Source organism: Pelobates fuscus, chromosome 3 (assembly GCF_036172605.1).
Source record: "Pelobates fuscus isolate aPelFus1 chromosome 3, aPelFus1.pri, whole genome shotgun sequence".
Taxonomy (NCBI): domain Eukaryota; kingdom Metazoa; phylum Chordata; class Amphibia; order Anura; family Pelobatidae; genus Pelobates; species Pelobates fuscus.
Genome location: NC_086319.1, coordinates 75,920,131 through 76,178,070, shown reverse-complemented (window position 1 = coordinate 76,178,070; position 257,940 = coordinate 75,920,131). Strand labels below are relative to the sequence as shown.

The following is a 257,940-nucleotide window of genomic DNA, read 5'->3' as shown; positions in this document are numbered from 1 at the left end:
GTGTTTTTTGGCGGCTGTAGATGCGTAACATGCGTGACATATTTTGGGGGTCAAAGTTAGAAAAAGTGTTTCATCATATTTTATAACTTTTTTTTAAAGTTAATTATATGATATGATTAAAACAATGGTACCTTTAGAAAGACCATTTAATGGCAAGAAAAACGGTATATAACGTGTGTGAGTACAGTAAATGAGTAAGAGGAAAATTACAGCTAAACACAAACACAGCAGAAATGTAAAAACAGCCCTGGTCCTCAATGGTTGAAAAATGGTCTGGTCACTAAGCAGTTAAAAAAAAAAAAATACAGCATGTCATTCTAAATGTAGAATTTCGTGTTGTTTTGTGTAGGCACTTCATTATGACTGGGCTTAACATAAACAGGGACTTGCCAAGGTCGGTAGATCCAGAAGTGGGTATATCGAGTCAATAATTTGGTACAAGCAGCTAACAAAAAAAAATCAAGACAAGCTGAGGTCGGGAATCCAGAATAACCAAATAAGCCAATAAAGTTACATACAGAGTTATTCAATAATTCATCTCTGTATGGTAGACTCATAAACGGTCTACTATTCAGAGGGGAGGAAGAGCAGTAATAACTAGAGTCCCCTCAAACTTCAATCTGTTAAAAGAAATAAATACAAATATAACACTTTCTCTGGGTGACAATTCACAGGGTGTGGGGGGATTGCGTAAGGAAAATGCTTGGGGGACTGGGTAAATATCTGACAAAAGTTTAAACTTAATCTAGAAATGGGTATGGCTTCGCTATGGCTAATTTTTTTTTACAGCAGATAGGAATTGAAAATTGCAACCAGGCTAAAATAGAAGACAATTTATTGGTTGGTTATATTAAGCTGTATACATTGTTCAGCCATATCCCCCCCCTCCCCCCCCCCCCCCCCCCCCCATATATATTCTTGCTATACTCTACAATGCACCTAGGGTTTTGTTTTTTTCAGCTGCTCAGTTCTTACTCAGTACTTTTGTTGTGCAAGGAAAGGTCAGACACCACGCAATCTGCCATTTGTGCCCACAAGACCAGGGCATCCTGGTGGGTCAAGATAGCTAAATCTGAAGCGCTCATGTATAGCCAGTAGTAGATTCACATAATTTTATAGAATGTAATGCCATATTGTGACCGCTTTGACGCTATGTATTTTTTTTTTAAACAGTCTACCTTTAAATGTCATAAGGGATTTGTCAATACAAATGCACAATATAAACTGCTGAGCAACATAGAGCTTCTTATAGTAAAAGAGAAAAAAGTGATAGGTGAAAATAGACATAATAGGTTAAATGTAGAAACAGTTTAATTAAATGTATAATAGATTTTAAAATTCTGAAAGTCACCATGTTAACAAAGCATGCCACAATAAAAGTGTGGTTCTAGACTGCTCATTTGCAACATTTCCCTTGATCAGCCAGTAGGCCGCTTTTAGATTATTAGGAACTCTAACTTGGGAAGTTAATTAATGATCAAGTCTGATTGGGCCACTAAACCTTATTTGTTTCAGCATATAAAACTGCCCATTAGATACAATTGTGACTTAATAGTTAGTACTTTATATAATATATGTAAGAAAGACATTCACTTTCCGGTTATTAAAGGACCACTCTAGGCACCCAGACCACTTCAGCTTAATGAAGTGGTCTGGGTGCCAGGTCCAGCTAGGGTTAACTAATTTTTTTTATAAACATAGCAGTTTATTTCCTCTAGTGGCTGTCTCACTCACTTAATGCTTTCCTATGTGACCGGCTGAATGCGCGCGCAGCTCTTGCCGCGCGTGCGCATTCAGCCGACGGGGAGGAACGGAGGCGGAGAGGAGGAGGAGAGCTCCCCGCCCAGCGCTGGAAAAAGGTAAGTTTTAACCCTTTTCCCCTTTCCAGAGCCGGGCGGGAGGGGGTCCCTGAGGGTGGGGGCACCCTCAGGGCACTCTAGTGCCAGGAAAACTAGTATGCTTTCCTGGCACTAGAGTGGTCCTTTAAAAGTGGGTGTTCAAAACATTCCATTTACATCATATGGCTACTTTCTCAGGAATGGTAAATAAACCTAAACAGGTAAAGGGTTATAATTGTGCCCCCTTGTATGCAGTTATGCTATGAACTCTTTGGAAATGAGGTTTTAAAAAGCCAAAAAATGTGATAATGAACAAAACCATACTGCTTTGCCCATTGGCTAGTTCCCCACTCAAGTCTCAAATGTCTAGCTTCCTTGTGCCATTACCTATTCCAGAAAACTGAGCATATGACACTGATCCCACCTACAAGGGAAATACTGAACAGAACGGTCAGGCAAATGCATTCTACACACGAGATACAGACATCCCATATGACCGTTTGAAACGTCTTGGGCCTTATCAGTGAGGTGTGGCTGAGATGCCTCTAGGTATAGTAAGAAAGGCATCTTCATTTGAATTAACCTTTACACTTTCGTATATTTTTGGTTTTGTTACCTGAGAAACACAGATTAGTAAAAAATATGCTCTGCAAAAATATCATTTGATATCTTAATTACCATAATGTACCACTAGATGGCGAAATGGTACATTTCTGAGCAAATTGTTAAAAATGTCTACAAAAATGTTAAGGTATCAGTAAAACCTAGTAAAATAAGACTCGCTAAAGAAGAGAAAATTTGCAGATTGCTACTCATTTACAACAAGCAAGTAAAACCAAATGTAACATTTACAGCTTTTTAACATGTATGAGTAAGCTCACGGATTGCAGGACAGTGTTGTTGAAACGAAACTGTGGAGAGTTAATATTTGAGAGATTTTGCTTTGTCTTGGGAAAGACAGACGAATCGAAACAAAAATGCCCTTGGTATATAATGTAGGTATGAGTGAGGGCAAATGATGAATTTTATTTGGGCCGAACTTGCACATAAAGTGCTTGTTTCTATGCTCTTAGCAATTAATTTCCAACAAGCTGGTGATGTTTCAAAATGACTGTCTGTGAGGTAAGCAGCTTGCATCCATTTTAACTCCTTCTGTCACTTACCTGATTTCAGCGCTGATAACCCTCATCAGGCTTCTCCAGCCCTTCTCCCCTGCCGACATCGGCTGGCAGGGGGGACCCTAATGCTCATACGTGGTGAGCTCCACGCTGGCATTAAGACTTCCCCCATAGCAAAGCAACTCTTGAGCATGCTTACGGTGAGTAAAACCGACCTTTCACTGCACCCCTGGATTACCACACACCAAGCTGTGATGTCACCATTGGGAGTCTTCACAAGATGGTCAAAGACCCTTCGAAAGGTAACAGCTGCTTTAAGTGCCTGGGAGGAATAGGGATTAGTTTGACTAAAGTCCTATAGGTTGGAGCAATCAAAATCTATCACATACACAGAATTTAGAATTATCCAGGTCCCTGGATTCTATTAGATTATTTGGGATATTTTCTTGTTCTTTTGTCTAGTGTTATTTAAAATTTTCCTCCTATAAGGGAATAAAACAATTAACCATTAATTTAAATTTTTTTTTTTTTAAATGAAGTTGTTTTCATTTAAATCATCAAAAAGCAGCCAATCTGACAGCTTTTTCCACTTCTTTGTGCATCTGTATGTTCCGCAGAAGTCTGGGATCTGGGTCAGGAAGATTATTTACCCCCCTGGTCAAAAAGCTCTCAACTATCACCTGGTAATTAGTGGAGACAGCATGAGGCTGTGACGACAAGAAAAGTAACCAGCTATGTAGGTAAATGGCAAATTGCCCATCTATATGACTGCAATTATTATTTTGTATGAGTCTGTTTATGTAAATCAAGTGAGGGAGAGTTCGCACAATTCCAGGTTTTAGACCTCTCATATTTCCCACCACAAATACCCACTGTAACGTTTTGGAGGGCATTATATCCTAATAAAAATAAACCAGTATAAATATGACCCAGTAAGACCCTGTATTATAGGGGATCTGTAATTTCTCTGGGATTCACCCTATTAAATAAAACATTAAAAATCACCTATACATTGTCTTAATCTTTTTTGTGAGATCCTCTGTTTTCATTTCATTTTATATGAAAAATAATTCAATTCAGATAAAGAAAATCCAGGGCAAACATTGCAAAAGAAAACGAGATATAGAAACATTGTTGAATTTCCTCTCTTTTCTGTTTGCGTTTTTCTATGCTGACGTACGGGTACAATGGACAGAGCTTATAACAATGGTTGGCCAAATGGGAGCCAAGGTAGAGGTGCTTGTGTGGATTTCTACATTAAATTTATTTTTCACACATCACAAATAGATATTTGTTAAATATAGTGATAAGTAAACATAGAATTAAAGGGACACGATAAGCACCGAGGCACTTCATCTCAAGTACTCTGAGTGCAGTGTCTCTGTCCCCTTACCCCTGCTAAATAAAATATTGCCGTTTTAGAGAAGATGTAATGTTTACATTGCAGAATTAAGACTGCTTCTAGTGACTTTCTACCAGACAGCCACTAGAGGCGCTTCCTGCTGTGTCATGGGGTTTAATTCCGTAAAATGACGCTGGACATCCTCACACTTTGCATGAGGATATCCAACGTCTTCAAATCCCCCGCTTGAAAAGCATTGATACAATGCTTTCCTATGAGAAAGACCTATTGCGCTGTGCGGCACAAGCAGCGCATGCACATTAGGTCCACCCTTCTGCTGACATCAGAGGAGGCAGACATGGAGCCAGTACCGTACATCAGGTAAGTGTTTAAAGCGTTATCTACCCTTTGCCTGGTTGGGGGACTGGAGAATAACTTTAGGGCATAGTGACACTATAGCGTTAGGAATACAGTTTTGAGAGTTACACTTTAGTGATAGGACTACAATTTAGTGTTCTTAACTCTATAGTGTTCCTTCAAGGGATACTGTATGCACCCAGACCACTTCAGCTTATTGAAGTGGTCTGGCAGCAATGCCCCATGTCCCTTAACCTTCAGTGGTAATTATTGCAGTTTCTGAGAAACTGCAATAATTACCTGCTAGTGTTAACTCCTCCTCTAGTAGCTGTCTGCCAGAAGACTTTTGGTCGCCTAAATGATGCTGGACGTCCTCATGCTATGCATCCAGCGTCACTGGAATCTTCATAGGCTCATAGGACTAATGCTTTCCTATGGGGAATTCCTAATGCGAGCGCGGCCATTGCCGCTCATGCACATTAGGTCTCTCCTGCTGGCTGACATCGGCACGGGAGGAGCGTGGGTGGAGCCTAGCCCAGCGCCAAGGGACATTGGCACTGGATTCAGGTAAATGACTAAAGGGCGGCACCAGGGTAGGTGGCACTGTAGGAACCTTATAGTGCCTGGTAAACGGCTTTGTTTTCCTGGCACTATAGAATCCCTTTAACAGATCCTGGAAAGTGGCATTTCCCCTTTAGATTGAAATATAAATAAATAAATAAATAAATACAGATTGCTAAATGCTGGAGTCAAAGTGAAAAGAAAAAAACAAGTAAATAAATAAAACTGACGCCAAAATAAGACAAAGACTATTATATGCCTTTACATGCATGACTTCAATACACTTATTATTGACTTGCAGATTCAACCAATCCGTTTATTCCACAGTAAGGTTCCTTCTAAAAGGAATTTGCTTTCTGAAATGACCCCACAGAATCTGCTGAACAAGCACACACTCCAAACATATAATGCACTTCTGTTTGTGGAAGAGTGTGTCCAGTGTCTCCGTTTAGTTCCTGGTTTGTTTAGCTCAGTGAAGCTAAACTCAAGAAATTAGAGAAGTCTGTGATTGGACAGCCACAGAAAGTCTGCTCTGGTATAAAGGAGGAGGCTGTGCAATGTGCATTGTTTCTCTAATAAGATGCATTTCATGACTAAATACCAACTTTGTGATGTCATCTTGTAATTTCACTTAGAGATGGCTATGAAATATAAAAAGGATGAATATATTCTCCCAGAGAATAATATTTTTTACAGTTCTGTGATCAAACACTGTAGCACAAAGGTGGGCGTTGCAATGTCCACCAGCAATATTCTACATATCATATAGATGGGATTTCCCCATCAAATGTTTCATAGCATGTTATGGTATTTAGCAGACAATATCTTTACCACTATAGGACATAATCTGTAGGACATACACCTTTAACCTCAGGTATCATCTGAGAAGAAAAAACAACATTTCGTTAAAGGTTTATTCTAAGTACCATAAGCACTTCTGCTTGTTTAGTAGCCTTGTTGTCCAGAAGGGGTTAAAGTATACTGGAAGAAAGTGTTCTCGCCAGACAGACACAGGATAACGAAACTGAACAGCGGGTGGAAAATTTTAGTTCTTTGGTTCCAAACAGTGGAGATTAATGGATGAGCTAATACATATTATCACTAAATAAGAGGTGCAGTAGGCTTTACAAAATCATCACTTCTGGATGTGTCAGTGGAAATAATATAGTTTGCACATTAGTTGCTTATAAGGAGGCATTTTATACAGCGGCATTGAGGTAAAGGAGACCTTGGTTTGTAAGGTTAAAAAAAAAAAAACCTCTAAAGCAAATTACAGGATCTAACGGCTCACATCACGAGCAACTCGCACGCCTTAGTGAGTGTTATGGGCGTTTGGGAATGTTACAAAACAAGGAAATTGTATGGATTTGGACATGACAGACTTTCATCTTAATTAAACATTTAAAACCAAAGCAAACATGAAACACCAAGGGACACAAAACAAAAACTTGTCTCCTAGCTGCTTGCCTTTAGGAGAGAACTGCAAACACGAGAGGAGCTTGTTACACGCTAAAGCTCAGAAACTCATGAACCATATAGACATATGTTTTAACTGCCTATTAAAACACATTATGTGGTTGCGGAGCCTGAGCGCAGAGGCGAACAGACGCAAGAGAGAACAGCTCCGTGCCCAAAACGACGATTAAACCTCATAAAATCGCTCCCCTCTCACCCAGACCAAACGACATTACCCCGACTCGATATGGGGAAAAAGGGGAAGAAAATGATCCCACACAAGCCCACCTTGGGGCTAACGATAGGGGAGATGTGGAGACAAACCCGTGGCGACGGGGAAACAAACATGGCGGCGCTGCATGGCGGGTGCTCGGACTTCTCTGAGGAGCACTCCGACGATATGGAGGAAGACTACGGGCCGATTCTAAACCCCAAACCAAAGACGAAGCAGCATGGAACCGGGACAGACTCGGAACCTGTAACCACAGCGGTCCTCAAAACATTACTCGCAGACCTACAAAAACACATCCACGAGGATGTCACAGCGCTCCGCGCAGATATACAAGGCCTGTCGGGCCGCATCATTAATTTAGAAGGAGCCTCACAGGCCCAGGCCCAAGACTTAACTGGCCTACAACAATCCGTAATGGAACTACAACAGCAGAGCCAACAATATGAACGTCGCCTTGCAGCACAAGAGGATTATAGACGGCAAAACAATATTAAAATCAGGGGAATCCCTGAAGAAATCCCAGAAAACGAGTTACCAAAAGTCGTGGGGCGCCTATTGCCAATAATCTTACAAAACAGACAGGCCATGACTCCTACCCCAGAGGGAATCTTCAGGGTCCCCAAACCAGTCACCGCTCCACCGCAGGCCACAAGGGACGTAATCCTTACCCTCCACAACGTGAAAGACAAAGCGGCGATCCTGGCAGCCTTACGGGGAAGAACACCCCTTCGCTTTGAGTCCATGGATCTCACGTTTTTCACAGACCTGTCCGGAGGAACCCTAGCCTGGCGCAGAGCACTCAAACCGTTCACCTCGGTGCTCCGACTCCACAGCATCGAATACCGCTGGCGTTCCTCCAGGGAGCTAGCGGTCTCACAGGGAACGACCACACACACCATCCGAGACCCACAGGAAGCCCAGGCCTTATTGCAGGCTTTGGGACTATCTCATGTAACCCACACCCGGGAAGGAACGGCCGATAACAACCCGGCTACCCACACCTGGACACCGAGCAAGTCTGCATCATTTACCCCCCGGGGGTCCACGCCGGTCTCTTATGCGGCAGTCACCTCGTAGGGGCAAGGCTCCGCTCACCGCAAGAAGGGAAGGTCACAACCTGAGGCCACGTTCTACTGACGGGATCGCATGAAGATATTTAACCCTCCCAACAAACGATCACTCAGCTCCACCTTTATTCTTGGGGTCATTACCGTTACACTGAGGTTCTACTGAGCTCCAGGTTCCCGTTGCTGTGCAGGATATTATATCTTCTCCCACAAGTATAAAGCCTAGGGCACACGTAAAGTTCACAGAGTCCTGGTATATGTATTCTGTCTTCATGGGATTAAAACTTCCATTAGAAACCACGAGAGGTGCATGCAGAAGGTCGGAGTCGGATGAATCCACACAACTCTGAGGCACTAGAGTCGGACACCTCCTACTATTGAGGGACGTTTAATGCAAACCATTGTCTCATACTGACAGTACTTTAAAATCACTTAAATTGCAAACGACAGTGGGGATGGGAAATCAGTTTATGGTTTTGTTTTGTTGTTTTTTTGTTTTTTTTTCTTCTCTCTCTGAGCCCCATATGCGTGTATTACCTGCTAGCCAGACTCATAACACATAAGCATCCTAATGTTAGCATGTAGAGACACATAGAACTACATTTAACTCAAAAGCTGGCCGCCAGCACCCAATAGAGTGACAACAGTATTGTTTAGCATTTAAATTGCGTTGTATATTCTCAGCATAGATTACCTCTCTCCGCAGCTAACTAGGCAGATAACTCCTCATTATGTTTCATGTTTACAAGTTTAAGGGCGCCCTTTTTCACCTGAGAATATTAAAGCGACCTCCCACCTCCATGGTTAGATAGGAAGGATAAGCTTGCATATAGAAGCCAAATGGGCAAATGCTCTGAAGGACCTTTCCAACCTTTCTCGGCATGTTTAACGAGTGTTTAGCAACCTATCATCACCTACCATACGTCTCATAAGCAGGGATATCTTGATGTTATAATGTAATTTTAAACAAAAAGTGCAGTGAAGCAGACATGTAATGTACTCTACTAGTTAATATTTTCTGTTACCAAATGCTATGTCTCTGTTACCCTGTAAGATTTGCAAAGCACTACAAGGGCTATCCTCAGTCACCGCAAAGTTAAATACCCGGCGGCAACCAAGCATCAGACCTCACCTAGCTAGCTTATTTTGTTACTTACCCTTTTTAATTAATTAACGATTTTCATGTCTGTCGTTTTTGCACCTGAACCTCCAGCCTTGTTTCACAGGCAGATGTGTATACTCCAGCATTCAATATACTGCAGTAGTTTCCTGCAAAGGACACCTAACCCACACACATACTAAACTACTGCGCATTTACTCTCCGCTACTGTTAACAGGGCCGGATTAACATAGGGGCTGATGGAGCTGCAGCTCCAGGCCCAGGCCCATGGAATAGGCCCATTGATTTAAAAAAAAAAATGTAAAAAAAAATATATATATATATATATATATTTTTTTTTTTTGTCACACATTACTCTTAGGGATTCCACCTGGCTTTTATTTTATTGGCACAGCCAGTATTTGAGGCTGCCTGGCTGGTGTCAATATTGCAGTGATACTGGCAATGCAAATGCTGGTATTTTTCTCAGTATAAACAAGAGATTACTATGCAATACCAGCACTGGCCAGTAGGGGTCACTGTATGTGGAGACAGGCAGGGATAGGAAGTTCCAGAAAATCCCTCCCTGCCTATCTATACTCACTGATCTGCAGGGGTGCAGCTACAGAGAGTCCAGACAGCAACTCCCACCCTGCAGAGACAGCCTACAGCTCAGAGAAGTAAGGGATGGGGGAAAGGCTGCAAGGAGACATACACTGAGACACTAAGGGACATTGGAAGACATTATGACACAGACACATGGGGACACAGTGTCCCCATGTCTCCCAGCCAGTGTCCGTGGTGTCTCAGTGCCCCCTAGTCTCCCAGTGACCCCTAGTCTCCCGGTGCCCCCAGTCTGCCAGTGTCTCACTGTCCTCATGTCTCCTAGTGCCTCAAGTGTCTCAATGTCCACATGTCTCCAAGCTAGTGTCCCTAGTGTATGTGGCCCTGGTCTCTCAGTGTCCCCATGTCTCCTAGTGCCCCCATGTCTCAATGTCCCCATGTCCCCCAGCCAGTGTCTCTAGTGTCTGTGTCCCTGGTGTCTGTGTCCCCATGTCTTCAAGTGTCCCCTATTTTCCCAGTGTCCCCATGTGTCCCAGCCAGAGTCCCCTAGTCTCCCAGTGTCACTGGTGTCTCAGTGTCCCTAGGTCTCCCCGTGTCCCCAGGTCTCCCCGTCTTCCTAGTGTCCTAGTGACATGGGGACCCTGGGATACATGGGGACACAGGGAGACATGGGGCATTGAGACACTGTGACACATAGGATCACTGGGAGACCTGGGGACACGACACTAGGGGACACTGGGAGACATGGGGCACTGAGACACTGATACATAGGAACACTGAGACCTGGAGTAATCGACACATGGGGGCACTGAGTCATGAGGGTACTGGGAGACATGGGGGCACTGGGAGGAATCCATCTATACAGCAGAATCAAACTACCGGTAAGTAGTTTTTGGGTGATTTTACAGCATTTTCTCTTATGTCACTCCTTGTGATTTACATCATGTGATGTCACCCATGCATATTTAATTATGCAAATTAGTAAGGCCGGTATGTTTTTCCAAGAAAGGTGGCAACCCTAACTACTTTTCACATACTCTTACTTAAGTATGGAAACGTAAGAGGGATGTATGGGAACAAAACTTGTGTGGACTGGCTGACAATTAATATAGTTAAAGGGACACTATAATCACAAGAACAACTACAGCTTATTGAATTTGTTCTGGTGAGTAAAATCATTACCTTCAGGCTTTTTGCTGTAAACACTGTCTCTTCAGAGAAAATGCAGTGTTTACATTACAGCCTAGGGATAACTTCACTGGCCACTCCTCAGATAACTGTTAGAGATCCTTCCTGGGTTATGGCTGCCTACAATGCATCCAAACATTCAGTGTCTCCTCCCTCTGCATGCAGACACTGAACTTTCCTCATAGAGATTCATTGATTCAATTCATCTCTATGAGGAGATGCTGATTGGCCAGGGCTGTGTTTGAATCATGTTGGCCCTGCCCCTGATCTGCCTCTTTGTCAGTCTCAGCCAATCCTATGGGGAAGCACTGTGATTGGATCAGGCCACCTCTTCTAATGATGTCAGCAGACTGCTTGTGTTTCTGAGTCTAACAGCATGCAGAGTTACAGCTTCAGGCTTGAATACAGTAAGATTTTGCTATACTTATGGAGGCATGAGAGGCCCAGGGGGGCTAGATTGTGGTGTTAACACTATAGGGTCAGGAATACATGTTTGTGTTCCTGACCCTATAGTGATCCTTTAAGGTAATGCTGACTTTGGTCTCTCTAACACTGTGGCATGTTCCCTTTCTTCTACACTCACTACACACAGCTTTTCTCTGTCCCAGACTATATACCAGGAGCGTCTGCTTGCTAGTAAGAAGGTAAGGGGACAAGTGGACCAGCGAGTGCTAGGGGACAGTCCTTAGAAAGCGTTGAGCGAGCGCATCATTAGATGCATTTATGCCAAGCTCTGGGTGCTGTCTGCATAGTATGCCCTTAGTTGGCCAGCTGCATGATTGGCAGTCAGCCTGACATGCATTCATGCTAGGCTGGCCTTCTAATTCTTTGAGCAGACATGTCCTCTTTTTGGGCATGTTACATGATTTGTGTCAGTGGTACACCCTTTTACCGTGCCCATTGACTTCCTGCTTGACTGGACGTTGCTGTTAGGGGTTATGGATTTACTTGAAAGATGAAAACATAAATTAGAGAGAGATTAGCCTAGGGTATGTGTTTTCTTATAGCTGCTGTTTTCTTTCTATCCAGCACCATCTCCATCAGATACATGACGCTTGGGAGTGTTTTACTGTTTTTGGTCGATATGATTCTGTAATTAGGCCCGTCATAATTGTCAGCACCAGGCCCACTGGGCTCTTAATCTGGCCCTGACTGTTAAATGTTTTATTAAGCTTGTTAATACTTAAAAAATGTGCACACACTCATGCCATTGTTAAACCTGTATGACTAAATAAGTACACTGTTGTGGCGTTTGTGAATGACATGTACCTACCTGCACAACAAAAATAAAGAATTAAAAAAAAAAAAAAAACACATTATGTAACCTCAAGGATGCCTGTCCAGTGTCTGCTTCCTGCATTCTAGAATGTTAATGTATCTCTTCCTTCCTTTCACTGTCTGCGGAAGCACAATAGAAACTCCTAGCACCTATAACCAAAATGGAAGTTGAGGAGCCATACGGTGGCATAGTGTGGTCTTTTCTGTTCCTTTCTTTGGTTGCATCTAAAGCAGGGCTGTCCAACCTGCGGCCCCCCAGATGTTGCTGAACTACAACTCCCATGATTTCCTGGTTTAATTGAAAGAATCATGGGAGTTGTAGTTCGGCAACATCTGGGGGGCCGCAGGTTGGACATGCGTGATCTAAAGCATTCAGTAGTGCTCTCTGACTGCACTTTGCTATTACCCAAGAAAGGTTTGTCCAGTTTATTTAGACCGTATTGATTGGAGTTTGGCAGGGGTGAAACATGAATTGATCTTTCTAACAACAGAAGCCGAGGGCAGGGCCGGCCTTAGGGGTGTGCGAGCTGTGCGGCCGCACAGGGCGCCATGGAGCAGGGGGCGCCGTGGATTTAAAAAAAAAAATAATAATTTTTTTTTTTTAATTTGCAGCGGGGGCGGAGCTTACCGTGCGGCGGGGGCGGAGCTAAAAGCGCCGGAAAACTGCTGCAGGGGAAGCAGGAAGGAGTCCCTGCTTCCCCACCAAACAGTCACCAGGAGCTGCACTGCCTCCACAATGAACTCCACAGGTAACTGTGATTGTCAGGTAAGTGTGACTCCCTGCCTGTGTGTATTACTGTCTGTGTGTGTATGACTGTCTGCCTCTGTGTGTCTGTGTGTATATGACTGTCTGCCTGTGTGTATTACTGCCTCTGTGTGTCTGTGTGTATGACTGTCTGCCTCTGTGTGTGTATTACTGCCTCTGTGTGTGTGTGTGTGTGTATGACTGTCTGCCTCTGTGTGTGTCTGTGTGTATGACTGTGTGTGTCTGTGTGTATTACTGTCTGCCTCTGTGTGTATTACTGTCTGTGTCTGTGTGTATGACTGACTGTCTGCCTGTGTGTGTCTGTGTGTGTGTGATACTGTCTGCCTCTGTGTGTGTGTATATGACTGTCTGCCTGTGTGTATTACTGTCTGTGTGTATGACTGTCTGCCTGTGTGTGTGTGTGTGTGTGTGTGTGTGTATGACTGTCTGCCTGTGTGTGTGTGTGTGTGTGTGTATGACTGTCTGCCTGTGTGTATGTGTATGACTGTCTGTGTGTGTGTGTGTGTATGACTGTCTGCCTGTGTGTGTCTGTGTGTGTGTGTGTATGACTGTCTGCCTCTGTGTGTGTCTGTGTTTGTGTGTATGACTGTCTGCCTCTGTGTGTGTCTGTGTGTATGACTGTGTGTGTCTGTGTGTATTACTGTCTGCCTCTGTGTGTGTCTGTGTGTATTACTGTCTGTGTGTATTACTGACTGTCAGCCTGTGTGTGTGTATGACTGCCACTGTGTGTCTGTGTGTATTACTGTCTGCCTCTGTGTGTGTGTCTGTGTGTATGACTGACTGTCTGCCTGTGTGTGTCTGTGTGTGATACTGTCTGCCTCTGTGTGTGTGTGTGTGTGTGTATATGACTGTCTGCCTGTGTGTATTACTGTCTGTGTGTATGACTGTCTGCCTGTGTGTGTGTGTGTGTGTGTGTGTGTGTGTGTATGACTGTCTGCCTGTGTGTGTGTGTGTATGACTGTCTGCCTGTGTGTATGTGTATGACTGTCTGCCTGTGTGTGTCTGTGTGTGTGTGTATGACTGTCTGCCTGTGTGTGTCTGTGTGTGTGTGTATGACTGTCTGCCTCTGTGTGTGTCTGTGTGTGTGTGTATGACTGTCTGCCTCTGTGTGTGTCTGTGTGTATGACTGTGTGTGTCTGTGTGTATTACTGTCTGCCTCTGTGTGTGTCTGTGTGTATTACTGTCTGTGTGTATGACTGACTGTCTGCCTGTGTGTGTCTGTGTGTGTGTATGACTGCCACTGTGTGTCTGTGTGTATTACTGTCTGCCTCTGTGTGTGTGTCTGTGTGTATGACTGACTGTCTGCCTGTGTGTGTCTGTGTGTGTGTGATACTGTCTGCCTCTGTGTGTGTGTGTGTGTGTGTGTGTGTATATGACTGTCTGCCTGTGTGTATTACTGTCTGTGTGTGTATGACTGTCTGCCTGTGTGTGTGTGTGTATGACTGTCTGCCTGTGTGTGTGTGTGTGTATGACTGTCTGTCTGTGTGTGTGTGTGCATGACTGTCTGCCTGTGTGTGTGTGTCTGTGTGTGTGTGTGTATGACTGTCTGCCTGTGTGTGTCTATGTGTGTGTGTATGACTGTCTGCCTCTGTGTGTGTCTGTGTGTGTGTGTATGACTGTCTGCCTCTGTGTGTGTCTGTGTGTATGACTGTGTGTCTGTGTGTATTACTGTCTGCCTCTGTGTGTGTCTGTGTGTATTACTGTCTGTGTCTGTGTGTATGACTGACTGTCTGCCTGTGTGTGTCTGTGTGTGTGTATGACTGCCACTGTGTGTCTGTGTGTATTACTGTCTGCCTCTGTGTGTGTGTCTGTGTGTATTACTGTCTGCCTCTGTGTGTGTGATTGTGTGTATGACTGCTTCTGTGTGTATGACTGCCTCTGTGTGTATGGCTGTCTGCCTATGTGTGTATGGCTGTCTGCCTGTGTGTGTCTGTGTGTATGACTGTCTGCCTGTGTGTGTCTGTGTGTATGACTGTCTGCGTGTTTGTCTGTGTGTATGACTGTCTGCGTGTGTGTGTGTGTGTGTGACTGTCTGCCTCTGTGTGTGTGTATTACTGTCTGTGTCTGTGTGTATGACTGACTGTCTGCCTGTGTGTGTGTGTGAGACTGTCTGCCTTTGTGTGTCTGTGTGTGTGTGTATGACTGTCTTCCTGTGTGTGTGTATGGCCGTCTGACTCTGTGTGTGTGTGTGTCACATACAACCAATACACGCATATCACACACTGTTAATACACCCATTACAAATATCACACATAGCATACATATCACACACCGTCATCACACCTACTATCACATACACAGACAACACAAACATTACAGCATACATGGATGACGGGGGGGGGGGGCGCTGTGAAGATTTTTCGCACAGGGCGTCTAAATGCCTAAGGCCGGCCCTGGCCGAGGGGAACTTACCAACAGTATTGTAAAGTGGTGTGTATACACCTTTACACAGGAAAACACCCACCTTTCCCATCTGTGGATTTGAACACTCTTCTTATTGCTCTGAAGGCCTACAACCTGAAGGACCTCATTTGTATACGTGAAAAAAGCCTTGAGTATTCCTATTCTGCCTACACATGTAGTAATGGCAACATACCTTTGTCACTGGATTTGGGAGGCTGCCATAACTGATTATTGGAGGTTCAATCAGGAATTAAGTGACCAATGGCATGGCTTGCTCTCCCTCCCCGTGGACCATCGAGGGTTATCCCGGCTTGCTTAATACACCTACTCCTCCAGCCATTGTCACCTTAGCATTGCTGTATCTCATTTTGCTACAGAAGCCGATTCTGCATTTTAGATACTTGCTACTTCAATGACCATGGGCTCTATTTTGTCTGTTTAGTAAAGGTGAAGCTGGGAAAAAAATTTACGATTGAATCTCAAAAATAACATCAGTGCAATTAACTAGTTCATCTAGCATTCGGTGAAAAAAATGATGTAATAGAAGTAAACATTTAGTGTCAGTATTACAAACTCAAATAGTAACTGTGATACATCTTGTAAAGTACATGGCAAGCTCGAAACATTAAAGGGAAAAGGGTAAATTGGCACAGAACCACTCAATTGTTATTTGACATTTAATTAGAAATATCACAATGGATAATGTCATCTCATTGTCATGGTACGTGTTAGGATCCACCTGCTGGTATGTAATTCTGCCACTTACAATACTTCCCCCCAACCACACTCCCTCTGCTGTTCTATGCTCATTCGCACCCGCTACAGCTACAGCTACAAGTTTCTGATCTGCTCTGGTCCTCCTGCCCCACCTTGATTCTATTCCCTTGCATCTCATCCGTACTCTGTCTCCTTCTCCTGCTTTGCCTCTCACTAAAATTCTCAATCTCTCCCTCTCCTCTGGCATATTTCCATTACCCTTCAAACATGCAACTGTAACCCTGATTCTAAAAAAGCCCAACCTTGACCCTAACTCCCTGTCCAATTACCGCCTATCTCGCTACTGCCTTTTGTGTCCAAGATCCTTGAAAGACCTGTGTATGTGAGATTGACAGACTTCCTCAAGTCCAATTCTCTGCTCGACCCACTTCAGTCTGGTGTCCGCGCTCAGCACTCTGTGGAAATGGCTCTGACCAAAGTATCAAATGATCTACTCGCTGCAAAATCTCATGGTCACTACTCTATCCTAATTCTCCTAGACCTTTTCACTGCTTTTGATACTGTTGATCATCAACAGCTTCTTCTCATCATCCTTAATCTCGGTCTACGAGATATTGCTCTCTCCTGGTGCTCCTCCTTTTGCATTCTCTGTTTTGTCATGGTTTACACTTGCGGTGATCTGAGAGTGTGTTTATATTTATTAAGGATTTTTTAGTGGTTCCTGGTATATTGACTTTGACCATTCTCCTTTCTGTATTTTTTGACCCTGACTTGTGTACCCGTATTAACTATGTTCTGATGTCCTAGCTCTTGACTAGTTTTCAGACTCCTCTTTTGCCTGTTTCTCAGGCAAATGTTTGTCTTTCCCAGCATTAAACCCAACAGAGTATAAGAACCAGTAATACGCCTCTGTTCATTTCTATTTCGTACCTTACTTAGGTGTGCTTCTAGTTCTGCGTGTTGGGTCTAGTGGTTTTATGACACTCATACAGTGATTATAGTGTACTTTAAAACCACATTGGAAGTCTTCCAAAACCACAACTATGCCAGGAATTACTTGTTTGATGGAAGACAATACTCTGTATACATTGATAAAGAAATATCAGATTAATAGGTCTCAAACATTTGCCCAAGAATGGATGACATGGCACAGAAAAGCAATGTCTTATTCTAATGATAATAAAAAAAAGACTACAAGAAAGAACAGGACATGAGAGAGTCCATTAAATGGTTCACAATCTGAACATCAATATCTATGGTAGACAGACGAATATTGAGGTTGTAGGAGAGCTATCATGACATTATGTTACCAAAATTGGCCATTCCCTAATTTGTTTCTAATCATTCTGTAATTCTCTTTCTTATTTCTTGGTTTCCTTTTTATGATCATATAAATGCCATGCTGCTGCGTATTTTTATTCTGTTAACGCTGTTTTTTTTAACCATATGCACCGTATGTACCTTAATACATATTTGTCTAAAAAGCTAAATAAGTTTTTATTAATACATGTATTTTTGTGTCAAAAGACTTTTTCAATTACAGCATACCTAGTGACATCTAACCACTAACCCTAAAACCTACAATTGTATTTATTTTACACCTACTGCATTAATTGTCTTTCTTTATTTGGACATATTTCTGTGAGCAGCTGCTTCACTGTGACATGTGTCTCCCGGAAAAAAAAAAAAAAAAGGCTTAGTAATAATACATGCGAATTTCAATCCGTGGCCACCTGCCTGCGTCATGGAGACGGGAAGAATCCCTTAAATGTTTAATAAACTTCTTTCTTTGTATGGGATGCTATTAATAACTAAAAGGGCTAGGACCACGTCGTCTCTGTTACTATAGCATCGACTTGCAGAGCATCATTCCTTGGATCAGACACACATGACAACTTGGGAGGTTGATTATCGGGTTTCAGGATACGGTGGCACTGGCTAGACCCTCGGTATTATAATGTTCCCTCGTTCCATTAAATATGTACATTGCTTCCAGCTTCTTGGATTAGTGCGGTTATCTTGACTATATCGGGTTTTTTTCCCGGTGTTTTCTTCCAAAATGTTTTTGTGTTTTGTTGTTGCTCGCTCATTTCCAGTAGATTAACCTGTGGACAATTTGTGAAATAATGTTCACAGACATCATTAGCTTGAATCCCCACAAGTGTACGCGTAAGGTGGACTAGTGACTTGAATCCCTTGGGATTTGTACATCTGTCAGCCAACCCTCCAGAAACAGAAGCACCAGTGAAGATTAGCTTACGCTGGAATCAACACTCTATGTTCGTTTCTCAAGGAGACCGTTCCTCACCTACATCAACCTATTTGATTTTCAAAATTCCAAACGATAAACCTTATAACAAAGTAGCAAAAAATCCATAAGAAAGAAACAAAAACCTCCTGTTTTTATTTATCTTTTTACTTTTTTATTTTTTGGTAATGGTTCCATTGCTTCGGTGATGGTGGATTTAGAGTTCCTGTCCTATCAAACATGAGATAGAAGGTGGACGATATGTAAAGAGGATCAAGAATTAAAAAAAAAAAAGCTTGACAATGCCTTTCCAAGCACTCAGCTCGTTCAAAGAAAAACTTTTCAATCCTGGAAAAGAAGAAGTGAAGGGTAATATTGGGAATTCACTGGGAAACCTGCAAAGGTAACATCATTTTAATAATCATTACTGAATGCACGCGTTAATGCTTTGATTTGAGAGGAAAAAGCCAAGTATTAAGCAGATAAATTATTGCATAACAAAATAATGTGTTGTTTATTGTTTTTTTTTTTTGCAAATCATTAACCAGATAAAAGTGTTAAGTAAAGGGTTAAATAATAAAAATCCAATTCAATTTTTTTTTTTTGATTGTTAAAATTCCAGTATCTAAAAAACAGAGCTCCAGCTGTAGGGAATCCACATTATAAAGGGAATCTCACCTTTATATTCTCCTACTTAATGAAAAGCTTTTGTGTTCTTTGGGACAATTGTAGGCACTCCTCAAGCTTTAACCGTTTAATGACCAAAGACAAGCAACACATGCCAAAGTATAAAATGATTTTACTTACCCCTGTTGTTATAAATGTTACTTTTAAAAGGGACCTTTCCCTTTTCCATCATTTAACATCAAATGAAGCCATCTTCTTTTTTTTTTTTTTTGACAATCTTCGTTTATGAAGATTTTATATCATAACATCCAGCCATCTGCTTGTAGCGTTTATCTTTTTATTAGAAATGTTTTCCCATTTACTTTATTAAATCTCTATTGTCTCTATTTTCTCGGAAGCAATAAAATTTGTCTTTTAAAATATTTTAAATAAATAAAAAATATAAACATATAAATATATAAAAACCTACTAATCCATAACACTTTATATGTGTGCACGAATAATCATAATATCCGAGTTTTTTCCATGTCTATATTTTATATTTCAAACACATGTCCTCAGATATGCAAGTAAAAAAAAAAAAAACAGAAAATATGTCACTGCCAAAATTAAAAGAAATGAACATTGACATTTACATTAAACATTTAACAAGTGCATGTTTGGTCATTTCTGCTATTGTTAAGTGAGTTGCCTAAATTTGTCATACTGGATTAACCCCTTAAGGACACATGACGTGTGACATGTCATGATTCCCTTTTATTCCAGAAGTTTGGTTCTTAAGGGGTTAAAACTACCTTAAAATGTCCCTGTTATGCATACTTTCTGCTTTTATTTTGTGACTGGTGGAAGTTTGATTTCGCTATGCAAACTGGAAATAGCTGGTCTATTATGGTTTTTGCCTTATAGATGACAAGCACTGTAAATTGATTATAGAAATGTAAATAGGTGCTAGTTTAATACCAGTTTACACCAATGTTAAATTACATACCTGTTTTTTCTAGGTAATAAACAAAACCTATCTCTAATTTGTTTCAAGAATACAGTAGTCAATTTTGTGAAACAAATAACACCTTTAGAGTTTCAGTCAGTCTAGGCACCAAAACAACTTCATCTTGCTGAAGTGGAAATGGTTCAAAGACTTTATCATTTAATTTAATGAGCTTTGATTCTCTAGCCTGTAGCTCCACCCCCAACCGACAATAAGACAGCTGCAATTTTGTTCTTTCTGGTTAGAAAGATCAGTTTTGTACAAGTTATGTGTACAGAATGCATACCATTAAATAAACTCTCACTCTTGCTCCACCCAGGAGAATATCTGGCTCTGCAGATTGATGCACATAGCTTGGTTCAGTGAAACAGTGAATAGGACTATGTTTAAAATGATTTCAAAACATTGCCATTCCAATTCAATAAAGTCTGCATTTTTGACATCCTGTGTGTGCATGGACATCTGTTCTTTACCTGTGTAAACTTATGGCAACTATCACTTTAAGAACAGTTCCATTTGTTCTAAGTGAGGAATGGAATTACTTTTGGGGGATAAAATACAAAGCAGTGCAGAATGGAAACTTTAAAGGTATATCTATTTTTATTTTTATTTCATTTTATCTATACAATGGATTTAAAACCATTTAACACTATACTTTCCCTTTAAGTAGACATTTAAGTCAAGGTTTAGGCCAGCATTTTGATCATGCGAACCTTGACATGTCATCTGATAGGAAATGGTTTCATTCATCATAATTCAGAGTTACCCCATGACGTTTCAACCCCTCCTGGCTTTTTAAAGTCCCTACAGGGGTGAAATGTTGCAGGGTCACTCTATATTGGTGCTGTCCAAGGTGGCTGTTCAATTAACCCATTCTGTTACACAATGATGTTGCAGTGTGTTTCTTTAAGGCACCTCTTAACAGTTATTTGTTAGAGATGTGTTTTCAGTGACCTTTCAAGTATTTTAAGGTATTGTGTCCTATGTTTTGGTTAACATGTAGATACGCTTTTTAGTTGCCTAAAAATGAGTGTTTAATGCAAGGTAAACCTATATTGTAAATAAAACACTTGAGTCACGTTTTCATGGAAAAGACAGTGGTAAAAATGTTGTCAAATATTATTGGAGCAGTGGGATTATTGCTAAAGGGATACTATAGTCATTTAGACCATTTCATTGAGATGAAGAGGTCTGGGTGCAGTTACCCTGTCCTTGTAACCATGAAACTGCAATGTTACATTGCTGGGTTAAATCCACCTCTAGTGGCCGTTTAGGTGCTTCCGCTGCAATGACTAAGTAAAACAATGGTTGCCTAGAGGGAAGTATGAATACACAAGTGGCAGTCACCGCGCATGCACATCAGATCTCTAAAGCTCCTCTATGAGAAGCACTGGATTGGACCGTGACAGAGGAGGTTGTGCCTTCTCCATGACATTATAGGAGGTGGAAAGGTTAATGGTGCAGTGGAAGCCTTGGTACTAGAAAAAAAGTGGATAAAAAAACGTTATGTTTTTATCTTTATGGCAAGCTGGAGTTGGAAATGTATTTAACCTGTATTTAGAAAACAGGGGAACTATAGCGTTAGGAATGCAGGTTTGCATTAATAACACTATAGTGTTCCTTTAATGGCTCCTAGGCAGCCATTAAAAAAATCAAGAAATATCAAATGATGGAATGCAATTGACCACAATATTTGTTATGAAAGCTATCATAGGGTGGTCTTCTGGAAAATAAAGAAGGCTGCACCCTGTATACTTTTTGTAACACTGATAATGTCTTTTTTGGTGATTTAAGCACCAAAAAGACAAAGTGAAACTGTTTACTCTAAAGTCCACTTGCAGGGCACTAAATGTATTATCTTGACTAAACAATCAGAATATGATTTCCTTAAATGTCAATAAATGTTGCCACTTAAGGACACGTGTACAAAAATGGGTATTTCAGAATGTACAAAATAGTGTTCTCGCTGAAGTATGCATTTTTAAATACACATTAATTAATTGATGAGATTCTATGATATTTTAATTAGCTAGCCATTGTTATTTTCTATCACATCACAGTGTTACAATGATCGCAATGCGCTTGCAGCGATCACTGTTACATTAAAATAGAACTATGCCTCTAAACATCAACCAATAAACCCCTCTGTTACACAACCTGTTTCTAAGTCCTCCTTGACATGAGGGAAGCATTAAGCAAAATTTACTCCATATTTGACTCACTCCATATTTGATTTAATGCATTATATAGATAATGAAATAGAAATTAGAAGATACCTTCAAAGTCCCGGAAGAAGCACAGCTAGAGAGTCTATCTACAGCTATACTCCGACGAGGAAGAGGCTCCACCAATCATGAGCCTTTCAGTCTAGTCTGTGACATCTGATCTTCTGTCCTGCAGTTATATGGGATAAGCAATCAATCCCAATCAGCAGTTCCAATCATCACATAGGATGAGTGGAACTGCTTTATAAATTGGTATAACCTTCCAGGCTCTACAGTGACCTCCACTAATATTGGCACCCTTGGTAAATACGAGCAAAGAAGATTGGGAAAAGGGTCATTATTGTTTTACTTTGATCTTTTGTGAAAAAAACAACTCTGCTCTCACGGACATCAAACAATTGCAAACACGACACAGGCTTATCCAAAACCAAACCAAAACCTTTGAAATACATGTGTGGCACAATTATTGGCACCCCTATGTATGAATATGAGAAATATATATTTGAAGAATATTCCCACTTTATTTTTTTTTTAGTACACATAGGTGACTAGGAACATGAAATTGTTCAACCATGACTTCCTTACAGAGGTAAATATGAGGCAACACATAGTCCACATTCCCTTAGTAATGCATCACGATGGGTAAGACCAAGTATTGTAGAAAACGTTTGTTGAGCTTCACAAAATGGGAAGTGACTATGAGAAAGTAGCAACAGCATGGTTCAAATGGAGAAAACATCTCCAAGGATTGCAGATGAAGAATTGCAGAAGTTAGTTCTGTCTTGGAGGTATAAAGTCTCTGAAACTACAATCCAATGTCATGTACATTACCTCAAGTTGTTTGGAAGAGTTTCAAGCCTCTACTCTCATCCAAAAAAAACCCCAAAGGTTTTAATTTTGCCAGGCACTTCTGGAACTTCAAATGAGATTGGGTTCTATGATCAGATGAAACCAAAATAGTTTTTTTTGGCAATAAACACAGAGAGGTAGCCATATGGTTAAAAGACCACTGTAGGTTAAAGGACCACCGTGGTTAAAGGACCACTATAGTGGCAGGAAAACATACTAGTTTTCATGGCTCTATATGGTCCTTGGGTCCCCTTCACCTTCTGTGCCCCCCTCCCGCCGGGCTCTAGGGTGAGCAAGGGGTTAATCCCTTAGCTTTTTTCCAGCACCGGGCTCCCTCGGCGCTGGGGACTCTCCTCCTCCTTTCCCTGTCATCGGCTTAATGCGCATGCGCGGCAAGAGCCGCGGGCGCATTCAGCCAGTCCATAGGAAAGCATTCCATAGGAAAGCATTCCACTAGAGGCTGGATTAACCCATTTGTAAACATAGCAGTTTCTCTGAAACTGCTATGTTTACAGCAGAAAGGGTTACTCCTAGATGGACCTGGCACCCAGACCACTTCATTAAGCTGCAGTGGTCTGGGTGCCTATAGTGGTCCTTTAAATATGGTGGTGGCTGTTTTGTGTTTTGTAACCTTGTATGCCAGAGGACCTGGACATTTATATGATACATGGCAGGTAATAAATGAGTACCTGCCTGCCTTTGCTAGAAAGCGTTAAATGGGCTGTGGTTGGATCTTCCAGCAGGACAATGATCCAAAACATACATCAAAATTAACACAAAAATGGTTTACTGACCACAAAATCAAGGTCCTACCGTGGCCATCCCTGTCTTCTGACTTGAACAACATACGAAAATCTGAGGGGTAAACTAAAAAGTTAGAATCCACCAGCATAGTCCTTGAAATTTGAAGGATTGGGAGAGATTCTGTATAGAGGAATGATCTCAGGTCCCTTGCCAGGTATTCTCTAACCTCAATAGGCTCTGTAGGAGAAGACTCAGAGCTGTTATCTTGCCAAAGTGAGGTAGCACAAAGTATTGACTAAAATGGTGCCAATAATTGTGCCACACATATATTTCACAAAGGTTTTTCATTTATTTTTTATAAATCTGTGTTGTGTTTGCAATTGTTTGATATCCATGAGAATAGAGTATTTCTGTACTTTTTGACCAAAAGATTAAAAGATTAAACAATAAAAACACATGTTCATAGCCTTCTTTGCTCATACTTACCAAGGTCTGCCAATATTAGTGGAGGGCACAGTATATCAACTTATATACAGACCTGTTTAACGTATTGCAGAAGAGTGGTGTGTTAAAAGTAACATGTTGTTCTTTTTTTTTTTTTTTTTAAATACATACAATTGAAAAAAACATTTACAAACCATCTCAATTTCAAAATAGGAAAATTGATGGAACAAATACTGAAGAAGACAATATTGAACTGAATGAAGATGGGCAACCTATACATGCCCCCACTAAAACACCACCTCGATTTGACTGCTACTGCTGTGGACTACCTAAGAGATACATCATTGCCATTATGAGTGGCCTTGGTTTCTGTATATCATTTGGAATTAGGTGTAATCTTGGAGTAGCCATTGTCGAAATGGTAAACAACAATACTGTGTATGTTGATGGGAAACCAGAAATTCAGGTATGTCAGCCTTTTTTCTAAATTAAATCTCAATTTGTGAATATTTTCTTAAATATGGTTTAATTTTCCCTCGACCCTAAATGTTTACTCTGGTTTTTTGCCTTTAGGGACCCAGTTAGTGATGGCATGTCCAACATATTTTCAACAAGCATATGTAGGTGATGGAAGTGCACTCAATCCTTCGTCTGGAATTCAGGGTGCTCTAGTGGATAAGTCCCAGTACCAAAAAAGGACCAATTGAAGCATTTGAATATAAAGAATAATCCAGGCACTCCAGCATATTCCAAAATGTAGGCAATCTTTATTGGAACAAGGAACCAAAAAGCAACGTCTCGACCCCTTAGCTGTCCGAAGGCCCTAAGGGGTCGAAACGTTGCATTTTGGTTCCTTGTTCCAGTAAAGATTGCCTACATTTTGGAATATGCTGGAGGGCCTGGATTATTCTTTATATTCAACATATTTTCAACGACACATAGCTTTTATACAAATTGGCAAACAACATATGAAAAGTGATGCCTGCCCAGTAGTATATAAAAGTCAAATGGTGATAAGTCAGACGTTAGCATTCTTCCACCTCTGGTATGAGACAACGTCCGGGAGAGTAGCAGGTTCAGAAATTTGTTCGTTGATCTCAATATAGAAATATAACTCATGATCAACAGATATAATTCAAAACAGAATTCTAACTTAGAATGTTTACCTTTGCTATACTGTATGTAAATAGAAATTCACATAGAAAGTAATCATGCATTTGTTTGATTGGATAAAATTTGGCAAATTAAAGCCAGTTCTTCATCACGTACACAAATTCTAAAGCAAACTGTTTCCTAAACCGTTCTTGATGCCTGAGAGTGATGAGCAGAAACAAACACAAATGCTACGCGATAAACATTGATCATCATATCCTCAAAAAGTAAAAGTAGAGCAAAGTTCATTAAACAATATTAATAGCAATAAAAACCTCTGTACTTTTACTTTTACCCTCAGGTGATTGTCTTTTGAGGTCTCACGTAGCAAATGTTCTCCTCCGGGTGCATCCAACCTTCAACATACAGCTAAGACTTACATTCTCGCGGTCACAAGCCGCCAATACCACGCACCCTCCTTCTCCCCTCCACCAAGATTTATTTTCTGAAAATCTTGACAGTCTATCATTGCATACATCTTCTTACACCATTTCAGAAAACATCATTGTAAAATGAAAATGGGTAAAACAAAATGGGTGATAGGCCCCCATCTCTGGGTGCTCCCCACTCCATTGCATATAAATTCTACATACTGCAGGTCAGCATTTTCATGTGCTGCCAACCAACATGATGAGATTATATATGTCCAGGGAAACTTGATGCATATGACAACCTTAGACACAATAAAAAGTCAAATTTATCTATGGCTTCTTATAGACAAATGTTCTTAAAAACTCATTATACTTATTACTCCACACCTAGTCTTTTTTGCTGTGGGCAGGAAAGACACTCCACATTTCAAGGCAGTTTCCCCCTGGACAAATAGGGAAATGGGGGCATGACTGCTGCCCATGGTTGATGGGCTGGATTAAAAACTTGCAACAATGTTTCAAGATATGGAGGAGTTTTATACGAGTAGAGAGGAGGGGACTTACCAGTTGGCAGGAGTGACTGAAACCAGGGTCCCCCATCACGCGAGGTTGAGGAGGTTGAGGAGGTTGAGGAGGTTGAGGAGGTTGAGGAGGTTGAGGAGGTTGAGGAGGTTGAGGAGGTTGAGGAGGTTGGGGAGGTTGGGGAGGTTGAGGAGGTTGAGGAGGTTGAGGAGGTTGAGGAGGTTGAGGAGGTTGGGGAGGTTGAGGAGGTTGAGGAGGTTGAGGAGGTTGAGGAGGTTGAGGAGGTTGGGGAGGTTGAGGAGGTTGGGGAGGTTGGGGAGGTTGAGGAGGTTGGGGAGGTTGGGGAGGTTGGAGGAGGAGGAGGGGGAGATGCCGGGAAGCATAGCGCGCGAAAGGGCAGCTTTGTGGTGGCTGATTCCCTGGACAGCGCAGTTGAAGGAAGAAGTATGGAAAAGTGGCACCTGGGTAGACTATAGTTCGCACAGGGCTTATGGCTAGTAATGGCTGTGCTGGGCTCTTAGAGAATGTAATGGAGAACTGTCTGTTGGGTTTTAAAATGTTATGTCATGGTTAATAAAGCTGTGACGGTGGGAGATGGAGATGGGTCAGCAGTCAATATTTACATCACTGTTTCTGGGGCTGCCCTTCTAGACAAGCTTTCTGGAGAGACGTCCAGTTCTATTTAAATAACAATGCTCTGCACACCTTAAAGGAACACTATAGCATTAGGAATACAAAACTGCCACTAACTTGTTAGGTCTCCCCCACCTCTGGTCATGAAAGGGTTAAAAAAAACAACAACAATTTTTGTTCCACTTAGGGACACTCCAGGCACCCAGACCACTTCAGCCCATTGGAGTGGTCTGGGTGCCAACTTCCACTACCCTTAACCCTGCAAGTGTAGTTATTGCAGTTTTTATAACCTGCAATAATTACCTTGCAGGGTTAAGTCCTCCTCTAGTGGCTGTCTACTAGACAGCCACTAGAGGGCACTTCCTGATTCATAGCACAGGTTTTCTGTGCTATAGAGTCGCTGGACGTCCTCACGCTGTGTGAGGACCTCCAGCGTCGCTAAAATCCCCATAGGAAAGCATTGAAAACATTTTCAATGCTTTCCTATGGGGAGGTCTAATGCGCGTGTGCGGCATTGCCGCGCATATGCATTAGGTCTCTCCCGCCAGCGGGCGTGATCTGTCTCCCCCGCCGGATGACGTGGGGACAGGGAGGAGCGTGGGCGGACTAAGAAGCAGCTACGAGGGACATCATCGCTGCCTCTGGTAAGTCTGGGAGGGAGAGGGGACCTGCAGTGCCAGGAAAACGGATTGTTTTCCTGGCACTGGAGAGTCCCTTTAAATCTTTCAAGCACCGAGGACTCCTCGGATGGAGAACCTAATGCACATGCGAAATGAGCATTGCACTTGCATTAGAGTTTCCCCATAGAAAGCATTATATCAATGCTTACTTATGGGGAATTTGAAGACATTATATGTCCTCATACAAAGAGTAAGGCCGTCCAACTTCATTTAACTGAGTAAAACTCCATTAAAGACCAAGAAATGCCTCCAATGGCTGTCTGGAAGGCAGCCACTAGAGCAGGGGTAGGCAACCTACGGCATGTGTGCCATGCACGGCACTCAAGGTTTCTTTGCCTGGCACTTAAGGCTGCAAGAGCCAAACAGGTTCAATCAGGAGTCCCAGGTAAAACTTCAGATATTTGCTAATACAAAAAGGTGGTGAAGGGCAATCCTCAATTTATGCATTGCAGCATGTAGAGGAAGTGATCTCAGATCACTTAATTCCAGCACTTGTGAATGGGAATCCACACTGGAGTAGAGCAGCCAGCAGCTGCTCTTGCAGCTCCTGTCTTTGACATGTACCTGGCCAGCCTGGTCCCCACTGGAACCCAGGGAAGCCACCCACACTACTAGATATACACAGAGCATCAGAGCAAACCTCCCCTCATACAAATAATATGTACAGCCCACACACAAACACAACACACAGTCTGCACAAACTCAATACCAGTGACCATCCACAAACATGCACACAACCCCACATGCAACCTCTCACATGAAATACCCCAAACAGCCCCACACATACACACACTACCATATCCATACACACACACACACACACTATGTAACATATGCATACACACACACACAATTCTACAAGCAGCCCCACACACAGCCCAAATTAATAGGTATGAGACAGGATACCACAAACTACTCATGAACATATACAATATAATAGCTCATATGCGCACAAATACAACGATACAAAGCAACTACAGTATAAACAATACAAGCAGAATACGGCAACGTACACACCTCAATTGAAAAAAATAGGACCGGCACGCTACGGGACATCACAATCCTATTTCGGCACAGTACTGCTAAAAGGTTACCTACCCCTGCACTAGAGGTTGTCTTAACTCTGCAATGTAAACATTGCAGTTCCTCTGAGATTGCAATGTTTTGCTGGGTTAAAGGGACAGATGGGTTAAAGGGACAGATGCACTGCATACAGACACACTTCAATAAGATGATGTGATCTGGGTGCCTATAGTGTTCCTTAAACTTTAGCTCCCTGTTTTTTTTAATCCTGGGGTCCCTTCATACGTTGTCTTTTTAAAGCAATTTCTCACCATCATAGCTGCTGTTGATCACAAGACCATACACTTCCAATAAACATCTTTCTTACCAAACAATGATTCTTCTTAAAAACGGATTGGTTGCAAACCCTAAACAATAAAGAAATAATGGCTGAACAATTTCTACAAACGTGGAACCATTATATTTCCACCTTCCAAAGTAAAATAAAGACAGCCCTGCAATGCACAATTTGGTTCTCCTTTGCATGATCTGTTGGCTGCCTTATTCACATTCCCCGTCCTCTTTTATAAAGATCATATAATATACAGAGATTCTGGCAATTGTTTAAATGGTTATTGTCTTTTTTATTGTGTTTTAGTTTTGTTCCTTCTCTATATGCACATATATCTCATAAACAGATTGAATATATAATTCATAGTGCCTATATTCTGTCATTTCGCCTTTAGCAATTGTTCATCTTCCTTAACTTTACAATTGCATAGGTTGCATGTGGAAAATACTTGTGTATACTATGTGTTTCTGTTTTTAGAAAATGAGAATGTTTACTTATACCTCACCTTTTTTGCCTTATATAACTTTAAAAAAAATTGTATTTTTTTCAAATCCTTGCTTAAAAGGGAAGTACTAGAAATACAATTGCCATCCCTTACACTATAGTGTTAGAAATGCAAACATATTCCTAACGCTATGATGTTGGACTACATGTTTAGGTGTCCACCCACCTGAAAAAGGCGTAAAACCAGTGGCGTGCATACGATCCATGGGGCCCTGGTGCAAAAGCTGAAACACACAAAACCTCCACAAAAGTTACATCACCTAATAGCCCCGATCTGGATGACCAACATATCCAAAAATAACCCAGATCGGTTCAGGAATTTCCTGGAAGTGATAATTTGACAGATCGCATGCATGGCCCCATGCCCAAAACAGTTCCAGAGAATCAAGGCTTGCGGTCGGTCTAGTTTGGTAGTTTGAAAACCGAACAAACTTCCAAACATAGTCAATGTTCTTACCTTGGAGCTTGTTCCCCTCATCCAGAGGAACAATTCCACAGAACATTGCCCTTCTAAGTTGTATAGAACCGAACGCAGGTGATGATGGAAGTCCACCGGTGTTCGGGAGTTTCTGTCCGATTTTAGTTCCAGGAACTCGACGACCAAACACGGCTGCCTGCGTTCATGTGAACAAGATGGCTGCCACCTGGTGGTCGTTCATGCGAACAGTGGCCACCCAAACAGACAATTAGAACACTGCCGTTAGAATCGTTACTAAGTGTTAATAGGGTTTAACAAGCTCCCGGATGGTCTCTGGTTCGTGCGGCTGTTCGGGAACCGAACCATATAATCCCAATTGCATGAACAGAGCCTTTTTAAAGTATTTTAGCAATGTCTATTGCAGGGGGCCATAGTCCTGGGGCAGGAGGCCTGCAAGCAGGCTCCTCCAAAAGCCTGTGGCGAGGTTCTGTTCGCCACAAAATATATACATCCAAAATATATAAATAGAATATGATTATTTGATAATAATTCTTACAACTATATACTTCTTAACATAGTATATAAAACTTAGATGATATTACAAGTATATGTACAAAGTATAACAAGAAAAAAAAGTATACTTAAATAATAATATACAATAAATATAAGATTATTCACTAACAGAATTATTCACAGAAGTATACATCCCATGATTCCCACCATTTCAAATGGATAAAGAGGGACATTTTAATTTTAGAGGTGTGAGTGGGGGTGTTCCCAGAGATGGGGCTATTCAGAGACATTTTAGGTGACTTACTAATAATGTATTCAATTAAAATGTAATGTAGAACAAAACACTGTATCTTATGCACATATAGTGATTTCTAGGTAGTTTAAGACACATTACTGGGAGTATTATTGCTGTGAAACTCTGTTATACACTCAGACATACCAACAACATTCAGCTCCTAGAAAAGAGGGACAGAGGGATTTGGGTCCAAAATAGGGACTGTCCCTCAGAAGGGAGGTAAGAATAAAGTGAGAGTTGTCTTGAATTTAAAGTGAATTACAGATTTAAGGCAAAAATAACCAAACTGAAAAAAATTCTGCTATCCTTCAATTTTTCTACTATGACCATAAATTAGAAATTTACTTTGAATTAACTTTGAGCTCCCAAACATTCTCACTCTAGTGAATATCCCTGTATAAGGACAATTTGAATAGTATTGTAGAAACCATCTTAATGCAGGAAGCATATATACTTCGTACTTATTTTCAACTGTTCCAATTTGATTTATTATGATGTCTCCATTCCCAGAAAGCCCAGTTTAATTGGGATCCAGAAACTGTTGGACTCATTCATGGCTCATTTTTCTGGGGATACATCGTGACGCAGATCCCTGGAGGTTTCATTGCGAACAAGCTTGCCGCAAACAGGTATTTCGATGGTTCCTCATACCGATTAATACCAGCCATGACAGCATTACATTCTCACCTCTGCTAACAGCTAAACCAATATAGCGGACATTTTGTAAGCTAGTTTCTGTAAATTAAATGACAGGACTCACTTGATAGGATGTAATTAGAGATACATCTACAACACCATACTGTGAACCTGCAGGATATATTGTCTACATTTTTTAATTAGTCTGTTCTAAGCAGAATGACTGATAAGGCTTTAATGAACACTAATTATTTTACCAGATACGATCAGTGTAACAAAACATGAAGATATTGCTATTGTGCAGTTAGAATTGTTTTTTTTTTTTTTAATCCTATATTCAGGGAATTTGCATAGACTTATAACAAACTGCAACTAAAATTGTGATTTGCTAATTTGTCAAAACTACTATGACATTGCACTCAGATGCTCAGGTGCTCCGTGACATTTTATTTAGATTTTATTTAAATTTTGAAATAGTGCGGGGGTTATTATGTTGCTGTGTTTGGGGGATTTAAACCCGATCTGAGATTATGTGATGACATAAAATATTGAACCTTGTTAATTTGGAACCAGAATATCTAGAATTATATACAACAGTATGTCCGACCCAGATGGTCTGTCACTCAATATTTATAGAAAATCTAAACTCTGACACAATCATTATGCACCAACATGCAATATGTACATTCTATAATATAGACGGCTGTTGTGTGCACATGTATGTATTGAGGTTGTAGTGTGTGTATGTATAGTGGTTGTAGTGTATGTATGTACAGGGGTGGTATTGTGTGTGTCTAAGGGCTGTAGAGAGTGTTTGTGTGTCAAGAGGGTGTAGTGTGCTTGTATGTGCATGGGGGGGGGGTGTAATGTACATATGCATGTATCTAGGGGCTATATTATTATTATTTATTATTATTATTATTCATATTTATAAAGCGCCAACAAATTCTGCAATGCTGTAAATTAAATTTCCAAAATTAAATAATAATAATAATAATAATAAAAATACATATTTATTCCCCTCTTTCTTTGTTACTTTTAGCCAAGGGAGGAGGGTTATCCCGGTGAGCCAGTGGCCTAAATGTGCTCTGCAGCTGCTGATTCTGAAAAGGCATTAGTGAGAGCATTGCCGTGGTAACCTCTGGCAACATTCTCAGGGACCGGTGCTTGAGGGAACATAGCAATTGGCCCCCAGGCGGAGGTTAGATTAGGTATTGCTTGTAATGTAGATCTCTGTTCTCCCCACCAGCCCATGAATGGACTTAGTAATTTGTTTGGGCCATGCTCACTGAGCGTTGGCCCTGCATTGGCCAGCTGGGAAGTTCCTTTGATTTTTCTTGTTGGCCTTGGCACTTGCCGGCATTTACCCACTTTGCCTGAAGGTCTGTCTGGGTCTGACTACAAGTTATATTATAATGCTCACATGCCAAATTGTCTACATATGTTTCAGTTTGCCTCCATTTTATTATGCCCACATTATGCCACATTGCCTACATTTACTTAGTTTGGCTCCATTTTATTATGCCAACCCCAAGAACACCCCCTAAAAGAGTCCCTTTTTGTCCATTTAAAATGTTGGGAGGTATGCCAGTCTACTAGCATGGGAGTGCTGGCAAACTAGTTGTGGGCTGCAACCTCAAACCATTCTGCTAAAACTTAAAATAGCAGGCCTCTCCTCCTCACCACCACACCATTAAATTAAAGGACCGCGCGCAGTTTGTCAGTTTGTCAGTTTGTCAACAATCAAAGATAGGCCATGGTCAGGGCAAGGCTTTTTGCACCTAAAGGATTTGTAGCTAACGGACAGGAACATCCCTCTTCTCGGAAGAACCAGACTGAGCCTCACCCCTAAATCCTGTACAACGGTCACAGTAATCTTGCTACAAGACTGCATTATTTTACTTGAAGTTAGTTCCTCACCTCATTATGCTACTAAACTCTGTCGTGACCTTTGTATTTTATTGCTCTTAATACATGAAAACGTATAAATAAAGAATCTTGAAAAAAAAAGTTGCAGGCGGTGTGTTGAGACGTCTTTTTGCACAGTACTGAAGGAGTAAGTCAGGAGGCAGGAATATTCCAGGGCTAGCTAGCTCAGCACGCGGGAGGATTGGGTAGGAATGGTGTCCGGTGCTGTCAATGCTCCCTCCAGACCTGGGCTGGCTCTTTGGGACATTTCCAAGTGAACTGCGGTGTCTGAGACCAGATCAGAAATATATCAGATAGAGCTTGATTTTAGAAACTACTATTTCACCATCTTTGCTATTAGTATATTATAGTGTAAAGCCAAATACTTTGTTTACCCCCTGGCAGACCCATTAAATGCTGACCTTAAGTTCTTTCACAGGTTTGAAGGTCGGTAGAGTTGGCAAATCAATGATTACACTCAAATCAAACATATCCTGAATTGCCTAACAATATGATCAGTTGTGGGTACATATTGGGCCTGCTAAAGTTGCGAGTGTGATTGGGCCCTCTGTGTTTGGCCTGTCACAGGGGGCCCATGGGTCAGAAGACTAGCCACCTAAGGGTCCCCTGAGATGAGTGGATATCTACTAAGGTCGAGTAACCACCTACTTACTCGAACAGATCCGGGGACCTCGGGGGCCTGTAGATGAACAGCAAGGGAGCGTTGATCTTCCTACTCTTCCTTGCTACTCCATCGCACAAGGGGATGCCAGATACTTGGATATGATGTCATTGTGACCCTGACATCACTAAATGGTGCACGAGAGAGTGAGGAAGAGCAGTGAGATTACAGCAGCTACACTGGACCCCGGGAAAAGGATCCGCACCAGCACTCCTAAACATTGAGATGCAGGTTAGGGTTAAAAAAATTAAAATATATATGTATAATATAATAATATATGTATTCATAATATGAATATAAGTGTTGTGTGTGTGTCTGTGTTAAACCAGTGTGTGTCTGTTAGTGTGTGTGTGTGTGTGTGTGTTTATCAGTGTCAAATCAGTGAGAGTGTATGTCTGGCAGTGAATGTGCGTGTGTCAGTGTTTCTGTGAGTGAGTGTCTGTCATTGAGTGTGTGTGTGTGTGTGTCAGTGAAAGTGTGTGTTGGTTAAACAACGGGTGTGCCAATTACCATGTATCTGTCAGTAGATGTATGGTTGCGTATGTATATTGTGAGAGAGTAAGGGGGCCCTTCTATGACTCTTGCACTGGGATTCTTCGATTTGTAGTCACGCTCCTGACCTGATGATTTTCTGGATCAGTCTGTGGGTTATTTGCTGCAGTATATTAAAAGAGGGGATTCCTGTTCAGCAGACGCTGCATAGACAGAACTCTGAGTCACCTAAGATAGTGAAGTATTATGTTAAGCTGGGTTATAAATGTTTGATCAATAAAGTTGTTAATGTGGTAAATAAATAATAAAGCTGTGGCCAAGCCCTACCCCACTAGCTCCATGTCTGTGTACACTTATTCTGGTGTGAGGCGCTTACATAGAAACATAGAATGTGATAAGATAAGAACCACGCGGCCCATCTAGTCTGCCCAATTTTCTAAAAACTTTCATTAGTCCCTGGTCTTATCTTATAGCTAGGATAACCTTAGACCCACGGGTGGTGGCTATTAATATACACGGGGGGACCTAGTGTCCCCCTCAAGTCCTTACCCATGTCCGTTTGGTGGGGACCTTAATTAAATAAATAATGTCCTCCCCCGGTCCTCACCCATGAGCGGTGGGTGTGGACCCTAAATAAATAAATAATGGGGGCTACCTAATATTCCCCCTAGGTCCCCCCCCATGAGCGGCGGGTGGGGTCCCTTATTAATTAAAGGGGGGACCTAATGTCCCCCCTGGTCACCACATATGAATAGCGGGTAGGGACCCTAAATAAATAAATAATGGGGGGGGACCTAATGTCCCCCTCAGATCCCCACCCATGAGCAAAAGGGGCTGAAGAAAGAAATAAAGAAAGAAGACATCAAATGGTAAGTATTTATTTTATTTTACAGGGTTAGATTATTGCCCCCCTCACTATTATTAGGGTGAGGAGGTAGGTAGGGTTTTTTTTATTGGCAGGGGAGTGACTAGAGGCTTGGGGACCCCTAGTCTCCACCCACCGGTCATGGGTGGGGACCTGGGGGGCATTAGGTCCCCCCTTTAATTAATTAGGGTCCCCACCCATCGCTCATGGGTAGGGATAAAGGTCCCCCTTTAATTATTTCGGTTCCCCACCCACAACTCATGGGTGGGGACCTGGGGTGGACATCAGGTCCCCCCTTTAATTAATTAGGGTCCCCCCACGCTGCTCATGGGTGGAGACCCGGGGGGACATTAGTTCCCCCCATTATTTATTTATTTATGGTGCTCACCCCCCGCTCATTATGTCCCCCCTTTAATTAATTAGGGCCTCCATCCACGGCTCATGGGTGGGGACCTGGGGGGAACACTAGGTCCCCCCATTTTTATTAATAGCCCACACCCGCGGGTCATGGGTGGGGGTCTTGGGGGTGCACTATGTCCCCCCCATTTTAGGTATTTGGGTTCCCCACCATGCCAGGTCCCTCTTATTGCAATAGCTGCCCAGTCACTAGTAGTTTTAAATGTGTTTAGGCGACATGCCCCTACTTGCGGCATGCCGCGAGTAGCAGCATGCGGGAGGATTTAACCTCCCTTTAAATAATATGGGGGTCATAGTGATCCCCATAGGTTTGAATGCGGGGAGGGGGGCAGGCAGGAATTAATATTATTATAAGGAGGGAGTTGGTAGCGCTGTCAACTCCCTCCTTGTTTTTTTTTCTTCGCACATGCGCAGTGTTATTTCTCCGTGCTGTGGGTGTTAATTCCCCTGCAGCATGGAGTCTATTAAATGAACGAAATGAAAGCAAAAGCTAATGCATTCTGCATTTGCCCTTTTGTTTTGTTTATATTTCGTATGTTGGGCTTTCGTTTACGGTTTATTAAATGAATACGAAAAAAATAGAATTTTCGGATGAGATCGTATTCATACGAAAACGAATGCACATATCTACTAACTTCTATCTACAATCTTGTTTACCGTGGCTTAGAGCAGGCAGCACTCTGTCTTCTCAACAGGCGCAACTGATCTTTTCCCAGGTTGCAAGTAATCCTTGGGTAGTTACCACGTCAAGCCCCACTGCCTAATGATGGAGCAATCTTGACAGCTGAAGGAAGTGGCGAATCCCCTGGCCTGAGAACTGCACCTCATCACAGCTAGTGGCAGCCCCGTTATCCCCCCTGGACCTATGGGGGATATCTCTGTCCCCACTATGGCAGTTTGCATCTCCACTGACTTTGAGTTAAATACAGGGCAACTGTGGACTGCATGGTGGAGCCAAAATGGCTGCCGTGCTTCGGAATCTGCCTGCTGTATAAGTAGACTCTAAATGCCAGGAGTGGAGAGAGCAGTTTGAGGGAAGTATAACGCACTCTGCATGGTGTTCTGGTGCTGCATACACAGCAGCCCATGCATCTCTGCTACAACAACTGGCTTGCTGCAGCAGGCTATCATTCCAGCATACATCCCTTTTCCTGGGCCAGAGGCCCACCAGGTACTCCCCCCTCCAGTTCCTCTGACGACCTACACAGCTGCTCATGCATCTCGTTCTACTTCTGGGCCTGGGACCCGCCTGGACAACCATCCAGGCAGCCATCCATATAACTTCATGGACAACCGAGTTATGGAGACCCTGCGGGTTCAAGATTTTGGCCTCCTGGACACAAGGCATTAGCTCCCTTTCAGGGATTGAGCTGTAGCTACAGAGGCAACCAACTGGAAGACCTACCACATCTTATGCAGAATCTATACAGTGTGTTGGCGATGGGGAAGTATATTTGTCCTGGAGAGGAACTGTATCCCCGATCTTTACCTACTTGCGGCATAGGTGGCTCTTACTTACTTACATCGTGACCTGATATGAATATTATTATGTCTGCTTTGCTTTAGTATGAATACCTCTCTTTATTCTTGTAACATCATAACTTTGTTTATACCTAACAGTCACGAATAAGCTATTGTATCTTTTGTTATTTCTCAATAAAACTATGATTGACAAAAAATATATATATTGTCCACTATTTTAAATAATTTAAAAGTGACTATATTAACAAGCTTACTCTACACTCTGTCATGTTCATTTTACCCAATGTAACTCTAGAGTATGAATGTTTTATAAACACATTTTCTAAATTATATATTTTTTTTCTTCCAGAGTATTTGGTGCTGCTATTTTTTTAACCTCAGTTCTAAATATGCTGATCCCCTCTGCCGCAAAAGCACACTACGGCTGTGTTATATCCATTCGTATCCTACAAGGTCTGGTCGAGGTACGTTATACAATTTGGAGAACATCATCCATTTAGTTTTGACAGAGGATTGAGAGTTTTAAAAGACAATAATATCACTGTGTCTTATCAGTGTAACTGTTAAGAAAAGACAGTGCATTCGTGGAAGACAAACGTATTTATTTTGATTTAGACCTTCTCAAGTAATTATTAACCAGGACTATATTACACTGAGCATTTGGAACAGCTCCCCACCAGTTTTCATGTGGAAAAATATATTTGCAATAGTTTAGAAGCACTGAGATACTCTTTGTGTCTCTTTAATTCTGTAATAGGTTCAATTCTTCAGGTCCCCTTCCTCCTCACTGGTGGCTGTCTGAAGAAGCTTTGTTGAGAGCAACTAGGCATGTCAAAAAAGTTGGACAGGTTTGAAATCTGCCGTTTCAGTAGGTGTTGCACATGTCTAGTCTCCTCTAAGGAGGAACTTCAGGGCCGGGGCCTCACATTGATTTGCCATTTGGGCAGCAGAGCCAGTTGCCCATGAGTGGAGGCATGCCATTGAGAGAGGACACAGCAGCAGCCAAACCTTCTGGGTCCTGTCACATGTTTATCATAGTATCTCATTTTCATCAAGTATATTATTATAACTGTAAGAAATCTTCACAATACCAAGCAGCAAAAACATAAATATTTCAGGAAAGTTACGTTTTCCTATTTTTCTAGTTTTGTGCTCTTCAACCTGGTATGGAATATGAATTATCAAAAGAATGACTGTCACTATTACTAAATCTCCAATAGGCCACAGTCATTGTGTTGTCGCCATGGTGTTTAAATATTGACTCAAAATGAAACAAAAAATGTAATACTATTACTATATGATATAAATAATCTACAAATATAAGCTACGGGTATCTACTTAAATGGATATATATGCAAATATCAAATAATCTACTGTAAACGTCATTCATCTTTTGTGTCGAACTTATTCCAGGGTGTTACCTACCCAGCATGCCACGGGATGTGGAGCAAATGGGCCCCTCCATTGGAGAGAAGCAGATTAGCAACCACTTCATTCTGTGGTGAGTGTGCAATTTCCATTAAGCCCGATTTGGATATGATTACATTTTAATTAGCACCAAAAAAAAACATGCATTAGGAATTTAATTTAATATAAATTTGCCTTTTTAAAGAAGCTGTTATTCTTTCAGATTAGTTTTTATAAAACAGAACATTTATCGCAATGGGAAATAGGAATGTAACACTTGCATATTTTACTTGTATGATCGTAAAAACGCCTGCCCTTTACAGCAGCTCAGACGCTTCTGTTCATTATTTAACTATAACAACAATCTAACTTTATCCCTCTTATAGTCATATCTGATGTGAGTGCAGAGGAGGGAACAAACCACTAGCTTCCTCCTGGTATATCTAGTCTACACGCCCTCGAGGCATGATTTAGTAATTTCTAAATATTTTATTTTTAATATTTGTACACTGGCTTCTTGTTTTGCTAGCTCACAAATATTGCACATTTGTTTGAGGGTATTTGGATGGCTGCAACATGGCGGACACATATCCAGACATATATCTGCTATACCAAAACTGGACATTAATAAATATTGTTAACAGTGTCAAGATTTGTACGTCTAAATGCTCCCAGATTGCCCTGGTATATTTTTACCATGCACGATAGGGTACACAAAGTTTATTGATTAATTCTGTCATTTAATTAAAGTAAATTTTAATATATATTGAAACAAACATACAATAGTTTTTTGTCGTTGTTTCCTTTTTAAGGGATTTAACGGCTTCCTTTCTTTTATGATAGGGAGAAGTGATAGTAGGTACTTATATAAAATAAAATCCTCTGTAATTTTGTCCCTGTAACTGTTAACGTATCACTACCCATACATCAAAAACAAACTTCTAAAGCAGACTTCATTGACATGTCTTAGTGTTAGAGTATTTGAGAGTAAACAATCTAATGAAGCCAAAAATAATATTTCCTTTCTAACTGGTAAATGAAGGGTATATGTTCAATTAAAATGTTATTTTATTATACTGTTAAATGCTGATGGTCTACTTACCTGTTCTTTCTGTTTCTTAGGGTCCTACGCGGGCGCAGTTATTGCCATGCCCCTAGCTGGCGTACTGGTACAATATATTGGTTGGCCATCTGTCTTTTACATATATGGTAAACTTTTTTTGCATAAAATAATTTGCCATAATTATTAAAACATTTCAGAGCCAAAAGCAGACTTAGACTATGGGGGGCATGAAACTAGCACATTGGGCAGCGAGGGTCTACAGCTGGGATACATGATCAGAAAATGGCACAATTGGTAGGAGTGGGCTACAATAGACACATAAAGGAAAGAAAGGGTGCGTTATGTTTTAACGTAGGACAGCATAACTTAGGACAACATTGGTGGAACAGTTAGAAGGTATAATCTGACATATAGGAGAGAAGCTGAAGATTTTCTATGTTGAGAGGAATCCTGTACAAGTCAATATATACAGTATGTATATATTCATATTAGGTTTTCACTTCTATAATATTATTTTCTAATAATTTGGAACTGTGCACTTAACAAGCAGTTGCCCAAAATGGCAAACATTGTTTACAGTTAATTTTATTTTATTACTTTTTTACTCTCAAAACACTACGTCATTGAATAAACACCTGATGACAAGTGGTTTTTTTTTTACAGTTTCACACTAAAGACTTTTTTTTTCTGATGTAGCAAAACATTGTAACCCATGCACATTTAATATCAGAATAAACAGTATCTAGTATCTAGTACCTGTATGTCCATAGATGAATGCAGGAAGATCCTGGACTTCTCAGATATAAATCTTGTAATATTGCAGTAATTTTTCCATAACATACATTAATCTTAGCATTAGAAGGAAAAACAGTTTTAGATAGTTTTTGTTTTCATCACCAGGAGTATTTGGCATGTTTTGGTACATCTTTTGGCTGCTTCATGCTACAGAAAGTCCTGCTGCCCATCCTACTATTACCACTGAAGAAAGGACCTACATCGAGACCAGCATTGGTGAAGGATGCAGTTTGGTTACAAGTAGTGTAAGTATAAAAGGTGAAATTAAATGTAATGCTGCCTTTACTTACAGATTATGCTCAGTAAAAGCTTCAGCTTCAGTAGAAGCTTGGAAAGATGGCAGGCCCTTCAAGGTTCATATTTTCTGAAGCCAATTAGCCATGTTTTATTACAAGTTCTACATGGACTTGTGTACCTCCCGTTTCTCATGGGTGGCTGAATTCTAGGTATAGTTAAAAATACAACACGACAGAACTCATACAGCAATTCACCATAGGTCTTGCCACCATAGGTCTTATATATTTTTGTTGCCATGCTACATAGCTAAACATGGACAACTCAGTTCTACTTATGGTACAAGAATGGCTATTCTTATAGAGATAATTCTCCGTTTTCCATGCAGAGCTATGTCAATCAGAGAACTCATTGGCTTAAGTGCAGACTTTGATTATTATTATTTTATTATTTATATAGCGCCATCAAATTCCGTAGCGCTGTACAATGGGTGGACTAACATACATGTAATTGTAACCAGACAACTGGACGTACAGGCACAGAGGGGTGGAGGGCCCTGCTCCATGAGCTTACACTCTAGAGGGAGTGGGGTATAGTGACACAGAGGGTAAAAGTAGGGGTACGAAGTAGGTTGTTAGAAAAGCATTAATTGAGGGCTTAGTAGGTAATGTTTGACAGTTGCAGGAGAGGAGTCATGGAGGGTTGGGGATGAAAACCTGCTAACAGTTTAATTAATATGCTTTCTTGAAGAAGTGAGTTTTCAATCATTTTTTGAATGAGTAGAGACTGGGTGAAATTCTTACGGAGAAGGGAAGGGAGTTCCACAGAAGAGGTGTAGCCCTGGAAAAGTCTTGGAGGCGAGCGTTAGAGGTGGGAGTACGGACAGAGGATATACATAGGTCTTTGGCAGAGCGTAGGGGCCTCGACGGGACATACTTGTGTATTAGGGAGGATAGGTAGGTTGGAGCAGCATTATGTAGGGACTTGTAACCAAGCACCAGAATTTTAAATTGAGCCCTATATCTAACTGGAAGCCAATGCAGGGACTGACAGAGCGGGGAGGCGTGAGAGGTGCGGGCGGACAGGAAAATGAGCCTTGCCGCCGCATTCATTATAGATTGCAGCGGTGCAATCTGGGAACACATAAGACCACTGAGAAGAGCATTGCAGTAGTCCAGGCGAGAGAGAACAAGAGCATGGACCAGCACCTTAGCCGCATCCGGGGTTAAATAGGGGCGGATGCGCGCTATGTTTTTGAGATGGAAGCTACAGGATTTGACCATTGATTGGACATGAGGGGTGAAGGAGAGGTTGGAGTCAAAAAGAACACCCAGGCAGTGAGCCTGCGAGGTAGAGGTGATGGTAGCGCCGTTGACTTGGAGGGAGAGAGACACGAGATCAGGAGAGGACAGGTAGATTTGCGTGAGACTTTCTCCAGCAGCGTTCAGCAGTTCTAGATCATTTTTGGAGGTAACGGGTCAGCTTGGTGTGCCAGGGTTGTAATTGGGGGCGCTTGCTGCGTTTAATTGTAGGAGGTGCCATGATGTCGAGTTGAGAGGAGAGAGTTGAGTTGTAGAGTGAGGTAGCTGAGTTAGGGCAAGTTAGATTTGACTTTGAGCTATATATTACCATCTCAACTTACAATAACTCTTACCAAGTTCTGCTTACAAAAGCTTATAACACTCAATGGGACACTCTAGGCCGAATCCAGCCAGCACATATTTCTTAATACATAATGCTGATTATGACTACAAAAAGATATAAAAATGAGCAGAAAACAAAATACTTAGCTGAACTGAGGGAGGATGAACTGAACATCAGTTAGCTGTTTAGAAATGAACAGGGAGTAAAGTGATATCCATATAAATATATAAATACATTAAGGCACATGCTGCAGTTATGAGAAATATTCTTTTTTTAAAGAAGAAATAATTTTTTTGTTATGTCTGTCCTGATAGTTATTAGTTTTCACATTGCATCAAAAACATTATATTTATAAATATTTATTTAACTATTTTTATAAAATGTTTGTAGTGTATGTGACTTTTCACACTTTAAAAGTGTGTGCATCAGTTGTATGTATTTGTCTTTGTTTAACAACAGTCAGTGTGTCTTCTTCTTCTCTTTGGCGAATTTGTAGAAATTTAAAACCCCCTGGAAGAAATTCTTCACATCGATGCCAGTCTATGCAATCATAGTAGCCAATTTCTGCAGAAGTTGGACCTTCTACTTGTTATTGATAAGTCAGCCTGCTTACTTCGAAGAAGTCTTTGGATTTCCTATAAGCAAGGTATGTTTGTAAAACCGTACAATAGTTAATAAAATAAAGATTAAACTAGATCTGTCACAATTTAGTTTTGAGCATACTCAAATTTTTTTTTTACATTCGTCTGTTTTTTATGTTGTGGTCACAACAGCTGACTTTTTCACCAACTATTGCCTGATTTTGTACTTAGCTTTCGATTCAGTACAATTGGATGTTTAGTGTATAAATTAGTTTGCTTTTATTTATGTAGTTTAACTAGTGAACAGACGGCTGGGTCCATCGATGCATTGTTACTAACGTTGACCTATTATTTTGTTGTTAGGCAATTTAACTTACTCCCTTTATCATTAATTTGATGTGTTCTGTGTCTAGGTGGGTTTACTGTCTGCAGTTCCACATATGGTGATGACAATTATAGTTCCTATCGGAGGGCAACTGGCTGACTTATTAAGGAGCAGGAAGATATTATCAACAACAACTGTACGGAAAATCATGAACTGTGGAGGTAATACCATTTTATTATTGAAACTCTTTAAAGGAACACTATAGGGTCAGGAAAACAAACATGTATTCCTGCCTTCCCTGGCCCTCCCTTGCCCCCTAAATATAGTAAATATTACTTTTGTTCAAGTCTGCAGCTGCTGGCTCTAGCCCTGATCTGCCTGCTTGGCTGCCATCATCAGAAGTGTTGTTTTGGGCCAATCACAATGCTTCTCCATAGGATTGACTGAGACTGCGAATAAGCAGATCAGGGGCCAAACACAGCCCTGGCCAATCAACATCTCCTCATAGAGATTAATTGAATCAATGCATCACAATGAGGAAAGTTCAGTGTCTCTGAACTGTGTCAGTGTGGAGCACAGCCCCACGAAGAACCTCTAGTAGCCATCTGAGGAGTGGCCAGTGGAGTTATCCCTGTGACATAGTGGTTGGCTTAACACAATATGGCCATATGGTGGAACCGAATCCCCATATTTATTTGCTAAAATAGGTGATATTAAGTAGCCTTGTTAAATGTAAAGCTGTATTTTTGTTTGTGTGTGTGCTGTTCCTTTAACTGTATTGTTATTAGATCTGTCCTTTGCACCTGGCAGTCAGCATAGAGAAAGCATATAGAAACCAGGAAAAATTAAACAATGCATCCATTTCTCTTCATTTGCCATGCTTGTCCGGGATATGCCTTGTCTGAACTTGGTTGTGATATAATTTGCTACAGAGCATTTAATGAATAAAAGGTCTCACACATTATAGGTGAACTTCAATGTTTTATTTATTGAGGTCAATTTAAGAACAATGAGACGTTTCCTATGATTTTCAAATCAAGAAGAAATAATATTTATTTGATGGCTTTTTATCAAATATAGACAAATTAATAAAGAAAACAAGATAACATAATTTCAAATAAAATATTATATATAAACAGTACCGACATGTCATTTAGATTGTAAGCTCAGTTGTGTCATACATGCTTAGTTAGAATTAAATGTTTGTCTTGTTCACCTATTGTACTGTGAACATGTTGGTGCTATATAGATAATTGTAATTGTAAAAAAAATATATATAAACAGAAAAACAGAACACTGGAAAAATTACATCATAGATGATTCAAAGGCGATTCAAATTTTTTTTTTTATTTTTTTTATAGTGATCCTTAGCTGATTAGCTTTCAGTGCCATACGTTATAATATCACATGAATGCAGATTCATTTCCGTTTTCTACTTAGCAATGAAAACAGCTGAGTAAATAGGATATCCATTAAAACAAAATTGTGGGAGAAATGAGTCACTCCCATTGTTAAGATGTAGAATGATTCAACAGTGAAAATCTCATGCAGAGTGTACGTTTGTAGGAGGACACCATGGCTTCTGCAAGATTTAATTTGGCAGACCTTTTTTTCAACAGGTTGCAGGTTTTTATGGTTAAATTAAACAAACGCTATACAGATATAAAAATACTTGTGAGGCCAATACATGGATTTAAACCCATCTACTTTTTACAATTTAATATACATACCTTAACCAGTGATTTGGCTCTGGCTGGAATTAAAATAATTTGGTCATGGTAAAAGAAATGACTAAATAAATTCATACCTGGGCAAATAAATACAGATAAAACAAGGGTCACAATAATTGCTTTTCTGTAATATTTACCTATGAAATACTGTTATTTGATATTCAATATGATAAATTAATAGATACAAGAAATAGATCCCTATTCCTGGTACTTCAATACTTCAATAACTAAATCATCCGTTTAAGCATGACAGAATTTTATTTTAACGTTTAAATAATAAAATGTATATTATTATTTATTTAAATTACATCTACAAATCTATATGGCTATTATCCTTTATCTACTTCAATGTCCAAATCAAGTAGAATTTTTTTATTTTCATGTATTGTGCAGTATGAAACATAGTCCATAAAGTCTCTCTCACCCATATTTATCCTCTAGTTATCACTACCAGCCTGTAGAGGAATACATTTCTCTGCTAGAAACCTCTAGTCACTAATATCATGCTGGTGTATTTGCTGAAAAGTAACCCCTGCTTTAAAACAGTACAGAAAGTTTCAATGGGTCATATCATTCCTACAGTCAGACAAGATGTAGGAGTGAATGGACTCTACAATTTTTATTGTCAGCATTATAATATCAGTCCAGGGATTGATAAAAAAATGCTATAGCAGTTTTAAATAACTTTATTTTAGAAATATATGTTTTAACTGTATTTACTGTGTGTAGGCATCATGCAATTTTTAGTAAGCTGCATTGGGCAATTTATGTGTGTATGCATGAAAGCATGAAAGTATGCTGGCAGCAGAAAACCAATTGTGGCATGTTATCCCCCTCCCCGTGGAACTTTTTAAACCCCTCCCTTCTCCACCCCCAGTTTTGATGGTGGTATCTTACCTATATATTGTTCCTAGAGTTGCCACTGATACTAACATTTCAGAGCATGTGTGAAATATCGCAAGATTAAGGACACTGTATGCTTTCCCAAATATTTTTTATAAAGAATGAACAAATAAGTGAAAAGTAAAAATTGTGTACATTTACATAATTAGAATTTTTATGTTTCTCTGCAAAGCAATCTACACAAAAAAAATTTGTATTATGATATGTTTATGCTAGTTATGCATCCCTTGCTTCCAATAAATGATATCCTAATATTTTTGCAATCCAAAAATGCTCAGAAGTGAAGGGGTTGAATAAAAATTGCACTTTGTAGGATTTGTAATATTATATTTACTTATCCCCCATGTGTGAAAATAAAATTGAATATAGAAATATCCACCACTGTATCCTCCAACGGGGGGTCCCTACATTTTAGCAACCTGTCACTCATTGTTATAAACTCTGTTTTTTGTACCTGGCAGTCAGCAGAGAGAAAGCATACAGATCATATATAATATTCTGTATGTGTTATAATATTCTAACATTCTTAGAATACCAACAGTGGTTCTATTACCCCTTCTTATTTGCATTGTGTGCCCTGGCTGTGCCAGAACTGAACTGCAACCTGATGTCATTTGCTTAATTAGTTTGACTTTCTTTTTTCAATATTTTTTCAATTGTGTAGATTCCAGAGAAGTGACGGGTTGTATTATGTTTTATGGCAGAGTCCATACATTTATATATATTATTGATATCTGTTTATGTTAGCTACAAATAATGCATTAAATCCCAATTTTTGTTGTGCAGGTTTTGGAATGGAGGCAACTCTTCTACTGGTGGTTGGCTACTCCCATACCAAAGCAATTTCAATATCTTTTCTAGTCCTTGCTGTGGGATTTAGCGGCTTTGCAATATCAGGTAAATACACAGAATATTACTGACCGGTTTATCTTTCTAAATGTCTATGTTGCTTTGTTATACATCACCATTGTGTTGCTTGTGTGCATTATTTTTTAGTTTGTTTAGCCTGTCAAATGTGTTTTGGACACTGTTTTATTTTCTTTAACTGGTTATAGAACTGGATATAAATGATACTGATGGCTTTCTTTACTAGTGTGGTAGCATGAAATTTGCTTAAAATATTGGGTTTGTCAATTACTACCCCCAATCCTATCTTATTTAAAGGCACTACCATCAATGCCATATTCTATGTTGGAATATATATAATGTGACATTGTTATACAGATATTTTTTGTGTAACACTAGCAATGCCAATGAGCTTAGCTACAGCCTCTAAAGATTCTCAACCTCTTTGCCGTTACTAATACTATACACAGCTGGAAGAGATGAACCTCTATTAGTCCAGATAGTTTTAGCTTTGTCTTAGATTTGTTATTGCTCCTTTGCTTATCTTATATATCACAAGGATGACAAGTTTACGTCCAGGTAGCAGCTATATTAATTGTAGACATGTGCATGGCAAAAACATTAGTTTTGTCCAGATCGACATTTGGAACTTGGTAAAATCCCCACTGTCCACCCCATGGACAGTGGACGTGGGCTCATAAAAGAATAAGAAAGGAACATCCAATTGTTCCCGTCAGCCCCCCACCCATAGGTGGGAGGTAGGTGCTAAATAAAAAATAAAGAAGGTTGGTGGACATTCCATGGGCTTTGGGTGAGGGTAACATAATGGTCATGCGTAAATGGACATGCTCTTATCTGCCCCCTTTCTCCCTCCTCATGGTGACTAGAGATCCCAAGCCCCTTACTACTCCCAAATACATAAATGCCTTATCTACCCACGCACACTAATAAAAATAAGGGGAGACCAATAATTCTAACTACTGTATGTCCCCCTTATTCTTTTATTAGCCCCTAAATCCTTTCGCACGCAGGGGAGGGCTCTTTTTTTTTTTTTTTTTTTTAAATGGTCACAAGTGTGGACAGAGACTTCTCCATTGCCAGATTTGTTTGTTTCATAATATGTACACATAGCGTTTTGGAATTGGGGAATTCAGACAATCGCAAAAATAACCAAAATTCTGACAAATCACAATTTATTTGTTTTAAGCCCAATGCACAAGTGTAATAAATTAAATCCTTACATCATTCTCTCTTTATATAGGGGTAAAAATGGGGCAAAGCAAATTCATGATACCAAGGTCTCTGTCTAACTAATGGAAGTCGCTTAAAGGGACACTATAGTCACCTGAACAACTTTAGCTTAATGAAGCAGTTTTGGTGTATAGAACATGCCCCTGCAGCCTCACTGCTCAATCCTTTGCCATTTAGGAGTTAAATCCCTTTGTTTATGAACCCTAGTCACACCTCCCTGCATGTGACTTGCACAGCCTTCCATAAACACTTCCTGTAAAGAGATCCTTATTTAGGCTTTCTTTATTGCAAGCTCTGTTTAATTAAGATTTTCTTATCCCCTGCTATGTTAATAGCTTGCTAGACCCTGCAAGAGCCTCCTGTATGTGATTAAAGTTCAATTTAGAGATTGAGATACAATTATTTAAGGTAAATTACATCTGTTTGAAAGTGAAACCAGTTTTTTTTTTTATCATGCAGGCTCTGTCAATCATAGCCAGGGGAGGTGTGGCTAGGGCTGCATAAACAGAAACAAAGTGATTTAACTCCTAAATGACAGTGAATTGAGCAGTGAAATTGCAGGGGAATGATCTATACACTAAAACTGCTTTATTTAGCTAAAGTAATTTAGGTGACTATAGTGTTCCTTTAAGGTCCTCTTATGGTTAATCCCGCTCTGGGGAGAGTGACAATAGTTGGTTTCCAAACAAGAGAGAAAAAAAGCTCATTTTTTAAAAGAGGGCTCATGTTTGTTTTTGTTTGTCATGCTTATGAGAATATTCTGCCAGAAACAAAACTCATTAAACTGAATCCTTAACGCAGGTGATTTCCTCTGTTTTGTTTTCAAACATTTATCAACATTTCTTTTTCCCCCGCATGATTTCATTTTAATTATTTGTTATCCCTGATAGTAAGAAAGATAATTTAACACAATACTATGTTTAATTAAATATCCTTTTGCAGCGCTTCCTGTTTTAAGTCATTAGAACACCGCATCCAATAACAAATTAGAACACGGGTTTAATTAACGGGAAGCTGCTATCCTGATTAAATCTGAAATATTTAACATTTTTCTTCAGAGATTGGAAGCTTTTTTCCCATTGATTGTTGCTTGCCTTTTTTTTTTTTTTTAATTTCTTGTCTCTCATAGTCGTCTAGAGCTTCTTTGTTTTAAATACTAGAGAGTTGTTGCTAAATTAAAGTCATCCCCTACATTTTATGAAATTTAAAGGCTAAGCAAATCAAATGTTGCTTATCCACTATTATATTATCCACTATTCTATTAAATATTATCCATTATTTTCATATTCATAATAAATGATGTGACGCTCTGAGAAATATAAAAATAAAAAGATTCTGAATATTCAATGAAAAAAAGAAATAAATATAGAAACATAGACTGTGACGGCAGATAAGAACCATTCGGCCCATCTAGTCTGCCCAATTGTCTAAATACTTTCATTAGTCCCTGGCCTTAACTTATAGTTAGGATGGCCTTATGCCTATCCCACGCATGCTTAAACTCCTTTACTGTGTTAACCTCTACCACTTCATCTGGAAGGCTATTCCATGCATCCACTACCCTCTCAGTAAAGTAATACTTCTGGATATTATTTTTAAACCTTTGTCCCTCTAATTTAAGATTATGTCCTCTTGTTGTGGTAGCTTTTCTTCTTTTAAATATAGTCTCCTCCTTTACTGTGTTGATTCCCTTTATGTATTTAAATGTTTCTATCATATCCCCCCTGTCTTGTCTTTCCTCCAAGCTATACATGTTAAGATCCTTTAACCTTTCCTGGTAAATAAATGATTCTAAAAATCTTCCTTAGAGAATAACGCTTCAGTACATTAATAGTTTCAAGTGGAACATAATCAGGGCTATACAATAAACTATGAATTCACAAATAAATTGAAAACTAGAACCATTCTATGTTAGAATGTCAGCCATAAATAAATGAAAGTCAGCTACGTTTTCAGCTTACTGTTTTGCTTTAAAATTTTACATTCACATTGAAATCTACACCAAAAACAAAAAATAAATGTAATTAATATCCAGCTCTAAGAAATCACACACTGGAAACAGCATCCACGTCTTTTTTCTAGTCTTGTCCAGGGTTTCTCTCTTAATTATTATTTTTTAAAAATCTAAAAAAAGAAAGTGGAACACAGTTTTAATTCCCACAAACCACCACTAGATGGCAACAGTATATGTAATGCCACTGGGTTTGCAATGAGAGAGTTGAGTAATGTATTTGAACAGGTCTGTCAGTCTGTGAACAGGTACGTACCTAGAACATTTGGCACCCGGGAGGATCCTGTGTTTGGCACCTCCCCAACCCCCTCCCCTCAAACTTTAAAATGTAAAAAAAAAAATATATGTAAAAAAAAAATGTGTCCAAGAATATTTATTGCACAAACTTGTTTGTTAGAAAGAGTCCCCTCAAGGTCCCATTGGAGACTACAATGGAGTCCAATTTGCCCTGGAGGAGGGTCTATTTAACACTTTGGCCCCTCTCAGACCATCTGCATGTCTCTCTGTGCCCCAAGCCCCTCTGTGTGTCTCCCCCCTTCTTTAGTGCCCTTCTTTGGCTCCCTCCCTTACTGTGCCCCTTGTTTGCCTCCTCTCCTCCTGTGCCATTATTAGCCCCCTCACTCCTGTGCCCTCTGTAGCCCCCTTTCCCTCCTATGCCCTATGCCCTTCTCTGTCCCCTCTCTCCGTGCTTCCCGCCCCCGGCTCAGTTCGACACTGTGTACATGTGCAGTAGTATGACCCTTGACCCCCAAAATTTCATTTAGACAAAAAAGGGTCACTTTCATTTGAGGTAGTATGGTTGCGTTCCATAGGCCGATTAGGCGGCCATCTAGGGCGCTTGTTAAGGGGGGCACCAGGTCAAAACGTGTGCCGCAGGACATGGCACCGGGCGCTAGGGTGCACTTACATAATTGCCGATTAGCGCCCAGTGCCACCAACCTCAGCCTGCAAAGATCAGAGAGCCGCCACCCCCCTACACACCTCTCATTTGCTGGCAGCGCACGGGCGCATCTTGTGATCGCTCCCGCCCCTTCCCCTGTACTTGGGGTCAAGTGGACAGGAGAATAGTGCGTGGCTGAGCTGAGAAGGAGTAGAAGAAGCCAGACGCAGTCTTCAATCCTGTGACCCACAGAGAGCTAACATAAAGTGAAGGCAAGAGGGGGACTAAATAGTGTGCGTGTCTGATTGGATCAGTGTGTGTGTATGTCTGATTGGATCAGTGTGTGTGTATGTCTAATTGGATCAGTGTGTGTATGTCTGATTGGATCAGTGTGTGTATGTCTGATTGGATCAGTGTGTGTGTGTGTGTGTGTCTGCTTGGGTCACTGCATTGTGTGTGCATTGGTAACTGATTGTGATTGTGTGGACCACTGAGTGTGAGTGAGTGAATGAGTGTGTGTGTGTGTGTGTGTGTGTGCGTGTGTGTGCGTGAGTATGTGTATGTATGTATCAGTTATTGCATTTGGGCAAAAAGGACATTTTTAATATATTTTTTTTTTAAAAAAGATCAATACTTTTAAAAGAACACTATAGTGTTAGGAATATAAACCTGTATTCCAAACACTATAGTGTCTCTGTCGCTACATACAATTAAGCCTCCCCCCCTCCCCCCCCCCCCCTGGAATGATTGCCTCACTACCTCGCTCAATGTCACTGAGGGGGCAACGCTGGTCCAGTCCAATGTTCCTCATACAGAAGCATTGGGGACCTGATGTGCATCAGTGGCAAGCGCTATGCACTTCCAATGCTTCTCGTAGTTAAACATGGCATTGTAGAGGAGGTGTCTCTAGTGGCTGTCAGTGTGTCAGCCATTAGAGGCTTGTTTAACCCTTCAAGGTAAGGCAATGTTTTATCTTGTGAGGATAAACATACAGGACCCCTGTGGAGCAAATAGGGCAGAAAAATCTTTTTTGCCCAGGGCGGCAAAAATCCATGCACCGACCCTGGTTGCATTTAGAAGCATGGCAACTGCACTGGGAATTATTAAGTCTTTTTAGACGACCTAACCATATCCTAATGCTTTTGAGTAAATCAGTTAGAATGATACCAGTATTTTAACATGTAATTCTCTTTACATTTTTTTTTTTATTAAACATATAATTAATTTGCTACAGTGTAAACACACACAGTGGGTTGTATTGCTGGGGAGTTCTGTTATTCATGGGCAGTGAACATTCTGAGTTCCAAGAATCAGCTGTTAGGGAAATATTAATGAAATAGATACTAACTAACCATGTGCTAATCTTCACAGAAAATTAGTACTACAGTGAGATCCCTCGTGTTTTCTTAAAAGCTTCTGTTTGTGTGGACAAAGTCTAAAAACCTTTGATTAAGTGGGGAGGCATGTGCTTATTTACAGATCAATAATATATATATTTTTTAAAAATTACGATTTGCATTTTTGTCTTTTGTTCTTCATCCTGTTTTCCCCTTTTTCTTTGTTACTAGCTGACCACAGACCCCCTGAGAATTCTGGTAGCATATGTGGGGTATCTGATTGCACTCGTTCAATGTCTTATTACAGAAAAGCATAATACAGACTAGGTTCTCACCGCACAGAGAACACGCTGCTTTGAGTCTTGTAACAGGCAAGGTTGAAGCAGCACTGAAACCCATTTAAAAAGTCGTAGGTTGACACCTGATGAAGATACAACTGTAGAACCGAAACACGCGTTGGGCTATTTGCCTCCCAATTTACTTGCACAACATGCACCGTTCACATACATTTTTTTTCCTTCTCTTTTCTTGTATCCTGCTTGTGTTTATTGAGATATAAAGGGAGAGAGGGCAGTACAGTAAGCTGTAGGTTTACACTTCTCTGTCATTTCTTGTTTATGGCCTTTAATATACTATAGTCATAATACATTCTCTGCTCAACCAAGTCTGTGGCTTTTTATTATTAGTTGCCATATTGAAGCAGATGATCTGTTTGCCTGAACATCATTATAACTAGTATACTTTAATAAGTATTAGACACAGACAGAATCTTCTTTTGTACACATTGCGTCTAATGGCGTCTTCTTGATACTGTCTGCTGCTGATTGTGTTTTCCTATACAGTGAGACGTGATATTACACCCCAAGCAGTGTACCAGAGCACATTATTCCATGAGGGTATATACAGTATCTCACAAAAGTGAATGCACCGCTCACATTTTTGTAACTGACAACACTGAAGATATTACACTCTGTTACAATGTAAAGTAGTAAGTGTTCAGCCTGTATAACAGTGTAAATTTGCAAATAACTCAACACACAGCCATTAATGTCTAAACCGTTGGCAACAAAAGTTAGTACACCCCTAAGTGGAAATGTCCAAAGTGGGCCCAAAGTGTCCATATTTTGTGTCGCCACCATTATATTCCAGCACTGCCTTAACCTTCATGGGCATGGAGTTCACCAGAGCTTCACAGGTTGCCACTGGAGTCCTCTTCCACTCTTCCATGATTACATCACGGAGCTGGTGGATGTTAGAGACCTTGCGCTCCCCCACCTTCCGTTTGAGGATGCCCCACAGATGCTCAATAGGGTTTAGGTCTGGAGACATGCTTGGCCAGTCCATCACCTTTACCTTCAACTTCTTAAGCAAGGCAGTGGTCGCCTTGGAGGTGTGTTTGGGGTCGTTATCATGTTGGAATACTGTCCTGCAGCCCAGTCTCCGAAAGGAGGGGATCATCCTCTGCTTCAGTATGTCACAGTACATGTTGGCATTCATAGTTCCCTCAATGAACTGTAGCTCCCCAGTGCCCGCAGGCGCTTGACAACATCTGAACCAAATATGTTTATCTTGGTCTCATCAGAACACAGAACATGGTTCCAGTAATCCATGTCCTTAGTCTGCTTGTCTTCAGCAAACTGTTTGCGGGCTTTCTTGTGCATCATCTTTAGTAGAGGCTTCCGGCAGACCAATTTGATGCAGTGTGCGGCGTATGGTCTAACACTTCAACCTCTGCCACAATAATGACAGCACTCATTCGTCTTTTTCCCAAAGTCTTTTTCTGGACATGACGCTGAGCATGTGCACTCAACTTCTTTGGTCGACCATGGCGAGGCCTGTTCTAAGTGAAATCTGTCCTGTGAAACCGCTGTATAGTCTTGCCCACCGTGCTGCAGCTCAGTTTTAGGGTCTTGGCAATCTTCTTATAGTCTAGGCTATCTTTATGTAGAACAACAATTCTTTTTTTAGATCCTCAGAGAGTTCTTTGCCATGAGATGCCATGTGGAACTTCCAGTGACCAGTATAAGAGAGTGTGAGAGCAATAGAACCAGATTTAACACGCCTGCTTCCCATTCACACATGAGACCTTGTAACACTAACAAGTCACATGACACCAGGGAGGGAAAATGGCTAAATGGACATTTCCACTTAGGAGTTACTCACTTTGTTGCCAACGGTTTAGACATTAATGGCTGTGTGTTGAGTTATTTTGAGGGGACAGCAAATGTACACTATTATACAGGCTGTACACTTACTACTTTACATTGTAACAGAGTGTCATTTCTTCTGTGTTGTCACATGAAAAGATATAATAAAATATTTACAAAAATGTGAGCGGTGTACTCACTTTTGTCAGATACTGTATAAAGGATTGTGATAATGACATATTTCGCACATAAATACTGTGTCCACAAAATGCTGTCTGTGGCAGAACTTACCACCTATTTGTCTATTTTTCCCTTAGTTTATGTTTTTGACCCTTTTCCCATTCAGGAGACTTTATACGAACAGAATTCTTTCATTTCCTGAACAAGGACCACCCCTGTATCCCATTAGAACGTTGACACCGACCACTTAAGTGCGAAACCACAAGGGTAGTAATTAATAAATGCTTCACCTGGGAAGTAATGAACAGGGGGAGCATTCGTATCCTGAAATGAAGAGATTCCCTTGCATGGTGTTCGCACAGATAAACCTCATGAACAGAGACTGGCCATGGCAGCTATTTCCCTGGAACAGCTTTGGGCTAGCGCCTCATGCCTGTCCGGTAAAAACTTTACCTCAATGGCATTCCCGTTCCAAGAAACCAATCTGAATGATTCATGGATATGTTATACACTCAGATCGGGGCTATCAGGGAATGTACTTTTGTGGGGTTCCTATGTACAGTGGGGGCATTTTTGCGGTACAGTAAATTTTGTTGGATTTTCTGTACCTGATAGATAATTAATTTAGAGGGGTTTTCTCACGCAATTATCTCTCAGGCACAGGGGATCCTGGGATTGAAACCCCTGTTTTATTTTGCTGTAAACCCCTTGAAAGGAACTGGACATAAAAGCCATTTGGGGCCAAATAAAGTTCAGTTGACTTCCAGGACTATGTTTTGTCTGGTTACTATGGGAATGGGGATTTACTTCTGTTGATGGTTCCAGAGTGGCTCAGTGAAGGTATTAGTGGAGGTAACCAGTCGGGTTACCCATGGTCTGCTACACTGTCCTTTAGGCAATAGCACAATCACACCATACGGCCAATCAATCCAACTAACCAACCAACCCCTAGGCAGGTTAGTAGTAATCAACTGGCACCATTGTATCTATGAAATACCTGTAAGAGTCCATGTGAGCAGAGAGCATGAATGTCTTGCCTAGCTCCCAGGATTTACTCTCACAACCTAACCTTTTTTATAGCTATTGTGTAAGGGCGCATTGCTCGTTAGGCGTGGAATCACACACTGGGCCATTTCCTGGGAGCCTGCGCTGTGTATCATGTCCTTCAAGGATTTTGGAAGTGGCTGTAGCCAGGGTAAGATAATACAGAGTTTAAGACATTCATAATCATAGCCCATGCTAGAGTCACAGGAAATAGTGTGTATGTGTCTCTTAGCATGCCCACATTTTTCATACTAGCCATGTCAAGGATGGGGGGTACTGGGGTATATAATGCTACATACATAGTACTCCTGACTCCATTGTTGGGTCTGCACCAATCACACTGCACGCAGAAAAATAATTAGCATAGGTATTGCCCTATAGTTCAAATGATCCATTCTGTTAAAATGTAGTGACAAACTCAGTTTATGATTTATCCTCTCACATTCTCCTCTAAACAATTTCTTAGAATAAGCCAGTAGCTACTTTGTACTCTGGTTACGGTTTGTTAATCCCAATCTATGTCACCATAACAATCTAGAGTTTAGACTCCCACGTGCAACATCCTACTCACCATCATCAAGGTTTTACAGTGATGCTGATGGTAAATAAGGACATCTCATGCGGTCATTGACTGTTAATAGTCTAAAAGAGGTTACAATTTAATGGCAGCTCAACTGAAATTTGTTCTCAAAGGCTTGGATAGATAAGAATTCTGAACTTCACTCCATGGAAAACATCCAAGAGCAGAAATGTCAAAATATGGATTTATATAATTTGGCATCTACATGAAACACAACAATTAAATTACTAAGAGTATTACATGATACAATTAGAATTTACTTCTGAATAAACAATGAGATATGGTCAGAAACAAGTTAAAATTGTGATATTGTTCTTAATTCCAAATAGATTGTTAGTTCAGAACAATCAATTGTAATTATATAAAGAAAATATAATTGTATAACTATTCCGATTTATTAATTGTGTGTTGTTAGTTATTATTTATTTATAATTTTAATTATATTTATTTTACGGGGCAGCAAGTTTGCTATGTTTCACACCTTGTAACTACCATAACTACCCAGTCATTTTTACAGATTTACATACTGTTGGTATACATGGTGGCAGCTTATATAAATCCATCTGGGAGGTTTAATCAAAGAAACGTTTGTTTTTTCAGTAAGAACTATAAGGATGTGGAATTCTCTGCCTGAAGAGGTGGTTTTATCAGAGTCCATACAGATGTTTAAACTGCAATTGGATAAATACTTGCAAAAACATAACATACACAGATATCATTTCTAATTAGTGGGGTAATAGCTGCTTGATCCAAGGAGACATCTGACTGATATTTTGGGGTCAAGAAGGATTTTTTTCCTAGTTTGTTGCAAAATTGGAAGCGCTACAGACTAGGTTTTTTGCCTTCTTTTGGATCAACAGCAAAAACATATGTGAGGAAGGCTGAACTTGATTGACGCAAGTCTCTTTTCAGCTATGTAACTATGTAACCTCTGCAAGAAATAACATTGGGGATGCATGCGCTTGGTATGTTGGTAACATTTTCTTTGGACACTGGTTAGAACCTGACATTGGCAACCAAAATAAAATCAGAATATAATGTAGGAACCTTGCCTTCTATTTCTGTGAGTGTTAGTGACTCCTGACCACCTTCCAAGTGACTCTCTTTAGGACCCAGGTGCCTCTGCCCTTGTATCTAGTATCCATCTTTCCTAGATGTGTAGAATGTTTGGTGTACATCAATGTATAACCAAGCTTCACGGCATAAAAATGTATGCGCCAAAAGGTTTGGATTCTGCCAGGTTGGATAATGAGCGTAAACATTTTGTAATGGCTTCATTTGAAAGGCAAAATGCAACCACCAATCCAAGTATAGAAGAATAGCTATGTTATCATTAAATTGTTGTATATACAAGAAAAAATACACAATTATCTAGTTTTAGATATGATGGAGAAAATAACCGTATACATTATTATAAATATTCAAATTTTGGCTCTGTGACAATAAAGTGATGGTAAGTATTGTGATGGATCATTACATGATAAGATGGTGTTTTTGGACATTAGTGAAAAGTTTTGCTTTTTTTTCGAATTTCATTTTTTTCTTGAGTAAAAGGAAAGGGTAACACATCCAATTAAACAGGTGTACAGTTTGCAGTTATATAAAGCAGAAATACTTAAAAAGTTATCCCAAAAGGTAAGCTACAGGTAATCATTAACAATAAGACCCTCACATAGGAATTATATCCCCTCTCTCTCAAAAGAAAGTTTTTTTGTATTTTTGTTTTTTAGATCAAAACTAAGAGGCATATACCAAAAACACTAGCCAGACTAAAAATATAAACTTACAAACACAAAAAGAAAAAAAAAACCTATATTAAAAAAAGAAAACCACAAAAAGACTTTAACTCAATGCTAGGATACAAACAACACCGGCACAAATTAAAGAGTCGAGAACAAATATCAAGAGAAAGCTAAGAAAGGTGAAGGGAAAGAGTAAGCAAAGAAAGTAAATAAAAAAAGAGCAATATAAGCAAATAAAGTAGTAAAAGAAAAAAAAAAAAAAAAAAAAAGGTAAACAGCAAAGGCAGCGAGAGTGAAGAAAAAATTAAAAAAGACGTAGAAAAACAGTTTTTATCAATAACATGATTCTTTAAAAATATTTCTTGTCTTGTAGGTTTCAATGTCAATCATCTAGACATTGCACCACGGTATGCCAGTATTCTCATGGGAATATCTAATGGTGTTGGTACCTTATCTGGAATGGTATGCCCACTCATTGTTGGGGCAATGACGAAGCACAAGGTAAAAGATCCATATCTATCAATCCATCTGTTTAGTAAGCCACATTGCCAAGGAAGTGGTAAAGTAATGCACAAGAGAGTTATATATGGAATACATGTTACTTAACTAGTAATATAGGCAGTGTATGTATTCAAGAAAAAAAAAAAAAAAAAAAGAAATTGGAGAAGAAAGGTATTTGTTGCCATCATATGGACGAGGGGAAGCAATAGTGAGATGAGAACAGAAAGAAAGAAAACACAAAAATTATAATTTACTGGTATTTTTTGCATTCCTATAAATAGTAGAATAGAATGGACCAAATGGCACTGGATGGTATAAAATGCAATATTAGAAATTGCATTTTTCACATCATGTGTCCCATATCATAGGCGCCAAGCTGGTCTGAATTTGGTACATATTTCAGCCGTATAAAATGCCACCAAACCCCTGAAATCTGGCCCAAATTAGTTAAAGCTGAATCCGGAGGCCTGTCTGGAGACTTGGCTGTCAGAGCACTGTGATTGGCATATTATATTATATTGTCATATGGGGGTCTTATTAACCCAGCAGGTATATAGTACTTAAAATTATCATTCGCTTGCATAAAAGCAAGTAAACATCAATTTGCGAATGCGCATCCTGCTAGATACATTCGGTCCCTATTCAGTTTCAAATTGATGCTTTGTGAATCTTCTAAACCAGGGCTGCCCAACAGTTAGATCCCCCCATGTTGTAGAACTACAACTCCCATGTTGCTTTGTCATTCTAAGAGCATTCTAAAGGCATGTAAAGTATCATGGGAGTTGTAGTTCTACAACATCTGGGGATCTACCTGTTGAGCAGCCCTGTCTAAACCTATACTTTACATAGGATTCAGATGGCAAAGCACAAATTTTAATCTGAACACCATATGCATTTGGCAATTGCTGCAGATCGGCTTGGGGAGACAGAATTCCAACTGCATTTGGCTTTAGTAAATATGAGAATCGCCATTATGTTTGTAGTTCGGTAGTTTTCACTGGATTTTGCCCAGATTAACAAAATCCAGTGACAATGGTAGAATTCTGACCGCAATCAACAGATGAACAGTTGACTTAATGAGATTTTCGTTTACAAAAAACTCCATATCTCACTTGACACAATTAAACATCAATAGGCTGTTCTTTAAACATAGAATTTCAATTCTTTCTCTTGAAAAAATGTCTAGTTGCACGCCAACTTCCCATTGTAACTTATATACCATTGATTCATCCTAGACTCGTGAAGAATGGCAAAATGTGTTTCTGATTGCTGCCATAGTCCATTACAGCGGAGTTATATTTTATGGCATTTTTGCCTCTGGAGAAAAGCAGGACTGGGCTGATCCAGAGAATCTTAGTGAAGATAAATGTGGAATCATTGAAAATGACGAACTTGCAGAAGAAACTGAATTAAATAATGAATCCTTCACCAGCCCAAATAAAAAGCCAAGTTATGGCGCTACTATTCAGAACACCGAGGTACGAAAGAAAGGCTGGAGGAAGCAAAAAGGAACGACACAGGACTTCGATGAACAGACTTCCTACCAATACGAAAATGGAAATTTTCAAGATTTGTCCTAACTGTTGTATGGCAGCGTATCCGATAAAAAAAATAAAGACATTTAGTGTGTCTATTGAATATTTCAAATTAAAAATATATCAAACAGATAATAAAAGAAGGAAACAATTAATATATAGGTCTAAAAGAATGGATAATATATATATATATATATATATATTTGAAAATTATTTTGCAAACTTTATAATGACACTGTCCACACGAACGTCATGCTCTTCTGTTAATTACTCAGACTTTTGTTTTAATGCTAGAATATTTATAATTTTAAATTAGTAATTTGATTCTCCACGCTATGCAATATACTGTAAATAGGCACGTGTGTATTATCTAGGTCAATGCGTCCTTTTGGCAGAAAATATTATTTACATTTTGACAGTGATTTGGTATGAAAGATTCTGCCAACAACATGATAACGGAGCCAGCGTTACAAACAGCAATAACTAATGCATAGTTCGTTGTGATAAGTGACACTATCATGGCTGCCCTTTGGGATGTGATATGTGCAGTCATACATGCAGGTACAGGTTAGCAATTTGCAGAAATGGGGCAGGCCCAAACATATAGTCTAATTATACAGCAACTGAAAAAGCATTAGAAAGGTTGTACTTTGGAACATTAGTAGGAAGTCATCCAGGAAAAAAATACAAGCAAATATCAATGGATCAGAAAGAATCAAATAAAAGTAGAACAGGTTAAATTTAGGTTCAATTAATTTTATGTGCCCATGGTTTTTGTACGAAAACCACGGCAGATATTCTTCAGTTAAAATTAACCAACGCCAATTGTCCTTTTTTCCTTATTCTTGCCAGCCTACATTGAGAAATGTAACTGTAAACTTTGCTGGTCTCTTATCACAAATTTCAGGAGGTAACAACATCTAAGAATTATTATATATACTAATATTGGTACATTATAATAGAATACAAGACCAAAACTATGTATTGTCAATTTGTCTCTCTGGGATCTACGTTTTGTAAGATTGTAGTTCTTGGCAAATCTAAAGAAGAGGAACTTAGGAGACAAAATGTTAAAATGCTATATTTTGAATATTTACATGTACCAGCCGGTACTATTCACATCCTTTCTTAGTTCAAAATAACTGAACATGTTTTAGTATACGTTAATGAAAATACAATTGACATCATCTGCCCAGGAGGCAAGGCTAATGATAAAGTTATAGTTATGTATTTTGGTGGTGGTTTGGTCTGTAACGTCTGTGAGAGTTTTAAAAATGAAGAATGAAAAAGAAAAAAATAATAATTTGTTACTAACATTGAATGCAGCTTTCTAAAATAAAATAAATTATATTTTACATTTAACGAAATATAAGACATTTTAAGGCAGAAAGAACTAGAATACAAATATGAGCATAATGTATCATAAATATTTAACGAACACCAACAGGCAGAAAGAAATAACCTCATATCCATATTAGGAATATTTAATAAACAGTGATATTGCTAAATTTGGTCTTAGGAGAGTGCTGTTCTCATAAAATCAACAAAAATGCAATTTTTGGTACAGATTCCTATTCAGGCATTCCTAAAATATTAAAAGTATGTCTGTATAAAGTGTTTTTACTACTCATGTATTGATTCAGGTGATAAAAAAGTACGAGAGATTCTACAGGGACAAAACTTTGACAGCTCTGGCCTAACCTTAAAAATATTTCTTCAATAAATCGTAAAAATGAAATTTTGTACTGATTATGTGAAGTACTGAAATACTAAGTATTTTGCTGAAACAGTAGAAGAAACCGTTAGTCTTTCAATACTACTCAGTGTCAGAATAATTACAAGAACAAATAAGAACAAATATCAAATCCACAGTAGGTGGATATCAAATATATACATAAAAAATGTCAAATACTCTTGTAGTGGAATGTGATGGAATCTTTGGGGAATGTAGAACAAATATGTAATGATCACATGATCATACAGTTAATATAGTGACCTGGAGATAACTAGGCATCTGTATCTCATAGAACAAGGGAATATTTTTTCAGACATATTTTCGTACGTAAATGATGCAGTGCTGGATGTCAATTCTATATCCATTATGGATTTTGTAAATTAACTCACTGTCAAATGCTGTCATTCCCATAATACCCTGTGTTAGAAATATATTTAAATGGTAAACCTGCAGCAACATTTGTCTGGAATTGTGTGTGATATCCTAATATCAACATAACATAATCATATCACCTTTTTTGTATTTCCCATTCTGATAAGTGTATGTGTGAAAGTTTTTAAATGTAGTGTTTATAGTTGTTCATTTATTTTTTTGGTATTCCTTCTGATTAAAAAAACAATAAAAAAAAGCTTTGTGTGAGAGTGCCTCTAGTGGGCATTTTGTGTAGTATCCTTTTTTTTTTTTTTCTCATTCACCTTTTATCCCCAGTGATCTGTTTTCTTTTAGATCAACTAAGCTGATATACATCAAGCTCATTTACTAATGATCAGTCATGTTGGGCCAGGTGTTAGTATTGCATTCAAATCCTCACTTTATTTATTTTTTTGTCATTCTTTATTATTATTTTTTTAATTTATTTTTTAGCATGTTACTCTCTCTCATTTTTTTTTTTTTTTAATTCTTTCTTTTTGACGTGCAGGTGATTACAAAGCATAGACAAACGCCACAACAGCGTGCTCTTATATTTAGACATAGGCTAAACAGTGGCATGAAGGGTTTGCACATTTTTGTTTTAAAAGAAACATAGTAAGCTAGGCACATGTGTCTAATCAATTATAAACTATTTACATTAACTGCAATGGGTTATCGACAGTGTAGTAAGCTAGTCAGCTTTGTCTAAACAGTTATGCATTGACTACATTGGGTTGTCTACAACATAGAAAACTGGGCAGTTATGTCTAAACGATTTTATACTATTTGCATAAACTACATTGAGTTATCAACAGGCTGTAAATAGAAAGTCGTTGGTACAGTGAGCGTCACACATTGTGATAAAGCCCCCCAATGGGCCCCCGAGTATGTCATAAATGTACCCTTCAAGGGAGAATATAACCACGGAGAACATCAGAAATATACTCATCAAGTAACGGTAGGGGTAGTGGTATGATGCCAGTCAATGCTCTGCCCCCTGCTCAGCCAATTCCCCGCTGGGGTGCTTCTGAGTCCAGCTTTGAGAGACTTGTTGTCCGAAGACAGCCAGGCAAGCGGAGTGAGCACTGCTGGTTTGGTGGTTTCTGTGAGGCTATTCCCTGGGACCTCTGAACCCAGAGTGTGTCGGCGTGTCGGCTCGTTGGATGCCTCGATGCTGCTCGTGTTACTGTGCTTCCTGTCCTGAGGGTTAGAGGGAGGAGCTAAACCCATATGTTAAATGCTGCCATGATTAGCCAGGAAAATCCATTAATGCCCATCGTGATGCAGCTTTCAAGTCACTAATTGCACAGCAGTAATTACATACATTGGCAACCAACCAAATGCTTTTTTTTGTATACAAAGCAAGAGCATAGTTGAAGACCCCTGAATAATCAATTATATATCCTGGACCATCATTGGAATTAACAATAATATTAAATAAGTTCAGGGAAGGGCTGGCAACTTGTGGCCTGGGGGGACAAAACAATTTAGTGGCCCATAGTGAAATTTTACCAACCCACCTGTTAGCATCAGCGATTGAGATAAGTACACAAACAAAGTGCTGTGTTCTTAAGCATTTAGTTGTGAGAAGTGATTGGAGAGCAACCCGGGGAGGAATTTCTCTGCCACTTGACACTTACACATCAATAATCAATAAGGGAGATCTTCCCAACCAGGCATGCTCTTAGTAAAAGCAGTTCTGAAGTATTTTCCGGCAAGGGAATGCTATTAATGCATTTAATGCATAAATCTTGTATATTGTGCCAATGAGCAGTAAATGCATTACCCTATATATTATGCCAAAGAGCAGTAAATTCTAAAAAATTGTATATCATGCCAATGAGTCATATGTGCCTCCAAAAAGCATGCTGCTGCCATGTGCCCTTAAACGACCTGCCAGTGACATCTCTCTGCCACCCCCATGTCTGTGACATCTCTCTGCCACCCCCATGTCTGTGACATCTCTCTGCCACCCCCATGTCTGTGACATCTCTCTGCCACCCCCATGTCTGTGACATCTCTCTGCCACCCCCATGTCTGTGACATCTCTCTGCCACCCCCATGTCTGTGACATCTCTCTGCCACCCCCATGTCTGTGACATCTCTCTGCCACCCCCATGTCTGTGACATCTCTCTGCCACCCCAGTGTCTGTGATATCTCTCTGCGCCCAGTCTGTCTGTGACATCTCTCTGCCTGTCAAGATAACTGTTTGATCCAGCACGTAGAACTGTATAGCACGGATGACAAATAAGTAACGTATTACCGGTCCTTAGAATGGCCGGATTTAACGTACATAGAATAGTCAAAATACTAGCCGGGGTCAGGGAACACAGACGCAGCGATGAGGAAAGCCAGGAGTCAGGATACCAGAATATAGAGAAGTCAATAAACAAAGCAAAAGTCAAAAACCAGGTAGAAAACTAATAACAGGAACGCACTCTCAGACAACCACAAGGGAAACCATGACAGGGCACTGAGCAAGATGAGAACTGGGCCTAAATACCCCTCCTTTAGTTTTGATAGGCTGTAACCGGCCTTTGACCCCAACGTCAGTTACCAGGTTTCATTTGCATAATTGCTGCTCAGCATTAACCCTTCTGTGGATTAGGTTGCTGCTCGGCACAACTTTTCCTGTGTGGACAGTAAATGTCATTAACCACATTTCTATAAGCGGATGAATACGTGACACCAGGTTTCATTTGCACAATTGCCGCTCAGCATTAACCCTTCTGTGGATTAGGTTGCTGCTCGGCACAACTTTTCCTGTGTGGACCGTAAATGTCATTAACCACATTTCTATAAGCGGATGAATATGTGACACTGCCCCCATCAGCTCTATGCTATCTCTCTGCCACCCCCATGTCTGTGACATCTCTCTGCCACCCCCGTGTCTGTGACATCTCTCTGCACCCAGTCTCTCTGCGATATCTCTGTGCACCCAGTCTGTCTGTGACATCTCTCTGCCCCCATCAGCTCTATGCTATCTCTCTGCCACCCCCATGTCTGTGATATCCATCTGCCACCCCCGTGTCTGTTACATCTCTCTGCTACCCCCGTGTCTGTGACATCTCTCTGCACCCAGTCTCTCTGTGCACCCAGTCTCTCTGTGACATCTCTTTGCCCCCAGCCTCTCTGTGACATCTCTTTGCGCCCATCAGTTCTATGCCATCTCTCTGCACGCAGTCTCTCTTTAACATCTTTTTGCCCCCAGTCTCTCTGTGACGTCTCTCTGCGCCAATCAGCTCTGTGTAATTGCTCTGCCCTGATCTTCTGGTCTTTTAAGCGTTTAAAGGTTTACTCCAAGTATCATTACTACTACAGTCCATTGTAGTGGTTATGATGTCAGTAATACCTTTGTATTTTACTCAGTAATGTGACAAACCTTTTTGCCCTCTTTCCTAGGTCTTCACCGGGCACCGAGAGTTCTCTATGCTTATCCTTCCAACCATCTATTGGCAGTGAGTGTCTGCTGACCTCTCTAAGCCAATGAATGCCACTCTGTGCATAGCTAATTACACCCCAATGATGGTACCAAAGGTGGAGTTAAACCACCTTAAAAAAAAAAAAGGTCACATTCCATATGTGCAGCAAACTCACATATGGAATCATATGGAATCAAGGCACCATGATTACTTCTAAACACTAAAGTGTTCATGGTGTGTGGAGTAACCCTTTACACCAGGGCTGTCCAACCTGCGGCCCCTAAGATGTTGCTAAACTACAACTCTTATGATTCCCTGGCTATCTGTTTAATTGAAAGAATCATGGGAGTTGTAGTTTAGCAACATCTGGGGGGGCCGCAGGTTGGACAGGCCTGCTTTACACACTAATGGTGAAGGTGATTATCCTACATGATTTGGCTTCGAAAGCCAAAATGTATCTTTGCGGAGTGTTTTTTCCCCCCAATAAAGGTTTTTGTGTCCCTCAGGACTGCATGTGTAGCCCATCTTTATATCATTTGTATGGTACATTTGGATTGCGGGTCCGAGCTAGGGAGCATCGGCAGTAGGGAAAGAATCACTGGTATAATCTTGAGTGCATGGTTTGTATTTTAAATTACAATACCTAGATCCTAATCTCCTTACGCAAGACCACATATTTCACACTACTGTACAGCATATACTGCAATGAGCTCCTGAGTCTGGGCCCGGTTTTCAGCGGCAAACGGAGAAAACTCACCCGAATCGGTCCATCAACCCACCGCAATTGGCACTGTAAAAGCAGGGGTACAGAGGGATACCTCGCAAGCCTGCAAACCCGCTGGGAATCCGGACCGGGAACTTGGGGCCTACAACGCATGGTGGATGGGAGAGACGGCCGCTCTCCCGACCCTCCAAAACAAGCGTCACCCAAAGCATCGGGCCTACCAACCCCCCCCCCAGGACCAGAGGGGGTTATCCTGGTCCACACAAGCGTGTACCTTAAGCCTACACTGAACACGATGGTTGAAGACAGCCAAAAGCGAGAAATAAAGATGGCGGACGTGCTCCCTGAACAGGGGCGCGAACTGCATAAAATGGCGGATGATCGGCCGGGCTCGGCAGAAGGCATGCTACAACCCCTTGACAAATTGTTTGAACAGTTCTGGCAGAAGATTGAGGACCGAGAGCAGCACCCACACCTCCAACCACAAAGGAGGAGGCGAAGCGACGGGAACCGCAAAACACCTGGGTCTCCTATGGGTAAAGCACCCTCCAAAGCACCCTCCAAAGCACCAGGGCACCCTCAGCCTAACTCACCAAGACGAAAGGCCGCTCCGGTAACAGCCGCAAAGCATGCCCCATGACGACAGGGTCGCAACACCCGTGCCCAGAAGCGGACCACTCCGGGCCCCTGCAGCATTTCAGCGGAGAGGGACCTGACGCATCCCATAGCCAGGCTCCACAGATCCCGAACATGGCACCCCCAACAGACATGGAGGGAGAGAGGAAACAAACCAGCACACCTACCCCAAATACTGACACCCAGAGACTCTCCCAAAACTCTGAGCCGAGGCATTGGCTGACCTCACCATACCACCCTGGGAGCGGCACCCGTTAAATCTGGGACATGTCTCCTGGCGCTGCACCTCCATACCAGCGCTGATGAACCAATTTATTTTCTTGTTATGCCATAATTGCTGTTCTCTTTACATGCCTTTATTTGTACGTACTCCATGCCACTTTGGGACAGCCCAAGGGTTTGCTTTACTGGTATCATTGCATTAGCCACCTTAAAAGCGACTCTTATAATTTACTCTTTATATACCTGCACTATGCCATAATGATTTAACTGTGTCATGCATTTGCCCATACTGACGAGCAGCCATGCTGGATACCACTTAAAAGCTTGTAACCAGCCTAGTTACCATTAGCTACTACCGTGTAATACTCTCTTGTATCATACATATACTAAGGAATCTCATTAGTTACCACAAGCATGTTCATAACACTATGTTACTAATACCTACTCCTGAAGCATATGGTTCTTAACTACCTCCTTACCTAGCCTGTTTAGAACTAACCGTACTGTTTTTAACATACACAGCACAGTCGAGGTATTATAGCCATTCTCAGGGTCAGTTAGCCATGCCTAATGTAACTTTACCAAGTTAATCACTTTTGTTAACCTAAACGTTTAATGCTAGCCTGTTCAGCAAGTACTTGCCTTATTGTACTATTTTACTACTTAACCTTCATGTCAGATTTCATACTGCTCTTCCACGCTTTATATTGCCTCTTATACTGACATAACTGTTGATTAACCTTGAACCAAGCCTGAATCTAATACCAAAAAATGTGCAGATGTAACCTATGCCGATTAATGACCGGTACCTGCTGTTGTGGCAGTGCCGGAATGTTTGTCATCATTATGCACGCAAAAATAAAGAATTTAAAAAAAAAAAAACTAAAATGGCTTTTTAGTCAAAAGACTATGTCTAAAACTAAAGTGAAATTTGCTTCCAAAATTAACACTGGCAATTAGGATGTAACATTTGAATTAATACGAAATATTATGTGAACAGAACATAGAATAATAGCCTTTCAAAAGATCTGTGGATTAATTTTAGAAGATGCAGGTGATATGGAATTCAATAATCAAAGAGGAAGTAACCTTTGTATCAAAGTTGGGGTTCTTAAGGAAGGGGAGAGGGAGGGGACTTACCAGTCGGCAGGATCAGTTGAGGGCACCTGACTGTTTTCCTGGCTGACTGTCCCCTTGTTACGACATCGGGATGGGTTGTTCCTCAGCCGTTTTGAATTTGCCAGAGTGCTTCGGGCTTGCGTGGTGAGGATTGGTCTGGCTCCAGGTTGTTGCACTACTCACTCCTTCCGAATAGGGGCTGCCACGCAGGCGAGTCTGATGGGCCTCCCAGCGGAGGCGCTTAAGCATTTGGGGCGCTGGCAGTAAGGTCGCTTTCAGCTCTATGTGCGCCCCCACTTGCTGTAGGTCAGCGGCTCAGCTAATGCATGGTTATATGTTCTGTTATCGTTTTAGGTCTTTCTCCTCGCTTTGTCTGGATCGTGGGACACTCGTTTGTTTATTGGGCAACTAGGCGGGCTGAGAATAGACCATTTGGCCGTAACTTCGGGTTTTCATACGATGTAGCCCGGGTATGATGGAGGAGTATTCTGGGTTTGTCTTTGGACGGGTTATATGCCGAATTAGTGCAGCTCAGTCGCTGCGTGTCGGGGCCGATGACCCTGGTGGTTCATATGGGTGGGAACGATGTTGAACGACGATGGTCAGTGGGCTTGGTACATACGATTAGGCATGACCTTGCCCGCTGTTTTTTGTTGTTTAAGGACCTGACCCTCATCTGGTCCGAGATCGTTCCACATCCGGTTTTGGAGCGCTATAGGCGTAAAGTCAACATGACTATTTCCCGGTTTGTGTGCCACTTGGGTGGCATAGTGGTTAGGCACTTCGAACTGGAAGGGGCGAATGACAACGTGATGAGACAGGATGGGGTTCATTTGTCCCCCATAGGTTTAGACAGGGATTGAGGCTGCGCTGTCGGCGGGGGGGGGGGGCGCAATACCCGCGCAGCATAGTGTGCGAGGTGGGCATCAGGGTGGCAGATTTTCCCTGGACAGCGCACCCAACAGCTGACAGAGTTGGAAAGCCTTTTTTAATCTGGTTATGTTAAATAAAGCTGTGGCCGTTGCCCTTATTCACCATAATAATGTGTCCTGTGTGTTATTGGGGGGTAACGGTTTGGGGGACTGGTATGGGTCAGTAGTCAAGTTTCCCCCTGGAACACTAAGGAAGGGGGAGCTTGACTGTTGCCTAAGATTGTGAGCTGGGTCTATAAAGTAGCTTTTGTATCAAAGTTGGGGTTTTTAAGGAAGGGGAGAGGGAGGGGACTTACTAGTCGGCAGGATCAGTTGAGGGCACCTGACTGTTTTCCCTCCCTCCCACCCTGTTTCTGTTGTTGTGGCTTGTGTCTTGTTTTGTTTTTGTGTTGTCACAGCTTGGCGGGTTTTCCCTGTACAGCGCAGATGGAAAAGGCACTTTGGTGAGACGACAGCCTGCACGGAGCTGATGGCGAGTAGCCGGCTGTTGAGACTCAAGGAACACAATTTGGGAGAACTGTCTGTTGGGCAACCACCCAACAGCTGACAAAGTTGGACGTTTTAAATCTGGTTATGTTAAATAAAGCTGTGGCCGTTGCCCTTATCCACCATAATAATGTGTCCTGTGTGTTATTGGGGGGCAACGGTTTGGGGGACTGGTAGGGCCAGCAGTCATGTAACTATTCCATCTCAGATGACATGGTTATAGTGTCTGGAGGCACTGCATTACATTTCAGCTTTAAGTTTGTTCCACCATAAAAAAAACGGTTTCACTTCAAGTGCCCCATACATATTATATATAGTTTTGGACAGAAAGGGTTTTCATTTAGTATTCTATATGTGTACCTAACAAAACATTACACATTAATACAATTTTAAAATTGTTAAAAAAAATTGTGTAACCAATTAAAAAGAACTCAAAATAGATTCATATATCAGTCCTGATTAAATTCATAATATGTTTTGGATTTAAGTAAATTTTTGACATTTTTTATGTTTTGCAATGTAAAGATAAACAAACAGGCTTAAAATAACATTTCAGCAAGAGTACATAAGGCATAAGAAGTTTTCAAGAGTGTTGCACTTTTTATAAGAAGTTAAAAATAAAAGAAACACAGTACCTACAATTATCAGTCTTCCGAAAATGTTAGTCTTAGCTATGCACTGGTGTCTATTTTAATGTAAAACTCTTCTTGCCCAGAAACTTAAGCACGTGACAGAGACAGAGAAAACCACGGTATTTATTCAACAATGTCCTATACTGCAGGTAACACACAATTTTCGTGTTAGAAAACATGCAGGGTTAACAAACATTTTGTGATGCACGTCAGGTCATAGCTAAGGTTAAGGTACCATGGTAATAATTATAACAAAGAATGAGAAAAATGCAAAAAGAAAATACATCAAAAGAAAACCCAATGCTTATAGAGCAGGAGCTGTGATCATGCATATGCCTTGTCAGCCAGGAATCACCCAACATCACAGATAAGCAACCACGTAAAGGCAGTCACTATGCCAGGTACAGTTCCACTCTTCAACTCTGCCCCACGTGCCACGTATTAAGTGTAGCTGTAGTTCTTGAAAGCGTGCAGGGCTGAGTTCACAATGTCCCAACTTCACACCCCCTCGAACCCAAGAAAAAAGATCCCCCTACTTCCAGTGGCAGGATTGAGGACCTGCAGGAGCTCCAGAACATAGAGAACTTGTTGGGTAGGTGCAGGGCCGCCATCAGAAATTCTGGGGCCCCTAACACAGCTCAAGGTCTGGGCCCCCGGGTGCCCGCCTCCAAGCCCCGCCTCCAATTCCCACCCACAGGAATACACACACACAGACACAAAAGGACACAGACACACACACACACACAGAAAGATACACAAATACTGAAACAGACATACACACATACAGGCATACTGACACATATATACTGAAACAGACACACACATATACAGACACACACATGCATAAGGAGATACAGATATACACACATACACACTGACGTACATACATACTCGCATACTGACACACACACATACATACTGACAAACAGACATACATACATGCATACTGACATACATACACACATACATACTGATATATACATACATACAGGCATACACATACACAAACAGACATACATACATAGATATATACACACATACATACTGATAGATATATACATATACATACACACATACAGGCATACAGACACAGACATACATGCATGCATACTGACATACATACTGATAGATATATACATACAGGCATACACACACACACACACACACACACACACATATATATATACATACATAGATAGATAAATACATACATACTGACAAACAGACATACACACATGCAGACACATGCATACATTCTGATATACACATACAGACATACACCTCATTTTTCAGCCACCCTCCTATTCCTTACCTTTAAGTTGCAGGAGGGTGACTAGGAATTATGGGAGCGGAATGGCCCAGACTGGCCATTGGGCACACCGGGCAAATGCCCGGTGGGCCGCGGTGGCTGAGGCCGGCAGGGGAGATCACAGCCGGCCCTGCTGTGTGCCTCCATGCGCCGGTGGGGGCCGCTTGCTGGGGTGTGAGGGACCCTCAGACACACACAGCACCCAGACTCACACAGCACCCCCACACAAACAGCACCCCCACACACACAGCACCCCCAGACACACACAGCACCCTCAGACACACACAGCACCCTCAGACACACACAGCACCCAGACATACACAGCACCCAGACTCACACAGCACCCAGACACACACAGCACCCAGACACACAGAGCACCCCCAGACGCACACAGCACCCAGACACACACAGCACCCCCAGACACACACAGCACTCAGACACACACAGCACCCCCAGACACACACAGCACCCAGACTCACACAGCACCCAGACACACACAGCACCCCCAGATGCACACAGCACCCAGACACACACAGCACCCAGACACACACAGCACCCCCACACACACAGCACCCCCAGACACACACAGCACCCAGACACACACAGCACCCAGACACACACAGCACCCAGGCTCACACAGCACCCAGAAACACACAGCACCCAGACTCACACAGCACCCCCAGACGCACACAGCACCCCCAGACGCACACAGCACCCCCAGACACACACAGCACCCAGACACACACAGCACCCCCCACACACAGCACCCCCAGACACACACAGCACCCAGACACACACAGCACCCTCAGACACACACAGCACCTCCAGACACCCCCAGCACCCAGACACAGCACCCAGACACACACAGCACCCACACACACACAGCACCCCCAGACACACACAGCACCCTCAGACACACACAGCACCCAGACACACACAGCACCCAGACTCACACAGCACCCAGACACACACAGCACCCAGACACACACAGCACCCCCATACGCACACAGCACCCAGACACACACAGCACCCCCAGACGCACACAGCACCCAGACACACACAGCACCCAGACACACACAGCACCCCCACACACACAGCACCCCCAGACACACACAGCACCCAGACACACACAGCACCCAGACTCACACAGCACCCAGACACACACAGCACCCAGACTCACACAGCACCCCCAGATGCACACAGCACCCCCAGACGCACACAGCACCCCCAGACGCACACAGCACCCAGACACACACAGCACCCCCCCACACACAGCACCCCCAGACACACACAGCACCCAGACACACACAGCACCCTCAGACACACACAGCACCTCCAGACACCCCCAGCACCCAGGCACAGCACCCAGACACACACAGCACCCTCAGACACACACAGCACACAGACATACACAGCACCCTCAGACACACACAGCACCCAGACACACACAGCACCCAGACTCACACAGCACCCAGACACACACAGCACCCAGACACAGACAGCACCCCCATACGCACACAGCACCCAGACACACACAGCACCCAGACACACACAGCACCCCCACACACACAGCACCCCGGACACACACAGCACCCAGACACACACAGCACCCTCAGACACACACAGCACCCAGACACACACAGCACCCAGACTCACACAGCACCCCCAGACACACACAGCACCCAGACACAGCACCCTCAGACACACACAGCACCCAGACACACAGCACCCAGACACACAGCACCCCCAGACACACAGCACCCCCAGACACACACAGCACCCAGACTCACACAGCACCCAGACACACACAGCACCCAGACACACACAGCACCCCCATACGCACACAGCACCCAGACACACACAGCACCCAGACACACACAGCATCCTCACACACACAGCCCACCAGACACACACAGCACCCAGACACACACAGAACCCTCAGACACACACAGCACCCAGACACACACAGCACCCAGACTCACACAGCACCCAGACACACACAGCACCCAGACTCACACAGCACCCCCAGACGCACACAGCACCCCCAGACGCACACAGCACCCCCAGACGCACACAACACCCCCAGACACACACAGCACCCAGACACCGACAGCACCCCACCACACACAGCAAACCCAGACACACACAGCACCCAGACACACACAGCACCCCCAGACATCCCCAGCACCCCCAGACATACACAGCACCCAGACACAGCACCCTCAGACACACACAGCACCCAGACACACAGCACCCAGACACACAGCACCCCCAGACACACAGCACCCCCAGACACACACACACACACCCAGACTCACACAGCACCCAGACACACACAGCACCCAGACACACACAGCACCCCCATACGCACACAGCACCCCCACACACACAGCACCCCAGACACACACAGCACCCAGACACACACAGCACCCTCAGACACACACAGCACCCAGACACACACAGCACCCAGACTCACACAGCACCCAGACACACACAGCACCCAGACTCACACAGCACCCCCAGATGCACACAGCACCCCCAGACGCACACAACACCCCCAGACACACACAGCACCCAGACACAGCACCCTCAGACACACACAGCACCCAGACACACAGCACCCAGACACACAGCACCCCCAGACACACAGCACCCCCAGACACACACAGCACCCAGACTCACACAGCACCCAGACACACACAGCACCCAGACACACACAGCACCCCCATACGCACACAGCACCCCCATATGCACACAGCACCCAGACACACACAGCACCCAGACACACACAGCACCCCCCCACACACAGCACCCCAGACACACACAGCACCCAGACACACACAGCACCCTCAGACACACACAGCACCCAGACACACACAGCACCCAGACTCACACAGCACCCAGACACACACAGCACCCAGACTCACACAGCACCCCCAGACGCACACAGCACCCCCAGACGCACACAGCACCCCCAGACGCACACAACACCCCCAGACACACACAGCACCCAGACACAGACAGCACCCCACCACACACAGCAAACCCAGGCACACACAGCACCCAGACACACACAGCACCCCCAGACATACACAGCACCCAGACACAGCACCCTCAGACACACACAGCACCCAGACACACAGCACCCAGACACACAGCACCCCCAGACACACAGCACCCCCAGACACACACACACCCAGACTCACACAGCACCCAGACACACACAGCACCCAGACACACACAGCAGCCCCATACGCACACAGCACCCAGACACACACAGCACCCAGACACACACAGCACCCAGACACACACAGCACCCCCACACACACAGCACCCCAGACACACACAGCACCCAGACACACACAGCACCCTCAGACACACACAGCACCCAGACACACACAGCACCCAGACTCACACAGCACCCAGACACACACAGCACCCAGACTCACACAGCACCCCCAGATGCACACAGCACCCCCAGACGCACACAACACCCCCAGACACACACAGCATCCAGACACAGCACCCTCAGACACACACAGCACCCAGACACACACAGCACCCAGACTCACACAGCACCCAGACACACACAGCACCCAGACACAGACAGCACCCCCATACGCACACAGCACCCAGACACACACAGCACCCAGACACACACAGCACCCCCACACACACAGCACCCCAGACACACACAGCACCCAGACACACACAGCACCCTCAGACACACACAGCACCCAGACACACACAGCACCCAGACTCACACAGCACCCAGACACACCCAGCACCCAGACTCACACAGCACCCCCAGACGCACACAGCACCCCCAGACGCACACAACACCCCCAGACACACACAGCACCCAGACACAGACAGCACCCCACCACACACAGCAAACCCAGACACACACAGCACCCAGACACACACAGCACCCCCAGACATCCCCAGCACCCCCAGACACACACAGCACCCAGACACAGCACCCTCAGACACACACAGCACCCAGACACACAGCACCCAGACACACAGCACCCCCAGACACACAGCACCCCCAGACACACACAGCACCCAGACTCACACAGCACCCAGACACACACAGCACCCAGACACACACAGCACCCCCATACGCACACAGCACCCAGACACACACAGCACCCAGACACACACAGCACCCTCACACACACAGCCCACCAGACACACACAGCACCCAGACACACACAGCACCCTCAGACACACACAGCACCCAGACACACACAGCACCCAGACTCACACAGCACCCAGACACACACAGCACCCAGACTCACACAGCACCCCCAGACGCACACAGCACCCCCAGACGCACACAGCACCCCCAGACGCACACAACACCCCCAGACACACACAGCACCCAGACACCGACAGCACCCCACCACACACTGCAAACCCAGACACACACAGCACCCAGACACACACAGCACCCCCAGACATCCCCAGCACCCCCAGACATACACAGCACCCAGACACAGCACCCTCAGACACACACAGCACCCAGACACACAGCACCCAGACACACAGCACCCCCAGACACACAGCACCCCCAGACACACACACACCCAGACTCACACAGCACCCAGACACACACAGCACCCAGACACACACAGCACCCCCATACGCACACAGCACCCAGACACACACAGCACCAAGACACACACAGCACCCAGACACACACAGCACCCAGACACACACAGCACCCTCAGACACACACAGCACCCAGACACACACAGCACCCAGACTCACACAGCACCCAGACACACACAGCACCCAGACTCACACAGCACCCCCAGATGCACACAGCACCCCCAGACGCACACAACACCCCCAGACACACACAGCACCCAGACACAGCACCCTCAGACACACACAGCACCCAGACACACAGCACCCAGACACCCAGCACCCCCAGACACACAGCACCCCCAGACACACACAGCACCCAGACTCACACAGCACCCAGACACACACAGCACCCAGACACACACAGCACCCCATACGCACACAGCACCCAGACACACACAGCACCCAGACACACACAGCACCCACACACACACAGCACCCCAGACACACACAGCACCCAGACACACACAGCACCCTCAGACACACACAGCACCCAGACACACACAGCACCCAGACTCACACAGCACCCCCAGACGCACACAGCACCCCCAGACGCACACAGCACCCCCAGACGCACACAACACCCCCAGACACACACAGCACCCAGACACAGACAGCACCCCACCACACACAGCAAACCCAGACACACACAGCACCCAGACACACACAGCACCCCCAGACATCCCCAGCACCCCCAGACATACACAGCACCCAGACACAGCACCCTCAGACACACACAGCACCCAGACACACAGCACCCAGACACACAGCACCCCCAGACACACAGCACCCCCAGACACACACACACACACCCAGACTCACACAGCACCCAGACACACACAGCACCCAGACACACACAGCACCCCCATACGCACACAGCACCCCCACACACACAGCACCCCAGACACACACAGCACCCAGACACACACAGCACCCTCAGACACACACAGCACCCAGACACACACAGCACCCAGACTCACACAGCACCCAGACACACACAGCACCCAGACTCACACAGCACCCCCAGATGCACACAGCACCCCCAGACGCACACAACACCCCCAGACACACACAGCACCCAGACACAGCACCCTCAGACACACACAGCACCCAGACACACAGCACCCAGACACACAGCACCCCCAGACACACAGCACCCCCAGACACACACAGCACCCAGACTCACACAGCACCCAGACACACACAGCACCCAGACACACACAGCACCCCCATACGCACACAGCACCCCCATATGCACACAGCACCCAGACACACACAGCACCCAGACACACACAGCACCCCCCCACACACAGCACCCCAGACACACACAGCACCCAGACACACACAGCACCCTCAGACACACACATCACCCAGACACACACAGCACCCAGACACACACAGCACCCTCAGACACACACATCACCCAGACACACACAGCACCCAGACTCACACAGCACCCAGACACACACAGCACCCAGACTCACACAGCACCCCCAGACGCACACAGCACCCCCAGACGCACACAGCACCCCCAGACGCACACAACACCCCCAGACACACACAGCACCCAGACACAGACAGCACCCCACCACACACAGCAAACCCAGACACACACAGCACCCAGACACACACAGCACCCCCAGACATACACAGCACCCAGACACAGCACCCTCAGACACACACAGCACCCAGACACACAGCACCCCCAGACACACAGCACCCCCAGACACACACACACCCAGACTCACACAGCACCCAGACACACACAGCACCCAGACACACACAGCACCCCCATACGCACACAGCACCCAGACACACACAGCAACCAGACACACACAGCACCCAGACACACACAGCACCCCCACACACACAGCACCCCAGACACACACAGCACCCAGACACACACAGCACCCTCAGACACACACAGCACCCAGACACACACAGCACCCAGACTCACACAGCACCCAGACACACACAGCACCCAGACTCACACAGCACCCCCAGATGCACACAGCACCCCCAGACGCACACAACACCCCCAGACACACACAGCACCCAGACACAGCACCCTCAGACACACACAGCACCCAGACACACAGCACCCAGACACACAGCACCCCCAGACACACAGCACCCCCAGACACACACAGCACCCAGACTCACACAGCACCCAGACACACACAGCACCCAGACACACACAGCACCCCCATACGCACACAGCACCCAGACACACACAGCACCCAGACACACACAGCACCCACACACACACAGCACCCCAGACACACACAGCACCCAGACACACACAGCACCCTCAGACACACACAGCACCCAGACACACACAGCACCCAGACTCACACAGCACCCCCAGACGCACACAGCACCCCCAGACGCACACAACACCCCCAGACACACACAGCACCCAGACACAGACAGCACCCCACCACACACAGCAAACCCAGACACACACAGCACCCAGACACACACAGCACCCCCAGACATCCTCAGCACCCCCAGACATACACAGCACCCAGACACAGCACCCTCAGACACACACAGCACCCAGACACACAGCACCCAGACACACAGCACCCCCAGACACACAGCACCCCCAGACACACACACACACACCCAGACTCACACAGCACCCAGACACACACAGCACCCAGACACACACAGCACCCCCATACGCACACAGCACCCCCACACACACAGCACCCCAGACACACACAGCACCCAGACACACACAGCACCCTCAGACACACACAGCACCCAGACACACACAGCACCCAGACTCACACAGCACCCAGACACACACAGCACCCAGACTCACACAGCACCCCCAGATGCACACAGCACCCCCAGACGCACACAACACCCCCAGACACACACAGCACCCAGACACAGCACCCTCAGACACACACAGCACCCAGACACACAGCACCCAGACACACAGCACCCCCAGACACACAGCACCCCCAGACACACACAGCACCCAGACTCACACAGCACCCAGACACACACAGCACCCAGACACACACAGCACCCCCATACGCACACAGCACCCCCATATGCACACAGCACCCAGACACACACAGCACCCAGACACACACAGCACCCCCCCACACACAGCACCCCAGACACACACAGCACCCAGACACACACAGCACCCTCAGACACACACAGCACCCAGACACACACAGCACCCAGACTCACACAGCACCCAGACACACACAGCACCCAGACTCACACAGCACCCCCAGACGCACACAGCACCCCCAGACGCACACAGCACCCCCAGACGCACACAACACCCCCAGACACACACAGCACCCAGACACAGACAGCACCCCACCACACACAGCAAACCCAGACACACACAGCACCCAGACACACACAGCACCCCCAGACATACACAGCACCCAGACACAGCACCCTCAGACACACACAGCACCCAGACACACAGCACCCAGACACACAGCACCCCCAGACACACAGCACCCCCAGACACACACACACCCAGACTCACACAGCACCCAGACACACACAGCACCCAGACACACACAGCACCCCCATACGCACACAGCACCCAGACACACACAGCACCCCCACACACACAGCACCCCAGACACACACAGCACCCAGACACACACAGCACCCTCAGACACACACAGCACCCAGACACACACAGCACCCAGACTCACACAGCACCCAGACACACACAGCACCCAGACTCACACAGCACCCCCAGATGCACACAGCACCCCCAGACGCACACAACACCCCCAGACACACACAGCACCCAGACACAGACAGCACCCCACCACACACAGCAAACCCAGACACACACAGCACCCAGACACACACAGCACCCCCAGACACCCCCAGCACCCCCAGACACACACAGCACCCAGACACAGCACCCTCAGACACACACAGCACCCAGACACACAGCACCCAGACACACAGCACCCCCAGACACACAGCACCCCCAGACACACACAGCACCCTCAGATACACACAGCACCCAAACACACACAGCAACCAGACACACACAGCACCCCCAGACTCACACAGCACCCAAACACAACACCCAGACACACACAGCACCCCCTGACACACACAGCACCCAGACAAACACAGCACCCAGACACAGCACCCAGACACGCACAGCACCCTCAAACACACACAGCACCCAAACACACACAGCACCCCCAGACACACAGCACCCCCAGACACACACAGCACCTAGACACACACAGCACCCTCAGACACACACAGCAACCAGACACACACAGCACCCCCAGACTCACACAGCACCCAGACACAGCACCCAGACACACACAGCACCCTCTGACACACACAGCACCCAGACAAACACAGCACCCAGACACGCACAGCACCCTCAAACACACACAGCACCCAAACACACACAGCACCCTCAGACACACACAGCACCCTCAGACACACACAGCACCCAGACACACACAGCACCCACACACACACAGGACACAGACACACACAGCAACCCCAGACACACACAGCAACCCCAGACACACAGCGCATCCAGACACACAGCGCATCCCCAGACACACAGCGCACCCCCAGACACACAGAGCACCACCAAACACACACATCACCCAAACACACACAGCGCACCACCAGACACACAGCGCAGTCCCAGGCATACACAGCACCCTCACTCACACACAGCACCCTCAGACAGACAGCACCCTCGCTCACACACACAGCACACTCCCACACATATACAGCACACACACACATATATGTAATATATATAATATAATATAATATATAAAATAACCCTCAGTGAGTTAACAGACAAAGAAAATTAGAAACCTAGAATGTGACGGCAGATAAAAACACCCTCTTACATACACATACACTGCGCTCCTCACACATACAATACGTCCAAATATATATATATACATATATATATATATATATATATATATATATATACACACACACACTACAGCACCCCTCACACTGCACCACTACACACATTACGCTCCAGATACACGCTAGATCCCTTACCCTATATGCACTCTTAATCCTCTACACAAACACACACACACACAATCTCCTATACACACTCTGGGTCCTTTACACAGTAGATCTCCTACACACACACACTGCACCACCTACACACACACACTACATTCCTTGTTAGCAAACACATACAACATTCTCTAAACACACCCTCTCTACAACCCCTACACACACTACGTCACCTATACACACACACTACAGCCCGTATGCACACACTCGCTACATCCCCTATAACACTATGCCCCCTATACACACATTCTCTACTCTTTTTTATAGGTTAACACAAAGCTTTTTACCAACTCCCACACTAATCGTTACAAACCATACACCTTAACCAATGCTTGTAATATTTCTAGACATATCTAACAGTATGCCTACCCTAATCTTAAATTTAACCTCAACCCTACACTATTTCTAGCCCTAAAAAAAGCATTAACCCACAACCAGCATTAACTCTTACCTTACCATAATCCTACAGCTAACCATAATCATAATCTTACCCTATTCTTACCCCTAAATCTAACCCTAAACCTACCACAACCCTAATAGTAACCCCAAAACTAATTGCAGCCCTAACCCTAAGATAATCCACTGCTGATATCAATTATGATATTAGAAAATTGATTTTACTATTTAACACAGTAGGTAGTGGTCTGTGTCCACCATCTGCTGGCTGTTTTCATAGTTACACTTAGTAATTAGGAATGGAGCCCTGTTTCCCAACCAATTACACTGATATTGGTGCTGAGCAGCTGGCAAAGCCCAGCAATGGTCACAATCATGAGGGCACAGGCTTGGAGACCCTGCCAGGGTCTATTCAGATCCTGGAGGGTTTCCCTAAAGCATCTTGCACCCCAAAAAACTGCAACTGTTACTTCCTGGTTGCTTAGCTCAGTGGAGCTAAACTCAAGAGGTTGCACCTGCCTTGCAAAGACTTCTAATTGAACTGCAGTGGGAAGTCTATGATTGGACAGCCATAGAAAGTCTGGGTGGGGTTAGAAGGGGACGACTTGCAAAGGCAGCAGACAAGAGAACTGCAACTTTTGCAAGCGGTTTTTACCTATAACTCCAATGAATATAATAACTAAATCAATGCAAGTTTTCATTGGAGATATATCTCCTAAACAGTGAATTGTATTTCTTTATATTTTTGTATATGAGCAGTTTGTACCTTTAATGCTAAACAAGAGACCCCAGCAGCCCATCCTCTCTGTGATGCTTGGGCAAAATAGGAAGTATTATTCCGAGCAGCAATGGATGGCTGTGAATGGGTGAGAGTGCCAGCTGACCGCTTTCAGTCTATCACAGCCTATACCAGCCAATTGCTGATATGATTTAGCTTAGAGTCTATGAGTTAATTAAGAAGTGAAAGTGTAGGTGCTTCTCCTCACAGGAGGTCCCCCAATATGTCCGATCAGCTTAATGCAAGGATATCTGTGCAAACGTCAACTAGGCTCATCATCTCTAATGACTATATTGCTCAGTATCCCCTTTCAAGGAGGGTATAAATAGGGTCTTCTCCCAATCTATACATTTTCTAGCAAATCTGCTAGCCCAATGTATAGATGAAAAGTTCCTTTTAAATAATGAGACAATAGGTTTTTTTTTTTTTTATGAACCCCTATAGACGAATTAACCCTAATAGCGCACACATGGTGTAAGCGACAGCGCTTTAGAAAAAGATAAAAGCTTAAAAGGACACTCTAGGCACCCAGACCACTTTAGTTAATTGAAGTGGTCTGGGAGATTCCCCCTGGAATAATAAGGAAGGGGGAACATGACTGCTGCCCAAGATTGTGGGATGGATTAATAAAAGATACAATGTTGCTAAGACTGGGGGTTTCTTAAGGAAGGGGAGAGGGAGGGGACTTACCAGTCGGCAGGATCAGTTGAGGGCTCCTGACTGTTTTCCCACCCCCCCCCCCCTCCCTGTTTCTGGTGTTGTGGTTTGTGTCTCGTGCTGTTGTTTTGTGTTGTCACAGCTTGGCGGTTTCCCTGGACAGCGCAGAGGAAGAAAGGACATTGGGGAGACGACAGCCGGCACGGAGCTGATGGCGAGGAGCTGGCTGTCGAGGCTCATGGTATCGAAGGTGTGAGAACTGCCTGTTGGGCAAACACCCAACAGCTGGCAGGTTTTGGACTGAGCAAATTGTTAAGTAAAATAAAGCTGTGGCCGTTGCCCTTATCCACAAGAATCAGGTGTCACGTGTGTTATTGGGGGGCAACGGGTTGATGGTTGGGTATGGTTGGGTCAGCAGTCATGCAGTTTCCCTTTAGCACTTAGTGATGCAATGTAAAACATTGCAGTTCCAGATAACTACAATGTTTACATTGCAGCTCTAAGTCTGCCCAGAGTGGCTGTCTATCAGACAGCCACTGGAGGCGCTTCCTGAATTGAAACGGATCTTTGGTTCGGTATCTGATGCTGGACGTCCTCACACTCTGTATGAGGACCTCCAGCATCAGCTTTTTCCCCATAGGAAACCATTGATTCAATGCTTTCCTATGGGGAGGCCACACATGGGCGGAGTCTGAGGGACATCGATACTTTCCTGGCACTATAGAACCCTTTAAATTAGTTTGTAGGTCTTCATAAGAATACCCCTTTCTATCTCATTAGAGATTTTGCATGTTAGCTGAAAGCAGCAAGGTGAATTGTTAGAGAAAGGCTCAGAGGAGGGGTTCCCAACCCAATCCTCAAGTACCCACTACCAGTGCAGAATTTAGGGCTTACTCTTTTGTGTCTAAAGTGTTTTTTTTTCTTTTTCGAAAAACACCTTAGACACAACAGGGTAATCCCTAAATCCTGGACTGTTAGGGGGTACTTGAGAACTGGGTTGGGAACCACTGCTCTAGAGGCATGACTTGACAGGGCAGGTGAGCTTACACGTTAATGGTTATACTAAAAACCTCTAGTATTTAAATGTACATAGGGATTTAGGATGGTGCACAACTTTTTAGTCTCGTTGAGAAATGGTTGGTGAAATGATAGGTTGCACCAGGTGAGTGAGCGCTATGCAAGAATTAATCAGGCATCATTATCATGCTTTACATATCTTTAAATGTTATTGCAGATGCTATTTAATCTTATCAAATAGATTTTAAATTAGCCACTGCTTGGCAGATAGTGCTGATTTTTTTTTAGATTTTACTATATAAAGTTGTTTTTTTAGATATATTATAAAACTCGTTTTCTAATTCTATGAATATATATTTCCAGTGAGTGTTATTTCTTTACACCTGTATTGGCATTAGCTCTACGCACAAACCTATCGTCCCCTGATTTATTTGTTTAAACTTGCCTTTGAATATATTTAATTTAATCTCTTTCAAAATAACGGCATAATTTACCGTACATCATAATACAGAGAGCCAAAGGTCATCAAAAACAAGATCAATGATTTAAAAATGATATATTTAATCTGATTTCTAAGCTAAAATGCTTATCAGCAAGGATTAGTCTGTTATCTACATCTGATAAAAAAAAATCCATTGCAGTTTGTTAATAGATAGTCCCCACTTTGATATTGTGCTCTTTTATTCTAGATACACGCTTGTAAAAGTGTATATTGATACGTTTTGTAAATAACAACACCCAGACACACATGATTCATGCAACATGTTTTCCGTGATCACCTTTTGCATAAAGAAAGAACAGCTTCATCATTGCCCAGGAATTCCCTTCCTACAATTACTCCTTTTCCATTTCCTTGCCCATACTAGGGTGTGATACCTTCAAGACAAAACAGTTAAAGATCATGAAAGAAGTATACACACTAAAAGTACAGTGATAATACGTCTAATTGGAGTACTTCCAGGTGCACCTCACTAACAAATTAACAAACAGGAAGTGGAAAGCACACCCAATAGACGTATAAAAATTGAAATACAACGTGGGATAAATACATCCAAGGCGAATAGATTCTATATATTCAGGATAGTGAATCTAAAGTGATAAAAAATAGCTTCTGCTACACAGTTGCAATAATTCCTGACTCTCCCATCAAGCCCTCCCAGGTATCCTATAGAAGAACAGCAGAGCAGTCTGTTAAAGGAACACTATAGTCACCTAAATTACTTTAGCTAAATAAAGCAGTTTTAGTGTATAGATCATTCCCCTGCAATTTCACTGCTCAATTCACTGTCATTTAGGAGTTAAATCACTTTGTTTCTGTTTATGCAGCCCTAGCCACACCTCCCCTGGCTATGATTGACAGAGCCTGCATGAAAAAAAAAACTGGTTTCACTTTCAAACAGATGTAATTAATTGTATCTCAATCTCTAAATTGAACTTTATTCACATACAGGAGGCTCTTGCAGGGTCTAGCAAGCTATTAACATAGCAGGGGATAAGAAAATCTTAATTAAACAGAACTTGCAATAAAGAAAGCCTAAATAGGGCTCTCTTTACAGGAAGTGTTTATGGAAGGCTGTGCAAGTCACATGCAGGGAGGTGTGACTAGGGTTCATAAACAAAGAGATTTAACTCCTAAATGACAGAGGATTGAGCAGTGAGGCTGCAGGGGCATGTTTTATACACCAAAACTGCTTCATTAAGCTAAAGTTGTTCAGGTGACTATAGTATCCCTTTAAGTTCCTGAAACTAGAGATTCACAAGAACAGATTTCCATACCATTCAGAACTACTATCAAACTATATTTAATCCCTTGTGGGGTGAGAAGCCTGTTTTCCACCTACGTTGAGTGTAAGTTTGCTACTAGCACCACATTCTCACTCTTGTTTTTTAAATTGTATTACGCTATGATATGTATTTTTTATCACTTTAGATTCACTATCCTGAATATATAGAATCTATTCGCCTTGGATGTATTTTTCCCACTTTGTATTTCAATTTTTATACGTCTATTGGGTGTGCTTTCCACTTCCTGTTTGTTAAGTTAAATATCATGGACTACAATTTGCAGAGTTCCCTCTTAGTCGAGGCAGCAGAGACACTTGATTCCCCATTCTCCTTAGAGGAATTGCTGTGTGCACTTAAACTGATAAAGCACACTGGACCAGATGTTTTTACCCTACAGTTCAGTATAAGAACTTCAATGAACTCCTTCTCCCCAAATTATTGGACATCTTGAATTTCCTCCTTCAAGGAGGTACATTCCCAGGAGATTCTTTAGTAGGCAACATAAGGATTATGTCCAGAAAAGGGGAAGATCCATGTTCTTGCTCAAGCTAAAGACCCATCTTGCTTTTAAATGTGGACCTCAAACTTTTTGCCAAGGTTCTACCTGATTGAAGTGGTTCCATCCTTTGTCCACCTGGATTAACTCAGCTGTGTACCCGGGGAGAAAGGCGAAGGATAACACGATTCAAATGTGTAAGATGATGCATAGTGCATCCCACTCACAGATGCCCTTCCTTTTCCTCTCGACTGATGCAGAGAAGGATTTTTGACTGGGTGGATTGGACCTTTATGTTCTCCAACCTCTGTTAGATGGGCTTGGTGAGAGCACTCGCAAGTGGATCACTACATTGTATACTTGCCCCTCGGCACGAGTATTGATAAACGGGGCACTGATTCCCCGTTCATGATCCATACTGGAACGTGACAGGGCTGTCAAGTATCTCCTCTTCTGTTCATTCTCTGCCTCTAAACTTTTCTTGACGTGATTTGTCAGAGTTGGGGAGTGCGGAGAATGGAGGTGGGGATGTCAAACATAGGGTTGCAGCAACAACGATAACCTTCTATTATCACACAAGCAATAACCCTCCCTAACAGACAGGCCAAAATCAGGGAATTACACACTCCAGCTCTTAAATTTAATGAAAATGAATTTCAAATGGCAAATTACAAAATCCCATCAGTTGAGACAAAGGAATTGATAGAAAATTTCCTCTCCAAACAGTGTAGAGAGGGCATGAGAATATGGGCACACGCATTCCCCTTCTGAATCTTTGGACTAAATTTAATTATTTTCAAAATCCCTCCTCCAACACCCCTACATCTACCCAACCCTCAAAGCTTAAAGCACAACTTTGCTTTATTCCCACACTCCCTCTGATGCATTACCCCTACTTTGCCCTGGGAACACATGCACCAAATCTCTCTTCCTTGTGCAAAGGCTCCCTGGTCCTCTGAGTGCTAATGCACGCCTACTCCCCCAGACCTGAAAAGTGAGGAAGTCTTGATGGAGAGCAACAGATATTGTTACTTAAAAATTGCACACTTGTACAATTGTACACTCTGGTTGCTTCCCCCCACCCCCACATCAATTTCCCCTGACAACTTTCAACCTTTGAAAAATATTGCTGTGACAAAAGTGACCTCGCCACTGTTTTTTGGAGGGGCCTGTTTGCCAGCATCCTGCCCTGTGACTATGGCCCTGTGGTGAACTGGGGGTTAAAGATACTGTTTCTGCCTATTGGACTTATATTGGAACAGATTCGACTTTCGAAGTGGCACCTCGACTACAGTCGAATTAGTCGAAGTGGCCGCCATTCGACATTCAAACACGTGGCGGCAGCCATCTTATTTGGTCGAAGTGTTCAGCTGTGTTTTGTTGTCGAGTTCATGGAATTCGAATCAGACATGCGACGGCACGAACACCGCTGAAAAGTTACCTTCCATGAAACTTCGACAATTCGAACAGGAGTCGAACGCCTTTCGGTGAGTCGAAGCCTACGAACAAGGGACGCACACTGACTATGTACATTCACTATTTCGTTTGGTAATTAGAACGGTACTTTGATGGTTTGAAATAGACCAGCCGCACAGCCTAATTATCTGGAACTGTTTTCGGCATGAAACCATGTGTGCGGTCGGACAAAAAGAGACTTCCAGGAATTTCCTGAACCCCTGCTCTGATCTGGGTGATGTTTTGGATATGTTGTTCATCCAGATCAGGGCTATCAGGGGATATGACTTTTATGGGAAAATGTTGTATTTTGGGGTACCTATGAGACTTTGTAAAATATGTATTTTTTTATGCTTGGGGATAATTACGTTATCTGCCTTAATTGTATCACAGGCAGAGGGGAGGGTACTGTATGTGGGAGTGTCGTTCCTTATCACATTGTTTTGATTGGCTTGCATACTTTGTGTCCTGTGCCCAACAAGGTCCCCCTGGGTGTCAACCTTGTTGGGAAACTTGCATAAAAGGCCAGTGTGCCCTATTAAAGCTGAGTTCCTGTTTTACCCTCAACACATCTCATGTGTGGGGGGAAAAGGCTGCATCTACCCTGGGGATTGCTATATCACTATACTCCCCAGGAAGTATAATCACTAAGCTCTTTTAAGAGCTGTTCCTGCTACTCTCTCTTGGAGGAGAGGTTCACCCACTGGAAGCTGGATCCTGGTCTTGGGTCCAGGGTGAGTGGAGAACGGCGAGTCCAAGCCAAGCTGTAACGCTGGATGTTCGGACTGCAGTGCTGATGGTGTCTGGTGGAGTGCTTTGAGGCCTTGTGAGCACTAGGAGCATCCGTTGGCAGAGGTACCCTACTGGGGTACAGGAAACTCTGTTACAATTGCCATAAACAGGAGAGACTCCCCAGAAACATTGCCTTGTCTTATATAGTCTTCTATTAAGGTGGAAGAATGATCTGGTGCAAAATTTTCCAATTAACTTATAAAGTCTCTATTAGTTCATCCATACTGTACAATAAACTAATTACAAGTTGCTACTCCGGCAACCCCCAAATTCCTATACAAGTTCAGCTGTGATGTCCCAATCTCATGTAGGATATGCCTCATATTTGGTGGGAGTGCCCTTACATTGTACCCCACTGGGAATAGATACATTCAACCATGAAGCAAATTGTGGGGGATGTAGTGCCACTACAACCAGGTGAAATGCTGTTCCACCACTCTTCAATGCTTATTTCCAGAAACAAAAATCTGTGACTAAGCACCTGCTCAATGCTGTTAAATCAGTGATCCCTGTTTTCTGGTGTCAAAGTGGTGCCCTGACAAGTCATCGAGGGATGGCCAAGGTTGAAGAGCTCACACAACATGGCTTCCCTGGGAGGACTATATGTCCAAGATAGAGAATCCTGGATTAGCCTACCTTATGCAGTAAGAGGGAGCATGCTCCCATGGTGGAGTCTTCCGCTTCATCTTTTAACACCTCTTCTTCTCTCTTAACCCAATTGTTTTCTTCCTTTTTCTCTTCTATTCTCTTCCCTGTTTAGCCATCTCCCTGCATTCAACCTTTCCACTGGTCCTGTTAGGACCCATCTGCCCTATACCCTAAACAGCAGGCATGCCTTACTAGAGGTGAGTACTAGTGATGTCCCGAACGGTTCGCTGGCGAATAGTTCCCGGCGAACATAGCTTGTTCGCTACGGACGGCGAACATATGCGATGTTCGGTCCGCCCCCTATTCGTCATCATTGAGTAAACTTTGACCCTGTACCTCACAGTCAGCAGACACATTCCAGCCAATCAGCAGAAGACCCTCCCTCCCAGACCCTCCCACCTCCTGGACAGCATCCATTTTAGATTTATTCTGAAGCTGCATTCTTAGTGAGAGGAGGGACAGTGTGCTGCTGCTGATTTAATAGGGAAATTGATAGCTAGGCTAGTGTATTCAGTGTCCACTACAGTCCTGAAGGACTCATCTGATCTCTGCTGTAAGGACAGCACCCCAAAAAGCCCTTTTTAGGGCTAGAACATCAGTCTGCTTTTTTTCTGTGTAATCTAATTGCAGTTGCCTGCCTGCCAGCGTGTGTGTCAGGCTCACAGCGTATACTGTGCCCACTTGCCCAGTGCCACCATTCATATCTGGTGTCACAAAAGCTTGCATTTAAAAAAAACAAAACTTTTTTGACTGTAATATAATAGCAGTCAGTTTCCTTCACACGTGTGCGTTTCAGGGCCTGCCAGGGCACAGTGTCACACCAGTGCAACTCATATCTGGTGTAACAGTAGTGTACATTTAAAGAAAACAACACTTTTTTGACTGTGAAATAATAGCAGTCAGTTTCCTTCACGCGTGTGCGTTTGAGGGCCTGCCAGGGCACAGTGTCACACCAGTGCAACTCATATCTGGTGTAACAGTAGTGTACATTTAAAGAAAAAAAAAAACTTTTTGACTGTGAAATAATAGCAATCAGTTTCCTTCACGCGTGTGCGTTTCAGGGCCTGCCAGGGCACAGTGTCACACCAGTGCAACTCATATCTGGTGTAACAGTAGTGTACATTTAAAAAAAAACCCTAGAAATTTGACAGTGAAATAATAGCAGTCAGTTTCCTTCACACGTGTGCGTTTCAGGGCCTGCCAGGGCACAGTGTCACACCAGTGCAGCTCATATCTGGTGTAACAGTAGTGTACATTTAAAGAAAACAACACTTTTTTGACTGTAATATAATAGCAGTCAGTTTCCTTCACACGTGTGCGTTTCAGGGCCTGCCAGGGCACAGTGTCACACCAGTGCAACTCATATCTGGTGTAACAGTAGTGTACATTTAAAGAAAACAACACTTTTTTGACTGTGAAATAATAGCAGTCAGTTTCCTTCACGCGTGTGCGTTTGAGGGCCTGCCAGGGCACAGTGTCACACCAGTGCAACTCATATCTGGTGTAACAGTAGTGTACATTTAAAGAAAAAAACAACCTTTTTGACTGTGAAATAATAGCAATCAGTTTCCTTCACGCGTGTGCGTTTCAGGGCCTGCCAGGGCACAGTGTCACACCTGTGCAACTCATATCTGGTGTAACAGTAGTGTACATTTAAAAAAAAAAACCTAGAAATTTGACTGTGAAATAATAGCAGTCAGTTTCCTTCACACGTGTGCGTTTCAGGGCCTGCCAGGGCACAGTGTCACACCTGTGCAACTCATATCTGGTGTAACAGTAGTGTACATTTAAAAAAAAAAAAAAAAAATTTTGACTGTAATAGATTGAATAGCAGTTGGTTGTCTGCAAGCGTGTGTCAGGCCTACAGCGTCTACTCTGCCAACTTCTGCCAGTGCACAGTGCCACTCATATCTGTTGTCACAGTAGCTTGCACGCATAGTACCACTAATCGGAAAAAAAATGACAGGCAGAGGCAGGCCACCCCGCAGGGGCCGTCGTGGTTGTGGTGCTGTGATTCCCTTTGGACCTAGAATAATGCCCAGTGTTCAGAGGCCATGTACCCTGAACTCGAAAAGTTCTGAGGACATAGTTGACTGGCTAACACAGGACACCCAATCTTCTACAGCTTCCGCTCGGAACCTTGACGCACCATCCTCCTCCAGTTTAGCTTCGGGCACCTCTCAAGTTACCACTCGCCCGCCTGCTGCCACCACCAACACTAGCACCACAGCCGCTTCACTTGATATGTCAGAGGAGTTATTTACACATCAGTTGGTAGAAATGCATTATTGCCAGAGGATGTAGATAACAGGGATATGTCTCAGTCAGGCAGCATTACACACATGGACGTACGGTGTGATGATGATGATGTTGTACCCGCTGCTGCTTCCTTTGCTGAGTTGTCAGATACAAGTGAAGCGGTTGATGATGATGATGCATCCGTGGATGTCACGTGGGTACCCGCTAGAAGAGAAGAAGAACAGGGGGAAAGTTCAGATGGGGAGACAGAGAGGAGGAGGAGACGAGTTGGAAGCAGGGGGAGGTTGTTGCAAGGAGCTAGTGGCACAGTCAGACAGCATGCATCGGCACCCGGGGTCAGCCAGACAGCACGCCAATCAACGCATGCTGTGTCCACCACCAGAATGCCGTCATTGCAGAGCTCAGTAGTGTGGCAATTTTTTTGCGTGTCTGCCTCTGACAACAGCGATGCCATTTGCAACCTGTGCCAAAAGTTGACGGGTGGTAGGCCGAGGAGAAGGAAAGCTGAATTCCCATTTGCGTACAAAAAGCTCTCCAAAATCTGGACACGAACTGGCTACCCCTATCTGAGACTATCACTTTGGGTAACCCATGCAAACAGTTGACGGACTTGCCTGAAAGCAGAGAGTCACACCGGACCAGCACTCCTGTCCGCCCTGAATGCACAGGTGGATCAGTGGCCGACTCCGCACTAACTGGAGATTGGCAAAGTGGTTTGTGACAACGGAAGAAATTTGTTGGCGGCATTGAATTTGGGCAAGTTGACACATGTGCCGTGCATGGCACATGTGTGTAATCTGATCGTACAACGCTTTGTGCGTTAGTACCCAGGCTTACAGGACATCCTGAAGCAGGCCAGGAAGGTGTGTGGCCATTTCAGGCGTTCCTACACGGCCATGGGGCACTTTTCAGATATCCAGCAGTGAAAAAACATGCCAGTGAGGCGCTTGATTTGCGACAGCCCGACACATTGGAATTCAACACTCCTAATGTTCGACCGCCTGCTCCCACAAGAAAAAGCCGTTAACGAGTATTTGTATGACCGGGGTGCTAGGACAGCCTCTACGGAGCTGGAAATTTTTTTGCCATGTTACTGGACACACATGCGCAATGCCTGTAGGCTCATGCGTCCTTTTGAGGAGGTGACAAGCCTAGTCAGTCGCACCGAAGGCACCATCAGCGACATCATACCATTTGTTTTCTTACTGGAGCGTGCCCTGCGAAGAGTGCTGGATCAGGCCGTAGATGAGCGTGAAGAGGAAGAGTTGTGGTCTTCCATGGACATGCGGAGCTTTTTAAGTCCTACGCATCGCCACAGCCCTTCAGGGTCCACCCTCAGAGAATGACTCGACCGACAGGTAGCAGACTACCTCGCCTTAACTGCAGATATCGACACTCTGAGGAGCGATGAAGCCCTTGACTACTGGGTGTGCAGGCTTGACCTGTGGCCTGAGCTATCCCAATTTGCGATAGAACTTCTGGCCTGCCCCGCTTCAAGTGTCCTGTCAGAAAGGATCTTCAGTGCAGCAGGAGGTATTGTCACTGAGAAGAGAAGTCGCCTCGGTCAAAAAAGTCTAGATTACCTCACCTTTACTAAGATGAATGAGGGATGGATCCCGAAGGGACTGACAGTGGGCAATACATTCAACTAAAAAAGGCCTGATGAGGTGGACTACTTAACACACCACTCCTATCTGGTGGCACATTAGATTACACGCGCAGTGCCCCAAATTTGAAGTAGGAGGACAAACCAAGCATCTTTTTCCATCTCCCGGTTCCTAAAATCGATGCCATATACACGTCCCCTGATAGGGGACGTAACAGGGATTAAACTGATGAGAATAGTACTACTTAACACACCACTCCTGTCTGGTGGCACATTAGATTGCAGACGCAGTGCCCCAAATTTGAAGTTGGAGGACCGACCAAGCATCTTTTTCCATCTCCTGGTTCCTAAAATCGATGCCATATACACGTCCCCTGATAGGGGACGTAACAGGGATTAAACTGATAGGAATAGTACTACTTAACACACCTTATAATAACACAGAGAGAGGCAACGCAGAGAGAGGTGTCTGAAGAAGAGGAGTCAGAGAAGGAAGGTTGCTTTGAGGAGGTGGAAGACCAAACACAGCAGGCGTCCCAAGGGGCTTGTTGTCACCTTTCGGGGACCCTTGGTGTTGTAAGTGGCTGGGTGGAGGAAGAGACCTTCAATTACATCAGTGAGGACAAGGAACGGGACATGGCTAGCTTGGTATCCAACCTTGTGCAAATGGGGAGTTTGCGGTTGTGCAAATGGACTGTTTGCGGTGCGTTAAACGGGAAGTTTGGTCTGTCACTGTGAAGCGGGCGTAAACCTTACACTACCTGGTCGATACAACATCATGCCTGATGTTTTAAAGCAGGTTATTCCAAACAATTTAGGAATGTTAGGTGATTTATGCCCTTTATGGATTAAAACCAGACTCTGCATCAACTATGTAATTTTCCATGGGAGTTTTGCCATGGATCCCCCTCCGGCATGCCACAGTCCAGGTGTTAGTCCCCTTGAAACAACTTTTCCATCACTATTGTGGCCAGAAACAGTCCCTGTGGGTTTTAAAATTCGCCTGCCCATTGAAGTCTATGGCGGTTCGCCCAGTTCGCCCGTTCGCGAACATTTGCGGAAGTTCGTGTTCGCCGTTCGCGAACGGAAAATTTTATGTTCGCGACATCACTAGTGAGTACATCTAGTTTGTTTGTGTGGGAAAGGTTTTATCCCCTTACCTTTCCACTGTTTAGGAATACTTGAATCAAACTGTAGTCATATATGGTGCCTTGTTTCTGTTTTTACTGCCTTACCTACCCTTGTAATCCTTGGTCCTTGAATATTTTACCTACAAAAAATCTTAAAGGGACACTATATACACCTAGACCACTTTAGCTCATTGAAGAAGTCTGGGTGCAGTGTCCCAGGTCCCTTACCCCTGCAACGTAAAACATTGCAGGTTTAGAGAAACTGCAATGTTTACATTGCAATACTAAGATTGCCTCTAGTGTCTGCCAAGCAGATAGCCACTAGAGACACTTCCTGGAGTTTCAACCCATGCTTTGCATGAGGACATCCAGTGTAAGAGAAAATCCCATAGAACAGCACTGAGGAAATGCTTTCCTATGAGGGATGCCTAATATGCTTGTGGTGCTTGCCAAACATGAGATTTAGCTCCCCCATCGGATGACTTGGTGGAAGCTGGCCACGACCCAGCACGCTGGAATTGGATAAATGATTAAAGATCATTTAACCCTTTACAACATGAGGGGAGGAGGCCATGGGGGCTGAGGAACACGTTAGTGCTAGGAATACATCTTTGCATTCCTAACACTAACATGTTTCTTTACAGGAACATCCCTAGCACGATAACCACTAGATGGCCTTGATGGTCTCCCAGGGTTGCAACTAGTTTCACAATTTACCTGGGGCCGACCAGGCACCAGGCACCTCCTCCAGAAGCTCTCTCTGAATAAAAAAAGATAGCTAGCTTCTGGTTTTAGTTGGAATGTTGCAGGTGGCTCATGTTTCTTGATCATAATAAAAATGTCAATAATATATAACACATTGGTTTTTTTTTAGGTGGTCCTTACTAAATGCTACAGACAGAGATATAGCCAAGCAGGAAGCAGCCATGATGGAATGGGAAGACTAATAAGCAAGGTATGATTATTGAGCAAGATTCTCATCATCAACTATGGAGACAATTACAGAGATATATGAAGTATACATATTTAAGATGATATTTGTTACATTCAGGATTTTAATTCTATTTTCAGAAAGCAAGCAATGTGATTGACAGAGTGGCACAGCCAATGGAAACTCAATCCTTTAATTCTTTTTTGTATAGTCCTTTCCTGTGATCTTTTTTTGTTAGTAGCCTTCAAGTGTATATTTTCACCAAAGAAGAATCAGGTAATTTATAAAAAAAAAAACAAAAAAAAAAAACAATAGCTGGTTTACGTGCAATGCATTCAGGATTTGGACATATATATGTACATACAATGTTTAGTTCCACCACCGATCTACTATTTGCGGGTTCTAATCAAAATGTATTCAAGAAAAGAAAACTATATGAATTTCGGGAAATCTTTAACACTCAGGTTGATCAAAGTCTAACTCCTTATCCTTAATCTTAAACTATCTTCCTATCTGTATCCCTATCTCAATTATCAGATGGGCACCTTTGTAATGGGTGGGGTGTTCAGGTCTGGACTCTGGCACCAAACTCCTTTCACATAATAGAAAACACAAAATAACTATAAAGCAAAACCTTGAACCGGCATATTTTAATATTTAATATTTTAATAATTTTATATGAAGGGGCACATACTTGGTTATTCATTAACATCGGAATTTGTCCAAATTCCAACCGCATTGGCAAGTCGCATATTTGCTAAAGCCAAATGCAAGATTTTGTCGGTCCAACCAATTCTGTAACAGTTGTTCAGATGTGTTCAAAAAAATCTGTGATTTTTGGATCCGAACCAATTTACAGCATCGGAATTGGAGTTTTATCAATGACTATATGGCGGTCAATAAATGCATCGGGCAGGATGCATGTTCATTAATTATCTTTAACTTGCTTTTTTAAAGTGAATTAATAATTTTAAGAACTATTTGCCTGCTGACTGCTAGCCCAAATCAACAATGTGGTGGTTGGCCAATCCTTGTTAGCCAACTGCCATATTAAAGGTTTTTTGTTTTTTTTTAAAGTCAAAGTCAGCAAACAAAGACATATTATTTTAATGCAGCTGGATGGAGCATATTGAGATTTACAACCTTCAATATAGTAATATGGGCGTCTTATTAGTCAATTTTAATATTTTTTCGCTTCTGTAATGTGGAGGCTGGCTACCAAGCACTGGCCAGCCACCACATAATTAATATACACATATGATACCGCACTCAAACATTAATTAAAAAAAAGTATATATTTATTTTTCAGCCTATTAATATTAGTCTGTTGTTTCGCAGTCTATGTCACAATATACAAATATGGCAAAAAAAAGAAGATTATAACAAAAAAATATCCTATATGGATGCAACGATGAAATACTGTGGGTGATATATAAAGAAGAGTGGAATAAAATATCCCTAATTGATATGCTTCATCTGATATGTAATTACTCAATGGGCAATGTCCGATTGCAATAGAAGTGGACACTGTATAGGTAAAACATTATCGGCAACAATACGAACAAAAAAGGAAAAAAATTAAAAAACTAATTTGAAAAAATAAATTGAAAAAAATTAAAATGGAAAAATGAAAAAAAAAAAAGGATAAAAGATACAGTCCCAAGTGTTCATCAACTATACATCAACGTTTTGACCCTTCAGGGTCTTTATCAAGATGATAAAGAGGATCAAGATGATCTTGATAAAGACCCTGAAGGGTCGAAACGTTGATGGATAGCTGATGAACACTTGTTGAAATACACGAGTGCGAGTGCTCCTGTTTGAACTTGTTTATTTATCTGCTTGGAGGCACCCGGGTAATATTGTTTTGATTTATATTTTTTTGGGTTGAGTGCCAGAGTCTGGACTTTTATATATGTATATATATGTATGTATATGCAAACACATAAACACATGAACACATATACATATACCTACACAAAAACACATATACATACATGAACATACATAGATATAAATGCACAGTCACATATATAAGCATACATGCATAAGAGTATGGGAAAGCATAGGTCTGCACACAGTACTTTGTATATTGATAGAATATACATATTGGAATGCATTTTAAAATGTTGATACATATGACAGAACAGTAAGATAGTGTGGGGGAGTGTTCATGTGCAGGAAACCCAAATCAATATTTAGTCCTCTATTTTTGCCGATAAACAATTGGATCATTCTGGCTTTGACAGTTTTTCTTTCTTGGGTATTTTTAAAACCCCCTTTCAGTACTTTGATTTTTAGGTCTTCATTGAGTGGGCAGGCTGGGTAAAATGGTGTTCCATATGTGTGCAGTAGGATTCTTCTTTGTAGTGTTTAATAGAGTGTCTGTGCATATTCATTCTGCCATTTAATGGCTGGGTGGTTTCCCCAATGTAGCATCCTAGGTGGCATTTGGTGCATTGAATCATGCATACCACATTGCTGGATGTGCAGGAGTATGATCCTTTAATGCTGTAGGTTAGGCATGTGCATGGGGAAAATATTCAGCTCGGATCGGCATTCCGAAATTCGGGACTTTGTCAATTCGGCACTTCGACACTTCGGCACTTTGGAACTTCGCCACTTCAGAAATTCGGCAACTTCGGAGCTTAGACACTTCGGCACTTCGGCAACTTCGGCAAATTCGGCAACTTCGGAACTCCAGCATTTTGGGACTTTTGTTGCAGCCGCTTGGTAGATAACTCCCTAATTTCCACGGTATTATGGAGCTATCAACCAAAAGGCTGAAAGACCTAAATTGGTCTTTCAGCCAAATTTACTAATACTAAGTAAAGATTACTTAGTATTGGTAAATTATGCCCCTACTCGCTATATCGTGAGTAGGGGCATGTCTATTAAACAGTGAGCAGCCTCTGGCTGCTCACTGTTAAAAAAATAAATAAAATAAATGAATAATTAAAAAAAGAATAAGGTGGGGGGGACCTAATGTCCTCCCCACCGGCCCCCACCCCTGAGCGGCGGGTGGGGGCCCTAAATACAAATTGGGGGGGGACCTATTGTCCTCCCCCTGGCCCCCACCCCTGAGCGGTTGGTGGGGGCCCTAAAGAAGAATAAGGGGGGGCCTAATGTCCTCCCCCTGGCCTCACCCCTGAGCGGTGGGTGGGGGCCCTAAACAAGAATAAGGGGGGACATATTGTCCTCCCCCCTGGCCCCCACCCCTGAGCAGTGGGTGGGGGCCCTAAACAAGAATAAGGGGGGACCTATTGTCCTCCCCCCTGGCCCTCACCCCTGAGCGGTGGGTGGGAGCCCTAAATACAAATTGGGGGGGACCTAATGTCCTCCCCCCTGGCCCCCACCCCTGAGCAGCGGGTGGGGGCCCTAAATACAAACTGGGGGGGCCTAATGTCCTCCCCCTGGCCCCCACTCCTGAGCAGTGGGTGGGGGCCCTAAACAAGAATAAGGGGGTACCTATTGTCCTCCCCCCTGGCCCCCACCCCTGAGCGGTGGGTGGGGCCCTAAACATGAATAAGGGGGGACCTATTGTCCTCCCCCCTGGCCCCCATCCCTGAGCAGTGGGTGGGGGCCCTAAATACAAACTGGCTGCTCACTGTTTAATAGACATGCCCCTACTCGCGGTATAGCAAGTAGGGGCATAATTTACTAATACTAAGTAATCTTTAATTAGTATTAGTAAATTTGGCTGAAAGACCAATTCAGGTCTTTCAGCCTTTTAGTAGATAGCTCCCTAATACCGTGAGAATTAGGGAGTTATCTACTTATTCATTCCTGTCATTACATGACTGGCCAAGTAACTTACATTTTATATGTATGTTACTTGATTGTTGTAAGTGTTGCAAATGCCTACAGCTGAATCCTGTCTATGTTTGTATACTTTTTATTTGAAATTGTATACAGTGTAACATTCTTCTTCTTTCACTGGGTAAGTATATAAGTACTACTGTGCTTCTGAACTTTGGCACTTTGACACCTCGGAACTTCGGCAACTTCGGCATTTCAGCAATTCGGCACTTCGGCACTACTACACTTCGGAAATTCTGTAATTTTGGCACTTTGGGACTTCGGTAATTTGGCACTTCGGCAGTTCAGCTATTCGGACATTCGGAAGCACCCGAATGTCCGAATTACCCGAAATTCGGCAGAATTTTATTTACTGCATTCACAACGAATACATAAGCTGTGTCCTCTCTGATCTGCTCCCTCTCACCGCGCGGGCTGTCTACTGATGCTGGGAGCCGGAATATGACATCATATTCTGTCTCCTAGCATCAGCAAACGGCGCACGGCGAGAGGGAGCAGAGAGAACACAGCTCCCTCGCTGCGTCTGATATGGAGACAGGTGCCCGCCGAGGGGGGCCTTCAGGTGGCCATCAGGCCACCTCTTGGCCCCCCCCATGACAGGGGAAAACGGGGGGGCATTTGGGGGCAGTATTTTTTGCCGCCCCCTGAGTGCCTGCAGGAACTAAAAAAAAGTGCAGGGATGCCGTTCCCACGCGTTATTGCAGTACTCGAGCCCTGCTATTACCAAACAAAATCAACTCTGCTGTAAAAACTCCACGCATGCGCCTGCTACAGTACAGAGAGAAAAAAATATCTACACGAGTGCCACTTGTGGTCACCTACAACCCAGCTCTTGAGGAAATACGGAGAATCATTAAAGACCTACAGCCAATGTTAACAGAAGATGAGACTCAGAAAAACATTTTCTCTGAAACACCCATGTTGGCCTTCAGACAACCACCAAACCTTCAACAAAAATGTATCAACAGGAAGCTGCCCACTGATGGGAAGAATAAAGAAAACGGGACCAGTCAATGCAAAAAACCTCGCTGCAAACTGTGCCAGCACATATGCACCTATTTCTGTTTTAGCACTTTGAGACGGTATGACAGCTCAGAAATTAAAATTAGCCCCCACCATCACATACCATTTGAAAAGTAGAAAACCCAGGGTATTCAAAAGGGGTACGCCCAGTCCTTTTGTAGAAGCCACTTAGTTACAAACCCAGGCCAAAGTTAGTGTTAATATTAGGTTTTTTTTTTACATTTTCATACAAAAACTGCACTTTCACTGATGATATCATCATCATGATACATTTTATGGATTTAAAACACTCATATTTGCATTCAGTGAAGTCTCCCGAGCATAACAATACCCCCTATCAGGGCCGCCACCAGAAATTTTGGGGCCCCTGACAAAGCACACGGTCTGGGCCTCCCCAGCCCCCCCTCCCCCACCCGCTCGGCCTGCTCGGCCCGCTCACAGGACTCCTACCTAGTCCGCTGCAAATGATGCAGGACTGAATGTGGTGTGTATAGTGGAAGTGAATTAGAATGTGTGTAATGGATGTAGTGATTGTGTGTATTAGATACTGTTAGTGCAGTGAATGCAGAGTATGTGTTTGTGAAGCGGATGCAGTGTGTATAGTGAACGCAGAGTGTGTTTGAGTAGTGGATGTAGTGTGTTATTGTGTAGTGGATGTAGTGTTTGTGTGTACTAGATGCAATGTGTTTAGTGGATGAGGTGTCTGTAGTGCATGTAGTGTGTGTATTAGACGCAGTGTCTCTGTATAGTGAATGCAGAGTGTTTGAATGTGTGGTGGATGTAGTGTGTGTACTGTGAATACAGGATGTTTGTGTAGTGGATGCTGTGTGTATAGTTAATGCAGAGTGTGTGTCAGTGTAGTGGATGCAGAGTGTGTGTCAGTGTAATGAATGCAGAGTGTGTGTCAGTTCAGTGGATGCAGAGTGTGTGTGTGTGTATTAGTGTAGTGGATGCAGAGTGTGTGTGTGTGTTAGTGTAGTGAATGCAGAGAGTGTGTTAGTGTAGTGGATGCAGAGTGTGTGTTAGTGTAGTGAATACAGAGTGAGTGTGTGTGTTAGTGTAGTGTATGCAGAGTGTGTGTGTGTTAGTGTAGTGAATGCAGAGTGTGTGTTAGTGTAGTGGATGCAGAGTGTGTGTTAGTGTAGTGAATACAGAGTGAGTGTGTGTGTGTGTTAGTGTAGTGTATGCAGAGTGTGTGTGTGTTAGTGTAGTGAATGCAGAGTGTGTGTGTTAGTGTAGTGAATGCAGTGTGTGTGTTAGTATAGTGTGTGTGTTAGTGTAGTGAATGCAGTGTGTGTGTTAGTGTAGTGAATGCAGAGTGTGTGTTAGTGTAATGAATGCAGTGTGTGTCAGTGTAGTGTATGCAGAGAGTGTGTGTGTCAGTGTAGTGAACGCAGAGTGTGTGTCTCAGTGTAGTGAACTCAGAGTGTGTGTGTTAGTGTAGTGAATGCAGAGTGTATGTTAGTGTAGTGAATGCAGTGTGTGTGTGTTAGTGTAGTGAATGCAGTGTGTGTGTTAGTGTAGTGAATGCAGAGTGTGTGTGTGTTAGTGTAGTGAATGCAGAGTGTATGTGTGTTAGTGTAGTGAATGCAGAGTGTGTGTTAGTGTAGTGAATGCAGTGTGTGTGTGTTAGTGTAATATGTGAATGCAGTGTGTGTGTTAGTGTAATGTGTGTATGCAGTGTGTGTGTGTTAGTGTAATGTGTGTATGCAGTGTGTGTGTTCAGGGCCGTCTTTAACGCGGGGCAAACGGGGCAGCTGCCCCGGGCCCTGTCCCTGCTGGGGGGCCCAAGACAGCTGCTCCGTTTGCCCTTTGCCCGCAAACTATGGAGGCCCATCGGGTGGCCCATGCACTTAGGGCCACCCAGTGGGCCTGTGTCAGCAGGGGCCCGGTCGGGCGCTGTGGCGCTTTAACAGCGCGACCGGGCCCTTGCTTTATGGCAGCAGGCTGGGAGGGGAGGGGGCCAGGCCGGGAGAGAGTGAGAGCTTAACTCCCAGCCACCCCAGCCAGCCCACTGGACCCCAGGGAATCCACCCTCCAGGAAAAGGTAAGAAACTGGAGGGTGGTTATCAAATTTTGCATGAATGTCTGAGTGTGTGTGTGTGTCAGTATATATGTATGTGTGTATGTCTGTTAGTGTGCCAGAATGTCTGTGTGTGTGTCAATCTATCAGTGTTTGTGTGGATCAGTATGTATGTGTGTATGTGTGTTTGTTTCTCAGTGTTTGTGTGTATGTGTGTTTCAGTGTATCTTTCTGTCTGTGTGTATGTGTGCCAGAATGTCTGTCAGTGTGTCAGTATGTCTGTGTGTGTTTATAATGCGTTCATGTTCTCTTGCTTATGACAGGTGCCAATCACAGTATTGCCAAATATATAACAACTATTACAGAGGCATCAGACTCAATTGCATGTTTATTTTTGCTGATGAATTATTAACATAGTCAACAAAATCACAATTGCACATGTCCAAGTGTTTTTTTTTTAACACTTTTTGCATTTTTAGTTTCACAAAAATTAAAGAAAGATCTTACAGATCCTATATTTTGCGTTACGCAAACAAGCTTAATCTCAATAATTTTGGAAAAGATTTATTGACATATTTCTCTCTAAAATTCAACTGTCAAAAATCAGTTGATAACTCACTGATACTCTTTTCAACAAATTAACTTATATCTGAAAATGAACTAATTTAAAAGTTTTGCAGTACGTGATGATAGATTATCTGATTCATCGCTGATAACCATTAACCTGTGATGTTATCAAAAAGCCACCAAAAAACTAATTTGGACAATGATAAACATTAAACACAGTTATATGTTTTGATGATTTTTAATTCTGATGTCTAACTTTGTCAGAATTAATGGTAGAACGCAATATGTTTAGATTTTGGAATAGGCAATATTTTCAGAATTGATTATCCACCACAAAAAACTGTCAGTGTCTGTGTGGTTCAGTATGTATGTGTGTATGTGTGTTTCAGTATGGCTGTCTGTGAGTGTCAAAATGTCTGTATGTGTGTTTGTCTCTCAGTGTCTGTGTGTATGTGTGTTTCAGTATGTCTGTCTGTGTGTATGTGTAACAGAATGTCTATGTGTGAGTCTGTCAGTGTCCGTGTGGTTCTGTATGTCTGTGTTTGTCAATATGTCTGTCAGTGTATGTGTGTTTCAGTATGTCTATCTGTCTGTGTGTATATGTGCCAGTATGTCTGTCAGTGTATCTGTATGTCTGTGTGTGTGAGTCCGTCAGTGTCTGTGTGGTTCAGTATGTCTTTGTATATGTGTGTTTCAGTATGGCTGTCTGTGTCAGTATGTCTGTCAGAATGTGTCTCTGTATCTGTATGTTGTCCATTTGTGTTTGTGTGTGTATCTGTATGTGTCAGTGTTTGTATATGTATATCTGCATGTGTCAGGTTGTGTATCTGTGTGTCTGTATGTGTGTCAGTGTGTGTGTCGGTGTATCTATATGTAGTCAGTGTGTGTACCTTTGTATCTGCATGTATGTCAGTGTTTGTATCTGTGTGTGTGTCTATGTGTGTGTCAGTGTCTGTGTGTATCTATATGCGGTCAGTGTGTATCTGCATGTGTGTCAGGTAGTGTATTTGTGTGTATCTATATGTAGTCAGGGGGGCCCAAGTAAATGCTTGCCCAGGGTCCAATAAAATTTAAAGACGGCCCTGTGTGTGTTAGTGTAATGTGTGTATGCAGTGTGTGTGTGTGTTAGTGTAATGTGTGTATGCAGTGTGTGTGTGTTAGTGTAATGTGTGTATGCAGTGTGTGTGTTAGTGTAATGTGTGTATGCAGTGTGTGTTAGTGTAATGTGTGTATGCAGTGTGTGTGTGTTAGTGTAATGTGTGTATGCAGTGTGTGTGTGTTAGTGTAATGTGTGTATGCAGTGTGTGTGTGTGTTAGTGTAGTGTAAATGGGGCATTCCAAAAAGTTATTCCCCCCTCCCTGGTTCTTACCTGGTCCAGGGAGGGGGTAGATTCCAAGATCCCTGGTGGTCCGGTGGCATTGTGGGCCCCCTGGCTCCCTACACTTGCAGAGGGGGCCCAGCAGACTTCAAGTGTACTTACAAGCTCTTCCCTCTCTGTAACTCCCGCGAGAGCGGTGTGCGTGGCGCGCGGAGCGTTGCCATGGCAACGCTCTAACGGCCGCACGTCTCGCGGGAGTTACAGAGAGGGAAGAGCTTGTAAGTACACTTGCAGTCTGCTGGGCCCCCTCTGCAAGTGTAGGGAGCCAGGGAGCCCGCGGCTGCACATATATATAGCGATCATCGCTATATATATGTGCAGAGAGTAACTGCCAAAGCAGTCCGGGCCCCCCAGGACCGCCGGGCCCGTGACAACCGTTACGGTTGTCACCCCCTGATGGCGGCCCTGCCCCCTATGTACATGTTTTATGCTGTTTTAGAAAGATACAGGGTCAATATAGATAGGGCTGTGTGTAACTGTCTGCCTATAACTGTGTGTTTGACTGTCTGCATGTCACTATGTATGTGTGACTGTCTGCATGTGACTGTGTGATGTTGCCTGTAACCGTGTGTGTGACTGTCTGTCTGTGACTGTTTGCCTGTAACTGTGTGTGTGTGTGTGTGTGTGTGTGTGTGTGTGTGTGACTGTATATGTGACTGTCTGATGTAACTGTGTGTGTGACTGCCTGTGACTGTATGTGTGACTGACTGCATGTGACTGTGTACGTGTGACTATCTGCCTGTAACTGGGTGTGTGGGGTGCAGGGGTTTATAGGAGAGGGGCAGGACAAGGGTTTTGTAGAAGGAACTGACAGGGGTTTTACAAAGGGGGAGGGATGGGGTGCCAAATGCTACTAGTCTCAGTGGTTGTCTGAACAGTAAGCAGATTCTGAGAGGATAAATACCCAGATCTGTATTTACTTATCCCTGCTCCTCCAGATACGCACTCATTGAATGGGCAGGCAGTTGTAAACATGGACTACATGATCCCTCCTCACCCTAACTCCTCTCTTGCCTTTTCACCTTTCCTCCTTTGTTACTCATTAATCTTTGAAATGCTTATTATGTCTCTTGGTTTGTCCACGTAATGCTGTTTAACACCTGATTATATTACATTGTTGGCATTATACTTTATTTCAGTGGTAATATTTTATACTTTAATGTCAACTGTTCAATAAACATGATCAAAAATAAACAATGGTCCATTGGGCTGAACATTAAACTTCTCCTTTTGAATTAACTGACCGGTAGTGTTTCTGTAACAGTTATATTTTATGGCAGACATTATGTATCAGTATACGCTCAATACAATGTAAATATTGAAATAACCCTCTAAGTACCTTCCTTATGCTTCTACCTTGCATCACAGAAAGCATGTACATAAATCATATTAAAATATCATTATAACCTACACAGGGATTTATCATTAAAGTTGTTACCTGGTGGGGTGCTGCACTAAGTACCACAAAAGACAAGTTACCACTGACAACCACGCACGCACACACTCACACATGCAAGCACGCACACATTCATACACTGCACGCACGCACGCAGACACGCACACACACACAGGCACATTGGTCTCGTTTCCCATGTCTCTTCCCTTGTGTAATGTATAACAAAACAAACTAAAGCTTAGCATGAACTCCCGTGCTCCCTCCCAAGCCCCCATGTTAGTTATTCATTATACAGTTTCAGCATTCAAGAGCTGTCAAAGAGTTATTCACTAAAGTGAGAATTAATGAGGATCCAAAGTGAATTTAAAATCTAAGACCAAAACAGCCAAAAATGGAAGCATAAATGACTGGTGGAATTAATCCAATTAGACTTAAATTTAAAATTATTTTTGAATTCCAGACTATTGTCACTTTAATTGACAACCCTATGAGTACCAAATTGCTTTTCTATTGGAAAGTTTGAATGCACACACGGTGCTCGCTGGGCATGCTTATTAGTTCCCCAATGCTCGCCAATGAGGAGCATAGGATTGGACCCCCCGGAAGCAGCCATGCATCCTTCGTGACAGCACCTTTGAAGGAGCTTAGGTGCTAAAAACAAATTAAGTAAAGAAGGGGTTTTAATCCATTCACTGGGGGGAGAATCTAGTAGTTCTAGGGACAAGAACACTACAACGTTAGGAATACAGATTTGTATTCCTGACGTTATAGTGTTCCTTTAATGCAAATAACGCTAGAAAAGTCATTTGATATGTCTTAAAAGATAAAGGATACAATGACAGAGTGTCACATTGTATCTAGATATTTTTGTTTGTTTGTTTTTCAGAGCATGATACGTTAACTACTATTTAAACTTACATTTTTGTTAATGGTGTTGGATATTACATTGTTTCTTAGAATTCCATGTCTGTTTATTCAGTGGAAAGACCGTAGTTAATAAGTAATCTGCGTCTGAACTGGACACAAACAGTCCTGTAGATCTGTCAGTAAAACACGAACGAATCTTATCACTGAGCACATTTTGTAAAACCAAAAGCGGAATATTTTTCACGTAGCTCGTCTTTGTGCTGAACGGGATTGCAGTCCTTTCTTTGTTCGGTAAGTTGAATTTACATAATTATTTGAAATATGTTATCGTTAGAGGAAAACGTATTATTTTCTTGTCTGTTATTATGACGTTACATTTCTCGTGCTTTTAGATCCTTTCCCATTCACTATACGAAAGAGTAATAAATAATAGCAATAATAATAGTAATAATTCACAGCAGATTTAAAAGCTTATCAGTTCGCTTATTTAGGTTTCTTAATACATACATTGAATTGTAATCACTTAACAATTAATTAACAAACAACATGCTAAAATAGAACAAAACAAACAAAATGTTCTTCCAGGTTACCTGTAATGGCATACATCTTGAGATTCTTTTATTGCATTTTTTAAAAAAAAATTGAGTGAATAATTCTAATTTAAGCTAAATATGGCTTTATGATAGGGGTCAGTGTTCCAGCTGCACCAGACCTATGGATGTTCAAACCTCAGAGGCTCACAGGTTTCATTCCTGACACGATCACTTCAGCTTGAATAATAATGACAATTAAAAGATGTGAATGCTAAATTAATTATTCCTGGACTTAACATTTGACATTCTTGAATTTTATTCCAAACTCTTAAATATTATATTTCTTACACTTTATACTAAATGTGTCAAATGTTTTGTTTTTTAATTCTTGTTCGGAGCTGGGCACTTGTCAGTTGTATGATATAACTAAATATAAATATATAGTTATATCATATATAACTAGATAATTAAATATTAGCAGAGTTCCTTGCACACAGGCTAATCTTACAGTTCTAATGCCGGGTACACACTATGGCTTAAGATAGCCAGATAAATGTTGTAGTTAGTAGCACTCACGTTCTTGTTAAAATTCTTACTTTATTTTTCCAAGTTAAAAAACAACCAACGTTTCAGTCTAATCTATGGACTTTCTTCAGGATCAACATCACACCATACTTCAATACTCAGGTATTTTGGCATCTTGTCTACTGGACTAATACGGCTAATCCAATCTACACTATATATATTCTTTCATTTGATTTATACATACAGAGTCAGAGCAGCTGTTGGCTTGTAGGCCAGGGACTAATGAAAGTATTTAGAAAAATGGTTCTTATCTGCCGTCACATTCTATGTCTCTATGTAAATCAAATTATTTAGTTTTACCTGTTAGGGTATCATGTATAAATTTTGGCATTTGTTTGTATGGAAGTAATATCATTTGCACGTGAAAAAGGCAAATTAAAACTGACATACATGTTTTTGTTGATTGAATATGTGTATTTAAATGATGTCCTTAATGTAAATAAATAAATAAGTATGTGTGTGTGTTCGTGGTGTGTGTGTTTGTGGTGTGTGTGTGTGTGTGTGTGTGTGTGTGTGTTTGTGTGTGTTTGTGTGTTTGTGGTGTGTGATAGATAGATAGATAGATAGATAGACAATATACAGAGTGCTTGAAGCCTACTAATTTAATGAATATTGTGTTTATACAGAATTTGATTATTGAGTAACTATGCAAATTCCCATGTATTATTTTACTGTTCTGTCTGATTCAAGGGAAAGTTAGTCCCCTCTGGTGTTTTATTTCCCCCATAAGATAACAGCCTCCAAGTTAATAAAAAAAGGAGATAGACTGTATTTGTATTATATCACAGATTTTAAATACTTTGTAGTCACCTTAACAAGAAAGAACTGCACTGCTAGATATCGCAAGTCTAATAAAGGCCACTGGCAGAAAACTGTCCATGCCCTAATCCCTTCCACCTGTATTATAAATAAAATCTAGATTTAGATTATCTCCAGGACGCCCACGGAATCCACTTTGAGAGCAACTGCACTTCTGCACTTTTATGTAGACACATGCCATATGTGATCACTACAAACAAATGGCTGTCCCTAGGATTCCTATTATCAAGTTAGCTGCTGAGTGACTCCTGGGCCGTCTCTTGCCTTGTCATGTGTGGTGGGTGGGGGCAGTGAATAAGTGACAGTACTAAAGCCCTTGGCAATGTACTTATTGCCTTTTGTTTGCAGGGGGTCCAGGCCATCCCCCAATACTCTAGTCATATTGCATACACAAAATTAACTGTCCCTCCTTAACCTCCCTAAGTCCTCTTTAAAAAAAAAAAAAAATCATTATTACTTGTGATGTCCCCCATCCCCCCACCCCGTCCTCCCTCTTTTCAATTTATGTACCCCATACCCTGAAGTTTTTTTTTTTTGCTGAAATAATAAAAAAAATGTAAATATAAAAAAAAATCATTATTACCATATGTACGTTGCTCTTTACCTGCAGTTATCATTAGGAACTGAGTATGAGAGTCTACACAACATTAACCCCTTAAGGACACATGACATGTGTGACATGTCATGATTCCCTTTTATTCCAGAAGTTTGGTCCTTAAGGGGTTAAAGGGCAGCGGGCATGCTTGGTGGTATTATAAAACATTTTTATTTTTCTCATGGTGCTGATCATCAAACTGGCAAACAGTATTAGAATCGTGCCAAGCTACCACTTTAAAAAAAAAATCATTATTACCATATCTACATTGCTCTTTACCTGCAGTTATAATGAGTATCGTGCTAACCTACCTGGGTTACCCAGGCACCAGTGCCCCTGGAGAAGCCAAATGTCTCTCTTGAATAAAGCACTTATTGGCACTATTTGACCCTCTCAGCCAATGCTGAAAATAACCTGTTTACCTCAGTAGAACTAACTGGATTCTCCCATAAAAATAATCAGAAGCAGGGATATTGGCCATGGATGCCAAGCTGGACAACCAAATAAGTACTAAAATGGTTAAAAAAATTAGACTGGGAGAGAACCGGGATGATCCTGTCTGTCACCATACCCACTATAGCATGTTGTGGTGGTTATGGTACTTTTAGTTTTTCTTTAATACATTATTTCTTACATGGTTGGTGTTGGTAACATAGATTATAGTCTGTCACCATTGTTCTTGGAGCCTGTCTGTGCTGCGAAGTCTGAAATGCCTGGCATAGTGAAACACGTTGGGAGGAATAATAAGAATGGATAGAGCAATGGGTAGAAATAGGGTTAATTTTGATGCTCAATGAAAATAATGGGTTGCAGATAATAGAATACAGGTATGGGGTAAGAGGAAGAAAATCTGAGCCAGTGAAGTGGAAAGAAATATTAGAAAGTGATAGTTAAAGAAAGATGGAAAGGAGAGGGGAGATGGAATCGTGACTGTGAAATAGGTAGAGAGGGCCTTGAGGTAAATCCGAAAAATGAGGTGAAGAATAGACAAGTGGTAACTAGGAGAGCACCAGCCCAAAATCTGGTAAATTTCAATTTCAAATGCAATCATTTCTCTCCATTGAAAAGATGGTTTCTGTCTATTTACCAAAGTTTTTTCTTTTATAAAGAGAAGTGCGTGTTATTTTACATTACATAGAACTGTGAGAAAATATAAATTTTTAAAGATACATGACATTTTTGTTCTCGCGGATCACACGCGATCATCTAGAATGTGAAGTGCTCATTTGTAAGCCTGTGGCCAGTGATTGAAACACTTTTTCAATTGTAGGTGCTAGAAACCCAGTTTTTAATTATTTTACCCAACAGTGTCTGCTTTAGCTGCTGAACAGTTAAGAGACAAGTACCCGTGAAGATCTTCTCAATTCCTGCAATAATCAAAGCTTATTTTAATTTGAAATTCACCAAGTAAATCTACTGACCTTATCTTTTACTGAATTAAAGAAAAAACAAAAAAACACGGTTCTCTCTACAAGAAGCACAGATCTGCTTTTAGATTGAAGGCACAGGGAAGGTGGAAAGAATCTTAAAATTTCAGTGCATTGCAAGTATATATGTGCTTTCTATTAAAGCAGAAAATACTATTTTTAAACTTTAGTGGCTCTTTATCTTGCTTTCTGCATTCCTTTGAGTCATTTTCTAGCGCTTCCTGTATGACTGCTAATTGTCATTACGTTGAAAGCAGCTGAAGAACATGCCATTCTCTCTGTGTCCTAACACGTGACTGGAGGCCGCAATCTATGCACTGGGCAGACTTTGAACTCTAACTTAAATTTTAACACATTTATTGGATTCGAAAATATACATGCTAGTCTTTTTCATTTGCAGGCTGAGTGCTTTTTTATTTGACAGATTGCTCCATAAATAATATCGAGATAACACGAACATCGTAGAGTTGTATGTTCAAAGGCAAATTCTATTTTCTGACTCTACAGGGTGTTACTGAAATCAAAGGTGGGAAAATTATAGTTGTTCTCATTCTTTCCCCTCATGCTCATTTAAAGTGCGTGGTAGGAAAGGTAGGGCGTATTTAATAATAACAAATTTGTGATTTTCTCAAATGTTATCTTGAATGGAGTTCTTTGGACCAATTAAGTTTTCTGGCTAATGTTATTTTTACATTAATCGTTTTAGTAGGAAACAACTAAGAATGCTTATAAAAGTGTTGTTAATTAAAAAGTGGAGCTATCACCTTGTAAACAAAGGAACACTAAGATCCTGATAGGTGTGTCAAGGTGACTACTCTACATCAGTCATGACTAGTGCAGGTACTGATTCCGAATGAAGTAGTTGGATACTTTTTCAATCGAAATTAACATCTCCCTTTGTCATATGTAAATAGAGATATGAAGTGGTGGATTTCTAAGCAAATCAGTTCAATAACTGGATCGAAATATACTGCCGTGAGCTTTGACCTAGATAGCAAGAGCTATTGCATAACAGTTCAATGTAAAAAAAAAAATTCTACCCTTTTTCTACCTTTTGGTTTTAATTGACAGGACATGTGGACACACAGGATTGTAATAATATTTAACAAAAATTTTATTGAGAATAATAGGAAAGTGAGGTAAGAATGTTCCGTTAACTGCAAGAAATATGCAATAAGTTAAACGCCATCAATTATAGAACTTCAGATATTGGTTTTTATATGGACCGTAACATCTGGATTTGTTGTTCAGTTCAAATCTATCCCATTTATTATAAAAGTTGGTAATTCCTTCTTCAATTAGACTATATTGCAGATGTGAGCACAGTTATTCTTTTAGGTCATGCATACAGTTGTGCTTAAAGGTTTGCGTACCCTGTCAGAAATTGTGATATTTTGGCACTTATTTTGAAAATATGACTGATCATGCAAAAAAAAAGTATTTTATTGTAGGATAGTGATCATATAGAACCATTTATTATAACATAGATGTGTGGCTCCTTTTTAAATCATAATGATAACAGAAATCACCCAAATGGCCATGAACAAAAGTTTTCACACCCTTGAATGTTACAGACACACAAGGTGACACACACAGGTAAAATGGCAATTAAAGGTTAATTTCCCACACCTGTGGCTTTTTAAATTAAAATTAGTGTCTGTGTATAAATAGTCAATGAGTTTGTTAGCTCTCACTTGGATGCACTGGGCAGGCTAGATACTAAGCCATGGAGAGCAGAAAAGAACTGTCAAAAAACCTGCGTAAGAAGTTAATAGAACTTCATAAAGATGGAAAAGGATATTAAAAGATACCCAAAGCCTTGAAAATGCCAGTCAGTACTGTTTAATAATTTTTAAGATGGGGAAAATTCATGGATCTCTTGATACCAGCCAAGGTCAGGTAGACCAAGAACATTTTTAGCCAAAACTGCCAGAAAAATTGTTCAGGATACAAAGAAAACCCCACAGGTAGCCCCAGGAGAAATGCAGGCTGCTCTGGAAAAAGATAGAGTGGTTGTTTCAAGTTGAAAAATACGATGATACTTGAACAAAAATTAGCTGAATGGTCGAGTTGCCAGAAGGAAGTCTTTACAGCGCCAATGCCACAAAAAAGTCCAGTTACAATATGTCCGAGAACACCTTGACATGCCTCACAGCTTCTGGCACACTGTTATTTGGAGTGACAAGACCAAAATAGATCTTTATGGTCACAACCATAAGCGCTATGTTTAGAGAGGGGTTAACAAGGCCTATAGTGAAAAGAATACCATCCCCACTGTGAAGCATGGTGATGGCTCACTGATGTTTGTGAGGTGGGTGTGTGAGCTCTAAAGGCACAGGGAATTTTGTAAAAATTTATGGCAAGATGAATGCAGCATGTTATCTTAAAATACTGTCAGACAATTTGCATTCTTCTTTAAAAATGGTACATATTTTACCAATTCTCCAAGGGAATGCAAACATTTGAGCACAACTGTATATAGTGATATCTGTTCTACTACTAAATGTAGATTGGATTAAGATATTTTTATGGAAACCATGCAACCTTCAGCACTCCATATGTTGTGGACTACATCTCCCATCATGCTCTTAAATCCATAATGCTGGCAAAGACACACATACACAGTCATACAGACACACATACACACACACACTCAAACAGACACACAGTCATACAGACAAACATACACATACCCATATAGAGGCACATACATACACTTATATAGACACATAGTCATACAGGCACACATACACTCACAGGCATGCACACTATAATATAGACACATAGTTATACAGATACACATACACACACTCACACAGGCACATAGCCATACACACATACATTCATACACAGGGCCGCCGTCAGAAATTTTGGGGCCCCTAACACAGCTCAGGGTCTGGGCCCCAAGGACCGCCTCCAAATCCCACCCACAGAAATACACACACACTGATACAAAAGTTCACAGATACACACACAAAGATACACACATACTGACACACACACACATACATACTAACAGACACATACTGAAACAGACATACACACATATAGGCATACATACTGACACACACATACTTAAACAGACATACAGACACAGACATACATGGTGACACACAGACACATACTAACATACATACAGACACACATTCATAAGGACATACAAACACACGCACACATACATACATACTGACATACATACATACATACTGACATACAGATATACATACTGACAAACAGACATACGTACTGACATACATACATATATACTGACATACATACTAACATACACATACATACATATGCACACTCACAGCTCATTTTTCAGCCACCCTCCTGTTTCTTATCTTTTCATTGCAGGAGGGTGGCTGGGGCTAATGGAAGTCGGTGTGGGCTCTCCCTCTTAACGGCCTGGCTGTCTCTCCTCCCGCACGAAGTGAGCTGGGAGGAAGTGACAAATGCACTTGCCATTTTTCTAAAAGGGCCTGGTCGTGCTATTACACGGCCACAGCGCTGACCGGGCCAATGAAGATATGGAGCCCATTGGGTGGCCCTAAATGCTTGAGCCACCCGATGGGCCCCATCAGCGTGTGGGCCCTGGTGCAGCAGCCCCCCAGTGCCGCTGGGGACCCCCTGATGGCAGCCATGCTCATACAGACACATAGCCATACACACATACAGACAAACATACACATACTCATACACTGTCATTTAGACACATAGTTAGACACTTATATGCACAACCATGTAGACACACATACAAACACTCATACAGACACACATACCTATATAGAGACACATACATACACTCGTAGAGACACATAGTCATACAGGCACATATACAGACACTCATATAGAGACACATAGTTATACAGATACACATACACACACTAATACAGTCATAAAGGCATACAAATAGACACTTATACAAACACACATACACACTCATATACACAGTCATAAAGACACACAAGGTGGCTTAATGAAATGCTGTGCTATGTATAACCAGCACACCTATAAAATGAGGTAGGCCCATCATTTACTTGCTGGAAGGGCCTTATCTCTAGTGTCTGGTGGCATGAGAGAGCTACGAGGAGCAGTTTGCATAAGTTGTACATGCAGCTCCCTCACGGCTGACTATGAGCCACCCACAGTTGTGTGTAGAACTCTGTGCGGCTTTGATCTTTGGTGTTGCAGAGGGCAGGCCAGATACCTAGTATTTCAAGACATAACTTGAGAGGCCGGTGTATTGTAGGTATGGTGTGACCCGCAGGGCCATAGGTTGTCAACACCTGACTTAACTGGACCGGTGTTCGTGCTGGGGAAAAGTATATATGACAGACTATCCGGTCACACAGGACTAGTACATGACTCCCCAGCCACCACTTCCCTCAAAGAAACTATAATTCATAGGTTTTTCCCCTCCAAGTTGTTCCTTTCTGTTTAACGCCCTTCACAGCGGTATTCAAGAGCATCAGGAACCCTCAGGAAGGCTGCAGAGGCACAGTACACCTGATCCGGAGCAACCACCGAATGTTATGGAACTATAGGTCGGATCGGGCATTAGCGCTCTCGGCCCAATGAACAGCTCACAAGGCGCTTTTTGGAAGTGAGATAGAGGAGGTGGTGAGGCATCCAACGACACCCTGGACTTGAGGGAGCTCCATGTACCCACAAAAAGCACTGTGGTATTTTTGTTACCGGGTGCCAAGGAGCCTGGCTGCTAATTAAATTATCCATCTAGGTACAGACACAAAGGCACAGGGGAAGTCTCATTGTTCTCCTGGGGACCTCCTTTGAGGCCCCAGGTATATAAGTGAGACAAGTTGACAATAAAATGAATTCTTCTTCACCCTTCGATAAGTCTCGACTAGTGTTAAAAATCACTATTCTATGCTCTGGTAGAGATACTTTGGAGAGAAAGGAAAGCCTTGGTGTTGACACTCGGGTCACTTGGCAGGTGGTTCGCCACAGTATATGAACACTATTCCCATATGTTCCTGCAGGACTCAAGCACTGGATGTAGTGAAATAGTGTATGGATGTGTGTCTATATTGGTATATTTATGTGTGCGTGTATGACTGTGTGAGTGCATATATAGGTGTGTATAGAAGTATCTGTATACCTATGTGTCTATATAACTGTGTGTGTGAATGTGTGTATGAGTGCGTGTGTGTGTGTGTTCAGCCAGGTGCTAATCCAATGCCAGCATCGCTTGTGATGTGGAACAAATAATTATTTGTAATGAGAGGCTATGTTGTAAGACATAATGGCATTATTCCTGGAGTACTCAGTCCAGGGCAAGAGATCAGACCAAATATTCTATTATCCAGAGAAGTAGCAACATATGTACTGCTCTAGGGACAGGTTGGCATGGCCAGCAACACCATTATTCCAGGGCCGATAGGTAGAGGAGAATAATTAATGAAAAGATCTCAAAAATTAAGAGACAAACTACAGTGAAAATTAAGCGGAGTGCTTATAACCCAAAAATCAGAAGTACAAAACACACCACCTTTTATTGAAAATCTTAAAAAAATCTTAAAAATCTTCCAGAGAAGGATTTCAGAAAGCGATATTCTTAAACATAATAAAATAAACAAGAACATAACATAGGACAGTATATTTGTACATAAATAGATACAAATGCAAACTCAACAATCACACAGCAGAGAGCTATTTAGTTAGCTCCCACTTATACTCACCCTTGGTTCCGTTAAGACAGCCATTCGCTCAATGATGTCCAAAAAAGGATATATTTTTTGATTCCCCTTATATAAGATCTTGTAAAGAGAAACAAACTACTGTGGTGTAATATCATCAATATATAATAGCAAAATTTGCAAGGTGTACCAAAATTCTATGGAAAACTGGTAATAAATAGCAGTGACTCCGTCAGGTACAAAATCCAGCAATGTTTTATTCAAAATATTAAAATCACAGAAACGCGTTTCACTTTCAACTAAAGTGTCATTGTTCTGCTCAGAAAAATACAAATTAAACCACCCACCCTTTAATACCCACAACTTGATTCCATTGAGGGTCTGAGAAGGAGCCAAGCCGATCCCCTATAAAATGGACAAGCGGATTGCTCATAACCATATTTTCTAAATAAAATAATAATACCTTTAGATGCATAGGTAATTCCATTTTATGTTTGCCTGGCAGAACAGCCCACACAAGTAAACTGTAAAGGAAAACAAATGATTGTGAAAACCCATGACTTTTGTTTGAAGAATGTAATTAATTTTGTTAATTTGCCCATTCCCCTGCCAATTTTTGATCATTATTGTAGTCATTCTTTTTAATGAAAGCCTTATCTCATCCATGGGTTATGCTATCACTCACAACAAGAGTAAACATTTGATAACCAGGTCTGTAAATGTTTTTGCTGGTTCCTTTGGATGCATATGTCAGTAATTAATGACTTTACTAATTAGCAGAATGTAAAGTATTTGCAAATGTGTGTGTGTCAGTTTATGACGAATTCAGAAGCAGTGTGCTAAGGATTGTGACTAAGGCGCATGCTTACTTGACTTGCAGCAAAATAATAAACCCTTGTAGTGTGAGCAATAAATAATAAAAGGAATAAAGTGACTTGTGCATTATCCCAAATCCCTATGCACATTTAAATAACTGGAGGTCTGTTAGTATCACTCCAATGGCCATTAATGCCACATGAAGGCAAAACCTCTTAGGTGAGTCCTACAATAACAATTCACCTTGCTGATTTCAGCTAAAAGGAAAAATCTCTAATGAGACAGAAATTGGCATTTTTCTAAACCCCTACATACTTATTTACCCTTAATAGGAAATACATGGGATGGGTGCAGGGGTGTATCTAAATTTGCCCCACTCCTTCATGTCAAGTCTGCACATGTTCCTGTTTAAGACCCACCACTTCCCCTTTAGGCTCCACCTTTTCCTCTTACATGGCAACTGCAGTATCACCCACAAAATAAAGAGGCATCCTAGATTGGCTCAATATACAGTGAAAGTTGTGGGGTCGTCTGATCGGGCATTTAGGAATGGTGTTTTTTGACGCTCCCCCCCCCCCCCCCCTGGAAAGTGCCACCCAAGCAAATGCCTTGTTAGCCGTGTGATAGATACAGTGCTGAGTGTTTAGCAGCACTGTAACATGGCTGTGTGATACAAAAGCAAATACAAATATATGAAATTAAGCCATGTGATTAAACTCCCACTACTCCTGGGTGACAGCAATGGCTATAGTACACATCAATCCCAATGAATAAATAATACATGCATATACTGAAGCATAAGCGCTCAGAAACATAAAAGTATATTTTATTGCATATTTTTGTGTTTTGTTTACTAAGATGCAAATATAGTCTTATTGTAGAGTAGTGGTTCCCTAATCATTCCAGGATTTACATATTTCTATTTTCTATTCCATTGGAGATATTAACAAAAGCTCAACTGTTGCTTGAGAACCACTGTTGAAAAGGGCTGGTGCAAGGATTTTTGGTTACACAGGCAAAAATGTAATTTGCTGCCCCCCTACACAAACTACACAGATAGGTACTGATAGACATGCATCGCCGCCTCCCCGGCTGCCAGAGGGTCCTGCAAAAAAACTCTGTATAATGCAACTGAGCCATACACGTCCAGCCACGTATCGCCTTGCTCATTAACTGATAGGCATGTGCATGGGGAAAATATTCGGTTCGGCCTTCCGAAATTCGGGACTTGAACACTTCGGAACTTCGGCACTTTGGCAACTTCAGCACTTCGGAACTCCGGCATTTCGGGACTTTTCGTGCAGCCACTTGGTAGATAACTCCCTAATTCCCACGGTATTAAGGAGTTATCTACCAAAAGGCTGAAAGACCTTTCAGCCAAATTTACTAATACTAAGTAAAAATTACTTAGTATTAGTAAATTGTGCCCCTACTCGCTATACCGCGAGTAGGGGCATGTCTATAAAACAGTGACTGTTAATAGTTATACAGCGGCGGGTAGGGGCCCTAAAGAAAAAAAAGAGGATAGGACCTATTGTCCTCCCCACCGGCCCCCACCCCTGAGCGGCGGGTGGAGCCCTAAATAAAAATTGGGGGGGGGACACCTAATGTCCTCCCCCTTGGCCCCCACCCCTAAGTGGTGGGTGGGGGCCCTTAACAAGAATAAGGGGGGGGACCTATTGTCCTCCCCCTGGCCCCCATCCCTGAGCGGCGGGTGGGGTCCCTAAATACAAATTGGGGGGACCTATTGTCCTCCCCCCTGGCCCCCACCCCTGAGTGGTGGGTGGGGGTCCTAAACAAGAATAAAGGCGGGGACCTAATGTCCTCCCCCTGGCCCCCACCCCTGAGCAGCGGGTGGGGGCCCTAAATACAAATTGGGGGGACCTATTGTCCTCCCCCTGGCCCCCACCCCTGAGCGGTGGTTGGGGGCCCTAAACAAGAATAAGAGGAGGGGGACCTAATGTCCTCCCCCCTGGCCCCCACCCCTGAGCGGTGGGTGGGGGCCCTAAACAAGAATAAGGGGGGGACCTATTGTCCTCCCCCTGGCCCCCACCCCTGAGCTGTGGGTGGGGGCCCTAAATACAAATTGGAGGGGGCTATTGTCCTCCCCCTGGCCCCCACCCCTGAGCGGTGGGTGGGGGCCCTAAATACAAATTGGGGTGGATATTGTACCCCCCCCTTGGACCCCACCCCTGAGCGGTGGGTGCGGGCCCTAAACAAGAATAAAGGGGGGGGACCTAATGTCCTCCCCCCTGGCCCCTACCCCTGAGCAGTGGGTGGGGGCCCTAAACAAGAATAAGGGGGGGGACCTAATGTCCTCCCCCCTGAGCGGTGGGTGGGGGCCCTAAATACAAATTGGGGGGGACCTATTGTCCTCCCCCCTGTCCCCCACCCCTGAGTGGTGGGTGGGGGCCCTAAACAAGAATAAGGGGGGGGACCTAATGTCCTCCCCCCTGGCCCCCACCCCTGAGCGGTGGGTGGGGGCCCTAAAAAAATAAGGGGGGGACCTAATGTCCTACCCCCTGGCCCTCACCCCTGAGCGGTGGGTGGGGGCCCTAAACAAGAATAAGGGGGGGAACCTATTGTTGGCCCCCACCCCTGAGTGGTGGGTGGGTGCCCTAAATACAATTTTAACCCCCCTCCCCCAGGTGACTAGGGGTCCCCAAACCCCTAGTCACCCCCTCCCCAAAATATTAAGCCCCTACCTACCCCCTCACCCTAAAAATAATGAGGGGGGACCTTTAACTAAGTACCTGTAAAAATAAAAATAAACTTACCATTTGATGTTTTCTTTCTTCTAAAATCTTATTTTTCAGCCCCAAAAAAGGCCAGAAGGGGGGACCTTTTTTTATTTTTTAACAGCTCACTGTTTAACAGACATGCCCCTACTCACGTTATAGCGAGTAGGGGCAGAATTTACTAATACTAAGTAATCTTTACTTAGTATTAGTAAATTTGGCTGAAAGACCAATTCAGGTATTTCAGCCTTTTAGTACATAGCTCCCTAATACTGTGGGAATTAGGAAGTTATCTACTTATTCATTCCTGTCATTACATTAACCCGGCCAAGTAACTTACATTTTATATAAATGTGTGTTACTTGATTGTTGTAAGTGTTGCAAATGCTTACAGCTGAATCCTGGCTATGTTTGTATACTTTTTATTTGAAATTGTATACACTGTAACATTCTTCTTCTTTCACTGGGTCAGTATGTTAGTACTTAGGCAATACTGTGCTTCGGAACTTCGGCACTTTGACACCTCGGAACTTCGGCACTTCAGCAATTCAGCACTTCAGCACTACTACACTTCGGAAATTCGGTAATTTCGGCACTTCGGCAATTCAGCTATTCGGACATTTGGAAGCACCCGAATGTCCGAATTACCCGAAATTCGGCCGAATTTTAATTCGGACCGAAACGAATTGCACATGTCTATTAACTGACAATGCTCAACTGAAGCTCTTAACCAATGAACAAGGCTCTACATGGCTGGGCTTAGCACAGTGGCAGGAGTTTCTGGCAACATCCTTCTAACAATTACCCCACTCCTTAAAGGACCACTATAGTGCCAGGAAAACAAACTCGTTTTCCTGGCACTATAGTGCCCTGAGGGTGGAAGGGGGTTAAACACTTACCTTTGCTGGGCTCCCTCGGCGCTGGGGACTCTCCTCCTCCTTTGGCCGTCATCGGCTGAATGCGCATGCGCGGCAAGAGCCGCGTGCACATTCAGTCAGTCCATAGGAAAGCATTTTCAATGCTTTCCTATGGACGCTGGCATATTCTCACTGTGAAAATCACAGTGAGAAGCGCGGAAGCGCCTCTAGCGGGTGTCAATGAGACAGCCACTGGAGGCTGGATTAACCCTAAAGTAAACATAGCAGTTTCTCTGAAACTGCAATGTTTACAGCAGGCTGGGTTAATCCTAGATGGACCTGGCACCCAGACCACTTCATTGAGCTGAAGTGGTCTGGGTGCCTATAGTGGTCCTTTAACCAGTATAGGTCCTGCCATTTGCCTGCAATTCACTCCTTCCCTCCTCAATAGAATCCCTATTTCCATGCAATGTACCCATATCTCCACAATTCACATCATTGCAAAAATGATAATAGGAACTGCACTCAATCACAGCAGCCACCCGGTGCTCTGGAACAAGACCAGCAATCCCACAACGATAAGGCAACACTCAGGTTTTCAAGCCGCATGCAGATTTAATAGAACAAAAAAAGGAACAGTAGCGTTTCGACCTGCTTGACAAAGACCTCTTAGCAGGTCGAAACGTTGCTGTTCCTTTTTATTGTTCTATTAAAACTGTCTGCGGTTTGAAAACCTGAGTGCCCGGAGATTCTTGTGTTGGCCCAATTCACATCATGACATATCTTCCCCTACAAATATACCCCTTCCAAGCTTCCTATTTGCACCCGCTTAAAAGGTTTTCCTTCTCTTGCTGCCCTACACAGTTACAGAGCGGCAATCACACAGAACACACTCACAGATAGGTACACTCATACATAAACTGCTACAGACACACTCACAAATACACTCCTTTACACACACACTCAGAGATATACACCTATAGACACTGTGACGGAGCTCCTGTATTCCGACTGAATACCACCGCCCAATCTGCTTCCTAGCTGTTGGGGAGGGAACCTGGAGCGCTTCAAAATCAGTCTCCGAAGCTTGACTGGGGTCTTTCTGGAACTTTCCACCCAATCAGGCTGCAGCTCTCCCTCCAGGCAGGTATCGTCACCACAGCAGCTTTCCAGACAGGTATGCACCTCTGCCTGCATTGTGATGGCTCTTGTCTTGATAAAGGCACTTGGGGCTCTCAGTCCTAGCTCTCTTTGTCCCAGGACTAGAGGGATCGTGCAGGCAGTCAACAGGTACAGCAACTTTGTGACTGGGATCCCTAAAAATCAACACAGGACACACAATTCCAAAAGGAACTAACATACACAACTTTATTTTTACTCAGGACTAGCCCATATGCTCATTACATAAAGATTACTGTAACAACGCAATAAAAATACAAACAATCAAATCACATTAGACAACATACAGGAACTTTTAATAACATAATGGCATATTTTTAAAGGGGTGGAAAAGACAATAGTTAACACAATACTTCTCTCCTGCCTGCAGAATTAGCAATATGCAAATCTACTTGAATATGCAAATTGACAAGCCCTGCTATTCAGGTAGTGCTGTTGCTACCAACAGAGGGCACTCTACAGGCTCCACAGTCAAATCCACCTAATTGGCAGCAAACATCAGCAGGACAGGAGAGCACACAAAGCAATTAACAATGCACAAATACATGATACACATTATACACACTCTGCACCTATAATGGACACAGGGTGACCTAGACATTGGAGTAGTCCAGGGCCCTACATAAAGTGTTAGTCTTAAAATCCTGGTGATGGTGAGGTGACTACCATCACACTGAGCACCATTATGAAGACTCAAAACCAGTACAGCAATCATTGGAGCACACTGTCATTACAGTGGTATTATGTTTTTGAAAAGTTCATTTTCTTGGTGGTGTGTCTTTAAATTAATCTAAAGTACCTTTAAACGTGTTTTTTTTTCTCATATTCATACAGTGATGCTGTGATTAATTTGCAGATTTATTTTTGTTTAGTTGTGTAACTGTGGACCTATATTATATTTCCCTAATATTGTCTAGGTTTTTACACTGTAGTATTCTAAGACACGCTAATAACCAATAGTATCACCTAACTCTAAACATTTCCAACCTTGACCCCAGGGCCTCCTAATCTATATCTCTCTAATGCCACTATCATAATGCATTATTAGTGCATATGATACCTGCCAAGGTGCTATAATTGCAGTAATTTTAAAAACAAGTCTGCACCACTACTGACGTGTGAATATGGTTCTAGTTAATGCTCCAACTAAGTGTATCTACCAGAATTTAATCTACAGTATCTGATGGTTCTCAGAGTGTTAAATCCTATTTAATCACCTTCCTTGATTGGAAATTTGGGGATTCTGTGCACCCTTAGCATTATTGCAGTTGTTGTTTTTTTTTTTAAATCTGACACTTTTACATTTACATTTATAACGTGAATAGGTAATCAATAATGTAGTTAAAGCGAATAGTTAATCAATACAATGTAACATTTTTTAATGTGCTTTTTTAATATCAATAGGTCAAACTCACGCATTTAAAGGACTTCAAAAGCAATATTGTCAAATATCTGGATGGAATCTGAAATCGTCCCCTCAGAATATTGTCACCATTCAATATCTGTTCTAGATAGCTCTCAGTTTCTTGGTAAGTGCGCAATATTTCAGTATGAAAGCTACTTAAAATAACGGTGATGATTACACTATTTTACATTGCAGAAAAGATTCAATGAAAATTATATATTTGCAAAATAACAGAATTTTAATAGATTTATGCTATTTTGTACTCTTCCACTAAGCAGCAATTATAGTTTGTGTGGTACTTTTCATGTAACAAGCTGTGAAATGATGAGGAAAATATTTAACTCAATCAGGTCAGGTGTAAAGAGACACTGTAGATACTATAATCGTTCTTCTCATTATAGGGCATTGGAGTCTTCTCCATTTAGTGATAAACCACTTTCAAGTCGTTTGTTAGACTTGAATTTCAGTCGAGACTCTGATTTGAAAACTTAATGAGAAGAACAAAACAGCCACGAAAATAGGCCAATCAGTGTGCTGCAAAATAGATATACATAATAAGATATTGTATATATCTTGCAGAACACTGAAAGGAGCATTTTTTCTGGCATTTGGTCTGCAGATCAAGTGAGCAAAAGTAACCAATGGTGGAAAATCAGGGAAAAACCAGAGGAGCAGTAAAAATAAATACATCTATATTTCTATATTATATAGTTAAAAACTATATAATATTGAAATATGTAGAGATTGTTTTTACTGCCCCTCTATTGTCCATATCTCCCTTGATTTGTGATTAGAATCAACAGTCAGTAGGTGGAAATTAAAATCAGAAGCCGAATCATGTTTGGCATTGCACATTTCACGTACATTTTGGTTCAGAGTTTGGGAATTTAACCTTACAATCGGTTGGTGCAAATTAGGCAAATTGCACTTTGACCACCCAAAAATCTCCATGTCTATAGTTTAACACTAACTAAGGGTCCTTGGCCACCCAAAGTCCAGTTCTAATGGAGGTGTTAGCCAATACCCTCTGAAAATCTTTTTCCAATGAACCAGCTGCACAGGTTAATGCTTCCTCATTAGCCCAAGCAGCACAGAGAAGATGGGCTACTGGGGACCCTCGTTTAGAATTAAGACATTAATGCCCAGTTGCTAGGAAATCCACATCCACCCACAGGGTTCTGGTCCTCCATAGGGGTCTGGTCCTTCCTGTGAGCACTGGCTGAGGGCTATAAATTAAAAAATGAGTGGGACAGATCACTGTTCACTCCCTTGATCTCACCGGTAGCCAGCAGATGGACACAACTTATTAAATTGGGGGACCTAGTGTCTCACCCAGCCCACATCTTTGGGCAATAGGTGAGGGCTATTAATTTTAAAATACTGAGGTGAAACCTAATGCACCCCCCCCCTCTCCCCAGCCCCCCAGGTCTCCACACAAAGGAGGTGGATATTAATATTAATATATATTAATTAAAATTTTATAAGACCTGGGGAGTAATGTAACCCTAAGCACTCACCCAAAGGCAAAGGGTGGGGGACCTAATCCCCACCCCTGTAGCCCCCACCCATAGCCAATGGGGTAGGAGCTAATTATAAAATACACAAAGAGGTTGGACAAATTGGGTCAATCTTCACCCTTCCTAACCCTGTCAAAGAAGCTAGTGGTCCCCAAGCCCCTAGCTACACCCCAGTAAAAAGAATCCTGCCTACCACCCAACCCTAATGATAATGAGGGGGCCTGATATATCTAAGAACCTGTACAAATGTGTACCTTTAGAAGTCTTTAGAAGTCTTCTTTTTTTTAGCCCCCCTCCCCCCCCCCAAAAAAAACACATTATTACCCGGTGCTACTAATGAAAATCTAAACAAAATAACCAAATCGTAAACATATAAAGAAAATGGTCCTTCTAGCAAGTAGACAAGGGGACCAATGAGCAGCCTTCTTAAACAGGGAGTCCTCTGGACCTTTAGTATTAGTTACATTATTCATAGCAATCCAGGTTTCTCATCAAGTTTATCCTTAAAACCCAGTATTAATAACTCAATTCATCTCACAGGCCAGGGAATGGAGGTGTGTCAGCTAACGCCAACTTTTAAACCCCCACACACCTCACATGTGTGATGGGGGAAGTTGGGGGTAATAAGCAGGCGTGACTAGAATTAAGACTCTTTTATGTCCCTAAGTTCAATATTTAAACACTTTCCTTAAGTTAGTAAAATGAAGCAATGAGGGGGTACATCATAGAGTTCCTTTTGGTTAAAGCATGTATTGGGGGGTCCACATATATTTATTTATTTAAAGTTGTCCAGCATTTGGATTAAACTAACTGGAGGATAAATTTGGGAAATCCAAAAATGGAGGAAAAAAGGGAACAAGTACTTTAAATAAAAATTATTTATTTTTCCATATGTAAGTCTAGTATTTTATTTATTGAAAACATTAGTTTGTTTTGATCAAAGAGAACCTTTAATAATTATCTTCACTGTGCTAACAGTGATGTAGAGTACCTTTTGAAATGTTCTTCTATAGTATTTATCTTTGCCCTCATTCTACTTTACCCTGAATAATTTGAGAATTATTCGGCATGTGTGGGGTCCTTGATATCTGTTTAACTACTTACAACATCCTAAAGTTAAAGTCAAAGCAGCAGCATGAATTATATTAATCCAATTCAAAATATGCAATAGTGTAGAACTCACAAGAGAATCAAACTTTTAGGTCAAAACAGATGAATTGGATAATTTTTTCCTTGCAACAATTTTAGACAAAATCTGCAATTCAATCAGAAAAGGCATAAAAAGGCAAGAAATACTATTACCGTAAGAGGGTTTGTACTTACGGGGGAAGGAGACTAATTAAAGGGTTCGAAATAGGAACAGTTTTATGATTGCTCAACTTAACTACACATAACCCGAAAAGGAGGACCTACACGATATTTAAAAGATGGCGGATTCTTGAGGCTACACTACAGCTGACTGAGGAAGATTATGAATGAAATGCGTTTTGGCTTATTTGGACTTTTCATTTGGACTTTTTCATTTAATCAGAGTGTTATACTATATATGTTTTTATTTTCTCTGTAATAATACATTTTATATACATTCCAACTCCAAGTCCTCTGAAGCCTTCATTGGGGTGGTGCCATCCCCAGAAAATTGGCACTACGCTTGTTATGGTTAAGGTTTTTAAGCTACCGTATATACTCGAGTATAAGCCGACCCGAATATAAGCCGAGGCCCCTAATTTTATCCCAAAAAACTGGGAAAACTTATTGACTCGAGTATAAGACTAGGGTGGGAAATGCAGCAGCTACTGGTAAATTTCTAAATAAAATTAGATCCTAAAAAAAATATATTAATTGAATATTTATTTACAGTGTGTGTATAATGAATGCAGTGTGTGCGTATGTGTGTGTGTATGAGTGCAGCGTGTGTGTATGAGTGCAGTGTGTGTGTGCATGAATGCAGTGTGTGTGTGCATGAATGCAGTGTGTGTGTGCATGAATGCAGTGTGTGAATGCAGTGTGTGCAGGGCCGGTGCAAGGATATTTGCCGCCGTAGGCAAAACATTTTTTGCCGCCCCCCCATATGTCCTGACTTCCCCTCCTCCTCCCTCAGTGGTCCTTACCTCCCCACCCCCGTGTTCCTTCACTCCCCCCCCAGTGGTCCTGACTCACCCCTCCCCTAGTGGTCCTTACCCTCCCCTCCCCTAGTGGTCCTTACTTCCCCCTCCCCTCCCATAGTGGTCCTTATCCCACCCCCTCCCTCTCATAGTGGTCCTTATCCCCCTTCTCCCTCCCATAGTGTTCCTTATCCCCCCCCATCCCTCCCATAGTGGTCCATATACCCCCCCTCCCTCCCATAATGGTCCTTATACCCCCCCTCCCTCCCATAGTGGTCCTTATCCCACCCCCTCCCATAGTGGTCCTTATACCCCCCCTCCCTCCCATAGTGGTCCTTATACCCCCCTCCCTCCAATAGTGGTCCTTATCCCCCTCCCTCCCATAGTGGTCCTTATCCCCCCCTCCCTCCCATAGTGGTCCTTATACCCCCCTCTCTCCCATAGTGGTCCTTATCCCCCCCTCCCTCCCATAGTGGTCCTTATCCCCCCCCTCCCTCCCATAGTGGTCCTTACCCCCCCCTCCCTCCCATAGTGGTCCTTACCCCCCCCTCCCTCCCATAGTGGTCCTTATACCCCCCCTCCCTCCCATAGCGGTCCTTATACCCCCCTCCCTCCCATAGTGGTCCTTAACCCACCCCCTCCCTCCCATAGTGGTCCTTATACCCCTCCCCCCTCCCATAGTGGTCCTTACCCCCCCCCCTCCCATAGTGGTCCTTATACCCCCCCTCCCTCCCATAGCGGTCCTTATACCCCCCCTCCCTCCCATAGTGGTCCTTAACCCACCCCCTCCCTCCCATAGTGGTCCTTATACCCCCCACCCCTCCCATAGTGGTCCTTATACCCCCTTTTTTTTATTATTAATTTTTTTTTATTATTTTATTTCTTATTTTATTTATATTTTTTTTTTTCGTCCCCCCTCCCTGCTTGATATATGGCAGGGAGGGGGGCTCTCCTTCCCTGGTGGTCCAGCATTGGTAGTTCAGTGGGGGGGAGAGGGGGGCTGGCAGAGCTGTACTTACCTTTCCTGCAGCTCCTGTCAGCTCTCTCCTCCTCCGCGCGGTCTGTGCAGCTCCCTCTGTCAGCTCCCAGTGTAAGTCTCGCGAGAGCCGCGGCTCTCGCGAGACTTACACTGGGAGCTGACCGAGGTGCTGAACGGACGGCGCGGAGGAGGAGAGAGCTGACAGGAGCTGCAGGAAAGGCAAGTACAGCTCTGCCAGCCCCCCTCTCCCCCCAGTCTGTATTATGGCAATGCAAATTGCCATAATACAGACTCTGACTCGAGTATAAGCCGAGTTGGGGTTTTTCAGCCCAAAAAATGGGCTGAAAAACTCGGCTTATACTCGAGTATATACGGTAAATTACCACACATTGGTTGCTTCTCTCTTTACATCCCCTTTGGACAGGGCCGGATTTAGATGAAAAGAGGCCCTAGGCTATTCCACTTATGAGGCCCTTTCACCTCCCATTTTTAAGTTCACATCATTACTGTGATATATATCAATATGTTAAATGAAACATGTTTTGATTGGTACTAACCTTTAAAAAAAATGTGGCACGGATAATAAATTAAAAAAAAGTCGAGATGAGGAGGGGGGGTGATTGTGAGAGGGAGGGGGTGATGAGGAGAGGGGGAGTGACTAAAAAAATTACCTTAAATCCCTGGTGGTTCAGTGGGGTCCCTGGTGGTCCGGTGGCCCTCATTTACGGTCTGCAGCTCCGCAGAGCTGCAGACCATGGATCTCGCGAGACCCAATCAGAGCACGCAAGATCCATGGTCTCGGCGATCGCGGTAGGAGGGGCATTGCAGTCTGCCCCGGGCACCCCCCTAGTAAGTGGCACCCGGGGCGGACTGCCCCCCGCCCCCCCTTAGTACGCCACTGGTCATATCATATGCGTAGAATTTCTCCTTATTTTCTGTTCAGTGTTTTAGTGTTCACTGTTTTTAGAATAGTGTAATTTTAATTTTGCTAACAATTTGAATGTAGGCCCCTCTTGATCTTGAGGCCCTAGGCTGAAGCCTAGTAAGCCTATAGGAAAATCCGGCCCTGCCTTTGGAGGAGACGTTACAGAGGAAGTGGTGTGATGCTGCCATAAGAGCACAAAAATTCATCTTACGGAATATTTTATAGGTTCCACTACATGTAAGTGGTTTTGGGCGTTTTCTATAATCTATTGTGACTTTTAGACCATCTACATTATTTTTCTGTCCTTTTTCTTCTTTCCTTTATGTATCTTGACGTTCACTGGTGAATTAACAAATTTGTTTAGTAAGTAAAGAAACCCCTGCATATATTTTAGACCATATTTTGACTTGTTAAAATCTGTTGTGGAAAAAGGGGTTTCCCACATTAAGTGTAGAGCTGCTTATCACTGAGGCACTCTGTTGTATCACACACTACCTCCTAGTAGACAGGGCCGGTGCAAGGACTTCTGTCTACACAGGCGAATACACATTTTGCTGCCCCCAAAATGTATCTTCACCTGTCTGTCTAATATTCACACTTTTGCCTTTCTTACCCATTTTTTTGCCCCTTTTGTGCATTTTACCACCTTTTTCTCTTGTTTTCCCCTTTTGTATATTGTATCCCCTGTCTGGCATTCTTTTTTATGTGTTTTGTGTCTTCCCACTTTTCTTTACCCCCTTGCGTCACACACTCACTCGCTCATACACATACACATACACACTGACAGTTACACACATACTGCTTACACACACACACACACACACACACACACTGCTTATACACACACACAGTCTCTTACACACTTGCACTGCTTATACACACTCACTGGCTCTAATAGACACACACACTGACCATTACACACATACTGCTTACACACACACACACACACTGCGTATACACACACACAGTCTCTTACACACTTGCGCTGCTTATACACACTCACTGGCTCTAACAGACACACACAAACAGTCTCTTACACACACTGCTAATAGACACTCACTGGCTGTAACACACAGTCTCTCACACACACACAGCTTATAGACACACACACTAACTCTTACACACACAGACACATACTAACTCTTATACACACAGACACACACACTAACTCTTACACAGACACACACACTGGCTCTAACACACACAAACACACACACACTAACTCTTACATGCACACACTGGCTCTAACACACACACACACACACACACTAACTCTAGCACACACACTAACTCTTACACACACAGACACATACTAACTCTTACACACAGACACACACACTGACTCTAACACACACACACTAACTCTTACACACACACTGGCTCTAACACACACACACACACACACACACACACTAACTCTTACACACACACACACACACACACACACTTACTGTTTCCTATTGTTGCTTATAGGTCCGGCTGCACTGTTGAAGCTTTCCTCCTCTCTCCACAGCAGTTGGCCGCCGGGATATGAAGAGATATGCCGCGGTGGCTCTTCACTGTTCCGCCCCCTTCCCTCAGTGGCTGCACGTTTCCTGGGCAGATTGCTGCAGAAATTGACCGGCGGGAGCGGAGTTCTCCGTTTTCCCGACGGTCACTCGGACATTTTTTGCGCCCCTCGGGTCCGTGCGCCCTAAGGCGGACGCTTGTGCCGCCTTATGGTAGCGCCGGCCCTGCTAGTAGAGGTGTATTTTAGTTTGAAAATCTGCAATTCACTTGTTTAATTCTCTAAAGTTCATGGTTTATTTCGTATCCCTGAATGGGTTAAAGGAATTCTCCCATCACCAGAATAATTTAAGATTTTTTAAAGTTATTATGGGAGAAAGAGTGTCTGGGTGCCTTCTGGTTTTGCCAGAGTCACTACAGATGTTTAAACTGCAATTGGATAAATACTTACAAAAACATAACATACAGGGATATAATTTCTAATTAGTGGGGTAATAGCTGCTTGATCCAAGGAGACATCTGATTGCTATTTTGGGGTCAAGAAGGAATTTTTTCCTAGTTTGTGGCAAAATTGGAAGCGCTTCAGACTGGGTTTTTTGCCTTCTTTTGGATCAACGGCAACAAAATATGTGAGGAAGGCTGAACTTGATGGACGCAAGTCTCTTTTCAGCTATGTAACTATGTAACTGGGCTGAAACTAATAAACGCAGGCAGAAGTTCTGAGGACTGGTCCCCAAATGGTTTAACCCCCGAAAATAAAAACTTTCTTTTTTTTAATATTGTTTACTATAGTATGTAGCAAGCTAGGTCTGGCGCACCGCTACTAGAATCCTCATCTTTTAGGTGGCTTAGAACAAGCCATAGTTCTTACTTCATATTATCATAGTTGCTTGCCCAATTACTGCTCTTATGGAGGAGACGCAGGTTGGCGATAAGGTCATTAAACATTTTTTTATACTAATGGCTAGACAGGGGAGATCTGTATTCAGAACTGTTGGAATGAGAAAATGATATCAAGAGGTAAAACATTAAAGCCTTTGAGATTATGTGAAGTGACATGAATTTATAAATCTTGCACAGATTTTTTGGTTCTTCCCACTCTCCCTACAGGAAAACTTCTGCATAAATCCATACATGGAATAAATAAACCTGAATAGGAACACATAGATACACTATTATTTTCATGCTGTCATTTTACTTTCAAGGTAATATATTGGAAAAATAGGTAAACTAGTTAAAAGTTAATTATTGCCCAGAACTGGAAAACAAAGCAAAACAAACAAAACTGTGAAAATGTTTCCATAACAGTGAAAACTCCCTAATTGTGTTTCGGTTTATCATTACCCAATGCAATGTGTGCCTTGGCTATGCCTGGATTAAACTGGATTCTTATAAAATTTGCTAAATCTTTAAAGGAACACTACAGAGTCAAGAACACAAACATGTATTCCTGACCCTGTAGTGTTAAAACTATCATCTAGCCACAGTGCCCCCCCCCCCTCACCCCACACCCTGTACCGTTACATATAGTTAAAATCTTACTTTTATTTAAGTGTGCAGCTGCTGGCTCTGCCCCTGATCTGCTTGCTTAGCTGACATCATCAGAAGTGATTCCCTGAGCCAATCACAATGCTTTCCCATGGGAAAGTATTGGATAGGCTGAGACTGCCAAGGAGGCAGATCAGGGGCAGAGCCAGCATGATTCAAACACAGCCCTCGCCACTTAGCATCTCCTTATAGAGGTGAATCGAATCAATGCATCTCTATGAGGAAAATTCAGTGTCTCCACGCAGAGGGTGACGACACTGAATGGCAGTCGCACTTTGCAGCACTGCCCCAGGAAGCACCTCTAGTAGTCATCTGAGGAGTGGCCAGTGGAGGTATCCCTAGGCTGTTATGTAAACATTGCCTTCTCTCGGAATTGAAAGTGCTTATAATAAGCTGTAGTTGTTCTGTGACTATAGTGTTCCTTAAATATACATTTAAAGAAAACGGAGAATCACATGAAAAAGGTTAAAGGGTTACTCCAACCAGTGGCTAACATACCGGGGTCGCAGGAGTCGCGGCTGCGACCGGACCCAGTATGTACGCCAGTGTGGCCAGCCTCTTCTCCTGGGGGGCCCAGGAGCTGGCCACCTCAGGGCCCCCCGAGGCTGGCCCTGGTGTCACCGTGTGTGTGTGTGTTTTTGTGTGTCTGTTAGTGAGTCTGTTTGATGTCTGTTAGTGAGTGTGTGTTTGTCAGTGAGAGTGTATGTTTTGTAAGTTAGTATGTATGTATGTATGTATGTATGTATGTCGCTGAGTGTGTCTCTGTCAGTAAATGTGTGTGTCTGTTAGCTAGTGTGTATGCGTCTGTTCGTGAAACTGTGTGTGTGTTTAAAACCCCTTCAACACTCACCTTATCCTTCCGCCCCGATCCGCCTCTCAGCTCCGAATGAGTATGCGCGTCAAGAGCCGCGCGCGCATTCAAACCACCCATAGGAAAGCATTACTCAATGCTTTCCTATGGACGTCCAGTGTCTTCTCACTGTGATTTTCACAGTGAAAATTGCGGAAGCGCCTCTAGCGGCTGTCAGTGAGACAGCCACTAGAGCAGGGCTCGAGTCCTGCAGGAACGCATGGGAACGGCATTCCTGCACTTTTTCCAAAGCAGGATCGCCGTTCCCATTACCAGTCCTGCAGGACCTGCCCTGCTACCTGCACACAGGGCCCATCACACGCTGTGTTTCCTCTCCAGCTCTAACTCTCGCGAGACCCGCGGCTGTCAGAGCGTTGCCACAGCAACGCTCCGCACAGGCGAGTCTCGTGAGAGTTAGAGCTGGAGAGGAAACACAGTGTGTGATGGGCCCTGTGTGCAGCGGCTGGCTGCCCCCACCGGACCACCAGGCGATCTCCCCCCTCCCTGTCAAGGTAAGAAGCTGGGAGGGGGGAATAATAAAAAAAAATGTAGACACATAAAGTTTAAAAAAAAATGCTTCTTCCCTATCATCCTGCACACACACACACACACACGTCACCCAGCACATACACACACACACACACATCATCCAGCACACACACACATCATCCAGCACACACACACACACACATATCATCCAGCACACACACACACACACACATATCATCCAGCACACACACACACACACACATATCATCCAGCACACACACACACACACACATATCATCCAGCACACACACACACATCATCCAGCACACACACACATCATCCAGCACACACACACATCATCCAGCACACACACAAACATCATCCAGCACACACACACACACACACACACATATCATCCAGCACACACACACACACACACATCATCCAGCACACACACACATCATCCAGCACACACACAAACATCATCCAGCACACACACATATCATCCAGCACACATACACACATATCATCCAGCACAAACACACACAAACACATATCATCCAGCACACACACACACACACACACACACATCATCCAGCACACACACAAACATCATCCAGCACACACACACACACACACACACACATATCATCCAGCACACACACACACACACACACACATATCATCCAGCACACACACACACACATATCATCCAACACACACAAACAAACACACATCATCCAACACACACACACAATCCAACACACACACACACACCATCCAGCACACACACACACACCATCCAGCACACACACATCATCCAACACACACACACATCATCCAGCACACACACACACACACACACGCATCATCCAGCACACACACACACACATCATCCAACACACACACACACACACACACACATCATCCAGCACACACACACACATCATCCAGCACACACACACACACACACAAATCATCCAACACACACACACACACACACATCATCCAACACACACACACACCATCCAGCACACAAACACCCACACACCATCCAACACACACACACCATCCAACACACACACACACATCATCCAACACACACACACACATAATCCAACACACACACACACATCATCCAACACACACACACACATAATCCAACACACACACACACATAATCCAACACGTACAATCCAACACACACACACACACACACACATCATCCAACACACACACACATCATCCAACACACACACATCATCCAACACACACACACACACATCATCCAACACACACACTTCATCCAGCACTCACACACTGCATTCATTATACACAATCTGCACTCATTACAAACACACTACATTCACTATACACACTCTGCACTCACTACGAACACACTACATTCATTATACACACTCTGCAGTCACTACAAACACACTACATTCACTATACACACTCCACTCACTACACACTCTGCATTCATTATACACACTCTGCACTCACTACAAATACACTGCATTCATTATACACACTCTGCACTCACTACAAACACACTACATTCATTATACACACTCCACTCACTACACACACTGAATTCACTATACACACTCTGCATTCATTATACACACTCTGCATTCATTATACACACTCTGCACTCACTACAAATACACTGCATTCATTATACACACTCTGCACTCACTACAAACACACTACATTCATTATACTTACTCTGCACTCACTACAAACACACTACATTCATTATACACACTCTGCACTTACTACAAACACACTACATTCACTATACACATTTTGCACTCACTACAAACACACTACATTCATTATACACACTGCACTTACTACACACACTACATTCATTATACACATTCTGCACTCACTACAAACACACTGCACTCACTACAAATACACTACATTCATTATACACACTCTGCACTCACTACAAACACACTACATTTATTATACACAATCTGCACTCACTACAAACACACTGCATTCATTATACACAATCTACACTCACTACAAACACACTGCATTCATTATCCACACTCTGCACTCACTACAAACACACTGCATTCATTATCCACACTCTGCACTCACTACAAACACACTGCATTAATTATACACACACTGCACTCACAACAAACACACTACATTCATTATACACACTCTGCACTCACTACAAACACACTACATTCATTATACACACTCTGCACTCACTACAAACACACTGCATTCACTATACACACTGCACTCACTACACACACTGAATTCACTATACACACTCTGCATTCATTATACACACTCTGCACTCACTACAAACACACTACATTCATTATACACACTGCACTCACTACAAACACACTACATTCATTATACACACTCTGCACTCACTACAAACACACTACATTCATTATACACACTCTGCACTTACTACAAACACACTACATTCCCTTTACACACTTTGCACTCACCACAAACACACTACATTCATTATACACACTGCACTTACTACACACACTACATTCATTATACACATTCTGCACTCACTACAAAAACACTGCACTCACTACAAATACACTACATTCATTATACACATTCTGCACTCACTACAAACACACTACATTTATTATACACAATCTGCACTCACTACAAACACACTGCATTCATTATACACACTGCACTCACTACAAACACACTGCATTCATTATCCACACTGCACTCACTACAAACACACTGCATTCATTATACACACACTGCACTCACTACAAACACACTGCATTCATTATACACACACTGCACTCATTATACACACACTGCATTCATTATCCACACTCTGCACTCGTTACAAACACACTGCATTCACTATACACACACTGCACTCATTATACACACACTGCATTCATTATCCACACTCTGCACTCACTACAAACACACTGCATTCATTATACACACACTGCACTCATTATACACACACTGCATTCATTACCCACACACTGCATTCATTATCCACACACTGCATTCATTATCCACAATCTGCACTTGTTACAAACACACTGCATTCATTATACACACACTGCACTCACAACAAACACACCACATTCATTATCCACACTCTGCACTCACTACAAACACACTGCATTCATTATACACACACTGCATTCATTATACACACACTGCATTCATTATACACACACTGCACTCGTTACAAACACACTGCATTCATTATACACACACTGCACTCATTATACACACACTGCATTCATTATCCACACTCTGCACTCGTTACAAACACACTGCATTCATTATACACACACTGCACTCACAACAAACACACTACATTCATTATACACACTCTGCACTCACTACAAACACACTACATTTATTACACACAGCACTCACTACAAACACACTACATTTATTATTCATACTCTGCATTCACTACAAACACACTACATTCATTATACACACCCTGCACTGCACTATATGCATAGGAGTGTAAAAACATTTTTTTAAGGGGGAGGGGCTGGAATCTTGGGTGAGTTCCCACACTTTTTTTCCCCAGGACTTGACCCCTGCACTAGAGGCTGGATTAATCCTCAGTGAAACATAGCAGTTTCTCTGAAACTGTTATGTTTTCAGCTGCAGGGTTAAAACTAGAGGGACCTGGCACCCAGACCACTTCATTGAGCTGATGTGATCTGGGTGTCTGTAGCGGTCCTTTAAGTGTGTGTGCATCTGCACGCACTGGCGGACATACTGCGGTCGCAGGAGTCGCAGCCCTGCGACCCCTGCGACCAGGTGCCCGCCGCCATGTGTTGCGGCCCCGGCCCGTGCAGAGTAAGCGCGGAGGGGGGCCCACGGATCAATTTTCGCACAGGTGCCCCATGGGTCCAACCCTTATTAATAATTATTTTATTTTCTTAAAAAATTGAATAATGCCCTATTGTGAATTATTCTAAAGGTCTCCCCAACCAGATTGCCTTAGAAATGTTTTAAAAAAGTTTAACTTACCTTTAACCAGAATGTTTGTCCCAAAAGTCATTGCCAACCATGACTAGTTCAATTAAAGGCTTCTCACAGAGCATTCGGCCCTCTTTTCTGGCAAGTGGACAGGGGATAAAAGTCTACACGGAGGGGATAGGGAAGTGGGAGGGCTGTATGGAGGGGACACACAAGAGTCTACTTGCAGGCTCTACCTGTGAGGGGAGAATCACAGTACGTCTGTTGGCAGCGTGCACTGCGCGCTAATGACAGACATATTTTTTGCACATATTTGACATTGGCATCACGGAACAGAGTTCTGGACAGCCAATGCCACTTGAGCTGGGAGTGCAACTTACCCCTGGCACAAAAGTGCTAATTAATCAGGATGTGCAGTGTTTCAAGCTAAAATACTGCACATCCAGGATCCTACCACCATGGCCACTTCAAAAAAACAGAAGTGGTCATGGTGGTTGGAGTAACCAATTAACACAAGTTATGGGTAAATTTTACAATCTATTATTCAAATGTGTAATTGAAAGAAAAGTGATGTCGACCATCTAAAAATCTTGGTCTTGTCTGAAATATCACAGAGGGAATTAAAATGGACTGAAAATTCATTCTCAATTACAAACATAGTAAACAAAGAATCTTGGTGTGATGGAAAAGACAGGAAATGTCTGTTTATAGGACACTGATAAAAAAAATTGTTCTGCTCAGGGTCGTCTTTCATTTACAAATGAAGCGTCAGTCTGGAACTTGGCATCACAACTGAGACGTCATCATTCCCTAACACGAAATAACTCGAATTGATGTTATTCACACACGATCAGGAAATTGCAGTACTAATAATAACAACAATATCTAAACTTACAATGCAGCCATAAATAGTGATTGGGTCATTCTCTGAACAAGTCACTGAGTTCTCTCCCAACTGATTATTACTGGAAACCTAATCTCTGTTTGTATAATGATGGGATTAAAACAGAGTAAATTAGCCATATAATTCTCTAATTAATATTGCTATTGCTATTTAGCTTGAACAGCAGAACTCAGTGAACTCAATAAAAGGTCAGATGTTATATTATTTTTATCACTATACTACAATAGTTTATTTCAGGTAGACTTTATAGCGTCATGGGGTGTGCTTTTTATTTGGTATCAGTGGCTCTGAAGAGAACTTCATAGGGATTTAACTCCATGTATCATGGAATAAAAAACTGCAGACATTTAAAAAATGACTTTTTCTATTCAGTAAAACCCACTAATGAATGCGTGTTCAAAAAACTGCCATTGACCATTACATTAAAATATTATGACTGATGGCAATTCTACCCCAAAACAACCAACTGATAGGAACACAATGTTCTAAACATAAATATTTTTTTTATAATTGTGGTGTGTTTCTGAGCAGTCTAGATTTAGGTTCCCCTGTATAAAGGGAAATAATAAGGTTTAACAAATTAGGCACCATCTTATCTTATCACTTGCTTTCCGTTTAGTAATTTGCATGAGAAAGGTACGTAGTATACATGTGCAATTCATTTCGATCCGAATGTCTACTTTTGAATGTCCGAATAGCTGAATAGCCGAAATCCCGGAGTTCCGAAATTGCTGAATTTCCGAAGTGTCGAAGTGCCGAAGTTCCGAAGTTGCCGAAGTTCCGAAGTTCCGAAGTATAGACGAAGTACTAATATACCTACCCTGTATACAAGTTTAACCCCTTAAGGACCAAACTTCTGGAATAAAAGGGAATCATGACATGTCACACATGTCATGTGTACTTAAGGGGTTAAATAAAAAGTATACAAACATAGCCAGGATTCAGCTGTAAGCATTTGCACTTACAACAATCACACAATCATATAAAATGTAAGTTACTTGGCCAGTTAATGTAATGGCAGGAATGAATAAGTAGATAACTCCCTAATTCCCACGGTATTTCAGCCAAATTTACTAATACTAAGTAAAGATTACTTAGTAGTAGTAAATTATGCCCCTACTCGCTATACTGCGAGTAGGAGCATGTCTATTAAACAGTGAGTAGCCCGTGGCTGCTCACTTTAAAAAAGAAAAAAATGTCGTCGTCCCCGGCCCCCACCCCTGAATGGCGGGTGGGGGCCCAAAAGTAAAATAAGGGAGGGGGGACCTATTGTCCCCCCCTCCAGCGCCCACCCCTGAGCGGCGGGTGGGGGCCCTAAAGAAGAATAAGGGAGGGACCTATTGTCCTCCCCCCGGTCCCCACCCATGAGCGGCGGGTGTGGGGCCCTAAAGTAAAATAATGGGGGGGAACCTATTGTGCTCCCCCCATGAGCAGTGGGTATGGGCCCTAAAGTAAAATAATGGGGGGACCTATTGTCCTTCCCCCCTGGCCCCCACGCCTGAGCGGTGGGTGGGGGTCCTGAATTAGAATAGGGGGAGGACCGATTGTCCTCCCCCTGGCCCCAACCCCTGAACGGCTGTGTAAACTGACACAGAGCATGCTGATTGGCTGGATTTCAAGCTAAGCAATCAGAGTGCTGTGACAGGTAAATATAGAGACTTACCTGTCAGTCTCTTCATTTACCTGTCAGAGCACTATGATTGGATGTCTTAAACCAACCAACCAAAGTGCTCTGAGCCTAATTGCAGGGCAGGGCAAGGCTTTATACGCCTTCCCCCGCCCTGCAGAGCTCAGTCTGTGCGGAGCCCTTCATGGGTAAAGATGTATTTTTTTATTTTTTTTTTAAAGTGCATCGTTTATTATGGATTTTTATTTGGCCTTTCTTGGGGTTGAAAAAAGAAGACATCAAATGGAAAGTCTTGTTTTTTTTTCAGGTACCCCTAGTTAATGGTCCCCCCTCATTATTTTTAGGGTGAGGGGGTAGGTCGGGGCTAAATAAATTTTTGAGGAGGGGGGCGACTAGGACCCACACACACTCACTGACACAGACACTGACCCATACACACACACATATACAGATCTATACACATATATGGACACACAAACACTGACTCATGTACACACACTCACAGTACAGACACTGACTCATACACTCACTGACCTATGCACACACCAACACTCACTCTGGCTATCATGACTCATAATTCACTCATCAGAAGAACAGACTGTTTGTTCACACCTCAATAGATTGATGAGGCCAGCAGCTTGCAATGAGAGATGGGGGAGAGCTGAGGGTGTGTTAAATCACGACCTCCATTTTTCTCTCAATAAATTTAATATGGGCCACAGCGCCAAGAACTACCAGGGAGCATTATCAGAGACAGAGTTCGCAATGCTCCCTTACAACTCTATTCCCACCAGGTAACCACTTCCCTCATTTGTCATGATCACTCGGCCACCCTGTTGAACCACCGCACATCACAGGAGACTACATGGGGACCGAGCCAGAAGTCATCATTAAATATCCGTGATGGCCTGCCTAGGGCTCCCTAGTGATTTATGTGCCCTTGGCAGGCGCCTAGGACACCTTGTGGGTAATCACGATCTGGACGTAAATTAAGAAATTTAAAATGTTACCTTTATTTTAAAAAATAATCTACATCAACTCGGTATGTATAAACAAGGTAAAAAACACATAAGAATTTTATGCAAGCAACACTGAAAAGAAACACACAACATAGACAATATAGAGCTAACAATACAAGAATACATTTTTAGGTTCTATAAGGCCCATTTGCAATAGGTGTAATGAATTAATAGGGGCATGACAAATGGCCAATAATCATTTTATTATTCACTGGTTTGTAGATAGTATGGCAGTAAATAATGGTGGCCTAGGGATCTTTAAGCTCTTTAGCCCATGACTACAGCAGTTAAGTATCCCTCTTGCTGTTGCTAATTGACTGAGATTTTCTATGTCAAAGTATAGCCTTTATGAGTCTGATTGTAACTGGATATATACAATGATCAACCGCAACATTAAAACCATTAATAGGTGACGTGAAGAACATGATAATAATGATGATAATAAGAATAATGATTGTATAATTACAATGGAACCTGTCAATGGTTGGGATGTATTAGGCAGCAAGTGAACAGTCAGTTCTTGAATTTCATGTGTTGGAAGCAGGAAAAACAGGCATGTGAAAAGATCTGAGTGACTCTGACAAGGACCTAGTAGTGATGGCTAGATGACTGGGTAAGAGGATCTACAAAATGGAAAGTCTGGTGGAGGTTTTCCTGGCATGCAGTGGTTAGTGGCTACCGAAAGTGGTGCAAGCAAGAACAAGTCAGGTACATGGGTGCCCAAGGCTCATTGATGCACATAATGAGCCAGGGCTAGCCCATCTGGCCCGATCAAACAAAAGAGTTACTGCAGCTCAAATTTCTAAAAAAGTTAATGGTGGTCATGATAGGAAGGTGTCAGGCCATACAGTCCATTGCAGTTTTCTGCATATGGGGCTGAGTAGCCGCAGACCGGTCAGAATGCCCATGATGACCCCTGTCCACTGCCAAAAGTGCCTACAATGGAAATGTGAGGATCAGAACTGGACCATGGAGCAACAGAAGAAGGTTGGCTAGTTAAAGACCGTGTGTGTGTTCACCGTTAATCTGGGGAAGAGCTGGCAGCAGGATAAAGGAGAAGAAGGCAGGCCCGGCAGAGGCAGTGTTATGCTCTTGACAATGTTCTGCTAGGAAACCTTGGGTCCGGGCATTCATGTGTATGTTGGTTTAATCTATACCACCTACCTGGAGATTCTAAACTCCAAATTGCTGATCTGAGTATCTGTGGGATGTGCTGAAACAACAAATCCGACCCATGGAGGCCCCACCTCGAACCTTGGAGGACTTAAAGGATCTGCTGCTAATATCTTGGTGCCAGATACCACAGGACACGTTCAGAAATTTTGCAGAGTGCATGCTTTGATGCATCATGGCTGTTTTGGCAGCACAAGGAGAGACCTACTTTATACCTAAATAAGGCAGCCTCATTGTAATATAATAACATTAATGCTGCAAATAAAATTGAAAGAATTTCAAGAGTGCTTGGAAAAAAAAGAACCTTTCACACAGTATGTCTTTAAAACAGCAGAAATTATTAACATCAGCAGTTATAATTACCTGTGCTGAATTGAGCTAATCATTAATCTACATTTAACCTCTGTTCCATCATACGTTATCATAATACACCAGGAAGCTCTCACTTTTGGTTCTGATTTGCCGTATAACACAAGAACAACATTCATTACAGTAAGGAGATCTCTGAAGAAATGCTAATCTTCCATTAATATTGGGAAAAAATCCAGAAGACCATATGCATGTGTAGGATATTGAATTTATCATGGAAATAGTGGGCATGAGCAAGACAAAAGGTAGGACTGGTTACATATGGGTATGTTTTGAGGACATTTCGGGGTATAATTAATTACAACATTCCAATAAGAACTCCAAAAATATTTGGAATGATAATAAAGAAAAATTGTGGAGCTACATTTTTTCAAGTGGATCAATAGCATTAGACCAATAGAATCGTCCTGCTCCTTAATGCACTTTGAGAACTTTGCTCCCGAATTGCTTGTTTTATATATAATCCCATTGTATTTGTTAGAGTATTTTTAAAACTTATTGCAATGCGACAAAAACAACAGATATTATCGGTTATGTCATTGAGAGGGTACTTACTGCTGAAGGAAAAGTAACATTGTCAGCTTCCTAAATATGTGTAACAATTAATTGGGGCCAATGTAAACCCTGCCACAGGATTCCCTAAACAGAAAATTGCCCACAGGGACTATAGAACAAATTTTAAACAGAATTGTCTAGGTAGTGTGCTTAAGAAATATATATATATAATGTCACACTGTGATCAGATATGATATTTGAAAGTTCATGCAAAGCAATGTTAAAATGCCGTCAGTTTTTGACTACAACTCCCATCATGCTCAGGCAGCTATAGTCCGGCAGAGAATTATGGGAATTTTAGTCCAACCACATCAGTATGACATCTCTCATCTAGTCTATTTAATTGCTAGTAGTGCGGAAGCAGAGCGGCACAAGTCATTTTTTTTTTCTAAATAAATATTTTAGCAAACTAAAATACACTTACAACAGTAATGTTAAATTATGTTAATGTTACTTTTCCAGGTCCAATACATAGTTGAACAATACAAGTATCAAGTTTAAATTGCATTTTGTTTTTCTGACAATAATATAATTTTCCATTATAGTGGCAATGTTGCCCTCCCCCCACTCCTTAAAAAATAAGTATTTTATAAAGACCAAATCTTTGTGAAATACTAATTTTGCCTGTTTGGATTTAAATGACATTTAAACCAAGTCAAGAGATATACCGAGACAAAGCAAAGATTACATTGTCTCTATATTTCCTACACCTGACTTTCTTGGACTCTGGGTGGAGCTACAGTATCAATACCGACAGGTGTCACCAGTGATCTCGCAGTCTCCTCCATAGAGCTCAATGCTGTGCTCTAGTATTCAAAGTGGATTTAATCAAATTTTCTGCCAAAATTACTAAGCTGAAAGTATAGCTAATGGAGATTTTTCCAGTTCAACAATTTTAACCTATTTTAATCAGCTGATGCAGCAGAGAAGGGCTCATTCTAAGTCTCTCCAAACTCAGTCACTTGTATTTTTCTGCTGAGAATCTCCTAGTCCAGTGCATGGTGGTAAAGAGGAGTCTTTTTTTCCATTTAGGGAGTTGAGAGGTGGGGGCTAAAGCAGTTATAGCTCTCCTTCCTTGGGAGACCTTGTTTCTAGTACGGCAGCATTGATTATAGCCTTTGATTTCCACCACGCATTAGTCTTGACTGAATCTAAGGGATAGAATGATCTTTATTGCACACAACACTTCTATTTATACCCTGAAGTGTAGATTCCCCCTACAATGCAATGAACAGTATAATAATCACAACAACACTCTGTCTGGAGACTTAATTATATTATCCCCAGCTAACACAATAGCATCCCAACAGTATCCTCCCAGATCTAGAGGCAAGATATACAAAATATCCTCCTGGATTCCCTTTCCCTCGACAGCACCCCCCACACCTTATGTTCTTGGATAGCTCATCTAGTTCGTCACTGAGCACCCTCACTGTCCTAATAGTGCCCTGATAGGAAAATCTGAGCTTACTGATCTGGTAAGGAGTTCCAGGCATGCAGCAAGACAGTCCCGGTCTTATGAAAGGATTTCCTGGGGCTCTGGGAAAGGAAGTGCTCAAAAGTGCCAGGTCCCAGGTCTCTGAGAAAAGGCAATAGTTACATTTTGCTAAGACACGTCTCCAGTGGTTGCCAGAGACAGGTACTAACGGCACTTCCTCTCTAAGACTTTCCGTTTTCCAAGGTTTTCACGTTCATACCCAATGCTTCTCTTTGGGAAGCATTGGATTGGTGCCTCGCAGTGATAGATCCATATGCGTTCTATGTCCAATGTTTTCTATGAGATAAACTGGATTGACCCAAAACCATCAGAATTCGTGATTTCACTGGTGTAGGAGGGGCTGCAGTAAGGAGTCTGTCACGTTGCTGGATTATAGGTACGTTTTATGGAACCTTACTATAACGAGGGCCACAAGTATTCTAAACTAGAAAAGAAACACTAACATTAAAAGTATATATATATATAAACTTCATAAATATTGTGATGGATAAAGGGATGCTCTTACCTTAAAAGTAAATATATATATATTTAGCGGCTATCCCGAATGCTTGGCCATAATGCCCATGCACATCAGAATAGTGCTGCACCTGCGGTGGATACCTAAGACCTTCTATTACCAAAAAATTGTGCATGTATTCCAAGAGCCGGGACGTTGTTACACATAGTTCTCAGTATACTCTTGCGCCCTGTTTTTTTGCTCTCCATAAGTTTAAACGGTAATCCAGACGTTGTCCCTTTGCTCACGGTGCCTAGAGAGATATCAGCTATGCCTCACTGATGATGCTTAACAAGGCTGAAACGATCGTCTGGGTCTGCTGTGTCTCTCGTGCAGAGGGAACTTGCTGGCATTTCGGATCTGGACTGCCCGTATGGGTGGGACCAGTCTGATATGCTTCAGAGATGTTCTCTCTGTAATGGCACAAGATGAGCTAAAATCAGCTTGAGATCTGAGCGGGGACCCACCGAAGGGCAGGCTATTTCAGCTGCTACCCGTTCTCAGTATACTCTTGCGTCTACCCTGTTTTTTTGCTCTCCATTGTTACACATAGTTTATATTTACTGTTTGATATAAATGTCGAGGCACTGTGAGCCGATTGAACCTTGCTGCACGCAAATATAAAGAATATAATTTTATAAATATATTTACTTTTAAGGTAAGAGTGTTCCCTTTATCCATCACAATATTTATGAAGATTTAGCAGCACATTAATGGACACTTTGGAACGAATAATCGAAACAATTAGGAGTTGACAATTCACAGGAGATATTTAAGGAGATACAATAGTGCCAGGAATACAAAAGCTATATTCCTGGCACTATATTTCCCTCTTCCCTCTACCCCAGCTCGCACACCCCCTAAGGCCGGCCCTGGCTGCAGTCATAAGATCTGCATCTTTTGTAAGCTATTTTAGACTATATCCAATGAACATATTCATACAAATATGCATGCATGCATTTATTGGGTGTATATCCACTAAATTGTGAGTGTTTTGAGGAGGTTTTCTTTTAAAGTGTAGAGTGATCCTTTAATCAAGTAAAGCAAGTAAAGTACAAACAAGCATTTTAATAACAATATAACACAGGACAATCCTTTTTTTCATAGATCCCATTCATGACAGATGGGCGGCTGGAATGCAAGGTTTGTAGAAAATATATATATTTGGTTTTTTTTGCATTCTTTATATTTGTTGCGCATAGCATTACAGTCACTTTTTTTTCTCATGCAATTAAATTAGAAAATAAAAGAAACATTAACATAGCAGACCTGCATATAACCCATAATAAGGGACAGTCAACCAATGCCCCAACTGGGCTTTAGTTGTTCTCAGTTACGGAGGCCATCAGGGCTACTAGTACAGCAGAGCCAGGGCAAGGTACTCCCCCCCCCCCCCCCACCCCCCCTGCTCCAGGCCTTTGCAATGGCCAAAACCTTGATGCCACAAACTTGGAAAGCCATGAAGGCCAAGCTCTTTCCCTCTGCGAAATACTGATGAGTCTTGCTTTAATGTTGACGCTGATATTTTGGTGGTTCATCACATATGTGGCTAGTGTGGTGGACCCACAGGCGGCCCTCGACCTAGACGTGCATCTAGTAGTAGTGAAAGTAGCCTTCGCAGTCGAATTGTCTGAGAGGGGTCCTGCTAGAAAATATTTTTGTTAAAATTGGGTGTAAGATACAAAGACTATAAAGATCCTGGAAATGTTCCTGCTCATCTACCCTCAAAGTGTTGTACCCCCACTGAAGTGTCCCATGATGTACCAGCAGTAGTTTTTTTTTTTCTACTGCTTTTTCCAGACTGAAGACACTCATGACACTGATACATGATGGATCTAATAGGATATTATAGGTTTCTATATAGCAGCAATGGCCATATGATACATGCACTTGGCTAACTTCCATATGCATGTGGCAATGAATGTATACACATCTGGATAGTTAGTTGTAGGTATACATGTGAAGATAATTTTAATTATCTGCCAACTTTGTATTCCTAGCACTATAGTTTCCCTTTAAGGAACATTCCAAACGCCTAAAGTACTCTAGCCTGCTGAAGTATTTTATGTGGGAAGAGTGTGTCCTCTTTTTTTTATTTTACAAAAAGTGCAGATTTCAATAGAAATTGGCACTTTTAGAAACAAACTGGTCCTATTACCTCCTAGTTGTTTAGCTCAGTGAAGCTATACAATCAAGAGGCAGCAATTGTACAGAGCACCTGCCTTGCAAAGACTTCTCATTCAGCTACATTGGAAAGTATGTGATTCGATAGCCACAGAAAATCTGGGTGGGGTTGGAAGGGGAAGGCTTCCAAAGACAGTCAACAGGACATCTGCAACTTTTGAAAACTGTTTTTAGATATAACTTCAATGAAAATAGTGAATAATTTAAAGAATGAATGTTTTCATTGGTAGTATATCTACTAAATAGAGTTTGTTTTTATTTAACCATTGGAGTGTCCCTTTAAGTGAAGAGTCCCTCTAAATCCCTTCCTTCTTAGTAGCGTCCAACCAGTCTTCCTCCTATTCAAACTGCTCCATTTAATTAACTCTTGAACCAGTATTTCTGGTATAGAGCCATCCCTATGGGCTGACTTAGTCATCATGACTCTGAAGTCTCACTACTCAATTATCTGTCATTTAGAAGTTAAATAGCTTTTGTTTCTGTTTATGCAGCCCAAGCTACACCTCCCCTGACTGTGACTGACACAGCCTGCATGAAAACAAAACAATTTTATTTTCAATCAGTAATGTTTTTTTTTTTTTTGTAAATCTTTATTTTTCAGTGCCGGTTCAATATTACAAATTTGAAATATGCCACAACAGCAGTCTTACAAAACGTTTCAACAATCAATATATATTGCCATTGGGGCTAGAGTGATCGTGCACATTTTTCATACAAGGCTAAGTAGTTATAACGACATGGTCTCAGTAACAGCGTAAACTATGCGTATCATGTCTAGTGCGAAATTAGGGTGTTGCACCTATAACGAGATGGTACTGGTACGGGGTTGTGCTATTAAGACACCTGTCCCCTTTAGACGTGGAGAGGCATAGGTGAATGCGCTAGTGTAGGAACTAGGAGTTTGAGTTTCGTCTATGTGCGGGTTGTCTATAACCCAAAATATATGAGTCTGAGCCGTGTGGAGGGGGGGTTCTCGAGGATGGCAATGGAGGTCTGTGTGAGTGGAAGCTTGTACCATTCGGGTGTAATGTGTTCCAACGGTTGCTACGTCTCATAACCCTGAGACATTAGGGGGGGGGGGTCGGCGACAGTCCGCTGCCGCGTTGCCTTACGGGCACCCGGTTGGTTACAACCTAACGTTGTTAAAGGGAGCTGACTGTGTACAGGTTATACAGGTTAAACATAACTCAATGTGGTGTATTAAACAGGAGAGTAGAGCATAGAAAAACTTGAGCAATAACAGGAACCAAAGTTCTGAGCTTGGAACAGTTCATGTGTCAGGGAATCGGTTCTGGGTGCGAGTCGTCTTCACCGGTAGTGTTGTTGTAGAGTCCCAGCGTGTGCAGCAAGGCCTGCCCTTCTTCCCCGTTAGTGATTCTGTAGTGTTGCTCTCCTTTGGTCACCCAAATCGTTCTGGGGGTTGCCCATCTGTAAGTCAAGCCCGCTGTGCGTAGGGTGGTGGTTATGCTCTGCATACTCTTACGCCATGTTAGTGTATCTCTGCATAAGTCCTGAAAAAACGTGATTTGATGAGTCTCAAAGTCATATGGTGTTTTCCCTTTTATGGCCGTTATTAGGGCTATTTTATCTGTGACGGTTTGGCAGCGGAGGATTATGTCCCGAGAGGCCGACTTGGGTGCCTTTTGGGGTTTAGCAATACGATACACCCCGTCAAACGTAAAATGTTTCGCCTGCTTGTTAGGGATGAGCGAGGCCACCAAGCGTCTTACAAAGTGGGGTAATTCGTCCAAAGGTATGGACTCTGGGACCCCCCTGATCTTAATATTTTTCCTCCTACCCCTATCATCGAGGATGTTTACCTGTCTGACGACAGAGGCTTGTGAAGTTTGTAACTGGGCCACTTTGTCCGTCAGTGAGTTCAGGGCTTGGCTCAGGTCTTTTACTTCTTTTTCCGTGGTCTGTGTTCGGGCCGACAGTGACTGTACCTCCGCTGCCAACCCCTTCAGGTCTGCTTTCCACATGAGTTGCAGGTTACTTTGGAGTCCCAGCAACATGGCCTGGATGTCCATTTTCGTCGCTGGGGTAGTTGCACTATGGGCTTGTGCATCCGAGGTGCCTGCAGTGATCTCAGTTGTGCTGTGTATGGAGTCCTCATCGTCAGACCGTCTAGGTGAGTTTGCCTTTGGAGCCTGGGCCTGTGCGGGTGGATGATGCTGCAATATGCTGCTGCTGTCCCTGTTAAGTGTGGGGGTGCTTGCTGTCAGTTTGTTGGACCTCCGTCCCATATCTGCAGCTGTCGGGGAGTTTACCTCTGTGGGTTGCGGGCTTTGTTCAAGCCACGTTGTCAGCTCCCTGGTGAGGTACTGGTCGCGTGTGCGGTAGGCCCCTTGCCCCTTGCTCCGGCGTTTCGTGCCCGACGGCTGAAAAAAAGGCATCTGCGTGTGCAGCAGGATGCCCAGACACTGTGCCCGTCGGTGGTTTGGGTCGATGGGTGTCGGGTCTGCTTGTTTTTGGGGTCTTTAGTGCCCGTTATGCGGAGCGCTCAGAAATGGCGACTGCCTCGGTGCGCCGTTGGCTCCGCCCCCCCAATCAGTAATGTTAACTTACTTTAAAAGTATTTCTCTCCTGCTCTGTAAATTGAACTTTAATTATATGCAGGAGGTTTTGCAAGGTCTAGCAAGCTATTAACAGAGCAGGAGATAAGAAATTCTAAATTAAACAGAACTTGCAATAAAGGAAGTGTAAACATTAGAAGACTATTAACAGGAAATGTTTAGTAAGGCTGTGCAAGTCACATGCAGGGAGGTGTGACTAGGGCTGCATAAACAAAGTGATTTAACTCCTAAATGGCAGAGAACTGAGCAATGAAACTGCATGGGACATGATTTATACAGTAAAACTGCTTCATTAAGCTAAAATTGTTTTGTTGACTATAGTGTCCCTTTAAATAAGCAATTTTGGTGTATATATCATGTCCCTGCAGTCTCACTGTTTCTATATACTTCCTTTTAAAGAGAGATCTAATGTTTACACTTCCTTTTTTGGAAATTCTGTTGTTTTTTTAATTCTTTATTTTATTGTGCAAGTAGTAACATACAGCTGGGTAAGCCACGACAGCGATACCAAACTTGATAATAACAGACGTTAATAGTGTCATAGCATATATAGGCAGTGCAAATTTTTATATTTTATAAGAACATGCTAATAAAAGCAGAGGTTAGTAGGTGAAAAAGTGAAAACATCTTAAAATGTTAAAGATCTGATGAAAGTAACGGTTTGATCTTTCATAGGCAGCGTTATAGTACTATGGGTTACTAAGGTACCGGATGGGTATAATCATGGGTATAATCATATACGAATATATCATACATGCTGTCTGTGATACTATTTGTTAGGTTACATGGTAAGTTATGCAGTATAACGTTTAAGGATAGTAGTGGAAACAGTGCCTCAGTTATAGCCTGTTTGGTGAGGTTATGTATTATCACCGCTAATGGGCCTGTAGGGGCCTAGTCTGCCTCCAGTGTTCTCCCTCTTGATTACCCCTTGCTCGTTCTGGGAACTTGGTAGGCGGGCCAGATGAATGGTTGATGTGGTGCTGCGGCCATGCTTCTTCACCTGCAGGGCCTGGAGGTGTTCTCCTCCCGGCTGTAGGCCACTCTGGGGGGCTCGGAGTGGGTAGAGACATAGGTGGCGCTGGGCGGCCGGGCGTATCCATGCCGCCATTTCCCTCACGACCTGGTGGTAGTGCTGACCCTTGGTGCAGAGTTTTATCCGTAGGTTGGCAGAGAGCCTGTCGAAAAACTCCAGGGTGTGCGTAGGTGGTGTCGTGAGGGTACTGTTTGTTGCCAGTCACATCCGCATCGCCATGGTGCTCGGGCCCCCATAGTCCCGCTCGGCTGCAAGTTTGTTCGCTTGTGTGAGTCTAGTTGTGGGGGTAGTCGACCCCCGCAAGGACCGGGAGATCCCCCGCCGGTCCAGAGGGGGGATAGCAGGGTAGTGTTTGATTGCTGCTAGTGAGGAGGTTCTGTGCCGGGGGATCGGCCGCTTCCCCCTGCCCTCAGGCTCTGTTCTAGTGTAGACCGCATGGTCGGTTCAGGTGCTTGCTTTGTGTTTGATTGGCGGACGGCTATCGTTCTGTTCTCCGTGTGGTCCTGGTTCTGTTTATGGGCTTCTCATGTAGCTGGCACAATTTTTCCAGTTCAGTTAATTTGGCCTTAAAGTTAAATTTACTTTGAATTCATTTTGAATTCTCACTTCAGGAAATAGTAGGTGTAAGCATTACACACCTGTGTGACATCACTAAAAGTGTGGGTAAGGTGCTCTGTACACACATGCAATATATTCGCCATGGATGCAGACAGTAACCACAGTATTTAACAATACAGTATCATAAACACTCACATGTTCAGAGTTTAAACTTGTTTGAGAATAAACCAAGCTGATATTCATTCTTTATTGCTCACTCATTCAAATAGTGTTGTAAGAACCATTCAGGATAGTTGGGCGTTTGGGAAAGACAGCTGTGTGATCAGATAAGAGGTGGAGAAATGTCAAGGACAATGATGGTATGCTGGTTAGATAAAAAGTTCAAGCTAAATGGCACCAAGTGCAATATTGTAAAAGGTGCAGGATACAGATCAGACCAGAAGCTAGAAGAAAAAAAAATATGATTCACAGCACACTAAGGGAAGTGGAATAACTCGTATGCACAAAAAACATTAAAAAAAAAAATATTCAAAAGTATAATAAAGTAAAGTATAGTTTAAAACCAGACTTGGAGGATTTCTGGGTCAGAGAATTCCTAGATAACAAGTCACGAACAAGAAACTTGCAGAAGAAACCCATCGTAATGAGTCCTGTCGAAAACTAGTTAGCTCTCCTTAGCTCTAGTGTTCCAGCCATGATGATAGAACAGTAAGCACAGATTTAAAGGGTTACTCCAAACACCATCACCACTTTAGTGTTTTGAAATAGTCAAATATAAATCCACTTTCGGCAGCGCCATTAGCCAGTCTATAACAAATGTTCCGGGCTAGCTGGTATCAATTCTGTGCATATTTTTTTATACAGACGCAGAACGACAACCGGCTCCTACAGCTCTGTAGTAGTTGGATACAGTTCCTTCAGCTTTGAAGGAGACTTGACCCAAATAGGATGCAAACCACTGCAAAACATAGGAAATGGGAAACGGGGGCGAAGATACGCTTCATAACGATACCTGGAGTAACTCTTTAATTTGATAAGCTAATAGAAATACAAGCAGCCAGTTAATACATATGTCAGCAGCCAATGAAGACAGGTGGAACAGTAGCAGTATCCTCGAGTATCTTTAGGAATCAACCTTCAATGTCTCCTGGCAAAATACATCACTTTACTATACTGGTTAATTTAATAGAGACCCTTGTTTAGTTTATTATCTGTATATTTAATTACGTAATACTATTTCTCATTGTATTTCGTTTATATAAACCGATCTGTATTTAATACAGTCCTGAGCCTCTTTACATATTGTTTTTAAAACAGTAGGAGTCTATAAGGGGATATAATGAGGCCCCGGGCAGTTCTATTATTTAGAGTAAAGAGTAAAAGCATTTTGATTTCTGCCTGGGTTGGGAGATTAATTAAACATTTAGCAGCTTCTTGAAGTATGTGTATTTAATGTAACATTTCTATGAGAAATCATGCCCATTAAAAAAAAATCTAAAACATCTGAACAGAGCATTGAATCACAGTGTGCTTTTAGAATTGTTGCCATGGGACATACACTTTATTAATAAGAAATTTGCAATTGATAATTTAATAAGAAAGTTATAAAATAATTTGTTTTATAAAAATGACATCAAATGACTGTTGATCAATTAAAAAGTCCCATAATGCCAGGTGTGCAATCAAACTACACCAGGGAGCAAATATTAATGACATTAAGTCAATGACAGCTTGAATTACATAACCGATGTATTAGTTTGAAATATCTCATAAATAATGTAAGGATTTTAAAACATTAAAGTGTTCTCGTATTGTTTGCTTTTCAGGACTGCATTCAGTGCACAGGTCACCAGACCATGACACAGAAGGGACTTCCTCATTTTCCACCCAATACAACAACATACATTTTCCTACTGTCCATCAGCCAATTCCATCATCCCCGTACCACACAAATTCAGGTTATTACTCCCAGCATCCTGATGACTGGTGTTCCAGTGGAGTGTATGAGTTAAACCGAATAACATCTGAGAACTTATTTGCAATAGACAATGATATAGTGGACTTGCCAGCTATCAAGAAAACTAGGGTCAACCCCTGCTTGGGAAGGGTCAAAGGAGACGAGTTGTGTGTTGTTTGTGGTGACAAAGCATCTGGATACCATTATAATGCATTAACCTGTGAGGGATGCAAAGGTAAGAAATACTTACAATATTAAGTGTGTTCATTATAATATATGTGTCTACCTTAGTCTGTATAATTGTGAATTGCCAGGAAATAGAGTGAGTTCTAAGTGAATTTTAAATTTTTTGCCCAAATTAATAGAAATGAAACTACTATAGCTGACTTTAAAAAAATGCAGATTTGGCTATGTTAGCCTATATTTATTTTGAATTCACATTTCTAGAAAACTAGCTTGAGTCGAGACCCACCGAAGGGCAAGCTATTTGAGCTGTTTTCTGTCCTCGTTATCCTATTGCACCCGGTTTTGCTTTTTTTTTTTTTTTTTTTTATTACCTTGGCGGTCAAAACTGCTTTAATTTCCATGGAAGAAATATCAATTAATTAATATGTTTCTCTAGTGAGTATTGGTAAACAGCTAGGAAAAACGAGGCTAAGCTTGCTGGATAACAGCTAGTTAGTTGTTCATCATAAGAACTTGAGAAATTCACTTTTTTTGTCAAGTATCTTTTATTTGTTTTTTCAAAGAACGACATGCAGGAGCATATTGTACATTAGAACACATTATAGTTCACAATATAACTAAGTGGGGAAACGACTTGAACAGTCATACTGATATATGTTTGTACATTACAAAAGGTAGTATACATATCATTTGAGAGTTCCCCTTCGCTGAATATCACAATGCTCCTTGGTAATAGAAAAAAGGAGAAACAGGAAATTAAAAACAACAAACTGAAAAAGTGGAAAAGGAAAGTGGAGTTATGTAAGAGGGGAAGGGGGGAGATGGGAAACTTCTAATTGTATGCTGGTAATCAACGAACGTACAACAATTGCTGGCAAGTCCAATCACATACATAAATCTCATTAAAGGCAACTGAAACTTTTAAAGGTAATTGATACACGTGGGTTCTCCATCAGAGGACAACTGACTGATTGCGAGCTCATAGTGTGCTATGGGTCATCATACTATTAGCGATTCATGGGTTTTCGAACCAACTGACCCATGCCTCTTTCCAGAAGCTCCTTGTGTTGGTAACTGCCTTAATCACACTTTCATATTTACAATTTAAGCAAATCAAATTAAAGCTTTTAGACATGCCTTGAGTTGTGGCTGTTGCCCAGTTTCTAGCTATCAGTGTGAGAGATAATATCAAGATACGGATATCTGCAAATTTTGGAGATGTCTGTTGGAAGTGACAGCAGCAGGAGGCACTCTAGCATGCTAGGGAGTTTGCGATGTTTGGATACATGTTGAGATAATGGAAATAATAGCATTTCAGTGTTTTGAGAATTTGCAGCATTTATTGGTATCGAACTTTCCACGATATGGAAATATCCATGTTTCACCTGTATAGAATTTTCCGCAATAATTCAGCGTGAGTTGAGCTAAAGGATTTACCTTTTACCCCATTACAATTTTCAACCAACATATTTCTGTTAGTGTGCAACCTCTTTCCTCTTCCCATCTGACAATATAACTTACGTATGTCATCTTTTCCAAGAAGTATATTGTACATAGTTTTTTTGTATACAGACACAGATCGACAACAAGTTGTGTGAGGCCCACACATTCAGTCCTGAATCCTGTTTCATATAAATATACGGGAGAAGAAATCCAAGAACGTATTTGCAAATATTAATATAGTAATATACCCACGTTCCACATGTAGGGCAGCCCAGATCACCCCCACATCCTATAATTAAACACTGTGGATAGGTTTCTTAGGGAAGTAGCCATGGAGATTGGTGTCTGGGTACAATAGCGTATTTCTGATTTTTTTCCCAGGTTGTCATCGTGATATCTGTTGTAGGAAAAATTTCAGGAAGGAAGGGGCACATCTTTCTGGGGAGCCATAGAAGTTGTGATGCCTCTAATTGTTTTGCCCAAAAGAATTCTGTAAGAGCCCATTGTGGTGTTTTCTCTGTGTGTAGGATTAATGCTGAATTAATGAGAATCACTGCTCTGTAATATAAGTTATATTGGGTAAACTCATGCCTCTGTTGCATAGAGATTTATAGAGAGTGTCCGGTGCTACTTATAGTCTCATTATGCCAGATTAATTTATTGATGTGGGATTGTAACCCTTTAAAATAGGATGCTGGAACCAAGATTGGGAGCACCTGAAACAAGAAGAACAATATTTTCTATTGCTGCAATGCAGCCTGACCAGGACAGGAATTTAGTTTTCCACACTGCAAGGAAATCATGAATGGATTTGCCTTATTTGACTTCATTAACCTGATATAATTTGGACAAGGAATTGGGTAAAAACACTCCAAGAAAGGTTAAGTTATCCTTCTTTCAGTCATAAGCAAAATAATTTTTGAGATTGTCCTATTGTTGTTTCTCTATACCAAGTCCCATCACTTGGGGTTTAGTGAGATTTAATTTACAGTATGAGCACCTAATGTATTCGGTGAGAAAAGTGTGAAAGGTGAATAAGGAGATATGTAGTTGTCTTAAGGTTAGCAAGATATCATTTACAAATACGTTTCATTTATATTCCTTATTGCCTGTTTGGATACCCGTGATGCCTGGTTGCTTTTGAATCATAATAGCAAAGGGCTTAAGGAGTATTATGTACAATAGGGGTGATAATGGGCAACCATGATGGGTGTCATTAGAAATATGGAATGGAAAGTCCTCCATTGCACACTTTGGCTATAAAGTTGCAATATAAGGTCTTTACCACCACTGTGGAGCGTGGAGGGAAGCTACGTTTATTAAGTACCACTGGTAGGAAAGACCAGTTCAGGTGGTCAAAAGCCATTTTGTTGTTTAATTATTTATTTATTTATTTATAAAATATTTTACCAGGAAAGATACATTGAGATTTCTCTCGTTTTCAAGTATGTCCTGGGTCCACAAATCATTCCATTGTTACAGTTGGTGTACAATAAAATACAAATACAATATTATTATACAATATATACAAAATTTAACATAGAACAGGTAGGAAATATAAAATCAACAATGACAGGTACATTCTGTTATCAAGTATGTAGAGAGGGATCTCTTAAAGGACTTTAAGCTTAGGGAAGATTTTAATTTGTGCGGGAGGTCGTTCCACAAATGCGATGCTCTGTAGGAGAAGGAGGATCGGGCTGCTTTCTTTTTAATGAGAGAAACACACTTTTGAATTTTGTTCTGTGGGGGCTATACAGGAGGTCAAGTGCCTTACGCGTACTGTCAGTCCCTTGCCATTCCCTGACAAAGTCCATTTGATCTGGATGTGTTATGGTAGGAAGTACATTAATTAATCTGTCTGTGAATATTTTTTTCACAGACAGTGTCTGTGAATATTTTTTTCCACAATCTTCATATCTAAGTGAAGTAAAGAGATAGGGTAGAAATAGGGGGCTTGCTAAGTTTCGGCAAAGTGGAGACACGGAAGTGCATGACAGAGCTCTTCTCTAAGTGTCTATCTTGCTCTGCTTCCAGCTTCACTTTTAAGCTCATTTGTTTTCATTTGGATCTGTTGGTTTCCTTTGGGTCTGTTCTCTGCATATAAACTTGACATGATAAGGCAAATATTAGGTTACACATGAGCTCAGATGTTTTCCTTTGACGCTACTAAATTTGTGAAAGAAAGCAGAGGCATGACTATATAAGCAGCATTTTAGGTTTTCCATTGAAACTGGAAGGTCTAATGGACTATTCTGAGTTTAGCCATTGGGTCTGGTGGAGCTTCCCTGGTATCACCATAGTTAAACTTTACTTGTCTGTTATAATTTCAGGGCTGACCAATGTTTACCTATGCCACAACAATCATATGGCCATTGCACTATAAAGTAGTTTGTTAAATATTATTGTTGAGGTTTAGGTTCAGTGTTTGAATTCATTAAAACTTTCTTTACATTAACTAGTCATCATGGATTTTTCTTTTTGCGTAAGTTAGCAATATTATATACAAATAATTATATGCCTTTGTTATTACTCTGAGTCATCTCTGTATTTGCTCAATCATTAAAATTTAGAATTTTGTCATGTTATCTAGGGCAAAGGTTTTCTTTGAAGATTATCTCAAATAATCACATTGAGATAGCTGGAACTTACAATCTAACCCAGTTGCATGAACATAGAAACATAGAACACAACACGCATGAACACAACTGCAATTTTTCTATTTTGTACATTTGTGGAGAATCTGTTCATAGTACAGCGTTCCTATAATTCTCTTCCCTTATTGTTCTCCTCACTGACTAGATAAGTGTCTACGTTAAACGCAGTCTCTACAAAATGAAATCTGTTCACCTTGAAGTTTAGCCCTCATTGTTCAGGGTCCATTCAGATCAGTGATGCTACCATACCTTGGAAGTTTACTGGCTTGGTATCAGTTTTGTTTCTTCCTTCTCTCAACTTTACCAATTCAGTCACTGGCTATATTTCAGATCCAGAAGCCTAGTTTGTTGAATTTCAATTAGAAATATGGAAATGTGTCTATAATGTGGTTAATATTATTTTTTTTTTATTCTGGTTCTCTAGTTCTTGTCTTGGTGAAGCAACCAGATGAATCACTTCATATTTTTACAAAGATAATGAGAGCTTTATACATGTATAGCTTGGAAGAAAGACGAGACAGGGGGGATATTATAGAAACATTTAAATACATAAAGGGAATCAAGACCGTAAAGGAGGAGACCATATTTAAAAGAAGAAAAACTACCACAACAAGAGGACATAGTCTTAAATTAGAGGGCCAAAGGTTTAAAAATAATATCCGGAAGTATTATTTTACAGAGAGGCTAGGGGATGCATGGAATAGCCTTCCAGCTGAAGTGGTAGAGGTTAACACAGTAAAGGAGTTTAAGCAGGCGTGGGATAGGCATAAGGCTATCCTAACTATAAGATAAGGCCAGGGACTAATGAAAGTATTTAGAAAAATTGGGCAGACTAGATGGGCCGAATGGTTCTTATCTGCCGTCACATTCTATGTTTCTATGTTTTTATGGTTAAATGTCAATCCCACATCAATTTCTTGAAATGTGAGCAGTTTAACACAAATAATGAATTTTCCTCTCATTAAAAGCAATTGTATTTCATTACAATTTAACCTTTATTGCTCCATCTTTAAAACTAATATACCGTATATAAAACATAATTACACATACACACATAATAAAATATGGAAAGACTCAGTTGAATAAGCCCAATGCTTTCATTAAAGAGCTGTGGAACTAAACCTCCAACAGAACACAGTAGTCACTTAGAAATAATCCACTTGTATACAAAATTTGCAAAGCCTTATCGGGCTCAGCTGACTTAAGTCCACACTAATAGATTGTTTATTGGACATTCAAGAGTCTCACAAAGAATGGTGGCCAGGCCTATTGACTTTATTACTTTTTATTGCTTCATCACTGGTAGTTAATAATTGTATTCAAGAATAAAAGTGCATGAGTCACCATTACTATGAGTGCATTTAGCAATGCACTGTAATAATCTACCATTCTAACTATTATTTATTTAATGTATTATTTTTTTCAAAAGACCCAACCTATGTACATGACTTTAGCTTGGAGACCCATTATCCAATCATACAATTAGAACTTTTCAAAAATGTAACATAATAAACACTAATGTAAAGCCTAAACAATTATTTTGTAAGACTCTTTCCATAGTTAAAGAGGTCTCCATAGTATTGGAAAAAAAAAATGTGTAGACAATGCCAAGCTCCTTGAACAGGAATCCAACTGTACGTTAAAAAATAAACAATCATTATTTATTCACGCTAGTAACATATAATCAATGGTAGGGAACACGGGGGAGGGAAGGAAGAAAGTTACATATTTTTGCACTAGGCACTTTTTCAAAGACTTTTCAAAAGCATTTCTTGCCATTTGTTATAGGTTCCTATAAATAAACGTATATTGATATTTTAACTCACACCTGAATCCAAACTGGTTTTAGGCACTCCCACTCAAGAATGACCTACACATGGATTTGCACTGATCAGCCACACCATTAAAACCATCTGGCTAATATTGTTTAGGTCCCACTGGTGCTGCCAAAACAGCTCTGATGCATCGAGGCATGGGCTCTACAAGACCTCTGAATGTGTCCCATGGTATCTGGTGCCAAGACATTAGCAGCAGATCCCTTAAGTCCTACAAGATTGTGAAGTGGGTCCTCCATGAATTGGATTTGTTGATCTAGCTCGGATTTGTTGTTACAATCGGATTGAGAACTGGGGAACTTGCAGGCCAAGACAACACCTTGAATGCTTTGTCATGTTCCCCAAACCATTCCTAAACAATTTTTGCAATGTGACAGGGTGCATTCTCCTGCTGAAAGAGGCCACCACCATCACGGAACAGCATTAACTGGCCAGGGTCCCTGGTGTGTAATGGTTGGGACGCCTTCCTGTTTCCCCTCTACATGTGGCAGTTTCCAGCCAGCTACGCAGCCCCGTGTCCACTAAACTGTGATTCGCTGTGTGTTCTGAAACGTTCTATCATGGCCAGCATTAAGTAATTTAAGTTACAGTAGCTCTTCTGTGTGCATCAAAATTACTTGAGTGCCCATGACATTGATACTGGTTCACCGATTGTCTTTACTTGCAGCACTTTCGGTAGGTACTAACCACTGCATACTGGGAACACCCCACAAGACTTGCGATTTTGGAGATGCTCTGATGCAGTCGTCTAGCCATCACTATAAAGCCCTTGTCAAAGTCACTGAGATCTTTTCACTTGCCCATTTTTCCTGCTTCCAACACGGAATTAAAGAACTGACTGTTCACTTGCTGCCTAATACCATCTCATCCTGGGCCTGTGAATTTTTTGTTGCACCATTTGAAACAGATTTGGTTCCTGAAGCAGGCTAGAAAGTGTCATAACTAAAATCATTTTAATGCCTTTTTAAATTAACTGGAGGGTGATATGATCTATATAAATGGTAAGGAGAAAGTGAGAGTAGGTAAGCTGGGTATTACACCGAGGTGAATGAGTTGAACTATACTGTCATTTAAGTATACCTTCTTTGAGCTCCAGTTGCTATGGCTTTGATTACAGACCAACGATATCTTATCAGTTATTTCCACTTCAACACATGTACTTTATCACAACATGGTGTTACAGTATATGAAACTCAGGTTCAATAGGAGTCTATTCTGAGATCATGTAGATAATATTTATCTGCTGGAATCCTTCATTTAAAGTAAAGCTAATAATTTCTATTGGCAATGTATCCAGAACACCTGCTCCCTTGCTTCCATACGGACCAATCATTAGAGTTGCCCTGTGCTAGTTTGCAAAGTTGCATTATAAAAGAATCGAAATCTGACCCAAATAAGATATTTACCAAATGTCTGGGCAAGACCTGTGTAGCAATTTGCTTAAAAACTTTGAAACTGTACCAATATATTCCAAATAAATGGATTAAGATAACCAGGATGAATGTCAGACGAATAGCAAACTATGAAGCAACAACCAGTTAAAAAAAATAAAAAGATCAACCCCTAGTTTATGGAAAAGAGACCTTTGAACAATATAATGTTGCAAGCAAACTGGAATGTAAGGGATTTTTGATGTAATATTTCTTATTTAAGATCATGTATGTACAGTCTAAAAAGGAGTGGAGAAATGATGCACAATGTATGTAAAATGATATACTTAAATTATTGAGCAGAATGTATGAGGAAGACGTTTAGGCATTATGCTAAGTAAAATGCTTTCAGCTTGCAATAAAATACAGATAACACAATACTATTTCCTGATAAGATGAAGAGAATCTGTCAAGTATACATGACAAAGTCCTATTTTAATTGACTTTTTCTTTCGTTTATATAACTTGTAGCTAGTGCTAATGTGCAGATGATTAGTTATTTATACTTTTGATTTATTTGTATTTATTATATTTTTTTTACCTGTGCCAATGTCTGTCAGTTGTTAATTGAACGCACTCATCCACTTGGGGGGTGAAGCGGCCACTGAAGTGTATGTCTCGTTTTTATGGGGCTGTCTTTGTCACTTTGTCTCCCTTGTCATATTAATGCCATAGATACCTAGGGTGTCCAACGTCTATAATGTGCAATGCCACTGTCCCCCTGCCGTGTACACATACCCTCGCTGCCAAGTGGCGACATGCAAACTAGTGCCAGAGAGTCTTTTCTATTTCATTTTGGAAGGGAAGAAGGACATCTAGAGGGGTACATGGGTGTACAGATGCAAATGTTTTATAGATTTTGGTTTTGTGCATTGGTGGAGGCATATTTGTTTTTACTACTGAATAGTTTCTCAAAAGAAATATTTTTGGGTCATTGCAGGTATATTATTATGTATAGATCCAAATTCTCCACCAGTGGCACTATCAACATTCCATATCAAGTTATTCTACAAGACGTTTAACTACTCATTATTCAGTATCCCTACAGTTGCTTGGTTGGACAATGTGGTAGTCCATGGAATGTGTAAGGAACGCTTCCCTTGATTTCATTTCTGCACATTATTGGAAAGTTTTCTGCAGATCCTACACTTATTATTGCCATTCCTGACAATTTGTTCTTTAGTGAATAAACCCTGTTTGAGTTTTATTGCTGCAAAGTTAAGTGATTAACTTCTATCACCAAGCCTTCTGAGCTCATAGAAAAAAAAGGGACACAAGGCCGAAGAGTGTGTCAACGGGCACAAAAAGACAATGTTCTTTCTCCGGAGTCACCCTTGGAAAGTTTGAAATAAAGTGACTAATTGTGAAAATGCATGTGTCATTCGTGAAGTTCAATTTGTTTTTTGCATTTTTAATCTGGAAAACCTTACAGTGGCTTAGCCTCTAACCTTGTTTGTTTATATTGCACAATCACCAAAAACTAGCAGGAAATTGCTCCGCTAATGATTTATACAATGTGTATTTGCTCATTGTTTAGTGTACTGTATGTACCAGAGATATTAGAACAGAGTGGGAGTTTGAGTAATCCTGGGTTTATAATTTGAGTATGAAAAAAGTACAAAGTGCAACTTCTGACAACTCTGGGAAAGCCGAAAAAGGAATAGTCGCCTTAGAAAAGGTCAATCGGAGGGCTCTGTGTGCTTCAAGATGAGCCAGACATAGAAACTAAAAACCTTTAACTTCTCAATTTAAAAAAAAAAAAATTTAGTCACAATAGAACATTTTCTGAATTAACCATTTTGAGTGATGTGAGAGAAGGAAATGCTTAAAGGAACACTAGGAATACAAACTTTCCCTTGTCCAAATTTAAGAATAGGTAGCCCCCACTTGCCATTTAAAATTATTTTACTAACCTTTTTCCAGCTCCTTCAGTGCTGCTTAGTGCTTACCTCTCTACCTTCTGTGAGGCCACAAAGGAGGCATGACCTCCTACGCCGATGTCCTGTCCAACGCTCTTGAAAGAAAAGAATTGAGGACCCCATGCATAAAAAAATGCTTTGCACGCATTCCCCCTTCCCAAGAGGAAAGCCTTGAATCAATGCTTTCCTATGGGATTTCTGCCTCATATGACCTAGTTTTACTCGGGCAGTGCCACGGAAGTGCCTCTAGTGACTTAAGCAATGAACCAATCAGAGTGCTCCACCTGTCATAGAGTTCTGATTGGTTGGCTTAAGCCAACCAATCAGTGCATTCTGAATCAAATGGCATGGCGTGGGTAGGCTTTATAAGCATTCCCCCTCCCTGTAGAGCTTAGTCTGTGCGGAGCCCTCACTGGGTGAAGATTAATTATTTTTGTATAGTCCTTTTTTTTTTCATTGTTTTTTTTTTTTGCGATTGGGTCTTTTTAAATTGTATTAGTTCGACAGGCTTTATGGATTTTAATTTAGCCTTTTTTGACCCCCCCCCCCTTCAGTCACTTAGAGCCCCCACCTGCCCCTAATGGGTGGAGGCCAGGGGGGAAACAATAGGTGTCCCTCCTTATCACTTAGAGTGCACTAGATTCCCTGTTTCATTTAATAGCCCCCACTCGCAGGGCACGGGTGGTAGCTCAGGGGGACACTATGCCCTCTCGTTAATTATTTTAATAGGTGCCCCACCATTGGGGTACATTATTAGATTCTGTGGAGTGGGGGGCATTAATCTCCCATAAATACAAATAATCACTAATAATAATAATAATAATCATTTTTACTTAGTGTTAGTAAAGATGGCTGAAAGTCCAATTTTGATCTTTCAGTTTTTTAGTAGATAGCACCGTAATCCTTGTGGGAATTAGGGGGCTATCTACTAAATGGCTGTAAGATGCTGCACAGATCGATTCGGAAATGATGCGTTCCATTGGATGTGGACAGGAGATAAATAGATCCCGAATTCCCCGTTTGAAGGTCTTATCTGCTCAGCAGAAAGGACAAAAAGCTCTGGATCTGAGCAGCAAGCATCATCAGACTGAAGATCCAAGTAGATTGGAGTGGTACATTTAATCTCCAGTCCTGTTTAATACAGCTGAATAGCAGGGGAGAGATTTCCAGAGTCACTCTGGTCCATGGTAAGAATGCATGGTGGGTCATGGGAAGAGCAAAGGTTCCATCAGACACAGGCGACAATCAAGGCAGCAGAAATGAGAGACATTTGGATAGTACAGAGTTGAACAAGAATTTGAAGTATCTCAAAATCCCTTTGAAATCGCATCAGGAATTACAGTTGTTTTTTTATTTTAATAGAATTCAGTGTAATTTGGTAGAAAATATGATTAGATATTCCTTCACTTATGATAATTATTTAAAATCTTTTTTTGGGAACAGCCATAAGACATTATTCAGTGTATGTCTAAAGCAGAGTAAATATTACATGAACAATATACATAATTGAAACAGTATAAATATATAAAAACATATATGAATGCCGAATGATGTAAATCTATTTTAGAGGTGATCCTTTTTCTTTAAACATTCTTCATTGTATACACTATTTATTTTAAGTTATGGATGTTTTTTTCCCCCCTTCTTTCTATTCCTTATGTATAGAGATTATTTAACAAAAAATAATATAAAGAAATATGACATGTGCATAGTACCCACCCCGGTCCAATTACAGGAACTTGTCTTCACCTTTGAATTTCAATAACACAGAGAGAAACCAATATAATATATATTTTTTTTTAAATATACAGATTCAATATAATTCTTGTGTTTTTACCCATGTGCTATAACTTGCAGGCTTCTTCAGAAGAAGTATCACTAAGAATGCTGTTTACAAATGTAAGAATGGAGGTAACTGTGAAATGGACATGTATATGAGGAGAAAGTGCCAAGAATGTCGCCTGCGTAAATGTAAACAGATGGGGATGCTGGCCGAATGTAAGTGATCTTACATGAAACACGTTCACTTATTGTCCAGAAACTACTCAAAGGAACAAAATACATTTCTAGTTAGAGAGAGGGTTAGGTAGAGACAATAACAATGAATTAAAATGTATTGGGTATCAATTTTAGCATTATTTAATAGAACGATAATTTAAAATGCATGGCACATATATTTCTAATTTTGGGCAAATGGTCAGGTAAGCATGAAATCATTCAATACCTATTAGAGACTAGAGATGCCCTAGTCCAATTGTTTTTGGACTAGAGGATTTGAGGTCTCCATTGCCCAACATGGTTTTATTTTTCTTCTGCCTCCATTTGTAGTGACACCCCTGCCTAATAATGGGGTTAAACAGACCATTTAAAATAAATTAATAAATACATATATAAATATATACAAACAGCAAAGGCTTGCCCTCCTGGTCACCTTCGATAATGCCCGGTGCTGGTCTGGCAAGTCATGTAGATACAGCAAAAAGAACCGCACTCCAAGGGCTATGTTGAAAGTTAAAATAAGACAACTTTTATTTAATCCATTAAAATTATGTCAATGTTTCAGCTCCCACATGGAGCTTTCATCAGGACAGACAATAAAATACAAGTGTACAGACATATGATTATATACCCCCCAACCACATAGTAATTACACCTTAATTGTGTACTCACCAAGCCATGAGCCATCCTGCAGCTGGATGTGATGCTAGATCTCTTAGTGTGGTGCCCTTGTGTAGCAGGCCCAAAAGTGAGACAATGAGACAGCCACTAGAGGCTGGATTAACCCATATGTAAACATAGCAGTTTCTCTGAAACTGCTATGAGGGACCTGGCACCCATGAGGGACCCTAGAGGGACCTGGCACCCAGACCACTTCATTAAAGGATCACTCTAGGCACCCAGACCACTTCAGCTTAATGAAGTGGTCTGGGTGCCAGGTCCCTCTAGGATTAACCCTTTTTATTATAAACATAGCAGTTTCAGAGAATGGGTTAATCCAGCCTCCAAATCCTCTAGTGGCTGTCTCACTGACAGCCGCTAGAGGCGCTTGCGTGATTCTCACTGTGAAAATCACAGTGAGAGCACGCAAGCGTCCATAGGAAAGCATTGTAAAAGCCCGGCGGGAGGGGGACCCTGAGGGTGGGGGCACCCTCAGGGCACTATAGTGCCAGGAAAACGAGTATGTTTTCCTGGCACTATAGTGGTCCTTTAAGCTGAAGTGGTCTGGGTGCCTATAGTGGTCCTTTAACCCCTTAAGGACCAAACTTCTGGAATAAAAGGGAATCATGACATGTCACGTGTCCTTAAGGGGTTAAAAAAAATGAGGACATTTTTTCACAGCCTTCTTTGCTCATATTTACCAAGGGTGCCAATATAAATGGAGGGCACTGTATCAAGACATTTTTTTTCCAGTCAGTGTAATGGCAATGTTGTGATTTAATGAAAACCAGTATGAATCACTGTCTATATTTACTGTCTCAGGTTTGTTAACAGAAATTCAATGTAAGTCAAAAAGACACCGAACAAAAGTGAAGCTCGCATCTGAACAATGCTTAAATGAACACAATGATGGGAACGAACAGAAGCAAGTATCATCTACGACAAAACCAAACAGGGTAAACGTTAAGGTTTTATTCGTTTAAATTTCACTGAAGTTTTGTCAATTTCATGCATAATGAAAACTGTTATATTTCACATCACTTGACCAATACAGTGCTGTCATATTGACAACTATGTAACTGATTAACAAATAGGAAGAACAATGGGATTCAGGTTCTCAAGGTACAAATAGTAACATATTTATTGAAAAATAGTGATGTTTCGACCTGGAATTAACGTATTTTTGAAGCTTGACAAATACCTCATTGCAGGTAAAAAACTTTGCTGTTTATGCTCTGATTTTTCAATAAATCTGTTACTATTTGTACCTTAAGTGCCTGGATCGACTTGCTCTTCCCATCTATATATGTGGACAACCTCTGGTCCGGTTTTGCATTGAGGATTATCCAGCTAAAGGAATGCAGACTCCCTCCTCTTTTAAAATAACTGGTTGGTAAATAGACATATATTAGCAATGCAATTTAGCAATTTATACAGTATCTTACCAGGACACGTACAATAAGATCTTTCCTGATTTTAAATTGTCCAAGTGAGCACATACAGATATATTATTACATACACAACAGACATATGAAATAAAATTCGAGTAGCTTCCAGAATGCAGTGGTATGGTACAGGTATTTCCACCTGACTTAAAGATTAAAAAATCGGGCTGTCCCACTTATGTATACCCTGGATAGGCAGAAAGTGCATTAATATGAAGGGTAAACTCCCAGATGAGGCCTCCAGCTCACCGAGCATCATACAATTATGATACCGCATCCATGGGGGTGAGGTTACTATGTCAAAATGTGGTGGCGTGTTTCGCTGATACATCAGCTTCCTCAGATCACAGACTACTAGAATATCCCACACTCCACACTTGTACCTCCTCAAAACGCCCACATTAGCGTTGCTAAGTAACAACGGTAATAAATGGATGCCATAGCTTGGAAGTTCGAGAAGTTGCTTGGGAGGGCTTCACTATGGATCCTAATAAGTTTAGAGCATTGTTTTATCTGCTCTCTGTTTGTCAGGGACCACTTCTTCTGTTTTAGATTTGATTATTGTTAAAAATGTTATACTATGTCTGTTTTTTCTTATTATTTTTTTAGCAATCTTCATTTGTGTAGGTACACTTCCACATAATATTAACATTGCACACTTATGAGAGCGTGTTTTTTTTAAAGGCACAGCAAACCTTATGCATGTAGCTTGTAGTGTGAATGTTTCTCAGAGTCTTGGCACTTACAGGGTTAATGCTACTTTGTTTAAGATATTTATATAGTGCATGTTACAAAATTATAAATGTATTATAAATGTATTATATGTCACGAAACCTTACCTTAATCCCGGGCTCCTGTTGTCAACTCCTCTCGGCAAGTGCGCGGCATGTCGGATACCGGCAGCTCTGGTCATGCCCGGTTTTATGGTGTGGCACATACGTGCGATGTCATAGCGGCAATGCCATGAAATCACCGCCACCCCTCCCCCCTGACATTTTGGGGGCATGCTTTTAAAGCAAAAGATGCTCCCCAATAAATTAAGTTTTTTTTGCCTTTGTTCAGTGACCTATTGTGGTTCATTTGTTTGTTCACTCTAGTGCTGCTATTATTCTGATTGTCCCTTACTGGTTTTTGATTCGGCCTTGCATTTTAAATATTTTACTCCTCTGATATCATGACTCTGCTAGTATATTTGTTTATCCTGTTTTCTGGCTTCCTGATTCAGTTATTCCTTTCGTTATCCTGATTTCTGGTTTCCTTGTATTTCGGCTATCTCCTGACTATTCCTTCTAATGTCCGGTAATACGTTTTCTATATTTTAGGTTGCACTCTATGTGTGTGGGGTCACTTTATCGTGACATTGTACATAATATTTAATATATATATTTTATATGTTTAATATATTAACTAAATACTTTAATTACTATTTTTATAATTTGTTTTCCACTTTAGGGGACTGTCTGACAACCCAGGCGGTCCCCATGCAGGCAGTTATGCAGAGACTGCCATTGCCTCCATGTGATCTTGACTTCATTACGATCACATAGCCTGGGAGGGATGGTGTGACGGACCGCCTGGCACCTTGACCGGGTGCCTCCGCCAATTGATGCTCCTATGGCTCACTGAGGACCCCAAGCACTCCACCAGACACCATCAGCACCGTAGTCCCCACTTCCAGCGTTACAGCTTGGCTGGGGTCTCGCCGTACTCCACCCACCCTGGACCCAAGACCAGGCTCCAGCTTCCAGTGGGCAGACCTCTCCTACTCCAGAGAGTGTAACAGGCTGCTCTTACCAGGGCAAGTAATTATAACCTAGAGGAGTATAGTAATATAGCAATCCCCAGGGTAGATACAGCTGTTTCACATGAAACAATGCTCTATGTTGAGGGTAAGCAGGAACTCATTTAATGGGAGCCAGAACTGGCCTTATATGCAAGTCCCCATGCAACGGGCACTCCTTCTGGACCTGAGAGTAAACCACAGTTTAAAAAAATACACAACCACATTGGCTCTCAGATCCAGGACACTGACATACATAATCAGATAATCCCTCCTCTGTACCTGGAAGATAATTGAGTACTGTATTAACCCAATTATCTCCAGACACAAAAACACACATTTTTATAAAAAACCCAAAATACCTTAAAGCATACAAAACCCCCACAAAAGTTACATCCCCTTATAGCCCTGATCTGGGTGACCAACATATCCAAAAATCACCCAGATCAGTTCAGGGGTTCAGGAATTTCCTGGAAGTCTTATTTTTGACCGACAGCACGCATGGTCCCATGCCCAAAATCATTCCAGAGAATCAGGACTTGCGGTCGGTCAAACTACCGAACATATTCAATGTTCTTCAATGTTCCCCTCATCGACGAATGATTTCACCGAACAGTGCCCTTCTAAATTGTATAGAACCGAACGCAGGCGATGATGGAAGTCCAGCGGTGTTCGGGAGTTTCTTTGTCCGATTTTAGTTCCATGAGATTCATGCCCAAACACCACTGCCTGCATTCATGCGAACAAGATGGCCACCACCTCGTGGTTGTCCATAGGAATTGCGGCCACCACGATGAACAATTAGAACACTGCAGTGAGAACTGTTCCAAGGTGTTAATAGGTGTCAACAAGCTCCCAGGTGGTCTCTGGTTCGTGCGGTTGTTCGGTAGGTGAATGGGACAATGTTAGAATAGGAGGGGAATACAATCTACCGAACAGGCATGAACAAGGTCTTTTATGAGCCTTTTTGCATGGCCCATAGTCCTGAGGCAGGAGGCTGGCAAACAGGCCCCTCCAAGAACCAGTGGCGAGGTTACTTTCACAAATGGACTGGCAGCAGGGGGTGGCAGTGGCATGGTATGCCCTAACAGCGTTAACAGGTTAATAAGATTATGTAAGTACATGAGTTGCTGCTTCCAAAAATATACACTGATCAGCCACAACAAAACAAATAAATAAAACCACTGACATGTGAAGTGAATAACATTGACTATATCATTACGATGGCAGATATCAAAGGGTGATATATGCGGCAGCAAGTGAACAATTAGTTCTTGAATTTCATATGTTGGAAGCAGGAAAAATGGGCAAGCGAAAAGATCAGATCTACTTTGACAAGATCCAAATCGTAAAGGCAAGATGATTGAGTCAGAATATCTCCAAAAGTCCTGTGGCGTGTTCCCGGTATGCGATAGTTAGTACCTACCAAATGTGGTGCAAGGAACGACAAACGGTGAACTGGCGTCCAGGTCATGGGCACGTGGGGAGCAAAGGCTAGCCTATCTGTACCGATCACAAAGAAGAGCTACTGTAGCTCAATTTGCTGAAAAACTTAAAGCTGGCCGTAATATAAAGTTGTCAGTACACACACTGCATCACAGTTTGCTGCATATGGGGCTGCAAAGTGCAGCGTGCCCATGATGACCCCTGTCCACTGCAGAAAGTGCCTACAATGGGGATGTGAGTACCAGTACTTGACCATGGAGCAATGGAAAAAGGTTGCCTTACCTGATGAATCACGTTTTCTTTTAGAGCAGGTGGAGGACTGGGTGCATGTGTGTCCTTTACTTGGGGAAGAGATGGCTGCGGGATGCGCTATGGGAAGAAGGCAGGCCGGCAGAGGCACTGTAATGCTGTGGACATTGTTCTGCTGGGATAATTTGGCAATTATGTGGATGTTACTTTGACACGTACCACCTACTTAGAGAATGTTGCAGACTACATATACCCCTTCATGACCATATTGTTCCCTGACAGTGACCCTTTTCAGCGGGATAATTACCCTGCCATACTGCAATACATTTTCAGGATTGGTTTGTGGAACATGACAAAGAATTGTTGCCTTGGCCTCCAAATTCCCCAAATATCAATCCGGTTGAGCATCTGTGTGATGTGCTGGAACAACATATCTGATCCATGGAGAACCCACCTTGCAACTTGCAGCACTTAAAGGGTCTGCTGCTAGTGTCTTGGTGCCAGATACCACAGGACACGTTTAGAGGTCTTGTGAAGTCCATGACTCGACGCATCAGAGCAGTTATGGCAGCATGAGTGGGAGCTACAAGCTATTTGCCAGATGGTTTTAATGTTGTGACTGGTCAGTGTATGCATGGTAGGTACATTATTCTGTTCAGTATATGATATTACATACTGACAAGTTCACAACATTTAGGCATTTTGATTTATTTAGTACCAAAACATCATCAAAGGATGATGATCTATCCTTCCTAGTATTCATACAATAGGAATCACCAGAAGGACGTAACACAGAAATTACCTCATAATATGGAATAGCACTGCCTACCACCATCAGACTCTCCCCTAGTCTTCATTAGTTTAAGAAGTGCCTTAAAACCCATCTCTTTACGAATGCTTATGGCCTCCCAGACTAACCTCTACCTCACATACCTGTATATTCTTCTCTCCTAAAGGGCAGCACTCTACTCTCTCCTCCAGCTCAGCTTCACTCCACCTTGTTTGATTGCTTTTTCCTGTCCTAATGTGTTTTATACCCCACTTCCTATAGACTGTATGCTCGTTTGAGCAGGCTCCTCTTCAACCTATCGTTCCTGTAAGCTTTCTTATAATTGTCCTAATTATAGTTAAATCCCCTCTCATAAAATTGTAAAGAGCTACGGAATCTGTTGGCGCTGTATAAATGGCAATAATAATAATAATATTGAAAATGCAGTCAAAAAGAATTGTGATTACTCTTCACATCTCTGTGATTCACATGTAATAATTGAAATATTATCTTCCATTAAGCAAACAAATAACATAAATAGGCAGTATAACCCTGCGCAGTATATATTTAAAAAGATACTCAATTTATACTGCAGGCACCAACATAATGAGTGTATTTGATACTTGTTAGCCTCATAGTCACAAGCCTGCCAAATGTCCCAAATTTGGTGGGACAGTACCTACTTTAGGGTATTGTCTTGCCATCCCAATTTTGTCCCTGTTAGCACAGCTTAAGTGCAAGTGTATCATTAGACGCTACTCTGAGGGCAATAGGACTATGCAGACAGTGCTGAAAAAGTTTTCTTTGTATGGTCTGGTCTTAACAGGCACATACTCTTACTGACACATACTCTTACTGACAGTCACAATCTCACTGATTTGAAAGACACGCACTGACAGGCACACACACACTGACAGAAACATTCACCGACAGACACACTGACACACTCTCAATAACAGACACATAATCTGACTGATTTGAAACACTCACTGATAGACACACTCACTGACAGACACACTTATGCATTTACAAATTCTTGCACACAAACTCACAAATTAATTATATTTCTTGTTTTTGTATTTAATTTTTTTAGGCCCACCAAGCCTCACTACCTTTAGAAAAACTGGTGTGGGTCCTCTCCCTGGAGTCCAGTGGGGAAACTCCCTGGGGTCCAGTCGGGATCTTTTCCATGGGTTCCTCTACGGATCTTCTCCCTGGGGTCCAGTGGAGATTTTCTCTCCAGGTTCCAGTGTGGAATGGTTCTTTTATTTTCTCTCTGCTCCATTGTGTGTCCTCTGTAGGGATGTCGGGGCCAGAGGGCAGGGCACACGAGGAAGCGGAGACACATCATCAGAGCTTGCAATCTTTTGGGCTCCCTGTGACAGCCATTGACTCACTCCTCGTCGCGCCATCACCTTCTGGTGGGCGCCATAAGAAGCTGTGCGCTGATCAATATTCTCTGTGCGCTACCTCAAAAAGGTGTGTGCACACACCTTAGAGGGAACAGTGTTAGTGACCCTAGTCATGTCACTTGTGCAACCCAAAGGGAGGCTACACCAGACTTACTGTCAATCAAGCAGAACAGCCCACTAATAGTGAACAATGCAGAAAGCGCTGTTTCTGAGCACCAGGACCGGTGCAAGGATTTTTGACTACACAGGTGAAGATTAATTTTGCCACCCCCTTCCCCGTCGAAAAAAAAAGTATCTTCACCTGTGTGTCTTTTACCCCCCTTTTGACTAACTTACCCCCTTTAGTGTTGTATATCCCATTTTGTATGTCTTGCCCCCCCTTTTATCCTTTGTGTGTCCCCTTTGATGTATTTTATCTCTCCTGTGTCTCTTACAACCCTCCTTGTGTATTTTTTACTTCCCCCAGCCCCTTTGCCTTTCTCTTTCTTCCCCCCAGCCCTTTTGTGTGTCTTTCGTCCCCCAGCCCCTTTGCCTTTCTTTTTCTCCCCCCAGCCCTTTTGTGTGTCTTTCGTCCCCCTGCCCTTTTGTGTGGCTCTTTCTCCCCAACATATTTGTGCGTCTTTTTATCCCAGTACCTTTGTGCATCTCTTTCTCCCCCTAGCCCCTTTGTGCTTCGTTCTCCCCCACAGCCCCTCTGTGCTTCGTTCTCCCCCACAGCCCCTCTGTGCATCTTTCCCCCCAGCCCCTCACCCTTCTGTGAGACTCTTTCTCCCCCAGCCCCTTTGTGTTTGTCCCCCCTCAACCCCACTGTATGTTTCTTTGTGCCCCCAGCCCTCCTGTGCCTTTTAATATTCTCCTGTACCTTTTATTTCCCCCCTCCCCTCCTGTACCTTTTATTGTCCCTCCTGTACCTTTTATTGTCCCTCCTGTACCTTTTATTGTCTCACCTCCTCCCCTCCTGAACCCTTCATAGTTGACCTTTCCCTCCTGTGTCTTTCAATGCCCCCGTACCTTTTAATGTTCCCCCTCTCGTCCCATTTATTGTCCCCCCTTCTTCTTCTGTACCTTTCATTGTCCCCCCTCCTGTATCTTTCATAATCCCCCTAATGTTCATTTTACTGTCTCCCCTCCTGTACCTTTTATTGTCTCACCTCCTCCCCTCCTGAACCCTTCATAGTTGACCTTTCCCTCCTGTGTCTTTAAATGCCCCCGTACCTTTTAATGTTCCCCCTCTCGTCCCATTTATTGTCCCCCCTTCTTCTTCTGTACCTTTCATTGTCCCCCTAATGTTCATTTTACTGTCTCCCCTCCTGAACCTTTCATAGTCCCCCCTTCCTACCTGTGACTTTTCTTGTGCCCCCATCCTGTACCTTTTATTGTACCCCTACCCTCCTATACCCTTTCCCCCCTCCTGTCCTGTATCTTTTATTGTCCCCTTCCCCTCTTGTACCTTTTATTGTTGTTCCCTGTATCTTTTATTGTCCCCCACTCCCCTATTCTACCTTTTATTATTGTTCCCCCTCCTGTACCTTTTATTGTCCCCTTACACTCCTGTTCCTTTTATTGTCCCCCCTCCTCTCATGTCTCTTTTATTGCCCCCCTTCCTGTATCTTTTATTTTCCCCTTACCCTCCTGTACCTTTTATTGTCTTCCCTCTTTAGCCTTTCATAGTCCCCCCTTCCTGTACCTTTTATTGTCCCCTTACACTCCTGTTCCTTTTATTGTCCCCCCTCCTCTCATGTCTCTTTTATTGCCCCCCCTTCCTGTACCTTTTATTGTCTCCTTCCTCTCCCCTCCTGTACCTTTTACTATTGTTCTCCCTTCTGTATCTTTTATTGCCCTCCTCCCAACTGTACCTATCCCCTCGTACCTTTCACTGACCCCTCCGCACCTCCATCCATGTGACTGAGCTGGAGGTCTGTGGCGAAGGATCCGGTTTCCTGTTCTGGTCTGACAGGAAGCATTTCTTGTCAGACCGGGTAAGTAGCATTCCGCCCGCTCGGCCACGCACCACGCAGTGACAGACAGGAGGGGAGCGATGCGAATGGCGTTCTCCTCCTTCTGTTCACCGGAGATCGCGCCCCCTGGACCTGCGCGCCCTAAGGCGGTCGCCTGGGCCGCCTTACGGTAGCACCGGCCCTGCTGAGCACTCTGCATGGTCCTAGCGACCAGAGCATAGCACACGTGTGTCTAATGGTGTGCTTGTGTTTTCTGAGGACAGTCCCCTGGTGTCTACAAAACCAGGACTCCAGGGAACAAAGCCAGTATGACAGGACAGGACCTGTACATAGGGACAGTCCCAGGGGCATACTGAGGAGTTGGCCAGAGCGGCGCACACCAGGGGCGCAGGACGGGGGAGGGGCGCAAAAGTCACTTGTCAGAAGGGAACCACACACACTGTACACTGGGAGGGAGAGTGCCTCCACCTCCCCCTCTGTGTAGGAGCACAGGGTGTTACATGACTACCCCGCGCTCAGTCTGAGTCACTGTGACAAATATGTAAGGGGTAGAAGGCATGGATGAGGGGGACAAAGATGTAAGGCAAGCATTACAAACTCAAAGTCTAGCAAGGGCCAAATAAACAAGGTTTAAGTTTATGTGGGCCGCAAAAATAAATAAATATTTTTTTTATAGAAACGGAGGTTTATTTTGAAAAGTACAGTATAAAAAAAAAACAGCATCCCCCTCTACTAAACCACAGCATCCCCCATATACTAAATCCGAGTCCCCCCCCTCTCCGAAATCCCAGCATACCCCTCTAGCCAACAAGCAGACTCCACTCACATTGCCGCTGCCAGTATGCGACTCCTGAGCCCGTCCTCTGGTATATCGCAAATGGCGCCATCGCAACCTGTGCCAAAGCGTATCCTCCTGCTACTTCTTGACACCCTGTGAAGGTGGAGCATGTCGGCGTCACGTTGGAATTTGATGTGGCGTTGCGTGCCTCTGCTCCTCCAGGTCCTCAACTGTCCAGCCGCAGCCATTGCAACACTGACCAACAGACACATCCTCACTGACAGATAGACAGACACACACTCACTGACAGACATACACACACACACACACACTGACAGACACACACTGACACACACACTCACTGACAGACACACTCAATGACACAGACACACTCAATGACACAGACACACTCAATGACACAGACACACTCACTGACACAGACACACTCACTGACAGACACACACATATTTACTGACAGACACACACAATCACTGACAGACAGACACTCACTCACGCACAGACAGACACACACTCACAGACAGACACACACACACACACTCACTGACACACAGACATACACACTCACTCAAAGACACACAGACAGACACACACACTGACAGACACACACTCACTGACAGACAGATACACACTGACTGAAACACAGACAGACACACACACTCACTCACTGACACACACACATACACGCCCATTATTGTAATTATTCCTGGGGTCCAGTGGGGATCTTCTGTCCTCACTGCTCCCTCGCGCGCAGTTTAGTGATGCCAGGCGCTAGAATATGACGTTATATCCCGGCGCCCGGCATCACTACAGACGGCGCGCGCGAGGGAGCAGTAAGGAACAGGAACACTGAGCTCCCTCGCTGCATTCACCGTCCCCTCCTCCCCGGTCGGGTAAATTATAGCAGAGAAGACACCTGCAATGTGGGGAAAGCAGGTGCCTACTCTGCTTGGAACACTAGGCAATTAGGCATGTACTCGCGGCTCGCTAGGCCGCATGCAAGTTTGACATGCTTGATGTAAGGGGTAAAGAGATATAGATGGGGGGACAAAAATGTAAGGAGTAGAGAGGGTTGGATGGGGGGACAAAGATGTTAAGGGTAGAGAGGTATGGATGGTGGGACAGAGATGTAAAGGGTAGATAGGTATGGACTGCTTTTATACAGGTCACAGGCAGCACAGATTAACAGTTACACAGGGGTCAAGTCCTGGGGAAAAAAGTGTGGGAACTCACCCAAGATTTCGCCTCCTTCCCCCCCCCCCCCCCCCCCGCCTTAAAAAAAATTGCACTCCTATGCATATAGTGCAGTGCAGGGTGTGTATAATGAATGTAGTGTGTTTGTAGTGAATGCAGAGTATGGATAATGAATGTAGTGTGTTTGTAGTGAGTGCAGTGTGTATAATGAATGTAGTGTGTTTGTAGTGAGTGCAGTGTGTATAATAAATTTAGTGTGTTTGTAGTGAGTGCAGAGTGTGTATAATGAATGTAGTGTGTTTGTTGTGAGTGCAGTGTGTGTATAATGAATGTAGTGTGTTTGTAGTAAGTGTAGAGTGTGTATAATGAATGTAGTGTATTTGTAGTAAGTGTAGTGTGTGTATAATGAATGCAGTGTGTTTGTAGTGAGTGCGGATTGTGTATAATAAATGTAGTGTGTTTGTGGTGAGAGCAGAGTATGTATAATGAAGTGTTTGTAGTGAGTGCAGTGTGTATAATAAATGTAGTGTGTTTGCAGTGAGTGCAGAATGTGTATAATGAATGTAGTGTGTGTGTAGTGAGTGCAGTGTGTATAATGAATATAGTGTGTAGTGAGTGCAAAGTGTGTATAGTGAATGTAGTGTGTTTGTAGTGAGTGCAGTGTGTATAATGAATGTAGTGTGTTTGTAGTGAGTGCAGAGTGTGTATAATGAATGTAGTGTGTTTGTAGTGAGTGCAGAGTGTGTATAATGAATGTAGTGTGTTTGTAGTGAGTGCAGATTGTGTATAATGAATGCAGTGTATGTAGTGTGTTTGTAGTGAATGCAGTGTATGTAGTGTGTTTGTAGTGAATGCAGAGTGTGTATAGTGAATGTAGTGTGTAGTGAGTGCAGAGTGTGTATAATGCATGCAGAGTGTGTATAGTGAATGTAGTGTGTGTAGTGAGTGCAGTGTGTACAGTGAATTTAGTGTGTTTGTAATGAGTGCAGAGTGTGTATAATGAATGTAGTGTGTTTGTAGTAAGTGCAGATTGTGTATAATGAATGCAGTGTGTGTGCTGGATTATGTGTGTGTGTGGGTGCTGGATGATTGTGTGTGTGTGTGCTGGATGATGTGTGTGTGTGCTGGATGATGTGTGTGTGTGCTGGATGATGTGTGTGTGTGCTGGATTATGTGTGTGTGTCCTGGATTATGTGTGTGTGCTGGATTATGTGTGTGTGCTGGATTATGTGTGTGTGTGTGCTGGATTATGTGTGTGTGTGCGCTGGATGATGTGTGTGTGTGTGCTGGATGATGTGTGTGTGTGTGCTGGATGATGTGTGTGTGTGCTGGATGATGTGTGTGTGTGCTGGATTATGTGTGTGTGTACTGGATTATGTGTGTGTGTGTACTGGATTATGTGTGTGTGTACTGGATTATGTGTGTGTGTACTGGATTATGTGTGTGTGTGTGCTGGATGATGTGTGTGTGTGTGTACTGGATTATGTGTGTGTGTGTACTGGATTATGTGTGTGTGTACTGGATTATGTGTGTGTGTGTGCTGGATTATGTGTGTGTGTGTGTGTGTGTGCTGGATTATGTGTGTGTGTAACGAGTATATACCCCTACACGCAGGATCCAGCCTAACAGAAGACAGTACAGAGGAGAGATACGTCTACCGGACCTTAGAGTGGCCGGACTCGACGTAATAGGATAAGACAGAGTCAGGAACGATCCGAGGTCAAGGGCACAAAGAGACAGCGTAAACGAAAACTAGCCGGGGACTGGTACACAGGAATCAGCAAGCCGGCAAACAGTACAGAATAGGATAAAGCGAAAACGAAGTCAGAATACAAAGCCAAGGTCAAATACGGAGAAACACAACTGAACACAACAAGCACTAAAGGGAACTGTAGCAGAAACCACGATAGGGCAACGAACTAAGGGAAAAGGGTAAGTATAAGTAGCCTTCAAACTAATGTGATTGGCTCCTGTCACTTCCACTCCCCCAACAGGTAAGTGTATGGGGTGATTGGCATGACAGGAGCCAATGGGAGCCTTTTTGCAATTTAGGCTCCCACTGTCTCTTTAAGAGCGCGCCCGAGATTCGCGGCGCGCTCTTAGCTGCAGGCGGGACACGTGACCGCTTCTCGCGGTCACTGCCCGCCTTCCTGTCTGAACAGTCGGACGAGCCGCGCGCGGCTCGTGCAGCCGCAGGACCGCGCGCGGCTTGAAGAGAGGACCGCGTCCGGCCCCTGGATAAGGTAAGTACCGCTACAGTACCCCCCCCTGAGGACACGCCCTCCGGGCGGGCAGGACCAGGCCTGGCAGGAAAACGCGAATGGAAAGAACGTACAAGGCGGGGAGCATGAACAGCATCCGCAGAAATCCAACTGCGCTCCTCAGGCCCATAACCCTTCCAATGTACCAAGTACTGAAGCCGACCCCTAAGAAAACGAGAGTCAATAACAGCAGATACTTCGAACTCCTCATGACCCTCCACAGAGACAGGAGGGGGAGGGGGAGTATGCCGGGTATAGCGGTTGCGTACGTAAGGCTTCAACAAAGAGGTGTGAAATACATTGGGTATACGCAGATTCTTAGGCAGACCCAAGGCATAAGAAACGGGATTAACCTTATGTATAATGCGATAAGGACCAATGAAGCGGGGAGCCAATTTCATAGAAGGCACCCGGAGGCGAATATTCCGTGTGGAAAGCAAAACCCTGTCCCCCACAACATAGGAAGGAGCCGCTCTGCGATGCTTGTCAGCCTGAGCCTTCTGGCGGGCAGCAGAGTCCACCAAAGAACGCTGAACCTGCTCCCAAGTATTACGCAAACCAGCCAAATGCTCATCCAGAACTGGCATGCCCTGAGAGGAGAATGCAGCCGGAAGAACAACGGGATGCTGGCCATAGACAACGTAAAAAGGGCTTTTGCCGGAAGAATCATGAGTGGCATTATTCCGAGCAAATTCAGCCCAAGGAAGCAGGTCAGACCAATTGTCCTGATGGTGAGACACAAAACAACGGAGGTACTGCTCAAGAGACTGGTTGGCACGTTCAGCAGCTCCATTAGACTGGGGATGGTAAGCGGAAGAAAATGAGAGGGAAATACCCATCTCCGAACAAAAGGCTTTCCAGAACCTGGAAATAAATTGGCTACCCCTATCGGATACAATAGATAAGGGAATACCATGTAATCGAAACACTTCTCTAGCGAAGATAAGAGCCAATTCCTTGGAAGTGGGCAACTTGCGAAGAGACACAAAGTGAGCCATTTTGGAAAACCGATCTACTATCATTAGGATGACTGTGTTACCATTCGAAGGGGGTAATTCAACAATAAAATCCATTGATAGATTAGACCAAGGTCTCTCGGGAACGGGCAACGGATGCAACAGCCCACAAGGAACTCTACGAGAGGTTTTCATACATGCACAAGTAGTACAAGCACTTATATAGTCAGTAACATCCTTACGTAAGGTATCCCACCAGAAATACCGAGAAACGGCTGACACTGTTTTGGAAATACCAGGATGTCCAGCAGTCTTAGTATCGTGATAAAGTGACAGAATATCCCGTCTCTCGGGAATGTCAACGAACAATTTATCATTAGGCCTCTCGCTGGGTGCCATGCCTTGTTTCGCTTGTATGGCCTGCAAGAGGGACGAGGAAATAGACAATATAGTAGTTGCTATTATCCTGTCTGGGGGAATGACAGGAGTGACATCAATCTCCTGTTTGTCAATAGTCTCGAATTGTCTGGACAGAGCGTCCGCTTTGGTGTTCCGGTCACCTGGCCTATAGGTGATTATATAATTAAAATGAGACAAGAACAGTGACCACCTAGCCTGCCTTGAAGACAATCTTTTAGCTTCGCTAAGGTAGGATAGGTTCTTATGATCTGTAAATATGAGAATAGGATCCTTAGTTCCTTCTAGCAAATGTCTCCATTCTTTGAGTGCTAAAATGATAGCAAGGAGTTCGCGATTACCCACATCATAATTCCTCTCTGCCTTGGCCATTTGTTTAGAAAAGAAGCCACAAGGATGCAATGGCTTGTCAGGAGACTCTCTTTGGGATAAGACAGCACCTACCCCTATATCGGAAGCATCAACCTCAAGTATATATGGCAATGAGGGGACAGGATGCTGTAAAATAGGGGCAGAGGCGAACGTAGTTTTAAGAAAGTCAAAAGCCTGAAGTGCCTCAGTAGACCAGACACGTGTATTGCCATCCTTTTTAGTCATACGAGTTATAGGCGCTACTATAGACGAAAAACCTTTGATAAAACGTCTATAATAATTAGAGAAACCCAGAAAACGCTGGATGGCTTTCAGACCTTGCGGCAGAGGCCATTCTATGACTGCAGCGAGCTTCTGGGGATCCATCCGAAAACCCTCGGCGGAAATCAAATACCCTAAAAACTGGACCTCGGACTGGTCGAATAGACATTTTTCTAATTTGCAATAAAGACCATTAGCAAGAAGGGTCTTCAGAACTGTTGTAACATGTCTGTGATGAGCGTGAATGTCAGTAGAATATATTAAAATGTCATCCAAGTACACAATAACAAATGAGTGAATAAAGTCCCTTAAGACATCATTAATAAATTCTTGGAACACTGCTGGGGCATTGCAAAGCCCAAATGGCATGACGGTATACTCATAATGACCTGACCGAGTGTTAAAGGCTGTCTTCCATTCGTGGTCCTTTTTAATACGTATCAAATTGTATGCTCCTCTAAGATCTAATTTGGTGAATACCGTAGCATGTTTGAGCCTGTCAAACAATTCTGTTATTAGAGGTATAGGGTAAGCATTTTTGATGGTGATCTTGTTAAGACCTCTATAATCAATGCAAGGTCTTAAATCACCTTCTTTCTTTGATACAAAGAAGAACCCCGCTCCAGCCGGAGAAGAGGATCTTCTAATAAATCCCTTGTCTAATGACTCTTTAATGTACTCCTCCATGACACGGTTTTCTTGAACCGATAGGGGGTACACCCTGCCCTTAGGAGGTATAGTACCAGGCAACAAATCAATAGCACAATCGTAGGGTCTGTGAGGCGGTAATTTGTCAGCCTCTCTTTTATCAAAGACAGTCTTTAAAGTTAAATACTGAGAGGGTATTGTCGTAGATAAAGGAGGAACAGTAGGAACGTTAATAGAATTCACAGGCGTGACTTCAATAGTACATGACTCATGGCAGGCTTCACTCCATGATTTTATCTGCCCTGTCTCCCAGTCAAAAATGGGATTGTGGGCACGTAACCATGGATACCCTAACACCAACTGTGAAGAGGGAGAGGTGATGACCTGGAACCGAATGGTTTCATAGTGTAGAACCCCTGTGTACATGTGTAGCGGTGCAGTCTCGTGAGTAACAACAGGAGATATCAATGGTCTACCATCTATGGCCTCAACGGCCAAGGGTATCTCCTTCTCTCTGATGGGAATATTGTTTCTCTTTACAAAACCAGAGTCTATAAAGTTCTCGGCTGCCCCAGAATCAACCAGGGCGTCTATGTTTTCAACCATACAACTCTCTCCCATATGTAAAGAAACAGGGAGAAGCAGTCGGTTAGGAGGCAATGTAGGAGACTTAGAAATCACACCCAAGGCCAGTCCCCTATAAGGTCTTAGGTGCGAGAGTTTTCCGGGAGCAGAGGACACTCCTTTACCATATGGTCTCTCTTACCACAATATAGGCAGAGTCCCTCCCTTCTCCTATGTAATTTCTCAGTATCTGAGAGTTTGGCAACCCCTAATTGCATAGGTTCCTCTTCAGATACTTTAACACTCTCCGGTATATTAACTCTGGGTTGAATAGGTGTAACAAAACGTCTATTCCTGTTCTTAGTATAGAGCCTGTCACGAATCCTATTATCTATATCGATGAGGTAGTCAATAAGGTCCTCTAAGGCAATAGGAAGCTCCTTAGCTGCTACCTCATCCAATATAGAGTCTGATAAACCTTCCATGAAGGCCGTAGTTAACCCATTATTGGTCCAATCGACCTGTGAGGCAAGGGTACGAAACTGTATAGCGTAATCAGCCACAGACCTAGAACCCTGTTTAACCCTCATTAATGCTCTAGCGGCATTCTTAGACCTTTTCATAGTATCAAAAGTTCTGCGAAAAGCTGTTAGGAAACTGTGAAAGTTATGCACCATAGGTCCATTAGCCTCCCAAATAGGGTTTGCCCATTCAAGTGCTTTGTCGGTAAGTTGGTGCATAAAGAACCCAACTTTAGACCTCTCTGTGGGAAATGAACGTGGATACATTTCAAAATGAAACTCTATTTGGTTAATGAACCCTCTGCATGTCTTAGAATCCCCTCCATACCTAGGAGGAGGCGTTAAATGTGCTGTAGCGTTAGGCATAGTCGATACTTCAGGAAGCAGGGGTGCAGGAGGGTTAGGTGCGGTTGCTGGAATGGTTCTAGCTAAGAGCGTCTGGAGAGCCTGAGCTATTTGATCCATACGGTGATCCTGCTCTACAAATCTAGCCTCATGGGTCGCCATCTGTTGAGCTAAATCTGCGGGGTCCATGGCCCTATCGTAATGTAACGAGTATATACCCCTACACGCAGGATCCAGCCTAACAGAAGACAGTACAGAGGAGAGATACGTCTACCGGACCTTAGAGTGGCCGGACTCGACGTAATAGGATAAGACAGAGTCAGGAACGATCCGAGGTCAAGGGCACAAAGAGACAGCGTAAACGAAAACTAGCCGGGGACTGGTACACAGGAATCAGCAAGCCGGCAAACAGTACAGAATAGGATAAAGCGAAAACGAAGTCAGAATACAAAGCCAAGGTCAAATACGGAGAAACACAACTGAACACAACAAGCACTAAAGGGAACTGTAGCAGAAACCACGATAGGGCAACGAACTAAGGGAAAAGGGTAAGTATAAGTAGCCTTCAAACTAATGTGATTGGCTCCTGTCACTTCCACTCCCCCAACAGGTAAGTGTATGGGGTGATTGGCATGACAGGAGCCAATGGGAGCCTTTTTGCAATTTAGGCTCCCACTGTCTCTTTAAGAGCGCGCCCGAGATTCGCGGCGCGCTCTTAGCTGCAGGCGGGACACGTGACCGCTTCTCGCGGTCACTGCCCGCCTTCCTGTCTGAACAGTCGGACGAGCCGCGCGCGGCTCGTGCAGCCGCAGGACCGCGCGCGGCTTGAAGAGAGGACCGCGTCCGGCCCCTGGATAAGGTAAGTACCGCTACAGTGTGTGTGTGTGTGTACTGGATTATGTGTGTGTGTGTGCTGGATTATGTGTGTGTGTGCGCTGGATTATGTGTGTGTGTGTGCTGGAATATAGTGTGTAGTGAGTGCAAAGTGTGTATAGTGAATGTAGTGTGTTTGTAGTGAGTGCAGTGTGTATAATGAATGTAGTGTGTTTGTAGTGAGTGCAGAGTGTGTATAATGAATGTAGTGTGTTTGTAGTGAGTGCAGATTGTGTATAATGAATGCAGTGTATGTAGTGTGTTTGTAGTGAATGCAGTGTATGTAGTGTGTTTGTAGTGAATGCAGAGTGTGTATAGTGAATGTAGTGTGTAGTGAGTGCAGAGTGTGTATAATGCATGCAGAGTGTGTATAATGAATGTAGTGTGTTTGTAGTAAGTGCAGATTGTGTATAATGAATGCAGTGTGTGTGCTGGATTATGTGTGTGTGTGGGTGCTGGATGATTGTGTGTGTGTGTGCTGGATGATGTGTGTGTGTGCTGGATGATGTGTGTGTGTGCTGGATTATGTGTGTGTGTCCTGGATTATGTGTGTGTGCTGGATTATGTGTGTGTGTGTGCTGGATTATGTGTGTGTGTGTGCTGGATTATGTGTGTGTGTGCGCTGGATGATGTGTGTGTGTGTGCTGGATGATGTGTGTGTGTGTGCTGGATGATGTGTGTGTGTGCTGGATGATGTGTGTGTGTGCTGGATTATGTGTGTGTGTACTGGATTATGTGTGTGTGTGTACTGGATTATGTGTGTGTGTACTGGATTATGTGTGTGTGTACTGGATTATGTGTGTGTGTGTGCTGGATGATGTGTGTGTGTGTGTGTACTGGATTATGTGTGTGTGTGTACTGGATTATGTGTGTGTGTACTGGATTATGTGTGTGTGTGTGCTGGATTATGTGTGTGTGTGTGTGCTGGATTATGTGTGTGTGTGTGTGTGTGTACTGGATTATGTGTGTGTGTGTGTGTGTGTGCTGGATTATGTGTGTGTGTGCGCTGGATTATGTGTGTGTGTGTGCTGGATTATGTGTGTGTGTGCTGGATTATGTGTGTGTGTACTGGATTATGTGTGTGTGTGTGTGTGTGTACTGGATTATGTGTGTGTGTACTGGATTATGTGTGTGTGTGTGCTGGATTATGTGTGTGTGTGTGCTGGATTATGTGTGTGTGTGTACTGGATTATGTGTGTGTGTGTGTGTACTGGATTATGTGTGTGTGTGTGTGTGTGTGTGTGTGTACTGGATTATGTGTGTGTGTACTGGATTATGTGTGTGTGTGTGTGCTGGATTATGTGTGTGTGTGTACTGGATTATGTGTGTGTGTGTGTGCTGGATTATGTGTGTGTGTGTGCTGGATTATGTGTGTGTGTGTGCTGGATTATGTGTGTGTGTGTGTACTGGATTATGTGTGTGTGTGTGTGTGTGTACTGGATTATGTGTGTGTGTGTGTACTGGATTATGTGTATGTGTGTGTACTGGACTATGTGTATGTGTGTGTACTGGATTGTGTGTGTGTGTGTGCTGGATTATGTGTGTGTGTGTGCTGGATTATGTGTGTGTGTGTGCTGGATTATGTGTGTGTGCTGGATTATGTGTGTGTGTGCTGGATGATGGGGGGGATGCATTTGCTTTTTAACTTTTATGTGTTTTTTTTTTTTTTTACTTTACTCCCCCCTCCCTGCTTCTTACCTTGTCAGGGAGGGGGGAGATCGCCTGGTGGTCCGGTGGAGGGTAGCAGCCGCTGCACACAGGGGCCATCACACGCGGCGTTCTTCTCCAGCTCTCTCAGCTTCAACTCTCGCGAGACTCGCCTGTGCGGAGCGTTGCCATGGTAACCCGTGGCAACGCTCTTACAGCTGCGGGTCTCGCGAGATTTGAAGCTGAGAGAGCTGGAGAAGAACGCCGCGTGTGATGGCCCCTGTGTGCAGTTAGCAGGGCAGGTCCTGCAGGACTGGGAACGGCGTTCCTGCTTTGGAAAAAGTGCAGGAACGCCGTTCCCATGCGTTCCTGCAGGACTCGAGCCCTGCAGTTACATGATGCTATCTACTCATAACGGGTTATTACTATAACACAAAGACAAACACAGTTAATCTGACCATACACAGCCAGCCAGGGGTGTACCTAGAGCATTTGGCACCCGGGGCGGGTCCTATTTTTGGCACCCCCTCAACTTTTAAATGTAAAAAACAACCAAAAATTTCTTACATGTATTAAGCACTGAGCACTGCTTGTGTGTGAATGTATGCATGTTTTTGTATGGAGCATGTGTGAGTGAATGTAGGGGTGTGTTTGTATGTAGTGTTGGCGTTTGAATGCAAGCATGCATTTGTGTGTTGTGTGGTAGACATGTGCAATTTGTTTCGGTCCGAATGCAAATTCGGATGCATTTCGGGCAGTTCGGGCATTCAGGTGCTTCCGAATGTCTGAATAGCTGGATTGCCGAAATTCCGAAGTGCCGAAGCACAGTATTGCCTAAGTACAAACATACTTACCCAGTGGAAGAAGAAGAATGTTACACTGTATACAATTTTAAATAAAAAGTATACAAACATAGCCAGGATTCAGCTGTAAGCATTTGCAACACTTACATTACATTTACAACAATCAAGTAACACACATTCATATAAAATGTAAGTTACTTGGCCAGTCGATGTAATGACAGGAATGAATAAGTAGATAACTCCATAATTCCCACAGTATTAGGGAGCTATCTACTAAATGGCTGAAAGACCTAATTTGGTCTAAAGATTACTTAGTATTAGTAAATTATGCCCCTACTCGCTATACCGCGAGTAGGGGCATGTCTAGTAAACAGTGAGCAGCCTGTGGCTGCTCATTGTTTAAAAAAAACAAACCACAACACGTCCCCCCCTCCTGAGCCCCCACCCGCGATTTTAAACTAAGGGGGACCTATTGCCCCCCCCCCCGGCCCCCACCCCTGAGCAGTGGGTGGGGGCCCTAAATTAGAATAAAGGGGGGACCAATTGTCCTCCCTTCTGGCCCCAACCCCTGAGCAGCGGGTGGGGGCCCTAAAGTAAAATAATGGGGGGGACCTATTGTCCTCCCCCCCGGCCCCCACCCCTGAGCGGTGGGTGGGGGACCTAAATTAGAATATGGGGGGAACCTATTGTCCTCCCCCCTGGCCCCCACCCCTGAGCGGCGGGTGGGGGCCCTAAATTAGAATAAGGGGGGGGCCTATTGTCCTCCCCACTGGCCCCCACCCGTGAGCGGTGGGTGGGGGCCCTAAATACCGATTGGGGGGGCCTAAAGTCCTCCCCCCTGGCCCCCACCCCTGAGCGGTGTGTGGGGGCCCTAAATACCAATTGGGGGGACCTAATGTCCTCCCCCCTGACCCTAAAGTAGAATAAGGGGGGGGACCGAAATAAATTTTTTTAGGGGGGAACCAAATGTCCTCCCCCCTGGCCCCCACCCCTGAGCGGTGGGTGGGGGCCCTAAATTGGAAAAAGGGGGGGACCTAATGTCCTCCCCCCTGGCCCCCACCCCTGAGCGGTGGGTGGGGGCCCTAAATACCAATTAGGGGGGGAACCTAATGTCCTCCCCCTGGCCCCCACCCCTGAGCGGCGTGTGGGGCCCTAAATAGAAATGTAACCCCCCCAGGTGACTAGGAGTCCCTAAACCCCTAGTCACCCACCTCCCCCCAAAAATTAACCCTACCTACCCCCCTCACCCTAAAATTAATGAGGGGGGGACCTTTAAATAAGTACCTGTTAAAATAAATAAACTTACCATTTGATGTTTTCTTTCTTCTAAAATCTTCTTTTTTCAGCCCCAAAAAAGGCCAAATAAAAATCCATAATAACCGACGCACTTAAAAAACAAACAAAAAACAAAAAAAAAAATGGGCGCAAAAAATATATATTTTTAGTGTGAGGGGGGTAGGTAGGGGGTAATTTTTGGGGGGAGGAGGGTGACTAGGGATTTGGGGACCCCTAGTCACCTGTGGGGGTTAGATTTCTATGTAGGGCCCCCACCCGCCGCTCAGGGGTGGGGGCCAAGGGGGAGGACATTAGGCCCCCCCCTTTTCTAATTTAGGGCCCCCACCCACCGCTAAGGGGTGGGGGCCAGGGGGAGGACATTAGGTTCCCCCCTCCCCAATTTTTATTTAGGGCCCCCACCCACCGCTCAGGGGTGGGGGCCAGGGGGAGGACATAAGGTTCCCCCCTCCCCAATTTTTATTTAGGGCCCCCACCCACCGCTCAGGGGTGGGGGCCAGGGGGAGGACATAAGGTTCCCCCCTCCCTAATTTTTATTTAGGGCCCCCACCCACCGCTCAGGGGTGGGGGCCAGGGGGAGGACATTAGGTTCCCTCCTCCCCAATTTTTATTTAGGGCCCCCACCCACCGCCACAGGCTGCTCACTGTTTACTAGACATGCCACTACTCGCAGTATAGTGAGTAGGGGCAAAATGTACTAATACTAAGTAATTTTTACTTAGCATTAGTAAATTTGGCTGAAAGACCCCCCCTTAGTACGCCACTGCACCCTAGGTACGCCTCTGGACAGTCCCGCCAAAATTGTTGGGATTCCTGCAGATTATTAGATAGAATAATGAGGAAAACACAAAAGTAATTGTAACAAGGGGAAGGTTGAGGGGAACAACTGAAAGGAAATTTGGGGGTAAACAGAATACAGAGAGAGGGGGGGGGGAAAGTATAACTGAAAATGTCATAAACTAGTTGATTATTCTGAAACTGCCATAAAGCATATTATTTAAAACTTTTTTTAAGTGAAGTCAGTAAGGTTTTAATATTATTTTATTAATGGCTGAACCTATTTTGAATGCTTTTTAATGCATTATTTTTCAGTCTTACTTTGTACTCTTTACGTCCTCCCGTTGCTGCTATTTATATAGATATGCACACACACACACCTGGTATTTCTCATAAAACAGACTGGCAGTGCATATTAAATTAGATACATAACATTAATTAGTGTTGTCTTTTCTTTAACCTGTACTTGTTATTGCGTGTTACGTGTGTGAAAGGCCAAATGACACATGCCACGAGATATGATTGTTACCAATGTCATGCAAACATTGCCAGTATGTGCTTTACTACGGTTTTGTTTGCCTACAGTAAAATTAAAGTCAAGGGACACATGCTAAAATTAGTTAAACAATCACAATTAGAGTGTAAGGTCCACTTATCGTGAAATAGGGTACACTGCAAACGAACACTTCACCTAACTGAATGCAATAAGTATTTCTGTTACCTGGCATTAGAGATCAACATATGACATGTGGAGAGAGTTCTTTGACGAATAGAATCACATTATTCACCCACATTATCGATCAGATCTCCATAGCAGGCTTTTCACATTGCACAGTAAGTATCCTAACTTGCACACGTGCAAACATTTTAGCCTTGATTAAATATGGTTAGGTAAGCTTTTTAAATGACTTAATATATTTTTTACTGATTCATTTAAAATATTCAAATACCAAACCTGACATCATATATAAAAAAATATCAAAATATTACAAAACTAAAATATTTTTCAAAATAGTAAATAATTTTAAAAGTTCATCCAAAAATATTAGATCATTTGAAAAGCTTACCCAACAATATTAAACTGAGGTCTTGGTTACAAAACCTGTATTTTATGGGTTCTGTTCAAGTAATGACAAAATCTGTCTGTCTGTCCACCTATCTATTTCTCTCAATCTATCTTGTTATATCAACTAGCAGATCATGTTTTTAAATGTTGGACTGAGTGTCGATCTAAAAAACATAAAGTGTTTTTGCTTTACTCATGAAATGATGAAAAGATACATTTTCTATTAATGCAGTTAGAGCCTCTAATGTGGAGCACATGAGAAGACTACGGAGAATGGAGGTTATTGTTTTCTAATACTTCCTCTTACTTTAGGTGAAATCAGAACTTACCCAAGAACAGACAGAACTTCTCCAGTTTGTCATGGAAGCATACACTAAAAATCGCCTGCCTCATGAACTGGCTACAAAACTAATAGTAAGTATTATTCTTGGGCTAATGTAAGATTACATGTGTCTTAACCGTCACTATGTTTGTAATATATGAACGTGGGCCCTGTGTCCGTGTAATTCATGTTCAGCGATTGCTGTGAATGACAGACAATCAAACTATTAATATTGTGGATGTCTGAGCAGTATGTAACCTATCATCCCCAACTGCTGGTGTGCCTGCAGTACCATGAGTAGAATTTCCTTGTGAGAACCACAATAATGCTGTTTAGAACCCATTATGATATTAAAGGAACGCTAAAACTGTATTCCCATCACTATAGTGTCCATCTCCCTAGTTCTAAATAGGTGTCCCGTTCCCCAATATTAAAGGAACACTAAATCTGTATTCCCAGCACTATAATGACCCTCTCCCTAACTCTAAATAGGTGTCATGTTCCCCAATATTAACCCCTTAAGGACGGCGGGTGTTCTATGCCGTCCTTTTTGGGGTAGCTCTAAACGCCAGAGGATGGCATAGAACGTCCCTGCCGTCCTTAGTACTCACCGGGTCCCCGTCGTTCTCATAACGGCGGTCGCGATCCTGGGGTCTGTCTTGGACCTATTCAAAGTTTCCCACAGGAAAGCAAATGAATGATAATTTGCTAACATGCCTCCTACTGGATACATTTGATCATTGGCCGCCATGTAGTCGTCAATAAATCTGAGAATTGGTTTGGTTGTGAAAATCACAGATATTCCAGACTCATCCTAACAAATATTACAGGATCGATTTGACCGACCAAATTTGGCTTTGGTAAATTCAAAGATTGCCAATGAGGTCAGAATTCGGACAAAACCAAATGTTTAGTGAATAATCCTGTGTGTTTGTCATTTTTAGTGAAGAGCCAATTGCTGGCTGTTACATCAACGGTTCAGCTAGTCCCATGTTGGATTGTTGCTAAAAGACCATTTTGCTTAGATTTTTTTGTTAAACAAAAACACCTTAGAAGTGAAGGGGTTAACCATGTCAAATTTTATTTTTATTTTTTATCAGCCCAGATTAAATCTAGCTTGTTAAAACCAGGGGGCTGCATTCACCTGAACATGTATAAATGGGATGCTGCTGCGGACAATTTATACAATACAGGATCCAGCGCACTCACATAAAAATGCAAGGATGAGGGCACTCACGTTTATCCTGTCTCTTTATAGAGAGAAAATTTCCAAATGGATTGCAGTGCCTTGGTGCACCACGCTGGAAGCGATATATAACCAGATATTTAAATAAGAAAGTTGGCACTTTCTTAGTTAATTGAAAAAAAAACATTGTTTTTTGTATTTGTGTAGTGTCAACGTTGACACTACACAAATAAAAAAAGATGCATTTTTTCAGACCTACGAGTGGCCACGTTCTTGTTTAAAAATCCATATATACAGTATCTCACAAGTACATCCCCTCACATTTTTGTAAATATTTTATTATATCTTTTCATGTGAAAACACTGAATAAATGACACTCTGCTACAATGTAAAGCAGTAAGTGTACAGCCTGTATAACACTGTAAATATTCTGTCTCCTCAAAATAACTCAACACACAGCCATTAATGTCTAAACCGTTGGCAACAAAAGTGAATACACCCCTAAGTGGAAATGTCCAAATTGGGCCCAACGTGTCAATATTTTGTGTGGCCACCATTATTTTCCAGCACTGCCTTAACCAGAGTTCACCAGAGCTTCACAGGTTGCCACTGGAGTCCTCTTCCACTCCTCCATGACGACATCACAGAGCTGGTGGATGTTAGAGACCTTACACTCCCCCACCTTGAGGATGCCCCACAGATGCTCAATAGGGTTTAGGTCTGGAGACATGCTTGGCCAGTCCATCAGCTTTACCTTCACATTTTTGTTCTACCTTTCTTGTAGGATGAATGGTGCCCTTATTGTTCCTTTTCCACTTACGTATTACGTATTATAACTCCATTCTAATCAGATAGATTAAACCAAAGATAATTATTCTGCCTTGAAATCACAGCCAAATAATGTTTTGGAATATGTTGTAAACTTAAAATGATCTTAAAAAACCTTGAATGATGCCATAAAATACACATTGTTATCAGGGATAATTACTATGCTGATCTCCTTGAGCTTTAACTCTTTCAGCGTTATTCGCTAAAGAAAAAACTGCTGGGAATTTAAAGTGAATTCAGAATGACTTAGAAAACATAAATCACACTATAGGGCTATTTACAAAAAAAAAAAGGGGGGGGGGGAGGGAGGGAGGATTTCTCCAGATGGACAAAATGAAAATAACAATAACAAAGTAATCAGTAAGGTACATTCCGATTACTCTGGTTTCCAAGTACGACTAAATTCCGAATGCAATGGCATTCTCAGATTTTCTAATGACAAATACGGGCAGGGGGAAATATTAGGATGTCACCCCATTTATTTTAATTTAATAGCCTCACCCACTGGCCATGGGTGGGCACATGGGTGGCAATTATCTGCCCATCCAACAATATTTATTTTAAAGTGATGCCCATTATTTAACAGGCTCTATCACCATGGCATGGGACTTTTCTAGTGAGTGGGCCCCGTCACAAGACTTAAACAGTTAGCTGATATGCAGCAGATGTGGGGCGTTGGGACTTATAATAATATGGAGATCTTCTGACTCCAATAGAGTTTATTCATTGCAGCCAATTCGATGCCTGAATTGCAAAATCTGGACATTGATAAACAGAGTAAACTATTTTGCAATCTGAATGGCCTTGTATGCAGTGAGATGGTTTTGCCCCTTTCGGTGCGAGGCCGTTCAGACTTTAAAGAACAATCCATTTTTAGACACGAAAACAGCACCGGTAAAAACATTACGTAAAAACATTACGATTACGGTAAATACAAACGTCTAACTTCCTGCCTTGAACATCACCATTGCCTTCAATACTCATGTAAAGCAGTTAGATTCACATTTTATACTACTTGTGTAAGGTGTGCTAAGAACTTTATTTCAACTTTAAAGAGGTCACCTAGATAACAATCAGGGGTAGGATTGTAAAAATAGATTTGTATCTAACTTGATGTGTGCACAGAATAAGAACACTATAAAGGAGCCAATTCAAAGCAATACCAGGATAATAGCATGTGATAAGACAAGTCAGTGTCATTGATGTACAGATAAATATGTCTTCAAGGATTCTGGGATTATTTCAAGGTTTAGAACTATAATAAACCTACAGCAGCCCTGTTATATTGCCAATTCAATATAGACCTGTCACCTAGATACAAAGGAGTATACTCGCTTAGCAGTGATTTGTGTAAACAATCACATTACAACATTAAAGCGGCACTGTCATGTAGAAATGTGCATGAGCAAAAAATTTGGTTCGGTTCGGCACTTCCGAAATTCGGGACTTCGGCAATTCCCTACCCTAACCCTGCCCATAACCATACTAGGTTTAGGGTTGGTGTTAGGTTAGGGGTAGGGTTAGTGGTAGGGTTGGGGTTAGGTTAGGGGCGGGCTGACCACTGGGGCACATGGGGCCCAAGACATCCAGGGGCCCAGCCGCACAGCCATGCTCCAGCTGGAGAGATCCGAGATCTCTCCAACTGGAACAGCAAGATAAAAAAAAATAAAAAATCTCTGCACATCAACCCCCCTTCATCCTCAAATGAGACCTGGCACCTTCACCTGCTCTCCCTCTCTCTGCCAAGTCTTCTTCTTCCTGTCCCCGCAGCGCTCTGTGTGATGGAGAGAGGCGGGGCTAGGAAGTGACATCACTTCCTGTACTCTCCTCTCACACAGAGCCCTGTCACAGCCAGTGAGGGGAAGGAGCAGCAGCCTGGGAGAGACCAGAGGGAGCAAAGAGAGAGGTAGGAAATAAAAAGGTGAAGATTGGGAGTCACTCTGTCACTAGTCACCCCCCCTTACTGTCACCCTCCTCCCTCACTCTGTCACTAGTCACCCCCTCCCTCCCTAGTCACCCTCCTCCCTCACTCTGTCACTAGTCACCCCCTCCCTCCCTCTGTCACTAGTCACCCCCTCCCTCCCTCTGTCACTAGTCACCCCTTCCCTCCCTCTGTCACTAGTCACCCCCTCCCTCCCTCTGTCACTAGTCACCCCTTCCCTCCTCCCTCACTCTGTCACTAGTCACCCCCCTCACTGTCACCCTCCTCCCTCACTCTGTCACTAGTCACCCCCTCCCTCCCTAGTCACCCTCCTCCCTCACTCTGTCACTAGTCACCCCCTCCCTCCCTAGTCACCCTCCTCCCTCACTCTGTCACTAGTCACCCCCTCCCTCCTCCCTCACTCTGTCACTAGTCACCCCCCTCACTGTCACCCTCCTCCCTCACTCTGTCACTAGTCACCCCCTCCCTCCCTAGTCACCCTCCTCCCTCACTCTGTCACTAGTCACCCCCTCCCTCCCTAGTCACCCTCCTCCCTCCCTCTGTCACTAGTCACCCCCCTCACTGTCACCCTCCTCCCTCACTCTGTCACTAGTCACCCCCTCCCTCCCTAGTCACCCTCCTCCCTCACTCTGTCACTAGTCACCCCCTCCCTCCCTCTGTCACTAGTCACCCCCTCCCTCCCTAGTCACCCTCCTCCCTCACTCTGTCACTAGTCACCCCCTCCCTCCCTAGTCACCCTCCTCCCTCACTCTGTCACTAGTCACCCCCTCCCTCCCTCTGTCACTAGTCACCCCCTCCCTCCCTCTGTCACTAGTCACCCCCTCCCTCCCTCCCTCTGTCACTAGTCATCCCCTCCCTCCCTCACTCTGTCACTAGTCATCCCCTCCCTCACTCTGCCGCCACTCACCCCCTCCCTCCCTCACTCTGCCACCAGGTACCCCACACTCTGCCACCTGTCACCACCTCCCATACTCTTCCACCTGTCACCCCCTCCCTCACACACTGTCACCTGTAACCCCCTTGGACAAGTAGATATTTTTCAATATTCCACACTAGTGATGTACCGAACTGTTCGCTGGCGAATAGTTCCCGGCGAACATAGCGTGTTCGCGTTCGCCACGGCGGGCGAACACATGCGCGGTTCGATCCGCCCCCTATTCGTCATCATTGACTAAACTTTGACCCTGTGCCTCACAGTCAGCAGACACATTCCAATCAGCAGCAGACCCTCCCTTCCAGACCCTCCCACCTCCTGTACAGCATCCATTTTAGATTCATTCTGAAGCTGCATTCTTAGATAGAGGAGGGAAAGTGTAGCTGCTGCTCATTTGATAGGGAAATGTATAGCTAGGCTAGTGTATTCAGTGTCCACTACAGTCCTGAAGGACTCATCTGATTTCTGCTGTAAGGACAGCACCCCAAAAAGCCCTTTTTAGGGCTAGAACATCAGTCTGCTTTTTTTTTTTATGTAATCTAATTGCAGTTGCCTGCCTGCCTGCCAGCTTCTGTGTCAGGCTCACAGTGAATACTGTGCCCACTTGACCAGTGCCACCACCAGTGGCGTACACACAACCCATGGGGCCCCGGTGCGAAAACTGATCCGTGGCCCCCCCACCCTCCCCCGCGCGCTTACTCTGCGCGGGCTGGGGCCGCAACACATGGCATAAACACATACACTTAAAGGACCACTACAGACACCCAGATCAAATCAGCTCAATGAAGTGGTCTGGGTGCCAGGTCTCTCTAGTTTTAACCCTGCAGCTGAAAACATAGCAGTTTCAGAGAAACTGCTATGTTTCACTGAGGGTTAATCCAGCCTCTAGTGGCTGTCTCATTGACAGCCGCTAGAGGATTTTCTGCGATTCTCACTGTGAAAATCACAGTGAGAAGACGCTGAACGTCCATAGGAAAGCATTGAGTAACGCTTTCCTATGGGCGGTTTGAATGCGCGCGTGGCTCTTGCCACGCATGTGCATTCGGAGCTGAGAGGCGGATCGGGACGGAGAGATCCCCAGCGCCAAGGGAGTCCGGCGCTGGAGAAAGGTAAGTGCTTTAGACACACACACACTCTCATGAACAGACGCACACATTTACTGACAGACACACACTCAGTGACAGACGCACACAAACATACTCAGTAACAGACACACACACACTCTAACACACTCACTAACACACACTCTAACACACACACTCACTAACACAATCACTAACACTAACACACTCACTAACACACACACTAACACACTCACTAACACAATCACTAACACAATCACTAACACACTCACTAACACACACACTAACACTCACTAACACAATCACTAACACAATCACTAACACAATCACTAACACTAACACAATCACTAACACAATCACTAACACTAACACACTCTCACTAACACACTCTCACTAACACACTCTCACTAACACACTCACACTAACACACTAACACACTCACACTAACACTAACACACTAACTAACACACTAACTAACACACTCACTAACACACACTCACTAACACACACACACTAACACACTCACTAACACACTCTCACTAACACACTCTCACTAACACACTCTCACTAACACACTCTCACTAACACACTCTCACTAACAAACTCACACTAACACACACACACTAACACACTCACTAACACACTAACACTCTCACTAACACACTAACACTAACACTCACTAACACACTCACTAACACACTCACTAACACTCTCACTAACACTCACACTAACACACACACTAACACACTAACACTCTCACTAACACACACACACTCTCACTAACACACTCTCACTAACACACTCTCACTAACACTCACACACTCACTAACACACACTCACTAACACACTCACTAACACACACTCACTAACACACTAACACACTCACTAACACACACACACTAACACACTCACTAACACTAACACTCTCACTAACACACTCTCACTAACACACTAACACTAACACTCACTAACACACTCACTAACACTCTCACTAACACTCTCACTAACACTCACACTAACACACTAACACTCTCACTAACACACTCACTAACACACTCACTAACACACTAACACTCTCACTAACACACTCACTAACACACTCACTAACACACTCACTAACACACTCTCACTAACACACTCTCACTAACACTCTCACTAACACTAACACACTCACTAACACACACTCACTAACACACTCACTAACACACTCACTAACACTCTCACTAACACTCTCACTAACACTCTCACTAACACTCACACTAACACACACACTAACACACTAACACTCTCACTAACACACTCACTAACACACACTCACTAACACACACTCACTAACACACTAACACACTCACTAACACACACACACTAACACACTCACTAACACACTCTCACTAACACTCTCACTAACACACTCTCACTAACACACTCTCACTAACACACTCTCACTAACACTCACACTAACACTAACACACTCACTAACACACTCACTAACACACTAACACACTCACTAACACACTAACACTAACACACTCTCACTAACACAGCCGCGTACATACCGGGGTCGCGGCTGCGACCGGGCCCGGCCCACCAGGGGGCCCGGCCGCCCTGCGACCCAGGTATGTACCCACAGGGCCAGCCTCTTCTGCTGGGGGGCCCAGGAGCTGGCCACCTCAGGGCCCCCCGAGGCTGGCCCTGCTATCACCCGGCTGGCTGGCGGGCGCGCGAGGGAGCACTGTCCCCTGGGTGCTCCCTTTTCAGCTCCCTCGTGCGCCGCGTACTGTTACCGGAGCCGGAAGATGACGTCATCTTCCGGCTCCGGTTTCAGTGCGGTGCGCGAGGGAGCTGAAGAGGGAGCACCCAGGGGACAGTGCTCCCTCGCGCGCCCGCCAGCCAGCCGGGTGACAGCAGGGCCAGCCTCGGGGGGCCCTGAGGTGGCCAGCTCCTGGGCCCCCCAGCAGAAGAGGCTGGCCCTGTGGGTACATACCTGGGTCGCAGGGCGGCCGGGCCCCCTGGTGGGCCGGGCCCGGTCGCAGCCGCGACCCCGGTATGTACGCCACTGGCCACCACTCATATCTGGTGTCACAATAGCTTGCATTTAAAAACAAAATTTTTTTTTCACTGTAATAGATTCATTAGCAGTTAGTTGTCTGCAAGCGTCTATGTGTCAGGCCAACAGCGTGTACTCTGCCAGTGCACAGTGCCACTCATATCTGGTGGCACAATAGCGTGCATTTAAAAACCCAAAAACTTTTTTTTCACTGTAATAGATTGAATAGCAGTTAGTTGTCTGCAAGCGTCTGTGTGTCAGGCCAACAGCGTGTACTCTGCCAGTGCACAGTGCCACTCATATCTGGTGGCACAATAGCGTGCATTTAAAAACCCCAAAAGTATTTTTTCACTGTAATAGATTGAATAGCAGTTAGTTGTCTGCAAGCGTCTGTGTGTCAGGCCAACAGCGTGTACTCTGCCAGTGCACAGTGCCACTCATATCTGGTGGCACAATAGCGTGCATTTAAAAACCCCAAAACTTTTTTTTCACTGTAGGTGAACTACTACTGCAGGTAGTTGTCTGCAAGCGTCTGTGTGTCAGGCCAACAGCGTGTACTCTGCCAACCTCTGCCAGTGCACATTGCCACTCATATCTGGTGGCACAATAGCGTGCATTTAAAAGCAAAAAACTTTTTTCACTGTTATAGATTGAATAGCAGTTAGTTGTCTTCAAGTGGGTGTGTCAGGCCTACAACGTGTACTCTGACAACCTCTGCAAGTGCACATTGCCACTCATATCTGGTGTCACAATAGCGTGCATTTAAAAGCAAAAAACTTTTTTTACTGTTATAGATTGAATAGCAGTTAGTTGTCTTCAAGCGGGTGTGTCAGGCCTACAGCGTGTACTCTGCCAACCTCTGCCACTGCACAGTGCCACTCATATCTGGTCTCACAGTAGCTTGCACGCATAGTACCACTAATCAAAAAAAAAATGACAGGCAGAGGCAGGCCACCCCGCAGGGGCCATCGTGGTCGTGGTGCTGTGATTCCCTTTGGCCCTAGAATAATGCCCAGTTTTCAGAGGTCACGTACCCTGAACTTGAAAAGTTCTGAGGACATAGTTGACTGGCTAACACAGGACACCCAATCTTCTACAGCTTCCGCTCGGAACCTTGACGCACCATCCTCCTCCAGCTTAGCTTCAGGCTTAGCTTCAGGCAAGATACCACTCACCCGCCTGCCGCCACCACCAACACTAGCACCACAGCCACTTCACTTGGTATGTCAGAGGAGTTATTTACACATCCGTTTGAAGAAATGAGTGATGCGCAACCATTATTGCCAGAGGATGTAGATAACAGGGATATGTCTCAGGCAGGCAGCATTACACACATGGACGTACGGTGTGATGATGATGATGTTGTACCCGCTGCTGCTTCCTTTGCTGAGTTGTCAGATACAAGTGAAGCGGTTGATGATGACAATGCGTCCATGGATGTCACGTGGGTGCCCGCTCGGCAAGAAGAAGAACAGGGCGAAAGTTCAGATGGGGAGACATAGAGGAGGAGGAGACGAGTTGGAAGCAGGGGGAGGTCGTCGCAAGGAGCTAGTGGCACAGTCAGACAGCATGCATCGGCACCCGGGGTCAGCCCGACAGCACGCCAATCAACGCATGCTGTGTCCACCACCAGAATGCCGTCATTGCAGAGCTCAGCAGTGTGGAGTTTTTTTTGTGTGTCTGCCTCTGACAACAGCGATGCCATTTGCAACCTGTGCCAAAAGAAACTGAGTCGTGGGAAGTCCAACACCCACCTAGGTACAACTGGTTTGCGTAGGCACATGAGCGCACATCACAAACGCCTATGGGATCAACACATGAGTACAAGCAGCACACAAACTCAAAGCCGCCATCCTCCTCCTGGTCCAGCATCTTCAGCCACGTCAACCACTGCTGTCCTCCTTGCCCCCTCTCAATTATCCGCCACTCCGTCTCTCGCCTTGAGCAGTTCCCGCTCATCTGCCCACAGTCAGGTGTCTGTCAAGGACATGTTTGAGCGTAAGAAGCCAATGTCAGAAAGTCACCCCCTTGCCCAGCGTCTGACAGCTGGCTTGTCTGAACTATTAGCCCGCCAGCTTTTACCATATAAGCTGGTGGAGTCTGAGGCGTTCAAAAAATTTGTAGCTATTGGGACACCGCAGTGGAAGGTACCCGGACGAAATTTATTTTCATAAAAGGCAATCATAAAAGGCAATCCCCAACCTGTACTCGTGCAAAAGGAAGTAATGGCATGTCTGGCACATAGTGTTGGGGCAAGGGTCCATCTGACCACTGATACCTGGTCTGCAAAGCATGGGCAGGGCAGGTATATCACCTACACTGCGCATTGGGTAAACCTGCTGATGGCTGCCAAGCACCTATCCAGCATTTCTGGAAACTAGCTAAGAGAAAGGGTGGCTGTGTGTCTGTGATACATTTAACTTTCTATCACCTTATTGACACTTTTTATGACAGCATCACCACGGTCTCCATACTGTCTGCCTATACCCATCTATTTAGAGGGAATTTCCTTGCCCCTGGCAATATTATATAATAGGTAATAGTATTACCATTATTACACAATTAGCCACTATAGGGGAATGAGTATAGTATCCCTTTGTTATTTATAAATGATACAATAAAGACTTTTGTCCATTACTCAATTTACTTTAACAAAGGGTACTAACCACGGCATTAGGAAGCATTACTCTGCTTTCCCTTTCTCCCTCTATTATACACCTATGCTCACTAGGATTTGTAGGTATCACTTTATTATAGTTGTCTAACCTTTTCCTATGCCAGTTTTAGATCTCCTTCTTGGGAGATTTTCTTCTTTTTTCAGTTTATTAGCATACCTGGGTACAGGCCCTCGGTGGGGCTGGCACCACCACCTGACCACATTTCCTCGTTTCTTCCACTCATACCGCTTTTTCCATCTTTGAAGGGGTTTGGCGAAACAAGGAAATAGTCCTCTACTTGTAACAGGGATTAAACTGATAAGAATAGTACTACTTAACACACCTTATAATAACGCACAGAGAGGCAACGCAGAGAGAGGAGTCTGAAGAAGAGGAGTCAGAGGAGGAAGGTGGCTTTGAGGAGGTGGAAGACCAAACACAGCAGCCGTCCCAGGGGCTTGTTGTCACCTTTCGGGGACCCTTGGTGTTGTACGTGGCTGGGTGGTGGAAGAGACCTTCAATGACATCAGTGAGGACAAGGAACGGGACATGGCTAGCTTGGTATCCAACCTTGTGCAAATGGGGAGTTTGCGGTTGTGCAAATAGACTGTTTGCGGTTGTTTGCGGTGCGTTAAACAGGGAGTTTGGTCTGTCACTGTGAAGCGGGTCGTAACCCTTACACTACCTGATCGATACAACATCATACAGTAGGTCCCCCCCCTCATTATTTTTTTGGCCCCCACCCACCGCGCCGGGGTTGGGGGCCGGGCGGGAGGACAGTAGGTCCCCCCCCCTTATCCTTATTTACTGAATATTCCCCTGTATAACAATGTTTGGCATTTAGTGAATATTCCCTATTCTGCTCTGTGTCAGTGTGTGTATCAGGGTCTCTGAGGACAGGTGTCAATCCATATCTGCCAAGTGACCCTATGTAGGAGGAACAGTCCCTATTCTGCTCTGTGTCAGTGTGTATCAGGGTCTCTGAGGACAGGTGTCAATACATATCTGCCAAGTGACCCTGTCATGCCTTAATTATGGTATCCTCTTACTTCCTGGTTCCACGGAGCTTAGCCACACCTCTTTATGACACGGTCTCCCTATTTAATCTGACCGCACCAGCTGATCGACGCTGGATTATTGAACTACGTTCTGTACTCACGAACCGGCTGCAACATCGTTGTGAAAGCCCTCTGTTACCGGACCGGACTGAAAGACTTCAAGTTCCCTTCACCTTTCCTCATCCACGACTAAAGCTGAACTCTCACCATTCAGGATAAACCGCCTCTGAGGAGATCTCGGGAACCAGTGTTCTATGTGCCGGAAGCTAAGTAAAACCTCTGTGATAAGCGTTGCATCTCAAAGCTGTTATTTCCTGTCTCCAAAGTCCTTCGTTAAAACAAAACCGTTACAGCTAACTTCAACTCATACTTTGTCTCAGTTAGCTGCATCTGTCTTACTTTAGTTAAAGTCTATGGAACAGCTATTGTAACTTCTTATCACCTAATTAATTAATACTACTAAAGGACTCTTTCTGATTCAGTCATCGTTTACTACTTAAAGCTACAGTGCTTATAATTGTGGACTTCAGTTATCGTTACCACTTAAAGCTACAGTGCATATAATTGTGGACTTCAGTTATCGTTTACTACTTAAAGCTACAGTGTCTATAATTGTGGACTTCAGTTATCGTTTATTACTTAAAGCTACAGTACCTGTAAATTGGAATTAAAGTCAATACCTTTTACTTTTTATAATAAATATTCAAACTATACGAAATCTGCAGTTGTGTTCCTTCATAACAAATGTTTAGACGTGACAGAATAATCCAGCCATTGTAATGGATCCAGCAGATTTCGATTCTACTATAACTTTGCTGAATCAAAGAGTTTTTTTTTTTAATAAATCTTTATTGTGTAAAGATGTCAGAGGAACATGGATCATGCTGTTGCAACAACAGTATCAGACATAAGTTTCATACGAGTTAATCAACTTTACATCTGAACAATAAATTTGTAGGTAAAGAATAATTCCATCATGCAAATGTGAGATATAGCTTAGGGGGATCTACTAGGAGTTCCAAGCTTGACGAGTGAAATGGGCCGGATATCCACAACATTTAGCCTGCCACTGCCCACCAAAGACAAGCTATAGCGTTAGAGTTCGTGAGAGTGGCCTTAACCTAGGTCTCTCAAATCTCAACCAGACCGCCCTATCTGGGGCAGTGGATATCATTACCCCTAGCCAGTCAGCAGAACGTAGGAGTTTCCCTCCCGTCTAAGGTCAGTAGCTAGATTCGGTTCTTATGGCTATGACCTCTCCAGAGGCTTTTCTGTCTTGGGTCTGTCAGTGCTCTAATGTATTGGTTCATGGATCATGGACGCGATCAGGCGCTATGTGAGATTTAGGTTCGGTGATGTGTCGTTCCACTGTATCTTAGTCCCCCCAGCCTTAAGCTCTGTGCGAATCATTGATGCATGTGTTATGTAGGTTATCATCTCCTTCACATCTAATGCGTAATTGTGTCGTAAGAAGTAAGAAAGCCACGGTGGAGAAGGCTATGTCATCTTTACTATGTTGCAGGTGGACCAGACTATAAGCTCTATTGCATGTGCTTGGGGTATTAGGTGTGGGGGGGGAAGAGGTGGGAAAAAGAGGGGGGGTGTGGTAAGGGGGGGAAGGGGGGAGGGGGGGGGGGAAGAGAGGTGGAGGGACCGTGGTCGGCCATGGTGGTTATGTAGGTTACTGTATATGGTGTAATGGTCAGTTTGTAACTTGAGATTTAGGGATTATGCGTTGGAGATGGGTAGTAGTGGCTCAATGCCTCGTGTGTCATAGGTAAGGAATCGGTAGTGTGTGGTAGCTTGTGGTGGTCTACAACCGTCCCCTCTGCTCCCGGACTCCCCCAAACCGGCACCCCACCGGCCTGACATACAAAGTTGCTGCGGGAAGATGGTCAAGGCGAGAAGGCAGGATAGGGGGGGGGGGGGGTAAAGTTGATCACGATCCATCACGTGGTGCCCGTCCCCGCAGACGCTCCCTCCACTGCTCCGGTATTACCATCGTTTCGCCGGTATCGTGAGATATATTGGAACCATGGGAACCACATCTCTGCATGTTTAGTTCCTCGGTCCATCAGGGAGGCATGCGCCGCCTCAGCTGCCTGTATATCTTCGACTCGTTGTATCCACTCCTCCTTAGTGGGTATCTCGGTTGTTTTCCAGTGTACCGGTATCGAAGCTTTAGCCGCGTTCAGAAGGTGCCGGAGTATCGATTTCTTATATACCGGGATAGGTTGCGTCGAAATATGGAGTAGCGCTAGTCCTGCACTCCAGTCTGTGATGTCCCCCAGGATGGACGTTATCTCGTCTCTTATCATTATCCAATATATGGTGATGTCTCGGCATGACCACCAGATGTGGGCCATAGTGCCCCTGTCCGTATTGCAACGCCAGCAGGTGGGAGAGGTGGATGGAAAGATCTGGTGTAGCCTTGTCGGTGTTCTGTACCATGATGAGATCAACTTATAATTTACCTCTTGATAATGCGAGCTCATAGAGCTCTTTTGTTGCCAGATAAGTGCTTTATCCCATTGAGGGGTTGAGAAGGTCATTCCCAGTTGTTCCTCCCATTGTCGCTGGAATGTACCGGTGGCGGGTATGTCGGCCGTTATAAGGTTCTGGTAGAGTACCGATATCGCATGTTCCAGGAGGTCGCCTCCGTAGCAAAGATTCTCGAACCAGGATAAGTTCCGGAATAGGCGATCCTTGTGGGGCATGGTGTTGAAGTAGTGTGTCAGTTGTATGTATCTCAAGACGGCGATGGGGGTCCTAGATTCACCTTCCAGCAGCGAGTCCAGAGTGCGAAGTGTCCCAGGCCCTAGCACTCTGTATATTGGTATATATGTCCCAGTGGTTGCGATAGGCCAAGCGCCGGGTGGGAGCCCTCCCCCCACCGATATGTTGTGTGTCAGGGGGGGTCATCGGGCTAGGAGTGGGAGAGATGTGGGACTGGCCTCTCATGGTCCTCCAACCCTGGATCGTCTGCAGGACCGTCCCGTCCTCTCGGTGTTGCGAGACAGAACTCCCATCGCCTCCCCAGATTTTAGCCTCGATTGTAGGGCCTATAAGGCCTCTGTCCAGCTCTACCCATTGCTTCCAAGTTGTGCTCGCGTGCCAGTCCAGAATACGCTGCAGTACTGTGGCTTGGTAGTACTTCTTGAAGTCCGGTAGTGCCAATCCCCCTCTATGTCTGGGTCGAGTAAGTATGTCATATCGCAGCCTGGATCTTTCGCCTCGCCACACATATCGGATAACTGCCGATTTCAGGGGAGAGAAGAAGGTTGTCGGTAGTGCAACTGGGATGGTCTGCATGAGGTAGAGAAGTCTCGGGAGTATGTTCATTTTCAGAACTGCAATACGACCATGCCAGGAGATGTGCGGATACGACCATTTGGTCAGGTCAGCGACTATCTTTTGGGACATGGGTTGAAAGTTGAACCTGTATATGTCCGACGGGTCAGTGGGTATCCAGATGCCGAGGTACTTCATTCTATCATGACACCATCGGAACGGGAAGTGTGGTTTCAGTGAATCGTATTCTGAAGAGGGTAGCGTGAGATTCAAGGCTTCGCATTTCGCAAGATTAAGCTTGAACCCTGATAGTTTCCCATATTTATCAATTTCAGAGAGGAGGCAAGGCAGGGTGGTTCTGGGGTTGCGGATAAAGAATAGCAGATCATCCGCATATGCAGCTACCTTATGACACTTCTCCTTCCATTCGTACCCCTGAATGTCGGGGTTCAAGCGGATCGACTGGAGTAGCGGTTCCAGCGTTATTGCGAACAGCAGGGGTGATAACGGGCACCCCTGACGGGTGCCGTTATTGATTGCGAAGTCGGTTGTCGTGGCTCCGTTAACCCTGATCGTGGCCCTAGGCCTGCTATACAGCGCTGCTATCCAAGTGAGTAGCCTTTGTCCGCATCCCATCTGTCGAAGAGTCTCTATCATATAGGTCCAGTTAACGCGGTCGAACGCTTTTTCCGCGTCCGTCGACAACAGCATTAGGGGAGTTTTCGTTCGCCTTACGTGGTGTTGAATGGAGAAGAGTCGGAGAGTGCTATCTCTAGCTTCCCTACCCGGGATAAAGCCAGTTTGGTCCACGTGTATCAAATTTGGGAGGAGTTGTTTCAATCTAGTAGCCAGAACTTTGGTGATTAGCTTAGCGTCCACATTGAGCAGTGAGATCGGGCGGTAGCTGGCGCAGGACAGCGGGCCTTTCCCTGGTTTTAATAGTACCGTGATGGTGGCTGCCAGTGATTCCATTCCAAAGTTTCCCCCTTCCCCAGCTTCATTAATCGCTTTGGTCAGCCATGGAAGTAGGGTATTGGAGAACTTTTTATAATACCCGACCGAAAAGCCATCCGGTCCTGGGGCCTTGCCGGTTTTAGAAGATTTAAGAGCTGCCGCGAGTTCTTCAGTGCTAATCGGGGAGTCTAGTATCGAGGCCTCGTCTCGGTCAATCGTGTTCGCGATGGTGCAACGTAAGTATTCCTGGGTCCGCTCAGATTGTCGTGTCGGAGACTCCCTGTCCAGTGGTGATGGCAGGTTGTACAGGTTTTGGTAGTACATCCTGAATTCCTCCGCGATTTTTTGTGGGAGGGGTGACACTTCTCCCGTTGCGAGCCGTATCTTGTGTATCTGTCCGGGAGGCGAAGGGCCCTTGAGGATTCTCGCCAGGTATTTGCCCCCTTTATTCGCGTGAGCGTAGTAGAAGCTTTTTGAACGCCGTAACGTTCTGAGGTGCCTTTTCAGGATAAGATCTCTAAGGTTTCTTCTTTTTTCCATCAATTCGCCATATACTGCGTTAAGATGGGTCCTTTTGTGTTGGCGTTCTAGGTGCGCTATAGATTGGTAAAGGTCGGTCATTTCCCGCATCGCTTCTCGTCTCTTGATCGTGGCAATGCGTATGAGTATTCCTCGGATGACACTTTTATGGGCTTCCCAGATAGTGATGGGGGACATCCCGGGGGTATCATTGTCTCTGAAAAATTGTTCCAGCTCTTCAGTGATTTGTGTTCTGGTTCCTGGGTCTGACAGGAGAGTTTCGTTAAGTCGCCATGTCCACCTGGACGGTCGGAATAGTGGGGACTCTAACTCCATTATGACTGAGCTATGGTCTGACCACGCAGCCGGCTCGATGTCGGCTTTACGTAGCCTAGATAAGCCTTCTTGCGTAACAAATAAAAAGTCGATGCGGGAATATCTGTCATGTAAGGCTGAATAATATGTATAGTCCTTGGACGTGGGATTCAGGGCTCTCCAACAGTCGACCAGCCTCATGGAGCTCAGAGAGTCTCGGATGCTTTTAATATGGCGTTGTGGCAGGCAGCTATGTCCAGATGAGGAGTCTAGTGTCGGGTCTAAAGGAGCGTTAAAATCGCCTCCTACCAAAAGGATCCCTTCCGTAAAATCTTCCAGTTTGTGCAAGACATCACGTAAAAAGGGTGCCTGTTTCCTGTTGGGGGCGTATATCGTCGCTAATGTGTACACTTTGTCGGTTATAACGCCCTTTAAGAAGAGGTATCGCCCTTGCGGGTCAGTTTCTCGCTCCAGTTCTCTAAATGACAGCTCGGCCGCCACGACAATCGCTACTCCAGCCCTGTGGGCCGATGGGTGGTTGCAGAGGTAGGCATCAGGGTAATGCCTACTGTGTAATCTGGGCGCTGAGCCTTCCCTGAAGTGGGTTTCCTGGAGCATGGCAATCGAAATGTGTTGTTTCTTCAGTGCTCTTAGTAAATGCGACCTGCGTTCCGGGGCATTTAAGCCTCTGCAATTTTGCGTGAGGACCCTCAGGGGTGTGCAGCGGTACGCCATGGCCCAATCACGATCTATGCGGTTCGAGCGCCAGTCAGGTCTAGAGCCCACGGTATAGGTCCGCGTCAAGAAGATGGAGAAGGGAGAGGGAGGTAGGGAAGAGATGGGTTGGCCCGTGAGGCACCAGGGGCGTGGGGGAATCCACAGGAGCTCGATGCGGCCGCTAACAGAGTCTATCAGTGGGTGTAACAAGTAGGGTTGGAAGGGTTCCAACCTCCAACAGTAATCGTTTGCATTGTTCAAGTGCGTCCTGAATCAGGGGAAATTAATGGCGACCAGGTCCCTTGGGGGGGAGGGTTGGTGGAGGGGGAGGAACTAGTGCTGCAACCAGCGCCGATAGGCACCAGACCTGGGACCTGCCCAAAGGTTGGAAAAGCCTACAGCCTGGCTGTGAAGCCTGGGCACTAGTGAAAGTGTGGGTAGCGTGATGTAAGGTCCGCACCAGATGTAGTGGTAGAGGAGATAACAAGGAGTGTTAGAGATGTAGGGAATTTAAGGTCACCCGTCTCATCCCTCCTATCAAAACTGAGTGGTGAGCTTACTTATGCGTCAAGTGTAAATGGTCACGTGTGTCGTACAGAGATTATATGCAGTATCTTATAAACTTTAAACATTACAATTGTGTTTCAAAACCAGACATATCAACTCTTTACATATAATACTAAATGCAAGATAGAAAACATAGAATGCTAAGTAACAATCAATGAATATTCTAGACTGAAGACTACCCATGTGTCCTGAATCGGGTCCCCTTAGGCTATGCGTTATCCAGTGAGTGTCAGTGTCACTGTACCCCGTGTCCCCGAGCCCCTCTTAGCTGCATCAAATTTGTGTAGTGTGTACGGCTCTTACTCCCCAGGCATAAGGCCATCCCCCCCTCCATAAGAGTGTGGTGTCGTGTGGACCTCGAGGTCAGGGCACCGTTTCCCCCTATGAATGCCTGAGAGCTGTCATACACGTTAAGGACATGACGTGGATAATGTGCGCGTGGAATTTCCCATATTTATATGTAAGTATCAATCATCGGGGTGGCACATATAGGACTGATGGGGTATATGTCCTGCCGAATACTGATAAGGCTCATTTACATACATCTAACCTTCAGTGCAGCGTAAGGCAATCACGACTTGAGTGTTATCTCGGAGACCTCTATTCTATTACCTAATAACAATGTAGCGATGAGGGGTTTAGATAGCATATAAATGAAAAACACTATGGAGATATGCGTCAGGCAATACAAAGTACACAAAATTAATATTGGGAATGCATATTCACGTGTTCTGCCGTGTTGTAGGCTAGACTGAAGCGAAGTCCAATGACTCATATCGGCAGGCAGTTCGGAGACAGGCCCCAAAACCCCAAAAACCCCATCCCAATATCCCCCACCCCAAATATGGTTCCAGGGCCCTGGTAGCGACTGAGTCAGGAGGGCGGGGAGGGCAATGAAGGGGTAGCGGTTCCGTACCAAGCATAGTGCCACGAGTCCATAAACCCGGAGGGATCCCCGTTTAGAAAAAATATCCCCAAAGTACCTGAGGTTGTCGGCTGTAGACAGTCCAGCCCCATCGCCGGGTGTGCGGAGCGCAGGCATCGGTCTTCCCATAACAGGACATTGAGGTACCATTACGGCTGGTGGGAACTGTAATGTCGTTGAGATGACAACGTGCGAGAAGCAGGCCAGGGTAAGCGAAGATATCTAGAGTGGTTGTGGTAGCCTTCATCGGGTAGAGTTCGTATCCTTATTCTTCAGGAGAGGTTGGGTTCCTGCGTCGCCTGGCGAGCTCACGTGGCGGAGATCTTGCGTCCCTGCGTCTGCTCCCTCTTTGTGGTCTTGGAGGCAAATTTGAAGGGCCCAGTATCCAATTCGGTATTGGCAGCGGGGGGAGGCCGAGTTCCTCCAGGAAGCCCGGTACGTCTTCAGGCCCCCTAAGAGACACCCAGCGGTTACCTTGTCGTGCCATGAGGGCGAATGGGAACCCCCATTTATACGTAATGTGGTGGTCCCTGAGGGTATTAGTGACCGGGCGTAGTGCGCGGCGCGCTTCCAGGGTTAGCGGAGATAAGTCATTAAACAACGATACCTGTGCCCCCCTGTAGGGCCAAGCCGGTCTGTCTCGTGCCTTTTGCACGATGGAGTGTAGGCAGCAGAGAATGTCCCTCGGGCCTTCTTCCACAGTACGCGGTCTTAGTGTTCTGTGGGCTCTTTCGAATTCAATCACTTGAGGTGTGGGTGTCTGGAGTATAGATTGGAATAACTCCGTCAGCACCCCCACCACATTTTCGGTACCCTCTGGTTCCGGCACGCCTCGGACTCTGATATTACATCTTCTGCCCCTGTTATCTACATCTTCAAGGTGCCTCCTCATGGCCAGGAGCATCCCCCCCTGGCGCGCCACAGCCGTGTCAGTAGTTTGTAGGCGCGCTGTGTAGGCCGCAGCAGACTCCTCCACGGCGGCAATGCGGCCTGTGTGTGAGGTCACCTCTGCGCGGAGCCCCGCTAATTCTGTCCTTACCGCCTCTTGTATGGATGTAGCAAGGGTCCGCAGGTCGGTTTTAGTCACCATCGCAGTTGTTAGGTGCTGCAGCCTCTCCTCAATCCTCTCGAAGGGAGCAGTGCCAGAGTCAGAGTTCGCCACGGGCGGCGCCGCCATCTTGGGGCTGCTTGGCTCTCCGCTCGTGGTAGGATGCGGTTGCAGGAAACTATCCAGGGGTCTCTGAGTCTGTTTCCCCGGGGTCTGAGAGTTGTCTGGCCGCTTCGTGCGACCCATTTAGCTTTTGTAAGCGCTTGTTATGAGCTATTAGGAGGGATGTTGGGACGGAGCTCCTCACTCACGCGTCCATCTTGGTCGGCACCTAAACCACGCCCCTCCGAATCAAAGAGTTGATACACTAGCCCAAGGTGTGCAAGACCTGCAAGTTACTAACGAAAGAATTCTCACTTATGTCAGAGATCTACAAACTCATACTCCTCATACTGTTCTGCACTCGGCTAGTGATCCTGCTGTATGTAACCCTGAAAAGTTCTATGGTGATCGTTCCAAATATAAGGAGTTTTTTTATTCCTGCAAATTATTGATTGCTTTAAAACCTAGATCTTATCCCACAGAAAGATCTAAGGTTTATTCAGTTATCTCATTTCTGAGAGGTGAACCTATGTCCTGGGCCCATTCCTTTTTGGACAATGATGACCCCATCTTAGATTCACTGGAGGAATTCCTTAAAGCCATGTCTCTTCTCTATGAAGATCCATACAAACAAAATACTGCTGAATTAACAATTAGAACCTTGCTACAAAACCATAGACCCGTTGAAGATTATATTGCTGAATTTAAAAGATGGGCAGCAGAAACGCAATGGAATGACATCGCATTGCGCAACCAGTTTCGAATCGGCTTATCTGAAGCTGTTAAAGATGAACTATCCAGAATAGAACTCCCTACTACTTTGAATGCTCTGATTCATTTATCGATCAGCATTGACAGAAGGCTTAGAGAAAGAAAGACCGAAAAGGCTCTCTCAACTTCAACTGGGAAAAAATCATTTCATCCTCCAAAGCCTCCTGACAACCCATCCGAACCAATCGAACCTATGGAAATAGGGATAATAAGAAGTCCCCTCACTCCTGAAGAGAAAAATCGAAGACGTACATTAAACCTCTGCATGTATTGTGCCTCTCAAGTTCATTTAGTCTCTGATTGTCCTTCATTGAAACGGATAAAAGGCAGTAGGCAGTCTCATGCCTCTTCCATCCTAAGTGCACTTCCCTCTACAGCAAATACTCAAATGTCCCCTATCGTTCTTGTATTACAGTGGGACAATAAAAGAATTATGACTGAAGCTATCATCGATTCTGGTGCAAATGGAGTATTCATCGACTCAGCCTTTGTAACCAAGAATAAAATTCCTTGTGTTCGTAAAAGAACTTCTGTACCTGTTAAAGTGATTGACGGGTCCCTCATTTCATCGGGACCAATACTTCATGAATCCATCCCTCTAAAAGTAACCATCAATCATACTCATACTGAAAGTCTTATATTTGATGTTGTCTCATCACCATTTTTTCCTATTATATTAGGGATCAACTGGTTAAGGAACCACAACCCTCAAATCTCATGGTTTCCCTTCTCTCTTGCCTTTAATTCCGATTATTGCAAGAAAACATGCTTGCAACGTATTCCAATTCTTCAGTCTACTAAAGAACCAGCTAAAACCTCATGTTGTTCTGACACCGAACTGGAGTTTCCTCCTCCTACAGTCATTGGAATCTTATCTTCTCTTATTGACGACATTAAAGATCTCAGTGAAGATGCTCTTGAACTTCCTAAATCAATGAAATTATCCAAGAAAAACGGTCTCTACTATTTTAAAGACCGGATTTATGTACCTCCCTCTTTCAGAATTAAAGTACTCAAATTTATTCATGATTCTCCTCTGGCAGGTCATCCAGGTATAAAAAAGACCCTTGAATTGTCTAAAAGATACTATTGGTGGCCTCGTCAAGACCAAACTATTGAATCTTATGTCAAATCTTGTTCTGTATGCCAAAGATCCAATCATATGTCCTCTTTATTCAAGAAATTGCATGAGAATCTAGAATTGGCCTCCTCCAATCAAAAGAAGTTTTTTGATACAAAAAGACAACCTTCACCCTCTTATGAAATCGGTGATCTTGTCTGGCTTTCCTCAAAGAACATCTCTACAAACCGTCCATCAAAGAAGTTAAGTTCTCTTTTTCTTTGTCCTTTTCCAATAATATCGGTTATCAACCGTAATGTTGTTAAATTGAAACTTCCACCAACTTTAAAGCTACATCCTGTTTTTCATGTGTCCTTGTTGAAGCCTCATCATCCTGACCCTTTCCAAAGAAATGTCACTACTTCTCCTGATCCCATATTGGTCCAGGGTGAAGAAGAATACGAAATTCAAAGTATACTGGATTCAAGGATCCATCGTGGCTCTTTACAATACCTCATCAGATGGAAAGGATATGGAATTGATGAAGATACATGGGAAAACTCCTCTGTCGTTCATGCTGACAAATTGATTTCCAAATTTCACAAGCGTTACCCTTCTAAGCCAAGTCAATAGCACCCAGAGGTTGCTCATTAAGGAGGGGATACTGTCATGCCTTAATTATGGTATCCTCTTACTTCCTGGTTCCACGGAGCTTAGCCACACCTCTTTATGACACGGTCTCCCTATTTAATCTGGCCGCACCAGCTGATCGACGCTGGATTATTGAACTACGTTCCGTACTCACGAACCGGCTGCAACATCGTTGTGAAAGCCCTCTGTTACCGGACCGGACTGGAAGACTTCAAGTTCCCTTCACCTTTCCTCATCCACGACTAAAGCTGAACTCTCACCATTCAGGATAAACCGCCTCTGAGGAGATCTCGGGAACCAGTGTTCTATGTGCCGGAAGCTAAGTAAAACCTCTGTGATAAGCGTTGCATCTCAAAGCTGTTATTTCCTGTCTCCAAAGTCCTTTGTTAAAACAAAACCGTTACAGCTAACTTCAACTCATACTTTGTCTCAGTTAGCTGCATCTGTCTTACTTTAGTTAAAGTCTATGGAACAGCTATTGTAACTTCTTATCACCTAATTAATTAATACTACTAAAGGACTCTTTCTGATTCAGTCATCGTTTACTACTTAAAGCTACAGTGCATATAATTGTGGACTTCAGTTATCGTTACCACTTAAAGCTACAGTGCATATAATTGTGGACTTCAGTTATCGTTTACTACTTAAAGCTACAGTGCCTATAATTGTGGACTTCAGTTATCGTTTATTACTTAAAGCTACAGTACCTGTAAATTGGAATTAAAGTCAATACCTTTTACTTTTTATAATAAATATTCAAACTATACGAAATCTGCAGTTGTGTTCCTTCATAACAAATGTTTAGACGTGACAGACCCTATGTAGGGGGAACAGTCCCTATTCTGCTCTGTGTCAGTGTGTATCAGGGTCTCTGAGGACAGGTGTCAATCCATATCTGCCAAGTGACCCTATGTAGGGGAAACAGTCCCTATCCTGCTCTGTGTCAGTGTGTATCAGGGTCCCTGAGGACAGGTGTCAATCCATATCTGCCAAGTGACCCTATGTAGGGGGAACAGTCCCTATTCTGCTCTGTGTCAGTGTGTATCAGGGATCATTAGGATAGGTGTCAATCCATATCTTCCAAGTGACCCTATGTAGGGGGAACAGTCCCTATTCTGCTCTGTGTCAGTGTGTATCAGGGTCTCTGAGGACAGGTGTCAATCCATATCTGCCAAGTGACCCTTTGTAGGGGGAACAGTCCCTATTCTGCTCACGGCAAATACATCACTGGGTGGCTATAGTGTCTCTTTAAATTAGGTTTTGTGTGGTGCTATATCATGTATTAATACACAGTCTTTTTTTAGTTGCAGGAAGAGTGCAGCAACGATGATGAGAACTTTGTGTTTTTGACAAATATGGCCACAAACCATGTTCAGCTTCTTGTTGAATTTACAAAGAAGTTACCAGGTAAGCTTAATTTCACTTCAAGAAAAAGATCCTAAATGAATGCTCCAAGCATCAAAATCACTATGGTGTGTTGAAGTGGTTATGGTGCCAGGAAATCCCTGACTTCCCCCATTGTAACTAGAACAGTTTGACAACATACCATGGGTTCTCCTGCTTATTTTCTTCCATTAGCACCCAGCGGACCTCAGGTAAGAAGTCAAATAGTTCTACAATGGTTTGATTTCTAACATTATGGGGGTGGAGGGGGAGGCAGAGACCTCTGTCACCATGAGCACTACAGCATCTCTAGCGGTTATGGTGATTGGATTGCTATTTGAACAATTCAATGTTGTAATGTAGTCTTCGATAATGGTGTAGGAACATGTTTATTTTCTTAACTTACCTCACTGCCGCTAAAGGCCAGAATTTCAGAATGTTAAATGTGATGTCTTCTACTCTGTTCAGGTTTTCAAACATTAGATCATGAAGATCAGATTGCTCTTCTTAAAGGGTCTGCAGTTGAAGCAATGTTTCTTAGATCCGCTGAGCTTTTTAACAAAAAGTTGCTTGATAAACATACAGCAAGACTAGAAGAGAGAATTCGAAACAGTGGTAAGATGTTTATGTCTCTATTTGCCTTCATAAGTCATCGTTATTCTCTCATTTTTATTTCTAGGTCAAAAAAGCTGATTTGAAAAGATTCTATAGGTCAGGTCGTTTTTCTGCTTCCTTTTTGTTGCATGTCCCTTGCCATCCTTCTCAAAGGTTTAGAGTCACCCTCAGTAGGTCCACTATGATACACTCGAAAAATCATCTGAAGAAAACATGTAAGAGTAAAATTAGGAACAGAAATGTAAAAAATTTTTTTTACTTACATTGAAAGTGTCTTGAAAAGTTCATCCAAAAGAATAATAGTTGCCAAGGCAACAAATGCATAATTTATCATAACATTACATTAGATTTAATTGCTTTAGGGGTTGTTAATATCTTACTTACCTCCTCTACATTTCAGGTGTGGAACACAGGAACAACAAACACACTACAATAGTATGTATAGAATAAAACGTTAAAACAAACTTAACTTAGTGGCAGCTTCCCAATGGCAACTTATCCACATAGATGCCTGGTTTAACACATGTATACAAAGGGTAGAGGGGAAATCGCTGTCTATACCTATAAAAAAGAAATTAACAATACATAGTGAAGATCGTTATGAGCATGTATCAAGACACGCTAACAGGTACACTCACAAGATGTCAGGAGTTTTGCGCATTCAGAACATCACCCCTGGTAGCAGAGGGGGAATATGCAACACTGGGACTGCTGGATGTTATCGGTCCACAGATCCGGAAACCACAGAAGAGCAGGAACAGGTAGTATGATTTAGAAAATTTATTTGGTAAAATAAGGCACTGGTCCAACGCGTTTCGTTCGGTTAGAACTTCATCAGGGACCTCTTAGTAAAAAATATAAATAATCTTCATACAAAACAAATTCCCGCTATACCCTCCCTCTTCCCACAGTCTCACTTTATAGGAGAACCCTTCTTCCTATTGGTGGTGTAGTGGGTGTGTTCCGGATCAATCCTGCCGTGCATCAGCTGTTCGTTCTTGAATTTCCTGCTTTCAGGTACTGTCAACGTCGCCCGGAAGTGATGTAAGCGCTTCACCCGGCACTTCCGTGCGTTCCAGCATACCCGGAAGTGATGTCGACGTTTCACCCAGCGCTTGCGTGCGTTCCAACAGTATCCTTGCGTCTAGGGGGTATCGGTTTCCGTAAATACATATAGTCTGTCTTGCGCATGCGTGGTAAACGGATCTCAATACTTATGGAAATTCTCAAAAACGTAAAACCAGTAGTATGCATCACTAAAAACAAAACATAGCGTCAGTAAAAAGACATAAATAGGTCAGTACAAGAGACCTTATACGGGATCCCATAAAATGGAATCATCAAACCTCAGATGTCATTTATTCATCGGTACTCTTCACTTTTAAATCAATTCATAATTAATATCATACAACAATTCATATATACAAAATATAAAAAACTCCATATTCTCCAATAGTCAACAATATCTGTGTTATCAAAATATATATACAATATCAGAGGAAGCAAACTAAATCTATGTCTACATTTAAACCTTTCGGTTCCAATGTTTGTAGACGGTGAATCCAATAAGTCTCTTTTTGACATAATTTCTTGAGCCTGTCACCCCCTCTCCAATGGGGGGGAACATACTCAATACCCCTACATATGATTTTTTTAAAATCAAACAGGGGACATGATTGACAATGTATTGGGACTGAGTGAGTAGTGAGACCCTTTTTTATATTGTTAAGATGTTCCATAATTCTCACTTTTAATAATCTTTTAGTACGTCCCACATATTGCTTACCGCACAGGCACTGTAGTAAATAAACCACAAAGTCCGTGCGGCAGCCGACATATGATTTAATAGAGAAAGATTCTCCCGTCACATTACTATGAAAAATACTTGAATCTAATAAAGAAGCTGTCCTACACGCCACACAGCTCCTACAGCTCCTAAAGCCTTTAATAGTGACCCCAGGGGTCGTTTGTTCAATGGGTTTAATGTAGCTTGGTGCTAACATGTTCTTAAGGTTCTTATTTTTTCTAAAGATCATAGTGGGGTTCTTAGGTAGTACTTGTCCCATCACAGGGTCACATTGTAAAATCGACCAATGTTTACGAAATATCTTTGTGATCTCATTGTGATGGGTATTAAATCTTGTTTTAAAAGAAAACTCAAACTTATTTACAGTGTTGTTATTTGATTTCCTGGTATCCAAAAGTAAATCAGCTCTTTCACCTATGTCCACAAGTCTCATCTCCTTCTCTATACTATTCTTATTATAACCCCGTTGAATCAATTTATGTTTGATATGATCTGCTTGAGTCTTGAATTCCTGGGGTTTGGAGCAGTTACGTTTCACCCTTGTGAATTGGCTTTTGGCTATCCCTTTCAACCACGGCTTGTAATGGCAACTAGTTTGATGTACATAACTATTGCCATCTGTAGGCTTGAAAAAACATCTTGTATGTATTTTATCCTCCTCATTAAATAGAACTACATCCAAGAAATTGATCGATTTTTTCTCCCATATCGGAGTAAATTTCAGATTCAAATTGTTAGTATTCAAATAAACGGCAAAATTGTCAAAGGAGATCTTGTCTCCATTCCAAATGACAATTATGTCATCAATATATCTCCACCAGAGCACCAGGGATGCCACCCAGCCATGTCCCTCCCATACGAAATGGTCCTCCCACTTACGCATGAAAGTGTTATAGCTGGGGGCAAACCTGGTGCCCATGGCCGTGCCCCTGGTCTGCAGATAGAACGAGCCTTCAAAGAAAAAATAGTTTTGTTCGAGAATAAACTGGACTCCCCAAATTATAAACTCCTTCAAATTATTGGAGATAGTCATATCCTGATCCATATAATACCAAATGGTTTCAATACCTTGGTTATGGTTAATAACTGTATATAAGGACGTAACGTCCAATGTTGCCCAACTGTATTCCTCTCGCCATTCGATATTGTCTAGTTCTTGCAAGAGAGATTTTGTGTCTTTCACATATGATAAAGCTGCCTGGGCATATTTCTGAAGGTAAGAATCAATGAAGGCTGAAAGGTTAGCTGTTATGGAGTTAATCCCACTTATTATTGGGCGACCCGGGGGAAAAAATACATTTTTATGAATTTTGGGCAAAAAATAAAAAATTGGGATGGTTGGGGTCTTTTCTAAAAGAAACTCTAGATTTTTTGGAGTAATCACCTCGTCAGCTACTGCTTTTGCTAGTCTGACTCTCAAGATCTCATTAAATGATTTAGTTGGATCACTTGTCAATTTCCTATATGTAACCTTGTCACTCAGAATGTTGGAGGATTCTTGTAGATAGTAACCCCTACTCATAATAACAATTGCCCCCCCTTTATCCGCCTCTTTAAATACAATGTCTTTTCTTTTCATTATTATTTTGAGGCAAGATCTTTCTTTATGTGTTAAGTTATCCCTTTTCTTTTTCTTATTTATGGTTCTTAATTCTCTTTCTACCATTGTTTCAAAAGTTTCTAGATAAGACCCTTTATTGAATACTGGGTAGAAATGGGACCTTCTTTTAAAGCGGTCATGTTTCATTGGCCTATCATCACACACGAAGGAGAGCATGACTCGGAGAGAGAGAGTGAGTGTGTGTTTCAGTTTATAAGAACCTTTTGTGTATATCTGTGCATGTCTGTCATTGTGTGTATCTGTGCATGTGTGTCAGTGTTTGAGGATCTTTGTGTGTGTATCTGTGCATGTGTGTCAATCTGTGTGTGTGCAAGTATGTATGTGTCTGTGTACATCTCTTTGTGGCAGTGTTTATGTGTGGGACAATTTGTACATGTGTGTCTGTGAATATGCTGCTGTAAGCAAACCCCTGCATTCACACACCAAAACTATGCACAAACACACAACTGCATTCAAATGCCAACACTACATACAAACTCACCCTAGCATCAAACATTACCACTACCCACAAACACACCACTGCATTCAAAATCTAACACCACCCACAAATCTGCATGCAAACATCAGCATTACACAACCACTCACAAACACATGCTCCATACAAAAGCACACCTATATTCACACACACACACACACACACAGGCATACCTCCCAACATCTGGAATTGGGATAGGGTGCATTCCTAAAAAAGGGAGCATCACCAGTGACACATATCATGACCCAGAATGTAGGTGGATCCACTCACTGAATGGTAGGGGCAGCCTCCTGGCCAGCCCCCTGCACTGAGGCAGCTGCGCAGCGCAAGTGAGTATAATGATGTGTTTCATACTGTGCTACTTTGGAGCAGTTCCCTAATACTCCCGAACGCGGGACACCAGGGAACTAAAGCTGGACAGGACCCCAACATCTGGGCTGTACAGCCAAAAATGGGACAGTTAGGGGGCAAACACAGGCATTGCACACAGATACAACCCTTCATGGATGAGCAAATGGTAGATCCAAAGCTTGCACATCATTGTGGGGTCATTGTGTTTATAGGGGTTAAAAGGGGGGTGGCAACTATTTTTTGTACAAGGACCCTCTCCTCTTTATTTCTGTGACTTTATATGCTGCACCTCTATCAAATCTTATGGGTCTGGCAGACTCCTTTTTATAGACTAATATATAGCCTTCAGTTACTTATTAGTACAAGTAGCTCCAATCACACCAAAAGAACAGCACAGTTATAAATCAAACCGTGTAGCACTTCTTTACAACATTAAATGTCTCTTTATTAGTGTGGCCACGAAGACAGGTTTAAAAGATTAGTATACTCCTTTGAAAAGTTGAAATGTTACCTGTTTTTGTGGTAGAGTGTTGTCCAATTTAAGAAGTAAGTTCCATTTAAATTTATATTAAATTATTCAATTAGGGATAAGCACTGTATTTACTTTTGTTACCAGGCAATCACCTCCCTAGCATACAGAATTATTCTTCTGATTAAAAGCAACAGGAAGATTGGTGGTCTATGATTTCAATAATCTCAGGCCTGGAGTGACCCTCTGATTTATTTCTCAGTATTTGTGAGTTTGTATATGAGAAGGCATTGTCACAGGCCTTACTTTAAGGACATTTGCTCCTCAAAACACTTGATCTCCAATGAGAGCCTGTCACCTCCTCTTCTGATGTTACAACTGGCTCTGCATGGTATGGTTTAGCTCATTGGCTGAGAATGGTTAGCTAACGCTCTCAGCCAAAGAGCTGGCTCTGCACGGTAGGGCTTAGCTCATTGGAGCTATCGGATGTTCGGGCTCTAGAAGAGGTTGTGACTGGTGGCCAACTGATGAACCCCAGGTAAGTTGTCAAAATGTTTGCAAATGGTTTGACTACTTACCCTGGTAACGCGCCAGGGCAGTCTTGGTACTATAACCACGACAACAGTTAAGGTGCCAGCAGTATTTTCTGTCAGGTGATTTTTAAAAAGCATACTTGTCAGCATTGAGTCCAGTGGCGTACATACCAGGGTCGCAGGGGTCGCGGCTGCGACCGGGCCCGGCCCACCAGGGGGCCCGGCCGCCCTGCGACCCTGTATGTACGCTCTGGGCCAGCCTCTTCTCCTGGGGGGCCCTGAAGCCGGCCACCTCCGGGCCCCCCGAGGCTGGCCCTGCTTACACCCGGCGGGCAGGCAGGCTGGCCGGTGCGCAAGGGAGCACTCTCCCCTGAGTGCTTCCTCTTCAGCTCCCTCGCGCACCGCACTGATACTGGAGCCGGAAGATGACGTCATCTTCCGGCGCCGGCATCCCTACGCGGCACGCGAGGGAGCTGAAAAGGAAGCACTCAGGGGAGAGTGCTCCCTCGCGCACCGGCCAGCCTGACTGCCCGCCGGGTGACCGCCCCCCAGGAGCCCAGCAGCACCACTGGACCCCAGGGAATCCCCTCAGCACTCCAAAAGGTAGGGAGGCTGGGGGGATTAAATTTTTAAAAAAAACATGTGTAAGTGTGCGTGAGTGTTAGTGTGTGTGAGTGTGTGTGTGTGTGTGTGTGTGAGTGTTATTGTGTGTGAGTGTTAGTGTGTGTGAGTTAGTGTGAGTGTTAGTGTGTGTGTGAGTGTTAGTGTGTGTGAGTTTTAGTGTGTGTGAGTGTGTGTGTGAGTGTTAGTGTGTGTGTGTGAGTGTTAGTGTGTGTGAGTGAGTGTGTGTGTGAGTTAGTCTGTGTGAGTGAGTGTTAGTGTGTGTGTGAGTGTTAGTGTGTGTGAGTTAGTGTGAGTGTTAGTGTGTGTGAGTGAGTGTTAGTGAGTGAGTGTGTGTGTGTGTGTGTGAGAGTGTTAGTGTGTGTGAGTGAGTGTTAGTGTGTGTGAGTGAGTGTTAGTGTGTGTGTGTGAGTGTTAGTGTGTGTGAGTTAGTGTGAGTGTTAGTGTGTGTGAGTGAGTGAGTGTGAGTGTTAGTGTGTGTGAGTGTTAGTGTGTGTGTGTGTGTGTCAGTGTGTGTGAGTGTTAGTGTGTGTGAGTGTTAGTGTGTGTGAGTGAGTGTTAGTGTGTGTGAGTGAGTGTTAGTGTGTGTGAGTGAGTTTTAGTGTGTGTGAGTGAGTGTTAGTGTGTGTGAGTGAGTGTTAGTGTGTGTGAGTGAGTGTTAGTGAGTGTGTGTGTGAGTGAGTGTTAGTGAGTGTGTGTGTGAGTGAGTGTTAGTGTGTGTGAGTGAGTGTTAGTGTGTGTGTGTGAGTGTTAGTGTGTTTGTGAGTGTGTGAGTGTGTGTGAGTGTTAGTGTGAGTGAGTGTGTGTGTGTGTCTGAGTGTTAGTGTGTGTGTGTGTGTGTGTGTTAGTGTGAGTGTTGGTGTTTGTGTTAGAGTGTGTGTGTCTGCTAGTGAGTGTCAGTGAGTGTGTTACTGTGTGTGTCTGTTACTGAGTGTGTTTGTGTGTGTGTGTTAGTGAGTCTGTTTGATGTCTGTTAGTGAGTGTGTGTTTGTCAGTGAGAGTGTATGTTTTGTAAGTGAGTGTGTATGTATGTCTGCCGCTGAGTGTGTCTCTGTCAGTAAATGTGTGTGTCTGTTAGCTAGTGTGTATGCATTTGTTCGTGAGAGTGTGTGTGTGTGTCTTCAGCACTTACCTTTCTCCAGCGCCGGACTCCCATGGCGCTGGGGATCCCTCCGCCTCTCAGCTCCGAATGCGCATGCACGGCAAGAGCCGCGCACGCATTCAAACCGCCCATAGGAAAGCATTACTCAATGCTTTCCTATGGACATTCAGTGTCTTAAAATGGCGGAAGTGCCTCTAGCGGCTGTCAGTGAGACAGCCACTAGATGCTGGATTAACCCTCAGTGAAACATAACAGTTTCTCTGAAACTGCTATGCTTTCAGCTGCAGGGTTAAAACTAGAGGGACCTGACACCCAGACCACTCCATTGAGCTGATGTGATCTGGGTGTCTGTAGTGGTCCTTTAAGTGTGTGTGCATCTGCATGCACTGGCGTACACACCGCGATCGCAGCCCTGCAACCCCTGCGACCAGGTGCCCGCCGCCATGTGCTGCTGCCCCGGCCCGCGCAGAGTAAGCGCGAGGGGGGGGGCCCACGGATCAATTTTCGCACCGGGGCCCCATGGGTCATGTGTACGCCACTGATTGAGTCAGATAAAATAATCCAAAGGTGCATAAAGATGACTGTCAGAAAGGGGAAGTGAGGAAGAAGGATTTCTTTTAAAAATATTACAAGGGATTTCTTTAAAAATAAATTATATATGAACGTAAAAAATAATGAGATGGTATATTATAACATAAATAATATATTAATGTATTTTAAAAAGTATGTTAGTGTTATTAAAGAAGGTAAGATTCCTCGTCATTGAAGATGAATAAAGCATACATACAACATGTTAACATTTTAACATATTTTATTTGTGCATATATTGCACATATATGTCCACCCTATATATCAAAACTTAACCATTTTTTAACCTTTAACCTCATTAGATTAAAAGTTACAAATATATATTAGTATGTTACTTTTTAAACAATCTGCTGGGAAATTTTACGTCCACAGATTGAAGTCGTACCCTTTCTACAAAAATGGTTTATTCAGGGGGCAGAGTCAGCACCTGAGCAAGTCAGCCGCATATCGCTGCAGCTCCGAGCGGCAACCCGGAATCTCTCGCCCGGAGCTGCGATACACTGTCCCACCGGGCTTCAAAGAAGGTAGACAGGCTCCCTGCACCATGGGGAAGAAGAGCAAAAAACAGCGAGCGGACCCGGGATCGGGTTAATGTGATATAGGGGCTTTTTTTCTGTGCATCCTGGCGGCCTGCAATCCCCAAAATGGCGCCTGAGGCCTATACCTCACAGTCCTCGGATGAAGACAGCAACTATGCCAAGCCTCAAACACTGAACCGAGTGTGACAGACACCTCATGGGCCCCTGGACCTAGGTGATTCGGCACCCTCCACCAAGGCCGACATTAAAGCATTGATGAAGGACATTAAGTCCATGTTCCAGGCGGACATGGCACTGGTGAGGGAGGACATCGCCACACTCACCAACAGGGTGGCGGCAGAAGAGGAGGGAATGGGGGGCACCAGACTTGCGCAAAATGCCACTGACACCGAACTGAGCTCCCTACGCAAGCAAGGTGCCGACCAGCAAGCACAACTGGCCAGCATGGAAGATAGGAACAAGGCACGGAACCTTAGGGTCCGAGGAGCACCGGAGACATTTTTGCCGAAGGCTCATAGACACATTACTAATACCACGGATTGACTCTTGCTTCAGACTCACCAGGGCAAATTCCATGCCTCGTGAAGGAGCTTGCGACGTAACGATAAGATTTGTACGGGATGGGGGCCACAAGAGCCACAGTGCCGTTTGAAGGGGCGCAATTGACATTTTATAGAGAATTCTCAAGAAACCATCCAGTGGAGGAAGACCTTTCGGCATGTTACTCAGCTACATCGGGAGCAAGCCATCCCCCACAAGTGGGGCCCACATCGACTACAGGCGGACAAGGCTGACACGACATACAAGCTATCACATGCCTTGGAAATACCGGCCTTCAGTCACTCGGCCTGCCAATGCTGACAGCACAGGAGACAGCTCATCCATCTTTGACTGTTGCAAATATTACCCCCTTTGTGCCCAGACAAGCGGTTCCGAAAACTGCTGCCCTACCTACCTGAAGCAGCTGCGCAAGTTTCATGTATCTTCACCTGTTGCAGTCAGCAGGAGTTCTAAATGTTCCCTATCCTGTTTTTATAATCTTTCCCCGCTGGCTCCGCGAGCTGCCTCCCATGTTAACTTAATACCCCCCCCCCCCTCCTAATTTTGAGTGTGCAAAGCAGTTTATCAATGTAATATTGACCCTTTTCCATACACTCAGCAAATGACCTAGGCCTTCCTACCAAGCAATGGCACGAAGCTTACACAGAGTCCAGTTACCGAAGGTCCCATACCAGATAATTACCCACCCAGAAGTGCCTTTTGTCTATTCTGAACGCACAATCTTGCTACTAAGCCTATGGGCACTTACTACTATATGTACGCACCCCCCCCCCCGACCCCAACATCTTGTTGACATCCCCCCTAGACCGGGCGAGAGAGGGTTAAATAGGTTTTCAAACATTACAACTGGGCAGCTCCCATATATGTCTTAAAATTGTTGCTCTGACCTATGTTATTTTTAAGTTGTAATGCCGAACACATGATAATGTAATCATTATGCTGCACCCGCAAAAATAAAGAATTAAAAAAAAATAAAGATGGTTTATTTAAATTCTTTCCCTCTTAGTATTCACCCTACAAAAATAAAATTGGCTTTTCAATTCTGAACACTAATTAGTGTGTTTGCTGTGGTTCATCTAATCTAGATCCCCTTGTCATAAAATACTGATAAGCTCAACCCATTGATCAAATTTTATTCAGAATCTTCCAGCTGTCGTTCATTGTCTGACTTAGACATTCAGTTGGCTGCTCAATATTTAGCTTTGTTTATGGACACATGACAGTTTTCTCATTATACAGAATTGCACTTGTTTCAAAAGCTTTCCAATTTAAATGCTTTAATTTATATTTGCTAATGTAGCTCATTACAATTACAAATACAGAAAGAATTTCTAATTATTCATGCTTGAAAATGTAGCATTTAAAATACAGTAATGTTAGATCATTTTCAGACTCTGAAATTGGATTAAGCAAAAGCTTTACAATTATAGAAATTTCATAAAAATATCAGATGTCACCATAAAATCGTATATGTAGATCACATCTTATAGAATAAAATATTCTACAATTTTCATTAACTCCTCTCTATTATGAGATATGTATGTTTTAAGAGGACCAATAGAGACAGTAACAGTGATATTCTGTCTCCCCAGTTCCCCTTATGGATAAAAATGGACACTGGACTTCAAGGACGAATTTAAAGTTGTTTAATGGGGGCTAAAGAGGACACAGGGGAACAAAAAGCGCACAGGAGGGAAGGGGGCTATATATGGCACGGGGGGACAAAGAAGGGTACATGAGGGGGGCTAAAGAGGGCACAGTAAGAGGGACACATGAGGGGAAGGGCTAAAGAGGGCATGGGGGACGGGAAAGGGCACATCAGTGGGACTAAAGAGGGCACAGTAGGGGGGGACAAAGAAGGCACATGAGGGGGACTAAAGAGGGCACAGTAGGGGGGACCAAGAAGGGCACAGGAGGGGAAGGGCTAAAGAGGGCACGGGGGACATTGAAGGGCAGACAAGGGGGACTAAAGAGGGCACTGTAGGGGGTACAAAGAAGGGTACATGAGTGGTCTGAGGGGGGCCAAATTGTTAGAGAGACTGCTCTCCAGGGCCCATTAGACTCCATTGTAGTCCCTAATTAGGCCTTGGGGGGACTCTTTCTAGTAAGCAGATTTGTGCAAGAAATATTCTTGAAAACATTTTAAACACAATGTGGGTGTTTTTTTTTACATTTTAAAGTTGAGGGGTAGGGGGGTACCAAAACAAGATCTGCCCCTAGGTGCCATATGGTCTAGGTATGCCCCTGATCATAATGAATGATCATACAACTGTTGCTTTCAAGGAATATAGCAGTAGGTCTGTTTGTAAAGTGGTGTCAATGTGTATGCCAGTACCTCCCTCTTGTGGCAGAATAAGTAACTCTCTTCAGACTGTAGAACCCAATGAAGTTTACCAATAATGGATTTTTAGGGAGACGTTTATCCGTGAGCAAATGAAGGTGTTAATTGTTTTCAACATATATTTAGTGAAGTGCATATAATATTAAAGGTCACATATCAATGATTATAGTGCAGACGGCTTCCTGCTCTTACTCTCTGCACTGAAAGATGCCTAGAAATGCAGATACATTTTAAAAACTAATGGCGGCTTGCAGTCAGTCCCTAAACGCTGTAAGAAGCGATGATTACGACTCCCTGGTATTTTTGTTGCATGTCCTGTGTGTCTAGTGTGCTGAGGCTGAGCTCTCTTTCTTCTGGTTGGTCCAGTTAACAGTGAACTAGCCTGTATGTAAACCGATAGTAGCTGCTGTATGGCTACTCTCAGTTTATAAAGCCGTTCTACTCATCCTGCTGCTGGGGGATAAATTACCTTTCAAACAATCTGGGATGAAATCAGATTACACCGACTGGAATGAGAGGCTTCTGATTGGAGAAACTGTTCCTTATGAGGGAACGAAACTGCTTGTAGCTGCAGGTAGACCCATCAAACAGTGTATCTGCAAAGAACCTAATTATATTTGTGAACTTTTATAGATTTATATTTATGCCCAAGATTTGTATTTAGCAAATTACAATCTGGAATTACAAATTCATTAAGTGATAGTAATGAGAAGTTAAAAAATTCCAAGGGGTATTTTGTAATCGATAACAATTGGTTACCTTGTACTGAGCATGGCTGTCTTTGTCACTGAATTCACAATAATGATCCCTTTGTATCAAAGTGGCTCGGTCACCGTCTGGGGTCTTTGTATAATTTGCAAAGACCTCTAGTGGTGACATCGCCCCTGAGGGTCCGTTGGCCATGGGAGGCCTTACCCGGACCTGTCTCTAATGAGTACAACCTTCTTCTTCTGTCTTGTCCTCTTCAGCTCCTGCTGCTTCAGTTGCATGTTCGACAATACAGAATTGAGACCTATTGAGGATGCTGCAAGACCACAGGATCCTTCATATGAAGAGCTTTTTTTTTTTTTTAATAAAAATTCTATCTTTAGGAAGTACTCATTTTGGAAGAGTGGGGGTGACAGAGCCGCTTTAAAGTTAATGAAAGACAGAAGAAAAATGTAATGGGTTTATCTACTAACATTGAATTGCACTGAATTTGAAACTAAATAGTAAAATGTATGCAATAGTAGTTTATTTGGAAAAAAAATTCCAACTCGGCTAAAATCAATCACAGCTCGCGTGACTTTTGCAGTTCGTGTAGTTTTTTTAGTGAAAACCTTACAAGGTCTACTACTTTGTTTTCTAGGCATGTCCCACGACTATATTAATCCAATGTTTAATTTCTACAAGAGAATTGGTGAACTGAACATGGAAGAAGAAGAATATGCTCTCCTCTCGGTCATAGTGATCCTAAGTCCAGGTATGATTTGTTCAGCCATCAGAAGATGCATTGTTGTTTTTTTTAGAGTATTATTGTTGGAAAAGTACATTCAACAAAAGAAAATAAAGCAATATTTAAATAAATGCTTACCTTGTACCAGTTCCCCTCTGGTGAGCCTGTTGGCGAAACGCGCGCCTCAAGGGTTCTAGTGATACCCATCTAATAACGAGACTTGAGACTTGTATCTGGTAACACTATCAGACTTTGTCAGATGGTATCCTGTTTAGTATTTCAGCTAGCATTTTAGATTCTTAGGAGGAAGGGAGCATTAATAATTAAGTTAGGATATCTTTTCTCTCTAGGTGCCCTCGAAGGCACAGATAGGGCTTTATTGGAGTTTATTTGGAGGAATTATCTTTAGACATGTACTTTTTGGGGTAATATTCTCTATAATCAGATGCACTGGATCTTATGTATCTATTTTCTCCCTAGAGTACTACTTCTCTCTCATTATTAGGTCCAGGATCTCCCTTCTCTCTTTATTTTAATATTTATATATTGTCTGAGAATATTTTAGGATGAATTTCCTAATAAAAGTTAAGTTTTAACACAGTCACCATTACTTCCACCTCCCTTTATTTTATTTCTGTATACACTCCATCCTCTTTTTTTTGTTTTTTTGTTTATTTTAAATAAATGCATCATCATAATCCCAAGGTAAGTTAAAGGAGTTCTATCGCCTCACCAAACTTTTTGAGTATTTCATCAAAACAGAATCTTTGTGAAACACTCACTACATGTTATGGAAAAGCCAGAGGTTGACCAAACATGACAAAATGGCAGAGCTGCTGTTTGCAGGTTTCGTCATTTGCCGCCCAGCCACTGCAAACAACAGACCTATGGGAATTAGGCATCTTCTCTGGGATAGGGAGACTACAGCAATGGCAGATGAAGAGACAGGAGCTGAGACAGATGGTGGTGCCCACTGAGGACAGGTTCAGGTAAGTTTATTTAAAAACTCCTAGCTCAGTCTCAAGGCTACCACACCCCAAACAGAAATGTAATCTTAATAGGTCATTGCAATATTTGCACTTCTCAATTTGCATATAAGTAGCGCCAAGTGCAATTTGCTTCTATTAGGGACCATATTTAAGATAAGTCATATGAGGTCATAGTAGCAGGCCTCCAAACTGTGCCGTTTTCAGTGGGAAATTTCCTATTTTAGGATCCTGTCCCACCATCCTCTTTGTGCCCAGTCAGCAGAGTATAAACACTAGGGCTGGCTGGACAGGGTTTCGGTGAATTTAGTGTGCTTAAAAACAAGCTCACAAGCTCCTCACTGGATGAATTTGCTCATTTTCTGATGGCCTCCCCATCATGGCCTGCCCACCTGTCCCCCGATTCCAGACCTATGTTTGGAGGCATGTAATAAAAGTGTGAAATAGCCCTGGATCATTCTAGATTAATTGCAAATTAAAACTGCTTCTTAAATTAAATTTACAATCCTGATAAATGTTTAAAAAGTTTAGATCCTGTACTACTTTACTACATGAGCTTCTCACATGAATTTTGTTTAAAGGGAAGCTATAGTCTGGCACTATAGCTTCCAAATTCCTATGCATTTTTAAATAAATGCAGGTTATTTAGTAACTCCAATGGCCATTGAATGTAAGACCACCTGTAACAGTCACCTGGGGACTTATGGAACAGTTTACCAGGAGTTGGAGCCAGTTGTAGGAGATGGCACAGGAGGAGGCAAAGTCCAAAACACAGTACAGATTAAGGGGAAATCCAAAGGCAGGGTCAGATGAGAAGCAGAAGTGAGCTTCTTTGGAAGCAGAGTTAGAATATAGAGGAGGTTCTCCCAGTGCTGGATTACTGGTAAGTTTCATGGGAGTGTTTAACTTTTATTTTATTTTTAAAGAGGGCTGTTTAAACAGTTCTATAAATGAGAAAAGCAATATTCTAATGTTAGAAATATATTTATTTTTCCCCTTCTCTACCTGGACCTTTGCTCTTGCAATGTAATTTCCCTCACTATCCTTACTCCTGGTAGCATTAATATGCTTAGCCCATTCCTAATTGTACAATATAGTGTTAGCAATGCAAATGTTTTCCTGACGCTATACTGTCCCTCTGCAGCACCCTCCACCCTTTGATTAAAAGGTTAGAAATCCTTTTTTTTCGATCTCCTTCTTCTGCAACATCAAGGCAATGGGGGAACCTAATGCGCATGATTTCTTATGGGGATTTTGAAGACGCTGAACATCCTCATGCAAAGTGTGAGGACATTCAACATTTTTTTTAAAACGTTAAAGGGACACTGTAGTCAACCAGACCACTTCAGCTCACTTCAGCTCAATGAAGTGGTCTGGGTGCCAGGTCCCCCAGGTTTTAACCCTTCAGATGTAAACATAGCTACAGGCGCTTCTGCGACGCTGGATGCGAAAATCGCATTCAGCATGCAGAACGTCCATAGGAAAGCATTAAGAAATGCTTTCCTATGGACTGATTGAATGCGCGCGCGGCTCTTGCCGCGCATGCGCATTCTGCTCCACTCGGAAGCCGACGTCAGAGTGGGAGGAAAGGTCACCAGCGCCGAGGAAGCCCGGCGCTGGATTAAAGTAAGCAACTGAAGGGGTTTTAACCATGGGACAGGCCCCTGAGGGTGGGGGGACCTAAGGGTTCTATAGTGTCAGGAAAACGAGTTTGTTTTCCTGGCACTATAGTGATCCTTTAAACTCTGTAAAAATGCAGGAAGCACATCTAGTGACTGTCTGGAAGACAATACACCTAACCTGCACTTTGCATCTCAACAGAGGGTTCAGGAATGGGAACAATGTTTAGCTTTTTTTTCTAGTAACATTATTACAGAACTCTTTATTTTTTGTATTTCATTATTTTGTTTTTCTACAAATATCCAAACAGATCGACAGTTCATTAAAGATAAAGAGACAGTGGAAAAGCTTCAGGAAACCTTCCTTCATATTCTGGAAAAACTGTGCAAGCAACATCACCCTAACAACCCACAACACTTTGCACGCCTGTTGGGTCGCCTCACTGAATTAAGGACATTTAGCCACCATCATACTGACATGCTGATGTCATGGAGAGTAAACGATCACAAATTTACACCTCTCCTCTGCGAAATCTGGGATGTCCAATAAGGAGAAGGCTTTTCATTTTAGAATTGGTTTCATGGTACACCTGTTTTATAGATATGCCTAATGGTTATTTTTAATACAGTATATAATACAACATATATTTTGTATGTAATCCTACACACTCTATGCTTGTGTATTTTTTGTGACTTTATAAATATACTAATACAATTATCAGTAAATTCATCATGAGTTCACATGTGAGTATTTCTGAGTCTGTGAGTGACACAGTGGTGACCGAGATGTAAAACCGGTTTAAAAAATGAACTTTGAGTTAGGAGCTTACAGTAAAGAAGAATTTGTGGTTACAGGGTCCCTGGCTTCAAGGTGCCATGAACTAAATCAGATGATCACCAGCTAAATGAAGCCCTATGCCTTCCCGAATTCAAAGGCTCTTAACCCCTTAAGGACCAAACTTTTGGAATAAAAGGGAATCATGACGTGTCACACACGTTATGTGTCCTTAAGGGGTTAAACCTAAACACCCCAAAACTAAACACAAGTCCCTTTACCTTAAACTTAAAGGAACATTATAGTCACCAACATTATAGTTACACTTCTCAATTCACTGCCATTTAGGAATTAAATCACTTGTGTTTATGTTTATGTAGCCCTAGCTACAGGCCCCCTGGCTGTGACACACACAACCTGCATGAAAACTAAACGGTTACATTTTCAGTCAGATGTAATTTACTTTACATGAACACTATAAGGTTAAAAACAGCCCTGATCCCTCTCGTCCCCCTAAATATAGTAAAACCTTATCTTTATTCCAGTCTGCTAGTGCTAGCTCTGCCCCTGATCTGCCTCCTTGACTGACTTCATCAGAAGTGATGATCTTATCCAATCACAATAATTTCCCACAGGAAAGCATTGGCTTTGCTGAGATTGTCAATTCTGATGATCTCAGCCAAGGCGGTGAGCCGGGGGACGAACCAAATGCTGCCATAACCAATCAGCATCTCCTCATAGAGATGCATTGAATCAGTGTCTCCATGCAGAGGGTGGAGACACTGAATGTCAGTACTGCACACTGTGCAGCACTGCCCAGGAATTATCTCTACTAGCCATCTGAGGAGTGGCCACTGGAGGTGTCCCTAGGTTGTAATGTAAACACTGCCTTTTCTCTGAAAAGTGTTTACTGCAAAATGCATGCTGGGACATGCTATACTAACCAGAACAACTACATTAAACTGTAGTTGTTCTGGTTACAATAGTGTCCCGTTAAAGGTTTTATCTCCTCTTTTGTTAATTGAGCTTTAATCACACACAGGAGATTGTTGCAGTGTCTAGCAAGCTATTAACAGAGCAGGAGGTAAGAAATGCTAAATTAAATAGAATTTGCAATAAAGAAACTGTATATTAGATCTCACTATACGGAAAGTGTTTAGGAAGGCTGTGCAAGTCAAATGCAGGGAGGTGTGCCTACCTAGGGCTGTACTAACAAAGTGATTTAACTAATAGCAGATCATTGAGCAGTGAGACTGCAGGGGCATGAGCTATACACCAAAACCACTTCATTAAGCTAAAGTTGTTTTGGTAACTATAGTGTTCCTTTAAACCTCCCAATCCTAAAAATCTAACCAAACCCTAAAGCCCTCAAACCCTAACCTAACATCTTTAACCCTGATTCTTTTACTCAGCAGTTTAACCCCTTAAGGACACATGACATGTGAGACACGTCATGATTCCATTTTATTCCAGAAGTTTGGTCCTTAAGGGGTTAATAACACTGCATCACTATTATATCACCCACCTCCAGTGGCCAATCCTCAGATGGTAGCCACAGAGGTGCTTCCTGGGGCAGTTCTGCACAGTAGGCAGCATTGCTGTTCAGCGTCACCACATTCTGCATGGAGACACTGAATTTTCCTTTTCGAGACGCATAGATTCAATGCATCTCTATGAGAAGATGCTGATTAGCTAAACGGCGTTTTGTCTTGCCACCACCCCGCCTCCTTGCCGATTTCAGCTAATCCAATGCTTTCCCTATGGGCAAGCATTGGATTGGCTAAAAATTTTAAAATACTGATGATGTCACCAAGAAGGTGGATCAGGGCAGTGCCAACGCCAGCAGACCCACACAGCTCTGGAAATAAGGTGAGTTTTCTAAGGGGGGCAAGTACATGTTTGTGTTCCTGACCCTATAGTGTTCCTTTAAAGGGGGACTGTCACTACCCAGGATTTTTAATATTATGTTTACTTATCCGTATATTTAACAAATATGTATTTGTAAGGAGTGAAAAATAAAATTACATGCAGAAATCTTGCAACTGGAAACCTTCATCTTAGCTCCCTGTCAATCATTGTTATAAACTCTGTCAGTAAGAACAGGGAAAAAAGGACAAGTGAAACAATGTTTCTATTTCTCATCTTAATTTGCAATGGGAGCCCTGGCTTCGCTTTGCCTGAACTGAAATATGATGTAATTTGGTAAATTTTGGTAAATTGACATAAATGAAAAAATAGAGCATCACGTGAGTAAAGGTTAAGGGGTTACACCAAACACCATGAGCACTTCAGTGATTTAAAGTGGTTATGGTACTTGGAGTCTTCTGTTCATAAATAGGACTATACATAGAACACAAGGTCACGCATTAGACTGGAAGAAAAGAGATTTAGTCTAAGGCAAAGGAAAGGGTTTTTTTTTTACAGTATGAATAAGGATATGAAATTCTCTGCCTGAAAGGTGGTTTTATCAGAGTCTGTACATATGTTTATACAGCAATTGGATAAACACTTGCAAAAACATAATATTCAGGGATATCATTTTTCATTTGTAGGCTAATCCAAGGAGAAATTTGACTGCCATTTTAGGGTCATGAATGATTTTTTTTCTAGTTTGTTGCAAAATTGGAAGTGCTTCAAACTAGGTTTTTTTTTTCTTTCTTTTTTTGGATCAACAGCAAAAAAAATGTAAGAAAGGCTGAACTTAATGGACGCACATCTTTTCTCAATGTAACTATGTAAATAGGAATAAGTCTGCATGCGCAGCTTTTCAGTCTGAAATGCAGAACACGCAGAGTTAAAGCCATTTGCTGTCAGCATCGTTAAAGTTCCTGGATGACCAATGTTAGATCTGTGCATATTTGGCACCTGTCATCAACACACATAGCATGCTGGCTACAGATGACTAATGGCAGCATGCCCTCCCCGCCATGCCACCCACGTCCTATCCTCAGCCTGTTCTCAGCCACGTAAGTGGAGTAGGTAATGGGTGCAGGAAGAACTTGACCTCAGGGTGGGATTAATCCTTATTACGTACTTTATTTGTATTTCTTTCAAAGGGGGAACATACCAGAAGGTTTTATTAAAACACTATTGTTTTTCAATATTTTTTTCCCCAATAGTGTAAATTCCAAAGATGTGACAGATGCTTCTTAAAAGTCTATTCAGTGGTTGTGAACTTGTGTTCTGCGTTCAGTATAATTTGTGAATAATCTTTTGTGTGTAAGTCAGTAGTTCTTAACCTTCTCTGGACAATGACTCATAGTATGTATTTGACATTAGCCGGAAGAAGACCCATTCTTCAATTGTTAAAATTAACTCTGTGACCCATTTTTCAACTGTTATGTAGTATATTTCAAATCAGCTCTGCAGAATAGTTTCATCTGCCACTTCTGACAGGGTAATTCAATCAACACTGAATTTTTGTAAATTAAATATAAATGGCTAAATTGAGGCTAAAATGGCCAGGCTGTGCCTATAGCAGAGAATGATTTTCCAATCATTAAAACAGGATCAACGTTTCAGTCCCCGTCCAGGACTTTCATCAGGATGTGTCTGATCCTGATAAAAGTCCCGGACGGGGACTGAAACGTTGATCCTGTTTTAATGCCTCTTCAATAGTGATGTACCGAACAGTTCGCCGGGAACCGTTCGCCGGCGAACATAGCATGTTCGGTCCGCCCCCTATTCGTCATCATTGAGTGAACTTTGACCCTGTACCTCACAGTCAGCAGACACATTCCAGCAAATCAGCAGCAGACCCTCCCTCCCAGACTCTCCCACCTCCATGACGAATAGGGGGTAGCAAGTCTTATGGCTTGACTGGTGTGCAGATTTTTTGTTTAACATTGTATTAACTATCCAGAGACTTCAGGTGGAAGGGGTTTTTAATCACAATTTTTTTCCCACCATAAAAATTTGTTTTTTTTATATATAAATATAACTTTTTTTTATTTCTATTATATATATATATATATATATATATATATATATATATATATATATATATATATATATTTCCTGGCCATATCCATGGCAGCACAACAATGCGTAGTTCGAGTGACGTACTAAGGGGGGGCGGAGGGGGCAGTCCGCCCTGGGTGCCACTCACTACAGGGGTGCCCGGGGCGCATTTTCATGCCACTTGCAGGAGTCTCCACATCCAGCAGCATCATGTCCTGTGTTCTCGCGATCCACAAGAGCGTTGCTATGGCAACCCGCAGCAATACTCTTGCGGATCGCGAGAACAGAGGACATGCTGCTGCTGGATGGGGAGACTCCTGGGCCCCTCTTCACTGGGCAAACATACCTTGCCACCGGACCACCAGGGAATGTAGTGTGCCCCTCCTCCTTGGACACAAGTCGGGGGGGGGGGGGGGGCAAAAACAATACACACTATACACACACACTGCATACACATTATACACACTATACATACACACAGCATAAGCACTATACACACACAGCATAACACATACACTACACACACACTGCATACAATAAACACACACTTATACCTGTGTGTCTGTATATGTGTATCTGTATATCTGTGCATGTGTGTGTTTGTATCTATATGTGTTTGTATCTGTGTGTCTCTATCTGTATGTGTGTCAGTGTTTGTCTGTATATGTGCATGACAGTGTTTCTATTTATCTGCATGTGTATACCTAAGTGTCTGTGTATCTGTATGTGCCAGTGTGTGCATATGTGTGTCTTTGTTTCTGCATGTGTGCCAGTGTGTGTATATTTGAGTATATGTGTATATGTGCATACATCTCAGCATTTCGCCAACACTACATTCACTCACACATACTTCATACAAAAACATGCTTACATTCAAACACAAACACTGCTCAGTGCTAAATATATTTTAAAAAATGCAAACATTGTTTAATGCTAATTATTATTTTTTTATCACTGTTTTTTATTGAGGTAAATTGCACAAGACAGAGTAAAACATGTAAAAAGCGTATACACAGTAAAGTGGTTCAGCATATTGCAGTACATTGATTAATAGTCACCTCATTTTTATATATAAGAATACAAGAGAGGAAGTGAGAATACCAGGTCAGCACTTGTATCTTCTTCAGTACGTCCATGGGATCTCCCAAAGAGTTCTTCCATCAGGTCCAGTGCTACTCTCCTCTTTCTGAAGGTTTAGATATTGAAAAGAAGGGCTTAAATATAAGCGTTTTTCAGGTGCAGCATTAATACCCTTCTGAAGGCCAGGTAAAACGTATATCCTCGTCTACCTTTACAGAGTTGGGATGCCTTTTTTCCTGGTCTATTTCTAATTAGGTGATCATTCAAATTCCTTCTACCAAGGAGGTCATACGTTCTCCAATCCAGGACTCAGCTAGGACTTAGCCACAATACCTCAGAGGTACATATCTCAGCACTCTCTGATCTCTCTTTTCGTGAAGGGGTTTGATATGAAGGTATCTAAATATCTTTTGGCTGTATTTATATGATCCCTCAGTTAACCATTGATCATGTGGACTTCTCACCCCTTTTAACTTTGAGACTATCTCTTCACAACTTAGCTAGTTAGCTCTATCAGTGACATTAGCATTTGGCAGATCTTCAAGCACTATTTAGCATTAAAACCCTTTAATGTCTTCTCAATATCGAATAATCCTCAATCTATTCCTGAATTTAGTCATGAAGTGACTTCTTCTCTTCATATTAATAAAGAAATTATTCTTCCAGCTCTAAATGCCTATTGATTGGAATAAAGACTCTGTAATGAAACTTTATCTTGTCCTAGATAGATGTCTTAAGATCTATTTCTATAGATTCACTATCTAGCTTTCTTCTGATAGACTTTTTATCTTTACTAATTCCCCAGGAGAGATCTTCATACCTCTATATAAGCCATTCGCAGAGGGATAATCTCTATGTGTGTGTTGCACTTTACATTCATAATTTGGAAGTCTTGTGTATTTCTTTCCCTCGCTTGGTTATTGCTGGGGTATTACCCATTGTTGTGCTGCCATGGAAAGGGCCAGGAAAAAGGAAAATCTATTCCTACTTACCGTTATTTTCTTTTCCTGGTCATAGGCCATGACAGCACAAAGATGCCGCCCTGGGATATTGCTGGAAACAAGACTGAGGGTGGGAGAGGTAGGAGGGGTTACTTACTTATACCTTTAAATTTTCCATATACATATATATATATTGTGGCAGGATGGCCAGGCTCTTCACAATAAACTTCAAGTGCAACAGTCAGGATAAAATAGTACTGCAGTTTATTGTCACTTTCCACAATTTATACAAGGTTGTGCTCTCCCACAAAATAAAAACAAAAAGAAAATAAATCCTACTCCAACTTGGAGACTTACTAAACAACAGTATTACTAACTATCCAACTGGCCAGCTAATCTAGTTCCCAGTTTTAAACAAAATGAAATACAGCACTTTTAGCAGGTTTCACACAGTACCTTTTTCTCAGAGTCTCAGGCTTAACTACCTCCTCTCTCCCAGCTGTTAGACTCTCTGATGTCTTCAGAGGCTAACCTTTTAAAACCCTAGGGCTGGTTAATTACGTTCACCTGGTTGATAACATTCAAGGGGTGACTCCCCCCAATTAACCCCATCATGCTGGGAATAGAGATCGCTCCAATCTATTACTCACATAGAAAGCCTCTCTGACCTTGCCACATATCCTCCCCCCCAGCTTAACACTGGTGTGTGAAGCGGCCTTAGCCGAAAAGTCATGCACTCTAGATAATGCATCCGCGTTAGCATGCAGTAGACCAGCCCTGTGCTTTACAAAGAATTTAAATGGTTGCAGAGAGAGGAACCAACGGGTGACCTTAGCATTCTTGTCTTTATTGTTCTGCATCCACCGTAGTGGAGCATGGTCCGTAATAAGGGTGAAAGATCTGCCCAACAGATAATATTTCAATGTTTCTGTTGCCCATTTAATGGCTAGACACTCTTTTTCTACTGTCGCATAGTTTTGCTCTCTTGGCAGTAACTTGCGACTTAGAAATAGCACTGGGTGTTCTTCATCACCAATCATCTGAGATAGTACCGCCCCCAGCCCTACATCGGAAGCATCGGTTTGCAAAAAGAAATGCTTCTTAAAATCTGGGGCTACCAAAACGGGTTGCATGCATAGAGCTGTACGCAAATCTGTAAAAGACGTTTCTGCATTATCATTCCATTTTACTGTATCTGGTGCCTTTGCTTTAAATCAAATCAGTGAGAGGGGCAGCTCGGGTTGCAAAGTGGGAATTGAAGCGTCTATAATAGCCAACTAATCCTAAGAAAGCTTTAACCTGTTTCTTTCTTAGAGGGCGTGGACAATTTTCAATTGCCTCAACTTTAGTCATTTACGGCTTTACCAGTCCTCTCCCTACAGTATAGCCAAGATATTTGGCTTCCATACAACCAATGGAACATTTGGAGGGATTAGCAGTAAGACCAGCTTTCCTTATGCTGTTTAATACTGCTTCTACCTTTTCCAAATGGGAGACCCAGTCTTGGCTATAGATGACTACATCATCTAAGTATGCTGAAGCATACCTGGAGTGAGGTCTTAGTAGTTTGTTCATTAACCTCTGAAAGGTTGCTGGGGCTCCATGAAGCCCGAATGGTAAGACCATATACTGGTATAGACCCTCAGGGGTCACAAACACAGTCTTCTCTTTAGCTGATTTTGTCAGCGGGATCTGCCAATATCCTTTTGTTAGGTCTAGAACACTTAGAAACCTGGCCTGTGCCAGTTTCTCAATAAGCTCGTCCACTCGGGGCATAGGATAGGCATCAAATTTAGAGTGTTCATTAAGTTTTCTAAAATCATTACAAACACGCACTGACCCATCTGGTTTAGGTACTAAAACTATGGGGCTAGACCACTGGCTATGTGACTCCTCAATAACTCCTAGTTCAAGCATTTTTGCTAGTTCCGTTTGTATCGCCCCCCTTGTGGCCTCAGGAATTCTATAATGCTTTAATTTTACTGTAATTCCTGGTTCTGTGATAATGTCATGGCAGATTTCGCTAGTTCTGCCAGGAATGCAAGAAAATACATCTTTATTTCTGGATTTCATTTCTTTGGCTTCCATCTGCTGTTCAGGGGTGAGATCAGCGCATATACTAATGTCAACAATTGGGGATTTGTCTACAGCAATCATACAGCTTTCCCTATCCTTCCAGGGCTTTAATAAGTTTATATGGTAAACTTATTCAACTTTCCTATGATTAGGCTGTCTAATTTTATAGTTTACTGGCCCTACTTGTTCAATAACCTCGTATGGGCCTTGCCAATGAGACAGGAGTTTGCTCTCAGCTGTGGGGACAAGTACCATCACTCGGTCCCCAGGTTGGAAGGACCTTACTACTGCCTGACGGTTGTAGATAACCTGTTGGCTCCTTTGAGCTTCTTCCAGGTATTGCCTGACTATTGGAGAAATTTGTGTAATGCGCTCTTTGAGTTGATCTACATAGTGAATCACATTCTTTCCAGGTACTGTTTGTTCTTCCCATTCTTCCTTTGCTATATCCAATAGACCCCTTGGGTGTCTACCATAAAGGAGCTCAAAAGGGGAAAACCCTACAGAAGATTGGGGAACCTCCCGAATAGCAAACAGCAAGTATGGTAAGAGAGTGTCCCAATTTTTCCCATCTCGACCTACAACCTTGCGCAACATGTGTTTTAGGGTTCTATTGAATCTTTCTACTAAGCCATCGGTTTGAGGATGGTACACTGATGTCCTCAAGGCTTTTATTTGCAATAATTGGCATAGCTCTTTCATTAGTCGGGACATAAAAGGGGTACCTTGGTCAGTTAAAATCTCTTTTGGTAACCCTACCCGAGAAAATACCTGGAGCAATTCCTTTGCTATGGTTTTGGAAGCAGTATTGCGAAGCGGAATAGCTTCTGGATAGCGTGTGGCATAATCCAATACAACCAGAATGTACGGATTACCCTTAGCTGACTTTTCCAATGGTCCCACCAAATCCATAGCAATTCGCTCAAAAGGGGTTTCAATTATAGGCAATGGGATTAGGGGTGCTCTTAAGTTAGGGTTTGGGGCTGCTAGTTGGCAGTCTGGGCATGAGGAACAGTACCTCTTGACCTCTTCATATACCCCAGGCCAGAAAAATCTCCTTAGAATCCTTTCCTGAGTTTTTTCAACCCCCAGGTGCCCCCCAAATAAGTGAGAATGAGCCAGATCTAACACCTTCCTTCTGAAAGATCTGGGTACCAAAAGCTGTTCAATCTCTAGCCACTCATCTTTGATAACTCTATAAAGCAAGTAATTTCTAAGAATGAAACAGGGATACATCTCTCTGGATTTCCCATCAACCATAGTACCATTAATTTCTATAACTTGGTTACGGGCATTTTGCAATGTTAAGTCATTAACTTGTTCCCTTCCAAATTGACCTGAACCAATGCCCAAGTCCTCAATATCAACCTGTTGTAGGGTTTGGACATGGGGTTCAATCAATATTTCAGTTGAAGGTGTGGAATTGGTACTTGGACTAGGTAAGACCACACCTTCATTAATCAAAGCCATTTGTAAATTCATAGTTCCCCTATGCTTATCTTCCCTTCGTTCACGCCTTGACTTGCGCCTTTTACATTGATCATAAAACAAGTCAGGGTGTGTAAATGGAAAAATACATAGAGGGCTCTCACTTATGGATTCACCCTGGGTCTGAATAAGGCTTTCAAAGCCTGGGAAATTGCGCCTGAGAATAAGAGCATGTGGCAATTTAGGCACAACTGCTGCCAATACTGGGTATGTTTGGCCAAGACAGCCTATTTTTATAGAGGTAGTAGGGTATGATACAGTACAGCCGTGCACACAAAGTACCTTAACCTTCTTTTCTGGGATCAATTGAGAAGGCTGAATATAACTGCTTGTCACTAGGGTAATGTCACTACCTGAATCCACAAGAGCCATGGTTGCCTTCCCATTTAACAAAACAGTTTTATCATATATGCATGTTTCAGTATGTTTCCCCACCAAACAGATCAGTCCACAAAAGTCCTCATTTACAGAATTATACCCACATTCCATAGGTTCTTGCAAATGTGGACACACAGCCTTTATGTGTCCTAGCTCCCCACACTCAAAGCAGGTAACTGGGGTTCTCCTGGTCTGTATCAAAGGCTTTTGAATTGTGCCATAGTTCAAGGTCTTTGAGCCTGGAATCAGTCCTTGGTTATGTTGTACTGCAGGTGGTGCTGTAGATTTTAACTCTCTCACTGCTGTATATCTTTCAACCAGGGCCACCATTGAATCATAAGTGGTAGGGCTACCCTGTCCTGCCCACTGTCGCAGACCATGGGGTAATCCTCGCAAGAACCGATCCAAAACTAATGTCTCAATTATTTGTGCAGGTGTTGAACTCTCTGGTTTTAACCATCTCCTTGCCAGATGAATCAAATCAAACATTTGTGACCTGGGTGCCTTCTGTTCCTGGAATTTCCAATTGTAGAACCTTTGGGTCCGGATCACTGGAGTCACGCCAGTCCTTGCAAGAATCTCTGCTTTAAGAACCTCATAGCTTGCAGCCGCCTCTTCCTCTAGGTCAAAGTAAGCTTTTTGAGCATCACCAAGCAGAAAAGGTGCAACTATGCCAGCCCATTGAGCATGAGGCCATTGCTCTCTGATAGCAGTTCGCTCAAAAGCAATGAGATATGCTTCCACATCATCTTGCGGCGTCATCTTTTGCAGATACTGATTTGCACGTATTGGCTTTGAACCGCTGCTTTGCTCCTCTCTGGTAGTTTTTGAGAGTTGCTGCACAATCTCCTTCAGGACAGTCCTGTCCTCTTGCTGTGCCTGCAACACAGCCCCCATTTGAGCAGTTATAAGCCGGTTAGCTTCCTGTTGCACTGTGGTAGCATGCAGCAAGGCCTTTAACACATCCTCCATGTTAATACAGGGTTCAAACAGCTAATCCCACTTCTGACACCACTTGTGGCAGGATGGCCAGGCTCTTCACAATAAACTTCAAGTGCAACAGTCAGGATAAAATAGTACTGCAGTTTATTGTCACTTTCCACAATTTATACAAGGTTGTGCTCTCCCACAAAATAAAACAAAAAGAAAATAAATCCTACTCCAACTTGAAGACTTACTAAACAACAGTATTACTAACTATCCAACTGGCCAGCTAATCTAGTTCCCAGTTTTAAACAAAATGAAATACAGCACTTTTAGCAGGTTTCACACAGTACCTTTTTCTCAGAGTCTCAGGCTTAACTACCTCCTCTCTCCCAGCTGTTAGACTCTCTGATGTCTTCAGAGGCTAACCTTTTAAAACCCTAGGGCTGGTTAATTACGTTCACCTGGTTGATAACATTCAAGGGGTGACTCCCCCCAATTAACCCCATCATGCTGGGAATAGAGATCGCTCCAATCTATTACTCACATAGAAAGCCTCTCTGACCTTGCCACAATATATATATATATATATATATATATATATAATACGTACATGTGTGCGTGCGTAATACGTGTGTGTGTGTATACACGTATTATATGTGTGTGCGTATATATATATATATATATATATATTTCCAGGCTAATCATGGCAGCATATACACATGGGTTAGCTCCTCCCCTTACAGCCAATAGGACAGGATTTAACCCCTTAAGGACCAAACTTCTGGAATAAAAGGGAATTATGACATGTCACACACGTCATGTGTCCTTAAGGGGTTAAACAAATTCTTATAAAGGAGGATCAAGAGATGAGTCCCTCAGTCTTTTTCCTGTCCTTACAGCCTTTAGGAAGGGAGCTCCTTAGCTCCCTTTAGAGATTAGTACACTGTATACTTTGAACTACTTTCCAGGTCTCCTATACCGTTTTGCAGTCATACCAGGACCTGTCCTGGGGTACCTGAGACCTATAGGGGATGTCCTGGCTTGGGTCAGGGTGTCCTTCACTCCGTACTCCATCCTCCCAGCTTGGAGTGACTCTTTGGTGTGTTTTAAATAATAAAGAATATGTGTCTCCAATGCTAGTGTAAAAACTCGCAAGAGTAAGTATTTTTTTGACACTTCAATTAAATTAAGTGGGAATGATACAGTGGTTATAGTGCCAGGAGTGCCCTAATTTCCCAACAATATAAGTAGTCAAACTGTTTGCTAATGGTTTGAAAACATATCTGGGGTCTACCTTGCCCAGTCACCTCCTCTATGAGAGTCAGAAGCTCTCTGCATTGAGCTAAACCCAACGGTGCAGAGATTAGCTCATTGGCTGAGAGTGATCAGCCATAGCTGGAGTACCCATTAGGTGGCATATGCTGGTGTGCCCCTGTCGGTGGCTAAAGCTCTGTCAGTGTGGGTGCAACAAATCTCCCTGCCCGGCTCTGTGCCTTTTCACTGCCTCAAGGGAACATGGTGGTCTGAGCCACTTCAGAGATCACTTGCAGTCCTGGCACTTCTCAAAGACGCAGAGTGCCACAGCTAGCACTCTGACTTATTGACTGGGGGCTGTGACTGAACTGGAGTTCTTAAAGTGACCAGTACCCAGCAGAGCACAATGCTACCCCAATGGAAACCAAGCATCTAGGTCCCCAGCATGCTTTCTACTTGACCACTAGGGACCACACACAGCCACAATCAGCCACTACACACACAACACTCAACCACCAGACACAGGCACACTCAGCATTCCTCCCTTATACTTACAGTACTCGGCTCTTCCACACGCAATACTCAACCAGCACAAACGGCCACACTCAACTTTCTGCACACACACACTCACACTCACAATACTAAGCCACAAAACACACAACATTCAGTCTCCTCCACATACATACAAGACTCAGACAGTACACACAGAACACTCAGACATACAAACGAAACACAGCTGGCCTTATTCATAGAAATTAGTCCAGTGCTGCCTCTGTGATCAGGTGATGCTCTCAGCCAAGGCAGGGTTTAGATCAGGTCCAGCTAATAGAACGTCCAGGAAGCTCAGGAGCTTCTATTGCCCACTCTTGGAAGTGTCTGGAGGCGAGAGGGCATTCTTGGCATCATAATCACCACAATGTGCTGTAGTAGTTATGGTGCATGCAGTGTTCCTTTAACAGTTTAACATATGCATACGAGTTTATTAATTAAACTACCAAGCCAGGTATTGTGGTCTAAACCATTCACTACAATTCAGAGTTTAGTAAATTAGCCTTCTAGTGTATTACTGTATATGTACCGTATATTCTCTGTATAAACATACATGCCCACATTCATACAGTACATTCACAGAAGTAACATACATATATCTCAATGACACATTTCAGAGTAGGTGTAAAAGAGCATACATTGGGGTGGTATACATTTAACTGGGGATAGGGTGGTAAAAATCCTAAAATGCCGTGGGACATATTTCATTATAAATGTCAGTACACAGTTCATATGACAGAATACTAATCAGTATTTTAAATAAAACACATAAGGCAGAGTTTTGGGGTTTTACTAAATAAATTGGGCTGGCCATATGATAGGAGTTCCCAGCTCCACACCTAAACCCGCCTCTAACGTCTTTATTCCAAACCTAGTTCTAAACGCGTACCAGTTAATGCTTACATATTTTGTTTGGTACATATGATTCACAGTAAAAAAATTGTTTTTAAACGCTGCATTTTCCAGCAACTTAAATTTCACTCCATAGACTTGGGAATCCTTCCAACATCCTGAATCACAGATGTTTATGACCACCTGTTGACTCATGTCGAGCACCAATTTCAATAGCTAAGTAACGCACATGCATACACACCCACATAAATGCAGTAACTATGAAGACACTTCAATGAACAGTTTGAATGTATTACAGACAGTGCTGAATACAGCCATATTTTCCAGTCATCTGTCTCCTTAGCATAAGTAAGATGTTATATACTAGATGCAAATTGGGCAAGCTGGTATTGGATAAAAAAAATTAATAAGATTAGTTAAATTGAAATGTTGTTTTTTGGGGTCTAAGTGATGCGCAGAACATAAAATTCTAGAGTTTGTACATCAAGTAACCAGCCATTGATACAAGCTGATATAAATTAAAGGGACACTATAGTCACCAGAACAACTACAGCTTAATGTAGTGGTTCTGGTCATGGGCGTAGGAACCGGGGGGGATGGGGGGGACGCATCCCCCCCAGCAAATCATGCGGGGGGGACAGGTATGGGGAAATCCCCCCCAGCTCCGCCGCCCCCCCCTGATGCTGCAGCCGCCCGAGCGCTCTGCAGAGAGCCTCAGGCGGCTGCAGCTTTGCCCGGGCTGGTGCGTCCATGAGAGCGCACCGCCCGGGCGCAGCATGAAGAGAGGAGCTGACAGGAGGGAAGCGCTCAGCGCTCCCTCCTGTCACTCCTTCACTGTAGCGTAGCCGAGCGCTGTATAGTCCGCCGGTACAGGGAGCATCTGTCTCCTGTACCCGGCCGGACTAACAGGAAGTGCACACTGAGTGTGCACTTCCTGTTAGTCCGCCGGGTACAGGAAACAAAAGCTACCTGTACCGGCGGACTATACAGCGCTCGGCCACGCTACATCATAGGTAGGGGAGGGAGGGAGAGAAAGAAACAGGAAGGGGGGAAGAGGGAGGGGGGGGGGAATAAAGAAACAGGGAGGGAGGGAGGAAGGGGAAATAAAGAAACAGGGAGGGGAGGGGGGGGGGAATAAAGAAACAGGGAGGGGGGGGGGGATAAAGAAACAGGGAGGGGGGGGAATAAAGAAACAGGGAGGGAGGGGGGAGGGGGGGAATAAAGAAACAGGGAGGGAGGGGAAATAAAGAAACAGGGAGGGAGGGAGGAAGGGGAAATAAAGAAACAGGGAGGGGAGGGGGGGGGGGAATAAAGAAACAGGGAGGGGGGGGAATAAAGAAACAGGGAGGGGGGGGAATAAAGAAACAGGGGGGGAGGGGGGAATAAAGAAACAGGGAGGGAGGGGAAATAAAGAAACAGGGAGGGAGGAAGGGGAAATAAAGAAACAGGGGGGGAGGGGGGGAATAAAGAAACAGGGAGGGAGGGGAAATAAAGAAACAGGGAGGGAGGGTGGGGAAATAAAGAAACAGGGAGGGGGGGGAAAGAAGCAGGGAGGGGGGAGAAAGAAGCAGGGAGGGGGGGAAAGAAGCAGGGAGGGGGGGAAAGAAGCAGGGAGGGGGGGAAAGAAGCAGGGAGGGGGGGAAAGAAGCAGGGAGGGGGGGAAAGAAGCAGGGAGGGGGGGGGAAAGAAGCAGGGAGGGGGGGGGGAAAGAAGCAGGGAGGGGGGGGGAAAGAAGCAGGGAGGGGGGGGGGAAAGAAGCAGGGAGGGGGGGGGGGAAAGAAGCAGGGAGGGGGGGGGGAAAGAGTGACAAGGGAGGGAGAGAGATTGACATCCACCACACACACACACACACACACACACAATCACACAATCATACCACCCTTACACACACACAAACACACAATTCATCCTTACACACACTCAATGCACCCCGTGCACACACACACACACACACACACTCACACAATCATGCAACCTTACACACTCAATGCACCCCGTACATACACTCAATGCACCCCTTACAGACGCACACACTGCATCCCGTACATACACAGAATCACACCTTGCAGCCCTTACACATACAAACACAGATTCACACAATGCATTCCTTACACACATATCAGGACATCCCCTACACACTCCACCCCCTGTGAACAAACTCATTGGTGGAACATGAAGGTGGACCCTGGGATCCAGACCTTGAGCTGTGTAAAGGACCCCCAAAAAATGGAGCTGCTTCCCGTTCTCACAGAACATTGATTTTTGTGACCACAGTTACAAACAGCCTCCAGAGAGCCTGTTCTACACCAGACCAGTGGAGCCAGACTGCAGCTAGAGCCCATCATCATCCTCATCTGGTTGTAAGTAGGCAATCTAGCATATTATTCGTTGCACTAATCTCTAATTTACCTCACATTAAAGAAACACTATAGTCCCCAGAAGCACTGCAGCTTAGTGTAGTGGTTCTGGTGTCTATAGCCTGTCCCTGCAGGCCTTTTAATGTAGGCACTCCAGCACTGGCGTTAGTTAACATGGCAGAAAAATAATTGGAAAGGGTTAGAGGGGCTACTAATAAGGATAGGGGAGAGGGGTAGGTAGAAAAATAATTGGAAGGGTTTAGGGGGGCTACTAATATGGATGGGAGGAGGGGGTAGGTAGAAAAATTATTGGAAGGGGTTATGGGGAGTACTAATATGAATGGAAGAGGTAGAGTGGGTTCTAATATGCATGGAAGGGGTTAGGGGGGTACTAATATGCATGGAAGGGGTAGGGAGTTAATGTGCGTGGAAGGGGTAGGTGGAGTTCTTTTGTGCATGGAAGGGGTAGGGGTGGTTCTAATATTCATGGGAAGGGTAGGGGTGGTTCTAATCAGGAGGATCCCGGCGCTGTATCCGGGTAAGTAAAACCCCTTCCCTGTGGTGACCCTTTAATGTTGTTATTATTTAATCATTTATATAGCGACTGCAAATTCCGTAGCGCTGTACAATGGGATAAACAACTCCTAGTTTACGGAATAAGAATATACCCGGCGAGTAAAAATGCTATCCCCCCCAGATTTTTTTGGGTTCCTACGCCCATGGTTCTGGTGTGTATAGTATATTTCTGCTCCCTAGTAACTCCTCTAGTAACAGTCACTCTGATGGACACTAGAAGTACTTCCTGGGTCAGTGCTGCACAGGATGCAACTCGGACATTTAGCATCACCATGCTTTGCATGGAGGCTTTGTAGAGATGAGTTGATTAAATGCATTTCTATGAGGAGATGCTAATTGGCGCAGCACAGTGTTTTGCTGCGCATGCACAATAGCCTCCCAATGCTTTCCTACAGAAAAGCAATGGATTGTCTGAGATAATTCACCAGTCGCAAGAAGCCACAAGCGGTGGTGGAAAAAGGTGAGTAAAATCATCTTTCACTTAGTTGACAGAGGGGCAGGGGACCTAAAATGTGTTTTCATAACTATAGCGACAGGAATACACGTTTGTATTCCTGCCTCTCTAGTCTTTATTCAAGCTCAAAAACAAGTAAAAATTGACCGGTGAGCAAAGAGCTGATGATGCAGAACTATATCTTTTTTTCTAATAAAAGTTTGACCCTGGCACCAATCCAGAAATGATATCATACAATTTAATTTCGAGTGTACAGTACAGTCCTGTGTGAAAGGTCACGATTGTGCCTTAAAAGGCTGATTTTTTTTTGCATATCTGCATGTAACGATACAAAGGGGTTCATTTATCAGACTGAAAACTGTGAAGAGTTAATATGAGGTTTGCAAATTGTAGGAAAATATAGAGGAGCTGGAAAAAAATGCTGTTTTTTTTTACTCCAGTTTTGCTACTTGGCCAAAAGTTGGGATTAATGTTTTGTTAGTTCTCCACTATTGCTGATTTATTAAAGTTTTACCAAGAAGCTGTTACTAAAGTGTCTAAAATCTCAACTATGAATTACTGCCATTAGTATAATGGGAGCTGCTAACAGCTCCTTACCAAATGATTTCCCAACTTGTTGCCAAAGTCACTGATGTGATTGTCACTATCTCATCAAATATAAGCCAGGTAGAAACACAGGCAAAATCACATAAACAACTGTTTAACATCACATACAACATCCAGAGGAAGAGGAGAGGCCAATTACCGTAACTCCTGACATGCGCACAGTCGATTATTCGGCAGGTGCGCTGTTTACCCCAAACCCCCCAATAACTTACAGACACCGTATTTCTGTTGGAATAAAAAAGTCCACAGCTTTATTTATTATTACAAACAAGGTAACAAATTGGGGTCATTGCCACAAAAGTAAATATACCTCCACCCCCCACCGTACATAAATTACCCCCGGCAATGACCCCGCCAATAACAATAAATAACATTATAAATAACCAATAACACATAACATATGGCCTACCAAAGAGGCCCCATATCCATAACTTTTTAAACTGTAGGGGTGTACCGAGACCCCCCTACACCACCTGGTTCGGAGCCACCGATGAGCTCGAACCCACAAACCATTTCACACTCCAGTTTAATCCAGCCTAACCAATTTATACTCCTCCTACCTTCCAATTACCCAAGCCCTATCCCGCCGCTGTGACCAAACGGGAACTCCAAAACAACAGGGAGGGTGGGAGGGACAATTACCAGGTAAGTGTCAGTTTAGTTAAAATGTCCCTTAGTCATAAAATGGCCGCTTAATATACTCCTATAGACCAACCCCCATTTACCAATAACCACACCCCTTTAACTGGTTACTCCCCTGCCTACTCCTGGCTCTGTCAAGGCCCACTCCCCTGACTGCGCTGTTCCATGGGCTACATTCTGAAAATAAATAAAAAAGTGAAATAAAATAACAAAAAAAAAAAAAACAATAAAAATGGTCCAGAAGAAGGTGGAGACTTGGTATTCTCCGGATACCTTTTTCCTGACAGGTCCCTTATAGGACAAATTGTAAATGCCTGAGACTTATAAACTACCTCCAATTAGAGTCAGTTGACTGAGATGACCTGTACCGGGAAGCTCGGGGTGGTTTTGCACTTGCTATAAGTTGACATCTTGTATCACCACCGTTGGCTATTGCTAACCGGACACGTTACTTTGTGTTCCTGGTCCTTTAATCGAATCAAAATCGGAAGACGAAAGCCAAAACGTATAGCATACCAAACCCCCGATGAGGAGCAGGTGCCATGGAACTTAGGGATAGGCGTGTCTAGGGGACAGATGTCGACTAAGATTGTTTTCTTAAGATTGCTCTCTTACACTAAGGCTTCTGTTCAGGACACACAATCGTATCGTTCCTGTTATGACACCCTCGGGCAACAGTGAGGAATTTAAATACTGATGCTGTATAAACAATATAAAACCCTCGATGGGGGGCAAGTTGTATAGCATTTCCAGGGTGGCTTGTACTATTTGCTGTTTTTGCATTTACAAAACTGTTTGTGTGTATTTTGGCTTCTGCGCAAGCCTTCCAGTTGTATGATTCTTGCCTTAACTATCGTGTGCAAAAATAAAGAATAATAATAAAAAAAAAAATGGTCCAGTAGTACAGGAAGTGGCGCCCTTTCAGTCAATCCATAGGTTGGGGGGGGGGGGGGGGGGGGTTCACAAAATTTAAGTTTGTTAATAACACCAATAACTTCACATAATACTCTACTACTGAAAGTGAAATTGTTTCTACAGATTTAAATTCAATTTAACACTACTTACATATTTTACATTGCATTTATTTAAATTGGGATTTGAATTTCAAGTATTTTTAAACAATTGCCCAGAGGCTTGGTATGTCATAGATTGCGTGAAAAATGCATATGAAAATTCCAATTGACATGTGAGTCACAACAAGTGTGAGCCAGCCCTTGCCTTACTGACGGACAAGAAGTAAGGCAAACGCAGCACTGGGCAAAATGGATGTTTTAATCTCATCGCAGCTAGCTGCAAGATACCATCTGAATGCCTGGGCAGCTGTACCTGATTTACCAAGCAGAAGACATGATAACAATGTTCCTAGTCTTTCTTTCCAACAGAACTGTGCAATAAAATGCTTGTTATAAACCAGGAAAAAAAAAAATGAAAAGAAGGTCACCACACTCTAGTCGGCGATGACTGTTATATGCATAACCAAGATGTACTATGGGTTTCACAAATAGTATAAGGTCATCAATCCTTCAAAATCCTACTAAAAAACAGTAAATAAAATGAAATAGAAAAACTCTTATAATTACATGCACAGAGATGAAAGTAACATTCAAGGTCCTAATGTAGGGGTTAGTGGAGCTAAAGCTCCAGGATCACGCTTTGCTAAAGGCCAGGTTCTAAGTCATTCTAAAGGAATCAAGCCACGTGTCATGCAGTGAGTACCTAAATAGAAAGGGTATAAGTCACTTTGGCTTGATTCCTCTAAATTCCCTATTTTGGCATTGCTGAATCAAACCAATTTGACAATGCTAAAATTGTCTAGTGCCCCAGCCATGCCACAGCACTCTGAGCCACTCTCTGCACAGTGTGAGACTGCATTGCATGATTGCCCCATACAGAAAAATGGACAGAGAATGAGGATGAAAGATTTGTCTAGGACAGGGATAGGCAACCTTCGGCACTCCAGATGTTGTGGACTACATCCCCCATAATGCTCTTACACCCATAATGCTGGCACAGTATCATGGGAGGTGTAGTCCAAAACATCTGGAGTGCTAAAGGTTGCCTATGCCTGGTCTAGGATAAACCGTTAGTAGTGTGTGTGGAACTGCACTCACTCCCATAAATCTGAGCCACGGTGCTTGCTGAACTGTAATCAAACACCAGATTTCCAAAAATCAATAAAGTAATAGAGGTCCAGGCACTCCTTGGTTCAAGACAGGTACTTTATTAGCTGTTGTGGTTCCTAATAAAGTACCTGTCTTGAACCAAGGAGTGCCTGGACCTCTATTACTTTATTGGTCTAGGATAATGTCAGGAGATAAGAGGGTGGTCTCTTAAAACTAGGGATTCCTTAGTTCCTTTTTTTTTTTGTTTAATGGAAGAAGGACTTTGTTACTTGAGTTTGAGCCTTGATCCATCAGGGCTGTTTAGGCAAAATGAGAGAGACCTACATGATATTAGGCACATGGTTTATGCTGTGGCTGATCAGTGTATGCATGGCACTATTGCAGCTGCATCACAAATTGGAGTACAGGTCTCTTTATAACTGGGTATCTAGGTCTTTACCATTGTTTCTCGATCTGCTGAACAATGTATATTACAGTATCCATTGTATTCTGTGTCACAAACTGGCAAATAACTCAGCACTGCAAGACCAGTTCTGTAACAGATGTTTCCCATACTGTATACATATACAGGACTATTTCTATATAAAACTAATATCGCTCTTTCCTTCCCCTTTCTCTCCTTCCCTCTGAGAGTTGACTGTTGCCAAGAGGTTTTATGGTGAGGACATGAGTTAGGGCTTTATTCACTAAACAGTGAATTCATTGACGGTTGTGTTGAAGAGTGTTTTCTTTTTTTGATATTTAATTAAAATTCACTTTTTAAAAAAAATTTAATATTTGTAATTTGAATGCTGTTCCAAGGTAACGGGGCATTCCTTTGCTTTTCATGGTGATGCTGTAATAACAGATGTTTGTGAAAAAAAAAAATTAAGGAACTTTGACATCCACAAATTACCCCTTTAAGTAAGCCAATAAACTCAATGCATATTTATATGTGAAACTGCCAGCACGTTTACACAGGTGACAACAGTCTGGAATTTGTTGGAACAGTCCTGTATTTTGGAGAACTGTCCCATAAAAACTAGGTTCTTCGGACCCATTCTGCATTTTGAAGGCTACCTCACTGGGCATTAAGGCCATGAATAGAGCTCTTTAGCAGCGCTCTGTACATGTTTAGGGTGGCAGGTAGTTAGTCTCTTTAGGCGCACACCTGCCCTTTTATGGGCGGTCACGCTCCTTTAACGGGCAGACACATCCATTACATTGCATCATGTGCAGCCTGCTCTCTGTCCTGGAATGTGGGCAGGAAGATTGGCATGGTATAGCAAATCTATAGATTATAAAATACACCTCCTTGAAGACTACAGCTGCTATCTCATAAATATCCACCTTAATACATACAGAAGAGTGCCTCATTTGTGATCAAGCAAGTGTATGTGTCTGAATTTACCCATGGAAGATGTATTTGTTTATTTTTGCTTTATAGGACAGTGTCAGTTAGGCATGTGCATGGGGAACATTTTCGGTTCGGTTCGGCATTCCAAAATTCGGGATTTTCGCAATTCGGGACTTCGGCAATTCGAACTTCAACACTTCGGAACTTCGGCAACTTCGGCACTTCAGCAGTTTGACACTTCGGAACTTCGGCAACTTTGGAATTTCAGATCTTCGGAATTTCGGGACTTCGGCACTTCTATTGCAGCCGCTTAGTAGATAACTCCCTAATTCCCACAGTATTAGGGAGTTATCTGCCAAAAGTCTGAAAGACCGAAATTGGTCTTTCAGACAAATGTACTAATACTAAGTAAAAATGACTTGGTATTAGTAAACTTTGCCCCTACTCGCTATACCGCGAGTAGGGGCATGTCTATTAAACAGTGAGCAGTATTTAGGCCCCCCCCGGCCCCCACCCCTGAGCGGCTGGTGGGGGCCCTAAAGTAAAATGATGGGGGGGGGACCTATTGTCCTCCCCCCGGCCCCCACCCCTGAGCGATGGGTGGGGGCCCTAAATACTAATAAGGGGGGGGACCTAATGTTCTCCCCCCTGACCCCCACCCCTGAGCGGCGGGTGGGGGCCCTAAATTGGTATAAGGGGGGGACCTAATGTCCTCCCCCCTTGCCCCCACCCCTAAGCGGCAGGTGGAGGCCCTAAATACTAATAAGGGGGGGGACCTAATGTACTCCCCCCTGGCCCCCACCTCTGAGCAGCGAGTGGGGGCTCTAAATTGGAATAAGGGGGGGGACCTAATGTCCTCCCCTCTGGCCCCCACCCCTGAGCGGTGGGTGGGGGCCCTAAATACTAATAAGGGGGGGGACCTAATGTCCTCCCCCCTGAGCGGTGGGTGGGGGCCCTAAATACCAATAGGGGGGGGAACCTATTGTCCTCCCCCCCCCCCCGGCCCCCTCCCCTGAGCGGTGGGTGGGGGCCCTAAAAAATGTCGTCCCCCAAACCCCTAGTCAACCCCCCCTCCAAAAAAAATTATCCCCCTTTAACTAAGAACCTGTAAAAAAAAAAAAAAAAAACTTACCATTCGATGTTTCTTTCTTCTAAAATCTTCTTTTTTTCAGCCCCAAAAAAGGCCAAATAAAAAACCATAATAACCGACAAAATAAAAAATAAAAAAATTAACCAATCAGAGAGTTATGAGTCAAATTACACAGCGTGGGAAAATTCCAAAGAACTTTCCCACGCTGTGTAAAATGACACAGAGCACTCTGATTGGTGGATTTCAATCCAACCAATCAGAGTGCTGTGACAGGTAAATGTAGAGACTTACCTGTCAGTCTCTTCATTTACCTGTCAGAGCACTCTGATTGGATGGCTTAAACCCACCAATCAGAGTGCTCTGAGCCTAATTGCAGGGCGGGGCAAGGCTTTATAAGCCTTCCCCTGCCCTGCAGAGCTCAGTCTGCGCGGAGCCCTCCATGGGTGAAGAAGGATTATTTTTTTAGCGCTCGTTTTTTTTTTTTTATGTGCGTCGGTTATTATGGCTTTTTATTTGGCCTTTTTTGGGGCTGAAAAAAGAAGATTTTAGAAGAAAGAAAACATCAAATGGTAAGTTTAATTTTTTTTTTACAGGTACTTAGTTAAAGGTCCCCCCTCATTATTTTTAGGGTGAGCGGGGTAGGTAGGGGGTTAATTTTTTTTGGGGGGAGGGGGTGACTAGGGGTTTGGGGACCCCTAGTCACCTGGGAGGGGGGGGTGTAACAGTGTTTTAGGGCCCCCACCCGCCGCTCAGGGGTGGGGGCCGGGGGGAGGACAATAGGTCCTGCCCCCCTATTTTACTGTAGGGCCCCCACCCACCGCTCAGGGGTGGGGGCCAGGGGGCAGGACATTAGGTCCTGCCCCCCTATTTTACTGTAGGGCCCCCACCCACCGCTCAGGGGTGGGGGCCAGGGGGGGAGGACATTAGGTTCCCCCCCTTATTTTACTGTAGGGCCCCCACCCACCGCTCAGGGGTGGGGTTCACGGGGGAGCACATTAGGTCCCCCCCCTATTAGTATTTAGGGCCCCCATCCACCGCTCAGGGGTGGGGGCCAGGGGGAGGACATTAGGCCCCCCCCTATTCTGATTTAGGGCCCCCACCCGCCGCTCAGGGGTGGGGGCCCGGGGGGAGGACAATAGGTTCCCCCCCCCATTATTTTACATTAGGGCCCCCACCCGCCGCTCAGGGGTGGGGGGGGGGGGGCAATTGGTCCCCCTTTAGTTTAAAAGCGCGGGTGGGGGCTCGTACCCGAATGTCCGAATTGTCCGAAATTCGTCCTAATTCATATTGCACATGTCTAGTGTCAATCATCTTTTCCAAAAGTGCATCACAATTTAACGGGATACTATAGTACCAGGAACACAAAGCTGTATTCCTGGCACTGCCTCCTCCCTACATTGTGTGCCCCCCCCTTTACCAAACCCAGCGCCGATGTCCCTCAGTCCTGGGTTGTGACGGCGCTCGACAAGTGGGCACCAATGCACATATGCGTCGAGTGCCGTGCATGCTTTAGGGCTCCCCATAAGAAAGCATTGAATCAATGCTTTTCTATGTGAAAATAGTCAACACTGCATGTCCTCATGCAGAGAGGGAGGATGTCCAGCGTCAGATAACGGACCAAAGACCATCCAGGAAGCGCCCCCAGTGGCTGTCTGGTAGACAGCCACTGCAGGCAGACTTAGTGCTGCAATGGAAACATTGCAATTTCTCTGGATCTGCAATGTTTCATGTTGCATCACTAAGTGCAATAAGGACAGTGCACCCAGACCACTTCAATGAGCTGAAGTGGTCTGGGTGCCTATAGTGTCCCATTAAACTTAAAGTGTTGCTGGCATGACTCCATTAAAATAAAAAGAAAAAACCTTACCTGCAATCCCATGCCAAGGCAAGGTTCTCCATGGTGCTGATCTTCCATCTGTAATGTCATTCTCCTTTACTTGTTGTGCACACTTGCAACAGTTTACTTTCCTATTTCTAACTTTATACTCTTATTTTTGTATATATCTATTTAATGTTTTGAACAGAATAAAGAAAATAAAAAGTTACATCCTGATTCCATTTTGGTGCAACTCAGGGCCGGATAAACATAGGGGCTGATGGAGCTGCAGCTCCAGGCCCACGGAATAGGCCCATTGATTAAAAAAATTATATATAAAAAAATCTTTTTTTTTTCATTTTTTTTTTCCAAACTTAAGAGGGATTGTAGTGGAGCTCCCTGTACCTCAGCCAAGGATCGCTTCCTAGCTGTAACTGGGAAAAACCTCAGCGCTTCTGCACCGGTCGGCGTGGCTTGACTGGTGCCCTCCTGGAGCCTCCCGGCCCTGGAACAGGATAGATGACTAGTCTCAGCGACTAGACGACACACAGTCCTGGGACCTGTGGTCCTTAAAAGACTTTCCCCACTAAATCCTCCACGTGCTGGAACCAGGTGCTGAGCAGTGACTAGCCCTTTCCCCTCCCAGTAACTGGACGACACACAGTTCTGGGAGTACAACTGATTTTAATGTGCCAAGCTTGGCCTTTTATACACAGACCCCCAGCATGGGGTCTCCTTTGAAAATTATACAGACGCCACCCAGGCGTCCCATTGTCGGAGAGATAATGCAGTCAAAAGGATTGGAAACTCAATTATCTCTCAGTACTGGAAACCATACAAAAATATATAAAAAAACACCCCAAAACACACAAAAAAAACACACATTAACCCCACAAATTATACATCCCAAAATAGCTCTGATCAGAGCGCCCAAGTTGTCCAAATAGTGCTCAGATCAATGCAGTACAGGGGAAACGCCACTGTGTCAAAGTTCTGACTGGACGCACACATGGTCCTATGCCCAAAACAGTTCCAGGGCGAAGTGTGCTTTTGCCTGTCATCTTCGAACCACAAAGTCCTCATGCTGAAATTAGTTCCAGAGCGGTCGCGGCGTAGTACCGCAGAGGTCCATTCGTGGGTTTGGTTCTGCGAATGGCCACCAGGGAGCCAGCGTTCGGTCCCATTCGAAAGAGCTAAGGGCGGTTGAGCAGGATAACTCCCGAACTGGGTTTCAAACTTGGACCATAGTCAGTGAGCAAGAGGCCAGCTTCCACACTCCTCCAGGAGTTCCTGGAAAACGTGGGAAGGAGCGTTTGTCACAGTGGGTTTGGTTCATGCGAACGGCCGCCAGCATTCGGTTCCATTCGAAAGAAGGGAAAGTGCCGAACCAGGAGCACTGAGGGAAAGAAACTAAGGGCGGCTGGGTGGGGTAGCTCCCAAACGGGGGTTCAGACCTGGACCATAGTCAGTGGGCAGAAGGAGAGCTTCCACACTACTCCAGGAGTTCGTGGCAACCATTCGTGGGAAGGAGCATTTAACACAGGTATTTATGGGAACAAAACTTGTGTGGACTGGCTGACAATGAAATTAGTTAAGGTAAGGCTGACTTTTGGTCCTCTTTCTTCTACACTCACTATATACACTTTTTATCTGTCCCAGACTGTATAACAGGAGCTTCTGCCTGCTGGTAAGGAGGTTAGGAGAGGAGTGGACATGTGAGTGCCAGGGGACAGTCCTTAGAAAGCGTGGAGCGAGCGCATCATTAGACGCATTTATGCCAAGCTCAGGGTGCTTTCTGTATAGTGTGCCCTTAGTTGGCCAGCCTGCATGATTGGAAGGCAGCCTGACATGCATTCATGCCAGACTGGCCTTCCAATTCTTTAGGCAGACATGCCCCCTTTTTGGGCATGTTCGCAGCTTTTGGGGCTTCTGGTTATGTGAGTTGTGTCAGTGGCACACCCTTTTACCCCGACCATTGACTTCCTGCTTCACTGGACACTGCTGTTAGTGGGAATGGATTTACTTGAAACACGAAAAAATAAATTAGAGAGAGATTAGCATAGGATACCGTATATAAGTCGAGTTTTTCAGCACATTTTTTTTTTAAATAATAAAAATGCCCTCTCCCCACCCAGTTTACACACACTACACACTACACACACACTCTGCATTATATACACACATAGTGTGTGTGTATATAATGCAGAGTGTGTGTTTGTATGAGTGTGTGTGTGTGTATATATATAATGCAGAGTGTGTGTTTGTATGAGTGTGTGTGTATATAATGCAGAGTGTGTGTTTGTATGAGTGTGTGTGTGTTTGTATGAGTGTGTGTATATAATGCAGAGTGTGTGTTTGTATATAATGCAGAGTGTGTGTTTGTATGAGTGTGTGTATATAATGCAGAGTGTGTTTGTATGAGTGTGTGTGTATATAATTCCGAGTGTGTGTTTGTATGAGTGTGTGTGTGTGTATATAATGCAGAGTATGTGTTTGTATGAGTGTGTGTGTATATAATTATAAAAATCACAGAATTTCATAGCCCCAAGTTTTAACCTCGACTTATCTACGAGGCATAGCATATTTCACAATTGTTGGTCAAAAACTGCACTCGATTTATACACGAGATCGACTTATACACGAGTATATACGGTATGTGTTTTCTCATAGGTGCATCCTATGAGTTTCCCTCCAGCACCACCTCCACCAGACACGACACTTGGGAAGTATGACTGTTTTAGTGTTTTGGGTCGATAAGATTCTTTAATTAGGCCCATCACAAAATGTCAGCACCAGGTCCACTGGGCTCTTAATCCGGCTCTGGTGCAACTGACTACTGATTCATTGTAAACATATAATCATGGAAGCTATTTTTGTCACAGTCGCAACACTTTTTTCAAACACTTTTACATTTAACCCCCAACAAGTGAATTTCTCCTCCGAACAAAATACACAGGAAACTCTTTAAACTTGAAAAGTGGTGCCACTTCCCAATACTAATTATTAGTTAGATTGGATAAGTATCAGGACTTATACTGGCAACAATAACTCAGCAGTGGATCCTAATATAGTCCTGTCCAAGCAGGGCCGGTGCAAGGATTTTTGCCGCCCCCCCCCCCCCCCATGAATGCAACTACATTCCCTTTAGATGTTTATTCACTAAACTCTGAATTACAGTGAAGAGACATATAGGGAAAGAGACACACTGAGTAGGCATTAAAGGGAAACTATAGTGCCAGGAAAAAAAACTTGTTATCCTGGCACTATAGCTTCCCCCTCTGTCAAACGCACCCCCCTTGTGGTGCAGAAGGGGTTAAAACCCCTTCTGTCACTTACCTGGGTCCAGCACCAATGTCTTTCGTGCTGGCTTGGGTCCGCCTTCGCTCCTTAATGGCCGCGCTCGCAGTGGTATTTCCAAGACACAAGGTTTTGTGTGACGCTGGACGTCTCAATGCATAGCCACTAGAGGAGTTAACGTTAACCCAGGACAGTAATTATTTAAGTTTCTTAAAACTTGCAATAATTACCTTTGCAGTGTCACACAATCTCACTAATACACACACTCTCTCATTGGCATACACACTTACACATTCTAACTAACTTACACACTCTAACACATACACATTCTCACTGACCTACACATTGTCACTTGCACACTCTCACTGACATACACAGTGTCACTTACACACTCTCACTAACACACACACACACACACACACACACACACACACACTCTCAATGACATACACAATGTCACTTACACACTCTCACTGACATATACAGTGTCACTTACACACTCTCACTAACACACACACACACACACACTCTCACTGACATACACAATGTCACTTACACACTCTCACTGACATACAGTGTCACTTACACACTCTCACTAACACACACACACTCTCTCACTGACATACACAATGTCACTTACACACTCTCACTAACACACACACACTCTCTCACTGACATACAGTGTCACCTACACACTCTCACCAACACACATTGCCAGTTACACACTCTTACTAACACA

General features: G+C 43.1%; 2 protein-coding genes across 5 annotated transcripts; both read left to right on the top strand.

Moving 5' to 3' along the window:
- The first annotated feature begins 17,971 nt into the window (after window positions 1-17,971).
- Window positions 17,972-59,914, top strand: SLC17A8 (solute carrier family 17 member 8). Its single transcript, XM_063445190.1, has 12 exons — window positions 17,972-18,636; window positions 24,324-24,576; window positions 31,063-31,181; window positions 37,384-37,498; window positions 38,448-38,535; window positions 39,564-39,650; window positions 40,405-40,544; window positions 42,674-42,823; window positions 43,172-43,304; window positions 46,503-46,613; window positions 58,108-58,235; window positions 59,471-59,914. The coding sequence occupies exons 1-12, from the start codon at window positions 18,536-18,538 to the stop codon at window positions 59,813-59,815; spliced, it is 1,770 nt and encodes a 589-aa protein (XP_063301260.1). The 5' UTR covers window positions 17,972-18,535; the 3' UTR covers window positions 59,816-59,914.
- Window positions 59,915-106,287: 46,373 nt separating this feature from the next.
- Window positions 106,288-229,367, top strand: NR1H4 (nuclear receptor subfamily 1 group H member 4). Of its 4 annotated transcripts, XM_063447230.1 has the most exons (11): window positions 106,288-106,446; window positions 122,769-122,893; window positions 145,418-145,453; window positions 152,491-152,856; window positions 163,949-164,089; window positions 165,572-165,705; window positions 188,915-189,016; window positions 212,883-212,985; window positions 213,430-213,576; window positions 225,933-226,046; window positions 228,936-229,367. In XM_063447230.1, exons 2-11 carry the CDS (start codon window positions 122,821-122,823, stop codon window positions 229,172-229,174), a joined length of 1,455 nt encoding a protein of 484 aa, XP_063303300.1. In that variant the 5' UTR covers window positions 106,288-106,446; window positions 122,769-122,820; the 3' UTR covers window positions 229,175-229,367. The 4 variants fall into 4 exon arrangements, with proteins under 4 accessions (XP_063303300.1, XP_063303301.1, XP_063303302.1 ...); XM_063447231.1 differs by lacking the exon at window positions 145,418-145,453 and having other exon boundaries at window positions 106,290-106,446; XM_063447232.1 differs by lacking the exons at window positions 106,288-106,446; window positions 122,769-122,893 and adding an exon at window positions 141,863-142,006.
- Window positions 229,368-257,940: the final 28,573 nt, after the last annotated feature.

What these genes read in the sequence shown, in the direction of transcription:
- NR1H4 (XM_063447230.1), top strand. Translation starts at nt 122,821, where the DNA reads ATGGAATCTGAAATCGTCCCCTCAGAATATTGTCACCATTCAATATCT. An exon ending in ATGGGCGGCTGGAATGCAAG is followed by an intron (nt 145,454 to 152,490) that starts GTTTGTAGAAAA and finishes TTTGCTTTTCAG; the next exon opens with GACTGCATTCAGTGCACAGG. An exon ending in AACTGGCTACAAAACTAATA is followed by an intron (nt 189,017 to 212,882) that starts GTAAGTATTATT and finishes GTCTTTTTTTAG; the next exon opens with TTGCAGGAAGAGTGCAGCAA.
- SLC17A8 (XM_063445190.1), top strand. Translation starts at nt 18,536, where the DNA reads ATGCCTTTCCAAGCACTCAGCTCGTTCAAAGAAAAACTTTTCAATCCT. An exon ending in TCCTACAAGGTCTGGTCGAG is followed by an intron (nt 37,499 to 38,447) that starts GTACGTTATACA and finishes AACTTATTCCAG; the next exon opens with GGTGTTACCTACCCAGCATG. An exon ending in ATCTGTCTTTTACATATATG is followed by an intron (nt 39,651 to 40,404) that starts GTAAACTTTTTT and finishes TTTCATCACCAG; the next exon opens with GAGTATTTGGCATGTTTTGG.